The sequence below is a fragment of the Aphelocoma coerulescens genome (assembly GCF_041296385.1).
Source record: "Aphelocoma coerulescens isolate FSJ_1873_10779 chromosome Z unlocalized genomic scaffold, UR_Acoe_1.0 ChrZ, whole genome shotgun sequence".
Classification (NCBI taxonomy): domain Eukaryota; kingdom Metazoa; phylum Chordata; class Aves; order Passeriformes; family Corvidae; genus Aphelocoma; species Aphelocoma coerulescens.
In genome coordinates this window covers 23,748,160-24,036,517 of record NW_027184085.1, presented here as the reverse complement: position 1 = coordinate 24,036,517, position 288,358 = coordinate 23,748,160, and the positions used below count along the sequence as shown (strand labels likewise).

The 288,358-nt window shown below is 40.0% G+C and overlaps 5 protein-coding genes and 1 long non-coding RNA gene across 13 annotated transcripts; 4 read left to right on the top strand and 2 right to left on the bottom strand.

Annotated features, from left to right (window-relative positions):
• Window positions 1-3,192: 3,192 nt before the first annotated feature.
• Window positions 3,193-81,778, top strand: SV2C (synaptic vesicle glycoprotein 2C). Its single transcript, XM_069001476.1, has 12 exons — window positions 3,193-3,881; window positions 26,423-26,603; window positions 40,580-40,731; window positions 59,649-59,782; window positions 59,938-60,027; window positions 64,759-64,869; window positions 66,822-66,910; window positions 67,263-67,427; window positions 70,321-70,454; window positions 71,743-71,946; window positions 72,833-72,992; window positions 81,567-81,778. Exons 1-12 carry the CDS (start codon window positions 3,302-3,304, stop codon window positions 81,748-81,750), a joined length of 2,184 nt encoding a protein of 727 aa, XP_068857577.1. The 5' UTR covers window positions 3,193-3,301; the 3' UTR covers window positions 81,751-81,778.
• Window positions 81,779-102,464: 20,686 nt separating this feature from the next.
• Window positions 102,465-226,868, top strand: IQGAP2 (IQ motif containing GTPase activating protein 2). Of its 7 annotated transcripts, none has more exons than XM_069002207.1 (38): window positions 102,465-102,537; window positions 124,187-124,286; window positions 167,085-167,241; window positions 168,376-168,453; window positions 170,189-170,265; window positions 174,729-174,796; window positions 175,158-175,271; window positions 179,559-179,740; window positions 180,374-180,461; window positions 181,009-181,172; window positions 181,689-181,776; window positions 184,222-184,385; window positions 184,927-185,087; window positions 187,409-187,533; window positions 189,534-189,697; window positions 197,990-198,080; window positions 202,465-202,626; window positions 203,828-203,970; window positions 204,940-205,110; window positions 207,910-207,993; window positions 208,677-208,748; window positions 208,900-208,969; window positions 209,250-209,458; window positions 210,153-210,302; window positions 211,086-211,249; window positions 211,880-212,104; window positions 212,715-212,855; window positions 213,201-213,285; window positions 214,697-214,929; window positions 217,019-217,151; window positions 218,578-218,680; window positions 219,424-219,565; window positions 221,272-221,359; window positions 222,225-222,437; window positions 223,273-223,433; window positions 224,261-224,404; window positions 225,361-225,469; window positions 225,933-226,868. In XM_069002207.1, exons 1-38 carry the CDS (start codon window positions 102,492-102,494, stop codon window positions 226,044-226,046), a joined length of 4,983 nt encoding a protein of 1,660 aa, XP_068858308.1. In that variant the 5' UTR covers window positions 102,465-102,491; the 3' UTR covers window positions 226,047-226,868. The 7 variants fall into 7 exon arrangements, with proteins under 7 accessions (XP_068858308.1, XP_068858307.1, XP_068858306.1 ...); XM_069002206.1 differs by lacking the exon at window positions 102,465-102,537 and adding an exon at window positions 102,561-102,577 and having other exon boundaries at window positions 179,559-179,737; XM_069002205.1 differs by lacking the exon at window positions 102,465-102,537 and adding an exon at window positions 102,561-102,577.
• On the bottom strand, window positions 192,007-196,110 carry F2RL2 (coagulation factor II thrombin receptor like 2). Of its 2 annotated transcripts, none has more exons than XM_069002213.1 (2): window positions 195,795-196,110; window positions 192,007-194,089 (listed from the first exon to the last, which is right to left on the bottom strand). In XM_069002213.1, exons 1-2 carry the CDS (start codon window positions 195,850-195,852, stop codon window positions 193,008-193,010), a joined length of 1,140 nt encoding a protein of 379 aa, XP_068858314.1. In that variant the 5' UTR covers window positions 195,853-196,110; the 3' UTR covers window positions 192,007-193,007. The 2 variants fall into 2 exon arrangements, with proteins under 2 accessions (XP_068858314.1, XP_068858313.1); XM_069002212.1 differs by having other exon boundaries at window positions 192,007-194,095; window positions 195,795-196,108.
• A 3,272-nt stretch (window positions 226,869-230,140) lies between the features above and the next one.
• F2R (coagulation factor II thrombin receptor) lies at window positions 230,141-246,824 on the top strand. Its single transcript, XM_069002104.1, has 2 exons — window positions 230,141-230,998; window positions 244,855-246,824. Exons 1-2 carry the CDS (start codon window positions 230,926-230,928, stop codon window positions 246,054-246,056), a joined length of 1,275 nt encoding a protein of 424 aa, XP_068858205.1. The 5' UTR covers window positions 230,141-230,925; the 3' UTR covers window positions 246,057-246,824.
• LOC138103649 (uncharacterized) lies at window positions 246,381-257,296 on the bottom strand. Its single transcript, XR_011147788.1, has 3 exons — window positions 257,108-257,296; window positions 249,776-250,060; window positions 246,381-246,444 (listed from the first exon to the last, which is right to left on the bottom strand). It is a non-coding gene; the product is annotated as an uncharacterized lncRNA (long non-coding RNA).
• A 15,226-nt stretch (window positions 257,297-272,522) lies between these two features.
• F2RL1 (F2R like trypsin receptor 1) lies at window positions 272,523-278,966 on the top strand. Its single transcript, XM_069002145.1, has 2 exons — window positions 272,523-272,850; window positions 277,069-278,966. Exons 1-2 carry the CDS (start codon window positions 272,778-272,780, stop codon window positions 278,169-278,171), a joined length of 1,176 nt encoding a protein of 391 aa, XP_068858246.1. The 5' UTR covers window positions 272,523-272,777; the 3' UTR covers window positions 278,172-278,966.
• The last annotated feature ends 9,392 nt before the right edge of the window (window positions 278,967-288,358 follow it).

Here is a 288,358-nt window from a genome sequence, read left to right as displayed (position 1 = left end):
AAATTTATGAATGTAATAGAATGAAAAGAATAAATATTAGAATAAATATTAGAGTAAAAGAACAACTTGATTTTTATTTTGTGTGTGCATCTTTGAGTGTTTCAGAAAAATGTTTTTGTAGGTATTTCCTGACATAGCATTTCCATTTCTGGTAGAAACACTACTTTCCTGGGATTTTGTTGTTGTTGTTGTTGTTTTTTTGGTTTTTTGTTTTAGTTGAAGGAATTGAATAGGAATGTGGTGTCTGGTTTAGTGAAAGTCAGCAAACATGATGGATGAATCATTTGGTACAAAGAAGAGTATATGGCTAGACTATCATCTCTGCTTTTGCTGCTTTATGCTACTCAGGTAGCCATTAATCCTTACTCTTTCAGACTTTCCAGTTACTTACTTGTAGTAATCAGTCCAACATAATTGAAAGGGTTGGAAGCTATCATGCATGGGCTGTAAATTATTCCTCTTCGTACTTATCACCTTAAGGCACAGATTTCAGTTCATTGAGAAAACAAAGCTGCTTAAAAAAGCAGTGTTCAAATTAAGCATTTGGCTTGGAAACTAAGGCAAGATAGACAGAAATTTCCGATTTCTGCCCAGACAGAAATTTTGCTCTGTCTATGTGCAGGTTTTTTGCCAGAAGAGTTATGCTCTTAATGAGTTTGAACAGGTGAAATTCCTTGTTGATGTACCTGGTTTATCACAAAATGTGGCATAAGTTTTGTTACTTTTTCAAATTTGTCTTTTTTGAGTCTGTTGAACTCATGAGATAGGTGTTCTACAGAAGAGCAAAGCATGGTTTTATCAGTGCTGGCCCTTCGACTTTTTGTTCATTTGGTATTCCTAAACTCCTGCTTTCTTTGCTCTGCATAGATACACCCTGCAGTAATAGGGAATTTAACGACTAAAAATCCTTAAAAGAAGACTGTACTCACTGGAAAAACAAAAATAAACAAATATGAGTCTAAGAATTAGAGGAATTCTGTGTTTAGGTTAAATGGATTGCATGGACTCTGTAAAATTACCTAAAATCAAGTAACACACTGTACTCATTAACACTCAGAAAAGTACCTGTTAGGAGTTCATGAAGTTTTTGAAAGTATTTGTAGAAGGCTTCAGCAGATCCAGTGAATGTTTTGATGCATTGCATGTTCACCCACAGCTAGTAGATACTGTAGCCACACACAGGTAAGGATCAGATACCTAATTCAGCACATAAGGGATAACTTCTAACGAGCACCTTGAAAACTGAAAAGTGAATTAAAGAAACTGCCTTGGCATAAAACATTCACCAGGATGACCTACTTAAAAGGATCATCATGTACCTAAACTCAGGCTACAGTTTGCAGTCATAAATATTACATCATGGCTTTTTTAAGGCTGCATTTCTCTTCCAGTAAATGCTTCAGTTCCCATTAATAGTTGAATAGTGCCATCACATCTGATTTCTCTGAGAAACATTCAAAGTGTATGAAATTAATCTCGAGGAAGATACTAAAAATAAAGACATTTTCTACTATAGGTGAATTTCTATTTTTAAAAAGCTAGGGAAATATATTTTAGCTTCTAAAGTCATGTCTATATGATTGGAGGCTTCATTTTCTTGTATCAAAATCACATCCTTTGTTTATCTAATGCAGTCTGTAATTTTTCCTATCCCTCAAAACACTATCAGTCCTAAAACTCATGTCTGGAGTATACTTCTGGAGACAGTATATGCAATAGAATAAATAAAGGACAACTTCTCAAAGCAATTCCCTGGTCTTCTCCCATGAAGCTCTGAGGGCAGTTCACACTGCTTTAGAAAGGGTAATAGGATTAGCTTCAGAAATTTCCACCCATTTTTACTCCTGCATCATATCTCACAGCCTCCTTAGTTGTGTTACTGCATTTTTCTGAGGTAATGATGGAAAATAGATCATTAAAATGATCATGGTTAAAAATAACCTTTTCCCCAAGCAGGAAGCAGGCAGTGTTTTCTTAGAAGCACTGATACAGAAATTTTAGCCTGCTTTCTCCCAGAGGGGAGGCTTCTACAATCTGTTGCAGTGTCCAGATTCACACACACACACACACACGCACACACACACACTCACTTAACTTTAGACACATGAGTAATGGTGCAGTTTTGTAATTGATTTTAGCTGTTCTAACTATGGACTGTTGCCAAAGAATGATCCTGCATTTCTTCCTTCTGTGTGCTTGCACACTGCTGCCATTTCTTTCTCCTGCTCCTAGTGATAGTGCAGATGTGTGGTGATAAAATTGCTTTGCAAATATGCCTGAAAATTGCACAGAGAAGAAGGGAATGGTTAGTCTTCAGTCTAATAAGAAAACTGCTCTTGACTCATTGTGTCTGTATTTGTTACCTTGAGGTGCACAAGACAGAGAGATACAGCAGAGGAGCAGGGAGGAGGACTGGGGTGAAATGTCTTGGTGCCTACATGCAGATTGATTAGTCGGAACTCATGCTGGACTAAGACACCCTGAGATGCATTAGCTGATAATATACAGTTGCTCCATTCTGCTACTGTCAGTATAGATAGCAAAGAAAGAAATGTGTCTGTCCATGACTTTGGTATTGGGAATCTCCGGAGTGTGGAAGTCCCACCACTTCCATGCACACAGCTCCCTGCACTGAAATTTTTAGGGTGGGATTTCATATTGCTAAGACTCAGTGTGAAGGTACTGTGAATGCATTGGCCAAATTCAGTCAGCTTCGAGACACTCATACAGATTGGAGGAATATTAACTTCCTGCAGGATTTGTGTTAAGTAGCAGGCTGGAGAGATATTTTCATGGTAACTCATTGAGAGAAAAGTTAGCATGTGTCGCCCTTTCTTACAAAACAGGGAGTTCAAATGGGAAAGGACGCTGCGGACACAGTCAACATGATGTATGATGTATGGAGTTACTTGGTTTCTTTCAGAATAAAACCTGGTATCTGAGACTAGAGAGTAAAAAATTGAATTCTGAAAACTGATAAAGATAATAAATTTATCTTCAGCTATTTTCCTTGTAACCTGTGATATTTGTATCTCTGAAGAAAATACAGGTTTTTATATTCAAGATCCTGTGTTCTGATGTCCAGTGCTTAATTAAAGATTGGGATGATTCTGTATCAGCGTGAAGAGACATCTAAAATTAGTGAAGTATAAACTTTTTTTCTCTTGTATTTTGCAGGTTGAATATTACCATTTCACTTGCACCTGGGCTTTTTCCACTGATGTCCAACACGCAATAGACATTCCAAACAATATTTGGCAGGTGCATTTGCAGCTTAACAGCAGTCCTTCTTTGATACAGGATGGAGGACACATACAAAGATAGGACTTCGCTAGTGAAAGGGGCCAAAGATATTGCTAAAGAGGTGAAGAGGCAAGCAGTGAAGAAAGTGAATAAAGCAGTTGACAAAGCCCAGGATGGCTACACACAGAGGTCCTACAATCGATTCCAGGATGAGGAAGATGACGATGATTACTATGGCCAAGGAGGAAATTATGGTGTAGAAGCTAATGATGATGAAGGATCAAGTGAAGCAACTGAAGGACATGATGAAGATGATGAAATTTATGAAGGGGAGTATCAGGGAATCCCCAGCATGGGGCAGGGTAAAGATGACATGGTGGCCTTAGGTCAGTCTATGCGTGATGAATACAAGGATCGTCATGAACTGGAAACCGAGAGGAAAGCTGATGAAGAAGAGCTAGCACAGCAATATGAATTGATAATACAAGAATGTGGCCATGGTCGTTTCCAGTGGGCCCTCTTCTTTGTGTTGGGAATGGCCCTAATGGCTGATGGGGTTGAAGTGTTTGTGGTTGGATTTGTGTTGCCCAGTGCTGAAACAGATATGTGTATACCCAATTCTGGATCAGGATGGCTTGGTAAGTAAAGTCTTTGTTCTGTCTTTTTGCTATTAAGATATTTGCTTACAGTAAGCCTAAATGTGTATTTGTCAACATAGAAGCTTATATAAAAATATGTCTGTCTTGAATAGAAACAAGAAATCCACAAATTGTTTTTAATATTAATGTTAATTAACATTAATTAACATTAGTCAAGAATTTAATGGATACTGTAATTTTATATTTTAGGTGACTGTTTTCTTAGTCGGTAAGTAAATCACTAAAGAGAGAGACTACATAGTAAAACTTAAGAGGAGAGGGACAAATTTTGTTCTCATATACAAGAGTAGATGTCCAGATGAACTAATCTAAAAACAAAGCAAAACCACAAAACCAGCCCACAAATGGAGAATTGAAGGCCTGCTGAAATTATATAGGTGTAATAAAGAGCAGATGATACAACTGTCCAGCAACACTTTCACATTGCATGTGAGCCTTTCCAATGGTGACATGAAATTCAATCTGGAAAATGCAAAAATTTCCAGTGAAAATGCTGTATAGTATAGCCTTTCACTCTTTTTGTCTTTAGTCTTTTTATACCAATGACTGCTCTCTAGCATCCAAAGAAAATAATGTTTACTTAGCGTCCAGGAGACAAAAAAATGAACAAGAGCCTGGGGTGTGCTTTGTGTGTCCATTCTGTTGATGGGGATGGGCCATGTCTCATCCCCTTGCCTGTTCCCTCCTATGGTATGGGAAACAGGCAATCTGAGCCAGCCTGGTGTGGCTTGGTGAGAGCAGCAGCAGTTCTGCCATCAGTCCATGCTTGTCTTCCCTGGACATGCCTGGGCACAGCAGGAAAAACAAGGCTCTCATGGGGCAGGGCTGTGAAGAAAAGGTATAGAAATGGTTCCCCACGGAAGAGGGGAGGTAGAAGCCTGGGCAATAGTAACAGAGCAGGAAATGGAATGTATGTTTGCAGATAAGTGACTTCGGCCTGGAGACTATTACAGAAAAGGAGGACTCCTTATAAGATATTTAGAAGCCTGTGTTTTCTAGCAGATGTTCTGCTTGTACCCTGCATCTTTGCAGCACATGGTTCTGTTGCAACAGATCTCATTTTAGCTTCGCTCAGTTTCCTGACATATTGATACCAGCAGTTTGGCTCTCTGGGTTTCAATACAGTGGACTGCAGTCTCCCCCAGTTATATCTCTAAGCCTCCCTCCAGGTGACAGGATCACGAGTGGAAAGAGGTGAGGGATTCCTGGATGACTGTGTCCTTTGAGTCATTCCTTGCCATTTGATCATTTCTTGTAAGAAGTACTCTGCCTATATACATACAGTGCAGTGATTAAACTTAAAATGGAGGGAAATACAGTATTAAAGTTTTTATGGTTAAAGACGCCGGATGCAAAGAATCTGTTTTGTACTGCTTGTTTACACAAAATGCCAACATTGTATGTGTCATGCTTGGACCTGTGAGCTTTCAGGTCTACTTCTTAAAGAAAGATGAGAAACAAAACCAATGCAAACCTGTATCACTAGATAAATGTCAATGAGTCAGGGCAGATAATAACATACAATGCATCTTTGAAAAGTAGTGAACTACCAACTTGGTTTTTTTAACATGATTTTGAAGACATCTTTAAAATCTACACCTCAATTTTTATACTTTTTTCTAGTTTTTACATTGCTGGAACAAAAATTACTTATCTCAACCCTAGTTTTTAATTTTTGATAAACTTGTTTGTTTTACCACATGCACATTTCTTGACAAATGGAGCACTCAAAGTTGTCTGTGTCCTCCAGGACAATAAAACATACGGGTAACCACCAAATCCCTCTGCAATTAATTCATATTGCATTGTATTTTCTACAAATAGTATTCTACTTAAACAACTGCATTAAGGATCATGGAGGTGTCTGGAACTGGGAGCGGGGAATACTGCCCCCATTGTAGTAGGGGCCATGAGTATTCATATCCAGCTCCTGGCCTCTGACCCATGTCAATAAGGTTGAGGATTTCTCTGTCACTGGAGTTCTTATGATATTGCCTTGAGATGTATTGGAATAACTCTGTAAATATTTAGCTAAAATTCAGTACAGAAGCTGTTAAATACCTCATAGTTACAAGTATGAATGTGTGTGTGTGTGTGTGTGTGTATAAATGATGCTTGTTGACAAAATTAAGGTAACAGCTCTAGAAAATTCAGCTGTGCTACTAATGTATTCTCATGCCTAAAATATAGAAATTGTAATGTATCTTCCTTTTGCAATAATATAAAACTAGCCTCTGTGTTGTGGTATTAACAAACAAATAATTATGTACTAAAAGATTAACAGACAAAAGCACGAAAGAACAGAGATAAGCAATTTCTTTCCCAGTGTGTATTGAATGCATTGCAACACGTGACTGTTTTACCAATAATTTCACAAAAAAAATATTTCTTACTCATTGCTACTACAAATATATCATAAGCTGCAAGTCATCAGTATACCAATGTACACATTGCTTATAAACAGCGTAGGTATACTGCTTGCAGAGAGCATAACCTTAATTCCAGTGCTGCAAAATATTAATTGTAGCAGTGAATGCTTACTGAAAACATTTTTATGTTGACATAATTGGGCCCTCACAGCCCTCACAGCCGTGCATTTCAATTATTTTGTGCTTGTGATTTCACTTTGTAAGTACATCCTAACTGGGGTCTTCCAGACTGGCATAGTTCTTTTTTTCATTATTAGAATCCCATAATTCAGAAGGCCCTAATGTTGTAAGAATATTAAAGTCATAGGACTAATGCTAAGAGTTATAAGGTAAAATTAGTACAGATACACAATATTTATTATTCAGGCAATTTTCTAGACTGTTAAGATACATACTAAAAACACCTTATTTTGTCTTTGAAAAAGTATTCATTGATTTGGTTGTAAAACTGATTTCTCATACATCATGCCATGATCATTTACTAGGGAACATGAGCTAATTAAAAACATGTGATGATATTCATTGAGTCTCCCTGTTGCATCTTTTATTTTTTTTTAAATTCATTTTCACAAAGACAATTTCCCAAAATCCTTCCCTACTGACCCTTGAATGAGCTTGAGATCACTTTATTGATCACCAGCAACATTTCAGAGCCCATAAAGTCATATAACAAGTGTGATGATGTAATGAACTAGTTTCAAGTTGTCTTTTGAATTAAATAAAAAAACATTTTTTCATCTCAAGTAAGTGATTTTCTTAAAAAAAGAGAAGTTGAATAGCTTAAATTCTCCAAGATGATAGTGACATGTCACTAAGCATGAGAGAAAGGTGTCCCTGCTGTATATATGACTTGGCTGTACTTGCCAACTCCTGCATGTAAGTGGATTCACACTGACTTCTTGGGTTCTGACACTGATGAGGCAAGGCCATACCCTCACAAGACAGGTTGCACGCTCAGGTCTAGGGATGCTGTTTTAACTCTTTTCCTGCATGAATCTTATCTCTTTGGTTTTACCCGTCAGAAACAGACTGATTTTAAGTTAATTTTCTGGGCTGTGATTCGGGTATACTTTTCTTCCTAATTTTTCTCTGTCTCTGCATTCAGATTGGTCTTTGCATTCAGATTGTTCTTAAGTGTAATTGTTTTGGGTTTTTTTTCCTGTAAAGTTTATATTATGGCCTTTTCTTTCCTCAGCATCTCTGTATCTGAAATACTGAAACATTGTTTTTCCTAAGCTAGGCAAATAGTCTTTCCCAGCTCTATCTGTTTAGGATTCCATGCCACTCCTGACTGTCCTGTCACTGGTTCTCCCATGGGACTTGTAAGTGCTCACCCTTGTGTAGGATCCTTGTCAGCTGCACTGCTGTCACCACTGTTAGCAGTACATACAGGCTGACTCCTGCTCAGCTGGTCCATGAGTCCATTCTTCCCATTCTTCAAAGCATCAGCTGGCACATTTTTCAGACACCTCCATCCTTTTTTTGTACTTTATCACAGAATCATAGAATAGTTTGAGTTGGAAGGGACCTTTTAAACATCATGCAATCCAGCCCCCCTACAATGAACAGCGATGTCTCCAACTAGATCAGGTTGCTCAGAGGCCCATCCACCTCAATACTAGAAAAAATTGTCTGAACATCTCAGGATTAGTGATTAACTTTAAACATTTTATTTTTATCTTTTGCATGTATACCAACAAAACCTGAAAACTGATTAAGCACTCTTATTCACTGATTGCCATCCTTTACGGGGGCCAATTGCTCCTCAGTGATTTCTAGTAGTCTCCCTGGTCTGTTTGGAATCCCTGTACAATCCTCTGTACGAAGTTAAGACCAAATGATTTCTTGAGGGTGAATAGTCTACTCTGTTCTATCTTCCCATTGCACTAACCTATGTGTTAATCAAAGCTTTGATACAGGTTCATAGACAATACACTAGAAATAATTTTTATATGTAAAAGACATTCTTAGCTGATGAGTCAGTCATACAAACAGTTTCTTCCATCTAAAAACTGCAAGTATTGTGGTAAATCACTGGACTGATAATGCAAGTTTTGTGAATATGAATAACAACAAACAGCTTACCTTGAAAACGAAATTATTTTCTGAAACCCCACATTTAGTGTCAAATAATACCTTGATATACGGGTTCTTTCTGTTATTTCTGGATTTAATAATAAAATTTTGTGTAGTATTTGTAGAAAGAAAAGTATCATAGGTATAACTAAGTCTTTTAGGCAGAAGAAGTTCTCAGTCTGCAACAACAGCCTACCAATTCTGCATTGATTACTAACTTGCACATTAGCTGTTCTGATAACAGTGCTTCCCACGCCTAATCTGTTTTAAAATCGTACCAAACATAACCAGCGTCATTCTAATCCAGACAATTAATTCTCTTTACACAAGAAGAAGTGCTCTCCTGAGGTTTGGTAGCTGGTGCAATGTGCTTATAAGCTCTGCTAAGAATACCAAATGACCACTGAATATTTCCACTTCTTAGTTTACAGAAGTACTGGCTTGCCAGATCCTTGCTACTTAATTTGATTCTGGTTTTACAATGATCATTTTCAACAACTTTATATTCACCAAACACCTTCCTTGTATTGGTGACAAATAGAAGTCCTTCACTTGGGACAGAACAACTCAAATCACTGGTACAGGGTAGTTACTGAAATGCTGGGTAGCAAACAGCTCTGCAGAAGGATATGTGGTTTTTAGTAGGAAGCAAGTTGACATGGGGAAGCGCTGCCTTGCAGCTGCATTGGCAAATGTGACCAGTAAGCAGAGAGGAGTGGTTATTTTCCATTCTCAACACAGTACGCCCACATAGTGGATTCTCTGTCTTGTTGTGGAGCCACCTGAAAAGAGATTAACAAATTCAGGCAAATTTAGTAGAGGACTAGTAATGTGACAAGAGGAGTGGAATACGCAGAATACAAGAAGAAGCAAAAGGATCTGATCTTGTTTAGTGTGGAGGAAAGGGGTCTAAGAGGTGAATCTACTATTTGGCAACAAAATTGAGAGAAGCTACAGTGAAGGAGAATTAAAATTTTTCTCAGAGGAACACAAGAGGTTAGAAGTTGCAATCAAGGATCATCTGGTAAATGAGGAAAGTTGAGAGTGAGGTGGTCAACCACTGGGAGATGTTGCATAGTGAAACTGTGGCATATTTGGGAGATTTTCAAAAGTTGACTGAAGGCCTGAAGCAAAGTAATCTTGCTTTGAAGGTAACCCTGCTTTTAGCAGAGGTCAGACAAAAGCTCTTCAAAAGCCCCTCCCGACCTAAAATTTTCTGATTTCATAAATGAAAAAATAGTTGTCTGCAAATGTATGACACTTCCACCTACCTATGACTAAAACACATTCTCCAGCTGTTACACTTCAGTAAGCTTTTAAAGGAAAGGTGGGTTAGAACTCATGGATTGTACATAGGCTTGCTCTTTCATACACAGACTAGTATCTAAATTAATTTTGGCAAAATCATTTAGCTTGAGTTATTTGTTCTCCTCCTGAGATCTGGCAGAAACCTGGAAGCATGTGACAAAATGTTGGTGAATAAAGGGCTGCAGGACCTGAGTTTGACAGGTGTGTTTTTTAAATATTCATGCATCTACATGCCTGGTGGGATTATTTACTGGTTAAGAGGTTTGAATTTTAATAGATTGTCACAAAACTGTCCTTACACCGCAGTGAGTAAAATGCCTTCTGCTGCCATAAGTAGTTATCTGTGTATAGCATTGTTGTCTTTTTTTGTTGAATATTAGTATAGGTAATTAGAGTTGGATGAGATTTATTGCATGTTCCTGCATAAAATACAGTGGGAGAAGATGATTGTCTTCTGGTTATGTTCTAGTTACTAGTGTGGTACTGCATTTGTTATGACACAATACATCACAAGTGACATAAAATAAAGGAAACCCAGGCTCTGTTACTCTATCGTTTACTGTTGTGTTGAGCTAGTAGATGTACTGTTAAACACTTGAAAATTCCAGGGGAAAGTATTTTTTTTTTATTATGGAGAGCATGTTGAAGTTGTTGTTTAAATTATTTTATACTTCAGGGATAGGGAAAGAGATTTATATCTAATTTTTTACTGTGGACACTCGGCCAAGGTATACATTTTATTCAAGAGAGCACAGATATCAAAAAAGTTAGGTAGTTATATATGATCTGGTATATATTCACAAGAAAAGCATCCAGGTAAAGAGTACTTACGGGAGCCATATCAGACCTTTGCTTGTGAGGAATCCCACTGAAATAACAGTGAGAGTCTGTTGCACTTACATTTAATAGTAGTAATAAATCTTTAGCAGCAATAGAAATACTTTGAAATAGAGTTGCAGTCAGAGTTCAGTTGCACTGAAATGCCTTCTAAATATTCCAGAGCAAGGTGAAAATTGGTCTGTAGGATTAATGTACTACTTCTTCAAAAGGAGATGCCAGAAATACAAATGCCATCATGCATGTCGTTCACCTTTGGTACAGTTCAGTTCCCTTGCAATGACATTATTAAAGTCCTCCTACTGCTTGCCTTCCAAACACAGTTATTTGAAGGAGAAAAGGAGAAGTTATTTGAAGGAGACAGATCCTTAAAATTTCTAAGTTGTTACAACATACAGACCAGTGAAAATGGTAGTCATGTCTGGTTTTCTTTTCCGAGGGGGGAAAAAAGAGACAGTGGAGGGAACATGCAACATGATTTTGTCTGTAATGAACTGGACTAAACCTGTATCACGTGGAACATCATGGACCTGTCACGAGACAGGAACTGGGAGCACAGATATGAACTATTAATAAATTACAGTGTACTCAGTCCTCTGTGCTGGTGCATGCTCCCATTGTAAGCCACTGTCTAAGGTGGGTCATAGCTGCCTTCCTTTTCTGAGTACAATGTTGTTTCCAAGCCATCGTATTGAAGCCAGTATTAAGATAGTGAACAGACCTATTTCCAGTGTTTTTCCTTTTGAAGGTTGTTTCTGCATGCAGCTTTACTGCAAGGACCTATAAGAATCATTGAGTCCAACCTATTGTCCTGCTCAGGACAGCCCCAAGAATCACACCATGTACCTGAGAGCATTGTCCAAACACTTCTAGATCTCTGTCAGGCTGGTGCTGTGACCACTTCCCTAGGGAGCCTGTTCCAGTGCCCAACCAGCCCCTGGGGAAGGAACATTTTCCTGATATCCAACCTAAACCTCCCTGGCACAGCTTCATGCCACTTCCTCAGGTCCTGTCCCTTGTCAGCAGAGAGGAGATCAGTGCCTGCTCCTCCGCTTCCCCTTACAAGGAAGCTGTAACTGAAACGAAGTCTTCCCTCAGACTCCTGCAGGCTGAACAGACCAAATTACCCCAGCTGCTGCTCATACAGCTTCCCATCAAGGCCCTTTATCATATTCATTGCCCTCTTTTGAGCACTCTCCAATAGTTTAATGTCTTTTCTTTGTTGTGCCACCCAGAACTGCCCCCAGCACTGGAGGTGAGGCCGCCCCAGTGCAGAGCAGAGCAGGACAATCCCCTCCCTTGCCCGGCTGGTGATGCTGTGCCTGATGCCCTCCAGGACCCGGGTGGCCCTCCTGGCTGCCAGGGCACTGCTGACTCATGTTCAACTCCCATATCCCTCTCCAAGGGCTACTCTCCAGCCTCTTGTACCATTTATTTGCACAGAAGATTAAAGTTAAATCATTACTGCTTGTAGTAATCTTCAAATCTCTGTCTCAGAGATTGATTTTGTCTAAAATAATCTATTATCTCTGGGCTGCTTTTTTGCTCATGACAGGTTATTTTCTGGGTCTGCCTATCCCATCACAGATCAGTAATTTTACCATTTATGTCAAATTAATTTATAGTCTTACAAAAGTGGCCAAAAAAAGGAATTGCTTCCCAAAGGAAAAGCCTGAGGGCCATGTTGATTTCACACATTTAATTTGGCTGTCGCTTCCACTTTTTCCTCTCTCTCTCAACTGCCATGGGGTCCCTGGTTGACAATACATCGCTTCTTAAATCAATTTGTCAAACAGAGATTTTTAGCCAAACTGAACACTTAAAATATGACGGTGCAATCTCTTCCAAGTCTCTGGTTAATTCTGTGGCAGAGTTTAGTTATAATCTGCAAGCTTTCACATTTTTTGTGTATCTTTGAATATTGCATCTTGCATCAAATGCTGAGCTATGAAATTAAAGAGAGAATGCATGAGTTCCTTGTCAAGAAGAAGAAATATTTTCACAGAGAAAGTGTTAATGAACTTCATTAAGACATGGAACAAACATAATTAAATGGCTTGTTGTCACAGCTGAGTAAATATCTTCCTATACATGTAATCCTTGAATTTAGTCCATCAAGACTTTAGAGGCTGTCAAAGTTTGACTTGTCTTTTTATCTTACACTATCAGTATTTTGAAGAATTGAAAGAAAATTGTGTGTTATTGTAGAAACAGTTTGAAATAACTTCTTATTCCAGACCTTTGACTTGTTTAAGGGAGTGTCAGTGCTGAAAAGAAAGGAACACAAGTAATGTTTTAATCTGTTCTGGCTGCATTTTACTGCAGATATAATTCTTTCCTAGTGATGGGCGCATCAATTCTTACTATACACACTTGTTTCACTTGTTTGAAGTATCAGTTTATGATCGTTTCAAATGTATGGAATATCACTACTTTCATAGCTGATGCAGCATTGAAGTGGGGGTTATACAATATTATACTATAAATACTTACACAAGGGAATAATACAGAGTCACTGCAGAACAGATACATGAATATGGCATGTTTATGTTTTTAAAAATCTTCTCTTCATGCAAATACTTGTTATTTGCATGAATATAATGGTAAGCTATAATGGCAGTTAAAAATCTGTCCAGGGTATCGTGATTTACTGACATTAATAATAAAGTTTCTTGATTGCATTTATTCTTACTCATTTTTCAATGCTTTGTCAGCCCTATACAGAATCAGAAGTCTTGATATAAGGGAACAATATAAATGTAAGATTTCGTAGTTTCACATGCTATTAACAGGCCACAGGAGTTGGGGAGGAGTTACTCACAGATTTATTATGTGAGCAGAACTATGGGTAACTTAGGGAAGTTCTGTGCATTTTTTTTTTTTTTTACTAGGGAATCTTAGATTTTACACTCAGAGCAACTCTGCTTACTACTCACACTGCTAGATGGGCCCTTCCATACTGCCAAAGGGAAAATATTGTTCCCTGGCTCTGCTAAACCTATGACAAATTTAAACAGCATCTGCCAGTCTGCTCCAGCTGAAGGAAAAAAATACCAAGAGGCGTTGGTGACACATTACATATGTCAAGTTATCCTAACTTTTCTTAACAAGTAAACTTTACTCAGGATCAACATGTAGTGGACAAAATGTTTTCAAAGACTCACAGAAACCTGTTTAAAAGGCAGAAAAGTGTTTCTATGTAACTTTTTGAGGGGATTGTAGAAAATTGGGAGAGTACTGTAAAGTAGAAAAATTAAGAAAATGGTGTAAAGTGAAACTGGCTTTACATCCACAGTGTTAAAAAAGGTCTGCATTTTCAATGATAGGCAAAGGGGGCCATTTGCAAATTTCTTCATATCAGTTTATCTGGACAGAAATTATGTGCTTTATACTGGTGAGAAGTGGAGAGTCTTATATGAATTTTAGGGAGTATGGATGAATATAACCCATGTGGTGTGTGACTCTCTTGTGCTGCATACTGTTTTTGTCTGGCATTTGTCAGACCTGCTCATTTTCACAGAGAACAAGTATTTTCCTAATCCGTTAGAATTCAGGGCAATTTTCAAGGTTGGTTCTGAAGCTGCCAATAGCAAGTCTTGTTAAATGGAGATCATAAACTGATAGATGCAGTCATCTAAAAAAATTTCCATTTAGACATTATAACAGTGCCTCCTGGTACTATTGTAAATACATAATTTAAAAGCCTGTTTAGCTTCACCAGCACCTGCAGGTGTATTGGCAGCACACGGAAGATTATTCTGATCCGTTATTCATAATTCTGCCATTGGATGATTTAATCTGTTTCATTGACTCTAAACTGGAAAGCAGAAAGAAGATGTGGGATGGAAGTTTCCTTTCTCACTGTCATGCAGCTCTGTGCTAGGTGAGGTAGACCAGGTATCTTGTCAGACAGTGGGAAATGTGAGAGTTTCAGAGCCTTATTAATTTTGGTAAGCTGTTTCTGAACAAGTTCAGCCTAATTCCATGTCTGTTTCTCAAAGAAAAAGGTTTGGTTAGGTTTTAGGGTTTTTTTCTTTAATTTTGTTTCAGGTTTCTTTTCTGTTTTGTTTTCCTAGTGTAATTTTTCTTCCTTCACCCTTCCAGTTCATTGGAACGATGATGGTAACAGCCACTGTATGGATGGAATAAAATAAAAAGAAGCTATTTTCTCCCATTTACAAGGAAAGAAGTTTACTTCTGCATTGGGATATACTTACAGAAAAGAGACTTAATGGCTGATTAAACACTGGAAAGATAACCAATGGTTAGCTTAAATATTGAACAGAAACCACCGAGATTCTAGTTTTGTTAATTAGTTCTTAGTATCATGAGTTTTGATTTGCCGAGTTGGATGCATCTGTTATTAATTTAGATTTTTATACATTGGGATTTTTGTTTTATTCAACACTAATTAACAGTTAGTGATATTCATGGGCTGTGCTCTGTTTAGAGTCAGAAGCAGGACTAGTTGAATAAGAAATTAATATTCAGGCAATAAAAAATGTGGCCAAAATGAACAGTTTTGATATGAAATGTGATGATTAATGTAGATGACTGCATGGGCAATTTAAAGCTTTAGTGAAATATATCTTTTGGCTTTGAAATTTAATTAATCCTAGCTCATTGCACAGTGCTATGCACTGTTCAAACATATGCAGCATTTATAATCATTCTGATTCCCAGGACTGCCATGGAAGTGCATTTCAAATTGCAAAGTCACAGCAATTTCTGCCATGACAGGGTCAATTCGGAGATGGACAAAGAGTGCATTGAATTTAGCATCTAAATCAGAGAGCAGAAAAAATCCAGAGGAACGTCCACAGTTGCAGTGGGATAAAACAGGAATTAGGGGGACTAGGACAGCTTAACTAGGTGTGTTTTATCCAAAGCATGTCTGTTAGGATTTTCTTGCTAGTGCCAGAGGGAATTGTTGGATCAAAGGAAAAGATAATGTGAAAATATTATGTTCAATGATAGCACCTAGGGAATCTGTCAACAGCTTCACGTCATCACCTGGGATTACCCGATCTTATGTTAATGTCTGTGCTCTGTATATTGCATATTGGTAGCTACTAGCTTGTAAAATATTGTTTATATGGGAAGCAAAATACCATGTATTGGTTGGTTTTTACATTTCCATGTTGTTAAATTTGAATGCTGATTGACCACTTGCATTGAAAGTAGCAAGGAAATAGTGTTTTTGTCTTTTTTTCTATAATGAATTGTTGGTTTATCTAACCAAGTAATAGCTGTATGAAATAGCAGTGTGCTGCCGTTTCCTGAAATAATGACTGTCAGTATCCAGTTTATAAATTATTCCAATGAAGAAATGGAATAACTCTGATCAATTTTTTATTCTGATAAATCTGTTATGGAATAAATAAAAATTATGCTAACATCTGGTAGAAGATAACAGTTTTTTTAAAGACTTAAGTTATTGACATGGTAACATTTTAAAAGCAGAAGTGATGATGACAATGTATTGCTGCCTTATCAGCAAATGCAGCTGTGAAGAAAATTCCTCATCCTAGCAAGTAATCCATTGCGTGTCACAATCTCTGCAGCTACTGACCTTCTTCTATTAATTTATTAATTTATCTAATTTGGATATGAGGACAAGCAGAAGCAGTTATTCCTTTTGTTATTACAGTATTTCATTTAAAATAATATCTGAGTACACAAGAATGTATATTACTAATGAAGTAATACTCTGAAACTGAGTATTATTTCATCAGTAAAGAAAAGTATCAGCACGCCTGGTGGTGTAAATTTTAGATATATTGTAAGGTGAATGTCACTAGAACTGTAAGGAAAGTTAACAACATACAGAAACGTAGAGCAAGAAAATATGATGTTTTTCAAAATGAACTGATAATGTAAAGGTCTAGAGCTACATCACCTTGGTCTGCACTAAATATGTAAACCAGAATTAGTCTCATTAGCCCAAGGAGAGGAAACACGGCAGCAAAATGACAATTTTTTCATGATGGAATTAAACTGAGCCTTATGCCAGAAGCACTGCAGGTTGTAAATCTCACAATTGAGGTACAGCGAACAAACCAAAATTAGACACATAAATATAATATGAGGATGCTAGAGGAAACAAACAAAAAATCCCCCCATTAATAACTGAATTAAATTTGTGTGAATGGTTGTTGTGGACCCATTGATGGACATTATTCCTATTACAGAACTAGCAAAGTTTTGATCAAACCTTTCCAGCAATGAGTTTTCATCTTTGTGATTTCCCTCAGGGTTGATCCACACTGGAGTAGATTCCTCACTTGGAAATACATGCAAGTTGCTTTCCTGGGGAAAAAAAGACGTGGTTCAGGGAGTTTTTTGTTGGGTTGTTGTTTTTGTTTTGTTTTCTTTATTTAATGGAGAAGACAGAACAGTTCTCACTTCTCCTTTCCTTCCAAGAAAAAAAAATTCTTGGCTCATCTTTGGCCTTTGGAAGAGCAAGCTGATCAGTTTGGGTAGCCATGCCATCAGATGGTTTTTACTTAAGTCTCGATGTTAAGTTGAGACAAATAAATTGTAAGTATTCTTCAGTGTAAAACTTTGGTGACATAAAATTATGTAGTGTCAAATTTTATCTTGCATTAGGTTCTTTCTGCCTTTTAAATATGCCAGAAGTCCCATCCACTTTGTTTCAGTTGTTTTCCACCTATGTTGGAGGCTCCATATTGGCTTCTATATCTTTTTCCTTTTTTAAGTTAAGTTGTCTTTTGAAAAGGAAAAAACATGGAAGAAACCCACAGTTTTGTGTTCTTTTAAAATTCCTTTATTTTTTCAAATACATTCTTAGGCTCTATATTTTGTTTTGTGTTTGTGACACTTCTCACTCAGTACTAGGCTCCCTCACAACAATTTTTCTTTTACTGAATCAATCATCAAATTATGCCTGTCATAATATTACAAACCTGTATTTTTTGAATTGTTTGTGCAGATGATAATGTTTTTTCTCATTATCTTAAAGATCATAAAGAGGTTGCATGAAGAACTATTGTGTTACTTGTTCTTTCCTTTTCCTGGGTATGATGGTCAGTGGAGTATGATATTACTTTTGCTTGTCTTTGCTTTAAGTTCCATTTTCTTGATTTTCATGGTTGAGGTCCTGTATTGCAGTTTATCAGTACTGTTTGAGAACAGGATCGTTTTGTGTGAACACCAGACACAGTTAATTTGGTTTTTATTTATATGGAATTTCTGGGTTGGTATTTGACTGAATGTCATCAGATGTTTTGTAGGCATATTTGAAAGTGGTGCTTGGGTTTGGTGTTTTTTTTTTTTTCTTTGTTTGTTTGGGTTGTTTGGGGTTTTTTCCTACTGATGGAGCAGAGGGGCTATTTCTTGTATTGTTTTAAATTGATTGCAGTGAGCTATTGGTTGTATGATATGTATTTTTTGTAGCTTGTACATCAGAGTATTCCCCTGAGTTCTTTTCTTACATAAGTACTAAAGAACCAGAATTTTAGAAATAACTAAATAATTTTAAAAATTTGTTTTGGGTTGAAACAATATTTTTTAGGTTTTTTGCCTTCATGAAAACACTAATGTTTCTGTAGTGCTCAACATGTTTAAGAAGAGATGAGGTTGTCTTTTCTTTTTCCAGTGGTCTCACTGGAATTTAGTATTTTCCTTTTTGTGAATTTATATAATTCTTTAGTTATTGGGGAGATAAAGTTGTCCTTTTTTACTGACTGTGAAGCATATCCAGAATGTCTTGTGAACTAAGTAGCTAAAAAAACTTGTTAAAGCAAAATGGTCTGTCACGCAAAGGCTTGTCACTTTGGAATTATTACTATTAGAGAACTAAGCACAGAGGTTACTCAGCTGCAATTCACACTTGAAGGCTCAAGAATCACTGCAGCATGATAAGTGCTGTAAAATCTTCTATAGTGAGAATGAGGAGCTTCAGCATTCATTTAAAAATAGCTTTATACCTTTCATGTATTTAAGCAGATAAACCCTATTACCCTGGTTTATAAAAATAATTCTAATAATGCAAGTGAAACTTTACTGTTTGTAAATGTATAGTAAGCCAAAGAGCAAAAAGCTTCAAAACAAGTTTGTAATTAAGCATCTGCACTAAAAAGTATGAAATTTCATATTGAAGCCTGTCTGCAGTTGTCTTGAAAGGGAAGGCAGGAGGAGTGGATTAGTCTGAAAAGTAGTAATAGAAAAAAAGCCTGATATGCTGTGGCATTTGGGGGATTTGCATACATTGCATATTATTAGGTCAGAGAAGTCATTTAACATCTAAAGTTAAGTCACAAAATGATTACTGTGAGAAACAGCTAGCATTTAGATGAAGGAAATCCAAGGCTTGAGAAGTCTTGAACTTGCAAAGACTCATGTAAAAGTTTAGTTTTAGTTAATATGGTGTCTGTCTCACATGTTTGTTGGAAAACAGTACCTTTCTGCTTTTTCAGATGGGTGAACAATTTGTGTTTACTTTAACCACTTACATCCACGTATTAAAAATTTACCATTCTATGTATATAGAGCTTGTTGTTTCACCACAGCAAGAACCATTTAGAGAAAAGAAGAAGTAGTTATTACTGAGAAATACTAACTTGTGGCAGTTCTTTATGTATGAATGTTGCAGCCATGGTACATCTGAGGAGATGAATGGCATAATATTAAAAAAAAAGAAGTGAATATCCAATATACTGGATACATAGAAGAATGCAAAGACAGGATCTGTAGAAAATTTCAGTTCTTTTGTCAATTCTAGAGTTACTACAACTTTCTTATATTTGTTGTCTTAATGGATAAGTGTTTGCCTTAATTACCTCTCATTGCAAACATTTAATTAGAGGTTATGTTCGACAGTTGTTACATGGGTTGCTACTATTTTCCAAGTCTTTTCTGATCAAAGAAACTATTAACAGATTGTAACTAAATACAGGTCTGAAAGACTATCCTATTTAAACTCCAAATATACTGCATTACCAGGGTTAAAACAATGATAAAGCTGGAAATTCTCATTCTTATATTCATTATGCTACTTACAGGCTTTGCAGTCCTTCACTATGAGTTGTTATATTCTAAACAATGGCATATGGGAAGATCCTAGTACAAGTAAATAAAACTCTCATTACATTGTAATTCTTATGAAAAGTGTTTTGCTTCTTATGGAACTGCCTTAGCACCACATTTATAATTGCTCTTTCCAAAATATAAATAGTATTTTAATCTTATTTTTAAAGTGTTTTTTATAATGTGAGTACTTTTTCTGGCTGTATGAAATGCATTTCTCATTCAGAAAAATGACTTAAACAATACAATAGCAATAAACCAACTTCATGCTGTTTTTATAACTGATTTATAGTAAGTGTGTTAACACAAAAACCTAATCAGGGAGTCTCATAATCTCTGAGTCTCTTTATTGCAAGGAAATCTGACTTTACTTTCATTGCTGTATTTTTTCCTGATGAAATATACTTACAAAATGATTTCTCAGAAGGTTTTGTCTATCATTTAGATACCAGGCTATAGATTACAACAGATATCAACAAGTAATGAAGTTATGGCAGCATAAAGGGAAAAATACTGCTTAACTGAACCTGACTGATTATGCATTTAGTGTTATGTCATTGTTTAAATTGTCCATAACCAGCATTTGGATAAAGAGGGAGCTCTTGTCAGCTGCTTTGTAAGGCTAAACTGTTTCTAGCAGTCTGAAAGATGCTGTGTGCACATCACATTTAAAAAATTTAAATTTAAATTTAAAAAATATCTAGCCACCTGGTAGCCAAAGAATGTGCATAGTGTAAAACAATTCCAGACTCAAGTTCCCTTGTCTGAAGAGGATGTAAGGGTGTATTATGTACATTTATACGATGGGGAAAAATCATTGTTGTGTGTAAAATTTCTGCTGTGGAAAGAAAATATAGGTTTATTAAAACTTGGCAAGAGAATAATAAAAGAGATTATTTTTTTAGCATGTTTTTTTTCAGCTGCCATTTGCCTCTTCTCAGTGCTTTTCCACAAATTGATGGAGTTTTACATTGCATGTTATCTTGTGGGGAAAATCCAAGACATATGATACAAATATCATTAGAAGTCTTTATATTTTAAAATATTTTTTAAAATGTTTTAAGATCAGACTGGATGTCAAACCAGTGTGTTCCTTCCACTGTATTAGCTCATTTCTTTACAGGCATGAATGTGCTGTACTAAAAAGAAAAAGAAAAGCAGCCAGTCTTGTGATCAGTAGTAGCTGCTCAAAAAGGGAGTACCACCCTCAGCATCACATGCTAGATTGACATCTACATACATATATGTACATCCATAAAATTATTGTTTTGGTGATCAGTCTTTAAAGGCAATGAGCAAAGGGAACAAGGTCTGACTAACAACATGGTATTTAATTTTTAATTTAATTTAATTATTTAATTTCATAAAAATATGAATTTATGCAAAATGTAATGTGTGAATTATGAAAGACGTACAAAAAATTTAGTGTTATCCACAAGAAATTTATGTTCTGACCAGCAGCATAACATAATAAACAAAAGCTACAAAGGTTGGAAAGGAAGTGCTCATGATAATCTGATGATAATAAAGTCATCATCTCATCTCATTGGTTACTTGCATTTGTTGGGTGGTTGTTCAGCTGTTTTAGCTGTTCATAGTTAGAGATCTCCTTCGCCATTTATCACTCTTATGACTTACTGTGGATCTTGCACCAGGGTAAAATGATCTTAATGAAAAATTTGGAAGTAGAGAGGAAGGGGACTTCCTTAACATGGTGTAGTGGTTTGGTCTAAAATACTCATTACTGTTTATCTTCTGTGAGATAAGAATTAGGAGAAATGCAAAGCAGGCACCAAACTTGAAAGAATATAAAGAAGTTTATAACAGACCTAAAAGAAAGGAAAAAAAATTATACCACCTTCAGAACTCTCCTCCTCCCCCCACCTTCCTCCCTTCTCCCACTGACAATGTAAAAAGACAACCCTTAAGATGTTCAGTCTGTTTACCACTTCCAGAATAACCTTGTTCAGTCCATTTAGAAAGAGAAGTCTCTTCTTGCTCGTGCTATGAAAACATTATCACAACGAGACAGCCGCCCACTTCCAAATATTGTTCAGTCCATTTAGGAAGAGGAGTCTCTCTGCTTGCATGCGAGTCCCTTCTCCCGACTTGCAGCTTTTCCCTCAACTGCTTTCGAGGGTCCACTCTTGAAGTTTTTTGGGGTAAAATTTTAAGGTTGAGCCATTCAGAAACAAAAAACAGAGGCCCTTCTCCTTCCCTGGGAGCAAAGGGTCTTCCTCATCTTCATCGTTAGGACTATCTCTGGGAGCATCTCTAGGAACTGAGGTTTTCTCCTTTCCCATTTGGAGGAAAAGTCCTCATCTGGTCCATCTCTAGGAACTGAGGTTTTCTCCTTTCCTGTTTGGAGCAAAAGTCCTCATCTGGTCCATCTCTCCCTGTCCAGACTTCTCATGAAATTACAGCTGCATCAGCATCTCCCTGTCTGAGCGCAGGTGCTTTTGCTTACGAGTTGAACACTCCAGTCCCCAGATCTTCATGAAATTACAACAGGATACTCTGATATATCATAGCTTCACAACAGAATTTCAGCTTTAAGCATCTTCTCTCTCTCTTCCCTCAGGTTTTCAGCTCTTCACAGCAATAAAAGGGTTAATCTCACCTCGGCCTTGCAGCTTTGCACCTGGAATGTTGAATTTTTCTTATCGCAGTGGAGAGGGGGGAGAGCCGAGCCACTCCGGCTGCCCACGGCAAGGCAGTGGGGGGGCTCCATGGCTGGAACAGGTCCATCGACTCCAGGATGGCCGTGGCCCGCTGGCCCCCACACGGGGCCCGCAGCCTCCTGTCCCAGCACCGGAAACGAGAGAGAGCTTGGGGGGGAGTTTGTCTATTCTTAAGTGTGTATCACAGAGGCGGTCACAACTTTAAGTGGCTTAAAGAATTGTCCATATTCAAACTGGCCAGCTGATAGGTTCTATCAGGTCCCAGAGGAAGCTGTAAGCACCCCTTAGCAAGGACATCCCTTCCGGGACTATGCTTGCTAACCTATGACACATGGTGCGGGCAGAATTCAAATTAAAGTTTACAGGGAAGGGAACCTCAATCTATCCCGCTCCTAACATTTTGATGTCAGTGCCAACAAGAGATGCCCAGAATCTGGAGAATGTTCAGAATTCAGCAGGTTTACATAAGGACAAAGTTCTTCATTATGCAGGTAGTCAGGCACTCAGACTGTACAGAGAAGATGAGCATGTACCATCCCTGGAAGTTTTCAAGGTCAGGTTTGATCAGGGTCTGAGAAATCTGGTCTAGTGAGTAGTGTCCCTGCCCATGGCAGGGGGCTTGGAAATAGATGGTCTTTAAGGTCCTTTCCAGCCCAAAACATTCTATGATTCTCTTACTATAAAGAGAGACAGAAAATACAAAAAATAAGTAAGATGGGAAAAGGCACCAAAACATGTATTGTTGGTAGCTGCAGTAGGTTCAGGATGGAAGGTTTGCAGATCTTTGGTCAATGAGAGGGTTTGTGCAAAGACTGCAAGGCAATTAGGAAAAAAATTAAAGTTAATGTAATGGGAAAGAATAAGACAATTCAGCAGCTCAGAGAGCGGATTATTTATAGCAGTTTATTGACAGGATAAGAATATTATTTTTAGCAGCATATTTTGAATGCTCTTTAGAAGAATTACATCAGTATGACAGTCCAGAACACAGTACAATGACCAAAGGATTTGTCATCTAAAAGAAAGGTTAATGCTTTTAAACTCAAGACTTAGAAACGTTTTTCTTTCATCATTCAAAGTGTTTTTGATATTTTTGTGCATCACAAGGAATGTAAATTGGTAAAATTAGGATTATTTGCACAGAAATAATTCAAAGTTTTCTATATAAAGAAATAAAAAGCTATTTAATTTTCTTTCTCTATTTCTTATATTAGACTGTTGACTGGGAAAGCCCAATAATACTTATACAGGAAAGAATGTAATGAATTTCACTGTAAGAATAAAAATTAACCATGTTTTTTCCTTTTTAATATCTGTCTGCTGGTAACACAGTTGGCAACACAGCTATTTAACTATCTTTATTACATTCTTTCCACTACTATTGACAAGCAAGCACCAGATCTGCTGGATGGAGTTTCCAAACTGCTTCTGAGCAGTGATCCATCTGCAGTATGGTACAATAACCTTGACCACAAGAGAGATCTTAAAGCAGTTGAATGAATATGCTAAGTCACCCACCAATCTTTTTCTGTTTAGGACCAGAAAATACATTAGCCATGTGCATTTACAGGAAAATCTCAACTATTGGAATAACATTTCTGATCAGAATGAAAAAGCTATCCAATAAATGTCTGCTCCTAAACACCTCTAAACTGAAAAGAATATTGTAATGTCTGTCTCCTTCCCGGGCTAAAGAAAGTAAATTAAGATATCTTAGTAATTCTGCAAATTCTGGATTTACCCACATTATCATCGGTATTCTTCGATGAAAGTCTAAGAACTCATCAACATCTAGAAAATACCCATTGACAGAAGCTATTTTTAGAAGACACTTAACTGTTGTTTGTGGTGGCCAGTGGGCCTGTGGTACAAGGGACAAAGAGAGTCCACTGGTGGGACAGTCCCTAGTACCAAAGATCCTCCCCAGGTTAGGGTGAACAGAAAAGGCTTCCCCCAGAATGCTCTGCTTTGGTATGTTAATGTACCCCAGTTCTGCTTTCTCGGTTGGCCCGTTGGCCTCCCCGCCCCTTGTTACCTTTTATGTCCCTGCCCTAGAAGCTTCTCCACTCCCTGTTCCCCACTGGCCCTTGCCCCATTGCCACCCCCTCAGAGTTTCCCTATTGGCTCCCTTACCCCAGCCCTGCCTGCGCACCGCCCCCGTGCCCTCAGATCATTGGTCCCTGATGCTCGATCCGCTCCTGTATATAAACCTGCACCTCCATCGTTCTTTCTCTTCGTCCCTGGACCCCTTCATGAGCGTGGCTGCAATAAACCCCTCCCATGGAACTCTATACGAAGACCCTTTCCGTCTCTTTGTTATCGACCCATTCTAGGGAGCTGTCTGTGTGTCTGCGTGTACACGTGTGTGTGAGGGTGTGGTGGACCTGCCAGAGCGGCATCACCTTGGAGACGCTTTTAAGAAGGTCACGGCGCCTCACCATCCAGCACTGCCAAGCCAGTGACAGTTGTTCTTACGGAGTTTGTTGCTTTTGCATTTCTCCTGTGATGAGCAGAAATGGATCTGTTATCTTGTCCTGAGGCTGGATGGGGCTCTGAGGAATCTGGTTTAGTGGAAGATGCCCCTACCCATGGCAGGGGGTTTGAATTAGGTGGTCTTTAAAGTCTCTTCCAACCCAAACCACTTTATGATTCTGATTCTATAATGCTATTAGTAGACATTTAAAACAATGTGTATCCCATTTCAAAAATACCCTATTTTAAGTTATAAGGAAATAGCAGTGGAAACTATTTGTGTGAAACATGAGAGGGAACAGGGACAATTTAGGGTGCATGAAACCCTGCAGATGTCAGCACTTCAGATGTTACCATCTGTAATTCCAAGCACAGAAATACTGATGGGTAAACTCTACCCTGATACACATTTAACCAAGGCCAGGCATTTAAATGGGTATTTTTCAGCTTCCTTTCCCATTCAACTACCTTCTGCAGGGCAGAGGTGATTCTTCTGGAATCCAGAACTTCACAGCAATTGGAGTCCAGCAGAGATGCTGGAGAATTTGTCCATTCTTCAGACTAATCAAAAAGAGACACATAAGAAGGATTTCTAGTATTTTAACTGCTTCCAGCCCATTTGTAATTAATTCCTGCTTTGAAGAAGATGTAGAAGGTGGTAGCAATATGCAGGATGGATAAAACCTAACCTGGTCAGTTCAACAAGAAATTAGATGGAAAAAGAATTCCATTTGTCAAACAAAATACAAAGTGGTTCTGTCCAAACCTTGGGAATTACTTTTTCCTTCGACAGTCTGCTCAGTGTGTTGTACATCTTTGTCAAATATTCCGCAGGGAATTTGGAAAGGAAATTGTGTACAATGTGCTAAGAAGTGAACAGTCAAAATGTTAAATATTTCAACTTATCTTTCTGTAAGAAAGTACATGTGGAAAATACGATTTATATTAAAAAAAACCACCCCAATATTATTTTTTACTGTGTCATTTTAATAAATGTAGCTTAACTGTAATGTATCTGTTCAAAATTATTGGAGGGAACACAACAAAATACCCCAAAACAAGTCAAGAACATTACAGTGCTTTTGCTTTGAAAGGACCCTACCTTTTTAAATAAATACTTTGAAGCTGGAAGGAGAAAAAAACAATGAAGATGGATGCCTTTGATTCGGGTGGAAACTGTTTGTTCTATAATCAGCTTTCTTTAGATTTAGTACATACTGGTCCTACTGATCCCAGGGTTTAATCCCCTGCAGGACTGCTCATATTCTGGAGATGTGCAGACAAATTTTATCTGTAGGGAAAGTTATAATTTTTTGCAATATTTAACATGAATGCATTTTATTATTGAGGAAATAGTGGCATTTTCTCCTTCTATTCAGACTTGCCTGTATGTTTATGAGAAATCTTGTTTAATATTTATATTAAGCTTTAGTTTAATATTTATATTAAGTGTGTCTGGTAACAGATGACAAAGACACAGTAGGAAATCTGTTGTCTCTAGATACATTTGCAAAGCTGTGCATATGATTTCTATTCAGTGAGAACAGATTAAATCATCTGTGTACTATTTTTTTGTAAATATAGAAAGTTAACTGTTTTTGGTATAGTCAATTGTGATCAATTATGTAGCTCACAAAACATCTCTTTTTTGTATTTTTGTGTATTACAGGTAGCATAGTGTACCTTGGGATGATGGTGGGGGCATTCTTCTGGGGAGGCTTGGCAGACAAGGTGGGAAGGAGACAATCACTCCTGATATGCATGTCTGTCAACGGATTCTTTGCCTTCCTTTCATCATTTGTCCAGGGCTATGGCTTCTTCCTCTTCTGTCGCTTGTTTTCTGGATTTGGGTAAGCTCCTCTGGTTCTGTTCATTTTCACAGTTCTGTGTGTTAATAAAACTTTTCTGTTTGCAAAAGAACAGTATTTAATGTAGAAATCCAGTCTGTGTCAGGGGATGAGAGAATTAAGCAAGGTAGCTATTACAGTCCTAAAGAACACTTGAAGGGGAAGAGTAATGATATTAGGGGAAAGACACAGACTGAAAACTGTGAGATTGAGTTTGTTCTTATATTGGAAAGAATTTGTTTTGTGAACTTGATGAATTTGCTTAACTCTTTTATACCTCAGCTTCTTTATGTACAGTACCTTGTTCAGTCAGCAAAATATCATTCTCCTCACAGGTGTACTCTAAGATTTTGGCAATATTTGTTAAGTTTCTAATATCTTTGTGTGCACAATATTGTTTATAATAGCATTGCATCAAGATAGTCAAATTTTAAAAAGGGTCCTAAACTGTCCCAAATGTTATTGTTCTTGCTGAAAGTATTGTGTTTATAGACCTGTGTTTTCTTTATTTTTCATTTAAATAACTTCTCAGTTGTTGGAAAAGTTTAAGATAATTCTAATGGTGGATTAAGTCTATAATTTTAAACTTTTATGAGCAGAGATTGAAACACATAAATAACTTACTATGAGAAAGCTTCTACTTTTACTGTACCCTTGGATAAACTAGAGTTCTGTTCTGCAGAGTGCTTAGTTTAGCACTTCTGGTCATTGCTTGGTTCAGATTAAGACTCCTAATTACAGTTTCAATTCTGACCACGATCACTCTTTAGTATGCTGAATAGTCAGGATCTGGCAAGAGCACAGCAGCTGGATTGTAAAGTCATGCACATGAACTGCACTACTTGTAGGGTTTGTTGGCTTTATGGTTCAGTAATATAGTTATGTGAGGTTTGTGTTTTTAGAAATCCTTTGAACTGATGTCCTGGGTTGCAGTGTATTCTATTACCGTCCCCATGAGCTGTTGAAATCAGGTGGGGCAGTGTTTCCTTGCCTCCTCCCCCCAGACTATCTTGCTGTTAATGGCCCATCAGTGCCCTGCTGCATGACTCAGAGATAACTCCCTCCGGACCATCTTCTGTTAATGAGCCTAATCAACACTTGGCCTCATGACTCATTACCCCATTGTGAGATGCTCCACCCAGAGGGAGGAACCAAGCATTCATCCTGGATATAATCTGAGATTCTGAACACCAGAGATAACCCTTCCACTGGATTTCCAGAGGACAGGAGCTATACAGCCACCACTGGGCCTGAGGAAGAGCAGACCCTTTTTCGACAGGATCACCACTTCAGAGGACTGCAGCCACCATTCTATCGGACTGCTACCACCACCCTGATTAACAAGGAGTCAGGTTGTGTCTTGACTCTGTCAGTTTGAACCAGTGTTTTCTGCCTTTATTTTTGTTTTCCTATTAAATTGTTATTCTGACTTGGTGTCTCCCACTAGTTTGTTTTCAAACTAGTACAACTGGTTTGAAGTAGGCTAGCACAAGACATGAATACCCAAAATAAATTACCGCAGCACTCAGTAAACTGATTTAGGAAGAGGAATGGAAGGGCAAGAGGAGAGCGAAAAATGTGAGGAGTCCTCTATCTAGAAGAATCTTCTTAGTCTGTCACCAGATTGTCAGATATGACTTTATAAGACAACAAGAGGAAATGGCAATATTCCAATTACTAAAAAAACCTCCAAATCCCATAGAAAAACAAAATTTAAAAAATCCTTTATTATAAATCACCATCAGTTCCAGGAGCTACTTTTTTTCACTCCATGGAGAAACACTAGAGATCATGTTTCATGACACTTTCACTCCTCTGTGATCCTGGCAAAGTTGAGAAGCTTGTTGTGTTACTGCTTAGCCTGGCCAATTCCCTGGGGCAGCTTTGGACCCTTATACTACAAAGGTTTGTTTTTTGGCAGACAGTTTTGGCTTTTGCCAGAATTGTCCTTTTTGGGATATACTGCTAAATATGTATTTATTATGCCTCGTGAGAACTTGCCTGCACCATCTCCTCCTCACCTGTCCAGGAGCTTTTACAGTAACAGTCAGTGCCTGTAGCTTTCCTTGTGATACATGTCTGTCCTTGATTGGGAACCATGTTCTATTGTGTACCCAGCTTATGATTAATGGTCCTTGAAGGAGCAGGCCCTTCATATCTGTACCCTATACTTCTGTGTGGGCCCCACTCTGTTCGAAGTCCTCCTACCTCATCTTTGAGAGCTAACATGAATAGATCATAGACAATTTGTCACCATGTACTGTATTTTTAATGGGCACTCCAAAACAAAACAAACCCCAAACCAATCAAACAACAAAAATGACAGCATGAACTGCAGAGTCATTCAGAGTCATTCCTCATAGCAATTACTGCAGAGGAAGGGTCAGATTTGCTGTGTTCTTCAAAGATTGGCTTTTTCCCCTGAATAATCCCCTTCAAGTGGTATCAGAGTAGCAGTGTGAAAGCCATGAGGTTTCTAGAAAAGAATCTGTTTCTCATACCCTCAAGGTGAGGAAAAGCTCATCTTGATGGTATGTTTCCCTTTTTCCAGTCAACAGGCACCTCACCAAATTGCTGCAGTTTCTCAACTATGGAGGACAGTGGCTTAGAAACTTCATCTTGCAGGACCCACCGATGTATCTCATCAGGTCCCATCAGCCTGTGCACCCTCAGGTTACTTAGATGTTCTTGAACGTGATCTTCTCCTGCAGTGGGATGTTGTCATTCTTCCAGCTCCCCTGCCTTGCTTGCTGCAGCTGGTGTGGGTGGGGCTCTTTTCGATGAAGACTGAGGGGAAAAAAATGCTGTTGAGTGCCTCAGCCTTCTTGATATCCAGGCAACCAGGTCTCTGGCTTCCTTCAGGGAAGGGCACACATTTTCCCTAATCTTCCTTTTCTTGATGACATACCACTGTACCTCTGTTTTCAAGGGAGGATGCTTTGTTCCAGTAATTTTGTGTGATTCAAAGAGCCCAACTATGGAATTAGAATGATTTTAAGGAAAGAACAATGATATGTTTTAAAGGCAAAATAGTGTTGTTACTCAGATTGGAGAGAAGTTTTCTGAAGGGGCAGAGAGTTATCTGGACAATTTCTTTTAATTAAAGATCACTGAAATATTAAGAAGTATTCAAATGATATAAAATAATTTAGGTATATAGAGTTTAAACTGCTTTGTTATCTTCTAGATAATAAAAAAAAGGTTAAGAAAAATAAAACCAGTATCTGATAGAAGATTTTATTTATTTAAAAAATACTATAAAATATGTTGTTCTTATAATGTCTTGCAGTGAAAATGTGTTTATAGAAGTAAACTATTCAGTGAAAAAATATCCCTACAAATACTTCCCCCCCCCCCCCCCCCATTTTTAATCTGAAAAAACCTTAAACTAGTAAAACTTCTGCAGGCAAAAAAAAAAAAAAGAGATTTTGAATGCAAACCAGTATAAATAATATAAAGATATTGCTGCACAAAGAGTATTGGTACATACAAAATTCTGAAATGTAAACTTAAGCTAGAGAAAAGAATGAAGAAATGTTGGAAAGTCTGCAAAATAATCTCCTTTTCCAGAAAATAATATCAGAACTGTGATTTTTTCCATTTATGTATTGAAAATCAAAACTCAGAAGAAAATTGAATCCAGAAGCCTGATAAAGGTCTAGGAGGGCTTTAGACATGGTTTCCTACAAAGTGAAAAGATCTAGACAGGAAACTGTGAGTTGTATTCATCGTTAGCCATTGGGGGAAGGTGCAAATGTTTATCATCAAAAAGCACCTTGTTGTATCTGTCTGAAATTGTCAAAGGAAGGTTTCTCTGATACAGAACATGACTCACAAGATAGTTGTTAACTTGAGTGAAGCTGGAGCTGTTGTCTGTTCAACACTACCTCTGTGAAATATTATTCTCAGCTACAGAATTTTATCTGATTTCTAAAAAATGTTAAGCTATTAGTTAATATTTTTGATATTTAAAATTTTAGATGCAATTTTTTAAGTACAACAATTAAATTTATAATAAAGTGATTTAAACTGTACTATAGATTTGTTTTATCCCAGTAAATTTCATTTTGGTTGCTTTGAGATAAGCAGATGTTATACAAATTGGGGGAAAAAATCATGTTTATCCAGCCCAAATATTACTTCTAAAAGAAATCAAAGTTCTCATGCAGTGAAAACTAGTTAAAATAAATATCCTGAGATGAACTACAGTTTATAAATTTTTCAGGCAACTTCATATGTTCACTCCTGGTAGAAAGTTATTCTTTCTTCTGAGCAAAATAAAAAATGCTAAATAAATGTGCCCTATTTTAAAAGCACACATTATTTTCAGACTGAAAAGATTTCCTTCAATTTGCCAGAACTGCCAATTTGGCCAAATTTCTTCTCCAGGCCCGTGGAAATATTAGGAAATACAGGTTAGATGTTGTTGGCTGATGTAACTAAAAGCTATTAAGAAGCTTTTTCCCTACCTGTTATCCCTTGTGAATGAAAGTCTTTCTCAAGATGCAATATAACATAATGTTAATATAACATTTCTTTTCCAGACTTCTTTAGACTATACTTCATTAAATCTGACTCTTACCTTCAGACGGCTTTCTTCATCCTTCCTTAGACAATCTCTTAACCTTCCTGCTGTACTCCTTCTACATTATTGGTATCTACCACAGAGTGCTGGTGTCACTATAGTAGAACAAAACTCATGACTCAGATACATTCTCAAATTCTTCATGAAGAATCGAAAGTTAGCAAAAATCTCAAGTGGTGAATTTTGTTTCTTGTAACTTGCAGTTTTGAGGTGGTTGTCTGTGTAAGTCCACACATGCTGATTTTTACCAGCAGTTTTGTATATTATGTCTAGTGGGGAGAAACACTTAGAGTTTTATATTCATCCCTTAGAGACTATGACATGAAGGAAATGCAAGCAGTCTGTATACATAGCAAACTCCTGTTCCGAGGAGATACAGACCATGTGGAAATGTTGGCCTACAAGATGGTTGGCCTACACAAGCAGTTCCTTTCAGAAGTTCAGATCTAGACCAACAGTCAACTTTAAAAATTTTTTGTAGTCAGTATTTAGTATCATCTTGCATTCATCTTTTACCTCTTCATATTCACTTGTTCCGCTTTTTCACCAGGCACCTTGTATTCTCTCACCCTCAAAAGGTTGTAATCTGTCTCTGATTCCTCTCCAGCATCCAGCTGTCTCCTACCCATGGTGATCAGTGTTTTTACACTGTGAGCTAATGAATAGCTCTGCAGGTGACTGGCTTCAAAGCTGATAGGCTATGCCAAAAGGGATATACGCTTCTCAGTGAAGCCAATGAAGCAGTTGGCAAGGTCTGAGCTTCACAAATAGCTTTGATTCAGCCCTTGCAGCTTCAGATGTGGGTAAAGGTTGACTAATCCAAACCTCAGAGAGAAGGGGTCTTCCCTAAAGCTGTTAAGAGAAGAAGACAATATTCTTATGAGGAAAGGAAAATTATACAGAACGGAGAAAAAGACTAGACAAGGGATGTATATAAATAAAGTAGAGAAACTGCATGACAGAAAAAAAGATCAAAATAAAAATCATAGCAAAGAATTATTTAAGTTGGAAAGGACCTTTAAAATCACTGAGGTCAACCATCAATCTAATACTGCCAAGTCTACCACTAAGCCTTACTCCTAAGCACCTCATCTACACATACTTTAAAACCATCCAGGGATGGAGACTCCACACTTCCCTGTGCAGCCTGTTACAATGTTTTGCAAACCTTTCCATGAAGAAATTTTTCCTACTATGCGATTCCTGTGGCAGAGTTTGAGGCTGTTTCCTCTCACTTCATTGTTCATTACTTGGAAAAGGAGTCCCCACCTGCCTACACCTCTTTTAAGGTAGTTGTAGGGCGTGATAAGTGTTTTTTCTTATTTTCTCCATCCAAAACACCCCCAGCTCCTTCAGCCACTCCTCTTAGGACTTCTGCTCCAAATGTTTTGCCAGCTTGGTTGCCCTCTCTGAACATGTTCCAGCAGCAAAATGACCTTCCTGTAATGAGGAGCCCAGAACTAAACACAGGATTTGAAGTGTGGCCTCACCAGTGCCAAGTACAGGAGGATAATCCCTGCCCTGGTCCTGCTGGCCACACTGTTGCTGATCCAGGCCAGGATGCCATTGGCCCTCTTGGCCACCCGGGCACACCCTGGCTCATGTTCAGCTGCTGTCACCAGCACCCCCAGGTCCTTTTCCTGTGGGCCCTTTCCAGCCACTCTGCCCCAGCCTGTGGCACTGCCTGGGGTTGTTGTGACCCAAGGGCAGGACCTGGCACTGGGCCTTGTTGAACCTCACACCATCGGCCTCAGCCCATGATCCAGCCTGTCCAGATCCCTCTGCAGAGCCTTCCTGCCCTCCAGCAGAGCAGCACTCCCACCCAGCTTGGCTTCACCTGCAAACTGACTGAGGGTGCACTCAATCCCGTTGTCCAGATCATCAATGACAGCATTAAACAGAACTGGTATCAGTGCTGAGCCCTGGGGAACAACACTGGTGACCAGCCAGCTGGATGTAACTCCACTCACTGCTGCTTTCTGGGCCCAGCCACCCTGCCAGTTTTTTTACCCAGTGAACAGTGCAACTGTCCAAGTCACGGGCTGCCAGTTTCTCCAGGATAATGCTTTGGGAGATAGTGTCAAAGGCTTTACTAAAGTTAGACAATATCCACAACCTTTCCCTCATCCACAAAGGTGGTGATTTTAAAGGTGACCCTATTATAGAAGGAGATTCACAGAATGTCTGTATTGGAAGAGGCCTTCAAGATCATCAAGTCCAACCCATCAAGTCAGTCAAGCAGGACCTGCTTTTCACAAACCAGACCCATGCTGGCTGGGCCTGATCCCCTGGTTGTCCTATATGTGCCGTGTGATGGTGCAGGTTGATCTGCTTCATGACCTTCCCCAGCACCAAGGTCAGGTCTGCAGTTTCCCAGATCCTCCTTCCAACCCTCCTGGTAGATGAGCATCACATATCCCAACCTCCAGTCAGCTGAGGCCTCCCCAGCTGGCCAGGACTGCTGGTAAATGATGGAAAGTGGCTTGGTGAGCACTTCTACCTGCCACCCCCAGGACCCTTGGTGGATCCTATCCAGTCTCACACACTTGAGCAAGCCTAAGTGGTGTAGTGGGTCACTGAACATTTCCCCCTGGATTATGTGGGCTTCATTCTTCTGCTTCTCTCTCTCTTACAGATCAGGAGGCTGGATACCCTGAGAACAACTGGTCTGACTATTAAAAATTGAGACAAAGAAGATGCCAATCTTTTCTTCATCCTTTGTCACTATGTTTCCCCCCTCATGTAAGAAAGGCTGGATATTCTCATTAGCCAGCCTTTGTTGTTAATATATTTTTTGAAACATATTTTTGCCTTTTACAGCAGTAGATAGATTAAGTTCCAGTTGGGTTTTGGCCCTTCTGATTTTCTCCCTGCACAACCTCATGACACCCCTGTACTCTTCCTGAGTGGCCTGCCTAGTCTTTCATAGATCATAAACTCTCTTATTTTTTTTCTGGAGTTTGGCTCTCTGTTCAGTCAGGCTGGTCTTCTTCCCTGTTGGTCCAACTTCCAGCACGTGGTGACAGCCTGGTCCTGCACTTCTAGGATTTCTTTCCTGGAGAACGTCCAGTGTTCCTGGGCTCATTTGCCCACTATGACTGCCTTCCAAGGGACTTTGTCAACCAAGCTTCTAAACAGGACCAAGTCTGTCCTCCGTAAGTTCATGGTGCCTTGAACCTTGCCACCCTTCCTTGTGTCTCCGACAATGAAAAGCTCTGTCATTTTGTGATCACAATGGCCCAGAGACCCTCCAACCATCCTACCACATCACCCACCAGTCCCTCTCTGTTCACAAACAACAGGTCCTGCAGGGTGCCCTCCCTTGCTGACATCCTGACAGCTGTGTCAGGGTATTCTCTTCCACACACTCCAGGAACCTCCTGCACTGGTTCCTCTCCATTCTGTTGCTTTTCCAGCAGGCATCCAGTAGATTGAAATCCCCCACAGGAGCAATGGGCAGTGATTGTGAGAGTTCTCCTAGCTGCTTATAGACTATTTCACCTGCCTTTTCTTCCTGGTTTGGTGGTCTATAGCAGACACCCACCATGGTATTTGTCTTTCAAGTAAAAACTTGAAAAGAAGGAAAAAGATGAAGAAAAATCTACAAAAGAAAGACTTAATTTGCAATGATTTTGTGATTACCAATACTGGCATATGTGAAAGCAATTTATCTGACATATCTATAAAATTCTTTGCTATTATATGCCCAAATGTGCATTAAACTGGACTTTTTTTAATACTGTTGGGTAAATTCAGGGAATGAATTATTTACCTGTCAGGTCATCTTTCATCAGAACTGACTATTGTAGAGTTCAGTAAATAATCATGTGAATCTTTTTTACAAGAACTCTCTTGCTATTAATAGCATAGAGGCCACTTGTGTACCTGCAAGGAAGCTTCTTCAGTATTCATAGTCCAAAGAAACACTTGTATTTAAAAATGGGTACAATGATCAGCAAAGCTTAGTCTTTGGTGTGATGCCTAGGGCTTTATCCAGCAGTTCTCAAGGAAAAGGTCGGTCTGTTTCCTCACCCTTAGATACTTTGCCAGTCTAATGGCAGTTCTGAAAGGAAAACAATAGAGATATTTTTCAATGAGACTTGTGGTACTGGGCTAGAGAATTGTTAAGACGAACTGTTATGTGCAATTGGATGGAAGGATAAGGAGTGATGGGCTGTTTCCAAATCTCTGAATCTGTGTTTTGAGCTCTATCACTGTTTAACAAATTGCAAATAACAAGGTGACAACTTGGAAATGCCGTCTCACACAGATGCTGCCTATTTTTAGTCTGGATGTTGTCCAAGTTTGAAAGAGAAGACAAGGCATTTCAGAACACCATCTTACCTTGTATATTTAGTATTCTGTACGGGCTTTTTTTCTTAATTATCTCTATTCCTTGTATGCTTTTGCATTTAAAGCCCCTTTGGCTAGTAAATCTACAAATAAACAATAGCTTCTGTCTGAAGCCAGAGGTTTCTGAATGCCTCACAGACGTGTTTCCATCCCAGCTGTCACACTGTGCACTGCCAAAATCTGTTGTGACAAATCACGGCTCTGAAGGTAGATTAGCAGACTTTTATCATCTTTGTTTGTAACAAAGAAAATGCAAATATACCTTAGCTATGGTTTGTTTCACTGAATCCTACTCTCCTAAGGTGCATCACTTAGATCTCCTTTTGGTTTCACCTTTCTCACAATTTCACAGAACAAACATGAATTGAGAGTATACATAAATACATAAATATACTTTCTCTCTTGCTCTGCCTACTTCTGATGGAGTTTATTACATAAGATGAAGAATAACAGAAAAACATCAACATTTGTCATTCTTTTGATAGACTATTTTGATAGATATGCTATTCTCCCACATGTAAATAACATGTGCAGTAGCAAAAGGTTCCTGCTGTTCCTTCATTGTTGTTCTTGCATATATTCCTACATATTTACAAAAAAAGGAAGGCTGAAGTCAGGCATCCTTTTGTTTCAGGTGAAAAGTTTGATCCTTATTGAGCGAGAGCACTTATTTCACAATCTTGGGTCAAGCTCAATGAAGTTTTGCCTCCTGTTGGTATTAGATTGTGCCTCATTAGAGAATGTGTTATTCTGGAGACAGGTATCACTCATGATCATCATCCCAGAGGCTTAGATTGCAGATCTAAGATCTTAGATCCCAGAGGCTTAGTGGGTTTTTAAATCTTATAAAAAAATGTTCAAGCTCCACACACTTTATCTGCGAAGATATAAAAAAATACTTTGGTTTTTGTATATGCCAACGAGATACATACTTTTTGCGACCCCTAAGGAAGTAGTGCATGGACTTCTTTCTGGTATCTGTGGGTAGCATGTTTCTGTCCACTGCTGTGGTTAGGATAACTCAAGCAATAACAGAAATGAATAACAGATAGATGTAAAAACTTCAGCTTTCTTGAATAAGTTGTGTTTAGGAAAGTTAAAATCCTTCCCATTTTTTGGAATGAATGCTCTTCGCAAGCCAGCACAGTTTTCACAGGCTTTTCATCTGCACAGGCAGACATATCAAGAGAATGATACAGTTTCATGTATCAAATTGTTTTCTACAAGTGACGATGAGCTATATAATTTACAAACACAGTAACAGCAAACAGCCCACTGTATCATACCAATTAATTGCCAGAAGCAGACTTTACACTGTATCCTGTGGGAAAATAGCATTCGCATTTCCCTTAAAACAAAAGTTTAGGTCTTCCTACTGAAAATTAGTGGCAGCTCTGCTTTTAATTTTATTTGAAATTCCCTCCTATGCATGCCACCATGCATTCCAGAAAATGTTGGTGGGCAACAAAGAGGCAGTCTGCTTTCAAACTTGCAATACAAAAATGTTGAGAAACAAATTCTGTTCCTTCCATGAAGGTATGGAAGGGCTCACCTGGAGGCATTGAATTATCAAGGGCTTATATGAGCACAAGTGAAGATGGGATCTAGGCTACGATTTATTTTTTTTAAACTATAAAAAGTACATTCTTCCTTGCAACTGTTGGGTGATATGGTGGTGGGTTTTTTAATATGAACTTTTGATAAGTTAATTCATAATTTTCAGTAGCGGCTGAAGGATCTGAAAAATCCTTACAAGACAGTGATGGAAGAAGTTGGAGATACTCTGGTCTTCCCTTGCCCAAGTCTTTGAGAGGTAGTTTTTGCTTCTGCTAGCAATGTTCAGTATACCAGACACCATGTTAGTTCTGTAATAATAAATGACTGTAGTACCCAGCACAAGCTAAAATTTCTGCAAGAGTCAGAAAGAAATTTCTTTGCTCCTTAGAAGAGTTCTCGAGGTCCATTCAGTTTTTAAGGAGTTTTCTCATTGCTGTGGAGTGTGACAGCAGTTGTAGCTGTTCTTACTCTCCCTTCCTACTGTCACTTGCTCTGCATTTAGGAGCAAGTTTTAGGGAGTGGAGACATGGCTACTGCCACTTTGAGATTGTCCAGCATTAAGAGCAAAAGAACAGTCTTCTGCAGGAGGATGCTTCCTACCCATCTCCCTCCTTGCTCCTCCAGTTTTGCTGTTGATTAGCCTTTCTAAGTTTTTCATAATAGTTTTTTAGTTCTTGTTGTATCTTTGTGATATAGGAAGATCTTTACAGGTACTGGTGTCCTAAAAGATTGTAGCAGAATCAGTCTGCACTTACATGGGGCCAGAAGGAAGAGTTTAACCAGCTGAGAACTAAGTTTTCCATTCACATGTTTAAGGTGCAAAAAAGTGCACAACACGCTTTACTACACCATCACTATGAAACAAAGACCTACAACTCTACATAGCAGCAGTTGTCTGCATGATGGAAGTACACCCCGTATTTCTCCTTTAAACTGTAGACAGGTTATTTTCAGTGTTTAATCAATATGAACATAGTATCTGGACTTTAGAGAGTTCTTAGGCTGTTGGTATACTGGAAATGCCAAATTAGCCAATCAGTTGAAACAGGAAAACTGTGAGTTTTCAGAGCTGATTTTTTCCCCTACTCATTTGCATATCATAAATAAACATTTTAATTTGCTGGCTCCAGAATTCCTTTTACATGTAAAAAAGGTCTGTTTGCTAGAAAAGTGCCCTATTAATATGGTCAGTGTATACAGTGCTTCTTCTGTAGCTTTGTAGAACCTTTAGGATGTGGCATAAATGCCAACCCACCTGGATCAGTTTTAACTGCTAAAGCAGCATCTACCTCCCATCATCCATGATACAGTTGGTTCATGCTGACAGGTGGGAGATGCCTTTTTTGCTGCTTTTGGTCAGGTTCTGTGTATGTTTTGTGACATTAGGACAGGGTAGGTTTTTTCAACTTAAAACATCCACCCAATGGATGCCATGAGCAACATTTTAAATTAGGTCTTCTTGAAAGTGGGCACCTATAACTCCTCATCAGCACTTTCTAGCTTTGGCAAGAAAGAGGAAGATCTTGTTTCTGATTCTACTAGTAAATTTTTGACATTAGAAAAGAAACTCTAAGTAGAACCATGAGTACTCTATTTAGACAATATTGTGGAAGTGCAATTCAAAGCTGTGTCTGAGCCCTGGAGCGTAAGACATCATAGCTGTGATCTGTTTATATTTTGGGAACTGGAGAGCCCTGAATCCATAAAAGCACTGAGACAGCAGGGCTTCCCCATCACAGGAAAATGAGTTGTGGTTCTACTCTTTGCCATGCCCCCTCAGGTTTTCCTCAGCCCGGGCTTTCAGGGGAAGCTCCAAGGACAATGTCTCCTGTTGCCTGTGACAGACCAATTTACTGGTGAAGGCTTTCAGTGTTTCCACCCTTGAAAAGCAATGGGATACAACCCTTGTAAACTGTGTATATAACAAGAATTCCTCGAAGTGTAAACATTTGCGTTACCAGCAGAGCCTTTAACAGCTAACAGGTTCAACTATGCATAACATTCATCGTAAAGCTAAATATTGCCCAGTAGTATTTCAGAGAAGACAAGGCTTCAGGCTGTCCTAATCAGACCCTCCAGTACCTGAAGGGATCCTAAAAGAAAAATAGAGAGAGACTTTTTACAAGAGCATGTAGTGATAGGACAAGGGGGAATGGCTTCAAACTGAAAGAGGGCAAGTTTAGGTTAGATATTAAGAAGAAATTCCTTACTGTAAAGGTGGTAAGGGACTGGAATACGTTGCTGAGGAATGTTGTGCCATCCTTGGCAGTGTTCAAGGCCAGGTTGGATTGGGTTATAAGGAAACTGGTCTAGTGAAGTTGTACCTGCCCATATGAGGGGGTTGGAACCAGCTGATCTTTCAGGTCCCTTCCAACCTAAAGCATTCTGTGGTTCTATGAAGAGCTGTATAAAGGAAATGAGAAAACAGCAGTCCCCTGTACAAGCATAACAGTCAATCCAGTACTTCATCACAGTACGTGAAGATATCTTAAAATGAACTGTATGGCTATGGCACGGAATTTTCCTAGTGGTGACATACCATTTCTGTTTTCATGTTTTCCTTATTAATATTTGTTTAAAACTGTTTTGAGGTTTGCTCTTTGCTTCCAGTTTGGCAGCTCCCAGATGACATCATAAATATGCATTTATCTTTAAAATTCACTTAAAAATTCAAACTATGCCATATATTCCTTTGAAGTATGTAATCTAATAAGTGAGAAGGTATTTTCTTCATTGGAAAAATAAAATCCACAAAGACTTGTCCTGATCTAGAACATTTGACAGCTTGCATATGTAGTGAGCAGGTAAAGATAGTAACAGATGACTTGGAAACAGGTACAAAAAGTGATACATATCTTGAGTTACTTCGATTTCTGTAAAAAAAAAAAAAAAAAGTTAAATCTTCTCTTTTTTTTTTTTGTCCAACTGACCTTCAGACAATGTTTATATTACCATGTGAAAAAATGAACATTATATGAATGCATATGCCATTCATATAGGGCAACTGAATAAAATATGTTTTTAATTGTGTGTAAAAAAACCCATTGACCATTAGTTACTTCTTGGTTACCTAAATCATGGGAGGTAAGACTTAGATAAATACCTATTACACTTTGGGAAAATGATTAATATTTTTCCATTAGAAGCAATGTATTTTGACACTTGTCAGTAGGCTGCCATGATTTTGTAATGGTGAAAGTCAAGATTTTGCGCTGATTTTTGTTCCAGTGACTGACACATTGACAACTCCCTTGAAACACTGAATGCAATAAATAGTACATAGAATTTTCAAGGAAATGTTTAACAAAAATTGCACCCAAACTGATGAAAGTTTTCTCTAGAGTTCCCCAATACATGGTGTAATTTGAGAAAAAATGCTTGCCAGAGAAGCTGCTTGTAGTTGAGGTGTTTGATGACTGCTGCTGTTCAAACTTGATCTAGCTGTTACTCTCATGTTTAATCCGTGATCTGTATCTCTTTTTAGGATCGGAGGAGCTATGCCAACAGTCTTCTCCTATTTTTCGGAAGTGCTTGCTCGGGAGAAACGAGGTGAACACCTGAGCTGGCTCTGTATGTTTTGGATGATTGGTGGCATCTACGCTTCTGCAATGGCTTGGGCAATAATTCCTCATTATGGTAAGAAAATCCATAGAAGAAAGAAAAAGCTCCTTGTGACTTGGAGTTCTTGTAGTATGAAAGTAAAGATCTTGAAGTACAGCTTAAAGAAGGGTCTCTATGTCTGTTCTCAAACTACTGACCTAACTGTTAAAAAGAAATTGATTCCTTTTAGAGGATTGGTGTCTTAGGTTTTAACTTTTATATTTTCCAAATCCTGTACTGTGTAGTGTGTAACTCTGAAGTTTCTTGTGGCCTGTTAGCTGCTGTTCTCTCAGGCTACTTAGACATAACAAGCCACTCTAGGTTTGCTCTCCAAGTAAACCAAGATTGTCCAAGGCCCCAAAATACGTTGACAAAGGCCTCTGAAGAGGAGGGCAAACTTGGGGTAGTTACATTATTAACTGGGGTTGTACTTGGAGAATTGATCCTGATGTGCAAATGGACCAAACTTACAAAAGTGTGAAGAGCTGGTGATCCAGGGTCCATCTTAGGTGTAGCCTTTTAACTGCCCAAGGTATACCTTGAAGGCCCTTCAAATAAATACCTACCTTTATTCCCTTATTCTTGTCTAGTCTCTGTTTTTAGGTGGCCACCTCAGGCCTCAGGATATAGCAGGAATAGGTTGTACATCACATAAGAAATAATATATTACACGATGCAAAAATTCACTAATGTCCATATTTAGTCAGATTCTTCAAATTAGTGAGAACCTCGACATGTGAAAATGTAATTGGTGTTACTGTTAAATCTGGAGAAAATAGATTATGTGGAGATTTGCATCAGAGAAATTTTAAATTGCTGGAATGTTAAATTAGTGTTCCTTTTGACATAGTGATAGATTATGAATTAAACATTCTTGAGAAAAGGAGTAAGAATTTTCTTAATGTTTGCAGCACTGAAATCTGGAATTAGTCTGAAAATAAATCTGTACGGAATGTTTCTTAGTAGATATTTTTAGTGGTGTAAAAACAGATATATGGAACAGAGTACATTTAAATGCTGTAGGGATGTATGAGGGCAATGTCTGAAGTTATACACACATGAAACATAAGCTACCTCGTGAAAGAGCTCTGTAATTGCCCTGTCATAGTTAAACATAATGTGGAGGTACAGATTCAATTCTTTGTCTCCTGGGCTTGCCTTTTAGAACAGTTAAGTGCTCACGGGTCTCCAGGGTTGCTGAGACTGCTCAGGGGTTCTTAAAAATCAGCTTCTCAAGCACTTCTCCCTGGCAGGCCTCAAGCAAAGTAAAGCAGCGCTGAGTTAGCTGGCATCCAAAGCAGCTTTCTTTAGCCAAGCAATGAGGTTTATCGCAGCTATGTTGTGAAAGAGGGGGCAAATTCATGAGGTTTGCCCAAAGTGACGGGAACATTTAGCAAGTGGTAATGTCCAGAAATAAATTATAATAATGCAGACTAATCAACTACCTAGACTGTTGCATTAAAATTAATTTTAGAGTTCAGTACACTCAACCTGAATCTATACCTTCAACCTTGCCTTTTGACTTTGAATTGCTGGAAACAAAGAGACGAATTTGTGCACAATATGGATTTTTTTTTTCCCAATTAGTAAATTGCACTGGATGACAAGTACTTTTTTGCTTTCCTGTGGACTTTATTTTCTTTATCTCTCAATGGAAAATGCAGACATTATGACAGACTGATTTACATAGGTTGTCTAATTTCATTGTAGATTTTATAAACAGCTTTATATCCTTTACTGAGCTGCTTTTAAAACATCACATAGCAGTGTATTTTAATGGATAATAGTACACTTAAACAAAAGCAGTGTTATTACAGGGAAAAAATTTCTTCTTTCTTTAGCAGTGGAAGAATATCAGCAACAAAAAGGAGTGCTGCACTGGTTTGTTGTTGTTGTTGTTGTTGTTGTTGCTGTTGTTTTTTCCACCTGCAAAAATATTTGTTAAATAACATAAACCAAAAGAAAATAAAAAACAATTTCAAAATATAGTATTCTTTAGTGCTAGATGTAAAAATCAATATTTGCAGTTTATTAAGGTAAGTTATAATGATCAAAAGAAGGCCAAAAAAATCAAGCTGTAAACAACAGAATCCTTTTTCACAGTAAAAGAACTAAGTTTGTACAACATTTTGGCAAAATTAAACAGAACATATTTATGGGTTTTAATGAGGTCTTTAAATTGTCTTTACTTTTAAAACAGACTTTTTTGTTACGTTTGAAATTTAAAAGCTAGTCTTAGTTCCTACTAAAAATGTGAAATCACTCCAGCTCATGCAAACTATTTTGTTGTCATAATGCTGTGCCAAGCTGCCAGATGTTGCCAAGGGCTCCCAGGGCAAATCCTGCTCCAGAATTTGGGGAGTGTGGTCACACATTGCTGTCCCCTTCTGGAAACATTCCAGGTCAGACAAACGCCCATGCAGGTGTCTAACCATTTGTATCACATGCATTTACGAGGAGGCTCTTACAGTATTTTCTCTTTTACAATTTCTGCATGGTTTCCATAGATTTATTTTGCCAGAATTAAGCAGAGGTAAAGATTCCAAATCACTTAATGTACTTCTCATCATTCACACCTTCACTGACCAGAAAGCAAAGCATAATTTTAAACAACTCTTCCACTTTTACACAGCACTTTTAATTGTGCATGGGTATTTCTGTGTTCTCTGCTTCTCACTTGAGGAGTTGACAGCATTTGTTTTTCTCAGCTGGACTCAGAAGTTACTCAATAGCAGTGAATGAAGCTCCATCCATAAAAAAGCAATCAACTGTCATTGAGCATAGTGGAATTATATTAATAGAAAGATATCAGGTCAACACAGTAGAATAATTTTGAATATTCTTTTCTTCCTTCTTTTACCAATGTATTCCTTTCATTTGTACTCCTTCTTATATAAGACACTTTAAAAGAGTCCTAGATTCATAAGTATACATTATCTAGCCCAAGGCAGACAGTGAAGCTATGTATGCATGTAAGTTTGCCAGTTGAACATTTAGCTATATCCTTCTGGGAGAAAACAAGGATTATTCTCTATATGTAACAGTTTATCTCTGTTGTTGTTCGAGCAGCACAGGAGAGTCTGAAACAGGAGTAATGCTCTGAAATACAAAATAAAGTGCTAATAACTGGTGTCTTGATATCAGCATCTTGTTAAGTGAGGGATTAGTGTGATGCAGTGCTGCAGTGACCACATATGGAAAGGCCAATATCATCTGGAATATAAGAATCTCTTTAGCAGGGGTTTTTGATTTGTATATCTGTTGGCTGTTGTTTAAAAAATGAAAGTTTATGTAGACCTGTTCAGGGTCTCCTAAACTTGAGCTCAAGCTGTGAAGAAGAAGAAACATCTGCAGAGAAATGCTTCTAATTGCAACTAATTTTAAAAGTCCCAGATTAGACTGCTAAAAAGAAATTCCTCTCTACACTGCTTATATCAGGCGGGATAGGAGGAATACCAGTCATTCTGTAAATATATTTGCAAGTGCAATTTTAATTTTAGCATCCTGTTCCAAGGTAGGGTAGTTCAAAGACTGTCAAATGCATCAATTGTGTATTACAATAGTCTTTAAAAATGTTCATTTTTCAAATAATGAAGAATTCTACGACTGAGAAATTTTAGTTTAAAATCTAGACATTGATATCTTACAATTTTTTGACACCAAGTTTATATTTTAGTCGGAGAATAGGAATTTAAAAGAATTATTAAATTCTTAATTCTTAATTTCATAATTCTTATTAAATTCTTGTTACAAATTATGAGCTAGTCACTAGTCACAAATGATATTTCTATGTCAGTCATTAGAGTTTTACTAAGAAAGCCATTCTTTCCCAAATGGATTTTTTTTGAGAGAATAACTTCTTTACAGTAACACAGAGCTTAAAAATACAGTGTCCAAGTAATGCACTCACTCTTGACTTGCAAAGCATTGTATTTAAAAGATTAACAGTAGCTTCTATTTTTAAAATGTTTAATTATGTCTCCTACTGGAAATTTTTTGTATTCATTTCCTGGTCTGTAAAATATATTCACTTCTATTCTCTCTGAAGTTTTTTCCTATTACTTTTCTCCTGTCAATAACATTAAATGAGTTTAAAGGGCAGGAACTGGGAGTTAATTTAGACAGGATATAAGTTAAGTTTTGAATGCAGTTGTTATAATGTTATTAACATTAACTGCCAAATACATTCACAGAATCTTCATTCACTGGATGTTTTCAAGGGCACTTAAAACTACAGTCTGTCCTTAATAGTTTAGAACCACGATAAATTCACTAGAGCTACCAATGGAGACCTGTTTTCTGTTCTTAATTCTGCTTTCCATAATTAGATAAGTCTTTTTGTAGACACAGGAGTCCATAATGGCTTCTGTTTCCATCTGAGTGCAACTGTGATGAGAATGGACCAATCTATTTCTCTTTTGAGTAAGAAGTGGCTTTCAAATTGGCCTGAAAAATATTTCTCAAGTTTTTAGCAGAAGATTGTTGCAGTAAAGCAGTTCAATTCATCTGAAGAAATTAAGGCTAGTGGCAATGAAAATGATCCTCTTCTCACCCTTTTGCATGGCAGCTTGAGAATAATTTTTGTCTTATTTCTAATGTCATGTTTGCTCTGTTTTTGTGTCATCCAATTGAAGATAAAAAAGATAAACCTATCTTCAAAACTGCAATGAAATCCCCTTCTGCACGAAGCCATAATGAACTGTATTGTAGTAAAACAGACAAGGAGGTAAGCAAAGCTGCATGCAGCAACTATGCAGATGAGGAGATAGAGAGCTACTGGCTCACTGTTGCAACACATAGCAACCGTACAGCATCAGGCAGTGTTAATGGAGGAATTAACCTCCCAGCCTGCTGCAGATCTAAATGAGAACATGATAGAGTAAAATTGTGGAGTGGCAATGAAATGAGAAAACCTTTTAACTCCGTTACTCTATCTGGGTTTTTGTTGGGCTGAAGGGTTTCTCAGGGGCACATGGCAGCAGTGGTATTGGGTTAAAAATTCCTACGCCAATGCTCCAGCACTATCAGTGGGTTATAGGCTTAGGGCACAGCCCTAACATCTAGTGCATAATATGCAATAAAAGCAGATGCATTTTAGGAGGCATCCATCTTCCAGCACTTCTGGTGGATAGACCTGGATCCTCTTGAGTGGTAGGAGCTGTAAGTACGGATTTACAGAGACTGAGCTGATGTTTCTGTCAAGTGGAGGTAGTACAGATAATGAAAAATTTTTATAATGGTGTGTTGGTTAAGCATATGAATGGAACTGCCATGGAAGTAGTGAAGTGTCAGGCACTGAAATTCCTGTTGCAGGGGCTGTTGTTGATTCTGATTTGAAGCAAGTTGATGCACTGGATGCCCCCTCAAAGTTCCCTCCCCCCTGTTCTATTAAACAGATACTGTTCCTTTGCGGTGTGTTGGGGTAGGCTAGAAAACAGCAAACGAAGGGGGAAAACTAGAATTTAAAAAAAGACTACAAAAAGAAGCAGCATTGAATATTCCCAGCACATGTAGGAAAATGCCTGCCTATCAAACCGTTCAGGCTGGTAGCTCCAAAGGAAGACAGAAAGCTTCTTGGCTGAATAACACTGCACTGGTAGAAACAGAAATTTTTAAGTTGGTTCTTCTTTAATTTTTAAAATTGTGGATTCTCAATTAAAAAAAAAACCTCCAACACCTTAATATTGTTTTTCTTATTTTCCTCAAACTTTTCTCTAATAGGCTTCCTTTTCATGGTAGCTCTGAACAAATTCATGTCATAGCAACAGCTGTTAGGGAAAAAGCTGAACCCAAGGCTCCATTTTCTACTATACCGTAGTTTCCATTCTTTGCAGAAGATACCTGAATTTCATCAGTTGCCCAGTACAAAGAGAAATACTGAAGAAGATGGCCTGGGGAAGAGCACCATGCTTTTTTTCTCAGCTGTAAAAAGCCCATGAATGCACCAAGAAATCTGCAGTCTGCAGAATTTGAAATCAATACATTGTCCTTTTTTTCAGGTTTGGAGGAAACATGTGAACCAAAATTTAAAACCAAGAACAAATCTTCAAATCTGCCTCATACTATTTCCTTTCTGGTATATCTTCTGTCTTGAGAATAAACCTAAACAAATGAAAAATGCCATTTGATATTTAAAGAAGTTAGAGCTTTGTTAAGGTTGAATCTGCATTTGCAATGAGACTGTGTAATGCTGTATAAATGGAATAGATCAGGCATAAAGGCATCTACTACATAATGCAACATCTGTTGATCCATTTTACACTTCCTCTAGGAGACAAAGTGATCCCCAGTGCGCTATGCTTCCCCTCTGCCAATACTTAATGCACTTACATTAATCTGGTATTCTGCAGATGAAGCCAGATCTATACTTTTTTTAATCTGAGTTAATTAAAATGTGTGCAAGGCAGTTTCAATGTTAACTTGGGTTATCAACTTCTACTTGTGAATTGTTCTTCATTTGTGTACTTTAATGTGTACTTTAAAAAAATGTGTACTTTAAATGTGTACTTTAAAAAATGTGTACTTTAAAAAAATCTTCATCTTTAGGAACATGTGTACTTTAAAAAAATCTTCATCTTTAGGAACAACAATAATGACAGAATACAGCAGAATTTAGAAGAGCTGCTTATGCAAATCTAACTAGGAGAGCAAAACAAACCACTTTATCAGGTTTCTTATTTTCTGTGCTCTAATGCAGAGTTTGATATGGTCATTTCAATGTTTATATTTGCAAGCCCTAGAAGTTTTAAGTAGCTTTTAGCACATCTACTTAATGAACACTAAAGATGCTCATTAGTAAGCTTCAAATATAACCTTTTCCTTGGCATTTTAGGTTAAGGGTGAAAGAGAAAATTTTTTTATGGAGAGGTTCAGTAAAAATCTAGCAAATTGTTTTGTGAGCAAAGAAGATATGAGGCTCAGTTTTCTAGGGGTTTCTGTCAATCACCTTTTGATCCTGGCAAAATCCCTTCTGCCCTCTCTTCCCCTATGTTGCTTACAAGGCACCATGGCAGTGCTTTTAGTTTTTCCTTGCTTTTTGTAGATCCCTTTCTGATATAGTCTCTACAATTCCCCTTTCTTCCCCCTAGAACTCTGCTGTAAGAAACATTCAGATGTCCACAATCGCACTATGCTCCCTGGTGCAATACAGCCCTGTTCTGGCCTAGCTGCTCTCAGGGAGAAGGCAACTCGTTTCAACTTGGGTCAGATCAGTGCCAAAGCCAATGGATGGGGTGGCTATGTTGCAGTCCCCATCCCCAGGTAGGCTCCAGCATCCCTGAGGGACCACTGGTATCTCCTGCCTTTTCCTTCTTTTTCCAAATGACTCTCTCTTCTCTGCCTGGGCAGCATATTTCACAAGGCTTTGGAGAATGTGATTATCTTTGAGACTATTGCTTCCTGTGATGTTTGATTGAAGTAGCTTAATGGCTTTAAAGAATGCTAGTGGAGGAACTGATGGACAGGCGAACAGACTGTTGCCATAAGCATCATTGTTCAATGCCATAAACATAATTTTTCACAGAAACCATAGTAATCGTCAGTCATTCTCATGACAATAAAAAACGTCAACTTCTCAGCCTTACTCTTAATGAAAATTCAGTTTCACACAATGAATTGGCCTTGAGTATAATTTAAGGAAAATTACATCCAAACTAATAAAGCTGCCTTAGAAACCTGTCTAGACTGGCCAGCAGGAGTACCTGCAGTGTCAGGTCTTAACCTTGTTTTTCACTTTTAGAAACAAACACGACTAATCTGATAAGATTTCTTTGTTAATATTTTCAATGTTAAATCATAAAAAAAACCACTTTTGATTTTGTGATTGGTCTACAACAGATCAAAAATTCATGTGATTGTTCATATACAAAAATACATTAATTTCCTCTAGAACATAACATGACAGTATACATTTGTCAACTACACTTCCGTATTATTTCTATGGCATGTAAAGCTATCTGCTTTGAAGAACTTGGTGATTGTCTTTTTAGTAACAGTTTCCTTTCACTTTAATAATATATTCTGTCTATGGATTGCATATACAACTGGAATATAATTTTTCAATTTGCAGTGCAGTTGCCTTTAAAATAAAATTAACAAATTCAATTGCAAATGACATTGGATTGTTTTTTTTCAGGAAGTTTGTTCACACTTTTCCTCAAAGAAAAGTACTTTATGTTACTTTTGAAAAGCATGCCTACTTTAATGAAAGTAATTCCATTGAGGTCTTTTCAAATATCCATGCTTACCAGAGTATATGAATACAACATCTGAATATATTCTTTTTGTTCATACTTGTAGGAGAGGGCAAAAATATGGCAAAACCTGATTTACCTTCCTTACAGTGTTTGTATGCTTAGTATTTCCAAGACAGCTCTACTTTTACACCTTACAAAGATGCCAGCAGAAAACAGTATAAAATGAGCAGTGATAAGCATTAAGATTTCATAGTGAGGGCTCTAGGCTGAGGTTTCCATTCACAATTTCCTCAGCTTTGGTGCTGGGCAAGGTGAAGAATTGCTGCTTTCTACCACTCTCTGTTTCTCCCTTGATGTTTGAGTTAGTATTTTTTTTTTTTTTAGTATTGGGGCAATTTGTTTTCAGGCACTGAAAGCTTTGGCCCCCCTCTTAGTTGTTTCATGAAAATGTCATTGCCATATAATAAAAGAATAAGGAATTGCAGCTAAAGAGATCAAGGTTATATTTATATTGTTTAATTTTCCCACAGAAACATTATTTAGTTCAATCTGATATAAACATTTGATTCCTTTATTATTCTAGACTTTCAAGGAAGTCATGAAGTTGTATAAAAGAAAGAATGTAATATAATTCTCTGCTTTCTTAATGTATTGTATTTTCATTGTTCCCTTTGAGAATTGCATTTCAAACACTGTGACTACCTGTTCATATGCAAATCCACTTCCCCACTGCCACTATGATAGACTATTACTGAGAATCATTAGTACTTGATTTGAGAATGCAAAAAAATATTTTGTTAGAAGTCTTTGATAGAGGCTTGAATTCAAGGCTTCTGACCCATGGTTCACAGTGTGTACAGAAAGGCCCCACAGAATGTACAGTAAGGCCAGAAATGTGACCAGGTTTGTTTAATTGACTGCTGTTAGATTAGAAGGTAATTCCTAGAATGCACATCAGCTCTAATCGTTTGGTCACATAAAATACCTGCTTAGTCTATCCGACTCTCTCACAGTGATAGGATATTCCTCCTTTTTGTTTAAAATTAAAAAAAAAAAAAGAGAGAAAACAAGAGGCAAATGAAATAGCAAAAAATAGAAATAAGACAAATCACAGCACTGAAATGCTCACTGAAAATAATATTTTTCTTGCGACATCTTTCAAGCAAATAATGTAATAGAGTTACATTTTGAAAGAGTTTCTTGAATTGCAGAGATATTCTGTTGTTACACTGCAGCAGCACACAAAAGGTAAAATGTGCATCACTGGTAAAAGACATGTCCTCTTAGTATTCTTCAAATAATGTTCCAGCATTTCAATTAATGTTTTGTTTCTAAGTTAAGCTAGATAAGGAGGCTCCATTTTCTTTTCACAAGCTGCAGTGTTTCATTGTGCCTTTTACTGATTGTCCTTTTTGATTAATTGCTTCTCTTTCCTTCTTTTCCACGAGCCCATCATTTAAATATCCTTAGTTCAGATGCACATAAATCACTGGGAGTCCTGGAGCAGGACAAGAACACTTACATTTTCAATTAGTTTCCACATCTAACTGCTGCTTTTAGTAGTGTCTACAACAACGCATCACATCAAACATAGCACCATTTCTGATCTCAGAGCTATGGATAAACAGTGAAGGGCACCACACAAAAATACATAGATATCATTGTATCTGTATTTTTTTATATGGGTAGGACAACAATATGAAGAGATTTTGTTGCAGACAAGTGTTTCCTTATAGACTTTGTTCATAATGGCTACTACACAGGGCATTTGACAATGTCACATTGTCTTCTTACAGAAGTGGATTCTGTCTCCTCTCAGTGATTTAGTCTTATTGTACTCTGCAGCATGGTCCAAACAGATGCCTCAAAATTAATGCAAAACCATTTTTCAATTCTTAAATAAAGTAGTGGAAAACTACTAAGCACATGTAGGAGAATGGAGGTAAAAAACTTAACACAAATTGAAAGCAACATACAAATGGAGTTCATATGAAGTTTGAAGCACATTTTAGTGACATTTGGTTGTGCAGTCTTGGTGCCAACATTGGCCATGATATTTTGAAGCCCTGACAGCAGCATCTCTTAACATGCTGTCTCCCCCACTTCTGATATTAATTGCATCTGTTTGAACCATTTTCTCTGGAAAGCTTGACAGAACCTTTTCTTCTTAGACTGACAAGCCTCTAAATTGTGATGTTGTCAGTGTTGTGGCTGGTAGATGTTGCTCTTTGTTTTGCAGATTGTGAAGTGTCTTCATTGAACAGCTGCACAGAGTCAGACTCAAGCCAGGACTTTGCAGAAATGCATGAGTACATAAATCTCTGGGGCCACTGACTCAGTCAGCCAAACAGTCAGATCAATTATGTGCCACAGTCCTTGTAATGAGATTTTCAGCTACATATTAACCCTTGGTAGCCTATTCTTTTTTATTTATTCATTTGTTTATATCTGAGTACTTAAAACATCATCTTTACAGTTGTTAAGTCTCTATTGCAAACTTTATGTAGTTATTGAATAGATCTTGTTTGTGTTGGAAAAACACATTTCAGTTTTTATGCTCACTCTTTATCTGGTTGTCAAGCTAAAAAAATTCAGCTACTGCTGTGGTTTTTGATAGCAGGGTTTTCATAAAATGCTTCTAGACCATATGGCCACAAAAAAATTAAGACAAATAAATCTTCCTTCCATAAGCCTTGGTTAGCCACCTAGTATCCTACAAATCCATTTGGAAAATGTCTAGTGGTCATTAAATTCAGGAGGGATATAAACCACTGACTTATTGCATCCCAGCACTATTTTTTTTTTCCTAAGTCAATGGCATTGCAAAGGCATTGGGAAGATTGAAAATGTATATATGAAAGAGTATCAGAGCAGTATCAAGAAGTATTGGCTTCCATAGGACTGAGAATGGTGCCATATGATGTAGCTTTATAACATATTTTTAACTACAAGGAGAAAATTTTCCAAATCTAATTTACATGCAGAAATGTGACAAAAGCAGACATTTAAAGGAAAATAAAACATTTGAGCTTTTGATTACATGTCACAGCTAAAATGTTTTGCATCTAAACCCTGGAAAAAAGTTTACCTGTGTTTTTATACACTCATTTCTAGCAGTCTTGGGCAGTTTTCTCTGAGCAAGGGCCATGAGTACACATAAGGGAAATTCAGAACATTCTAGCCTGTAATATGCATATTTACTTAATTTCAATAGCTACATGGTATTTCTCCTTTTAAATTTCAGGAGTATGCAATCGACTTAAGTTTCAGGAGAGATTTTCCACTGATTTGTATTTTATAAACTATGGGGTAGAGAGGAAGAAAGGTATTTTGAGAATGCACAAAGTAGAATATTTTAGAAAAACTGATTGAACATCTAAGCGGAAAATTACAGATATGCCCTAGCAAGCTTTCAGAATCTGTGCTCATTAACCAAGGACTGTAATGAGTGAGGATATGCCCACTTCTCAAGGAATATAATGATATTTGCATTCAGAATAAAGCCATGTTGAAGTTGCTCAGGCTCAATTCCTGGTAATAGGTGTCTGAAGTCTAGTGAAATGACAGGATGGTAGCAAAACTCTTAATGATGATTTAAGTCAAGATGTTGCAATATTGTGTGGAAGTGCTTTTTTGGCAGGTTTCCAGTCCTATAAGATAGTTGCATTCCAATTGTGTTCAGAATTACTAAGGAGCAAAATTGATCCTGCAGGGTGGTGGAGACATTACACCAGCACGACATCTTAGCATAGTGCATTTCCATTATTTCTCCCTTGCTTGAGAATGGAAAATTCTCAGTGGCCAAAGTTAAACAAACAGAAGTAGAGCACTGCAAACCTGTCTCCACTCCTCATCAGTGGCATTCTTTGTTCCTTTCCACCAAGTGGAATGCTTTACTCTTAGCCTCTATTTTCATGAAGAGTCATATCGATGGGTGCAATGCATAGTTGAAGTTGGGATCAGTCTAGGAAAGGCTCACTAAGTTCTGTATGATAATCACACATCAGCCAAGCACATCTCCTGGGTCAAAAGGGTATTGATTGGATAGCAACCCTCAATCCGTTAGGAACGAGGTGCAGGTATATCAAGAAACCATTCAGAAAGTTTTGTACAAAATTGATGTCTATCTTCCCCTGTGCCCCTTATGGGGTAATGACTTTGCATTTCATGTCAATGTCTTTCTTTATGGATTTTATCAGTACAGTCTCCTCTGAAACTATCTGTATTTTGGCTCTGATTAATATCTTATTTTTACCCCTCTTCAGTGTTACTGAGGTCTTACAGCCTTGAGTTAAGACTTAATCTGTGTAAGTATTAGTGTTCCTGTTTTATAACAGGACACAGAGGTGCATAATATAAATACGCAGAAAACCACAAAAAAACACTACAGATTGGCAAAAACTTGCCATAAGATTGGATGATGTTATGGAGAGTGGTGGCTTGGAGACAAACTAAATTGAATAAACAAACATAACTTAAGAGGCAGAGGAATCTTCATCTCCTGCCAACTGTTTTGATGTCAGCTAATTCTTACAACTACCATTCAAGACAGAATGTTTCCTGCAAACTCTACTAAGACAAGACCTTTCTGTTTGTTTTTAACCTGCTATTTATATAGAGAGGTGATAATGTGTTTTAGCGCTGCCTTACAGCAGTTAAAATGGAATTTGTCCAGTTCTGTGCACTGTAGGTGAATGCTCTTATTACTGTATCTTTCTCAGTCATATAGTAAGAGCTGAAGAGGCAAAACAATTCTGAAAATGCCATAAGCTGCTTCTTGTGAATGCACTTTACTCTTTTGCCACTGTTCATTATAACTATTGGAACAGTCATGACTTCTGAATAGTTGAGACAGTCCCCTGAAGGAGAGAATATAGGGTGACTATGTAGAAAATTTATAATGGTCAATTTAGTTTGCAAGTCCTCAGTCTCTGGTTCTGTATAGCTTCTCTTCTACTCTGTTAGACTTCATAAAATATGAATGGATAATGAGTGATTTTGTCATATTCATGTCTCTGTTTTATTTGGTTGGCCCAGTATCCTTCCCAGTAAAGAAGATTGAAGTGCAAGAAGAGCTTCCTTTGTGTTCAGCTCAAGATACAGGCGTGCCATTCCCATTAGGCCCAGTAGTGGCAGAAGCCTACTGGTTTCCAAGACCATACAGGTTTTAATATTTATCTACTAGGGAGGCAAGAGAGATTCTTATTTCAGAATCATAGATAGACCAGTAATTAGACATCCTTCACTACTTCTAGCATCTGCCAAGATTAGATGGATAACATGACTAGACTACTGGGTACCTGCAGTTCTCCTATTAGGGATACTGCTTTAATTTTCATATATTATTAAGTCTGTTCATCTCTTCTTCATTTTAAGTATTAACTTCTTGGCTGCATCGGCTACTGTGCATCGCAGCATCTTAATACAGCCATACATCAGGCCAAATGAAAGTCAGATTTCAGACAAACCATTTCAAACCATGCACACAATGACTTACAAATTTCCCTTACCTTTCCCCCACATCTACCTCCATAGTTCTAAATATTCTGATTTAAAACTAATTTTTATGGGTTCTTTTTTTCCTATCAGGCCTCATACATTAGCATTTCCATGTCAAGGAAACAAACCTACAGCTCTGTTGGTATTCTGCAGAGCATACATAAAATTACATGAAAGCCTGACTTGTCATTACTAAACCTCAAATTTCGGAAACATATCATACCATACCATTATCTGAAGTATGAGGATACACAAACTTCCTCCTTAATGAAAAGTAAACTGCAGTTCTGTGCAAGAGTGTGTTTGATGGTATTTGAGAGCAAATTATTTTCTATGCAAGATCCGTTCTTCTTTCACCTGTCCTGGGGATTGTCTGAATAGCAGATACTGCCACTGCAGTGACTGAAGACCTGATTTTCTAAGGTCTTCAGATAAATATCAATGCCAGCACAGTGAGAAGTGAGGAGTGACATGTGTCTGTGCTTACAAACCCCCTCCACTCTGTCAGAGGAATTGTGTCTTTAGAAAACGCTTTGTTCCTTCTCATCACAGTTTTAAGTGCCAGCAGACCAACTGAGTCTAATGTGTTTGCAAAATACATCTGTTGAACACTGCTACTTTCTTCTCCCACTGAACTGGTGATCCTCAAGGGCTAATTGCCCTTGTGGCTAGAGAGCCACACACCTTTGTTAAGTTGCCTCAATCATGGCCTGCCACACTTCAGCTATTTAATTTCCAAATTCCTTCTTCAGAAGTTACCAGCAGCTGACCTGCTGAGACTAGGTTTGTAGAGTATCTAACTATCTATACAGGCTAAAAATAACACTGCTTTTCCCATGTGATATTAATAATTTAAACACAGAAAAGACAAGTATTCTACTTTGTGCTAGTGGAATTTCACAGTAATACAACAGAGAAGAACTCTGGAAACATTATTTCTGCAACGGTTTAAAATAATGTTTTTCATCCAGTTTTGTAAAAATGTCTAACAGAGCTTCCTCAGCTACATAATTTACCTGAACTTTTCTTTTTTTTTTCAGTTTCAGCTATATTTCACCATTATTCTAATGTGTAGCGCTACAATAGAGGGGCTCAAATCCTAGATAACACTGACAGTTAAACTTGGTAATGCCAGGGCAGGAAAAATGTAAGTGCAAGAATAAGGTATTTAAGTGATGCAAGCTTCAAAATATTTCCAGTACTTAAAATTTTGCTTTAGCGTAGACTTGGGAAATACTCAACAACTGCAAGTGATAGTAAAAGTCTCCCTGCAGTAGTTTTAAGCTTTATTTGTTTTGAGTACGGTAACAGTGCCACCAAGTGACAATTTAGAGCAATCATGCTTGTTAGTTACTGTAACTATTTCAAACAAAAACATTGAGAATGAAGGCTAGAAAGCTGACTTCTGACCAAAGGTGGTGTGTTAAAACAGAAATAAGAAAAGCTATAAAATAATATAAATTATTATTCAGAAGAATCTATGAACTCTATAATTACTGTAAATTCCTCAGTTCTCTTTCTCTCCTATCTTTAAAGTACATTTCTGCATCTACTCCCTCCTTTGATCTACTAAAGGACAGAAATCTATGAAAATTCGGGTTTTGGCAATTTATGACACTGCCATGAAATTAGTTCCTCTTATTCTTACTGAATGACTAACAAAAATTGTCAAAATGCTCAGTCTTTAGCTAACCATGCCATAAAATCACAGTATTTGATTGGATTTTCTTTGTCAACTTTAGTGTCTTAGAAAGGTGTTTGTAAGCTTATTCCTCTAGTATATATAAACCGTCTCCTTGCCAGCCAGTACTTGTACAGAGCCTCTGGGCACCCATGTTTTTCATTGCCCACATTGGGCTTTAGTGTAGCATGTATGAATTTGTAGAGATCAGTCATGTTCCTTGTAGCCTGTATTGTGGAAAGTTAAGCAAATCACCCCCATAAATCTGCTCTCTAGTAACATATCTACTGTAGTAACATATCTTTGTGCTTGAAGATACTTGCTGTTTATCAGGTATTATACATTTATAAAATTCATCTTAACGTGGACAGGTTTCCCTCTATATATTCAGAAAGTCTATGACAAGTGTTCTCTTCTCTCCTTTGGAGCAAGAATTTTAAAATATCCATTTGATATATTAATATTATGGAGCTGATGGTATGCTGTTTTGTGAGACAAGATTTTGTTGACATTGAGTACAACTCATAAATTAGTGATTGGATATAGATTAGCATCTTGTACATTTTGATTTTGCTCTGCTGTGTGCTCCTGTGTTTCTGTAATCAGTAATTGCCATGTCTGTGATTCACTTGGCCTTTTCCAGCAGCCAGGAAAGAAGGAGGGTGGTATTTAGCACAAAGGTTGCTGCAGCAGATTCAGATTCAGCCACGACAGGTTTTGGGTTCCTTTACAGTATATTATTTCCAAGATGCATTTAGGCCAAATGATTTGCAATTCATAAAACATTGGGACTTGTCCCCATTCTCAAGATTAATGATCTTGAATACGGCATAGCCAGGGAGCAAGGGTGAAGGTCGGCTCCAGGTTGCTGAGCAGTGCACTGAATGCAGCCATGTAGGGCTGCTGTGCCTTTGCTATTGTGCCATAAATCAGGAGAGAAGGAGATTGAATTACAGCCAAGAACACAATTTCATTTAGTTTCAAGACTTACGTATGAAAGGGATGAAAGCCACTTTGTGAGCTAAATTCAGCGCTGCTTTAATGGCTCCATTTTCTAGATTAGCTCATGACCTGGGAAAAAGGATATGTAAGTATAAGAATAAATCCAAACTTGCTCTGCATTTGAAATATATTTGTTTTGCTGATCTAGCACTGGAATAGATGGGAGGAGCAACCTCCAGAAAGCTGTGTTGCAGCTTGGGCTTTTTTTCTACAAATTGCTTTTTATAATCCTGACATTCCCCTTTATCATTAATTCAGCAGATACATTAAATCACAAGATAAATTGCAGCAGCGAATACAGTACGTAGAGAAAAAGATGGAATAAAAGCAATAAAAACTATAAGGAACATTTCACTTGACATATATTTTGAGGTATTTTGAGGTATTCAAAATATTCAGGTATTTTGAGGAGTAAAAAAGATGTTTTGTAGGTTGTCACAGTGACAGCGGGATGAACAGTGCATCTATTGCTTTTAATTAAGTGTGGTACGGTTCACTTATATTAATAAATGACAATTAAAAAATAAATTACCAACAGCATTTTCCAGGACTAGCTACAGAGCACAAGATGTTGCTGTTGCTTTTTAACAGGTATAAAGCCAGGTTGATTTCATTTACTGCAGAACTGCCCTTTGTATAGAACAATCCCATAAAACATGAACTAGAGTAATGAAAGGCAGATTGCCTAACTATACTGGTTGCTTTGTGTATTTCTGGAACAGTTTCTAATAACAACAAAAGCTGGTACCTTGACAGATACTGAACTTTCTGAAAGATGAAAACTCCCATCCTGTGCTCCCTTCCCTGCAACACTAGCAGTTGCACAGCTGCCCAGAGAGTCAGATCAACTCACTGATCAGACCAAAAAGTATCATTTTACAAATTCTGCATCAGGGGATTTTGTTCTATATTTAAAATTATGTAATGAAGAATATGCTTCTAATGATTAGAATAAAATATGTTTACAATATCCAAAACACAGGTGTGGTTTCTGATTGCCTAACACACTGTAAACATTTTCTTATTTATTTCCTTCCTTTCACAATTTAGATGTAAAATACATTCAGATTATTTAAGGTTTGAAATTCCATAAAATCAAATGTTAGTATTTTCCAAAAATCAATGAAGAGTGAATTCTAATACACTTTTATGTCTTTGGTTTTGGTTTGTTTACATGTTTATTCTTAAATTTTAATTCCAGGTTTTATTTTGGAATAAAATTTAACATTAATTTTTAGACATCTTTGTTTAGTTGGAGGGACATTTGGAGCACTAAACTATGTCTATATGGAGCCTTTCTTGAAAAAAATAATGTGGGATTCCAAGATCATTGTCAATACTCTTACTGATTTTATCTCTTTCTCCCTGGGGTAAAGGTGGCAGTGCTAAACAAGGCTGTAGAGCAAACTGATATAATTTCAGAAACATAGGATGTTCATAGGAGAACAGAAATAAATACATTCTCACATCTTGCTGATCAAGATGTTTCACCAAACCATTGATAAAGAATAAAAATAAATGACGGATTGACAGTATTTTTCATGTGGTAGTATGCAAGTACTTTAATATGAGAAAGAATTTTTTTCCCAATAATGTGTTTATGATCCACAGCATAGAATCTTTAAATTCCAAAACACACTTTACATTTCTCAGATGAATACATCCCTTGGAGAGCTGTTTAAAAGGCCATTTGATACAATGTTCTTCCAGTTGCTTACTGACATTCAGACAGATTTAATTAACCCTGTCTTTTGCCTAGAAAAATCAGGTAGCAAATAATATATCAGATAAATCCAGTACATCAGTTCTTTGATTACCCAAGATTTCATTTTCTTCCAGTAATGTCTTCTGTCCTTTACCATTATTCTTATCTTCCACTCATCTTTTAATAAGTTATCCTTGAAAATTTTACTTGAAAATTTCCACTGTACTGAAGCCAGAATAAAAGGCCAGGTAGTTACCCAAATAATACTTTTCTCTTTCTTAAGATAAATTCTTAGTTTTCTTACAATTATAACATTTCAAGAGTCCAGTGATAATACATCAACCAACCAGATATTTTATTAAAAAGCTGAACTACGAGCCCTCCAGTGTCACATAGGTGATTCTTATTAAGTGTTGAAATCAGCTTTGTAGAAACAGCTAATATTAAGGAAAGCTATGCAATTCCATAAAATATATAATACGAGTGTAGATTTTTAAGTCTCTCCAGTTCCATTGTTCATAAAAAACTATTTCTTTGTATATGTATTATGCATGGTGATGATGTCCCTGTTTGGTTCACATAACTGCCTTAATACAGATTTTGCTAAGAGAATTGAAAGAAGCTTCTTCATCCCTGCATAAGAAAGTATTTCATCCATAACACAGCAGTTTTCCAGCTTGACTAGTCAGATACAAGAGGCTAAAAGTCATAGTGTAAAATTATTTTTAGATGATCGATATTTGTGGAAATATATCAGCCAGGCTTCATTTAAATATAGGTATAATTTTGCATCTCCAAGAAGCAGCATATATAGGATAACACGTATAATACTCCTTATTTGTCTACATTTCATGAATTTCTGCTTCCACAGGATGGAGTTTCAGCATGGGCTCTGCCTATCAGTTCCACAGCTGGCGAGTATTTGTGATTGTCTGTGCACTGCCCTGTGTCTCTTCTGTGGTTGCCCTCACCTTTATGCCGGAAAGCCCACGGTTCCTGCTGGAGGTATAACTTTCTAAACAGTTTCTAGATTACAGTCAAACTTATTTCTGTTTTATATCATGACCTCTACCAAACAGGTATTTAGATGGTTCAGGGACTATACTGAGTAACTTAATTTCTATGTGTGTTGCGCTGAAATGTTTTGTTCTAATATTTAGGTTGGAAAACATGATGAAGCTTGGATGATACTCAAGCAAATTCATGACACGAACATGCGCGCTCGTGGTCAGCCCGAGAAAGTCTTCACTGTGAGTACTGCTTTTAAAGCTAATCACCTATCACATCAGCAACCCTGCTGACTGGTGAGGTCTGGAGGTCTTAAGCAATCAATATTAATACTCTAAATGACTAAGCCAATTTTTTGCACTCTAAATACCTAAATGATTGTCCCTAATCTGAAATACCTAAAATATTGTGAATTCCTACTGAACTTGTTATATATACAACGTCTATTAAGATATCAGACTTTGGCCAAGATATTCATGGGTGTATGAACCCACAGCATGATAATTTTATCTGGTGTACCAAGATACTTAATAGAGTCCATCTGTGTTATATTTATTAATATTTCACCCTTAGTAATAACAGTAGGCACATAGAAGTCCAAATTAGTTAGCTGTTGTGCTTTTAGGATTTGGAATTTTTTTCCACTTTTATTAGGTAAAATAATGATTTTTAAAACTACATTTTCACTTCTATGAAATACTAATTTCAAACATTTAATATTCTCAAAATGTCTTAGAAGCTCAAATTCATTTTGTTGAGGCCTAATTATAAAGCCCTACTTAAAGTATTGATGGGTTGTTTGTATTGGAGGAGAAATTGCCAATTCAAAAATGGAATTTCTTTTATGGCATCTTCCTCATTTATGAAGACTATACACAACAATCTTGTCTTCTGGGATGCAGTGGGATCAAACAGCACTTTCTTGCTTTGAAATCCAGTCGACCTCTCCAGCTTGTATAGTGCTGTGGTAGTATGTGCACTCTGCTCCCTCAGAGCCATGTGTGGGATGTTTTTCCTCTTCCAGAACCTTTCTTCTTACTATAATGCACATATAATTTAATTAGGAAATCCTCTTAAAGGTTCTGCATTTGCAGGCAGTCTTTAGGAATGACCATCTGACCACATAACTTTATTCCACTGAGACTTGCAGTTTGTTGCCTTGGATGTAGTTTCCATTGCTTCCATTAAAATTTTTCCATGAAGAAGCACAAGAATTCCTACATTTTTCTTGAAAGAAGGCTGGTTAGCACACTTACCATGACAAATCCACATTTATTGGTACACTGGTGACCTACCTCTAATCCCACCTAATCTAATATTTTATTTTATGATTTAATTTATGAGTAAAGGGCTTTGCCTAACGCCATACAGCTATGGCATAATTTCACAATTGGCTCTTGCTGATCCGAGATGCTTTCAGACAGAATATGCCTGCTCCTGGTAACTCCAGGGGAGGTTTTTTTGCCACTATTGATATTCATTGACTCATTTCTCAGTCAGCCACAGCACTGGCCCTCTCCCCCTTTAGTATTGTTTTGGGCACAAGGAATAAGACAGAAATGTGCTGGGAGAAAATGTGGGAGGAAGGACAAGCCTCTCACGTCACTTTGACATAATTGTAATCAGGTCCTAAAGCAGCTGTGGAGAAGAAAATAAAGCACATGCTTGTGGTTTTCAGCTCTTGTGATCTAACAAGTCTTTGTCTCTGTGGTTGTTAAAATGTGACACTCAACCACTTTATCTACAGTTATTTTTGTAAATTGATCAGCCATTAATTTTGCCAGTTTCTGCCTTGAGCATTAGGAAAACTCAACCCCATATATCAAGTTGAGATTAGAAATACTGTGCTGTGTGTCAAGGTTAGACATATGTAGACATCCCTATTTTTAGCTGCCATTAATATGATTAGAAAATGCTTCATTCCCTTCTTATTGTAAAACATCACCACTTCATCTCATAAAACCCAGAAAGCAAAGAATTTACGCATAATTTTTTGACATATCCTTCTTGTGTCTTTTTTTTTCCTAAATTAGTCCTGGATATTGATGCCTTTTCCTGGTCTTAAAATCAAGAGTCATACACGGTTAGAAGGAGAAAAGGGATTTTACCTTGGTGTTTATTTTAAGGATCCTTAGGTGCACACGTCCAGGTCATATGCATCGAGATGCACCCCACCGAGTCTATCTAAGTCTCTCCCCCTCTCTCTCTCTCTAACATTGGGTATAACATTATAGGTTTTACTAATTAGCATATCTATCAAAGATTCTCCAATGCGAGGCTCAAGTGAGACCCCCTCCCCAAGGAACCTTCCCCTGGATGTTCTATCTTGGTTTACAGAATGTGCTCTGGAGAGGACCTTGGGGTCTGGGGCACACTGATCTCTAGCTACGAAGCTTCTAAAATGTTTAGTCTCTTAGCTTAACAAACAAGTCCAAGAATGTAGGCAAAAAGCACTGGGAATACAGAAGTTGTAAAAAGGTATAACAGGGGTATAAAAGAAAAGGCAAAAATCATCATGGCATCAATATTGTGACATTTTGTCTCAGTAATTTATTAATATAATTCTCCTAAGCTTTCTGTACTTCTCCTCTGCTTATCTAATGCCATTCCATGACTTAACACTTTACTATTTTCCTCCACTTCCTGTTGTTAGTTACATCAGACACATTTTGATAGTATGTTTTCTGACTCTAAGGATGATGAAACTTTTTCTCCATTACTAATATAGTTTTTTCTATAGTGTGAATTTCTTTTATGCATTTTCCTGTATTGTATTGATTTAGTATTTTTTTAGAAGCTTTTTTTCACAAGTTACGTTTATTCTTTTTATTCATATTATTGAGGGGATTATCTTCAAGCCTTTAGAAAGAGACAGCATCAACTGACAAGCAGTTGGGTTTAGAGTTAATCCAAAATGGAGTATTCTGGTTCCTGAATTAGTTGGGTGGGTGGCTCTTCATACTTTGGAGAATTTCTCCTGAAAGCAGTGACACTAACAGAGGTGGTAATAAATTGATAGTATCGTCAATCATGGAACTACCTAAGTTAAATGTTTATGTACATGCTTTATTATATTCCTGGGTTTTCAAAATACATATTCATTAGATCTCTTGGTTTAAAGATGTTAAAAAAAAAGCTTTGCATCCTTAAAACCAAAATTTTCTCTACTCCTCCATTGCCATGTATTAATTCTTTTTCCTGCAAATATTTTTCTTTGCAACAAGTCTTGATTTTTTAAAATTTAAAACATTACATATATCGAACCATTGCTTTTAAACAGAAGCATCATTTTCATTAAAATAGGTTTTCTTTTCTGGGTTAGGTTTTTTTTCATTCTTCATATACTGACATGCTGAATTTGCATGGTCCAGATGGACTATTGTCCTGACTCAATAGGACTTTTCATATGTTAAAGAACCACCAAGGCCAGGGAACTTTTGTCTCCAGTCTCATACAGTGGTCCTAGGATATATGTTTCCCCCAGTCTCCACAGCTCCAACTGAGTCAGGTGCCCAGTATGGGCTGTCCCTGAGCCCACAAGAGTGGAATTCAAAAGGCATCCCCTTTCTGCCCAGAGGAGTGGTATGTAAGGATTTCTGTATGTAGGAGATGTCAGATAAGTTTTGAGGACTTGACTCAGTCTTTTGTGTAACACATTTCATAAAAGCAGTTTAAGAAAAGCTTAATGATGAGACAGGATTATTGCACGAGGCATGACAAGAAGGCTACAGGCTTTAGAAAAAGTCATGATCTGGCAAAACAGTGAGCTGTAGTACTTCAGAAATGAGGGCAGTTATACCTCAAACTGCTCAGTGGGCTTTCCTATGTTCTTGTTCATGGGATGAGGCTGCTGTTGTATCTCAAATAGTATACATCTGTAAAAGCAGTAGGCTCAAAACTAGAGCTTTATCATCAGTATTGCTATTCCCTGATGTCCTGTAATCCAGTGTGATACATTGGAGGTGGGGGCAGGGGATGTGCCCATTCTGTTAACAAGAAACACAAGCTATGGCTAACTTCAGAAACTGCAGCCATCCGACACTCAGTCTCTTGCTCTCTCCTTCCTTCTGTGTCAGTCCCTTTCCCCATTTTATTCATTTTCTTTCTGTTCTCTCCTTGTCTTCTTTTGAGATAAACTGTGGATGAATACAATGCCTTTTGTGATATCACTATGAAGCTTTTGTGATATCACTATGAAGCTGGGATCAGAGCAGAAACTAAAACCAAAACCATACAGTAGTGTAAGTTTACCAGATCCTGTGTCTGGAAAGACCATGCAACACATCCTTGTTCTCCTATACAACTGAGTAAAAGTAAAAATTAGCATTGTAGGATGCATCACATTCTCTGTCACTGGTAATTCTGTATTTTTCCTTGATGTCTGTTTATCTCATTTCACTTTGGATAAGTAGGTGATTGTTCATAACAGCAATAACATGCTTGGTTCCAAATCATTTCACCTCATCTCTCTTCTCTGTTTAACACTAGAGAAAATAACAAAATAATAAAAAGTTTGTCCAACTACTAATTCATGACATTTTGAATAGTTCTCTTTTCATTGTTGTGTCTTTAATCAAAAGACTTCCAACAATGTTGTGATAGCAAGTTGGAAACAATTTGAAGGCAAATTCTGGACATGGTTAACTGGTGTTTCAAATTAATCCTATCCTTTGTAGCATCAGAGGTATATAGAACACCACTCTAGAAGAGTATGGCAGCAACAGATTATTGTAGCCAGAGGAAATTATTTCCTGCATATCTAGAGCTTTTCTGAAACAGTTGCATCCATAACGACTTTGGCATTACAATGTGCTACTATTCCTTTATAAATCTAAAGCATTTCTAGTGTAGACACAGGTTGAGTATCTGCTCATTTTTAGTAGACGGGGTGTAATAAACCCCACCAACACTCCTCCATAGGCAGCTCATGATTCTAGAAAATACAAATATTTTTGTTCTGTTTTTATTTCTAGGTTACCAGAATCAAAACACCAAAGCAAATAGATGAGCTCATAGAAATAGAGAGCGATACTGGAACTTGGTACAGGAGGTGTTTTGTAAGAATCCGCACAGAGCTGTATGGTGTAAGTAACATCTCTGTTCATTCTGTAATTACCTTCCTCCTTTTTAATTAACTTTCAGAAATGAGATGGATTTGCTGAGCTCCTGCTGTTGATAGCTGCAATGCTACATTTTCCATGCAACTGAGGGAATCAGGAACCAGTGTAAGATTTTGGTTTCCTGACCCAGAAAAAAATGCAGGTGAATCACAGAGCTTTATCCCAGCTTCAGAGGAGGAAAATGCTGCATCCGTCCTCACAGAAGTGATAGCTAATAATTACATACTGATACACATAAAAAGCACAAAATAACTATGTATTGAGAATGTGGATCAATATTCCACATGAATATATTAATAAATAAATTGCAAAAACTAATGCCTTTATAAGGCATTGTATCTGCAAGTACTTTTTAGGTATGTCAAATGTTTTACCAGAAAAATATTTTAGAGCTACTTCAGATTTTCATACAAGCTTGCTGGCACGGTGCTCATTATCCTTTTGTTACTTTTTTTGTAAAAACAAAATTGCATACTATCTTTGAGCCTTGCAATTAAAATTGAAAAAAGCCTCATTAATTAATATTTTAGAAGTTCAAAACTGTCTTTTCACAGCTATTAAAAGTCTGTCATTTTAAGCTGTCTAGAACTATGATGAAGTGTTGCAAACCAAGGTTTGTCACAAAATTACTTTGTTAGGAAAAGTCACGTTTTCCCCATGGAAAAGAAAAAATTCCAGGAACTGTCTACTTTTACAGTTACTGACTAAAAATGGAGCACTTGAAGATTGAAATAGTATGATTCAGCATCTTACTAAACAATCTTTTAAAGAGTTGCATCTTGGTTGGCTCACATCCTTGTTACCTCACTAGACTAGACCCTGGGTCAGAGCACTTTGCACATTGCATGATGGGTGTTGGGGCCTCCTAGAACTCCTCTCCTCTCCTCTCCTCTCCTCTCCTCTCCTCTCCTCTCCTCTCCTCTCCTCTCCTCTCCTCTCCTCTCCTCTCCTCTCCTCTCCTCTCCTCTCCTCTCCTCTCCTCTCCTCTCCTCTCCTCTCCTCTCCTCTCCTCTCCTCTCCTCTCCTCTCCTCTCCTCTCCTCTCCTCTCCTCTCCTCTCCTCTCCTCTCCTCTCCTCTCCTCTCCTCTCCTCTCCTCTCCTCTCCTCTCCTCTCCTCTCCTCTCCTCTCCTCTCCTCTCCTCTCCTCTCCTCTCCTCTCCTCTCCTCTCCTCTCCTCTCCTCTCCTCTCCTCTCCTCTCCTCTCCTCTCCTCTCCTCTCCTCTCCTCTCCTCTCCTCTCCTCTCCTCTCCTCTCCTCTCCTCTCCTCTCCTCTCCTCTCCTCTCCTCTCCTCTCCTCTCCTCTCCTCTCCTCTCCTCTCTCCTCTCTCCTCTCTCCTCTCTCTTCTCTCTTCTCTCTTCTCTCTTTAAAGGGAGGAGATCTTCTTGAAAGGAGAGAGGGGGAGAGATGAGAACACCATTCTCAGTCAGCTCTACTATACTGTCTCTGACCTTGCGGTAGTCCCACATTATCCTCATATAGTTCAGGCATCAATTTCTAGCCATGGCAGGTTATGATAGATCACACTCTGATTGTATCCCTGTTTAATTATGGAATATAGTCTGTCTAATACTGGGAAGTGAAAAGGAAATTTTTCTGAGAAAATCCCTGGTTTATTTGAGAGAGTAAAATGAAGCTGTCTAGAGATTAAGAAAGTTTGAGGTGATCAGAGTGAGGTTGAATTAATGTACACAGTCCACACTGGTTAGAAAATAATTGACATGAGCCTACGATACGTTCTTGCAGCTGAGAAAGCAAATCACATCCTGGGCTACATCAAAAGAAGTGTGGCCAGAGAGCTGATCTGCTGTCTCTCATGCCCTGCAGAAGCAATCAAATAAGAATCAAAAATTTTCTAGCCTTTAAGAAAGTTGTTCAAAATAAAATGTAAATAAATGTGTTTTGTAATGATTTACAGATTTGGTTGACGTTTATGAGATGCTTCAACTACCCGGTGAAGGATAATACAATCAAACTTACAGCTGTATGGTTCACCCTGTCTTTTGGGTAAGAGTGGTTGAGATTAAACCATTTTTTAGAGCTTTGACAGACATAAAAATCATCTGCATGTAAATTTCTGACACTATGATCATCTGTTTTATTCAGGATCTTTCCACAAAATGTTATATTTGTCAGTTAGTCTGTTCTTGGTTGAAACCGGACTGATCAGGAATAACTTCTTTGAAAACTGACATCTTCTGGTGTCAGCATCTTTCAATAATTTTATTTTATGGAGCATTTTATTCTGATGGAGCAACAGCTCCATCACATAAGTGGCCAAGAGAGCTGCTCGTTCACACCTCACACAGATTTCTGAATGAGTGAGATTAGTGCCTGAAATTTTTCTGTGTTTTCACAGCTACTATGGCTTATCTGTCTGGTTTCCTGATGTCATTAAACATCTGCAGTCCGACGAATATGCATCCCGAGTGAAACATTTCCGCAATGAGGAGGTCTCACACTTTGTCTTCAACTTCACACTGGAAAATCAGATTCACAGCAATGGAGAATACATCAATGACAGGTTTAGAGATTTCCTAATATCTTGGCTTAGTTGGAATAAACAGATGCATGTTTTAAAGCTCATCCTAATAACCCAGTTTTTTCCATGAGGTAATGATAGATGGTTTTGTTACTTTTTAGTGAATATTTATTTCTGTTCTTTTCTTATGGCTCATGAGCATGGGGAGAAATGTACATTCCCTGGTGGTTCCTGTGTGAGGATCCACCATGCAAACCCAGCTTCCTTGTCATCCTGAAAAACAGACCAAAAAGCCTGAGTCAATTTTACTTCCTTTCACAGTGGGATTCAAAGGTCTTCAGATCCAACATATGCAGTATATTGTAGGGGGCTGGGGAAAGATGTACTTTCATCTCTGTTGCTTGTTGTTGTTTTATTGATGAAAGATGGTTCTGTGAAAATGCTGAACACTGAGAGGTTAGGATCTTATCACAGAAAAATGAAATCTGAACATTACCGTAAGCCAATAAAAAGCATGAACAGCTCTGAAATGGGAAACAACACTCTAGCAATGCCATGTGTGATTTTTTTAGCTGAAGGAAATATATTAAGGCTCTATCTAGACTTCACAAATAGCTTGATAACTTAGGGGAAAATTAAACCCAGCTGGTTTACATATCTGGTTTCTATTAAGAAACGTACAGAACAACCATATGAATGGTCTGCTGGAAGTCATGATAATAAGCAATTACTGTTTCCATAGGAAAATCTATATGTAAGTGAATAAAATTGATTATTTTGTGATGATGATGATGATGATGATGATGTGGTAGTAGTAGTAGTAGTAGTAGTAGTAGTAGTAGTAGTAGTAGTAGTAGTAGTGGTAGTGGTAGTGGTAGTAGTTGAGTTTTGACATAAAGGTTTATGTATTGAAGAAAAAAATAGCAGTTATTTAATTTTTAGCCTAGCCATAGCTTCAAAGTCCTACTCCTTTCCAGAATGTAGATGTTCTTCTTAAATCAAAGAACTGTCAGTAACTTGACAGTAACTGACAGCACACTCTCAGCTGAGGTTCTATCAATTTTAACAGATTATTCTTGTAAAACACTAAATCTTACATTAATTTGTGCTAAATCAGTAATTTACTCTTTCAAATGTGCAAATTTAATACACCTCTGACAGTTATTTGAGATTCACAGAACATTTTCCGAGAGGTATGAACCCATCTGATGTCCTTCCTTCATAAATGTTTCAATACCATACTCACCCTCAGTCTCAGTGTTTCCTTCATGTTCTTTCTTAATGAGAAGATCCATCAATACTTGACTTTTTAATACATTGCTTTCCTGTTGGGTTTTAATTCACATCAGTGTGACACCAGTTTTAATGTAGTCACATGCTTCCTGTCCAAAGGTAAAAAGTGCATCAGAAGAATGTAGAACATGTAGTCTGTCATTTCTGTGTCAACGGACTAATCCAATCACTAAATTTTCTTTGTTCTCCTCTGGAATAAGTCTACATTTTAGAATGGAAAGTGCTGTATGAAAAATGATAATGAGTTGACACCGAGCTCCAGTCTGATTTTAATCAGTCTGTCACAAATGAGAAATTATATAGTAACTAAAACTAATGGACTGAAAACACTATTCTTCTGACCAATACAAAAAGAGAATTCATTAGTTAGTAAGTCACTTACTGTGATAAATACTACTAGCTTTTTCTCTCCTTTCTCATAAAGATGTGGTTCCAGCAAATTTATTTGTGAGAGACTCTGACTCCTGCTCCTTTGTAGACAACATATTTTTTGTGTTCCTATTCCTGCTATTACTCTTCTTATAAGAAAAATACTTAGCTAGTGACCTCAGGTCTAATTAGAATAAAACCTGGTCTGTGTTTGGAAGATTTTTCCATTTTAACAGATCTTATTGACATATAACAATTAAAGCACTGCTTTTCAAACTGTTGCCACTTTCAAACTACTCCGAGAAAAACTGCCCTTTTTTTCCACATCTTCACACGTGTGAAATGAATGACATCACAAAAATAATTACGTATTTCTATATCTTTGTCGTGGTTGTTGTTGTTAGCATAATCATGTTATTTGGTGGAATTTTATTTAAAAAGTCTTACAGCATTGTTTTAGTCTAGTGACATTGAGGTAGAATGTTACTGTATGTAATATACTTTGTCACTGATTTTTCTATTAATATTTTGATAAAACACGTAGGTGTTAAATGAGAGTCAGTAGGAAGGAGGATGTTCAGAAATAAAAAACAGCTACCAGCAAATTGTTTATGCCAGTTTTATTTACATAGTAATTATAATTCCAACTGCGTCCATAGGCACAGGAGTAATGAGGACACACATTTAGATGTCTAGCTGTGTAACTGGCAATATAATTTTTTATTCGTGTTATAATCATTCTGTGAAAACAATTTTTAAACTTGGACCAGTATGATCTGTATTTGAGCCTAACTGAGTAACCAGTGTACTCATCTGACAAATCAGGATTCTTTGATAAATTCTTTCTTTTCAGCTTGTTTGTATTTGCAAGTGCTTATTTATTCCCAGGGACTGAATTTCTGAAGCATGATCTCCCTGTTTCCAGGTGTAATGTCAAATTACTAGCAATTGTGATTTTACAAGGCTGTTCCATGACTGTCATGACATTGTTTTTGATTGATGACTAAGGACAAGTAACAACAGAAATATTATCAAATAAATTATATTACCAGTTAGGGCCAGTAACTGTGTGCAGCTATTTGTCTCACTAATTCTTCTTCTGAATAATAGTATTCTAGAGTGAGTTAATCATTAATCATACCTGCAAAATGCATCAAAGGAACCATTTTTACAGGGGTTGAGAATTTTTAGCTCTAAATAGCTGCATCAGCTTGATCTGTTGCTATTTCTAAATTATGAAGGTAGACTGACAGGAATTCTTTGTATTGGGCAGGTTTATTATGATGAAGTTTAAATCAGTAACCTTTGAAGATTCACTCTTTAAGAACTGTGTGTTTGAAGACATTACTTCACTGAATACATACTTCAGGAACTGTACTTTTGTTAATACCACCTTCTACAACACAGGTATGAGAAAAAGCCTCAAATGCCCATTGATTAGCTGCATGTTCTCATCTTACATTTATAATTTCTGGATTTCTAATAAAACATAGAAGAAGTCCTCTGGTAAGGAATAATAATATATGAAAAGCAACCAGCTTGTTACAACAGAGAAGTGAAAGGATCTCACTACGAGAGATACTGCAGGCCTAATACTGACTCGGATAATAAATTATTTATTTTATTCACATAATTATTTATTTTTTATCTTTAATTTCAACCATCTCTAAAGAGATTCAGTCTGGAGAGAAGAAAATACATTTACTGTTTTACTGGTAGCCTTAACTACTGTATTTTTATTTAGTCCAAAAGGGACTGGTGAAATACTTTGTTCACTGTGCTTGCTGTGGCAGGGGAATCTGAGTTTAGGATTCAAACTACCTATTCTGTAATCGTTCCCAATCTCCTAAGTATTTTGACAAAAATATGAATCCATATTTTCCTATGTTTAAACAGAAGACTTCTTTTTTCCCAGTTTAATAAAACATAACTGAAAGTAGAACATGGCCAACTGAGCTTGTTGGAAAGATAGGGCACTTCTTCCTACTTTCCTGTAACTTCAGCAGTCATAATAAATAATAGTCATAATAAATAATAATAAATAATAACAAATAGACCTAGGTTTCACAGCAAGCAATAATCTTTATGTGGAAGGAAGGTATTCTTGGTTCAGGTTTATAAAGCTGGCAAGAGGAATGGGGTAAAAACAGAAATATAAGGCTAGTCCTGTGGAATGGTATTGGCAGAAGAATTAACTACATAGAGTAACTGATCCATGGACAAGCTGAAGACCATGAGGCTTTCTCAGAAACAAAAATCAGTTTAAACTGAATTCCACAGTAGTATTTCACTTAAAGGAAATCAAACCAAACTGAGCATGAGTGACAGTCTCATCAGGAAATAGAAGGCCTGATACTGAGAAGGACTGAGTCATAGAAACGCATGGACACCCAGTGCTTTTTATGCGAGACCAGGTGGTGCTGAAAGGCCTTAACGAAATACAGCTCAAGCAGGGTAAAATACAGCAATATAACTTCCTAATTCTGGCTTTAGTTGGTCCTTTCCTAGAGCTCTGCAAATTTTTCTAGTAAGATAAAAAACTATCAAAATTAAGAGCAGTAACTAGCCCCCTTTTTGCAAAGCTGTGAAAGCTTCAAGTTGTCATTAAATTGGCTTGAACTTGAAATGTTTTTAATCAAAAGTTACACATGGAGTTGGCTGTTAGCTGAAATGTTTCTTTTTCTTCTTTCCACAGATCTCGAGCAGTATAAATTTGTTGACAGTGAATTGATAAATTGCACATTTTTTCACATCAGGACAGGATGCCAGATTTCTTTTGATGATGACTACAGTGCCTACTGGATCTACTTTGTTAATTTCCTGGGAACTTTGGCAGTGTTACCAGGAAATATTGTGTCCGCTCTCCTGATGGATAGAATAGGACGGTTAACGATGCTAGGTAGGGGTTTCACTTTGATACAACGTCAAAAGTAACATGTTCTCTTTCCAAGGAATTTGGCTCAGAGAAAGGAAAAACATTCTTTCTGCAGATATGTCATTTATGTGACATCATAAGTATGGTTTTTAAAAGCCCCCAGTTTAGAAACTGTAGAAAAAAGGGGCTCTGTAGCCACCCCTGCTATGCCACATTATCAATCCTTGCTTTTCCATGCAGATATTACAAGACCATTACCTAGACATTTAGAATGATATTTTGGAGCCTAATGACCATTGGTTTATATCTGCTCTAGCTGAAAGGAAAGCAAGGTGTGCACAGGTGACCCTCAGCTAGTGGAGCAGCTCCTGGAAAGTATCAGCTGTTCTTTGTCTGTTATCTATTTTGCAGAGGAACACAGTTGAAAGGTATCTCCTGTGGATTGTCCACAATGAGAAATCTGTTTTCAATTTACTTAAATAACTATGTGGTAGTTCATGGTCTAAATTTTCTAGGAGAATATATAAATACAATAAAATAAATACAATGTTTTTATTCTAATATATGAACATATATATATTACATATATAATATATAATTGCAAAAGATGATAAACAAAGAATAATGGGGGTAGTTTCCCTCAGACATCTTGCTTTGGTAATTCAAAAAGGCTTAATACTTTGTGATATGTTCTGATATTTGAGGAGTCATATTTTTTCCTATGTGCTCCTTCCTTCAGCATTTTTCTTTCTGACTGGCCTTATCAGTAGAGGAGGTCTCTTTGGTTCTTAGCTCAAATATTTGGGTCACTTATTCAGCTACACTCTGTGCATAGAAATATTAGACAAAACTAAGATTATTCTTTAAATCCAACTCTACTACATGCTTGTTTCACCTGCCTCGTACCTAGGTGGTTCCATGGTTCTTTCTGGCATCAGTTGTTTTTTCCTGTGGTTTGGGACCAGTGAATCCATGATGATAGGTATGCTGTGCCTCTACAATGGCCTCACCATCTCAGCATGGAACTCTCTAGATGTCATTACTGTGGAGCTGTATCCTACAGACAGAAGGTATGTGCAGATACACCTCCCCTAACCTCACATACAATGTACCAGCAGAAATGGCAAATAGAAATTATTATGTATGAGCCTTGCAGAGGTAGTGCTGTTTTGAGAGGACCAAATGAATAATTTGTCTTATGAAAAGACAAGGGAAACAATGAGGGATTTGGAGTGATTTAGAATATATTTTGCATCAAATACCACCTAATCAGGAAAATACCACTAATGTAGTTTCATGTGAAAACAGAAGGTCTAACTGCTACTCTAATTTAAAACACAGCTAATGAGGAGTATTTCTGAAAACAATAAGGGACTATCTCTGACTTTCCCCTAGTTCAACTGTCTATGAAGGCAGTAGTTGGTCCAAACCAGCAATACAGCTGCATTTGTCTCTTGACTGTGAAATGGTGGGAATCAAGATAAGTATCACTCTCTGAAGCACCCTGAGCTGCTAATCAGTCTGCTATGAATTTGTATGCAGGGCCACTAGGAGTGTACATTAAGTGAGCAAAACTTACCTCGGGCACTGCTCTTGACTCTTCAGGGATCTTGCAGGAAATCTCAGGACAATTTTCAAGTCCTGCATTGCCACTAGATGACATGGGTTGGTTTTTTTTCAGATACAGGGCACTTTTTAATCTTGACCTTATGTTGCTTAATGAACTGAAGGAAGAACTTTTGAGTCATATTCTCAACATGTATGGGGAATGCAAGAATGTAAAAGCTGCACTATCTTGAATAGCCTGGGATACTTCTTCCCTCTCAACTCCCTAAAAAAATTTATGTAAAATTGCCCAGATTTCTAACAAAGGATGCCGTGTCCTTTCTTTTGTTGCACTACTAATTATTATGTCATTCACTGGAAGTTTGAAATGCACTGAAAAATATTTCCAGTTTATAAATGCATGATGCCTTGCTAGCAAGTGTAATTTTTTTGGAAAGGGGTTCCACTGTCTTTAGTGTTGTTGGTGAAGAGATATGGAAAAGTGTAGACTGATTTCTCTGTTTTGCTTTCATTGCCATTTTAAAATTATATGCTTCTTCAGACAAGAAATTGTTGTCCACAGCTGTAAATATATTGAATAGCAATACCAGGCTATTTATGAATTGCAAGCACTAAGCTTTAATATTAAGTGCTAGTACTTTTATTACACCTCAGGAAATTGCTCTGCTGGCAAGAATTATTGCACCATCCAAAATGCTATGATATAATTCTAATAAATATCCTGTAGAAAAGACCATCTTTTGGGTATTCCTGAATGTAGCAGCCACATATGTTTTCCTAAAATGAAATAAAGAAAAATAATTGGAAAAGTCATTGGTGTTAATGGAAAAAAAAATTATTACTAGGAACGATAAAAAGAATGTAACTGATATCTATCTATATATATCTATATAGACGTTAAGGCATCTTTAGTTGTTGTGCTTTAATGTTGTTTTTAGTAGTTTCTGCTAGCTTTGGGATTATAGCAATTTCTTATTCATCTTTTCTCTATGTAAACATCTTTTGTATGCAGGAATAATTCTCTGGAAACAGAAACTTACTTGAAGCTGAGTTTTGGGGGTCTTTTATACGACAAATCTGAGAAAAAACTTGTCTGTTTGTATTACAAGTACAAAAAGGCTGATAGGTGAATCTACCTGTGCCTGGAAAGACACTGGTGACATATGTGCTGTAGATGAGATTTTTTCCCAGAAGTTCTGACAGTGATGGAACCATGACTGCTAGTTTTTGCCAGCTTGGTTATAAGTAAACAACCAATTCTAGGTATTTTTTTTTTAGACAGGAGCAAAACTACTTCATGCTTTGTAGAACTTTTTGAAAATTAGTACCTTCAGGGACTCAAATAACTTGCTTACCAGAATTTTTCTCTGATAATTTTTTTATCAGACTAGCATTGCCCACCTCTGACAGTCCCGTCTTTCCTTCTCAGACTCCTCTGATCTCCATAGCCAGGCACAGCTTGCCAGTTTGCTGGGAATTTCCAGCTTCTGCAAGTTACTGTAGGGCTGAACGGCCTTTCTCAGCATATATGGAACACAAAGCTTCCTGATCTGTTTTTGCATATGAAATCCTTTGTACTTAAGGTGATGCTCTCTTTTGCTACAAACCTGCACCCAGAGTGAATCTGGTCCTGAAACTGACTTCCAGTTCCTCCTGTAAAGGGAACCTAAGCACAAAATCTTTGCTCACTCTGTCAGTGTTTAATACTATTTCCTTACTCCCTATCAGTGAAATGACCACAAACATGCAGCAAAGAGTAGCTGGAGGCTGGGCTCAAACAAAAGTGGATGGAAGGAGGCCAGTTCATGCTACCATGCACAAGAGCCTGGACTGGGTAGCCCCTCCTTTTCCTCCTCTTGGATACAAGCCAGTTGCTGAACTGCAGGGGCTTTGCTGGTGTTGTGCAGTATAATACAAAAGGTGTTTCATAAATCGTACTCTAGGTATTTAGGGATCATACTGGCTTTTTTCCAGGTAGGAGTGTGGTGAACAGTTTGCAATGTGCAGTCTGTGTGATACATGGCACACATTTCAGTTTCTTCTTCATCAGTTATGGTTGCTTCAAAATCTTTACAGATTTGGATTCTGTATGAATTCACTCTCACCTACCTATTTACATTTTCCTTTACTGATCCCTCGAATCGAGGTAACTACATAGCTTGTCCTACTTTCTTGTTGAGTACTTTCAAATTTTATGCTATTTTAGGTTAGCTTTTGCTTTCACGTTCTTCATAAAACCTCAGTTTGTCTGTACAATTGCTGTAATAAGAGATGTTAGAGGATGTACAGATTTCAAATGGTTCTCAGGTAGGTGATGAAGTAGTGTTAAAATGGAAAATGATGTTACTAATGCTGGTTATAAGTGGGTTTCTGTCTTCTAGATGACATGTATGAAGTAATAAATAATATTTTGATATAATACCATTTTTTAAACTTTTCAATACACGAATTTTAAGAGGCACTCATGATGTCCAGATGTAAACTAGTGGATTTCCAATAAGCAAGTAAATTAATACAACTCCAGCATGTAAAGAACTTGTATTTTCTCTTGTTTTTTCTCTTGTCTTTTACCTTATCTTCTTAATGGACTCTGCTGTCCATCAGGAGAGGACATCTGTAGGCTGAAATGTGTGACGCCAACAATTCCAGACACTGAGTGTTTTAGAAGAAGGAATGGGCTGAAACCGTCATTTCAATACAGCTATAGGTGCCTAGCACTCCAGCGACATAAACCTGAAGGCGCTAAGCTGAGCACCTAGAAAATATGAAAAGCATGCTTAAAGACCATTTAGTTAGCTATGTGACTTGCTTGCATCATATGCAAATTCTGTGACAGGAGTAAGGTTTTTATCCTTTCCTCTGACAGCACACCACTCTCTTATCCATGAAACTGTTTTCTCATGTTGCAGTCCCCAGTCATATTCACAGTGCACCTTCCAGCTTCAGCAGCAGATGAGGGAAACTAACTTTTTTTCACTACATTTATATTTCACCCTCAAGCCCTCTTTGTTCTCTGCATTGGCAGAGTGATGCAGAAAAAAAATATTGTGTGATGAAGTAATTATGGCTTGCATTGTAATGTGTGTGCCCAAGGGGCCTGCAATAACACTGCACAGTTTCTCAGCTCTGCCTGTAATATAAATACGGATGGAAGAGAGTTAAAGTTCTCTGAAGAAGGAACATTTTTATTACTTTAAAATGCAATTTTTACTTTCACGTAAATGGTAAGTATCTTCTTGTGAACTTGGGAAGCACCAGCTTTATAAGCCAAGATTCTCATCAGGGAGATGATACAACAAATCACCAAAACCTAAATAGAAAGTGGAATAGAAATAGATCATCTCCCACATAGCAAATAAATCAGATTGCATCAGACAACCAACAATTCATCATTTTACTATGGCTGCCAGACATCTGGGTTTGAATCTTGTCCAGGAATACTTAGAATTCAAGGTGAGGTATAAAATTAAGTCATCCTGTTTTGCCTTCTTTTAATGCCCCTGAAATAAGTTCATAAGGGTTTGGCCATAATTAAGAAATATATCTCCTATCTTCAGTTCATTATATTTAATTTTTTCACTTCTTCTTGAACACTGAGGATCTATGCCCAGAGGAATAAATATTATTCACACAGTATCTTATGTCCAAGTGTGTATTGGTGTGGCTGTCAGAAGAGAAGCTTTCTGTTCTTTTGAGTCATAATACCAGTAATTGACTTACAGTAGATTTCCTCAGAGCTATTTTCTACTGCCATCCTGTGGATACAGTTCAACTGCATTTTGCTAAAATTTCATGTTAAAGTTTTTAAGGCATGACATGCTAAACCTATGCCTTGGGCAATAGTCCAAGGAAGGAAGGCAAATTCCACAGTTTTACTTGCACACTAAGCACTATAACTGATCAGGCTATGATATTTCTTTTTGTACTAATTTTTTAAGAGAATATAAAACATCTGGGCATTAGAAAATTGTCAATTTTTGGAACATTCGGAAACTCTGTTTTGATGCTTTACATATTACCAATTCTAACAAAAGTGTTATTCAAAGTATTTGTTGTAACTTGCTGGTTTTTGTAATTAGTTCTGGAAAGAAAGATAACAAATATTTGTGCCACACATTTAGTAACACCCTACTGCAGGACAATGAAGCTTTTTACTCTATCAGCAGTGAAAAAGTGGATCTGAAGTATTTTATGTAGGAATATAAGCACCTGGTCTAAGAAGGAACATATGTGGCAATCAGGAAACAAGCTCTTTTAATCTAAAGGCTTGGATAATCCCTCTATTTTTAACTGTTTGGACTCTTGCCATTTTTATGTGGACCTTAGATGAAAGGAAGCTAAGTATTTTTCTTTGTCACAGCTTTCTCAGCTGCAGAAGTAAAATACATTGGAGAAAATTCCTTTACAGTAACATCCAGCTTTCTCTTCATCTTGACATTTTTATAAAAAACTTCTGTATTTTTCTCCTATCAATACTAAAATCTGTATCTGGGGTTTTTTTTAAAGACAATCCCAAACTTATTAACCAGTATTTTCTTACTGATGTGCCTGAAGGACTTAAGTGAACTCTCTAGCTGAACAAAGGATTCTTGCTACTTACTACTGGTGTCCTTTGACCTGTAATGAGGATTACTTATGAAGTCAAAATGACATTTTTATGCAAATGTTTGTCCAATAACTGATCAACATAAAGAAAATTGGTATATATATATAAATGGCCCCATTCCCTTGTAATTTTTCACGTATTTTGTTCATGATGCTGCGATGATACATCACATAACTTTGATCATTTGCAGAACTCTTGTACTTTCTTCAAACTGTAGCTAATGTAGAGACTGTACTAATGCTGCAAAAGACTATAGTCATACATGTGTGTGATTTGCAGCATATTTATTTCCTGGCTATTTTTATTACCCTGGATTCAGGAATTCTCCTGAATTAATCATAAAAGCATGAATTAATACAGATGTTCACGGGTTTGAATCACAAACACTTTTAAAAAAAACAAGCAGTCCAAATTTGCTACCCCTAGAGCTCAACAATGGTTTGAACACCTTGTTCTGACTTTAAATACAAACACATTCAAACACAGTATTAAAACTGAAGGATATGAAGGTGTAAGTTTAAACAGTGACAGTGCTTTTCAGGTACAGGTCGTAACAACAATTTACTTAAGCCTGTAAAAATCCTATTGTTCATGCCAATTATGTGCTTATTTTAGGCAAAAGAACATGCCTGAAATCTGCTTAAAGATTAAAAGATTGAACTTCTTCTGGGTTGTTCATTTTTTGATCATCAGGACAGCTAAGGGCAATAAAATGAGCTTATTTTTTCTTACTTTTATTCATTTATAATTTGATAACACTGATGGGATTAGACTAATAATGACCCCTTATAATCAGCAAAATTCTATAAGTCCATTTACAAACAGAACTGGTTTTTCAGTGCAAAGAAATTATCTTAATTTTGTTCACACAGAAGATTTATTGCATGTATTACAAAATTACTTTTAAACTCAATAAGGTGACGTTTGGTATATAACCTATAATAGATCTAAAGCACAGTGGCATCTGTAGAGACCAGAACATGAAAAGAAATGGTTCAAATTGCTCAGAAAATGATATTCAAACCACTGTCATAACTAGTTGATATAAGCAACTAACACCTGTGAAACAGCTTACCTTTATAAGGTTGGATAAACCAACACTAAATGTAGGTAAAACATCCCATATGTTTTGTGCTTTTCCAAAGATTTCCTGCCTGTATCTGTCCAAATTTGTTTTAGATGGGTCTATGTATTCTTTGGGGAGTTCCAGTACCTCTGAATGTACTGAGGCTATTGATGACTATGTGTCTAATTTCTCTATGGTTTTTTTCTGTTACTGTTATTTGGAGTTAAGTTTGATTTTACATCAGCATTGGCAACTGAGAACATTGTATTTATGTGTACAGACACTGATCACAGCCAATCACCACCATAACTTTACAAATACTCTGTCCATAAGTAAGGCTGACATTAGAGCCATTCTGACTCTCTACCTTTTCTTCTTCCCTTGAGTTCTTCAGAATAGTTGCAATCTCTTCTTATTCTACCATGTAAACTCAGTTTTCCAGTCCAGTTGTGTTGCCTTTAACCTCTTTCTACCTGCTTGCAATACAGTCTGCTTTAACAAAGTCCTTCCTTTTCATGAACCTCCCTCCTACCTGCATGCTTTGTGCAGCCCTTCAGAAGGACCTTGACAGGTTGGAGAGATGGACAGAAGAACCATCTGAAATTCAGCAAAGGCAAATGCAGGGTCCTGCACCTGGGGAAGAACAACCAGTACAGGCTGGGGCTGACCTTCTGGACTAAGATGACTCTGTTTGAACTGTGAGGTTGGACCAGGTGACTCGCTGTGGCCCCTTTGAAACTTACCCATTCTGTGATTTTGTGAACCCCACAAGATTTGTCAGTCTGGAGCTCCTTCTGTCTCAGTAGCGACCCCCCATCCTGGGTCATCTTCCTCCAGATTTTCTGGGCTTTATCTATCCCCGTAGCACAAATGTTTCCATACTAGAGATTTGCTTGTTTTCTTATAGGCTTTGGAAATTCACCCCAGTAGGATGGCTCTTCTATGCTTCCTTCAATGTATCTCATGCTCCTCCTTCAGACCCATTCGTCCAAAGGTCATGCTTAGAATGGGCACGTTTTAACTTGCTTGTTTCTCCTCTGAGGAAGGTATTTTCAAGGAGTTGCTGCAAATGTTTCTCTGTCAGAAATCATCACAGGCAACATGTCCCAAAATTTCCTCATCTGCTGCACTCAGCACTGTTATCTCTGGAAGCCCTCAGGAGTATGGACTGCTGGAGGTCAGAACATGTCATTTTCAAAACTGCTACCTCCAGGATGTGCATGTATTTTGTAAAAGTACTGCAGATTCAATCAAATATAGATAGAACAAGTAAATAAGGACTTTGAACATGTAAGAGGCATATCTAGGTCTCATCTGAGCATAGGATTTCTTCCTTTCCCTCACAGATAATTCAGTAGAATAAGCAGAGTTCTTTTTCACTCACTCAGATCACTAGCATTTCTCTTAATTACTGTCATTTAGACTAGGTCTTGTAATTGCAGCACAAGCAAGACATATTTTGTTCTGAAAATCAGAACAACTAACTTCTTGATTTTTTTTTAATTTTATCCCAGCAAACACAGTCTGAGCTCCTCATAGACCTTCTCTCTTTAATTTCTAAGAGAGTTGAGAAAGGTTACAGATTCTACCATTATATAGATATCTTTGTTAGGAAACTTTTGGTAGCGCAAGTTTATTCCTGCATCTATGAATCATACGGTCATGTCGAAACACAATTTAAATTATAGCAAGTTGCATAATACATCTATGCAAAGGTTACAAAATAATTAAAATACTTTAAACTACTAAAATCACATCACTGCAATGCCAGACTCCACCTGAATTACCTGTGTCGTACTTTCTTTCTGTTGGCACTCTATTTCCTTTTTCTTTTGTCCAAAGTTTCTCAGATGTCTCTTTCACCCAACATGATTTTATATACCCTATCTTCTTCACCTGTAAGAGATAAACATTCATTAATATTGGAGGTCTCATTAGACTTTTGAAAAAGTACTGGTTCAACATGTGTACCACCTGGAAGAAATCCATTTTTATTCAGTACCCTAAGATGATCGTCCTTTAATTCTGATGATTTTCACAGATGACAAAGCCGTTCTCTTTCAAGAGCTACTTGCCCTATTCACTCTCCTAATGTAGCAATATAAGGCTCACTGAATTTCCATTTGCAAATTCCATGTTCAACTCTAGAGGTGCAAACTCTAGTTCAGTCATTCATTTCACATTTTGATCCCTGAGGCAGAAGAATGAATTGCCTCAATGAAATACTGTAGCAGCTGAGATTTAATTTCTCATTATAAAGAAGAGCACAGAATATAAGCACAGAATCCTTACTGGCATAAATTTTGTTTAAGATATTTGGGCTGTATTGATTTATTCCTACTGAGAACGTCTCAAAGGCTTTACTCTTTCACATGTATTTTAACTTTCTTCTGTTTTCTCTTATAGGGCAACAGGCTTTGGATTTTTGAATGCACTATGCAAAGCTGCAGCAGTACTTGGAAACCTAATATTCGGTTCCCTTGTTGGTATCACCAAAGCAATCCCTATTCTCCTTGCTTCTACTGTTCTAGTATGTGGAGGTCTGGTAGGACTTCGGCTTCCTGATACAAGAACCCAGGTGTTGATGTAACTGGAAAAAAACATTTACTATTTATTTCCTTCTTTGTACAAATGTCAACTCTCCTGACTGATGGTGCAAAGGCTTCAGATTCTCAACACACAGTAGAGTGCTCGAATGTCAGAAATCAAACTCAAAAATTATTTTGGAATAGCAGAGATTTAACAACCTCTGTATGAAAGTTTTAAATTTCACTTCTATTTGCTTGCATACCTTGCTATTCAAACCCATTTCACTTCAAAGTGCAAAGCTACCTCTTTAAAATAGTTTTGGTGACACATCCAGGAAGGTAAAAACCATACTGATTATTAGATATTTAAAATGCAAGAAGTCAGATTATTTCAAAAACACACGCTAGATTTGGTCATGGCAAAATTGTGAGCTTTTGTAACATTACAGACATGCAAGTCAATTACTTATCGGTATTGGTGCAGGGAATGTTAATGTATCGATGCATGCAGCATTTATCAGGAAACTCTACTGACTGCATCAGTACTGGGAACAGTGACCTTCTGCAGCTGTGCTTAGGTGGTAAAAACTAGTGGCAATGACTCTTTCTTGGGAAACATTTTTAGGCAGATTCAATCTAAGTAAAGATTACCAACCACACCCCATATGGGCTGAGGAGAAGGCAACAGCTACTGCAGGGAATTTAAAAGTCCACAAGGGTATGCAGCAGAGAGAATAACAAAATTAACATTTTCACTTTTTGCTGCTGATCCTCCAGAAAAATTTTGTTTTATTCTCACTTGTGGCATCTGGAATATTTTTTCCATCTAAAACAGTGAATTTGTCTCATTCCAGGAGTGAATGAATGCAAATTGTTTTGCTGTTGTAAGTCTGAATAAAGGAAGAATCAGGCCATTGAACTATACGGTAACTAAGATACTTTCAGAGGTTTATTTGGAATTTACATATGTAAACACTTTAATTTTTTTCATAGTTTCTACAGTTCTTAATATAACCATTTTCTCAGCTAATTTTTAATAGTTCCAGAGATGTCTGACCACTTAATATTTTCAAATATCTCTTTGAAAGGCCATTAAGAAATAAGCCATAGCAAGGCTGCAGGGGAATGGTAATGTTTTTATTAGACCAAGTGCATAGATGGAGAGCAAATGGTAGTAAATACATTCCTTCTATGCTGTGGACAGTTCTGATTACTGTAAAGTTCCCCATCAGTTCTAATGCTATGCAAAAATTTATGGGATCAGCATTAAAAATTTAATACAGATACAGTTATAAAATTATTTTTATAAGAAAAGAGGCAGATCCTCTGATGACAGAAACTGGCATTGCTTTCAGTGGAGCTAAGACAAGTTGTATCAGCTGATGAACTATCTGCAGTTTCAAGTGTCAAATAACAAATTTGCTATAAAATATATGGAAAAGTTTATGCAGTATTTTTCTTCTAATTATGTCTGACAGCATTTAGTAGGTAGATGAACCATTGCCAAGGAACCAAGCTTTCAGATAAGGTCATAGTTTAGTAAGGCAGGGTTTTTTTCATTAGTTCTTCTCTTGCTCTTAGACGTGAACTTAGATTTGGGTAGCAATATCTGGCACTGCATTCTTTATCGGTCATCATCTTTATCATATTAAAAGAGTCAGTAAAAGTCTGCATAAGATCACTCAACACATTTATAGTTCACTGTTTAATCTATTGATTCTGGAAGTGATATTTTCAGTTACTAACAAATGCCTCTGCTACACATTGTAGCAAAAAAAAAATTAGCCCAAGATACTGTTTTCTGCTATGAAATGAGAAAAGTGTCAGAATTAAAAGAGCAGGAGTATGGAAAACTAGGGGGCATTATTTTGATGTTGATAATTTAAATATGCTATAGTAAGGAAGTGTGTTTATTTTGGAATGCTAAGATCGAGATATGTGAGATGAAATATTTTATGTTTAAATCTGACTTAGACATGTCTCTTAAATTTCTAAACTATGCTAATAAATGAGAAAGAATTTTTTTTTCACAAAGTTCTAGGTTAAGAACAAAATTCTGGCCTTAGTTTTGCATCTGCGGCTTTTGTCCGCTAGTCATAGCCTTAATATTAAGGCTGTTTCTTGCAATTACTATTATATTTAAGCCCTGTTTCTCTGTGCCACTTCTTAGTACCACATGTTTAACTCCTTGCATGTACTGCACAACTTTTTTTGAAATCTGAAGCCTCTGTACATATTTGGAGTCAACATCAACAACAATGGTAAAATATTGCTTTGTGTTGCTATGCACTGTCCTCTTGCAGTAGTATATTCTGTCCATCTCTGCATGTAATTCCCATAACACTCAGATACAGCACTTCATAGCATCTGACCAGCTTGAAGGAAATGGGTCACAGAAAAATAAGATTCAGCTTTTGAGGGCTATGATTCAAGTTTAACACTCTAAAATCTCATGACATGTAAAGCTATGTTGATTTCCATGTTGGTCTTATTGTAAATCCTGACTATGCCATAAGTCTGTGATTAAGTCTGGATGAAATGGAATATAACAACAACAGGAATTAAAAGAGATTTTTAAGAATGGGACTACAGGGATATTGCATTAATATACAGAATTAAAATGTTCTAAGGGAGAAAAAAGGAAAAGGAATAATGGATAGGAATTGTATGAATAAGTAAATGAAAGAGATGGACAAAGAGAAAACCCAAGAACAATTCCAACATATGAAACAAAATTTAAAATCAGAATTTCCCTGGATGGTGAGCTAGTTGGCTCAACAGATTTGAGCTAGTGTGAAAGCCAGCATCAAAGTTGTTTGAATAATCAATAGTTTTTGCTTGAGTGCAATAAAATTTATCTCATAAAGACAAAAAAGTGAATGCAATTTCATGCTATGAGTAACTTGGTAAGATAGGTGAAATACAAAGACTGGAACAGAAGTCTGTAGAGATCTGGACACAAATGTTACTCACATTACAAGCAAAATAATTTGGTCTTCAGCAAATCTGTCTTTTCTCGCAGCCTCCAAAGCTATCACAGGTAATAAATACTGGACGGAAGGACCTGCACTTCCTTTCTATGTCTATTAACTTATATGTCACACAAAGAATCGCTTAATGGCCTGGTTAGATTCCTAATACACCAGAGAGAAACAAACTTGATAGCATTTGTGTATCACCGTTATAAAACATATGTAATCAAAACTGCTTATTTGTCTGTTTTGGTCACAGAACTGACTGACTGCTAACTAGAAATTCCTGTCACTTTAAATTGAAGTAGGATATAATGTCTAGGAATTTTCTATGCAGCTGAAAAGCTCATCCCAACAGCAGCAATGACAAAAAGTACAATGGCCCCTGAAAACACAAAAGAGTCACAGCATTTAGAATGCTGTTAGCCATGACGGTCAACAATTTTGAAATCTGGAAACTGTCCACAAAAGAGACCATATTTTCATTTTTGGCAAGGAAATTTTATTTGAATTAGTTTTACTCCTTACAGGTTGTCTAATAGTAGAACTTGATTTAGCAGACTCTAATGTCTTGAAAGCATCTTATTCATCCTGTTAGCATGTTTTAACCAGATTGGTTATACCCCTGCTAGCACTCTGTTGCTTGGAAGCATGTGCTACAACCTTTGGCAACCATTGCACTGGTTGTTGAGTACAGGCTCCTAGAGAGGGAACTAGGAATAGGTGTTCACGGTGGAGTGCTGAACAGGATTGATAATGAATGACGTACTGGGAAACCTTCTCCCTCTATGCTTGATTTTAACCAGTTCCCTTACAGAGTTGTGTACTACAAAAGTTAGGTACCACTAAAAAAGTTAGCCCTCCTTCCTGATGGCTCCAGTAGTCTCCTCCTTTATCATCTTGGGGATATGGGTCAAAGTTAAGGTTGCTAACTCAAGCTCTGCTTGCTTTCTCTTCCTACCATTCCATTCATTCCATCCCAAATTACTTTTCTTACTGGGGGACAAACCTAAAAGAAAGTCAAACCTCCAAAACTCTCTCACCTTGCTTCTGACTTCCCAGTAACATTCAGTAAAAAGTTTTATTGCATATCTTTTGTAATTTGGTTATAACTTCTTAAATCAATATGAAAAGCAACCTTAGAAGTACTTCTGTGAATCTCACCTTTTGAGACAGCCAGACTCCACACTTCCCTACATATCAAGAAGGCTGGCCTAATACAAGGAGATTAGGTCTCCTCTCAGAATGGCCCCTATTGGCCTCCTGATGAGAGTACAGATTTGAGGGAGTCTTCTTGTCTGTGCACCTAGCTCAGCTCCATTTGGAAGAAATTATATTCTGTATTCTTTTTCTTTTTTTCTTTTTTCTACCACTGTGGAGCCTTATCTTTGTGTTGTGCCTGCTCTTGAGGCACAACTGTGGATACCAATTCTCAGCAAAATAATATAGTCCTCAGTCCCTCAGATGGACAGCCTCTATGTGCTAGGCTTTAACTCTCTTCCCCATTTTGAGTTTTAAATTAATCTTCATTAGCCAGAGAAAGATGTTTACATCCAGTCACACCTCTTTACCTAAACAAGATGATATCACACTAATACAACCTACAAGCCATGTTTCCTGTTTAATAACCTGGAAATGCAATTGAAATTTCAATCACAACATTAAAAAATGAATCCTTGCACTCAGGGGGTCAAAGACACAAGAAGTGAAAACAGAAATGCTCCACTTCCTCTGGTGTTTTGAAAGAAAACACATGTTCAGTAATCATATTCCAGAAGAAAACACATCTGAGAGACTGCTTTTCTGTATTTCCTGCCTCCTTATTCATTAAACTTACTGTAAAATATTAGGTATTTTCCTGCATTAGTACTTTCAAATACTGTTAGTTGAGCAAACACAGCATGAAAATACAGACTTCTGCTTGCTCTTTCAAGGTAAGACAAGGATCAGGTGAAGATGTGGAATTAGAAGAGACATGTTAGCCAGAAAATCTGGAACTCAGTTCAAAAGCTGAATTAAATGGAAAGCATCAATTTATAATGCTACTTGCAGATCTCCCTTACCTTCATTTAACCTCACCCAGTCTACAACCAGTCCATGTGCTGCTATCAGCCTCATTTGCTTTCTTCTAATAATTTCAATAAGTGTTGCAAAATATATTTGGATTCACTATCATAATCTGCATTTTTGTATTTTTGTAGAGGTAAATTTCATCTTTCTTCCTGCAAAGGAAGGATCCTTCAACATTTAGTCCCACTCTAGATGCATAAGATTGTTATATAGAGTTTCATCAACATTCAGGACCTTTTTTTTAATGCAGTGACTTAGCATGTCAAAAGCAGAAAAACGATAAATTGGGTCTGATCGATATACTTTTCTTATTAAATATTTTGTTGAATTATCTACAAAGATGCTGGCCTGTAATATGGAGTTCTGGGCCTTTGAATACATCCTGTGAAACTCAAAATGAACAAAGCAGTAATTTTCAGCAGTCTCCTGCCACAATATACACACGAGTTACATTTAATAGGACCAAAACACTTAGGGAAAAGTACAGTGCTTTCTAGGGTAAACAATCTATTCTCTTTGACAAAGGTCTAGAACATATTGCTTGCTTCGGACCAGTACACAGTCTGATAACCAAAGATTGGAGATTACTTAACGACAAAATTATTTGGGTGAGGATGACCTGACACAAAGGTATTGTTCTTTCCACCCAGGGTATTCATGAATGTACACTTTAATGCCACATAACCAAGACGATTTGTAGAGACCTTGCCCCTACTCTGGCCATCAACACATCTGAGTTGTAGCCAGACACATCAGTCCACAAGTGAGAGAGAAAGTGAGAGAGAAAAAGAGCTGGCAGGCACTTTCAGCACTCTCTGCACAGCTAGCCACCTAAGCTCATTTCGCTTGGATCCTAAGGATCTGGTTTTTTACTTAGCTTTCTACTTTCTAATTTTGGACATCTACCACTTGCCATTCAGTTTTCACCAGCAGTCGTGACCAAGCCAGCTGAAACTCCTTAATGCTAAAGGGCAGCACTCACACCTCATTGCAAGCACAGTACTCTGCAAGAGAGTCCAGTGTCATGTGTTGTTCCAGTTTCATTTGTTGTCAAGAGATAGAGTTGTCAGCTAACATTTCTCTTGTACAATTCTGCATGTATTCTTATCTATAAGATATGCCTTTTATCCTCTTAATGTCTGCCTTGTATGACCATATGTATGCCCATCCCCCACTGGCTATGTGATAAAAATAATTTGTGAATCTTACTTAGGTCTGTCTTACCCAGTTAAAAGGTGATCCTTCAAAAGAAGAAGGTTGGGAAAAATAACGAAGTGGAATCAAGTTAAATGAAAACTGTGAAGAGGAATAACTCAAGATGTAGGCTTCAATTATTTTATTTTTTCAGTTGTTTTCTTCAAATCCTAGCCTGAAGTTATATAATATTGTATATTGCAAAGAAATATTACACAGTTAGAAGTGAACACATATGCAGACATATGTGGGTGAGTATACACACATATGTACACACTCACCTCTCTATAACACAGGTATATGTTAAATTTACAAAACATGTTCTCATCTCTTTCTCTGTGACTGTCTTCATTGTGCATTAGGCTTTGAACACAAATAACATCCTGCTCCATTCCTTGTGCAGAAACCTTCACTTATTCATGTGCAAAATTGTTGGGATGCCAAGAGTCATCTCAACTGGCCGTTAGCTTCCAGGCATTGGAAGGGGATTCCTAAAATTGTCTGAATAATGAGCTTTGACTTAGCTGTTGCCTTTCTCTGCCTGCCCACCCCACCCTCCTGCCCCATCACACTGTGCCAAACAGCAAAGCAGCACATCGTGCAAAGGTACTGGTGTTCCAGTGACTAGGAGACACAGTACTCTCAGATACATAAACTCCTAAAAGCTATGAATTTTGTCTTACTCAACCAAAAGGCCTTCAAAATGGTCCATGGGGATATCAACATGCTAACTTCTGTGTAATGTATGAGAAAATGTCTGTGATTTTCTGTATTGTATGTTTTTCATTGTTTCTGCATATATGGCTGCTGTTGTTCTAGTGATGTGGTTAAAGAATTATTTGCTACTTTCTTATGAGCAATTTTTGACCAGCCTGAAACAGAGCCATTGCCAGGGTGTTTTACAATTAATGACTAACACCCATGAAGATCTTCTACAGTAATTAGTGCCATATAAAATCATGGATACTATAAATCAAGCGAATCCAGGGTGAAAATATCAGCATATACCCACAGACGAGTGACAGTGGAAAGAGCTCTTCCAAAAGCTCTGGCCTCTGCTACATTTCTTCTTTGCTCTTTTCAGGATGTTCACTCTTTGCAGTATTCTTCCTCTGGTAGGGGACATACATTCATGCTACAGAAGTAAGAAAGCAAAAGCAGAAGAAAGGGCGTATTCCTTCCACAGGAAGGAATGTATATTTGCTATAGGAAAGCCAGCTCTATAATAAGATTAAAACAAACAAACCAACCAACCCAAGTAGCTTGCAATTTTTTTTTTATCCCCAGGTCTTCTATGAGTCGATAAACTAAATACCACTGCATACCAAACCTGTGGGAGAAGACTAAGAAAGGGTAGCAAAGCTTACATGATAATTCTTTTGGAAATGAGGAGATCTTTCCAGGGGGAAAACATACTCAGTGAGTGAAACCATAGCATATAGTTTCTAATTGTGATCACCAACAGGCAGTTTGAAGTAGAAAATTGTCATTCAGGTCTATAGTAGCAGTATATAATGCTACCTTTTATATGGAAATGTGTAAAAATTGGTTAAAACAAATAGCTTGGAAGAAAAAGGAGAAAATTTGAAAAGCTACTTAAAAAACACAACCTCCCATCATCTCTTTTTTACAAATGTTTTAGTGCTTTCCTGTTTCTTCCTGCTACTAATCCATCCTGATATTGTGACTGATTTCTTTAGTGCCTCACTAATGAAATGAAAGGTTTTATTGATATTTGCAACAAAAATTGAGAACAGGCATGAAATTAGCACTGTAGGAAATCTAGCTCATATATAAGAATTTAAAAAATGCCCCAAACTGCTAATGTCTGCCTGCGTTTACTGTCCTCCAAGTGGTTTAGGATCTTACAAAGTGTTACATGAGAAAGAAGCTTTGTGTGTGTAAACTGATCCCTGTTTAAATCAGTAAAGCATTTTTTTAGGATCAGGACCCCAGCTTTGTCTTTAAAAAATATGAAGTCTGTGACTGTGTATACTGCCATGTTGGAATTGCTACTGTGAGAGAAATGTGTTCTTTCAGCCCTTTTTTTAACATGAATAATTTTAGCCTGGCTTTTCCTATGAATGTAATGTTTTGCAAACATTAAAAGGATTTTATAGCAATGCTGCAAGCCAAGTGAATCAACTGGCAGCTTATTTTAATCTTTTTCTATAGGGTATTGTATTAAAAACCCCAGTTAAACCTATTGGAAAAATGCTGTATTACGTTCAGCTGCACAACACTGTGACAACCAAATTGTATCTCATATTTGGCATCAAACATATGTAGGAATCTACTGTATAAAATTAGATGGCTGTTTAAGTGGGCAGTTTCCATTGCAGTGTAATGACATATGAGCAGAAGTCAAGTATCAAGGATGAGGTACAGGAAGTAGAGCTCTTGGCCCTCACTGCAACTTATTGGTATTGTAAGGTTACTGATTTTCTTAAAAACTTGTTAGGTTTTTGCTTTCACTGCAATTTATTGGCATTGTCAGGTTACTGATCTTAAAAACCTGACAGCATTTTCGAATGCTAAGCAACAGAAGGAAAACATGTGTTCTTTCCTAGTTTTTTGTGGTCATTTTCTGTTCCCAGTTTTTACTTCTAAACTTCCACTCAAATTTCCAGCTGCTCTGGGCCAACTGGGCATACAATTTTTCAAACAGTCTTCAGTGTACAAACATACAGGTATGTTAGTGGGCATATGTTGTCAATAAAATCATAACCATTTCTGACAATCTCCATTTCTCAATGCAAGGGAACAGTACATATTGTATATACGGGTAACAAGCTACTTTAAAGTTGAATTGCCATCTGAACATGGGAAATTGACTTCAGATCTGCTAATCTGCATCAAGATCTTGGCAATGGTCCTGACCTCTCTGTTTCTTTCTTTCTTTGTTTCCTTTACTGCTGTGTGCGCCTGGAAAGCAGGTTACAGTCATCACTGTTGTATATATGTGTTTGCATGTGTGTGCCTTGATAAATTCTCTTTTTTTGGAGTTCTGAATTTTTCATTTCAAGTCCAGCTGGTACAATTGTGAACTCATTTCTCCAGTATCCTCCTCTGTGTCAAATTGCCAGCTTCCAAAATGTTTGACCAAGTGTTTTGATTAAGTTCTCTGAGGAAAGCTGTCTGTATATTTGTGAAAGGGCATGCTCTGTGTGGGATGACTGTGTACAGTATAAATCTATAAAATGTGGAAGTGTTTATAAATTTATCTGCAAAATATTTATCATCTGTGTAACAAATGCAAAGTTATTTAGTGTACATCAGATTAATAAATGGGGATGATTTTTTGCTCTGCTGTATTAAAATAAAGATATGTTCTCTGCAATGAATACATACCAGGTGTGATGACTGGGTAAAACCAGTTGTTTTACCTTTGTTGGTTATTTTACAAATGTTCTCTATGCAACTCATCTTTAGTGCCTGTAATAGAAGTTGAACATGTAGTAAAAGTAAACATGGAACAAGTTAATAAAGTTAAATAGGTTAAAATGACTTTAAAAAAAAGTAGAGTAAAAATTACTATGATTGTAAGAGGCAAGGTTCTTTAGTTAACCATCTGGGATGCATATTTTTATGGTACTTAACTACACAAAATAGACACCTGGACTTTCAGGACATAACTGCATTGTAGGAGTACATTATCTACCAAAGGGTCTAATCTAACTCTACGTGAAAAACATACCGCTGCAAAATATAATGATCCATGAATCTGAAAGTCCAGGGGAAATTTATACAATAAACTATGATTCCATAAGAACTTAGTATTCACAGGAAAAAACCCACCACCAACAACAAAACCAAACAAACACATACAAACAAAAAATTTCCCAAACCACCACACACACAACCAAAACCAACCCAGAAACCCCAAAACCTGAAGCAGAATTGTAACAATGTTCAGTTCATTGCATTTGTGCTTTTGGGACATCCAAAAAGCATCAACAGATCAAATGTGGTAGCTTTAAAATAACAAAAATTGCAGAGTTATTTATATTCTGACATTTCCATGGATAAACTGGAAACAGATTTCCAAATATAGGTTATTTTAAACAGATGATGGACTAAACAAAACACATGAGTCTTCAGTCCCATCAACAGGGGAAAGTTAAGCTACATGTGAATTGAAACATTTTTCAGCTCATGCAAGAGTACTGGCTGCAAAACCCAGTTACAAAGGACATGTATGGTTTTGTGACCGTCCTTCAGCAACTAGGTCTTTTTGTGGTACAGTATGGAAGATAACTTTCTGTTTATCAAGCACAACCAGTGGAAATACCAATTCATATTTTAAGCCTCCTTAGATGTACATCTTCATCTACCTGCATTTGCAGGGTACACTTCTCTCATTCTTTAGTGGAGATTTGACTTCTAATCTCATTTTGGGAAGAAATACTGCTCTTACCTTCTGCAGTTTTACACAGAAGATAAGACAACAATCCAAGAAGGGAGTTTGGGCCAAGATTAGAAGATATGCTTCACAGCTAACTTTCAGAAACAGCACATGCTCTCTAGAAAACCTTCAGTAGCAGGGAATCTTGCGTTGGAGGACATCACGCTGCAAAGAAAGAAGGATACTTCACTTGTAGGACAGTATTCCTCCAAATGAATTTTGGAAGCATACATATGTATCCTTATATATCCATATATATACTCCTGGCTGACAAAGCTATGCTATCAAAATGGTGACACTTAATTCACAGCACTCTGTTTGTGTGTGTCCATTTACCTATTGTGTGAGATTAGTGCATAGACACCGAGGATGCAAATGTAAAAATGTGAGGCATTTTGTGGTATCCAGCCTGGTATGTCCCTGAGAACAAATATTAAAATAGATGATGTGAATCCTCCATATGCCTTGCTTTCCACTAGGATGCCAGCTAGGCTATGATTTGTATTTTATCCACAGCAATTGTAAAGTTACACAGGTTATATATTATGTGAGATCAGTATCTAACCCAAACTGCTCCCCATCCAATTTAGTCATATCTGGAACTTTTTAGTAGTGCTTTACCCTGGCAACAGAGATAAGAAATATTGGCTGTAAGTTCTTCATAGACTGTCCTGAAAATATTGAGCTGAACTGGAAGTCCTACCATTCTGTACAGTTTCTGGTGTCACCACATGTAAACTTTCACAGTATACAAGTTAATGCACTCTTTCTGCAGATGCATTTCACACCATGTTACTTGTGGCTCTCAGAGTGAACCTCGCCAATCTGATTAGGTCTTCAGCAACGATTTTGCATTACTATAGCAGACTAAAGTTGTATGTACTTAATAGCTTAGGAAGAAAAAATGCCTGAGTGAACTACATTTGGAAACGCGTACACTGTTCAATCCAGGCAATGTTTCCAGCTGTGAAAATAGAAAGACAAACCAGTGTCAGCCTTATCAGTTCTTGAGTAAGTTCCACTATCCTTCAGAAAAGCCAGACTGTGGCACTTCTAGCCACAGAATGACAAATTGTCAAAGTATTCCTCAAACACAATGTTATGGGCTGAAAAAGTAGGTACTTAAGAATCCTTAGCTGCAAGAATTAAGTGTGAAATGCCCACTGTAAAACCTTAAAATGTTGCTTGGATATCCAGATAATTTAGCTGAATTCTGACCAAATACAATGTAGGCTACAGATCTGATATTTATTCTCCCCCAGGAAAATAGCACTTTAATTTAAAAGGTTTCATGATAATGCAGAATTCAATTATTGCAGAACAACAGTTTTTTGCCAATAATTACAGTAGACCTGAATTGGGAATTTCACAACAGCTTGTTCATAATGCATTCAATTGTATTCTGTGCCCACACAGACTGTAGACCACGTAACCCCCCGACTTTCAGGGTGTTCCTGACTATAAATAAAAACATCCTTTGCTTTGCAGTTAGACTGGACTTCACGGAGAGTAGGGACGAGAAATCAGATAAAACTAAGAGTAATCCACCTTCTCAAGAGTTCTGGAAGTGAGGCCACTAGTGGACTCTTGTATTTGCTGCATCATTTATCTTTGGCTGGCTGTCCTTGCATACACTCCCCAAGGACTCCCTTGCAAACTCCAAGTTCTGCCTACCATGAGCATTGCAGCATTGGTGTTAGAACCAGACTATCTAAAAGCCATTCCACCTGGTATGTAGGATTGCATACCAGTTAGGGCCTTTTTCCCAGGTTTATTTCCCATCCAACAGGTCTGGACCCTTTATGAACTGTTGTCTATGAATATGTTTCCCCATCCCTCCTACTCGGTTACAGCTACAGAAACAACAGTTTTTATAGTGTTCAGTATAGTTATATGAAAAGTAAGTTCAGGCTGCTTGAGAGTAATTGCCCATCAGCCCAAGTCTCAGTATGCAGGAAAAGTTTGACTTTGGCCCTTTAGTCTTTAGCTAAAATCAGAGGGTTTAAAATTTAGATTTTAAAAAAATGTGGTCACAGCTGTTAGTAAAGACGTTGACACAGAACAAAGGAACACTAAGATGTTGATGTGCTTTTGAGTTAGAGTAATATTGGTATGACACTGTTAATGTGAACTCTATGTCTGGTAGGGCTGCCATACTATGTTTTGTGATAGATTGAATATTAACTATTGAAGACAGGGGTATGGGGTCAAATGGAGCCCAGTTCCCAGGGTAAAACTCTGGACTTTGCATGCCAAATGCATATCAGAACTATTGACTGATCATAAACCGAAAGAAAAAACAGATGGGTGAGAGCACACATCTGTTTAAGAAGTCATCTGCAATTAAATATATTACTTTGCATTGTTATTGTTACACGAATATTGAAACCAAGGAAAACTACCTGTTCACGGTGACACAGGATCTTTCCTCTGTGAAAGCATTAACACTGACCGTGTCTGGGGAGCATATTATACTGTCGGTAAACTGGTTATGGAAAATAACCTGGTCCATATTGAAACAGTGCAATTGCCAAACTGACCTACAGGTGGAGCAGAAAAAATAACTAATGAAATCAACAGGAAAGACCTTATTAGTAAAGCTCCCAGAGTTCCAGCTGTCACTGCTCAGCAGCAGGCAGACCCTTCCCTTGCCCAGGCACCACACACATTGTGATATGGGTAAGCAGTGTCCTTACTCGGGGATTAGCTCATCTCTGACGTGTTTTGGTGGAACAAGTCTTGACTGGAGGCAGCTTTGGAGCTCTCTGCAGTAGTGCTGCCATAACCCAAGGAGCCAGCACCAGGATACCAGTGCTTCTCAACCCAAACATGCTGCTAATTAATTTTTCACTGCTTATTTTTCACATGCTCATTTTAATGCTACAGATACAACTAATGTGAAATCTGGTTATCTGAGGAATACCTGTTTTCCCTTCAGAAAACAACAAAGATATTTCCAGGAGTGTAATTCAAATGGAAGCCATTTTGATCTAAATAAGAGGAGGCTGCTGACAGTTTTCCCTGTGAAGGGTCCTGGATGCTGGGATTAGGTCTCCTGGCCGAGCCTCCTGGAGCCTGAATTTGTCAGTCTTTTAGACATGTTCTTCATTTTTTTACACTAATGTGAATAATGAGGAGCTTTTCAAAAGGCTGGAGCTGTGCCAGTGGAAAAGTGATGGAAATAAGAAGACCAGAATTAGTCTAGTGGAAATCCATGGGAGTTTTGCCTGAGCTTTATCTGTGGGCAGCTGTTGGCAGGCAAGAAATAGTTGTAGGGTTGCCTTAGCTGTCACTCAGTATGCTGTAAATGCAAAGCTCCTAATGCTATGCCTCGAGAGTAATAAATAAATAAAACATTAATGAGTGAATAATGCATAGACTTTTAGTGGAGTGGAAACATTCCTAAGCACATGCAATCACAAAGAAGCACACAGATGCTGTGTTACAAAACCAAAAAAATGCCACTCCAAAACCCATAAAAATCCCCCCCCAAAAGAAACACTGCCACAGGCAGACCACTTACAGCTTGTGGATAACGTGAGGAAACAATCAAGATTTTACCTTTGCTACATCCAGCTCAATAAAGAATACTTTTTTCCTGAATCTGTGAGCTGCAGCCGGCCACAGATGTTCCCTGCTTTCAAACACTTCTGAATTCTTTTTTATGGTTATTCATTATGTCTAGACAAGGAGGGTCACTCCACTCCGAAGTACTCTGTTAAATGAATAAATATTTATTCCAACAGGCAAATGGAGAAAGGTCTTTTCTGGCAGGGTGCTGGCAGAAAGATTTCCACCTCTGTCTTGCTATACTCATGCCACTTTTGCAGGAACCAGGGCATTTGTCCAAGACATTTTGAACAAATACTCCTTTTTTAAAAAACCTGTTCAAGCAGAGAAACTGGTTTCTTAGGTACCTTGACAGACAAGATTTAACAAAGTCTTGCCCAGATGGGGAAAGCAGAGGGAGCCTCACCTGATAGGAAAGGGCATATAAAAGTACACCTTCAAAATGCACCTTAAGTAATGTTAGATGCATGACATTTAAGCAATTAGAAGTAGACACAACAAGCTATGGTATAACCTGATATTTCCACTCCACTACTACTTCTCACTTTCAGCACAGGACACATCACTCCAGCCTCTTTTACACTTAAGCAGCTTTTTGGGAGCTGAGCTGGCTTCTGAAAAAGAAAACCGCAGCTTTTGAGCAGCAACAAGGAACATTAAGTCAGCTTAGTCCCATGACTGAGGTAATGGTGTGACCCTACAGACAGATCTGTGAGCCCAAACATGTCAGCAAGAGTGGTGTTTCTCCAGTTTGTAATGTGCAATCTGGGGCCTGGGAAGAGTCACTGAAGAATCACAGTACTGCTTTCTCCAATATGTCAGTGTTTGAAATAAAAATCCTTGGATTTACTACTAAATTGGAAATCATGACAAAAATTTTCTGACAAAAATGCTGGAGGATATACAGCTATTCACATTTCCAGGACTGTATTTGCTAGTTTTCCCTCAAAACACAAGGTCTAAAAAGGCTATTTTCCTCAGAACAATTGAAGTGTGGGTGCTTAAGCACCTTCTTACTTTGGCAGCTGGAGCTTTAAGGCAAATAACATGAGATTTACAAGTGGCAGAAAGAAGAGAGATTTCTGTCACTGAAGCAATTTCTCTAACCATTTTCTTTTTCATGTGTCAGTGCTATACAAATACACTCTTTTACACACATCTAATGTAACACTATCCTTTAACATGCATTTTAATACACATCTTCTGGTTTCTTTCTCTATAAGTTTCATCGAAGTTACTCATATATTTGTTTCTCCTCCATCCCACAAACTGTTTCTTTTGCTTTTAAAACTGAGTTTTCAATTTTATTAAATAACAATATAATTTGGTTTCTTTTATTTATATTGATGCCAAATAGAGCTTCGTTAGGCATATTTCCAACTACCTTGTCTCACCCTAGTAATCATTACAAAATCTGAACCTCTAAACACTGACGTTTGGTGTTTAGTGTTGCCTCCAACCATATGACAGGACAGTTCAGAATTTAAAATCACTTCCTCAGTGGCAAGGAACCATTGCTACTGAGAGAGAAAGGCACTTCAGCTCTTTTGTTGCAGATCTGCATTTAACCTGCCATTCATTTTGCCATGATATTTTGAAATTGTAAAATCTCACATTTCTTTAGGATCCTTTGACTGACATAGCTCCAGTCTATCTTGAGCTTAATATACCTTCTTAATTAAGGTTTCTGCTGTGACCACAGGCCCTCACTTATTGAAAAGGAAGAGCTGAAAAGAAAACGAGGGAAGCAAGGGCTGAGTTGCACCGTTGCCTTTCCCTTCTAGACACACAAGGAAGGGAAGAGAGGCAAGTGATATCTCTCGCTTGCTTTTTCTGAGCAGGGCACTTACAGTCTCCCCACTGACACAGTCTGTATTTTCTCCAGGATCCCTGTGGCCAATTATGTGATGACTTAATTGTTTACTTACCTCATGATAATAAATAATGCATAAGATGAATACTGTGCTGAGGGGGAGGCAGTAACCCAGCACAGTTCCCAGAGCTGATCCCTTTCCCTGTGGAAGCAGCTGCTTGCAAGGCCCACAGCAGACCGTAGAGGCAGCTGTGCTGGGGACACTTCCTGATTTTGTGCTCCCTAACATAGCCTTGAGGGCCTCTTGACCTTTGGGTTGAATTCATAAACATTCATAAAGTTGTGGCCTTTTCTCTGCAATTTATTCAAAATTATTAGTCTAGGTTCACCTGGTGTTCCCACTAGTATGGTTGTCAGCTCTCGGGGACACCAGCTCTGCCACCACACCCCTGGGAGTCAACAGCCCTTTTGGCCACCTCCGATATCCAACAGGGCTGAGGGAGCCCTCCCACCATCCGGAGTCACTGAGAGTCCATTCCACTAGTCAGAGTAAGACTTTCTGGCAGCACTGGGAGCGCAAAGGGCAGCAAGACATTTTTGGTTAGGACACACTGCTGTTGGGTCTGCTCAAGCACCCGTGTGGCACGTCCATCTTTAAGCTTGTCAGCCTTTAATTAGCTGTAAGAAGGAAACAATTGAAAAGGTTCTTGCGGTAACTGGGAGCCTGCCTGGAGCTAATCTTCTTCCGTATTGCGCAGCAGAGATTCAGGCTGACCCGCCCAAGGACCAGCTCCCCACTCCCACTTGCCAGGGCGGTCTCTCCAGCCCAGGCTTTCTCTCCTGCAAAAATATGAAGGATATGGACTTTCTCTGCAATAACTAACAGGGAAAAGCAAAAACCAAACCAACCAAATCAAAACCAAAGCCACCAAACAAAACCTCTTTTAAATTAACAAATGCGGTTTTCCTTTCTGTAGGATAAATGCAGCCAGCCAAGGCATATGATTTAACAATAAATTCAGGTATTGTCACAGAAAAAGTGACATTAAAGCCTCTGATTCCAACAAAAAGCCTAGTGTCTCTAATTACCTGCGTCATTGCTACATAAGCCATCCAAGAATTTCAAATATCAATATCCTTCACTGTATAAAATCCCTCTGTACACAACAGGACTATCAGGAAACATGAAGTAGCAGAGGCCTCTGCAGTTTTTTGATCCAAGTACAGGCAATGATATGTAGGAAGGCTACATTTTCATCCCTCCCTTCTTTCAGCTTATTTCCCTCTTAGATCTGGAGCAGTCCAGCTCTGCCTACAGTTGTTGTATTTAAATGTGGACTGTTCGTTCCTAGATGGCTCTCACATTCTGTCCCTGCTGGGGCACAGTGTCCCTCACGGGCAGGTGTGGAAGTTAGAGCTGGATTGTTAGTATGAATGCAGTGGGAAACATGTTATCCACAGTATGGTGTCCTTGATAATAAGGAGAGGACATTGATCTTAAGCTCCATTAAAAGACCCAGAGTATGAACAGGAAATGTTCACATTCAAACATTTGCTCTAGATAGCTGACTACACTGATTTCTTTAGTGCATGCTTCTTTGTAACATATAGAAGTAGAGTGTTTGCATATGGTAATAAAAAAGAATAAAGTGTCCATAGTGTCAGCTCTGGTGTAGGCTGCCTAAAACCTGTGAATGGCTTTACATCTTTTACTGCACTCAGGTTCCCATAAGGAAGTGGGAGAATGCACAGCCTTTCTTGCAGGCAACCTTTCCAGCCGGTCACAGCTGCAGTAGGACTTTGGAAGGGGAAGGAGAGGAGGGAGGTGCCGAGGGGCTGCTCCCCCACCCAACACAAACACCCAGCAGTTTACAGGGGCAGGCTGCAACTTCTCTGCCTGGTTTCTGCCAGACGTGTTTAAACCTTCATACCTCGAACAGCTGATGGAATTTGCCTTTAAATTCAGAAAACAGGGATTAACAAACCTAATGCAGAATGTCATGAGCAGACCTGTGTGGCTGCTGCTTGTTACTCCAATATTCTTTTACCTGTCTCAGTTCCCACTGAGAGCAGTTGGTTTCTGTCATGCCTGTTTTTCTGCAAGCATTACAGAGGTTACTGCAGCCAAAAAAACATTCTCACTTCTCCCTACCCTGGAGTTTCATTTCTTACCCTGGTCTGCCCCCTGCTCTAACCTGGCACTTGCATTCAAGAGGCAGCTGCATGAAAGCAGCAAACGAAGTGCTGGCCTAAGAAGTAACCCTCCTAAGAGAAAAAAGTTATTTTTCAGTCTGGGACAACTAGCTGAGTCCTCACATGGTGACAAAAATGCTGGTGCCAACCTAGAGCAAGGAGACCCATGAGGAGGGAGGGGACACATTGCAGGCACAGAGGCTGAGAGACAGGGATGAACATTTCCTCAGCAGAGGTGTTGATGTACATGTGTGTGTCACCATGTCTGCACACACCCTTGTCTTTCCAGCAAGTAAGGGAGTAAGAAAACTCACCAGGGCCTGGCAATACCACACAGAGACCCTCTGGGGCTTTGGCAGATTGTTCCTTCAGGAGGGAGACCCCTCTGTCACTGTGTCACACCACATTTACACAACCTGCAGAGTAGGCCAAGCACACCTCAGAGAGAAGTGTCATTTGAAACATGATGCAGTAATGTCAAAAAGAAACTTTTCAGGTGGAAAAGGCCCCCTGATTTTAATCAGAAAATACATTTTTAAGAAAACTTTTAAGTATTGTACTTTGACTAAAGAATAAAATAGATGGATGAAGTGTTCCACAGTACATTCTTGACTTAGGCTGTGTAACAGTGTAAAAGGCTGTAGAAATGGCCATTTAAAGCAAATGCAATGTTTTCAATAAACTCTTTAAATTGTGGAAGCCAATTTATTATTTTCCATGTTTGGTTTGGTCTACTACCTACTTTCTTTTATAAGAGAAGAAGCAAGTAAACAGGTGTTTGTTTAAAACTCAAGAAAGCATTCAGAAAGCCAAGTGCAGACTGCAGCTCTGCTGATGCTTGCATCACACACCTCTGCTGTAAGTCATCCTCCCTGATCTCTAGGGATGGAGGAAAAGAGAACAGAGGAAATCAAAAGGACCTCAAGAAAAATAACAGAGTTTGCTCTTGGGTGTTGTTTTTCTCCTGTACCCTGTCAGTCTTTTCTTCCTAAATAATCCATGTCTTAAGTATTATCAGGAGTGTCTTTCCCCACCTCAGTGAGCTGTGCCCAGAACAGCCAGAGATGAGCAAAAAGGGAACGAGCAAAACAGTCCTCACAAACTACAGACATTGTCAAACCTGTGGAAAATCACAGAGGAGACTCTATAGATCCAGCACTGGTTTATTTTGAAATACAAATGACTGCAATTTTCCAGACAACCTGCAAATACACATTAAGAGTCACCTGCTACCTGTCATTAAAATACAAGCATGCTCAGGTGCATTCTGTCCCACGGGCAGGCTGTGGCTGTGCACAAAGACTACTTCATCCTGTCTTCAAGAAAACTTCCTGTTAGGGGCTTTGAGACTGTCAAGAGGGTATGATCCTGCCCTGTAACAGACCTCCATTTGAGAAACCTCTGACCATCTTCAGGTGCATTTCATAGCTGACCTGGGAGCCCATGGCAACAAAACATGAAGCATTGATTCATGGATTTGCTGCTCAGCTGTCCAAAGTCAAACCCTCTCAGACAGGGACACCCTGCAGCGAAGTCTTAAATGGAGGAATGTGCCTAGCTCCCTCACAAAACCCCTTAGAAAGGGGCACAACATGGGACAGGTCCATACAAGTACACCCAACTCCAAAGGTTCTCTGCAGATCATGGTGGTGATTTTGTGACCTGGCGAAAACACTGCTTGTGGGGAGTGAGAATTTTTCAAAAGAGCAAAACCAACAGGAGAGCGTCTTGGGCTTGGTTCTTCACCTCTCTTCAGAGTCTCCTCTGCCAAAACACCATAGAGGAGGTTCTTCGGCCTTCTGCACTGTGGAATTAGGTTTATTTAAATTGCTTGGTGGTTTGGGGTGGTTTGTTTCCCTTTTTATCAGACGGTTTGCATTGATTGCTGGTTTGGGTTTTTTTTTTCTGCATTTGGGAGGGAAGGGTTTCTTCTTTTTGATTTTTGGGTTTAGGACTTTTTTTGTACTCTTCTATTCCTTTTTTGGAATAGAAACCCCCCCCCTTTTTTAGGGGGTTTGTTTTGCCTTTGTTGTTTGTTTTGCTTGCTTTTTGTTTTTTTTCTTCTTTTGCTAGGGTTTGGGGGGATTGAATTTTGTTTCTTTGTGCTTTAATTTTTGGTTTTCTGGTGGGGCCTTTTTTCCGGTTTTTGGGGGGGGTTTGTTTGGGTTTTTGTTGTTGTTATTTTGTTTGATTGGTTTTTTTTTCTTCTTTGCTTTGGGGCTGGGGATTAGGTTGGTTTTTTTGTTTGGTTGGATTCGGTTGGGTTTTTTTTTTCCCCTTCTTTTTCTGCTTTCTGACCTTGGCGCTTCTCTGCGTTTTTGTTGTTTCTTGTTTTGGTTTTTTTTTTTTTTTTTTTTCTCCCTCCTCTCTCACTTTCTTTCTCCCCTTTTCCTTGTTTTTTCGCACTTTCTCCCCCGCCCCGCTCTGCCCGCGCACACGCGCGGCCCCGGCCCCGCCGGAGCCGCCCCGGTGGCCCCGGCCCCGCGCGGGGCGGTCGCGGCCGCGGGCGCAGCAAATCAGCGGGGCCCGGGCCGCGCATAAGAAGGGCGGGCGGGGGCCGGCGCCGTCCTTCCCGGCGGCGGCAGGATGCACCATGAGGAGCTGGCGTCCCTGCAGCGGCCCCGCTACGGCTGTGAGTGGGCTCCTGGGGGGCGTTTCGGGACCTTTTCTTAGTAATTTCTTTTTTTGTTTGTTCGTTCCTCTCCTTTGCCTGCTTTCTCGGTTTAACGCTAAAAGAGCGAGTTGAAGGCAAAATAAAACCCGCCCAGCAGACTCTGCGGCAGCGCGCAGCGCTCCGGCTCCTTTTAGGTTAGCTCGCAGCCGGCTCCGGCTGGGTTTTGAACAGGTTTTCATGGGGCTGCGTTTTGTTCTGTAACTTTCTGAATGGATTAGAGCTGTAATTCCGCATTGCAGCTCTGGAGTTTCAAATTAGAGCTTCGAGTTTTAGCGTTGTAACTTGGTGTTACAGGTATGGGTTTGGGTTGTAACTTCATAACTTGAATTATGACTGTAGTTTCAGGTTGTAACTTTGTAACCTTTGGATTATCACTTCGAAATTTCTGATTATAAAATTAAACCTCTGCTTTCTAGTTTTACAGCTTTGTCTTAGAACTTTGCAATTCTTAAGTAATTGGGATGAGGGGAGACACTGTGCAGGTACCAGGCATCTCTTTTCAGAGGAGCTGTATTTACTTCCCAAACGTATATTTAAGAAAAACCCCTGAAGCACCTTACCTCTTCCTGCTGCAGGGCTCTCCCGCCCGTGCTGTGTGCCGTGCTGGGATCCTGCACTCGCCTGTGCTTTTTCAGGCTCCTGTGGGCACAGCAGTGCAAGCCCATGGCTGTGCCATTCCTACAAGAAATGCCTTTGATACTTCAGGCATTGGAAAATGGGAACACGCAAATGATTTGCAAAGCTCACAACAACCCTGGCATCCTGTGGTCTAATGAGCAACTTCCCAGTTCTTATCGTAGTAGCTTTGTTTAAAACCGGTTCTGAAACCTCCTTTTAGAAAGAAACACAAAACCCCTTAACAGTGTTAGGGGCCACCTTGATTCCACCTAGGGCAGGTAGAAAAAGCGGTGCTTGGCAGTAAGACCTTCAGCTTGGAGAATGCCATGCTCTTCTGAGCGTTTCCCCTTATTGGTGGCTGGTTCCCACTACTGATGCCCTCTGTTGGGGCAGTTTGTGGAACCTGCCTGTAGGTTTCATTTTCCATTTTACCCAATAGGTGGATGAGATCCTTGTGAAGGTGTGTGTTCACTGGTTACTACAGGCGTAGTCTAAGTGCCCATGCTACTGTGTTAGCAAAGGTGATTTGCTCGTGAAGCCAGTCATCCCAGCTGCTTGTGCCTTTGCACGTGTACTTGGGCAGTGTCCAGGTGTGCTACATCCTGCTCCAGCCTCAGTTTGGACAGTATCCACTTGCCTGCGATGCAGAAATGTTTGTTGTATGCCCATCAAGACTCCAGCAGCAGTGACTTTCCTGTGCAGATCTGGCCTGGCTGGTCTGAAAATATGTGCGTCTGGACAGGTAGAAATCAGTTTGTCGTGACTTCTGATACAGCCAAAGATGAGGCTTTGACTTCAAGCAAAGGGCTCATCCTTTGAGCCTTGTTCCTGCCCTGGATGCTGAGGATGATTTACGTTATTGCCAGAGTTGCTCAGAGTATTTTAAAGATCATAGGCCTCAATTATTATGGGAAAGAATGACCATGTTAAGGATGCTAAATATAGTTTTGAAGAGATGGTCTATCCTCTCGGTGCTTATGCTTTGCTATGCTTGTTGAGAGCATTTTGTTCTGGTTACCATGGAGAAGTTCATGTTCTGAGTTGTAGCCACTCTTGGTGTTAGGTCTCCCTCCCCCAGGTACAGGAGTGGATGAGCACTTGTCCTTTCTACTGGCACCTCTCCTCTGACCAATAATTGCTGCTTGCTCAGGATCCAATAGTTATTCTGTCCTTCCCTGAGTGAAAGGCTGTGGCTGCTGTACCACACTTCATCCACTTCTTTATAGGGTGCAATTTTTGCTGCAGGAACATTTAAAATTACATTCCTTTCAAGGGATTAAGCAAAGGCTTCTTAAATATGCCAGGCTGATGGCAATATTTAAAAAAACCCAAACACCAAAAAACTCTATACTTTAAGGAACAAGCCATAGCCTTGTCTGTAGTGATAAGTAGGAGGGTGCATGTTTGGTTTTTTAGCCTGTGTCTAGAGAAATACATGTGCTTTATCTGTACTGCATTTGGCTGCCATTTTGAGAAATTGAGAGATCCAGCACCTTAAAAAAAAAAAAAAAGGAAAAGGCTCTCTAACTAAAAAGCCTACACTAGCATTATCTGAGCTCTTATGAAAGCCCATCATAAGTTGAAGGTTCTCTACATAACTAAAACTGTACTTTGGATTACTGGCAAACAGTTCCCTTTGTTGAGAACACCACATCTATGCTGGATTTCCTAAACAGTTAATAAGTTGTCCAAGTTAGGCTATCAAATTTCTAAGACTCCTTGCTTTGGTGACCTAGAACTGTTTTAAACATTTAACTTGACTCGGACTTTTGACTTTGGCTTCAAGCTCCTAGCAGAGTTTGTGTATTACTCGGAAGAATGCTAGCATTTTACTATCATAATTTTCTGCAATGTACTTTATAAACCAGTGAATGACTATCAGTAGCATTTCATTTTGAGAACTAGAGCAGAAGACGTATGCAAATTTTGGCTGCATTTTATAGAGTGATGGATACAACTGGGGAAAAGAGCTCTCCCTGAGAATAAAACCTTGTAGCACAAAGTGAGTAACTGGGAAGATGTATCCTTAACCTAAAAGCAGTTGTACAGTACAAGCTTTGTACTTGTAACAAAAAGAATATCTAGAAAAAAAATCTTAGAGTTGGCATATTTAAAGTCTGGAAACAGAAGAATGAAATCAAACAAGGCAGTCCCTTTCTGGGTGGGTGCTAGTTCAGGATGAGCATGGTTCATGGGAGAATCAGAGCTCAGAGCAAAATCCTAGAGCCTTCCCTTAGTCTATTAGGGCCAAAGTTTTGTGGCTTCCTGGACCACTTGTTGAAAGGTGCCTCCAAATCTGCCTGCTGTTGATAGCTTAAAAGAGATGCAGAAGAGATTTCTGTTGCTGCTCCACTGAGCCCTTCAGACAGATATTTATCTCCAGGACCAACTCAAGTGAGAACATAAACTTACAAGGAAGCCACTTATACAGCCGAAACCATGTTAACAGGCACACTGCAACTGAATTTACATAGTGGTTTCCAGTCTGGCTACAGCTGTTGCCTGGTTTATTTCTCAATCCCAGCACAATCAGGAGCAGAGGTTCACAGAACTGCTGAGAATGGGGACTTATATTACAACTAGATGTATGAGCCATTTTTACAACAAAAATGCTTTGTGCTGTGGAAGATTATGAAGATGAAAAAAGTATAAATCTCAGATGTAGCTCACAGATTAAACACGAAGTTTTGAACATGGGAAGATAGCAAATCAGACAACGGTGTATCTTTGAGAATATTCATTTCCTGATACTCTCAGTTCCTTTATAGCTGTTTTTCCCTGAAAACTATGTGCAGAAACAAATGTTTAAGTTTTTGTGAACTGTCTGAATGGCTTCACTGCACTTCCAGGAATGTAATGAAGCTACAGAGAGTGAGGCCATGAGTGTCTGGATTTGAAAAGGATTTTAGGCATTTCCATGCTCAGAGTAGCTGAATTAATATATGCCCTGAGTCCCTGTCTACTGAGTAGAAGAAACACTAGGTGCTCCAACATCAGCAGATGCTTCTGTTGGAGACACAGATGAGTCTTCACCTCTGCTGCTGAGCCCAGAAATCTAGTTTCAATGGGCATGGATGATGGGTTAATGCAGGGGAAAACTGACTTTGGTATCCAGCGATGAGGGTGTTGCTTGTACTTCTGGTGCTGGCTCCCAGAATTGCTACTGTTTGGCACTAGGAATTTGGAGATGAGACGCATAAGCAGCATGAAGCTTCATGAGGGAGTGCTGCTCTGCCTGTGGAGACAGGCAGGGCAAACCTGAAGTGAAACACAGCCTACGCCTCTCTATGAAACCTAGCTTCTTTGCTCAGCAGGATGTGAAAGTTTGCAAACCAGTGGCTTTTCAAAGAGGTTTTAACATAAAAAAACTATAAATTTGTCTGCATGTCTAGTAAGTGCAGTGAAACAAATAGCTGTTTTTCAATCTAAAAAGGGGGAAAAGTCTTTTGGTAAAAGTTCTATAGGATTTTCCTAAGTGAAAACAGATGGGATTTTTTTTTTTTTTTAACTTAAAAAAAAAAAAAGCTTTGCTGTATCCTATGCATATATATTCTTTTGGGTGTATGCTTTCTTGTAGTGCTTGTGACTTATGAGAACTCTTTTCTCCTTTTTTATTGATGGGTGTTATTTGGCAACCAAATACACTGTTTATCTCTTCCACTCTTTTGTAGGTTGCTAATAATTAAACTGCTGAATGAGAACTCAAAAAGTTTAACTGCTTTGTTTAACCAAGTGCACATAATTCACTTGGTAGGAGTGGTTCTCTGTGTGCTTTCTGTACAAAGCAGGTTCATCTCCCATGAGGTTTGCTGGTAAAGAAAGGACAGAGCTATGTTACAGCATGCTTAAAGCTACTTGAATGCTGTTGAAACAGGAAATATTAATACTGCACTGGAAACAAGATTTATAGCACATGTGAGTGTGCTACATCAGGTCCAATACTTGAGGCAGGGAATAGGAAGCATGCAGATTTTTAGCTTGCCTGTTCTGTTAAGTGGGGTTTCAGTTACATAATTTTTTGAGCTTGAAGTTTGCTTGATACTATTGCTGGTTCAAGCTGACTATGTTTTACTAGGAATAACCCTACACATAAGGCAGAAAAAAAGCCTGTCAGTGACAGGCAGGACTGGTGGGTCATATTTCAGTGTGATGATAAGCAAGTGTGCTCTCTTGTGCTTGCTCCTTGTGGGAAATGATTAACCTGCCGTGTTTGCTTCACTTGTTCGGGCTGTTTCGTTGCTTTTTTGGAACCGGTATCCTTGAACTACTGCATATTGTGGAATGAAAGTGTGGGTACTGGACGGAGAGGAGTTGTGCCTACCCCTGGCCTGGGGACCATGACTGGGGGGACAGGGGCCAGGTGCCCCGCATTCTGAGGAGGGATGCCTGCTGTACGCGCCTCATTTGCTGATCCTTGATAAGACTGGGACAGTCATTCATGGGTCAGCACTTCCTGCACCTTGGCACTTCAGAAACACTTCTTGTTCACCTTCAGAAAACAGCAATGTCCCCTTCAGCCTGGTGCCAGCTGGGCTTTGAAGAAGCTGAACACATACTGCTTGGTTTTCACTGCTGGGAGGAGAAGGGGGCTGCTGAGCTGATAGGGTTGTGCTGGAGACCAGCATGTTGCCCTGGCACTATTCCAGTTGAGTTTTGCCAGTTGCTGTGGCACAGGACAAGAGTGCCCTGGTCTGTGGTGGTGAAGGGCTGGTGGGGCAGGCAGTGCCTGCAGTGTGTTCTCTGGTGTCCAGTGGCCTTGGTAAGGTGGTGGGAGAGGGAGGGAATGGGCTGCTGAACCAGATGGTGTTCCTATAAACTCTGCGCAGTGAAACATTTAGCTTCTAAATACCTTTTGAAATGTGTAAGCACATAAACAGCCATTAAGAACCTGTGCTGGTGGCTGATTTCAGTGTTAAATTACTGTTTCATTCAAATGAATATGCACTAGCAAGAAATACTTATCCAGAGGAATTATGTCAGTTCTTTTTTATCACTTATTGCCCAAGCTGAGGTTGTCCAGCTATAAATTCTTCAGGAATCAGATTCAAGAAGCACTTCAGAGCTCTGACTCACAGCTGCTGGCAAACTGCTGCCAGCCCATAAAGACTTTCTGCCTCCAGGTGTGGTCCTGCCTTGTCTGCCAGCCAGGCTCCAAAGTTGTTAGAAACTACTGTCCTCATCTCAGGTGCTTATCTTGGCCTGCGTGTATCAGACTAAGCAGTTCATGGCTTCTGCTGAAGTGAGTGATGAAGGATGTGGTCTCTGCCAGTCCTCTCTTGTGGACTCTGACCTGCTTCTTTGAAAGTGCAGTGAAAGCTTTTGTGGCATCTAGCAAGGTCTTTAAACCAACTCCTACCATGCCTCAAAGTGTGAAGAGGAATTTGTAGTCATGCAGGCTATCAATTCTCTACTGTCTGTTCCTCCTGAAATGAAGAATAACCTCCTGGATTTGTGCTTGATTTATAAAACTGCTCTGTAAACTGGTTATATTTGTGGGATTGGTGCTGGGAGGAGAGCACAGATTAATCCAGGGGCAGCTGGAATGGGAAATGCCCAAACTCTGTACAGAAGTGTGCTTCATTAAGGCAACTGCTTTTCCACAGGGTTGTAGGGTCGAACTATAGGCCAGTAAATGCTTCGCTTATGTTTTAAGGGGGTTATTTCAAAGATGTTTTGGGGAAGCGTAGATGAGTGCTGGGACTACTCTGGTTGAAGTGATTAGAAACAAGGCCAAAAAAACTTGAACTAATCAAGAACACGGATTTGTTGAGAACATGATCCTGTGTCTAGGATTGACATTTTTTTAGAAGATGTTGTTTTCAACTGGTGTTATTTTGCATTGGGATCCCATCTCCTGCTTTGCTGCAACTGGTGAGGTTTCAGCAGCCTGAAGTTGTCTTCAGCTGCTCTGTCATGCTGCTGAAGACAACTTCACCTCTTGCCAGCATGGATATCCAATCTGTCAGGAAGCTAATCTCTCTTAGCAGAGCTGATTTGCATTCCTGGATTTGCAATCACCTCTGGTCTCCGCAGGGGATGACTGCGGGTCTCACAGCCTCGCCTGCTGGCCGAGGCAGGGGGACTTTCTGGCCAGGTGGGACTGTTGCAGCCAGAATTTAGAGGTGCTAAAATTGCTCTGCAACCGCACCCTGAAACTGTGGGTTTGAGTGTGCTTTCAGTCAACTCTGCTGGTGAAAGAGGTGACCTTGACTCCTCCTATGGAATTATTTTTGGCTGGATTAGGTCCCCAGTCTGGTTTGCAGCATGAGCCCACAGGCAGGTCTGCCAGCATGACGTAGTAGCTGGAGTAGGGATGAGCACAAGCACCTGGAAGAATGGCAGGTCAAGTTGTGCTACTGCTGCACATAGAGATCCGGAAAGTGTGCCTGTGGTGAGGCAGGAAAATGTGCAGGTAGAACTCAAGGGTGGACTGGGGCACACAGGAAGGAGTGTCACATGCATTGCCCTGGTGTCCTCAGCTGCCTCTGCTGTGGTGCTGCTGACACCCTTGTGCCCTGTTTGCCTGACAGGGCTAGGGCTGCTTTCAGCTCTCTGTTGCCCCAGGAGTTTTGAAGTACAGAAATATTTTTGAGGAAATCTTGTCTTTACTGCTGTAATTTCACAAATCTGTGTCAGTAAAGGCATGGCAGTGTTTGCCAGGCAATGCTACAGTGGTAAGAAAATTTGAAGAAACTGTCTGAATTCTAGACTACTCAAATAAGAAAGAAAAATAAATGTGCACTTTTTTTGTAGAAAGTGAGATTCAAGATGCTTTTTCAACCTTATTTTGTAGCTGATAAAATTGCTGTTGACTTGCAGGGCCTCAGAGCTGTGGGGATGAGAATGTAACTTGTGGTATGTGCTGCTTATTTCTGGGATTTTTAGTTTTTTCAAGACCAACTGATTTACCCAAGCTATAACTGACTGGATGGTCTCTATTCAGTGGTAAGCAGTTCTAACATTCCATATGTTCCCAATACAGTATAGCAGAATAAATAATCATTGAAATATCAGCATGGCTATGTTGTGGTGTAACTGAAAAGGAACATGAAGGAGTGCTGCGTAGAGCAGGGATTATGTGTAGAGAAATCTGGGACAGGGCTTTGACCAAGGAAAAATGGTCAGCTGTTTTAAAACCAGGCACCCAGTAAATGTGATTTCACTATATCTGAGCTGAGAAGTTGTTTTGAATACTGCTTTTCAGGCCACAGCAGAGCACATATTTCTTCACTGTGATTTAGTGGAGGCTGGGAGATGAACCAGGTTTGGCTTGGCATTCGAGGCTGCACGGCAGCTGATTATAGAAGGTGGAGAGATAGCTTACCTTCAAGGACTGGATGTGACTGCCTTCTAATTTGTACCACCTGTGACTATGGTAGTGATGTTCAACAAATGGGTTAGAATAATCCAGAAATTCACAGCTTTTTTACTACTTGTAAAGCCAGCCCGTTGTGCACCAACTTGTATCTACACATAGAAAATGAGAAGTAAGACCACATGGTTTTGCTGAAGATGACACAGATATGAGCTGTCCTAGAACAAAATGAATCAAATTTCTTAGTATTGTTGTTAATAACAGGCAAAACAAAGGCTGGTGTTTCCTGTAACGCTGAACCATGGCAATAACACTCAGTAGTTTCCTCTTTTTTTTGGTAGGAGGAGAGGGTTTGCTTTGGTTTCTTGTTGCCACACTTACAAAAAATTAAGTAGCTTCATAACTGTTTGTTCATAACTGAAGTTTCTGATAAAAACAGAGGTGGATTTCTGTAATGTTCATCTGTATTCTTCTTCCTGAAACTCTGTCAGGAGGGTGCTGACTGGTAGGCTGCAAATGCTGTCCTTTGACAGGCCTATCTGGACTCCCCAAAAGGATGAAGAAATGAGCAGTTAAGAAATTTGGATTCCTATAGCAGCAGCAGAAGTTGTCTCCACTAGATTCTTGGGCACATTTCAGATAACAGTTGATATGGGATCAAGTTTTTTTAATATAATTTCCTCAAGTTATAAAGTACAGACTTCCTTGAAAGTTGACCTTTGCATGAAAACTGTTACAAATTAGGTAGAAGGTATTTCACATGTGCTCACACTTCACAGCTTTTAGTGTGGAGGCCAGGAAGAGGAGGGATGCCTCTGATGAACAAGGCTTGTTGTGACAGTGGGTCTCCCCAGAAACAGTTGCCATACAGGATAGGAATGGTAGAAACTCACCTGGGCAAGATACTGCGGATGGAGTAGCTATATTTTTACACTGCTCCACTCCCTCTTGCAGCTGTAAATACCTCATTATAAGGAAGCTGACCATACAGTGTGAGATGGAAACCAGGGCAAAACTTGGAGGAAGAACCATTACAAACTGAGCAAGTGTCTTGATTTTTGTGAAGTAGTGCTTCAAGAAAGGAAACAAAATGCAGCTATACAAAAGGTTATAAAATTCTGTGCCCAGTCCTTATGCATGCAAATTTCTTTTTTTGGAGAGAGACTTCAGAAATTTCTAACACATAACTTAGTTTGGTGTTAAGTTTATGTGTACTGTTTGTACTGTTGTTGCCATAACAGTGATTTAATGCTAGTTATGTTTCCTTTATTTTGGTGGTCTTAATATTGCTGTTTCGAGCAAAAATACTTGTTTTGGGGTGTTTACATAATGTTTCTGATATGCTCCTGATATTTTATACACATTAATATTTAACATTGCCACTGTGAAGCTCTCATTTGAGAAAATGTGCTCAAGGTAACAAAGGGGCTGTCCTGAGGTCAGGCTCCATTAACCCAGAAATTACTTTGAGTTATAGGGTAGACATAAGCAAATAACCTGAAAAATTAAGTTATTCAGGATGCTATCGACAAAGTTTCTTTCAGGTTAGAGGAAATTTAGTAGAGCAAATAGTTATACTTAGAAACTTGTGAGTGTATAGTTTGGGTAAAAATTTATCTTTTGAGTGCAGCTGTCAAAGACTTGTCCTGGAAATGAAAGTACTTGGTTTATTGATAAGTTATGAGCAACATCTAGCTCACTCTGTATCTGATGATTTTGCAGTAATATATGCAATGGTAGATGTGTCATTGTCAGAGCAGTTTTGAGTTTCAGTAAATATGTTCTGGATGTACTGACTTAAAAGGTCAGGATTTGTCTGCTCTTTTCAAACCTTGCTCAAAGGTCTGTTATTCAAGGCTCAAATGTTTTATGATTTTGTTCTCTCCTATGGTTTTAACTCCTGATGATGAAGGAAAAATTAATTCACATTACTGGGTATGTATGCGAATGAGAATTAAGGGTCAGAGTTGTCCAGAATCCCTGTGGGCAAGTGCCCTGCAAGCAATGCCTGCCTGCCTATGCAGTGTGCTCCTGAAGTGACCTACCAGGGAGGACTGGGAGGAGATTACCCTGGAGCCAGCAGTATCAGCTCCAGTACTTTTGCAAACACTTGCTTATTGCATAGTGAAGGCTGCCAAGCAGGCCTCAAGTGGTAGCTGAGGTCACTGCTGGCCTGACACTGCCTCTGAGCTGGGAACATGCACAGGTATGCTGTGTTTGCCTTCTTCCTGCAGGAATTTATCATCTCACCCATGAGAAGCAGAAACAAAGAAGGTGCATCTCCATCCACTGTGCATTTCTGCCTCTGTGTGGAGCAGCACAGTCAACAGAGGTTTTGGAGTGAGATTCTGGCTTGTGAGACTAATATTGTACCTCCACCCTTTATTTTGTTGTTCCTGCCTGTGCTGGGCCATATCAGCTGTAGAAACAGCTACTGAATGCACAGTGGTTTTGGGGCTTGTTCAACAAGCAGCAAAGCTGCCTTCCCAGGGGAGCCAGGAATGTTGGAGGGAGGACAGGAACTGCTATGGCTGTGTTCTGTCCCTGCCTCTGGGTGCCCAAGGGTCCTGCGCATCACCCAAACTTACCATATCTGTGGAACATACAGCATTTCTTTGTTCTTGTTTATTTGAAGCCATTTTTATATTAAAACTGTTCAATCTCTTTCTCTGTGTCTGTAGGTGCAAACTAAATTTTCAGTTCTGTTATCCCTAATGCTTAAGGTTTCTTCTCCCCACCAAGATTTTAAAAAAAAAGCCATTGTGCCTATAAATCAAAGAATTTGAATTACAAATTTTGGAGATATTGCGACTGTAGTAATTATTGAAGAATGAAAACCCAGGCAGGCAGAGGCAGATGCGTTCTTGCAGTTTAAAGCTGATAACCTTGTGCCATATTCACATGCTTATATTTGTATGTTGAAGAAAAAATGTGCTGCAACATTTCTGGTGTTTTCTGGAGCTCCTCTTAGAATGTGGAAAAAGTGAAGCAGATGGTTTATTCAGACCTTGGTAGAAGGACTCTGCAGCAGACTGGCTGTGAAAGAAGTAGAAGATGAATTGTCAAAGGAAGAATAAAGACCAGATGTCAAGGCTGAGGGTTTCCACACTGCAGTCTTTCTCATGGTGATTTCCCATTTACTCAGTGGTTAAGTGGTGCTCTTGCTTGTGGCTTTTCCTAGACAGGTGTTTCAGTCCTCTGGAGTCTCTTGGTTCAGACCAAGACTCCTACAGCTCTACAGTCTGAGTTATTTAGCGACCCAGACACAGATTTCCCCTCAGATTCTCTTTTATTCTAGAATTCCTGCTTGTCATCCTCCTTTTCTGTTCTTTAAGCTATACCTTACCACATTTCTTTAGTCGGTTACTGTATGAGAATGTAGTGATAGGAAGCTTTCTGGTTTCAACTCTCCAATGACCTGAGTATTGAATCCATTTGGTAACCCTTTCCTCCCAAACTTCTTTCAGGAGGTCTGAGTTGCTCATCCCTCCCCCTCTCTTTCACTTTGCCTGTCCCTGTTCTTGTCTTCCTCTTTTATTGCATTCAAGTGTAGGCCTTCCCCAACCAGCCCCTGGGTAGTAGAGGTTGGCTACAAATGTATTTATGAATCACTGTTCTGGCCTCAAGTTGTAATGCAGATTAGTTTTCTGGCATTTTTAAGACTGAAACAGAAATCGACCAAGGTCCTGACTTAGCCAAAAATCCTGTGCAGCATTTGCAGGGCATTATCTTAATTGGCTATTGTTTAAATGGCTATCACTCTTTTGAATTTCTACCAAGGAGCATCAACAGAAGCAGAAAACCTTTGTGTCATGTTCTTCGTTGTGAATTTCAAGTAGTTTGCCTTTGGTGAAGTATAGTAGCTCTTGTCAAACATGCTTACCTTCCTCAGTCCCCATGGTCCCTCTTTGCCACAGTAAGCCTTGTGCTTTATTCTGGTCCTGTGTGTTGGCTGAGATGTCTTAAACAACACAATTAGGGTGATCTTACTGTTGCCAGGTCAAAGGTTTTGCTATGCAGATGGCTAAGAGGAGTGCAACAGAGGTGTGGATAACAATGCATGTGAACACATGATGAGCAGACAGTCCTGAATCTGGATTTTGCACTGCCTGTAGTGAGTTGTGTCTGTGCCCTGCCCTACGTACTGATGGTCTCCAGCCCCACTTTCCTGTTCTTCCACTCCACTTCTGCAGTGACTTTCTGCCCTGCCACCATTGTTGATGGGTGGGGTTGTGGCCACAGGCAGTGGTGTGGTGTGATTACACAGAATGAAAGTTGCCTTTGGGGTTCTGCAGAAGGCTGCAGACACAGTCACCTTTCCTGTTAACTTGTGGCTCTTGATTCCAACTGCTTGCATAGGGATGAATGCCTTTTGGATTAGTTTTTTTCTCTTTGCATGATCATCACAGTGTTTTACTGCCCACAAGCTACTTGTCCTTTTGTGTAGATGTGTGTATACATTTGAGTTATTGATATACCTGCAATTCTATTCAGAGAAAAATTAAATATAAACTGCCTAATACTAGAAATAAATTTGATGGCATTTGTAGGCAAAAGACTTGCATTTGTCTTCTGACTAAATCTAATTACAGGGTTGATACCAAGGCACACTATAGACACTAGCATTTTTCTGTCTTTCATAGTTGCATGGTGCATTTTACTAGCCTGGCAAGATTAAACTGTCTTCATTATTTCATTAACAGTCTGCTTGTGCTAAGTTGAATTGAGGTCACAGTAGGTAAAACGTAGGGAAATGGAATCCATATGGTAAAATTTTGGCTCTTTTATTTAGGATTATTAAAGTGTATTACTAATAAAAAGCAAACAGGTTGAAGTAATTCCAGTGACATGAACAGAGCAAAAGGTAACTGTATCAAAATACATAGAATTCAAATAACAAGTTCTTTATTTAAGAAAATAGTGAATGTATAAAGGTGGCAAAGGAATCCAACACTTTTTAATTTGTTCTCTCATGAATGAATCTCTGGAGAACGAAAGCTTGGTCAAATGTGCAATATTATTTTGAATGCCTCAAGCCTTCAAAAAATTGTGGTTTTTTTTTTATGCCCACATGAAAAATGTCATTCCTGCTGTAAACATGTGGAAACTAAACAAACCTTCCAGCTGGAGGAGATACCGTGTAACCTTCTGAAAGCTGCCTTGAAGTTTGGCCATGCTAATGTGTTTGGACTAAGCATGTGGAGATAGTATGGCCTGTAAGTGAAAGGAATAGCTTGTAATTGGTGTTCACTGCCTCTTCAGGGTCCATTAGTCTGAGTGCTTCCTTAGACTTGTGACTTTTTTGGGAACCTAGACTGAGGGTTTGTTAGTAAATAGTGAGTATGAGTAAAGAGTGTTTAAAAAAAAAAAAAAAAAACACGAGTGAAGAGTGTTAAGGTCAATTGTTTAAGTTGACCTAAAAGGTTAAGGTCATAGAAAGGAGCTAGAGTTTTAAGAGAGTTTTTAGAGCACCTGAATCTTAGGAAAACCTGTTGTGCTTTGAACTGACCAGCTAGCAAAGTATGCAAAGATAAACAGTTACAATTTTATTAAGCAATTACACCAAATGTTGCTGGAGACAGTGAGACCAGCAGTTAGATGTTGGTGGAAGTGGTTGAGCAATAAGCTGATACATTGCATTCCATCCCATACATGTAATCAATGATGGCAACACTTGCAGCTAACTGAAAATGTCTGGGCTTTCATCTGCTTCAACTCCATTACTTTTTCTCCTTGTTCTTCCAAACATAATGAACAATTATAATGAAGTTAAGATAAAATGAAACATGTTATTTTTCTGCACAGGGTTAAGGGACCCTACTAGAAAAGAGATGTCCATGCTCTAGTATCATCATAGAATGAGGTAATGTCAGAGCTACTTAGTGTCTTTTAATATTTACCTCTGCTTAAGTCTCACTTGATGGTACCATAAAAAGCTTGAGGTTTAAAAGCAGAGTGCAGGATGTGTATACCTATAAGCAGAAAATTGAATGTTAAACTTTCTGGCAGTGCGCGTAGTGACTTGGTCAATGCCAAAACCATCTTGTGTCTGTGGTTAAATGACACATTTTCTAAACTTTGTGGAGATTGAAGTATCTTGAGATGTGTCTGAGGAGCCCTACGGTGTCTGACTGAAATAAAGTGGTTTTGACACTTGGCTCCAGGAACATGGAATGTGGTTGCTGTTGCATCACTGTCCCCTTGTATGATAGTCCCAAGGTCCATGTATTGCAATAGTGCTCAGTGTCTGTAAGTGGATGTGGCTGGCCTTGTGGTAGCAGACACATAAGACTGAAATAAGACCTTTATCAAGGAAATGGGAGAAGGAGGAGGACTTGGGAAAGTAAATGCACAGGAATGAGGTTCTATGAGAAAGCTCAGGGGAAAGACTGGTTTAGCAGACATTTTTAATTTTACATCAGGATGTTTTTTACTGGATGTCTGTTGTCAACACTCCCATGCTAATGGTGCATGTTTGCTTTCCCTGTTTGCGCAGTGTCTGGCAGTGAGACCTAGTCCAGAGCAGTGGCCCTGGAGATCCTGTGTGTCACACAATTTGTGAGAACAGATATCTATCTGCTGGCCAGAGCATGCATTTGTATTTTTGTTTGAAAATATGAGCCTGCGTGCTTTGACAATGAAATAACTAGACTAGGAGAGACACAGCCATTTTTTAAAGGAGGGAGAGAGTAGTTCAATGTTGGGAACATTTGAAAAATGGCATATTGGAGACCCTTATACTTTAAGTGTATTAGTCTACTGTCTCATGTGAATCTGGTCTCCAAGTTCACAGCTGTGGTAGGTTTTTTTGTGCTTGCAGTGTCTGCCTTTGTCTAGAGCCCTTTCTTGGAGCAAATGTTCAAGGAATGGACTGAATGCCCTTAACTGGAGACACAGAAAAAGGTTCAGGCCATCTGGTTTTATTACTGTGAGACACATGCTAGTTGCTTGCAATTGTACTTTTTGACAGAAGAAGTCTATAGAAAGCTGTTTTCATCAAAGCCTTAAATTTTTCATCCAAAGATAAACAACTTCCAGCATAACAATAGACCTGTAGGTAAAAAAGTACCTTAACAGAACACCTGTAATTGGTGTTTGGTGCTGTAAAGCCATTTTTTCTTTGTAGCCTATTGAATTATCTCTGTTCACATAGTTATAGTTGACATAGTTTCTTCTGCATATTTAATAAACTGTTACGTTAGATACCTGCAAGATGATATTGGGAGTGGAGGCTTGGGGGGGAACTCCATCTGCTTGTAGCTTTGAGAAGTGTCATTCTGATATCTGTACATGTATCTTTTGCCTGTATTTTGCAGCTTCCTGCCAGTGCTCTGAGCTCCTGTCCTGTTGCAGTGAGGACAGCTCAGGGAGCAGTGAGCCTGCCTCAGAGCATTGCCAGCTCAACCTGCTTCAGATACAGGTCTTGGCTGGTGCTGTGTTGGTGCAGTGACAGCATGTGAACTGCCAAACTAGGAGCAACCATGGAGTTGAACTGCACTCCTGGGGTGATGGGTATCTGAGAGTGTTAATTTTTCCTAGGAATAAAAAGATGAACTTACTGGCCTCTTTCAAACTAGGACAAAATAGTTATATGTTCTCAAATAGTTATTTGTAAGTTATTTGAACTTAAAACAATACTGTGTTGTAAGTCACAGTGACCATAAGGTTTTAAGTCACTGTGACCATCTAAAATGCAGCTAGCTTCTTCTTGAAACTACAGCACTGAATTGTGATGACAAATGCTTAAGGTTCTCACAGTACAGGGAGACATAAATGGGATGCTGTCTAGAGCCTGTTGTACTGGGTTTGGCTATCACTGGAACTGGCTGTGGCCAGCAAACTGTCAGTCAGTTTTTGTGCAGGAAAGGCTCCCGGGCTTTTGTTTTTGTTATAGCATGGCTCTGTCAAGTACTTTTGAGTGTATTAATACTGGGTAGGGGATATGAGCTTGGGAGGAGGAGGCAGGAAGGTGTAGTGGGACATATACAGAATTTGCAGAACTTCTTGCTGGTGGACTGAAATGCTGCCTTGCCTTGCTTACTGTGTGGCTCGGACAGCAGACAGCTGAGACTGCCAAATGTGGTTTAGCTAATGTTTAATTCAAACACTCTAGTGAAAAACTTTTATCCCAGCATTTTACAGTATTTTCTCCTGTATCTTTCTTCTCCACCCCCCACCCCCCTCCCCCCCTGTGCAACCCTGACTTTACAAATTCTATTCTATCACTGTAAGAGGATTTTGTTCTCTCCATCATCTGTTATGTCTTGTTCATTGAGCTTCCCTGTTGTGGTGCCAAAAGAGCTCTCCTCCTTATTGCTCACGTCTCTCCTGCCATGGGAAAAAGTCCTTGGTGGCAGGAAATTGAGGGGGATTGGCCCTGGGAAATAAAAGCTTCTGTTCCTTTCTTTGCCTTCTTCAGTATAAGAAGTCCTTTGGTATGTCTGTGGCAAATGCCTTATTAGAGGGTCTGCCTGCTAGAAGCAGCCATGTGCTGTTCTTGAACTATTGCAGATAGTCGTATGTCTGAGAGAAAATTAATGACCAGGAAGCCTTAAGTGTTGTTGTAGGTTTTTCAGGGCTTTTTTTCCAGCCTCAGTTTTTCAAGATAACAAAAACTCTTTGGTAAATGGTTGTACCTAAATAATTTAAGGATTATGCCTCATAAAGTATTCTGTAAATTTGTATTCAGAAATTGTTACAAATGTTACTTTTCCTCGCTCTTTTGTTACATATTACAGAAATTTTAAGTTTAGCATAATCTAAAAGTACAATCCATGGATCCATGACTAATTTGAAAACTGTTGCAAATTAGACCTGTGAAACTCCTCTTAGTTAATGTAAACTCAAACATGAACTACTGTGACCAGCAGGTCAAGGGAGGTGATTATACCCACTCCACTCCAGCTGCATAGCAGCCCCCATCTGGAGTGCTTCATCCAGCTCTGGGGCCCCAAGCATAGGAAGGACATGGATCTGTTAAAATGGGTCCAGAGGAGGAGGCCACAAAAATGATAAGGCTGAAACATCTGTCCTGTGAGGAAAGGCTGAGCAAATTGGGATTGTTCTGCCTGGAGAATAGAAGGATCCAGAAGACCTTATTGTGGCCTACAAGAAAGATGGAGAGGCACTTTTTATAAGGGTATGTAGTGATAGGACAAGGGGGAATGGCTGCAAACTGAAAGAGGGTAGATTTAGATTAGCCTCTAGGAAGAAATTCTTTAAGAGTGGTGAGGCACTGAAACAGTGATTAGATTTCCAGTAAACTCAGTATCAGTGTAAATTCCCTGTGAGCTTGGGACCTCCAAAATCCTTGTCATGGATGTAATATGAGGGTGAACTCTTAACTGGATGACATTTACAGAGGCAGTACTTATTTTTAAAATTCTTGTATAAAGTGACCACATCTATGTGAACCTGAAGTTTTGATTCTCTTTCCAGATTCTGTTAGTTTTGTTCATGGCTTCAGTGGCTCTTGTGCACCTGGGTGGATTGCTAGTTTCAGTAATATTGCATCCTCAGAAGTGGTGGCTCTATTTCTGAAAACTTACTCAAATCCAGAAATACAAAATATTTTCATGTTGTCTACTAATGCTGAGTCAGACTTAGTCAATCCTGCACCATGTTGGCTATAGGTACATGGAGCACATTGGGTTGAGTTGTCAGCTCTGTGGTCAGCAAATGACATAGCTCCAAGTATTTGCCAGCAACTGGAGCAGCTGTCTTGGATCAGGGCACATCAGAAAGTTTTTGCAATTCATAACCAGACCCCAAACATCAATTAGTCCTAGATATTGCCTACACAGGACAATTTTAGAATGAGGAAGGTGCATGTGAGTGCAAGGTGTCAGTTGATGGAAGATGACCAAGTCTCTCTGTTTAGGAAAACTCCTTGGTAAACACTTGCTTTTGTGCTAAATATGTAGAATATACGTATGTAGGAAGCTGTTAGGAGAATGTTATTTTATTTCTGTTGAGTCAATTGTGGGAAGAATTAGAAAGTTGGTGCACCATACTGAGTGCTAGAATCAGTCTCTCTCATGTGTGGCAGTTTAAGCTTTAGTACTGCTCACTGTTCCGTGTGTTTCATACACACTCTTCCTTTACTGTTTTTTCATGAAGAAATGTCTGAGTGAACTTTGTGTCTACTGACTGTTGGCTGACAGGATGACAACATCTAAAATGAATTGAAATAGAGAGCGTTAAGGCTAGCATTTTTATTAGTTCTTGTTGGTTGTCCAGATGCACTCTTAACATTCCCTCTTTGAGGGAATATTTTAGATTTTTCCTCTCAATTTAAAATTAAGTCATGTAATTGATGAATTTAATCATAAGATGTTGTTTAGATGCATTTTTTTTTCTCTGTATAGCTTAGATGTAGAGTGTGCCTTGTTCTATGGCATTTGGATCTTTTCAGCTGGAGCATTTTGTGTCAGGATCCTGCTTGGTAGAGGTCCTCAGGTGAAGCTCAGCCCTGATTGTTCTGCCACATGACACCCTTTATTGCAGCACTCTCTTCCTTTGTGAGCTGAGCATTATCAAAAAGTTACTGATATAGCAGAAATATGTTTATTCTTTCATCAATCTTCCTAGTCTTCTGACTAATACTTGCTCTGTTAAGCAGAAAGACTGAGGTTTCTGTCTCCAAACCAAACTTGTTTGTGTGTTGAACTTGGTGTGGCTGGCTTGATGGATGCTCTCAGGTTGTTTGAAGAAGGATATATGCAGGGCTCCAGTCAAAGACTGAAGCCCTTGTCAAAATATATTATTATAGACTAGACTTTAAGAAGCCAAGTCTTCAAAGTAATTGCCTCTACACCTCAGTCCTGAGGCCACCTTTATCCTGCAGGTTGTCATTACTATTTCTAAAATTGTGTCTGCAACTACTCTTGATGTGATAGCACAGTTGCTTTGAAGCCAATATATGCTAGAGGGCAAGTATGTAATCATTATTGGAAGCTGGTGTTGTAAGAGACTCCTCCCAAGATTAGCACTGTAGGTGTTGACATTCCCTGTGCTCTTTATTTTCAGTGCTCAGATACTCAGCCTGGAAACTTTAGCTGTTTTGGCCCTGACAGGAAAAAAGTCTGATTTACAGCTTATGAGCTGCTGATACCTCCTCTAGAAAGGAGCTGGGTTTTCCACTTCCCAGTGTCTACTTGTTCTTGAATCTTGCCCTTTCCTCTCATTGTTGCAGTGTTGGCTAAGCAGAACAACTATTACAATTCTACAATATCTGTTGGTGCCTTCATCCACTCTCTGAATCAATCTTTGCAAATAATTTTAATGAGGGATTTGAGGCTGGCCAGGGCTGCTTGATCTGCGATGCCTTTGTTGGGGATGGGAGGCACCCATGGATGTGCAGATCCAGGACTAGATTGTAAAGCATTAGTGTTATTCAGGTTAATTCCTAGACTGATACTTATCAAATGGGTCATGTGGTTTTCCTTCACCTACCTTCAGACAAGCTGCCTTTTTTGCTGCTTTGCTTATGGCTGTGTTGAGCTGTCTTTGGAGGGCAGGAGTAAAGACTGTTCAACAAGTTAAGAGGAACAGGGCATGGGAATTGTCATGGGGGGTATTGGCTGTCCCACCCTAGCTGACAGGACCATAGCCAACTAGGACAATCAGCTGGGCTCTTCTGACAGCACTTGTCTCCATTTATGAGCACTCATAGCTGGGAGAGCTTCTGAAAAGTGGCCCCAGATCTCGGTCAGGAACCCTCTGCAGCAGAGGAGCTGTGTCATGGAGTAGGAGCAGTCTGTCCTGGCTGTGATGATGGTGGTGAGGGCAAGAGCAGTACTAGAGGAGCCTCCATGGCCAGTTTGCCAGGCACAGTGTTTTACCATCTGCATCCCATGTTTGCCTCCAAACTAATGTTTTGGTTCATGGCAAGTGATATCCTGATTACAGTATCTGAGAGCTCATTTTAGAGTGAGTCATGCTTATTGGAGCTACCAGACTTGAAAGAAACTCTGAGCAAGACATGTATTTGTTTGATTGGTGTATGAAACATCTGGGTAATTAGGAAGAGCAATCTTAAAAGCAAAGGAAGATGAGACACATCAACTCTTATGTGGTCATTAAAACTGAAACTATGAAGCTTGAAGCAGCTATACAAGACATTAACAAATGTATGGTAGCATCAATCCAAAATGTGGCTGAGTAGTGTAGTTTCTTCTGTGTCATCAGTAAATGCATGTGGGATAATTTTTCTGACTTTTTTTTTTTTTTGAGGTACAGGTTTCAAAGTATGCAAGTACTTGCAAAGCCCAGAGTCCTGCTTGTTTTAAGTGCCTTTTACTTGAGTTGCCTGTATCCATGACCAGAAAGTGTTTATCCACTACTTGAAACAATTGTCAGGGAAAAGTTGAGAACTTGCTCATGGCATGCGGGAGTCTGTGTGGGAATGGAACTAACAAAGCATGTCACAGTGCATTTCAGGAGAAGCAGGGGCTGAGTTTTTTTACTGAGGATGTGTCATGATGTTCTCAGTTAACCAGCTTGTGGGCTGCCACAGAAGGTAGCTGGCCCAGCACTGCATTTCCGCCCCCTCCCTTGTGCCCGCACCATTGTGTTTGCAAATGTGCAGTGGCTCAGATCAGGGAGTCAATTTTCCCAGAAACAGGTCTCTTTAGCAAGAGCTGCCCCTTGTTCTGGTTCACTGATGCAGCCACTGGGTTGCCAGCTATGGCATGAGAGGTGATATGAGTACATGGGTGAGAAACATGGGGGAATGGAGGACCCCATCTTTTCACAGAATCATCAAGGTTGGAAGATATCTTCAAGACTATCTGGTCCAACTGTCAGCCTAGTACAAACAGCGTGCCATCTTGGTAACTGATTTATGCTGAAGGCTGTTTCCGGAAGTCTCACCTGCTGTGGCTGAAATTCACCTACAAGTCAGCACTACAGTATGCTCCTTCAAACTCACATTTGGAAGATTGGAGAGCTGCTCACAGAGGCCCCCTCCGTACTCCACAAATAGAGAAAGACCAGTCACTGGCTAGTAGCTGTAAATAATTGGGGTAATTTGCAGCTGGAGATGTGCACAGACATCCTTAGTAGGCTGGGAGAGTGTTTTTATGGGAGGTGATGAGGTTGCAGCAGCAAGTAGGAGAAACCACAGATGGTTCATTTGATTACAACCCTCATCACCTCCATCAGTGGGAGGCAGCTCAGCATGTTGCAGTCTCATAGGTTCCTGAAGTTGTAACCAATTCCCACGTTGTCCTTGAGATACCTTTGCAGTGTGCTGTCTTTGTCCCTGTTATTGAGGATCTGCTTAGCCTGGGGCTGCTCCACCCACTTCTTGCCTTGAGTTTCCTCATGGGAGTCCTCAAACTTCTCTGAGGATGTGTAAACTGAATCTCTGCTGACTCCCAGCCTCAGCCCCCCATGTTTGAGTGCTCCATCCTGCCACAAACCAGGCAATGGCCTCACTGCAATACATGCTTGGTCTTGAAGAAGTGAAACTTGAGGTGTTCACTGAAGAGAGAACAGAATACTCTTGGTGACCTAGACATCTTTGTGCACCATACTATAGCAAGCCTCTTTTAAAGAGAAGTGATAGCTATTTTAATTTCCCTTCTTCAGCAATTCACCCAGGTTCTAAGTAAAATTGCTCTAAAAATCACCCAGACTTATGTGTAACTTGTTATGGGTTTCTGTTTGCAGCTATTGTGGATGATGAAAGGCTTTCTGCAGAGGAAATGGATGAGAGGAGACGTCAGAATATTGCTTATGAGTATCTGTGCCACTTAGAAGAAGCAAAAAGGTAAGTAAATGAAAGCACACTTATTTCTGGCCTTTAAATTCAGATGTTCAGGCCTGCTGTGTTCTTGAGCATCACAATTTTTAATTCAACATCTTGAATTACTTGGATGAACTGAATGTCGGAGTATCATAACACTCAGTATGAGAAACTAATGCCCAATATGAAAAGTCTGATTCAAAGAAAGAATTTGAAATAATCAAGACAACATCCTGAAACTGGCTGTGGTGTCAATTTTCAGCAGAAGTAGGGGCTGGATAGAGGCTGTAGTTTTGTAAGAAGCTGAGTCAGGCTTATGTGATTAACTGGGGAAAGTATTTTGCTCCTGGCTCTGCGGCTGTGCTCCCTTCTTGGTGCTAGTGCTTGTGGAGCCACTCAGATTGCTAAAATGGCAGAAAATCACCTGGGCTCTTACTGGTTTAATGATCGATATCATCTCAGTGTTACAATGGTAAATGCAGGCAGGGCAATAAGATAAGATGGATTCTGCTCTTGCTTCAGTTCCTACTGGTCAGCAGTACTCATCTCTTGAAGCAACAGCCTGTGATGAAACACTGATTTGAAAGTGCACAGGGATTTGATCACCTTTGTGCAAATACACTGTGCTATGTGCACTTCATTCTCAAAACAAATATTCAACATTATTTTCATAATTACTGAGCAGGGAAACAAGGTACAATATGATTGTGCTTTTGAAGTAGCTTCAAGTGCTGCAATTATTGTATGTAAAAGCATATTTTATATTCCGTCTGATCAGACTTTTTCAAAGATGCCTATTATACTCATTGTTATTGGCACCAGTGGTAGTGTCTTGCTTCTGCTCTGTGTTTGTTGATGGTGTTTTTAGTTATAAGCTGTATTTGGATGAGTTTCCCATGAATTTCTGTTGGGACAACAAAACCTGAACTACTGATTAGTAGTGCAAGCTGTGAAACTTTCGTGTGAAGACAAAGCATAGAATCTTTGTAATGGAGTAAACCAGTGTATTTCAGTCAGTAATTTACTATTAAATTGTGCTCTGGGCCTTGAATCCACACAGTTTCCCTCTCGATGGCTGCCAGTGGTTTTGTCCCAGGGGCATTTTTACAAAATCAACCATTCTTTCTTCCTCTTCACTACGCTGCTCCATTTGGTGTAGCTAACATTACCTCCTTTGCTCTTTCTTCCTCTTTCCCCTGCAATGGTTCCCTGTTCAATTATTTAAGATGGCAAGTGTCTTCCTGCTGCCAGGGAGGACTGACCTGCTCCACATGCTCCTACTGCCCCCATCTTGCAGTCACAAGAGATTGTCCTCAGTCAGATGAGTCAGCTTGCTATGCTGGCAGGGAATTCTTAGCCCTTTTGTTGAGTTAGTTTTCTGTGGTTTGGTGAGCTGACTGGTCTGATCAAGGGGTCAGAGGAGAATCTGTGCAGGCAGGAGGAAGGGGATGGGGTGCAGCTGCACACTGGAGAGAGGGAAGGGAGTAGGCTTCATTTGTGGAGATGTTAGATCAGCTCCACCATCTCAGCAAACTTCAGTGAGTCAAGGTTTGATTTTACCCAAGGTTTCTCTTGGTATGTTGCAACTCACCTACCTGTTGCCTTATGGCATCTAGTCTCCAAATTCAACCTTTTTTATTCTGCTGCAATTATTACTGCTTTTTCTTCCTGGCTCTCTTCAGCCTTCTGCTTTCCCAAGGCTACTTGTCACTTTGAACTCAAGTCCTCTAGTTAATTTGAAGCAGCTCCCTTGATATTTCACAAGGAAATGTGAAGTTATTTTTACAGCTAATGACTTAAATTAGCATCTGCTATGAGTAACCGCCTCCCCTTCCTTGTATTTATTTTCATAGAGATTCTTGCCACTAGCAGTTTTCTAGATGAAGCATTCCCTTAGCTCTGCAGTCCATGACAGGACTTCATATCCAGGACAGTTACTCCCAGGGTTGTTCGGTACCTGGAAGCTTTTCTGGATCTCTGTTTGGAAAATCAGAATATACTAGTACTGTTAAGTGGTTGTTAGTGCATGAGGTGGGGATGAGTTTTGCAGTGTAAGGAGCCTTGAACTTCCCCTTATCAAGGGATTGGGCTGTAATGGATGGATCTGATGTGGCAGCACAATGCTGCAGGATGTCCCGTCCTCTGCCTCAGTGCGCTGGTCCCAGTGCTCATTAGAAAGGAAAGGGTGGTCATGCAGGGTATGGTGAAGGCCCTGAGAGTGCTTTTGGGTAGACGGGGCTGCTGTGAGAAAAAGGAGCGTGTGAGGGGGAACTTCTCCCTTCACAGAGAACCCCTGAGGTAATTTTGTTGTACTATGAGACTTTGCGCTGGAGACAGTCTTACCATTGTGGAAACAACCCAGCAACAAACACGTACAAAATAGCTTGCTGAAATAAGTAGAAGCGCCTGTGTCTCATTGCTGTGTAGCCCCTAGCTTCCCCAGGAGGTGACTGATGTTGTCCAGAGTGGCTGAGCTAGTGCCAGGCCCAGGCTTGGATGTCAAGGGCACATGACCATGTTTTTCCCAGCTCCAATGTGGCAAAATGGGAGACATGAGAAAATTCTGTATCACTCCTCTCTGCGTGGTTATTCACTTTGTGTGCTTGATTAGGGGTGAAACATGTTGGTGTACAATCCTTGTCTGTACCTGCGTGATTATAGCATTTTTGTTGTCACTACAGAGCCTGAACAAAACTGGGGACTCTGGAAAGTGAGAGAGAAGCAGAGAGAGCAACAGGGTCATAATCCAAATGAGACCAGCTGGGGAGGCTTTAGTGCAGGCTACCTCCTCAGCACATGGTGGGTCCTGCCCTTCAGCTGTGCTGGTACAGCGCTTTCACAGGAGCCAGCTGGTGGGTTGGCTATCCATAGTACCAACAGAGGGATTTGGTTTGGAAGGGATCTGTTAAAGATCACACCGTTCCAGCCACCCTGCTATGGGCAGGGATGCTTTCCACTAGAGCAGGTTGTTCCAAGCCCCATCAACCCTGGTCCTGTATATTCCCAGGGGAGGGACATCCACAGCTTTTGCTGCTGCTGAATGGAGGGGTCCCAGATGGATGCTCGCCAGCTCTGCAGCAGCACCCACGGGAGGTGCAGGGCTTCTTTCCCTGCTGTGTACTTGTGGCAATGGGTCTGAGTCAGAGCAGGCAGGATGGTGCCTTTAGCCCCAGGTGGAGCAGCTGGTTGTGAAACCACCCAGAGCTGTGCCTGCTGCCTGCTTGCTCACTGCAATACCCTCCTGGATGAATATGGGGAGTGGGAACTGCCTTTATGACATATTTAATCTTTGTCTTGAGTCCTTGGAGAGGACTTTTTAATATTCAAAACACTGTGGATATCAATGACAATAAATAGATTCAAATGAGTACATCAAGGTGAGTTTTTCCAATTGACAGCTACTGAAATGACAGCAAATACTGTTTTAGATAATAAGCTCTATGGAAAGACAATGTGTTTTGGTCCATACTGGAGAGTAATAAATACTGAAATAAACAAATAGGAAAAGATCAGGCAGAACATGACCTGGACAAAAGTATGTCAGGAGGTATATTTTGTTTCTCACCATATTTGTAACCAAAACATTATGTTGTAGCAGCTCTGCATTTTGAAATTCCAGAGTTAATTAAACTGGAAAAGAATGTATGCTTTCAGCTGCTTTTCAGATCACTGTTTGCACACTTAATTCCTGTACTCCAGCTTTAATAAAAACTTGGCAAGTTTAACATGAAAGAAGAATCCTGTCACTGGTAGCTGATGCTTCTGCTAATACCTTCTGAGCTAGACATAGTATCTGTTACACCTATACAGCATAGGAAATTGTTTTTTAAACACAATGAGCAGGCCTGTAATAATCTGCTGAGGTCAGTAAAGTTTGATAGGGTGTTATATTTGATATTGAGGAAAAACCATTTTTTTTCTGTTAGGGGCAAATCTTTCTTCCTGAAATTACACATCTGATAAAATGAGGTTTTGGTTGCTTATATATATTGTTTGATTTATTACTTTTGCTTTTAAGGAAAGTCTCTTGCATACTAAACAAAAAAAACCAAAAAGGAGCAAAAAATGGTAGTATCCTGTGTCCTTGAACTTCTGAGAAGAAAAAATCAAGAATATACAATTAGAAATAGGGATTTTCTCACTTCAAGAAATGTAGCCATGTGTGCTGCTAATAGAAGCCCTCCAGATGTTACCCTGACACATATCCTGTACAGTTTGGAAAATTGTACTATAAAATAGCAAAGATCTAAGGTGGGCATGGACAGCTGTGTCACAAGCCCTCATGTCTTCTTGAATTTTAACAGATAATATTTACCACAGCGTCCTTCTTTCCAAAGGAAATACCCAACACATCAAATTCTGCCTTGGGTTTGGCTTTGGCTGTTGCTTGTCTCTTTGCAGATGTGTAATTACTGCACTGTAAAGATCATACAGATTTGAAGGATTTAAACTGTGGTTGAAGCTTTGGCATATAAAGCAAATCAAATTTTCAGTAAATGTGTTGTGGCTGGCTAGGCTTATAATCATCCATAATTAAGTAGATACTATTTCTCTTGGCTTTTTAGAAATTATACCTTTTCATGATAAGATTGAATTTGAACCATGGAACTCCTCATTTTACTAGCCTTGACTCTCCCTGAATGAAATGGAATATACTTTGTTTCACACACTATATTCTGCAATTTCATAGCCAGAGCTGCCAGATTTTTTTTTTCTTTGCTCAGCTGTGCAGTAAGGCAGTAACTTGTGTAGAACACTGAAGCTCTAGCTTCAATATTAGGACAATAAAGACACAGTAAAAGAAAGCTATTCAGGAAATTTCTTTTTGATAAGTCATTTTTTTCATTTTGAAAAAGTAAATTCTCATTCTTCCCCAACTTCTTTTCAATAGAAAAACAAATTAATCATTTTTGTTTCCAAAACCAGCTTCTTTCATAATGTTGGTTTTTGTTAATTTGTTTGCAATGGCTTGTTGCAGTATTGATTGATTATAGTTAGGAACTGCTGAATGAAAATGTACGTGCAGTTTAATATACTTAAAAGGTCAAACCCTGAAGTTCTTAATTGACACAGTTTTGCAGTACCATAGCACAGCAGAAAGCTGAAGTTGCCAGGACTGTGAGACTGTGGCTTAGGGGGCCACTCTGTTTCTGGGGAAGGTAGCAGAGTCTTACAAAGACTTGGTGTACTACAAGGGAGGTCTTCCAGGTTTCCTGTCTCCAGGAGCAAAATTATGGCAACCATTCAGCCCTGGCAGGTCATGAGTGAATTAATGTTACTCAAATGATTTCAGACTACAGCAAATCTTTAAAGATCTGTGCCTTTAGTAAATATAAAATATTGTAATCTACCTGTAAAAATATGCAATTGTAGGCAGAAAATATTAAAATACTTCTTAGTAACATGTTTTGTATGACTTTGTCAGAAAATTCTCTTGGGATTGAGAGTCTACTATCATGTTGTAAATTATGAACTTTGCTTTAAGCCAAATAAAGTACTAGTGAACATGGCTGGCAGGACCTCTGTAAAGGTCAAGTGTTTGAAATTAGGGTGCATCATGAGGTGAAATACTTTGAAGAAACATACTTAGCTGTGGTATAGCTATTGCTGAAGTAACTTGGTCCATACAGAAGTACTGATCAACATGTATACTTGCTGTTTCATATCTTGGTCCTCAGCATACTTACCTGGACTGCCAGATACTGGTAGAACAGTTTTTTGTTTTGGAGAGTTACACGATTGTGTGGATAAGACAGAATTTTTGTATGCAAGTGTCAGTGATATCAATCAATCCAATAATTGCTTGGATAGTGATATTTGCATATGAAAGGTCTTAATGGTGAGATCTAAAGGCGAGAGAAACCTTTTGTGCTAGTTTCTGTACAGGATGCATTGACCTGCTTACTGGCATGTTGAGGTAACATGTAATGGGTCATTGCTCAGTGTGTATAGTTGTGGAATAATGATGCTGAGTAATGATGGATGTGACCTTTGTTTTTGTAGACTGAACCATATGGCACTTGTCCCATAGCATGCATTGAAGCTAACAGTATAGTCCCTTCAGAGCCAGTTAGTTCTCTTTCTTAAAGTTTTCCACCTTTCTTTTAGGCACTACTGCCTTGTAAAAGAATTGTAGTTTGGGCTGGTTTTTTTTTTTTTGATGGAAGACTGACAAATTTGAAGTTAGTTCATGGTCTGCTGCCCTTGTATTGGTGTTTGTAGGCTCAGCTTCTTCAGGAGCACATGGCATTTTCATTTCTCCTTCACTTTCCCCTCTACCTCTTGGATTATCTGTGGTGGAACTAGAAAGCTTCTTTGACTTTACACTCCACTCACAAGACTACCTGATTGTCAGATCAAAGTGATGGCTTCATTCTGCACCCTGGGTAGCTCCTAGTTAATGTTAGGCATGACCTGAGGTGGCCTCACTAAGGTGTCAGTAGTGGCTGAGTAGTTACATTACTGTGGGGAACACACAGAGGAATAGGGACACTGGCAGGGATGCTTGCACATCACCAAGCCAAAACTCTGTCCTTGAAGGCTACTAAAGGAAAGCTTGGGGCTGAGATGTGTAGAGAGGAACACAACTGTGGATATTAGAGGTAGCAGAGGTACTTGAGGTTTGCACCTTGCCTAAGAGAGCTGTATGAAGCTGCTGTTGGGAAGGATCGACATCTTTTGCTTAATGTTTAAGGACTTAAGTGTTGCTCTTGACCTTTGGGTAAGTCCTTCTGTACTGTTTCCTGTTTACGTGAGAGCAGCCAAGGCCTTAGATTCTCTGCATGTTAATGATGAAATAAGTGACAGCATGTGTGGCAGTGCTTGTGTGCTGTGCCCATGCCACCTATGCTGGACTGCGGGCTGCCGTGGTTGCATGCCATGCTGCTGGAGTAGCTGACCAGAGAATGGTGCATTCTCCCTGGCACACATTCCATTGGGCTATATCCCTAGTATAGCACTCAAAAAGCTTTATGGCATCATCTGCCTGTTTGTTTTGGACCAGAGGAGGAAATTACCTGGACTGATGGAATTTGCTTCTTAACAACCCCTTTGCAGAAGTTGTACTTTTCACATGTTGAGATCTTTCTTTCTCAGCTTATCACATCCTGAAGAGCTGTTGATCTTTGGAAGAAGTGTTTATTCAGGCTCTGGCAGAAAGCATTGTGGGGAGGATGAATAGCTCTTCATAGGTCAGAAGAGATGGAGCAGCAGCTGTATTTAGTGACCTTTACAGCACTACTTTGTACTGACCACTGCTGCTAATGGGGTTCCCACAGGTGTGCAGGGGATCTTACTGTATTGGATACAAAAAATGACTGTTCACAAGAAACACGCTCTTAGAGCAGGAGGTTTTTGCTATTACCTTGTGGTTTCCTTGCTAGAAATCCACATCTCTATGACGTAGCTACTGCTTTGAGACTGGAAATCCTAAAATCGGTCCAATGATTGTTGAGACTTGCAAAAGAACCAGTGTGCTGCTATACCTCCAGCTCTGGATGGGAAAAGCAGCTCAAGGAGTGGAGGGATCAGTGCTCACTGATTTTGTAGGTATGACCTTGCACCCAGCTTTTGCCTTTCAGGTACTGCAAGCAAGCACTTTATAGAATAAGGCAGTTTCTGAGGGATGTAGTCTGGGTTCCTTTAAAAATCACTTCTGTTGCAAATGTCTCAACAGTTCACTGCCCAGAGAAGGAGCACTCTGGCAGTTTGTATCTCATATTGAAGAATGGAGTAATGCTGGAAACTGCTTTGGCTGTGGACGTTGCTCACCACAGACCATGTGAATCCTGTGTTAGTAGATAGAGCTGTTGCACAACCAGTGTTCCCCACCACGAGATGAGTGGCAGTCCTCTGCAAGAGGTGCGGTTGCTTTTTAAAGCAACACGTGGTCAGATTTACAACTAGGCTGGTTGAGTTGTGAGGTTGTGTGGCTCAGCTGTCTGCAGTGTATGGTGCTTTTGATTGCTGTTGGTCTCCATGATTCATGTGCTTTAATAAAGATGACTTTCTATTCACCTGCATTTAAATTCAAACCTCTCTTAAGAGGTATAGTAGCGTCCCAGAGTAGATAAGAGCCTATATGGACTTTGTAGGACCTTGGACATTTGTCAGAGCACTTCTTGATGTTCTGGAGCCACTGTCATTTGAGGCTGATAGTGTGACAGCCTCCCTTGCTTTTGCTATTTTTGTTGCTAGATTTAGATAGGCATGTGCAGACCTCTGTGTGGGGCTATGTAAACTCCTCAAATTCTTTCCACCTCACTCAAACTGGAGAGAGCTGTGAAAATGGCTCTGTTCTTCACTGTTTGTTTTCCAGCTGTCCGTGTTTCTTTGAATTGCTTATGCACTTTCTGTAATGCACAGGAGGAGAGGTTTCAGGGTAATCTCTTCAATCCCAGATTTAATACCAGCAGGGGAAAGATTCTTTGAGCCAAACCAGTCCCTGGAAAATTTAAGTGATGTATCTGGTTTTCAACTGAGTTGTGGAACTGGCATGCATTCTTGAATTAGTACAACTTAAACAAATGCAGTTGAGTATTTCTTTAAAACACAAGGAAGAAAAAATTTCTTGACAAGATTTTATTTTGCAGTTTCAAATCATATGAACTTGTTGGTGTCTCATATGAAGTGGTTGGTGCTGTTAGATACCAATTCACAAACAGATGAAAGAAAAAACGTAGACAAGATAACTAGTGGAGTTTTCTCTTTTGTGAAAAGAGAAATGGTAGCCCAAATATCCTTACTGTGATCTGGTGTGTGTGTTCAGAATTAGCCTTGTGTTAGGCACAAAATAAAGAGGTGAGATACTGGTGATCTGTTTCAGCAGTGGCAGAAGAACATGGCCTCAAACATTTAATGTATTCCACTGTTTCTACTATACGCTAGCTCCATTCTTGACAACTAAGTCCTGAAATTGGTTTCAGAGGCAGAGACTGAGATCTAAATGGGTTTTGAGCCTGAAAAATTTGAGTCTGGGGGAAGGGTTGTTAATGAATCCTCTCAAGTGAATGGAAGGAGCTGCTCTTGAGCTTGAAGTGCTGGAAAGTACTTCATACAGCTTCCAGTGTCTGTAAATGCTATGCAAGTTCTGGCTTGGAAGAAGACACCTCCACCCTCCACAAGTGTAGCAGATCTACTAGCTTGAAGGGGAAAGAATCTTACAGGTATTTTTTAAATTATTCAAGTTGAACTTTTAAGTGTTGACAAGTGAGTTGTACTGTGGCATTGAGTACAGATTTATTCTGGTAGGATGATGGCTAATACCATGTATAATTTTCCAGCTATCCAGAGGACAAACAGCTAGACTGCCCCAGGATGAGAGGTCTCGGATTCGCAATTGTAAAGATGTGCTGTAATTCCTGCAATGTAGGAGTACACTGCTCACTTTGTGAGGTGACAAACATGAGAGACTGTATTCTCATCCTGGCTTTTATTGCTCTCATATGAGCTATTGGTGACGTATTCACCTTGCAAGAGAAGTGATAAAGCTAGTCTGACAACTCAAGCCCTTCTGTCAGCTATAGCATTTTAACTATTTCTAAAACTTGTTTACCATCAAAGCAGGTGGGTGCATTATAACATTTGATGCAGTAAGAATGTAAGAGGAACTCTTGTAATGAATGAAATTTACTTAAACTCAATGCTTTTCATTACCCCTATCATTCTGTTCTCTAAGTCTGCTTGTTTTAGGTCCAAAGGCAGAATTTGTCCACTAAGGCAATAAAAACCACAGTGATTTCTGCAGTCATGCATATCTCACGGCACAGAAATTGCCCTGCTGTGTTGTAGTTACACTCAGGTCACTGGTGTGTTTTGTTTGCCAGTGGATAGAATAGAAGAAGCTGTAGGAGCAAGGAAAGACAGGGAAATGGTTCACTGGAAATGTGCAGAAAGTACCCCAGACAGGAGGCTTAAGAGTGGGAGGAATTTGTGGAGGGCCATTGCATGCAGGTTATGGACCCTGGCTGCTGCTCCTGGGGTGTGAGGCTGGGTGGGGGTATGGAGGATGCTGCTGCATGCCAGTCACATTTGCCATAGGGCAGCCTGTCACTGACCATGGAGAAAGGATTGCAGCATCAATTGCATCATAAATTACATTCTGTGGCAGAAGTGTCTTTAAAGACTGGCTGTCAAACAGGCTGCTCTAAAATGAGTAAATATCAAATATCTATTTACACATTGTGCCAAACTCTTTTTCTCTGTTAAGAAAACAAAGCAGTGAAATGATGTCACATCGATAGATGCTAAAAGCTGGAATGTCTTTCTTTCCTGACAGTTTCCAAGTTGCAGATTGCATCCTCTCCCTTGCCATGATCCAAGGAAAGCACATTGTGCTTTATTCAAGTACATCTGCATTTGCCTGATGTACAGACCCAGTCATGTGGGATTTACTCTGCAGCATGTTTGGGGGAGTGCCAGGCCTTGGTCTGGCAATCTCTTTGCTGGAACAGAGTTCAGTGTGATTCGTGACTGAAGTTGGGTTTTAGGGCTTCCCATTTTTCTGTTTAACATCTACAGAATAGGGAAGTGTTGACTTGATCCACCCAGTAACTTTTGAGGCACACTATCTTCAACTGTTTTCAAAAACAAAAATTCCACTTTTCCACCGAACATTGATCATAAGCTGTTGGGAGAGGGGAAAAAATTATGGTTTGTTTTTTGTTTTTTTTTTTTTTTTTTTTTCTGAAGTACTGATGGCATTGAAAGAGATGTGTTTGCAGGTTTTTGAATTTTTAATAGCATGCTTTTACAGTATTTTCAAATCCTTTGTTCATGCCTCTTTTCCATTTTGTTTTCTTCCCACAAGAGCCCTGATCTAACCTTGTGATTAGTGTAATACTTAATATGGGATGTCTGCTATCTATTCTGGGGAGAGTTTACACTTAACTTGAAGTCTTGGTAAATGCAAGGTAAAGTATTGAATGGTATTGGCATATTTTTATTTTCAGTGTATAAAGCTGAATGTATTTTTTTAATATTCCTGCTGCTTTCTGTCTCAACAGAGAGAGACCTTGATCTGTCTTTCCTAAGTAAATATAGTTTTGTTGTGATTCCAATTTCAACATTTTCTCCACTTCCTCAGGGTCAAAGTGGTATCACATGACGGTTAGTAGCACATACTGTTTTTCTGATTGAGAAGCAATAGAAGAGAGAGAATTTATCCCAGAAGTGTTGGTTATTTGTGAGCTTATGCACTCCTACTCTGTTGAGGACAAGGTAGGCGTATAGGGAGGCTTCTCATTATTTTTGTAGCATCTTGTGTTTCTTTATTGTTAGAGAATAATATAAGTAAGAAAAAATGGTGTCTGCTTCAGTTTTCAGTACTTGAAACTTGCAGGGAGTAACTCATTTGCTGTGGTGGTTACTGGCTGAGATTGCAATGGTATTTTCAATGTCAACAGCTGTTATTTTGCTTCTTAGGAAATCACAGAGTATCCTGAGCTGGAAGGGACCCACAAGGAGCATCAAAGTCCAACTCCTGGCCCTGCTCACAACAACCCAAAAAATCACACCCTGTGCCTGAGAGTGTCATTCAAATACTTCTTGAGCTCTGTCAGGATTGGTGTTGTGGCCAATACCCTGGGGAGTCTGTTGCAGTGCCCGACCACCCTATGGGTGAAAAACCTTTTAATAATTATAATAATTATGATGATGAAAATAACAGTGATGATGATAATAACAATAATAATATAATGCAATAATGACCATAATAACAAACCCCATGTTAAACAGCATTTTCAGACCTTTGTAAAGTTGTCTAACAAAAGTTTGAATTTGTGCATTACAGTGCAAAAAAAGACTAGGAGAGCAGGGGTAACTGGAGGATTTAACAAGACTGACCTTTAATAACCTAAGATGCCAAGGAAGAGGCAGTACACTGCAGCAGCTGAATTGAGACCTCCTCTGAAATCTGTAAAGGGCTCCTTATGCACTAAACATTCACTGGGGTCAGCAGAACTGTTATTTGTATTTGTTCTGCTTTCAGCAAGTAAAGTCAAAATCTGTATGTCAGCAAAAGATTATACTTCATGCATTTTTTTTTGTTTAGATTCTGCCTTAGTGCAGAAAGAGTTTGTTCATCTCTAAGCACTTTCACTTTCTTGTGGCTTGTTTTTAGGTTTCAAAACCTAAAGACAAGGGCTGAACTCTGCCATTGCTTTACAGGTTTCTTAAAAGCATTGATACCTACACTGCAGTGCAGAATTTTCATCAATCCATTCATTTACAGTATGGTCAAAGAGAAAACACACATGCACGGCTTCTGATTTACATTGATGTCAAGATCACAGGTTTCAAAAGAAGGCACTGTCTCAGGGCAGAGTTCACAGGGCTCCATGGTTATTATGTTTCTGTGCTGTCTGAACTGGGTGTCACCAGAGGAATTGTATCTTCTCTGAAGATCCTGCTTAGCTGGTACTTTGATAACATGATTAGATTAATAATTAGTGCTGAGTGTGCTGTGTGGCCTTTCATGTTACATAGGATGTGAATGAGCCAGTGGCTGTTACGAAAAAATAATCTACAAAAGGCTTATGGTTCATTGCCAACAAAAAGGCATAATAAGAAATTTGTAGCATGTTTTGGTTTTATCTGAGTCTTTTTCTCTTGCTTACAGGAATGGCAAGAATTGGGAGAGGGAGAGGGAGTGTGAGGTTCATTTGGGAGTTTTCACGAATAAGCAAATTCCTTTTAACACCTCTTTTTTTTTTTTTTTTAAAGACATTACACCAAAACAGCCCCCCCTTTTTTTTTCTTCTTTTTTTTTTTTTTTTTAATAAAGAGACTGCCAGAATAAGGTAAAGGTGAAAGAAACAGTTTTTGTAAATTAAATGCTATGACAGCTTGTGCTTTTCCCATGCAGGCAAAACAGTCCATCGTTTTTTTGAAGAAAAAAATGTTGTGCTCTTGGCTGATGTCTGTGCTAAGAAGGCACTGAAGGAACTACTTGCTCTTGTTGTTTTATAGGTGTTCCACTTCTCAGATTCATTTAAAGAAGTGAGTGAACAAAATTCCTGACCTTTCTCTGTCATCACCTTCTCTTAGCCATTTGTTTCAGGTCAGATAATTGTGCTGGTACATGCAGTGCTGGGTCAGAGCAGGGAGGGGTAGCATGGGGTTTGCTTGAGCATCTGTAGCTGCAGAAGCAGGTACAGGAGAATAATCTGAGGTTTTCCTCCTGCTACAGGAGAGAAACACCTACTTTTCTCATGACTGGTGGAGCAAGGATTTGGGAAAAGCGTATGCAAATTTGTTACCTGAACTAGGTCTAAAAATATTTGATGTGAAGCATTCAGCTCTGAGTGTTGCTGTTAAAATAAGAATGTATCTAGTGTAAAATTGGATATATCACCTCAAGGCAGTGAATCTTTTCACATGGCTGCCTACTAGTAAAAATTCTGTCTGGGAAGCATTAGAGCATGCAAGTAAAACAAGAAAACTGCTTTGTTTAGAAGTACAGCTTTGGTAATGCCTGATAAAGCACTTTCTAAAATAACTGTTGTTAGTGCTTTTGCACAATACTGCTTTCATCCAATTTTGACATTTAAACATTGAAATACTATTGAGTTAGTGTTTGCAGAATGTTTTCATGATGACCATATTACTCCAAGGAGTCTGATCAGTGAGCCAAAAAACTGAATAACCTCAGGCATCTTTTCTCCTCCTGCATCATCTGTTGGAAAGTTTCTCTCAAGGCACACATTCAGAAATCATGATGAAGTATCCTGACATAATATGTCCTTAATGAATTTAAAGTACAATTCTGCCTTGAATAGAGGTCATGTTTTAAAGGTCAAAAGTGCTTGAGCTGGTGATAAAAATGAGCCTTTGTTGTAATTCACTTCTGTTAGCTATGCTGGCTTATGGTGCTGTAAGTGAACCGTGCTGGATTTTCCTAGAGGTGTAAGACTTCTAACTACAATTTATTAATTGATGTGAACCTGTCAAGATGCATCAGAGACTTATTACTTGATCTACAGAAGTTACCTAACAGCTTGTGAAATAGCTTATTTTCCTATGGTAGATTTTCAAGGTTGGAGACTGGAAGAAGTGTTTTGAGTTATAAATTTGCCATACCTGCATGTGAGTTGAAGATGGACTCCTGCCCCTCTCCTGAGCAAAACTGTGTAAGAAACACTCAGTATGTATTTCATAGTGATCCAGACCTTTTCTTCCTCTTTCACTGGGAATGTGTGAGGATATATGAGAGGAGACTGATAGCTTTGTTTTATTTGACTTGTTTATATTCAGCAGGTTTGACAATTTTCCATGATGTGAATAGTAAAGAGCCACGCACCCAGGGTTCTAAGGAGCCCATTAATATTTTTTTTATAAAACTTAAAAAATGCAATCTCTAAGATCTAACTTCTTCATGTTCATTTCTGAGCCTTCCCCATTAAAGTCAGCAGTAGTTCTGTTCTTCTGGTGTGTAAGAATTACAGCTAGCAAGTGGTTACCACTGATCGAGTGTGTTGTAGGAACTAAAATACTTTTAATACAAATCTGATGCTAGCTCCTGAAATCAGAGAATGGTTTGGTTTAAAAAGACCATTAGAGACCATCAATTTCTAATCCCCTGACTTGGGCAGGGGCACCTTTCCCTAAACCAGGTTCTCAAAGCCCCTCCCTATCTGGTCTTGAACAGTTCCAGAGATGGGATATCCATAACTTCTCTTGGCAACCTGTTCTGGTGCATCACCACTCTCACAGTAAAGAATTTTTTCCTAATATCAAATCTAAACCTACTCTTTCAGTTCTTTCTCCCCCATACTGTCCATCTTTCCATCAAAAGTCTGTCTCTGTCTTTCTTGTAGGCTCCCTTGTAGGTATTGGAAGGCCACAATTAGGTTATCCCTAAGCCTTCTCTTTTTCAGGCTGAACAAACCCAAGACTCTCAGCACTTCTTTGTAGGAGAGGTGGTCAGTTCCTCTAATCAGCTTGGTGTTCCTCCTCTGGACTTGCTCCAACAGGTCAGTGTCCTTCCTGTCCTTGGGACTGCCCAGAGCTGAATGCAGCACTCCAGACTCTAGGATCCCACCAGAGCAGAGGGGCCCAATCTCTTTTTTCTGTCACTTCTCTCCTTTCACTCCCACTATGTCTCATTTTGGAAGTGCTTCACTAGCTACTGAAGATCTAGGTCTACAGATAAGGGGGCCTCAAGGTTCAGACTTTTGCAAGTTATTGCTTTGATTAAATCTGGGCTTTTTTTATAGGTAGTCACATTGATTGAGCTGTGTTTGACATGCTTTTTCAGAGTATTTGGGGAAATACTGTTTTCCAGATACTTTCTCAGTGGTGTGTGCAACACTGAACTCTGAGTGACCTACTTGAACAGATTAGGGATGAATACAGTGAATATCCTGTCTCGGTATATATAAAAGACAGTGCACAGCAAGTATGGCACTGCTGTAGCACACATGGCTTTCTGCTAGGCAGGCAGAGAATGAAAACTTTTGAACATGGTACAGTGCAGATGCTTTATTGCTGTCACTGAGTGTGTCAAAGCATGAGGTTTTGATGAGGAAATAGCAATACTGAGACATGCATTGGTAAAAGAAACAGGTTAAGATGATGTTCAGATTTCCCCTCTGATTATACCACAACCGAATGGTTTCATCAGCAGAGAAAGAGGGAAGGGAAAGATGAAAAGCTATTCTGAATGTGATATTTGAATGGTGCTTATGTTCCATCATCTGGATCTGCATGTTGGGGACAAATTCGGGGGTGCAGTTCCCTAGCCACTGCTGATAAAGTCTGTTCCTGAATTTGAAGAGTGTTTGTCTTGCTGTTCATCTGCTTTAGCCTCAGAGTATGTCCTGGGAAAAGCAGCTGGCAAAGTCATGAACAGTCTTTATGGCAGAAATTAGACTAGGATGACATCAGAAGAATTAAAGTGTGAGCTTGAAGGAAGGGAACCAGATGAAGAGCAGAAGCAAACAGGGATTGATGGTGTGGGGGAGTAGGGGTGACCCGTACAGGCAGAAGAGGAACAGCCCCAGCAAACTCTGCAAACTTCTCCCAGGAGCTTGCCCCAAGAGGACACAGTCAAACAGTCCAAGAAACCGGAAAAGCAGTGAAGAAGGAGATGGGGAACTGAGGGTAGCTTTTTGGATGAGAAGATAAGATTGATTCTTCGTAGGATGAAAATACTGTTCTTTCCCTCCTTAAGCACGCAGGCAAGAGGTGGATAAATGGGATTGCAAGGCTGTGCAGTTGCGGAGTGGGCAGAAAACTTTGGAGTCTAGCCTGGTTGGAGCTGTGATGAAAGGGATGGATGAAAACTCTGGTGGTGATGTGTTGTGCAGAAAGCTGACAGCCTGTAGGACCGTCAGGTAAAGCAGGCTTGCCCCACGGTGGGCTTCTGATACTTACCAGGACATAGTTTTGTTGTGACCTCTCTCAGCTTAGCAGGTAGGATAGTAATACCTTAAGTAATGCGATGAACAGCTATATTCATAATGATTCTTTTTTTTGAAAGATAATTCTTTGCAATTTTTGAAATTTTGAATTGGTACAGTTTAAACATTGCTCCTCCCTCAGAAGAAGTGCTGAGTGCTCACTTCTGTAAGGATAAGAAGATCTTTGTTCTGCTCCATCCAAATGTTGAACTGTAAACTCTGTATACTCATGCTGTAAACAATGATTTGCGTCTAATAATGAACTGCTAAAGCACACTGTGTTCCTTGCTCTTTTAAAGTAGCTTAGATGTGCTATAACTATCAACACATTTATGCTAGCTATATGGTGATTATTAGAGGATCACAGCTCTATATTTGTTGGGGGACTTGCCTACAGAGAGGGGGACAAGGTCTGCCCATCCTTGGTGATGCATTTCTTGGAGTGCCTAAGCCCTGATAGTCACCGATCCCTAGATTAAACAACTTCTGAACATGTCAGATTAAACAGTTTGTATAACCAAAATATTTTATGATGACGTGGTAATAAGCCATAGTAATTTTGAGAGTTAAAAACATGGTGTTAAACACTTAAATTAAGCGTGTCATGGGGAAGTTTTTGTTTCAAAGATATTTTCTAAGTCTTGTTCTGCCTCCTCACTTTGGTTTAAAAAACAGCAGAGTTTTCTTCTGGCTCCCTATTTGCAATTCTCTTACAGTCAATCCTAGTTCTTCCCACTACTGCATCTTCCTCAGCCTTTGCTTTTGAGACTGTTGAGAGACTTGCTTCCTGTTGATGACTGCCAGATAGGCTCCCACCTTTTACTGGCATTCCTTTCTTTGCCCCAAACAGGTGTGGGTCTTCATCTTGAACATCAGAAGCAAAGTATTTAGAATCAATATCATCTCCCTGATTTTGCAAAGACAGTAAATTATGATTAAAACACTGTACCAATTTGTCTGCATGCTCAGAAATTCGGTGATGTTTTTATGTTGCATTTGCTTTTTTTTGCTGTAATGAGAAACCCTAAACACATATTTTAATGAGATCTTAAATTCTATGAAAGTTCATCCCCTCAGGTCAAACTTCTTGTTTGCAAGTGATGGAAGTTTGCCAGTATGCTGTGCTTGAAAGGAATTATTGTGTAATATTTGTCCTTTTAGGCTATCCTACCCCATAACAGAATGCTATCAGCTCAATAATGCTGCTTTTTACATGAGAACAAGCATAATGACACAGAAAACAGATATCCATCTGTTGATTCTTATTTTAATGTTCAGACTTGGGCTTAAGAGGTGCAAAATTTGTCAAAGTAAGCCACCTAGCCATTTGGTTTGTTTATTAATAAGCATGTGTCTACACCTGGGTGTAGTCTGTTTCCAGAGGTTTCTTCTTCATGCAAATCATGATTGCTACAGGCTAAGCCTCCTTGACCTGAATAGCTTTCATCCTCTTTCAGAGCAAACCCAGGCAGGTGTGATGCAACCTAGGGAAGAAGCAGTTGTGATGCAACCTGGAAGAGATTTTCTCCTCTTGGCTTCAGCAGCAACTGAGTATTGGTAAAGGAAGTGGCTGCCATGGCACAGCTGCAGCTCCTGTGCTGTGCTCCTTGCTGGCTGACACTTTTCTTTCTTGGAAAAGAGAATTGGTTAGGCTTCAGAACAGCTGTTTGTTATTATGTGCAGTGCAGATACTTTTTCTGGCAAGGATTTTTCCATTTGGTGTGCATGAAGGTAGAAACATTAGATACTTTTGGTTCAGCTAATGCTCTTCTCTGCTCCACAAAGTATGATTTGATGGTAGCCAGATGTTCATTATTGTTAATCTTCATTCCACAGTTTCCAGGCATTAGAACAATTAGTGCCTTTTATCATTGAATTTGGAAGCTCTTGCAATTTACTTGGTATTTCAGTTTAGCATTTGATGTAGGAAAGGCAAGTGACAATACAGTCAGTGTGCTCGGCAGTGTAGACAAATAGTGCTGGCTGTGGCTTTCATTACATCTAGAAATCAAATTAGCATCCAGTATTTCTAGGTTGTGGTCTCATCTGATTCGCCCTATAAGAGTACACTTGCTTAAGTCCACATACCCATCACTTGCTGATTAGACATCATACAATTAAGTAGAAAATGTGTAAATCTAGTACTTGTGGCCCAGTTCTTATTTGTAAGTGTTACTTAGGATTACAGAATATGTGGTTCTGGGGATCTGCTGCTACAGCTGAATCCCTACAGATCTCTGGGGCCTGATGGGATCCATCTGAGAATTCTCAAAGAGCTGGCTGAGTCCGTTGCAAAACTGCTCTCAATTTTTGGGTGGCCTTGGAAATCCAGAGAGGTGCCAGCTGACTGGAAGCTGATGAAATTGTCCCAGTTTTCAGAAAGGGCAAGGAGGACTACCCTTATAACTGCAGGCCTGTCAGTCTCACTTCAATGCCTGGTAAATTTATGGAGTGGACTATTCTGGGATGTTTTGACAAACACCTGAAAGACAATGTTGTTATGGGTCACAGCCCTCATGGCTTCATGAGAGGAAAGTCTGGCTTATCACACCTGATTTCCTTTCATGACAATGTAACTCACCTAGGTGATCAAGGGAAACCATTTGATGTAATCCTTTTGGATTTCAGTAAAACTTTTGGTACTGTCTCTCACAGGATCCTTCTGGACAAAATGTCCACCACAGCTGGATAAACACATCATGTGATAGGTGAGCAACTGGCTCATGGGTTGGGCCAAAGGGTTACTTCAAAAAATTAAAGGAGATGTTTGGCTTTCCCTTTACTGGGGAACCCTGATACAGCGGACATCAGTGGAGATAGAGTGGAGATTACTAGACAGTAGTGAGGTAAAAGCTGGTTATAACACATGGAAAAACAATAATGAAACTTTATGAAAACAGCTTTCTGCTGGATGCCAAGGTTGCTGTCTAGGTATTAATCACTTGTTTGAGGTTATTGCAGCTTCCATCAAGGTACTTGTGGAGATCTGGAGAAATCCCAGCAGTTATAGTGGTAGCCTTTTCTGGGTCAGAATGAATGAGGCTTAGTTGCTTTACTTCAAGAAGCACTCTTGGTTAGAGACAGTTGCCAAGTTCCTTTCTGTGCGAGATTTATTTCCTTTGAAATGGATATATCAAGGAAAACCTCTGTGTGAGCCCTATTGACCAGATGAAAATTTATCATGAAGATGTTGTGTCAGAGCTGTTAGTCAGCCAAAAAGCCACCCATATTCTCCTTTTTAATCTTAAATGTTTCCAAAGCATCAACTTAGGGTTCTTAGGGAAATAACTCTTGTTGTTTTGAAAAGATCTCCATCCAGAATATAATTAAATACTACTTGAATAAAAATAAGAGGTTTAAATAGAGATCAAACATAAAAATGTTTAGTGAGAATGTTGAACCATTTAACTGGAAAGCAACCTTTACACGTCAGCACATTTGTCACTTGAAAAGGGTAGTGATAAGGACACACAGCCTTTCTGTACTTGCTCTCACTGCTAAAGGTGGAGGGGTCATACATCTGTAGCACCTAACTTGCTATGTCAGATGGTCAACTTCAGATGCTGTGTAAGTGATGTCACTTTTTTTTGTTAGCAATTCAGATATGGCCCATAAATCCTAGGCTAAGAATATGTGGTGTTGGGCAAGAACATAAACTTAGCTTGAGCTGCCCAATAACACAGCGGCTCTGGTGATCTGTGCCTAGGAAGCAGAGTAAAGCATTTTTAGAAGATAATGAGTACCACTGTCCTCAGACTGATGGTAATTCCTAGGTTTGTAGGGGAGATGCATAGAGGACCATACACAGAACAAGTATTCAAATCAGGTGAAACAGACCCACACCTCATAATGAAACATGCTGATCTCTTTGACAAAGAGCAGGCATGTACATCTTTGATGGGTAATGTAATCTTTACTGGGCTAATGATCTATGATTTAGTGACAACCTTTGATCTACATAAGCTCTCATTTTAGATTAGTAAAAGAAAAAAAAAAATTGAGCAGCAGCTTAGCACTGCTAAAGATAATTAGACCAGTCCCTCTTAGTCCTTCATACATTCCATGTAAATGCATAGAAAAAGGTCTAGATGCATTGATAAAACAAGCATGAATTAGATTTCAGCCTGACATGATTTTAAGTGCTGTGTTTTGATGCCTTTGGAAGGAACCATGTAACTTTGAGCCTTCAGTCCTTGGGAATGCCACTTTTCTTGTGTGCTGTCTGCACACCTGTGTGTTCCCACAGTGCAACTGCTGGAATAAATGGCTGTGCTCTGTAACAGCCTCTTGAATAGTGTTCAATGCTGTTTGTGTGCAAAGAAGCATGATTTCTTGTACCTTAGGTCAGAACTGAAGCTTATTACAAACATGTCACATTTCTTCCAGCTCTAGTTATCCCCTCTGAAGTAGGTAGTACAGATAATTACATGTTTAAAGTAATTTTTAACTTCTGAGAAACTGAGACTCAATGAGACTCAAAGTATTATGAGATTGATTAATAAATATATTTGTACCTCTTTGTTGCATGTGCTGGACAGTAAAGTATGGAGCTATGGATCTGTTGTCTAGCTTGTGTGACTGTCACTCCACTTTATGTTCTCTGGTATGTTTCTCATATTCAGGTAAACTTCTGGATGCAGGGCTGAAATTGTCATAAACTACTTGCTTTGAGTCTTCTCATGGCGAGAGGAAACTGCATCACATTGGATTTGCTCTGTAAAGCCCAACACACTTATGAAGACAAATGCTTCTTAGAGAGTGGTTTAAGAGGAATATGAAATTAAGATACTTGCTCACATAAATAGGTGAGAACCTGGTCCTAAAACAACTTATTTCAGATTTAGTACACAAAATGTGCTTTTGTAAGTATTTTGAGAAGACTTAAAGCAGGCACCAGATCTGGCTAATTCAGTTGTTCGACTTGAGTACTGGCTTTTGAAAGTAAGCATAAATAGTGCATACCAAACTGCAGTATTTTATTTATCCTGGTTGACAAAACCCAAAATGGTACTGTTGACTAGCTTTTTTAGAAATCCAATTTTTCTATCAGAAATACTGTGCTTTTCTTTTATGGTTTCAATATGCATGTGGGTATGATAGATTCAACTGCCTTGACTTGACTCACCCAGGTGAACATTGGTTACTGCTCCTTTTCCAGATAGCCAAGTCCAGGGGAAAATTGCTCTTTAATCAAAGAGCTGTTCTGCATAATAAGAGCAGGAGTGATTGCTGCACCCAAATTCACTGAGCACAGGAATTAGACAGAGCCATTCTTCCACTACTTTGAAGATCATGCTCTCCTCTTGTTTTCACAGGTGTGCAGAGAAGACACATTTTCCCATCTTTCTTGAGATGTGAAGGTCTATCTGACTGCTTTTACCTCACCATGCAATTTTTGTGTATTGTGGTATAGCCATAGGCAATGGTCTTCTATTTAGAAAAGCAGATAGAAAACAAACACTGATTTTCTGTCTTGAAGCATTTTGCTTTGAATAATTTCATATAAAATTCAGGAACCAGTAGGATTTGCTGGCATTAAAATGATCAATATTCATAAATCCTCATACTTTTCTGCTAAAAGACAAACTGTATATTGAGAAGCCTGTTTCATCTCTGCTTTAAAGTAGACCAGCATGGTTGCATGGAATAATTTTTCTAACATTTAAAAACAGAGTTTTAAAATCACCCAAGTGCATAACAGCTTAGCTTGGAGAGCCTTCCTTGTGACTATTTTTTAGGAGAAATATGCTGCTAATGTATATGGCTCAGTGAAATTGTAGCAAAAAAAGAGACAAAGCTGAGGAATTTTTTTGGTAGTTGAACTTGATACAAAACCCAAAGCATCATGAAGATCTGTGCTTTCAGTGACTAAATATGGTGGTAGTAGCCAATGAGGGATGTTGGGATGCTGGTCCTTTTGTCACCTGTCAGCTTTGCAGTTCTGCAGAGTGGTGCCGCTTGATGCGACAGCTTAGCACGTGTGAGTTTTCTCTTGTACATGGCTCTAAAAGCACAGATAGTGAAAGCCCCTCTGCTGCTCTTATGTCAGAAGCACAGCTGCAGTTCAGGGGAGAGGTTGGGACCTCTCCCCTCAACTTTGGATGGTGTCTCGACTACTCAGGGAAGGGTGAAGATAGGACGGGGCAGAGCTGGCTTAACAACAGCTTTGCTCCGTATCTTTTTACTGCTGAGGATTTCTTGGCCTGTGGAGGCCCTCTGGTACCTGTGTCTGAATACTCACCTAGTGCTGTCTGCTGGGAGAAGTTAGTGTCCTCCACAACTGGAGCACAAAATACTCTCTGCTGGAGTTGGAAGAAGAACATGGCGTGTTTTTGGCCTTTCCTTGACTAGAGGTCAGAAAGCTCAGTGGAAGATGACTTTAAAAAAAGTAGAGAGCACTAGACAATACTCTAACATGAGGATGGCTTTTTAATGGTGTGTTAGTTTGTTAGTGTCATGAAGAGCAGAAACACATCAAAAGTACGTAAGTTGGGTATAAATCATCAAATTATGGTGAATTTTAAACAGTTCTAATTATTTTAGGGACTAGGGTAGAAAAATCTCGTAAAAGTCTGTTTCCAGTGTCACACAAAGGAGATGTACACACATTGCAAACTCAGCCACAGTCTTTTAGGTGTTTTTAGCTAACTCCATTTTTTGGGAGGGGAGAAATGGTTGTGTCGGAACCAGGAGGACGTTGGTACAGCAAAACTGTGTCTTGCTCCTGTATACACCACAGCATTCAGTGAGCAGTGCTTGTTCTCTCTTGGAGTACATATCTCTTTAAGCAATTAATAAATCTGTCATTCAGTGCGCAGACAGCCCTTCTGGTTGGCAAACACTTGAAATGAGACTCTGCAGTTGCGGTAGATGAAATGCTTCCAATACACCTTGAGAAGAGTTATTAGTGTTAGATTTTACCCAAGCTACAAAATGAAAGCTAAAAGGAAAGTAGTGCGTGTTAATGTGTGCCATGCTTTTATCTGTGGACAATATTTCTACTGTCTCTGTCAGCTGTGGATAGTCATTTAAATCTTCTGCCCCTACAGCAACCTTGTTCCCAAACTGTGACAGACTTAGAAACAGAGATTGGCTTTACAAACAAGATCCAATTAGTGACTAAAGAGGGAACATTCTTCTCGGGGTGGATAAGTGCCTGGATTCAGTGAAGAACTAGAAACACTTCCATGATAATTAGCATTATTCCTCAAGACAGTCTGTAATGAGAAATTGTTTCCATAGTCTTCTGGGTCTCTTTCCGTCTATTTCCCAGATAGGTTAATTGGAGGTCTGGACAGGGTTGAGTAGAGAAGCCTTGTTGTAATCCTGTAGCCCTGCCCTGTGCACAGGGTTAGTGAAACTGTTGCTTACAGCTGTGGAAGTGCTCAGCTGGAAAAAGCAGATAAGGTAACTTGCACCTCAATGTGTGTATGCATACCTGCTATGAATTGCCCATTAATAAACCAATCCGTGCAAGCATTTGATAGTGTAACTCTGGTGTTTCAGACTGTACAATTGTATTTGTGCGATCACTTCTCTAAGGTGCTGCTTTTCATTTAAGTCAAAAGTGAGATTTATAGCTGCTTTTTCAGTACTGAGCAGTGGCTGAACTAGTGTGGACCCCATGGTCCACTAGAACAATAGAAACCTTTGAATCCTGTGTACTTCCCTAGCTAGGCTCTCCCCACATTTTGCAAAGTGACTCATAGGCTAGGCCTGCCATAGTTGCCAGAAAATGATGTCATCTGGATACTGTAGTATCCCACGTACAAACCAAAGGCTATTTAGAAATTAGGCTGACAAGAACAAAAAGGAAATAGCTGCATATCAGATGCACATCTCAATTTTAAAATCTGTATAATTGTGTGTGTGCTTATTAAATACAGGGATAGTGCAAAAGGTATGAAGAAAAGCATCACTGTTTCTTGAACTGTGTTTTCTGATGACTGCAGAGTGGGTAATCCTGTTCTCCTGCTGTCTGTCTTGTGCCAGCAATAGTTCACGCAGCCAAGCTGTGTCAGATCAGAGAATTGATTTGGTCAAACACTAACATATGTCTCTTGTGTTGTTGCATTAGTTCTCAGCAGGATCAGTTCTCTGGTTCCACTCTTCACACTATCCCTGGGGCACTGGTATGGCCAAAAATCAAGGGGAAAATGCAGACAAGAATGCAGCAGAGAATGGGAAGCAGGAAAAGCACATTATCTTGTCCAGTGGCTATCTATCTGTACTATAAAGCAACCTTGAAATTACATCCTTAGCCTCACTTAAGTAGTTTGACAGAATTTCAGATGTAAATATCTAATGTATTGACATGAAATGCTTCTTTGTGTTCCCTTCCTCATCCTGCCACATTGTTCAAAAAACCAACATTTGCTCTTGGTGGTCATTGTGCTGTACTGCAACCTGGGGAAGGGCTGCCCTGCAGAGCAACTTGCCATCCTCAGGAGTCCTTTGTCACAGCAACTTGGGTTATTCTGTCTGTGGCACACAGCAATGGAGCTCTGGGCCAGTGGCCTGCACAGGCACATGAAACATGCATTAACTAAGACTAGGGTCAAAGTCTTTTCCTTCATAAAATGTCAAAGGCAAAAGAGGCCAACAGATATGATTTTGTGGGAAAATTAACAGTCTTCTAACACTTTTTGTTCTGTTCTTCTCCTGTTTCTGGCAGATGTATCAATTTGAGTTCTGCTGGTTTGGGAATGTATGTGGAATTTAACTTGCTACTAACCATCATGTTGTCAGATGTCTGACCCTGGCCTGGAATATAGCACACAGTGTATTCCCAAGATAAATGAACTGAGCAGCATGTTTCTTATTACTTCATTTCTGTTTCTGTGTTAAAACCAAACAGTGAATAAAACCTGGCATGTAAACTGACCCACCTCTATTAAAGCACAGCTCTAAGCAAGATAAGTCTAGGTGTTCAGCTTATGTAGTTCATTTCCCTGTGTGATGTAGTACTGGTCCTGCCCCTTAGAGCAGTGTGCTTTGCTACTTCTGCTGCTCCCGATTATTGCAACCAGAATACCAACAGATGTTCCTGGTAAGACCATTAAATACAGCATTTAAATCAAATTTTTCATAATTTAAAACTCATTCAGAAAGAGATCTTTACCCTTCAGTTGTCCCTAACCTATATCATATATTGGACCTGTAACTTAAAAGAAGTTAGAAGGGCTTCTTATTTGGCTGCCTCCTACTCCTGGAGTGGGATTTCGCATTTAGGCATTGAGGGTACTGTCAAAAGAGAATATGTTCCCACCAGCCTGTAGCTAAAGAGCATTGACCATCAGATATTGCTCATCCTGGTTCAAATAATTGTTCTTCATATGTCATAAATGCCAAAGAGATGGCCATGGTGACTGGTTTACATAGATGTAAAAGCCCTAAACAAAGCATAAGTCAAATGTTCAGCATTAGGAGAGCTAAGTACAGACTTGATAATATGTATTCAATATAAAAGGGGTTACAATGCATTCCTCTTGTTTAAATATTTCAAGCCCCCACCCAGATTTAGGTCCACATTGCTTCAATATTTCTAGATGCTTTTGAGTGTTAGCAGCACTCTGCTTTCCCTTGACATGCACATTCTCCTCTTGGAAAACTCCAGCCATGCAAACTCACATGTGTTGAACAGAGCTGACATGATCCCAGTGCTTAGACTGGATTATCGTGGTGACAAGATTTGTGGATTCAAACTTGAGTAACTGGAGGACTGCTGGGCAGCCTGGTGCATGTTCCTGTAAGCATACATACTACTAATAGAAGTATACTTGATATACTTCTATTGATATACTTGATATACTTGATATATACTATGATAATATAAATTTAATTTTAGTCATGTTGAAGTAGAATAGGCTGAATCAAAATTTTTGTAAATAAACCAGAAAACAAGCAATCACCTTTTCGAGCTTTTTGAGAAGATGTAAGGTGAAGGCACTGGCAATTGCTGAAAACTAGAATTAAATTTTTGTGCAGGTATTTTGTCATAGAAAACTAAGTCCATTTGAAAGAGCACCAAGGAGAGACTGAAAGACTTCCTTAAAATCAAGAACTACAATTGTGTACAGGTTAGTTTTTGTTCTTACATGGATTGCTGCTATTTCATCTATATAACAGAAATTTATCCAACACAAAGGCAGCTTTTGAGCTCTGGGCACTGTTGAGTGGTAGTAATTGGCAATATAAAGACAGTGTTTCTGTTTTGCCCACCATCATTTTTTAGTTAACTCCTAAAAGTAAAGGCAGATGTGTGGTTACTGCTATAGAGCAAATACTCTAATGTATAGCTCTGTCTCTTAAATAAGCAAATATCTTAATTTAAATTTTAAAAAAAGTCCATGTAAAGTTTGTGTTTGACTTAGAGCCGCAAATGATCTAAAAATTTGTATAAAGGAAAATCTAATTAACCCTAACTCCCTAACATGAGAGAGATTGGGAGTTTACCATTTGCATGTAAGCACAGCCAGTAGTAGAATACACATATACCGAAATTAGTTTAAAAATGCAATCATGAAAAAACCATGAAAACTTTCTGAAAAATCTAAGTTTAGTCTCCCTCTTAATCTAGAGTTTTCTTTACTCTCTTGCTTCACACAGTTGGTGTTTCTCTATTCAGTTGTTGCAAATACTTCACCCCAGATATGGTATACTGCAGTGGCAGGAGGGGTTTTTTCCAAAACAAACCAGAATGGAGAAGAGAGGCAGTGTTTATGTAAAGTAAGTGGTGTGAAAGGAGTGTGCTATAATTCAAGAATATCATATATATTTATAAATGTTGAATTAAGTTGCTCAGGATTTTGTTAACAAGCTGTTTGTATCTTAGGACCACATCTGCCACCAGAGTGATATTGAAAAGACAGCTTATCTTTCACTTAATGTGTTTGTAAATCAATTGGCAAGGAAAAAAACCCCTTATTTCTGAAGAATAAATGCTTGCACTCTTTCCCTGGCCAGCCATAGTGAAGACAAGGCACTTTTGTGCTGATACATAGAAGACAATAATTTCCAGCTCTTTGTCTGGGAGAAGGGGTTATCATTGAATTAGGACTTTTATGCCATCTGCATGCTGGGCACATTCCACTATTTTTCATACCCCTAAGAGAAGTAAAGATTATGTACTTGCCATGATCAGTTGACGGATAGAAGAATTAAATCTGGTGTTTCTTTCAATGTTCACCATCTGTTCTGTCCATGAATATAATTTATTTTTCTTGAATGGCAACATAAGTTGTAAGACGATTAGTGGAAAAGCAATTGCTCTTGAATATTTTGATTTCCAGCAGCCATCAAATGGGCAGATCAAACCTGCTGCTCAGGTAGGAGCTGTGCATCCCATTTGGCTTATTAGGCTGGATGTATGCTTTTTTTTTTTTACTTTCATATGCTTCCCCAGCCCACATCTTAGTGTCAGCTTGATGTGCTTGCAGACAGTGCCCTATAGCAATAGGGATTGAGGTTGGTCAGGTGTTGGCTGAGGTGGGCAACACTGGGGTTTGCTCCCCTCTTGAATAGCCTTCTGCACTTCCTTTTCTAGACTGCCATGCCCCAGGTTTGGCATCAAAATTCCTCAAATATCTTTATGTGCATATCTAGAAACATTCTTCCCACTTAGACACTGGATTTACAGGTTACATTATAGAATTCAGTAGTACTGTTTGGTTTCTTCAATATAAATGATTGTTCATCCCCTCCATGAGAAGCCTTCTTCTGCCAGACCCATAACAGCGGAAATGTGGTTTTGATTATTTTCTTTTTTTAAATGAAGCATTTAGTGTGCTATTGCATAGTCTCAATAGGGCTTACCCTATGTGCAATGTTGTAGTGGCAGCATTCTAAGGAAGAACACAGTTTTTTAATTTTAAGGGACTGGACATTTGACACTTGGATAAACCTTCAGCCTCCTGATAAGCAAGTTTGTTGAAAGTAGCTGAATGCTAAAGTTGCGGAGATTTGGCTTGTTTGAGAACTTGGTGCTATGGGAGATGGGGGCACTTTGTCATTGGATGAGGTGTTATATGGCAACCAGGAGGAGTTCTGCTTTTCCACTTTGGAGAAACTTCCTTATTGTAGTGTGGTGATGAAAACATACCACCAGTCTGAGGAACTTGGAAATGGCTGTCTGCACAAATGTCTCCTGCTTGTACTAGAAGCTGGCATTAGAAGCAGATGAAGTTCTAAAGGCTTGCTATATTATGAAGGAATAAAAAGGGCAAGAGGACTGTGCTTTTTCCTTTTTTTTCCCCATCTGAAGTAGATGAAATTTGTTGAGAGGGTCTTTGGGTATTTTTGCAGCCAAGTGAGAAAAAAACCCTTGCACCTCTGCAGAGGGAACATCTGCTTTGGTGAACACAGAACTTCTGCTGGGCTTTTCATTTCATTGCAAGAACCCTTGCACTCCTGAAATCAGTCAAAACTCCCATGTTCAAAATTAAGAGCTGTTAAGTTTCTTTCAATATACATATTAGTTCTCCTCAGGAGGAAGAGTATGAAGACATTTTGACTATATTGCATTTCATATGAAAAGTGGAAGTAAAATATGCTATATAAGGGTTTGGCTGGATTTCAAAGGAAATGTGCAGAAGTTCTGCAAAACATGCTTTTTAAATCTTACATGAAGGGAAATGTCTAAGGATGAAGGTGCTCTGTGTCAGAACTTTGTATTCCTTCAGTTTCAACTTGCATCTGTTGGAATATGTGCATGATTATACTAACACTTTCTTTTGGGGTCTTCCTTTTTTTGTAAGTATTTCTTGAACAATTTTAGATTCACTATTTCAGCCAAATCTACTGTGATCCCAGGCAATTACCTGCCCCTGATTAAGTGTCTTTTCCAGTGCTCATGTTCAGATTTCTGACAGTTGAGTTGATGGGAGAGTATGGATCTCATGTATTCCTTAGAGTTTGGCAAGTCATATTTTTGCTGGGGCACTGCTGCATCTTGTTCTTGACCTGGGCTAAAGTACACAACCCTCCACACCGCTTTAAAACCTTGGTCAGCGTTGTCTACCAGACTTTTCTTCCCTGCTGTAGATCTTGCTGTCCTGGTTCATCCTGTGGGTCTGATGCCTTGGAGAGGCTACCTGAAAACAGAGGCTAGACAAGATTAAGAGAATAAAAGAGGGTTTTTATTGAAGGGCCTTCAATAAAGGAGCACTATGGTTACAGAGCCTAGGGCTACACCCAAAATGCACCTTGGGTCATGGGTTTTTCACATTTTTTAAAGTTTGGTCCATTTGCATATCAGGGTTAATTCTCCAGTTACTATTTCAGGTAATGATGTAGTTACCCCAGGTTTGTTCCACCTTTCCAGAGGCTTAGTTTATGTATTTTGGGGCCTGGGACAACAAGGTGTCTTTGAGTCCAGGCCCAGAGAGGATTTGTTATGTCTAACAGTAGGTAACAAGCTATGTGAAGTTTTTAGAGTTACACGCTAAACCAGTACAGGGTCTGAAAATGTAAAAGCTAAATCCTAAGGCATCAGGTTTCCCTTATCTAGTTTCTACTGTGGTTGGCTCTTCCTGTCCATTTCTCTTGTTGACAGGAACTGTTTGGCATGGTGGCAGCTGCACTTCTCTTCCTCTCCCCTATGGCAGTTGTTTTCCCAGCACTGGTGTATGACCGGTGTCTCCACACTCTGCATTGCTGTCTTGCTTGCTGCCACCGTGCAGGCTGGCTGGTTTGTACTGCCATGAAAGCCAGTAGCATCAATGCCCTCCTGCAGGAGGCTTCACACAGCCCACGATGGTCAGGCTCTGCAGGCTGCAACTGCCAGTAGCTCAGAACACCTGTGCATACAAAAATATGCTCTATGAATTATAGGGGAAAGTGGGGATCCAGTTTTTGTGGTGGCTTCTGGGCATAACTGCAGCAGTATCTTCTTAGAGTGCATGAATGGCACTGTGCAGGTGCTGTACTTGACTGGGATAAAGAGTAGAGGAATGGGCAGAGAATGAAGGCGAGCAAATTTTCAGGTGAAAATGGCAACCTAAGTCGCTTAGGTCTCAGTGGAGGGCTGAGAGTTAACAAGTTGTGATGGTTTGCTGATTAACTTGATCAAAGTAACTAGGTCATTAATAGGCTTGGCAACAAGGTAAATTAACTTAAAATATCTTTTGGTTCAAGTTCACAGGTACAGGGGTTTTTTTTTTCTGTGTTAAATTGTTAGCTGGCTGCAGATTAGAGACCCTGAGAAAGCTGCTGTTTATGAAGAAAAGTAGGAAAGTGCTCCTGTAAAGCATTGTGGTGTTTTTACTCTGGTCGTCTTTTTGTGATAACAGTAAAGGGAGGTGTACCACCCTAAAAATTAGTTTCCTAATGAAAGAGGGCTGATAAGGATGCCTGGGTGTCTACCCTGTGTTTCACTTTGATTTCAAAATAAAAATGATTGTCACTACATCCATTTTCTAATACAGAAGTTTTTATGTTAATTTCTGTGCCTGAAAGCTCTTGGAGGTGGTACAGGGCTATTTCCAAAAAGGGCACTGTGTTGGTTGAAAAAGTCTCTATTGAGCTTCTCTGCAGCAGTTTTTATTTTTCAGAAACTGCTTCTATAGAAATCGATGAGCAAACCATTGTCTAGAGTTTATGCAGCTAACAATTTGCTAGAGGGCTAGAGCATGCTGAAACCTCTCTGGAAACAGAGTTGTAGTACATAAGCTCCATGAATTTTGAATTCAAACCATTTGAATGGTTTGAAATAGTCCCTAAAACTTGTCAGTTTTTCTTTTGGATTTTGAAATTCTTGCATTTTTATTTCCTCTTTGTGCACGAACAGGGAAACAAAGAACAACTTTGTTTTACATTTTATCACTTTGCATAAAACTCTGTGGTTTCTCGTAAGTAGTCTCAAACATCCAGAATAGAGCTTAAGAAGACTTTTCTTGCATATGGCATCTTGTGTTTAAACAACGTGACCAGTAATGGTGATAGCATTCTGGCTGGGGTTGTGTAGCTGCTGTGTGCTCCACTTGGCTTGGGCTACCACTGGCAAGGAATCGCCTGCCGCTTTGCTTTTCTGCTGCTGGTTGACACAATGATGCTGAATATCCAGAGGCATTCATGGCTTGCCTGAGTGGCAGCTGCAGCGGGAATGGTGTTACAGGACATGAGAGCTTGGGTCAGCCGTGGATGTGTGGTTCTTGTGTTACTGGGTCAGCTAGCCAGACAATGATGGCTGCCTGGGGAGGGGAGCCAGCCAACAGTGTAGGTGCTGATAGATGGTTTGCTCATTCAAAACACTGAAATACTTCTTGTTTTTTGACAGGATAGAGGAAAATATTTTTGTACTCTGGTACTTGGGGTCATGGTGGTCGCAGGGGAGGGTGTCCTCAATTGGTTCTAGATTCTGTAAGGCAGACTTGATAACACCACTGATGTGTTTGTGGCCTTTGAACCAAATGGTGTCCCAGTAGCCTGCTTTTGCCAGTCCCTAATATCTTGTCTGGTAACTGGAAGGCTCTTAGCTGATTAAGTATTCTTTGTACCTCTCTTACTGTCTTGGGTAACTTGAATACTGGTGCATAGATGGTAGGTAGATTCTTATCACTTGGTGAGTACTCTGATAGGGGTATATCACTATTTGCTCTTGGAGAAGAGATTGTCTTGTGTACACGGATGTTGGGGATGGTGATCTCAAAACCCTTAAACTGAAGTACTGTCACCAGACACTGGGTATTTGTTGCATGACATGATTAATTGCACTGTTAAATTTTTACCATGCTGATTACAATCAGCTTTTTTTCTTCCTAGTCTAACCTAGTCTTTGAAGTAGAGTTTAGCTTTCACGCTACCTTAATGCATTAATATAATTCCTTAGTACATTCCTCGTTCCAAGGGAATATTTTAGAGTTTTGCAGCTAAAACCTCTTGTTCTACCACTTAATGTCTCCAGTCCATTTTCTTAAAGAATTGTTTTATTGCTTTATCTTGAATGCTATCTAGAAAGATTTGCTTGAGCTGCCAATGACTATTGTAGTTATATGTTCTCAAGAAGAATTCCAACTTACACTGCAAAAATTTCAGACAGTTCTTCACCAAGAGCCCATGTCTACATATCATATAGAAATTTGGGTTGTGACCCTTAGTGTAAAGCAGTGCTAACTGTCTGCCTCAGCTCTCTGAACAAAACACAATGTAGTTTTGAAACCAGCAAAAAGATATGGTCCTGGAGGATCCAAAGCTTTGTTCAGCAGTTATTGGCTTATGTTCTGATGATAAAGGCGAGGCTGAAGAGCACTCAATATTTTTGCTGTTTTCTCTTACAGAGAGGCTGCTTATGTTCACCAGTGTAAAGCAATACATTAATTCCTTTGGTTGGCATTTCTTTGTGGATTATTAAATGCTGTTATACTGCTCCCTGAATTTTCCTCATCTATACCAGACTTGATTTGTATGCATATACTTCTCGGAATTTTATAGATTGTTATTAACTAGGTAGGGGAGTACTGTCTCTCCAGCCATGGAAAGTGGAGGAGAGCATTTCTTGCATAATCATGGGAAGAAGTAAACAGGAAAAGGCAACTGTAGGTGCTGTGCATGGCATGTCTCACCTAAATGCCTTGGTTTTAACTTTATTCCTCAATCTTGTGTTTCTTTTTGACACGGGACCAAGTTTAAACTCCTTGTTGCAGTTTTGTAGAGTTTACATAACACTAAACACTTTGAACAACAGTTCAGCCTTTCACAAGATGGCTCTTTCAGTCTTTTCACTTCTTTAACATCTTGTTCTCTCATCTGTGTCTTTTAATTCTGACTTGGCTGCTGTCCCGCACCTTTCTTTAAAAGTTGCAGCTGCCTGTCTAGTAGATGTATTTCTAGGGTTTAGTGGTTTCTATACCTGCAGACTTCCTGCTAGTTGCTTTCACAAAACTAACCTTTGTCAGATATTAGACAGAAAAATATAAATGTCCATGTCTGATCCAGTGGATTTGAACTGGTCAAGGTGTCAGAACAGCACTCTGCATCCTGCTATGCTCAAATTCAGTTTCCTCCCCTGCCACAGGTCTTCTCTGTGGCCTCGATGAATCTTTAGTCTGTGCCTTCTTTGGGGGTTTCTGCTGACCCAGCTGCACTAGTTGCCAATGTGCAGGTCTGCAGGCAGAGCTGTGTCCTTCTGTTGCTGGTCCTGAATCACAGCCTTGGCTTTAACACTTTTGCACACTGTAAAAGCTTCTGTGTTGAACCTGCACTGGAGCTACTTCCCTGGGTCACTTTTTTTCCTTAGAAAAGTGTGATGACTGTAGGCATGGTGCTAATGCTTATGCCTGTCCTCTCACCTGCAAAGAAAGGCAATAACACATCCCTCTGAACACCTGAGGACTAATACTTGCATGGAAGGCACTTTGCAGTGGTAAGGGGCAAGCACATATAATAGTAGATTGTGATGTAAAAACTGCTGTATTACTTGGTTTTCTTAGATATCGTTCCATGTGTGGCTAGTTTGACAGCCGCTAGAACCAGCACTTCTGATGATGTGGTGGATTTTGGGAGAGGGTTAACAAAAGATGCATGTTCTCTAATGGACAGGTGTGGTTTAGTTTTGGTAGAAGCTTCATCAAAATGATTATTGGATAGATCACTTCACAGAGACTACAGCTCTCTTTTCTATGGATTTGGATAGGAATAACTGCCATGGCAGGGTGTGGACTTTGGGTAAAGACAGTGATTTAAGATTAGTGGGACTATCGTGTGAGGAAAGTGTGAGGATTAGCTCAAGGACTCATTATTGGTTATTTTACTGCCATATTTCTGAGGCTTACCAAGGGCATGTATCTTCTGCCACTCTTCTGCTGAAGCAGATTGCTTGGAATACTATGAGATTATTCAGGCCAGAACCTTTTAAATTGGTAAGTCTAAAATACCATATGCTGTTTTAAGAGGGTGCCCTAAACTGTATTACTGTACTGTAGCTATAGAAGATGTAACAGAGCAAAGCAAACTGCTGTAGCATGTAGCAAGACAGTATAATGTGCAAGTCTAAACTACAGTCTGCTCAGTGTTTTCCTAAAGCAAACATGGTGTGTTTGGGGGGAAAAACTTGTTTTGCAACATTTCCACACATACAAATGCTGCACTGTATAAATGCTTTTATTGTTGTGTCTGCTTCCGTTTATCAAATCAGTGTCTGTACAGATTTGTGGAAAACTAAGTTTAGATTAATTCATGTACCAAATTAATCTTCTTTACAGAGAAAAGCATTGTTTTATTTGTAGGGAAACCCTTTATGTCTGTATGTGGGACTTGTTACAGAGCTTGTGTCTGCATTACCTAAATTTCATTAGTGATTTAAGTCTGTTATCTGTCTGAAATTATGCTATCCAGGGACCACTGAGCCACCACTGCCCGACTAACACAGGAAATACTTGTGATTCTGCTGTTGTGTCTCTGCTGCCTATTGGAAGAGAAGGCTATTAAAACTGGTATAGACACTGCAGCTGGGTGATGCATGTCAATCTGAGTTGTGTTAACTTAGTTGCACAGGTTTTGCATGATTTTTAGGAGAGGACTGTTCTGTTCCATCCTTTTTTTTCCCCTTTTCATTCAAATCAAAATCCAGTTCTTCACATAAAAAAGGGATACTTCAGACTGTACATTTCAGCAGATACTTTTCCTCTCTTGAGACCTTTGATCACAGACTTAATAATTCCACCTCACTTGTTCACATAATCTGTTGAGTACTGTTGTTTCTGCTTAGAAGAATTATGTGATGTGGAGATACTTACAGCTTTTTCCTGGCTAGGCTTGTAGTTCAGTGCCTTAGAAAGCCTCGGGCAGCCTAGAGAGGTAGCACGGGCAATCCAGCATTTCAGTAGCTCTAAAAGCAGCAATAGTAGCTGCAAAGCTGATACCACCAGCAGAAGCAAAGAGGGAGAAATACAGCTTTTGGTTACCAATTCCTGCAATTAGAAGCTTTCAAATAGAAACAGAGACAAGATGTTCGCAAAAAGGGTGCAAGCCAAAGAGGCCGGGCCCCCTCTTGGTCCTTTCTTTTATTGGGAGAAGGGGAAAGGGGAGGACTGGGGGCATACCCGGGGTGACCGGCCAATGAGACACTGCTAAAGAGTTTGAGTTACATTTGGTTTTGCCTGCATTTGGAACAAAGGGCTTCAGAGCACATGACAGAGACAAGTGTCTTGGGGAAGGGAAGCTCGGAACAGGCAGCAGCAATGTGAGGTCTCTTAGGGAGACATACTTGCTGTGGTTGTTCAGTCTCCACCACCATGGTGAGCTCCCTTCCTGGCACTGCTCTCTTTACTGCCTCTTCAGCTTTCTTCGCCAAACCCTGGCACCTTGGAGCCAGGCCAAGAGCGGGGGGGAAAAGATGAGGCATCTCTGCTGCCATCAGCCTGAGCTTTGCTGGCCCCCCGCTCAAGGACCATTATCTCAAATAGCAGTCCTGGAGTTTGCGGTTGATACCCGGTGCTAAATCGTAATGTCTCTGCAAACAGACATGGCAGCAAAACAAAGCCTTGCTGGTTGCTAAGGTTGAGGACTGTCCTGAAACACATGCACATGTGTTGCTGTTGTCAGTTGTGGTGTTGCTGGAGAGTGTTTTTTCCCTCACCAAAAGACTGCCGAGTAAACAGCGCTTGGCTGCTGCTGGGTGCCCTGCAGCCTTCAATGGCCGTGGGGCCGTGTCGGGGCTCCAGAGCCAGCTTTCTGAGCAGCACCTTGCCTTGTGGACTTTAATCACTGATTAACCTGCATAAAGGGTGGCTGGAGTAAAACAGATTAAACCAGCATGTAGTATCTGTGCTGCCATCTTGTGCACCAGAATTTTATAACACCTTTAAGATTATTTTGTAAATATGGCAGTGTTGTCATGGCAGCAGAAATCTGGTGTGGAAAAATGTTGCTGACATGATTTATTGCTGGTTTAGTGTGCTGTGCAGGTCAGGCAAGGCGTCACTGCTCCTAGCTTCTGCTTATCTGAATTGAATAGGAAATGCATCAAGAAGGGCTTTGATCAGGGAAATGAATGTCGCAACAAACTTCACGCTGGCATGCACAGCTCAACTAAATGCAGTAATGTGCAGTGAGATCTGTATTGTTTTAACATTTATACACAAAGAATCCACACATGAATGTTTCATAGTTTTCACTATAGCTCTTGCTGAAAGTCAGTATCCTCCCTGGTGAAATCATGATGGTAGAAAACTGAGATGCTGTTAAATCTAACACTAGCTGGAGACTCAAAGATATGCAGCTTTGAATTTGAACCAGCTTATGGAAGTGTAAAAAAACTGACAACTGCAAATTAATCCAAAATTCTTGCTAAAGGATTTGAAACTTTCTTTATGTGCTGAAGTTCTGAGATCTTGTGTAGCCGAGTGATTCATGGTGTCCTCCATGTTGCTACCTTCATGTTACTTCTTGTATGTAACATGAGAGAACTGGTGACTGGAATGACCTACATCATACCTTCCTTCACCCTACTGCTGTGGTGACCCACAATTGCAAAATTTTATTTATTTCAGACAAGATAAGTTCTTAGGATGGGTAAAACTTTAGATGCAGTAGAGGCTGTCTCTGGAGTATGAATCTAGAGCTTCAAATTTAGAAGATTGTTTCCAGGGTGCCTGGCTCCAGGAGTAAGTTGGCATCAGAGGACTATAGCTCTGACTTGAGCTAAGGCTCCCATGTGTAAGGAATGTTTGGGGCTGAATGCACCAGAACATGAGGGGGGGGGGGGGGGGGGGGGGAAGGGTGTGAAGAAAGCAATTTTTTCAGCTACCCACTCTATTTCCGCAGCCTCAAAATCAAGCCTCCAAGGCTGTGCACTTTTTTATACAACTCACAGCTTTTGCCATGATGGTATTCAAATTGTATTGTATCTATTTGCATGGGATAGCTGGAAGCTTTGCATGGTTTTCCTCTGGAAATAACCCATGGCTGTTTGTGAAATAACCTTTTCCTAAGTTTTCTGGTTTAGGAGATGTATCATACTAAAGCTTGCAGTATAATGAGAACAAATTCCAAAGTTAACATACAGGTTTTCTTTATAAACAAATCAACAATACCACCACACCACTAGTCAGCCAAGGAACACACCTAGGTTGCTTTGGCTGCTGTCACCATCCTTTATAAAGCAATATTTAAGGGAATGTTGGCAGCTAAATGAAAATTATATATTTTTTTTAAGCAAATGAAGATTTAAGAGCTGAGATTTCTTAACATATCTGTAGATTCAGAAACTGGAGACATAGTAGTGTGGAATTTTAAATGATGAGCTCACATGCTTCAGGCTGTTGTATATTTCTGAGCATGTCCAAGTAAAAGTTTTGACTTAAACCACTTCCACCACTTCACAGACATTTAAAGCTAGAATCTAACATTTTGCATTGGGTCTGATTGTGGTTACTAGTATTCTCTAGCAGCAAGATTTTTTCCTTTGGAACAAATTGGCCACATTGTACTTTGTAGGGCAGCAGTCTGTTTCACTTGTGCTGAAGTAGACTGAAAGGCTGTGGTTGTGAGCCAGAGAGGTAATAAATGAGAGGTAACTTATGTTTATCTTGTCTTCACTACACCTTTTCCATAGCAGCATGTAGTGTTCTGAGCTGTGACTCTGGAGTCCCATGTTTTCTTCTTTGAAGGTCTGCTCCCCATAAACCTGGTGCCCTTGGTTCTACATCTTGAGGCATAAATCTGAAAGGGCAGGGCAGCAAAAGTATAAGTTTCACTGCAAGATTGTGTGCCAAACGTGATGGACTTTGGGTGGGTTGTAAAACATACTCTCTCTTCTCTGCTGAACGTTGACTCCAGCATTTCCAATCTCTTGACCTGTGTGTGTACTTTGCTCACCACACAGACTGTCAATGATGTCTTCATAACTGGTTAAGTTTGTAGTGCAGCACTGTGTCTTCCAGTTCCCTTGACCTTGCCTTGAATGAGATTCAGCCGGGGGGTTTTGTTTTAAAATGCAGTGTGAGCTAATTGTACTGCTGCTGTTCTCACAGAAAGACAGAATGGTTAAGGTTGGGAGGGACCACAGTGGGTCACCTGGTCCAACTTCCCTGCTCATGCAGGGTTATCCCAGAGCACATTGCACAGGATTGAGTCCAGCCAGTTCTTGAATATCTCCAGTGAGGAGATATCCACAACTTCTCTGGGCAGTCTGTTCCAGTACATAGTCAAATGTGGAAACAGGATCTCCTCGTAAGCAGCATGCTGTTTGCTGCTCTTGAGTCTGGTATAGAAGGTGTATTGTTATCTTGCCAGAAATTCACTGCTGAACAGCTCTGCCATGGGTTGTCAAGAGTTAAAACAGAACTGAGCAAAGCAAAAGGGAATTGTGCCTCAATATTCATTCCTGGCTGACTCTCTAGTACTATGTATTGGAACTAAAGTTTTGGAGATACATTTTCATTGATCAGATCTACGTTTGCTTTTTGTCTAAGGCAAATCCTTTGTTTCTGTGTTGGCAAGTACTGCAGTATTACAAAAATCAAAGTGGGCTGTACTTATGCATTCCCAAGTATCTCTCCTTAGGAAAATGCCTGTTTATGCATATTTTATCCGAACGGTAAGACTATAACTGGCATGGGTAGCGCTGTAGGACTGTCTGAAGGATTAATAATTTTAGATGAGCTTTGGTGATGCTGTATGCTTTACTCTGCTTCCTGAGGCTAACTTTTGCCCCTCCACCATGGAGCAGGGTTTGGGTTTAGCTTAAATGAGTGACCAAATGAACCATCATGGTCACCACCGTCAGTTTTTCATGGTCTACCTCAGTCACTAAGTTAGGGTTGTTAAAAGCACAGTTACAAGATCATATTGTTGAAAAAGGATGGTAGAAACGCATGTGCACATTTGATAGCTATAATAGCCTTACTCTACAACTTGATACTGAAGGAAAACATACTGTCTGAGATTGACTTAGAGACACCTCATCATGTGTATCAGTGGTATTTACTACTTCTTTTTGGGCAACAGTTTCTGCAACAGACTTAAATGTGTGCTGATGCTGCAGTTCTGTGTGCTCAGGAAAACAGTGGGTGAGCCAAAGGCAATGCTGCTTCTTTAGCCCTGAAGAAAAAGAAATTGCTCCAAAGGTATCTCTAAATCCTTACTGTCATGTGGATATCCTCTGTTTCACTTAAAGAAACAAAAGTAGAAGGATTTCTGGTTTTCTCAGTCTGGTCTGCTCCTGCTGACTGTACCATGTTATATAATAACCTTCATAAACTCACCAAACTATGTCTTAAAAAGCAGAACCTCACAAGGTTTGAAGTAGTGGTTCTTTCTGTTTAAAACCATAGTTGCCTTTTGGCTGAATCAGTGTAAGGGGAACAAAACTTCTGTAACTGCAAAAAGCATTGGGGAGAAAAGTGCTATAAATAATGTTGGTTGACAGGAAGCTCAACATGACCCAGCCATGGGCACTCACAGCCCAGAGAGCCAAACGTGTCCTGGGCTGCATCCAAAGCAGCGCGGCCAGCAGGGCCAGGGAGGGGATTCTGCCCCTCTGCTCTGCTGAGACCCCACTTCCAGTGCTGCTTCCAGCACAGGAAGGATATGACTTAGTCCAGTGGGTCCCAGAGGAGGTTTGCAAAACTGATCAGGGAGCTGGAGCACCCCTCCTGTGGGGACAGGCTGAGAGAGTTGGAGTTGTTCAGCCTGGAGAAGAGAAGGCTCTGCAGAGTACTTGCAGCACCTTCCAGCTGTTTGCATAACTGAGTTACAAGGTTGTTTGTATACTAGCAGGATTTAATTAAAATCCTGAGGTTTTTCCTTCCTTAGATTAAACATGTGCAAAACACAGTAAATCTTTTCACAGTAGATCTTGTTGTAGCTAAGTTCTGCAACTTCCAGACATCAGTAAAACATATATTATATGTAATACAGCTTGTATCAGTGTTCTCAGTCTTGGACACTGATTACCAAATGCTGTAAGTTATAGTTGCCGTATTGCAGACCCCTAATTTTTTCTAGAGTAGATATAACTTTTAGATTTTTGGCTATAAATGGAAAGAAACTTTACATCTTTCAGGTCTGCTCCACTTAGTTCTCTCTATAGTTTTTCCCCCTCCTTTTTTCACTGACTTACTAACATGCTCCTTCTTAAAAGATTTGTTCTCTTGTATGTTTATCTGGACTTGTGGTTTGACAGGTGTATTCTACATTATTTTTTTTTCTTCTTTCTTCTTTCATTGCATCCTCATACTGTTTCCAGGTTGCTCCTCAGGGTACTGCATTTACCCTTTAGACACCGTAGCCTCCCTAACTAGAACAGAAGGGTTCCGGATTAATTTTAAAGGCTTATCACCATGCTGGGAAAAAACCCACAACAGTTTTACTGTTGTTGAATTACAAGAAGTTTGAAAAGCTTTCACTTTGGATCAGCATCTCATTTAGAGCTCAGGGAATGACTCAGTTTTATATATAAGTAGTAAATTTTTGTACTGGAAGGAAGAAAAATTGCAGGTGGGCACATGTGTGTATCTTCAAAAACAGTTCCAATGCAGTAGCTTTCTGTTGCCCTGGACATAAGATATTAGAAAAGTCTTTTCACAAGAAAACTGAGAATTTGAAGTGCAAAGAATACAAAATGCTGCTCTGGGAACACTGTTCATATCTCTGGAGATGATCCATTGAACAGCAGAGTCATCTGTGGCTCATGGTGAATACCTGCTCTGGCTCAGCAAACTCCTGCTGCTTATCTGTACAATTCTTTTTCTAGAAGACACATTCTAGGAAATAAATTCTATAGGAAAAGCTAACTGGCTCAGGTAAAAGCCATATGTGCCTGGAAGTACACTTTCTTTGTATATTCTTCCTTGTCTTCTTTGGAGAAGACAAGTATGATTCCTTAGAGTATAAATCTATTTGGTCTATAAAATGTCATTAGTAAGGGTGACTTTTGGGACCCTTGGCATGGACCCATAATACACAAACATGCAGTGCAGGATAAAGCTGGGAAACTCATCAGGAATATGATTCTCCTTACTGAAGCAGCTTTTGTACTGCAAAATACAGTTCTCCTAATGACACTTGCTTAGTGCAGTTTTTTGTAATATTGTGTCGGATTTATGGATGTTGGTTTCCTAAACAGCTATTCAGGTAGTCTGTGCTTCAGTGAAACAACTTTCATATGTCCTGTAACAAATCCAAAAGTAGAATGGAGTAGAACATTTGTCTAGAGTTTTAATGTGACACAAAATGATGTAGTGAGCTTTCTTCTACTCCATGGTGAAGTAAAAACTGGCTCATTTTCAACTTGGATCCAAGATTTCAGGTTTCTGAAGTCACCCCTATGGAGGTGATGTCAGATTTGTAATGCTGTCTTGCTTAAACTGATCCTGCCTTAGTTACAGTAAGCAAAGTGAACTAATGTCTTCAACTTTATTCTTGCCTTTCAGCTTTTTTATTTGTATTGATATTAATGTCCTAAAACCATGAGAGATTGACTAAGCAAATTAAAAAAAAAAAATTCTGGGAGGAACTAAGCAGATTTAAAGCTCTTGTAATGTGATTTAGCTGCTGGAAATAAGAATAATAACACAGGGCCAAAACACTTAGACCACCAATGTAAGGAACTTCTGGTCCAGTGATTATGACACAAATCTTTTTCAGAAGGGCTTTGGAAGCAATTTCTCTTGGCTACTCAATATAAGCATACTACATAATATGGTTTCATATCTGTTATTTGCCTTCTGAACTGGTTATGTATTCAATTAATACTGTTTTGTCTCCTGCCGTGTCTATCACATCTTAAATCTCAAACACACAACTAGTTTAGCACCTTGCAGGATTTAGTCACTGTCACTAACAAGAAGCCATGTTTCAGCCTACTTACTGCCAGGCAGACCTCAAATGCATGAATTACCTTGGGCTTTTCAACAAAACCCTCACTCCTCCCTCCAGCACCAGTACCGCGTTTCATGGGTGAGAGTGCAGAACTCCCTTGCAGGAAGGAGGATAATCTGCAGGGGTGCTCTGTACTGTGGTGGGCATTGCTGCAAGGTCATGTTGCAGAGCACATTGGCTACAGGAACCTGCCTCACCCAGAACATTGCTGTCCTTGATGTTCAGAAGGTTCAGCACTGGTGTAGAAATCAGAGTTTTTTTAAATGTAAACATCAATAATACACAATGCTCCACATTTTCTTCTCGTTTTCAGCTTAAATTATGGTTTCTTCATAAGCCTAGTACTGTTTAAAAGATTTGAGTTAGATCCCTTGGAGTATGAATACCTCAAAGCATGCTGTTTGCTTATTGGTGGGTCCCAATCACAGATACGACTCTCTAAGCCTTTTGATACGCCATGCGAATGAATATGTGGACTTTCTCCTTAGCCCTTGTCCTTCTGTTATAATTACATTGTGGTGGTGACATTTAAAGTATGATAGTTGTAGGCAAAAGCTGTCACTCCTATTAAAATACTACTAACAATGTTTCTCAAATGTCTCTGTAGATGGATGGAGGTCTGTTTGGACGAAGAGCTGCCCCCAACTACGGAACTGGAAGAAGGCTTAAGAAATGGTGTTTACCTTGCCAAGCTTGCGAAATTCTTTGCACCTAATGTGGTGTCAGACAAAAAGATCTATGATGCGGAGCAGTCACGCTACAAGGTAATAACTTTCTCAGTTCTCTCACCAAGATGGCAAAACCCAGTAATGTTTGTCTTCCAGCTCTTAAAGATTCCTAAGCATGGCTAGTTAGTTTTCTGTATCTCTCTTTTAAGGCTGTAGAGACTAGATGGAAGATGCACAGCTGTAAGAAGCCTGTATGATAAGTTAGAGATATTTTGCCCATAGAAAAATTGTTTTGGTGTGGCTTCACATTTTTAAAACTGCACAAATTACACTTCTGGCTCCAAGGAGAACATGAGCTTTGCAATTAATAAAGTTATTTCTCATTAGTAATAGAAGTCAAAAGCAATTTGGTAACTATTTCAAGCTTTCTTCATCTTAGAATGTGAGCATATCTGACATTCACTTCATTAGATCTGTGTTTATTTTATCAGCTTTAACTATGAGAAGCAAAAAGCAAGCTACCAGTAAATGAGCTTAGCTTGCTCCCTGCACAGGCTTTTGCTAGCTCCGAGGACCTGGATAATACAGAAATATATATTCATACACATTAGTCCCACTATGGAAAGCATTATCTCAACATGTAGAGGGGGCAAAAAAAAAAAGGTTAAGAATTCCAGTTACATTTAAATGTTTCTCTTGAAAATCTCCAAAACTTCAGAGATTCCTTTTTCCCTTTGCTCTAAAAGATAACATTGAAAATAAAATAAAAATACTTTCCCACTTTATTCTTATGCTGCTGTCATAGGCTTTAGGGAGGGTCAGGTATTCAGGTAGAACTGAAGAAATCCAAGACCTCCTTATCTGTTCTTTATGGTAGTTACTATAGTGTTACTATTTCTGTATTTTGGTTCCTGGTATTTGACATCCAGCCTCTACTCCCAAAGAATACTGAAGGACTGTATAAATTTCTACTTCAATCACAGTCTGCCCTGATCCATACAAATCTGGCTTATGTAATGTGAAAGAATGAGCTGAACTCAGTGTGGAGCTGTTGATGTGTTAGAATGCTTCATTAGCAAAATTGAAGCTGTTACACTTTGGTCTCCAGGTTCAAATAAGCAAAAATTCCTTGAACTCAGCTTCAGGATATAAAACTGGGAAACAACAGGAGGATCAGTAAGTAGAGAATTTGCTTAATGTGACTTTAATAATCTCCTATGTTTCTAACAGAGATCTGGCCTTCATTTTCGGCACACTGACAACACTGTGCAGTGGTTAAGAGCAATGGAGTCCATTGGTCTGCCTAAGGTAAGCCTTTAAATTTCAGCAAAGAAAGTGGCTGAAATCATTGGCTTACTGAGATCCCCTTTCATCTGCTTGAGCATAAACAGTTCCTTACAGTAAGTCCACAGGGAAGGGGTAATTCAAAAAACAAATTGAGGAGAAGGTAATGTGGAAAGCAATGGGAGTGTCAGTCCTGTGTTGCTGCTCCCGGTGTGTGGGCTGAGGTGGGGGGACACTAGCAGTGTTTGAGCTGCATCTTATTGCTAGTGTAGTCTCTGGGGGGGAGGCCCTGAAAGGAATATGTTTTAAAACAAAAAACTTAAATATTTGCTTCCTTTAGGTTACCTCTTCACATCGTGCCTCTTGCTGCCTCTTCCTCTTACTGTACGTCCCAGTTTCTCTGCCTCTACCCTGTTTCCAGACTGTTCTTGCACCCTTCAGTGCATCTGCGTGACTGTGCTGCTGCTCTTCTTCCACCAGCTGCTTTCTTGGGTCACCTCTTACATTTATCTTCCTCCTTGTGGGTCTTCACTTGTCATCTCCCCCCTCTGCTGCTGTTTCTGGGCACCAGTGAGTCTATTTTGGATGAAAATCCTTTAAGAAAGGGCTGTGTGCAAACACCCATGCTGCTTGTTTGTACATTTTGGTGGCCACACGCAGCCTGAGGCGAGCAGCTCCCACTCCAGGGTGCCTGGGGGCCAGCAGCCCGGTGCTGCCTGAGGCACTGTGGTCAGGCACAGTGGGGATGCTCAGGCAGCTGCTTGAAGGGCTACATGGGCTAATGGTCAGCTACTGTAGGCAAGTTCACTGCAGGCAACCTCATTGCTGGTGCCCATAACCGGGAAAGGACACTCATGACTGCCATCACAAATGCCAGGGAGATGGGAAGGCATCCTGCCTTTTCCAGATCAGGCTTTTTTTTTCCAGTTGAGTCCTTGAGCCTTCTGTTCAGCTGGCTGATTTCCACCCTGCCATCCCTCCTCTGAAAGATTATGTTTCTGTTGCAGAGGATGGTCATGGCCAAAAGTTTTCCCAATTTCCCCTCACAAAGCTGTTTTGAGCAAGTGATGAAGAGGGCACTGTACTCCTGACTTACTCAGTCTGGTCCTATTAACCATAGGACAGTGCAGCCCCGAGTGACCAGCCTGGGCTGGAAGCATGCTGCCAACTCTCACGGTTAACTAAGTCTTTTTATTATATTTTTGTGGAGAAACAGTGTTTAGTGACTGGGACCAAGGCCAGGAACAAATTAGTGGTAGAACCAGAACTGGAACTTATGATGTGACTTCTTGGCTAAATTGCTTAATATTCCTCTCTCTCAATATCTTTCTTTGTAAATGATGTATTCACAAAGTTAGGGGTGCTGGCAATTAAAATTATGCAGTTTCAAACCATACTTGATAGGTTTGGTTTGTAATGAGGCTTTGCAAATTGTAACTGCGTTCCAGGTTTTGGGCGTCTGTAGAGGACAAGCACTACTGGCTGAGCTTATGCCAAAGGACATTTTCTAAAAATCTTGTTGAAATGCTGTCTGCTTATCTTCCTGTTTTCCCCTCTTATTAAATAGCTTTTATGCTTTATTAAGCTCCTCTTTATGAAAACTACTGATAAAGTTAAAATAGCATCAGAAGAGACGTGACTCATAGCTGTATAGAAGTACCAGCTGAAATTCTGTAAGTTTAAGGTATGGTTCTGCAGAGTAAATGTTTCTGCTCTGTAATAAGTCTTCTTATTTAACTGTGTGCTCTTTGCTTTTTAGATCTTTTATCCAGAGACTACGGATGTGTATGATAGGAAAAACATCCCTCGGATGATATACTGCATTCACGCTCTAAGGTAACTGCTGACAGGAATAAAAGTTATAGCATCTGCCAAAGCTAGGAGTGTAAGTCTTGAAATGGCTTTAGGGCAACCAGTATATCAAAATCTGTCAGAATTTAGAAGTTCATTAATTTTAAGTTGGAGACAAAAGTTGAATTTTGTCAGGGCATTGGCCAAGTAATTTTCAAAATAGAAACTAAGGGCTACTGAATTCAGCACACACATCCCTCTCTTGACAGTAAGTCGAGAGTAAGCGAGTGTATGCTCACTCACAAAGTGAGCATGCAATTTCAAAATGCATACTTCAACAGAAATCAAGCAAATTAACAGAAACGTAGCAAAACATTAGTGCAACCATGGATCAGACATGCTGATCAGAGTGAAAATAATGATGAACTGACATACTTCTGTCCCAAAACTGAAGCAATTACTTTATCCTGTGGTAATTTATGTAAAAATGAAACATTTTCAAAGATTTCAAAATACTGAGCAACTTGACTTCTAATGTAAAGTAAGAGCCTTTGACTACACCATTGAAAGTAGAGACTAAAATTTTTTCGTGTTCTGCCTTAAGGTTTTCTTGATGTTTAGCACAAAAACATCTGCCCTGTGCTGTCCCTGGTGTGAGAGACAGTGGTATTGGCAGACAGCTCCACTCTCCTGTGGCTCTTCTAGTTCACTTCCTGCACAGAGAGACCTTTCCCTTTCAATATTTTTTGGCACTAATCTTTCAGAGAACATAATTAACTTACACCCCAAACTCTCTTCTGTTTTTAATGGTGTTCAAAGGTACATCAGCTGCTCCAGGGCTAAAGACAGAAACTCTTCAATACTTGCTTTATTGAAACCTTTTTAGGGCTAATCCTTGAAATTGTGACCACTCTTGCACTCTGGGATGTGCAGTCACTCCCAATAAACAGGACTTACCACTAAAATTCACTGTATTTGCTTTATATGCCCGGTGTTCAGTTGACAGCCCAGTATATTTTTGCCATCTTTGACAAGAGTTGCTGCTTGAAATTATTATACTTGGTGTAATGTTACCTGGGAAGTGACTCCAGGACTACTTGAGGGTGGCTCTTGCCTGTAAAGAGGATCCATGGGGCTATAACCCTAACCAGGTCAGGCTGACTCAGTGGGCTATGTGCCCCCCCAGCTGTGTTATGGGCCAGCTCAAACGTTTTGCAGAAGGTGGAAGAACACATTTAATTTTTCTAGTATTTGCCCCTCATGTACATAGGACATATTAACTGTGAATTTGAATGCTACATAAACAACAATCCCATCAAATGCCTTCATAATATCTGCCTTATGATTGCAATGGCAATAACTCTCATCCTGAATTGAGGTTTACAATGGATCAAGCTATGGTAGAAATTTTCCTTTCTCCATTGACATGCCCCAGGATTTATGCCATTACCAGAATTAGTCTGTGTTGTCTCAGTTTTCACTTCCAAGTTTGTCCTGTTAAATTACTTTTTCTTGATGCATATCAACACAAAGCTCTACCCCTGTACTTCTGTACTTAGTATGATTTTTGTTTTTTAGTTCTGTTATTTTAGAAATGAACTTTATATCATACGTGTCATGCCACACTGAGAGGGATTAGGCCTGGAATGCTTTTATTTATGATGCTTTCCCATGAGGTTGTAGGCTCCTGTGCCTGCATCCTGTGCAGGATGTAAGAATAGAAGAAACAATGACTGAGCTTTATTTACTTCTATACCTTTTCCTAAAATGCATGCCATAAGTCCTTCACTGGAGTTTTTCAAATCAAACTCCAATCTCAGTACTGAATGGCACTCAGGCTACATTGAAAACTGTCTGGCAAAGAATAGAATTAAGGACAGGGCACTTTGCTTGGCCAGCCGTGTTCCCAGGTGGGTTGGCACCAGAGGAATGCTGAGCTGTCTCTGAAACATATATTTGACATCTGAAAATAGTAACATTTTGCAGGGAAAGTCATTGGCTGTTTATTATTTTGCTGATCTTTTGCTGCTAGGAGGCCTGAGGATAGATGGTTACTCTAAGCATGATGGTTTAGATATAGTTTTAGGATATGTTCTGATTCAAGTCTGAGGTTAAGACCATTGCACTTAAAGCATTTGGAATGACTTGTGCTGTCAAATACAACACAGCTCTGGCCAGGAAGGAGTGACTTAGCAAACTATTTCTTATTATATTCCTGTTGAATGTAATTACCTCTTGCTTTTCTCTTACTGAAACATCAATACTTAAAGTATTGACTGGGACCAAGGCCAGGAACAAATTAGTGGTAGAACCAGAATTGGAGCTTCTGGTTCCAACTTGAAAAATACAAAGGCGTAGGTTTCATTTATTGCACCGTTTTCCTTGTGAAAGCAGACTTGGATTTGTTCCTGCACTAAGTGAGGTTAAAACCAGCTTCATTTAAATTAAGATGCTAACAGTGATTCTTCTTCATAAATAGCAGTGCTTGGAGATATTTTTTCCCTGAAAAATTTAGTTTTCAAATTATATTTGCAAGAAGATCACTGCTACATCCTAGACAAACTATTCCTCTAGAAGCTGGACAGCTTCAAAACATTGTTTTCCTAGGAAGCAGCGGAATAACAAGCATGCCTTGAAAGAAAAAACATGCTGTTTTCAGATCTGTTTTTCACAGCATGTTATACATGAGCTAAGCATAAAACAAGTCCTGGGAACATCTGCCTGATATGAAATGCAGTTCTGTGTGGGTGATGCTTTGTATTGAAAGGAGTTTCACCTAGGAACTGCTCTTTCTCCTTTGTTTTTCCTTTGCTCCTGATGCCTCCATATTCAGTTTTCTTAACCACGAGGCCCCTGCTTTTGACTTCGTGTGTTTTCTGAGGTTCAAGTTACACAATAAAAGCATTAAGCAAGCTGTTTCAAGTGAAATTATATGCTAACTCAGAGTAGAAGTGTCTTTGTGTTCCCTGCAAGACTAGAAGAACATTTTCAGCACCATCTGGTGGTTAATAAGTTTATCCAAACAAAGGAGCGTAGGAAATATCACACATGGTTCGACATCCTTCTGGAAGTGCTGAACAGCAAAAAAAGTACTATTTAATGTTCATAGCACTCTTTCTTCTCGTATCTTTATTGTGATGACCCAAAAAAGAGTCAGCATAGTGATGCTGCTGATTTCCATAGCTGTTTGTATGACACTCAGCATTTCAGTCAGGATTTTGTCCCTGTCTCAAACTTGGAGCAAAATCTCTTTTTACCCAGAAAAGACTGGAAGGCAGACCAGGGTAACAGAGGAACCTGGTTCATTACTATAAAGTCTTTGTGCTATTTTTCCCCTGAAGTAGCTAATTTGCATTTTGGACAGATTTGAAAGGTAAGAATGGCATCAGCAATGATTTTGAGAGGCTGCAAAGGAGTGTTGATCTACCTGATATCCTTTGTTGTGTTCATCCAGATGGGGACAGGACAGAGGAGTAGCTGTGGCAGCATGGAAGATAAATGCTGATTCCACATGCTCCTAAATAAATACAACAGCTTTGAAATGAGCTTTGAAATCTCATCCTATTATTTGCTATTAGCAAAAAAACCTCTCTACAACAAAACACAAAAGGGAAATATGCCTCTCTGGAAACAAAACCCCTAAACCCCAAAGCACAATTGCAATGAATGATGTTGGGGTGAAGTAAGTTTGAAAAGAGGTGGAAAACAATCCTTTTGGAGGAATGTGTTGTTTAAGTATTGTTTTTAAAATCTATGGTTTTTGATTCTTTTTTGCTTAACTCACTTGTTTATTGAATTTCACTGCTAAATTATAGAAACATCCGTCTTTTGTAGATAAACACATGCCTTGTGTTTGGAAGCTACTGAGAAAATATATACATATTCAGCTGTTTTCTTTCAGATAGCACCCCAGAGCTCTAGGAATGGGTGAAGATATTTTTCATGCTATATTGAAATAAAAAGATTAGCTCTTGGAGACTACATTGAACCAACTTTCTTTGTTTTCCAAGAATAGAATAGCTAATGACACAAATAATTTTGAGATAGTATTGGATGGACTTACAGGGTCTTGTTCCTCTACACTTAGTAAGAAGGGTGTCAGTGATTTATGTGTCTTTAGCTAGTAATTACAGGGATGTAATTAATGCAAGTCAAAACAGAACATAGATCCAAAGATATAAGCTGTGCTAAAATGCTTTCAGATCTCAATTTTCCCCCAATACTAGCTTTTGCATTTCTGTACCTATCTTTCACTAAGGTTTTCTACTTGTTTATAAATCCCCTGTGACCTGAGATATGCTGACAGTGACTCTCTCTTAGAGATGCTTTTTTTCTATAAGACTTAAAAATACAGAACAAAGAAAATTTTAGTGTCAGTTTATTCTGTACTGGCTCATGTAAGTCAAGGGTTAAAGGACAAGCTTCATAAAAGTGCTTTTCTCTTGTACAGAAAGCAAACCACTGAAGCACACATACAGAACTTTAAAGCCTAATTTTCTCCTTTGCAGTTTATATCTCTTCAAACTAGGATTAGCTCCACAGATCCAGGACCTTCTGGGAAAAGTAGACTTCACAGGTAAAAGAATGCTCATATAATCATATGTTAGATGGTTTTTTTACCCTGTAAATCTGCTAAGATTGTGCATATATTCTATTATGGGCTCTCTCCTCTGAAAACATTGTTACAAACACTGTTACAAATTAAACAGGTGGGAGGCTGCTATTTTTAATGATTGTCAGTCTCTAAGGGACAGGAGGGAGCAAGTTTGCATGGAATACTTGTCATATCTTAGAGTCTTTCAAAATGGGGAGGAAAACTGCTCAGAAGCCCTGGCCACAAGCACTTTCAGAAACATTTTTGTGGGTCTGGTTGTTCATAGTGAAGTTGTCATGCTTTTGTTCTGATAATGTTTCCTTTTATTTTTTTGTCTGAACAGAGGAAGAAATCAGCAACATGCGAAAGGAGCTAGAGAAATATGGTATACAGATGCCATCTTTTAGTAAAATTGGTGGGATTCTGGCCAGTGAATTATCAGTGGACGAAGCTGCTTGTAAGTGTGACTCTTGTTGTGTTCTCTACCGAATGCTTTGACAGGATGCTAACAAAATATTTTCTGTGTTCTAATTCACTTTGTTTGCCGCCTCCTAATAACTAGAAAGAAAAGCAAGCAAGTTTTCACTATCACATTGCTTCATTGTTACAAGGCCTCTTCCAAATTTGCAGTCTGAGTTTTTAGTATTCCCATTGAACCATAGGAAGTGCTACCAGAAGCAAAGATTACTTACAACATTTTGAATGCGTTTAATGTTTCGGTAGCTAGTGCTCCTCTAGAATAATTAATTGGGCTCTATGTGTGCCTCTGCACCATGTGGGTACAATATAGATGGCCATGGGAACATGGATATGTATTTTCTGTGTCTCCTCTTTTTATTTTTTGCCTTTTGCAGTTTTCCTAAAACACTCAAACAGGTTGAGGTGAGGACAAGTCATTGTTCCAGACAGACAACTCTCTCACATATGGTATTGTATATGTGGCGCTTGCCTCCATGGGTAGCTTTCAATCTGTCTGACCACTGGCATGTGACCCATAGCATGGTAAAACCCTGCTGGGGGGTAGATCCTGCTGGACAGTTATGAGCAGGACTTTTTGAGCCTGTCTTGAACAGCTTCCATTCAAAAACAGAATTAAATGCTTTTTCTGCTGCCTATGCCTATTCATCTATAAGTCTGGATGTTTTTCTCTATATCACTTTTTTTTTTTAAGAAATGAAGTGATATATTACAAAAAAATTGCTTGCCTTTAAATGATGTGAAATCAAGTGTGTCCACTTAAATCAACACTTGAGCTCCAGTAATTTTGTTCAAGATCCCATTCTTTTCAGCAGAGTAAACTGAAGAACAGAAGGGCTGGCTTTAGTATGTTCCATTGCTGCTTCATTCAATCTTGCAAAGTGGCAAGCTGATTCATTATGGTATTTAGTGTGCTGAAAGTTTCAGAGCCCAACTTAAAACACACTTGATGTTGATTCACATTACCTGTGTTGTATATTTTGAAGCCTGCTTAATATGTGCATGCTTCACCAAAGCTAGCTCTTAAAATGCTGCCTTTTGAAGTGGCAGGAGTTTTTTAGGAGATTTTTAGATATTTAGTGACTACGAAGCATTTTTTCAGGGAGCTTCCTCTGCCGAAGATGAAAGGGCTGGAACATCCATCACTGAAAGCCTTATTATAGTGTGTAGGGCTTCCTTTAACTCCTGAAGTGTTTTCAGTCTTAGAAAAGCAGGGTTTCCTGATGCTGGTTCTGTCCCTTGCTCTGCCCCACAACAGGAAACATCTGCTATAGGAACCCTCACACACTAGGGAGGTTGGATAATGGAGATCCTAGCAGAGGAAAGGGTCTACCATCCTTCTTCCTAAGTGGAGTATGCAAAAGGAGATATGAAAGTGAAACAACTGCTGATGACTCCTACTCAGCTCCAGCAATTGTATAAATCAGCATGGAAAGAATAAGCTTAAGTGCTTTCACAGAGAGCTCATTCTTCAAGGAAACCGATCTCTTATTCTGTGCCTCCAGCCTGCTCTTTCAAGTCCAATCAGGCTGTTTCTCTTGGTAGGTGGGTTGACATCTACCAATATCCGTTTGATTCTCTCCTATCTTGAACCTGTCTTTTGACTGCTTTTTCCTAGCTTCACTTAGGTTAGTGAAGCTTCTTACACAACTGTGAAAGAGATAACATCCTTCCTGTGTGTTCTGTGAGGATGTTTGGATCATGTATGCATCTAAGGAATATTTTCTTAGTCCTTTGGAGTGGATATGGATGTACACAGAACCACAGAATGTCTCAAGCTGGAAGGGACCCATATGGACAGTTGAGTCCAAGTTCCTAATCCTCACAGGATTACCTAAATCTAAACCATAGAGCTAGGAGCATTGTCCAGATGCTCCTTAAACTCTCTCAGGTTTGGTGCTGTGACCATTTCCAAGGGAAGCCTGTTTCAGTGACTTACTACCCTCTCAATGAAAAACCTTTTCCTAATGTTCAATGTGAACTTTGTCTTTTCACAAAGTTTAGTGACAAACAAACCCCTGAAAATCCTCGACCATGCTAGCTGTTTGTACTACCCAGCTGATATTGTGCTGAGCTGAGCTAGAGTGAAACAATTTTAAAACAACTTGCTGGCATTAACTTAGTGCTAAGCAATGGATTATCCACCAACAGCTATGCAAGTTGCAGTAGCTACCATCTCTGAGGATGTATAGCTTCACTTCATCCTTCATTTGCCCCATTGAGTTTTCAGTCATATGTTCTTTTGTCTGACTTCCCTAAATTTTTAGACTCCTTTGTTTTTCTAAAACCACAAATCTGAAGCACCTTTGCTTTCTTTCATAAACTTGAGTGAAACTGAAGTCTTTCAGACTCTGATATTTAGACCTTCAGTTAAACTTAACCTAAATAACAGCTTTTTACTGCATGCTTTTCTCCACTTTGTCAGAACTATGCAGGGCCATGTAGAGAGAGGGTATTGATAGACTAAGGAAAGATGGTCATTGTGTTTTGCCTTCACACATCTCCTTGGTGACATGAAAGTAAATCCTAGGCAAGCTGCTGTGATGATAAATGGGGAGCTGCAATGTTCCTCCTTTGGGATATGATCTAGATACACATTTATCAGGAATTACATTTTATATAGTAAAGCCTGTAAAATATTTGAGATTAATGTGCCACCAGACAGCCATTGGGGTCTCTTTGTGGAATGAAGGTACAGATAAAGTGCAGCTCTAGTGTAAGTTCTTCACTTGCACTAGAGTGATCTTAGGGCCAAATGTGCGCAGGGAGTAACTGGGAGGCGTGTGTGAGCCACTACTCTAAACTTAATTCAGCTGTAATTGGTTTTGAATTTGTACACTAATGCAAATTTACTGTATGCCAAACCATGAGCTTTTCTGACTCTTTAAGTTTTTGGAGTCAAGCATTTGTTTAGTAGCTGAAGTTTTCTTGTTTTCTCAAAGGAAAGGCTTAACACTTAAGCTGATCAATGGCTGTAGTGAATCCTATGACACTTTTTCCCCCTTTTCCTGAGTAGTAACATTTTGAGAACCCTCAAAAGCCTGCTGGGTGTTTTTTGCCTCCATTTGAAGTCTGCTGTTTTGCTGTCTCGTGGTAGGTGACAGGAGGAGGGACCATTACATCGGTGTCTCTCATGTGCCTGGTGGTTCATGGAGATTTTGATATGCAAAGAACCATCTCAGAGAGGCTTAAATGTGATGTGCAGGGCTGCATCCTGCCTGGGGGGGGTCTTAAATGTGTTTTTCCAGAGGACAAGTTTATTGGATCTTCAATTTCCTTATTCTTGTGTAGCATCTCTCAGGTATACTCAATTTAGACAGTACTTTTATATGGACACAAACACGCAGCTTGAAGGTAAAAAAATACTTTCAATTCCTCCATGTAATTACCTTCTAAATAAAAGAGGACTTGAGTGATAAAATGTAACCCATATTTTATTGGCTTCAGTACAATATTAACCATGTTATGGTTTAGCCCCAGCCAGCAGCCAAACCCCATACAGCCTCTCACTCACTTTCTCAGGTCTTGCTGGTGGGGGAATATCAGAAGAGTAAAAGCTGGAGAACTCATGGGTTGAGAAGAAGACAGTTTAATAGGGAAAGCAAAGGCTGTGCACACAAGCAAAGCAAAACAAGGAATTCATTCACTGCTTCCATGGGCAGGCAGGTGTTCAGCCATTCCAGGAGAGTAGGGCCCCATCACACATAATGGTGACTTGGGGAGAGAAACTCCATCTCTCCAAATGTTCCCCCCTTCCTCCTTCATCCCCCCCTTTATGCACTGAGCATGGTGCCACAGGGTCTGGAATATCCCTTTGGTCAGTTGGGGTCACCTGTTCTGGCTCTGTCTCCTCCCAATCTCCTAAGCACCCCCAGTCCCCTCCCCAGTGTGGCAGTACCAAAAACAGAAACAGCCTTGGCTCTGTGCAAGCCCTGCTCAGCAACAGCAAAAACATCTATTATCAACCCTGAGTTCAGCACAAATCCAAAACACACCCCCATACCAGCCACTGAGATGAAAATTAACTCTACCCCAGCTGAAACCAGCACACCCCAGTTTGGGTGAAGGGTGAACATGGAGCAGACAGTGATTTGCCACCTTTAAGTAAACACGAAGTTCTACAGTCTAGAGAAAACATGGAGTGGAATGTTCGAATCTGTAAATTGTTGAACACAAATTAAACACGCCTTTCAAATAAATCAGAAGAAACAGTGACAGCTTTGACTTTTTTGCTTCTTGGTATTTAGGACTATGCTTTCAATTTTAGTGCATGCAGCTGTAATAGCAATCAACGAAGCTGTTGAGAAGGGGATAGCTGAGCAAACCATTGTGACTCTGAGGAACCCAAATGCAATGTTGCTCAACGTGGATGAGGAACTGGCACAGGACTATCAGAATGAACTCTTTGACGCTAAAAGGAAGAAAGAATCAAATGCAAGACTCAAGGTAGTGGTGTTTTATTTGTACTCCTAGTACACGTGTTCCTTCATGTTTCTTCTTATGCTGTAGTATTACTGTTTCAAAAATTAACCTAATTTTTAAAATTAGTACAGTTAGGAAGAAACCCCCACTTTTAAGATAACGAAGAGAAATAATGGTAATGCAATGAGCTAGAAGCCAATTTTATAAAAATGATTACTATGAGTATGATGCAGCTTAACTTTGCCCAACAGCTAAAAATACCAGAAGACTAAATACTAAAGAAGACTAGTTTTTCTCCATTAATTGCTTTAGAAAAAACAGATTTACTGCTTAAAAAGTTGTAAACAGAATAATACCCTTTTTTGAGTATAAAGTATAACCTCTGCCACAGATATTTCATATGAAATTATTTACATGAGAGCTAATGGTCTCCATAGTTAAAAATGATATACTATATTTACATGATTATTTTACAGGAAGCAGTAAACTGCTCAGCCAGTTATGACAAAGTGCTAATTTCTTCAGTTCACTTAGTCAACAAATTGCTTTACAAATACATTCATTAAATGCTTCAGCTGATGCACTTTTAATGACTTCGGCTAATAGCTTTTCTCTCTGCAAACTGTTTTGTGTGAACTAGCAACAATTTTGTTTTCTTAGAACGGCACAATTTCTGATGAAGAAAGAGATGTCTATGAGGAGTTGCTGACACAAGCTGAGATTCAAGGCAATATCAATAAAATAAACAGTAAGCTATTCCGGATCCTTGTGGAAGTATGCACACAACACGTGATCTTCCATATTCCAGCTGAACACAACTTGAGTCCACCTGAACAAACAAAATATTTCTATGGAAACTTGTAAAATATGCACAAGTAGCTAATATGTCTACAATTGTTTTTTTCATGCTATTCCTTCTCTACTAATCTTTGGCGGGGGGGCTAATGTCTGTTTGTGGTTTTTGCTGTAAGGTTCAGAATGAAATCATTTATTGCCTGCTCTCTTTCCTTACGTTCTTTTTGTGTGCAGAATACTGTAAATTTTGACCCCCTCTTCTGTATAGGCCCAAAATTCATTCATAAGCTTCCACTTAGCTGTGGTTGAACTGCTTCCACACAGGCTCACACAGAGCCAGGGACTCCCTTTGTAGGACTGGACATGAAAGAGGTAATTTTCCACTAAGTAAAGATTGCCACCCTAGCTGGCTTTTACAGAAAGTGAGATGCTGACAGCAATGGACTTTTTTCCCCCATGAAAGCCTTATTTGCTGTTTATAGGCATTGTTTTCATTTCAGTTCACATAGCTTTAGTCCAAGTGAATGAGGCTATTGACCGGCAAGATGAAGGGGCACTGATGGCAGGTTTGAACCGTCCTGCTCTGAGCCTACTTGAAGTTCTGCCACAAAATTCCTCATGGTACCTATTGCAATTGTGCGATTCTAAAGAACAGAAAATGCAGGTAATTGAATGGAACAGGTATTACGTGTCAGTTTGCACATTTTTAGCTGGTTTTAACCCAGAGAGAAATTATCTTTACTCTGCCTTTCAAGCATCATTTATGAAAAGTTTTATAAAGATTTGAGAATAATTGATGAACTAATGAACACCAAAGAGCTGCATTTGCTCTAAAGAGCATGATATCCTTGTATTTACTAAGATATAAGAAGAAAATTTAAGATATAACATGCAGCTCCTAATACTTTATTTCCAAAATTAGTTATAACTTAGTACAAATAAAGGTAATATTGAACATTAACATCATTAACATCAAGTTAAAGTGCCAATTGGGTTTTAAGGAGAAAATCTATTAACTAAGATGAAAATCACAGGAAAAGATTAATGCTGTGTTTACTGAGCCTTGTATTTGATGCACAGGTGATAGTACAATCAAATCCCAGCGTACCATCACCGGACTCTATCCCTTATCTCCCATCAAACAAAAATATAATTAAATTTTGTTTTTCTGATCTGTTAGATAGCAGGCATTCCAAATATGCTCGACAAAAGTGAAATACAGAAAGAAGTTAGTGTTGCCAATGCAGAAGCTGAGGCTCACAAGCTTAGTGAGTAACTGTTTTAATACTCTTTACCATCACCATTTAGTTATGTTAAGCTAATTGAGTCCACCATTTCTTGCACATAAACAAGGTTTCTCAAAGTGAAGCCATATGTATTGCATTTTATTCTCATAATCTTTCTTCTCAGTGTCACAATTGCCAAGTCACCAATCTGTGCTGGTTGGATGTACTCCTATTTGAGATAACTAATTTGAGCCACTGGCAAACACAGTGGCTAAAACTGAAAACAATGCATGGCTTGATGGCTTGAACAAGTATTTATCAGTGCAGTATTAATACTCACTTGGGAGCAGTGGCCCTACTTGTAGAATTAAAATGGGAGAATATTTTGCAATCATATTGCAGAAAGAATTATTCACGCTTTTCGACACATATCTAAATCTAACCTATTCTTAGTCTATTAAGAGTCCCACACGACACAAGTTATAGTTTATAAAAAAAATATAGTGAAAGGGGGATCTAAATTTGCAGTGCATGTGTTGCTGCTTTTGACTGGAAACTTCTTTGCTAGGAAGTTAACCTTTGGTTAATCTGCTGTCATTTCATGCTGCATCCAGGCATGGCTGTTTTGTCTCTGGTACTGTTTCCAATGCTTTGAAATCCAGGCTGATTGCTTTTGTAATGTGCCTTAAAGGCTGTGTTGTGAGGTCAGCTTAACTCAGAAGATGAATTTTACTTCATACCTTAAATTTTAGCCTGTTTCAGATTAGTTATGGTGAGGAGTACTTTCTCTGAAAGAGTTATCTCTTGGTAAAGGAAAGGAAGAAGAAAATGTGATGCGTGAAAAGCATTAACAGCAGTCTGGAGAGTAACAGCTCTTATGTTTGGCTTGAGAAGGAAAAAATAGTGGCTTTTGTTATAGGACTGTGAGCAATGTAAAGTATGTTTTGCAATTTGCGTGCTGGGTTTCAAAACTAGAAGTCAGTACCTTAGTTATTGGCTGCAGGAGTAGTCTAGTCCATTTGTGGACCTTGACTCTTTTCCTCTTTGCTCTTTTCTTTAAAAAAGCATGCATGCTGTAGCTGTGAGAGCCTTTCCTGGTTTCTAACTTTATGAAAAGCCAATAGAGTGAGTCTTCAGGAAAAATGTGGCCTGGTATGACCATGTTTCAGAGAAAATTAATTGAGAGGCAAGGGTTTGGGTTTTTTTTAGCTGGGCATGGCTAAAAGGTTTTCCAAGCCTTTGTGTTGTATGATAAGCTCTGAGTGTTGCTGTATACATGAACTGTGGATGGTGTCACCTGTACAAGTAGTCTTGTCTCAGATTTGGGCAGTCAGTGGTGAGTAAAAATGTCCCCTGGGTAACAGTACACAGAAAAGCCATATGATAAGGCAGAGGAGTAGGGCTTATTGATGAAAAAAGGCATTTGCATAATTGCTATTCTTCATTCGGCCACGTGTGCTCTAATCTTCAAGGTTGCTTCCCTTTTCTGCAAGATCAGAGTGGTGCCTTGTACACTGTGTTCCTGGGTGTGTCCTGGCCTGGGTTTCTTCAGAGGTGACTCCTCCAGGTGTGCAATTATGGTGGCAATGACTAAGCTGAGGGATGTTGTAATGCTTCTGCAGCTGCCCAAGTGGGAAGTGTTTTTCAGCATTTTTCTGCTGGGCTTCAAACCTCTGACAAAGTCAGTTCTGCAAAAAGCAAAACAGGCAAGTTGTTCAGGTGCTGAAAAGGGGTTACACTCATACCCTCATATCCCTCTATTGTGGTCTGTTTAAATTAAAATCTGAGCTGTAGCAAAGGAATTCATTTCTAGATGGCAGTGCTTGTAATGACTGATCTTCCACATTGGCAGACAAACAAACAGGTGCTGGCATGCTGAGGAAGTTCTAGAAACCATAGCATGTGGATTTCCATCAGTTCAGCTACTGATTTTCTGGCAGAAAATCCCACCCCTCCAACATATTTGGCTGATTTCTACCAGGCCTCCTGAAATAGACACTAATAATGTTGTTGGTACTTCAGGTACTAGCCTGTTTTAGCTAACTCAATTAGATTCTCCTAAAGGAGGAGGTGAGAGAGGAAACGTGGTGCAGAAGGAAGGGAGCATTTGGGGTGAATCAAGACTGAGGTGCTGGAGCTGACATACACAGCAGTACCTGCTGCAAGCACACCCGGGAGGAGTTGGATCTTTCTCTTCGCTAGGGTGGGGTCAGCTACTTGTTTTGTGTCAAAGGTAAAACAAGCAGTCTCTCATTTCTAAAAGCCCAGAAATTTTAAACTCCTCCAGTCAATTATTTGCTGCATACCTTTGAACAGACACTCTTTTTGCAACATTCAGCAGTCATGTCTTGAAAAATTTCACAAAAATGTTTTTTTCTCTTATGACAGCAAATTATATTCTTTGTAATAACCTAGTTGTCATTGACATGGCATGAAGAGCAAACAGCATATTAAAATTAATAAGCTTTTTTCCCTGCTGTTCTTTAGAACTTATAGCGGTTGACAATATCAATACAGCAATTCGTAACTGTGATCCTAGTAAAACACTGGTTGCACTGATGAAACCCGAGGCACAGCTGCCTGTTGTTCACTCATTTGCTGCTGCTGTCTATCAGACTGAGCTGTTCAACCTCCAACAACAGAATGCTGTGGTAAGAGTGAAAAGCTTACAACCTGCTCGTCGATGTTGTGTAGTCAGACCATGAAAGAGCACAAACATAGCATGTAGTTGTGTAAAATCAGACATAATTCTCTTGCCATGGTGTTAGGGATTGCATGAATCGTTTTGGTTGAAAAGGCAATATTGAATTGCAGAATTTGTTTCTTGCCACACTTCAGTCTGGCTGAGCTCTTGTGTTGCAACAAATCAACTGACTTTTCTTAATTGTTGCATGCTCTGAATGAGGACTAACTCTGGTTTATATATTGTGTAGAAAAGTAATTCCCTGTTATGAGTAAGACCAGAAGAGATGGGATTGTGGGGCAAAAGAAGGAAAGGCAGAGACTGGATGGGACGTAGAAACCCAGTGAGCTTCACCACCACTATTGTGTCAGTCTTGCATGCCTGTGACTAGGAAAATTTCCAGGCTTCTTACATAAAGTCCATCTCCTCGATGGTATCTAGAGTGTGTAACTCAAATTTGTTACACTACTTATTTAGCTCCCTGACTGCAGTACATTATTGTCCTACAGAACTACCTGGCACATGATGAACTGTCTATTGCAGTAGAAATGTTGTCAGCAGTTGTGTTGCTAAACCAGACCTTGGAAAATAAGGACATCCTAATGATAAAGAATCATCTCAGAGACCCATGCATTGGCTTCAATAATCTGGAAGAGGAAAACTTGCAACGGTAAAGGTTCATTTTTGTCTTGTCTGGATGAGACTTGGCAACTTCTGAAAAAAATACGTAGGCGTTTTACTGGGTGGGCTGTCCTGTGTTGTGGCTGTGAAGCTGAAAGAGCTGCAAGATAAACATGTCGGTTTTAAATTAATAAGGGATCATGTGACAATTGCTGAACTAGTTGTATCTAAATATAAGCAATAATGCAGCCTTGAAGGCTGTAGATGTGTGAGGTGCAGGGAAAATATCCTCAGAAAGCAAACATGAAGATCTGACAAGAACTTTTGCAGACACTAAAACATGAAACAATTGTAGCTGGAAACTGTTAATCACTAACCACTTTGCAATTCTGAAAGATGATCTTTGGAATGAGATAGTGTTTAATGCCTCAGGGTCCAGGAGATCCCTTAAGCCCTGGCCAAGCCCTTTCTTGCTTGCTAGAAAGGTGAATACAACACTGTGGCATACACGTGTGTTCAGCATTACATTATAGCCTTCATTTGGCTGCCAGCTGCTTGCCTTGTCACCTGCCTGACTTATCACAGACATGTGCTGCTACTGCAGTTGCTCTCTTGTCTATCAATAAAAAATCAGGCAACACGACCATTTGTGAGAGACCTGCGCCCCCAGTGTGTAAGGGGAGCATGGGGATGTGAACCAGTTCCTGTCTTGGCATAGGCAGTGGAAGCCTCCACATGCTTCTGGAAGGCATTAGTAGGCAAAAGGGACCACAGTAGCTGAAGGTCTTCACTAGGTTGTCAGGGGATATGAATCTGAGAGTGGCCTTTGCTGGGTGTCTTAAAGCTGGAAGGAAGGCAGTCAGATTAGGAATAAGAGGCCAGTGTTTTGGTTAGAGAGAGAAGAATGACATAAGATGGTGCAAAACTAATCTGCTACTTTGCCACTGCTTGTGGTGCTTGTGAGCAAGAGAAGCAACACTATAAACACACAGAAATGGCCCCAAAGTGTCCCAAGTGCAGCATTTCTTGTTATGTTACTGACCCAATCTTTAGATTAAGCTGCCAGTCAATACAGAGGAAACAGTAGGAATTAATAGAACTCAACAACTAAATAAAATTTTATTATGCCATTATGTTAACCTGTGCTGCCAGCCATACGTAGAATATCACAGGAAGCTTTGATTTGCACAAAACAGGAAGAAATAGAGCTAGAAAAACTTCATTGAGGGAGATGCTGTTCAATGGCTTTCTATCAGAAGAGATGAACTTGTTGGGAATGTGTTTTCTGGAAGAGAGAATTTAGGGGAAATATGTCATAGGTCTCCAAAACTGGTCTCCAAAACTGTGCATGTTGTGGAGAAGGTTAATAGAATTGGTTACTAGCTTCTAATAACTCTAGGGATTCTTGAGAATTTAATAAAGAAAAGATTGGGCCCTATCAAATACAAAGTTTAATTTTTTTAAAAAAGCTATCATCTTGCAAAACATATACTGGGGTTCATTCCTCAATAATACGTAAGATTTTAAATTAGAGTAGGTAAATTAACAGAGTGCAGCCTTGTTTGCAACTATTAAAGTGATACACAGTCTCCAGCTTCGGAAGCCCTTAAATGCAGGCTACTAAATGCTGGAAAGACAAATTAGATTGGGAAATGATGAATCTCTCCTATTCTTTTTTTCTAACAGTCATTCATTCCTCAGGCTTCTGATGGAAGTAGAAGACACATATTTGATCTGACATATTTTGGCAGTTCTATGCTTGATTCAGGAATATGAAAATTATTTAACTTATGTACACATAAATTTGCACTACTGTGAAGATTTCCAGCTCATCTGATCTGTAAGCCTTCTAGGAAGTGCAGACACAGGCTACAGAGTCTGTGCTTGGAGGATCTTGAGCTGTGGGAAGAGTGGCATAATTTTTTTTCAGTCCCTTGCCCATGGCTCATTATCTTCCACACTGAGGTAGCAGGAGGTGCTACTACCTGATACTACTGACTGAAATTCTGGTCTTTGAATTAGTGTCAAGAACACAACAACCATTTCCTAAAGCAAGAAGCTGACTGTAATTTTTCCCACATTTATCTGTTGCACCATACAGCAAGTTGTACGTATGTACTGTCATCATGCCATGTAGCCAAGAAATGTTCTCTGAATTAGTGTACAGGACGTTTCTTCAGATCCTGAAATGCATGTGTAGAACAGGCAGCTTGCATGTCTGCATAATTTCTGGCAAGAGCTGAGTTTTTTGAAATTCAGTTATTGGAAAAAATAGTAGTCACTAAGTGATGGATGATACATCTGACTAATTCTTTATGGCATTTTATCTTGTATATGAAATACACTTATGTATTTTATATCTTCTTATAGTTATGCTGATACACTATTGTCTATTAAGTCAGAGGCTTCATCTCAAGGCCAAGATTATTTAAGCTGGAATGATATCCAGAACTGCATTGACATGGTTAATATGCAAATTCAAGAAGAAAATGAAAGTAAGTAATTCTTCCTCCACATTGCCCGCAGAGGTCATAGTTGGGTCTTTGGTATGTAAATCTATGAACTGAGTGGCCTTGTTCAGACACTCTTGAAAAGAGCAGAGCACTTAAAAATTTTGAAAGCCTCATGATCTTTAAATGTCCTTGAAACATTCCTGTTTGTTTCAGATGGCTGAAGGATATCATAGGGTGCCTGCCTTCTGCAGTCTTAAAAATGCCATGGTTCTGCCTGCTTGGCAGTATCTTCGAGCCCTGGATGGTCTCACTTTGGGGATTTTGCAGTTGTAAGCAAAGACCATATTGGGACATAGGGGAGGAAACTATAAGCAGTGTTCCATGGAAAAGTGTGTTTTATTGTGTAAATTATTCCAAGTGCTTGTTTTCAACAAGGGAGTTAGTAAAAAGTTAGACAATGCAAATATCTGATTTCCTGTAAGTTGATTTCCTGTCTGACAGTAGCTTCTTATGCCCACATGTTCTCATGTGAATGGATTTAGAGTTTATTTTTGAAGCTGAATGTAACTATATTGCCATAAGAGGGTGGTGTTATATTAAATGTGATAGCTGGTCATTTGGTCTTCAAAAAAGATAAAGCACTGAATTCCTCCTCTGCATGTAGAAATTTGAGGCTATCAAGTTATGCCAGATTTGCTGGAGCAAGGAAATGAGAGGCAGCTTTCAGACTGCCTGCCATTTCAGAAGCTGCCTCAGTGCAGTTTGAGAGCCTTTGTAAGACATGGGCTGCTCATGCCCTTCCTGTGCTGTCATTAGTGTCATGCATGCTGCTGTTTCATACTGATAAGGGAGGTTTTATATTGCAGAATTTCTAAAACTGACTGGATTATTGCTTCCTAAACCTAGTCCAGTGTTTGCCATGTGTCCTCTGGCAAGGTGGGGTGCTGAACAGTTTGACTGGCAGAGTCACTTTTTTGTCTGAACCTCTGCACTTAGTAGGAGTTGGAAGAGACCTTGCAGTAGCAGTGAAAGTCTTCAGGACCAAAATAGCTGCACTTGGTCCCAGTGACACTGACCTCTGCCTGGGAATGTTTGGAGAGGGCAGATGGGCAGAGAGAAGAGGAAGAAGGGAGGCCTCTGTTTCCATAAGCAAGTCCCATAACTGCATGGTTCCTCTCTGGGACCACCTTGGAAAAATTGCTCCTTCCCCAAGCCTTATGATGACCTGGATCTGTGACCTCACCAGGTGGGTTGTGGTGGGTCTGGAGACACCACACACCATTGAGAGACAGTCCATCGGGAGCAGGGATGTCATCCCTCACAGGTGATGGTGAAACCTTTGACTGATTGCCTTTCTGGGGTTGCTTTAGGGACCACAAGCAGTGCATTTCAGTACTGTTCAGGAGTAGGAGAAAATTGATTTGACACTTCTTGGCCCAGTCTGAAGAAAATGAGTTAAGGTTTTATTAAATACACTGGGCCTTGTTACTTCCTGACTGAAGTACTGAGTGCCACTGGTCAGAATTGTCAGATTGGTTATTTACAGTGAAATTACAATGAAGAAGGTTAATTGCTATGTAATGCTATAGCTGGAAGTGCAGTATCTATATATTTGTACAAATTGGAGTTTCAAGTAATGCGGTCAGAAATCACTTGAAAACAAAATTTTCAGCCATGTGAGCCAATATGTTAGTCAACATATTTAGTTGTGATACCCAACTTTTTCTTAAGCTTCATGTAGGTGCTTCTGCCCAGAAAATAGGGAAATCTGTTCTCCTTTTTTTGTCAAGGGTAATTTTGATTTTTAGGAAGAGTTTTATCCAGATATATCAATAACTATGGTAGGAAGGAAAGCTGTATAGCATAATAGCTTCAAATGAATAGAAGAACAAAAATAATTTAAAATCAGCTGCTGTTGCTGCCTCTGCTTCTTGTTATGTGATTTTTCTGTTCTTCATGTTACTGCTTTGTTTGTACCTGATATCGGAAAAGTTGCAACTTTCTTTGGTAAGTGCCTCTTTAGTAACTTTTCTGTTTTATAGGAATCATTGCAATTGGACACATTAACGAAGCAGTTGACCAAGGAAATCCTGACAAAACCCTAGAAGCCCTGCTATTGCCCACAGCCAAGCTGCAAGATGTGAGACCAGTAAATGCAAGGCATTATCAGGATGTTCTGCACCGTGCCAAAGCACAGAAATGCAAGGTTAGAATTTTTACTGTTGTTTTTTGTGAGAAGTGAAATGCCAATTCTTTTCACTTGCTTCTGTGTCCCTGTCCTGCTGCCCCGATGTTTGCATTAGCTTTACCAGTGCGGTTGTAAATAAGCCAGTGATGACAAACTGGCGCTAAGTAATTTTGCACTACAATGTATTCTGACTGGCAAAATGGATTAATTCTCAATGTATTAAACTTAAGACACATTCTGCATATGTCTTGCTACTGGCTTGCTGTAATCTCACTTATTTTAATTCTGCTAGGTTGCTGCAGCTATTACAAAATATGGGCAGCAGCAATCCTCACATATTTATGAATTTGTGTAGGGATACAGTTACAGGACTGTGTCAGGCAGATAGCTACAGTATGGATGGAAATTGAGGTTTTTGCCAGAAAAAAAAGTCACAATTATGGTATTACTTAACAAATCTCTGGGAAATATTTTGAGGAGTCTCCTTTGCTTAAGTTGATTTATTGTAGTGGTGTTTTGTATATATTTCTTTTACAGCTTTATCATGCAATAACAAGGTGATGGTCTTCTACGTGCCTTCAGTTTAAACCTATCTCAGCAGGATGTTGCTATCTGCTTCCCCAAAAGCAGTGGCCTGGTTAGCATTACAGCATTATGGCTCAGGGAAGCATAAACAAAGATCAGCCTAGCAGCTTGCAGGATGTGACTGAACACAAGATTAGCTAAAGCTACTAGCACAGCAGTTAAAATGTCCAGTGTCTGGAAAACACAAAATTCACACAGTGTTTCTAATGTAACATGGTGAGCTGGGGAACGTCTGCAAACCCTGGCTTGTAAAGTATCTTCCAGCATTTTTGTCACCTCCTCTGTGGTACCTTCTGTGAAACCAGGTGTTTCTGTAATCTGCTCTCAGAACTTTTGAAAGGTGTTTGCACAAGTTAATTTCTCACCAGGGTTCCCAGGTAAGGGCTGGTTTCACTGAGCCCTCAGTGCTGAAAAGCCTTCTTTTTTGCCATGTGTGCTGGGGAGGCTTTCGTGCATTCTGACTTCTTCACCTGTCCTGGATGAGCCAGGGCCAGTATTTGCACGCAGTGTGGGTGGTGGCTGCACAGTGAGTCAGGATGTCCCCAAGGCAGAGACCTATAGCCCACAGGTACCTGCACACAGCAGCTCTACCCTGGCTCACTCCTGCCAGCTGTCCCAGTGCTCCCCAGATGCAAACCTGGTGCCCACTCCTGTCCGGGTGTGAATGTGCTCGTAGGAAACAAATGAGTGTTTCCAAATTTTGGAACAAAAATTGTACAATCTCTTTGAAATCTTCTCACTCTGAAATGTTTGGTGTTCCTAGAGTCTTCTGCTGATCTTTCTCTTCTGAGCTATTTTGGTTTTACACTCTTTTGACAACTACTTAGAGTACCTCCTCTGTGAACAGGAGTGTTGCTCCTGTTTCAGAAGAGAAGATGACATGGTGCTCCCAAAAGAAATACTCAGATGCATACTTACTCTTTACAGTGATCAATCAGTAGATATCACCGTTCTTTAGGTAAAGAAGTTATTTAGATTGACATTTCCTTAAAGAAAAAAAATCCAGACACAATTGAAAAGGTAGTGCAATTTTTGACATCTATTTTCCTCTTTTTCTGATCCCTGTTTATAAAGCAGATCTGTCTTAATTTGTGTTTAGTGTGTTTTAAGAGTGAGCTGTGGTAAAAGGAAGTATTTGATTTACAAGGATCAGATAGGTCTCCCTATAAACTTCCTGCCCCAGCATCTGGAAAAACATATGTGTCAAACCTTCTCATTTACTCTAAGTAGCTTGTTGTCACTTCCCCACATCTGTGGTAATCTGGGGGAGTAGAGTCTGCACCCAAATCTACCAGAACCCGTTACAGGTCCTTATCTCAGATCTGATCTATTTGTTCCTTGCTTGAAACTGAAAACTCAAACCTGAAACTTTTGTCCTGTAAATCTTAAACCACAGCTTTTAACAGTTCTGAAGGCCTTTTCAAACCAAATGCATTCAGGTCCCGGTGAAGAGAAACCTTGTGTTAAGTGAGTGTATTGTGGATAACTGAAAAGTTAAACAGATGGACTAAATTGCTACATTTGGTTGTAGGGTTTTTTATGTGATAGGTACAGAGGTTTTAGTTAGGTTCACCTCGTTGACATTTTCAATAGTTGTGTCATATTTGAATTATTTTAGAGTTATCTTTAAAATTTATTCTTGTGCATGTTGAAGGAATGGCAGGATTAAAACTATCTTAAATTAAGAGCCAGAAGAAATAGAAGAAAGGGAGCCTCACCAGGCTGCAAATTCCCCTGAGGCATTTTCCAGTGCAGCTTATTTTATTTAAGTAAAGTTTTTTTACAATAGCATTAGCAAAACAACATAAAACATTTTTATTGTCACTTCCATGCTGCAGTTAAAAATTCAAATAACAACCACTGAGCTCGTTTTCTAGAAACTTAGTATATATGTAGGTTTCTGTAAAGTTGACCCATTGTTTTACTAACAATCAATGATAACTAGTTGCAGGATTTGTAACATTGTAGGTATTTCCTGTGAGGATGTGGAAATAGAGAATACTACAAAATAGCTTCCCGCTTTTGCTTACCAAGCAAGAGTAACACATGCCTGGATTCACACTGATAAGGGTTAGCTCCCAGCAGTCCCTGTGGGCTAGGGGAGTGCAGGTGCTGACGAAGTGGAAGAACAAGTCTCCAGTGCAAAGCTGGTTAAGCAGCCTCATAGGAGAGGTAGTCTTGGAAGAGTCAGGTTCTGTGTCCACGGCTGTAGATTTACTGTTCTGTGAACCTATGGGGACTCTATTTCCAACATCCAGGGCAGTGTTTGCTCTTCGCTGCTCCAGGGCATGTAGAAAGTGCTTTTACTTGTTCCCATTTTCACTAGGCCAAAAGCTTGGTTTTGTATCACTGTTCCTGCAGTGATCGTTGGCTGAGAGCTAATTTGAAATATTATGAATTGCCCTAAAAGTGCTGTTTGAATGCTGATTCCTCTTCTGGTATTTAGAAGCTGTGGTGACTGATACTCTGGCAGTATCTCCATGGCCAAAATTGATCTCAGAAAGAAATGGAGGTGCAGAGCTACATACCTGAATCTAGGTACACAGATGTTGCAATACGTGTAATAAAATTATAGAGCTGGTGAGGTGTATTTTTGGAGATATTCCTTGTGTGGGAGGAGGTAAATTTAACTGAGATTGTGTTTTCTAACATGTTTTACTTGAAGTATAAATGTCACACCTGAGATTTGTTGCTGTCTGGGTTAATACTATGCAAAATCATAATTCCAGTAATAGAAATAAATTCATTTTTCCCTGGATATTTTAACCATTGTTAGATAAATATTGGATTGACTTCTAATTTTTGACATCAGAAAATAAAGGAAAGGATCAAGACAACTGTTTAGGCTGCTAAGACATAAAGCAATTAGATAAAAAGAATACAACCCATCTGTATTGTAATAGTAATAGTTGATGTGATGGATAATAAGGATAATATTGCTCGGCACAAAGCAAATAGCAAAGATGGTAAGAATCAAAAGACTGACTTTAACATACCAGAACCATTCATGAGTCTTGAGTGTTCGTATAATTGAGACATAGCAGAACACGATAGTTGCAAGTGGTATCAAAAACCCAAATACCGCTAAGGACACATAGTAGTAGAACTGGAAGGAAGATATGGTTTCACAGGCGCTGTGCACGTCGTGGCAGGTGTAAATGTCCAGTTGCTTCACGTAATAGCTTTGCTGCATGATGCCAAGCGGGAGCATGTACAAGAAGACGATGGCCCACACAGCAGCGCAGGCGGCGATGGCATAGGCGCGCTTCGGGAGGCCCTTGTAGGTGAAGGGGTGAACGATGGCCATGTAGCGGCTGACGCTGATGCACGTGAGCAACAGAATGGAGCAGTACATGTTGCCGTAAAACACTGCTGTGGCTGTTCGACACATGGTTTCCCCAAATATCCAGTTGTTCCCATTGACGTGGTAGGCTATTTTGAAGGGCAGCATGATGCAGAAGAGCAAGTCTGAAACAGCCAAGTTTGTGTAGAGGACGGCAGTGCACACAGAGCGGATCCTGAAGAGTAGCATCCACAAAATGATGGCATTAGATGGTACACCCAGTAAAACAACACTGAGGTAGACGGCAGGTATTAGCTTGGTGCTCAGAGAGCTGGTCAGGTACTCTAGCGTGGTGTTGTTCACTTCTGTTAGAGTGGAGTCATTCGACTTTTTTGAAGTGCATTTGTTTTCTCTGATATGGATGGTTGTTGTCTCCCCTTCTATAGCATAAGGGGGGATGTAATCATAGTCTCTTGCTGAAATTCCACGAAAAGTTTTGATAAGAGACACTGTTTTAATTGCAGACCCATTCAGTGAAAATTCTGAAGCTTAGAAATAAAACAGAGTTAAAATTGTTAAAAAGGACAAACTACTGTATTAACATTATAACGTACCTTCAGGAACACAGAAGGATAACCATCCCCATGTGAAAAGCAATATAAGTTTAAAAGATTTGGTGACGTTCTGCTTTGGGTGCTCATATCAAATGTACGGACAACAGTCTTCATTTGCCTTTTCATACACACTTGAAAATTCATCATTAATGTAGTATTAGCTCCCCTTTCTGCATTTTGTGTGTTTTCAGTAATCTTTGGTGAAAAATATCAGACACTTCTGTAATGCTTATGACCAGTGGAGGGTTTTTCCCAGTAGTAGGAATGTTGGTCATTCATAATATAAGCAGTCTTGGTTTAGGCTTGATCAGAATGTCCAAAGCAAACACCGTTAGTGTCCTTTTCACTTCATGTATGAAATGCATGGCTGCAAAAGATGCAAAAAGCCCTATCTAGTCTAACACAGACTAAATCTTTCAAATTAGAAAACTGAAATTACACTTGTTTTCTTTGGTCTCACATGTGTAATTGTTATTCTTCAGCTTCTGACTAAAGCAAACCAGATCTTTTCAGCTTCTCATACCTGAGCAAGGGCAGTGTCTTGAGAACTGAAAGCAAATGCTTGGGCAGGTATTAGGTGTAATTTACTGGGAAGTGAATAAAACTTTTCAAGCAGCAGGAAAACATTCCATGAGTAAATATTGCCAGCATGTGGGCAGAAACAATAATATCACTTCTATTAATGCCTGTTCCTGAATCTTAAGTAGAGAAATTTGTAGAGACATTGACATTTCCACATGAAGCACAAATGTTTTCAAAATGTTTTTTGAAGCCATGTGTTGTAAGATAAATTTTGCACAGTGAACAACTGTGTAAGTATTTGTGTCAGTTTTGTTTTCTTGGCTGCATTAATGCAAAATTCCTTACTGTAAAGCCTAGAGCATGCACCATGAAACTGAAATTCAGAAGCAAACTGAAATATGGATGAAAATCTTTGGACTTTTTTTACCTTTCCATATTTAAATAAAATATGGAAAACAGTTTTATTAATGCTTACTGGCAGACTTACAGTAGAATGTTTTAAAATAAAAATTAGCATAATTAGTAGACTGCATCATTTTTAGTGGTTTTTTGATGGTTACTCCAGAAAACTAGTTTTAACTACTCTTTAAAAGTCATACGTGTGCCTGCATGGGCAGGTGTGTGTGTGTGTATATATTTATTTTTTTATTTATTAAAAAAATATTTACGTATACCAGCTTTCAAAATGAGCTTGGTTTCAAAACAGTTTTAATTCTAGAAAGGAAAAAAACCAGGTTTGTTATTTGATCATTTCCTTTAGTTATTTTTATCACAATAGTCATCTGAGCATTTCCTTCTAACAACACCATCTGTGAAGTTGTAACACAAGACTCTACAGGTTTAAAATTATCATATAATTACAAAAATACTAGATAAAAGATGTGTCTTCAGTAAGTGCAGAAAGTTCCCTTAAATTCTTTATAGAAAATGACTGGGAGAGGTAAGGTGTCACTGAAATGAAAAAATAAAAATCTGCTTAAAAGGAGACATCCTAGAGTTTTCTGTAGTGATGCTTGTACAGCTCTAAGTTCACAGCTGGTAAAGAAACACCATTATCAAAAGCCCATATTATTTACTAAAATATGGAATGGATACAGAAAGGAAGACTCACCTGTAGTGCAAAGACTGGCTGTAAGAGAGAGCAGTCCAGTGAAAAACAGTATCTTCATTGTAGTGTGTGAAATCCAGCCAGCTCAATGATAGTGCTGCGTTAGTTCATCTTGAGAGGCGTTTTGTGGGGGCTTTTTCCCCCTCTGTAAGGGACTAAAGAATGATTGATCTGTCCTCCAGAAGCATCCTGTAAGCATGAGGTTTATGGTAAGGAGCTAATTTGTTCTTTGTCTGCTACAGCAAGAGGGTGTGACGTATCCAAATATGCACACATGACTCAGTTTCAGCCTCAGCCCAACACAGAGATAAAATTGCTTTACAGCAGCAATTTAACTCCTAATTTACCACAAGCCTGAACCTGTTGTGCAGGGTTCTGCTGAAATTAGTACATACAGATATTTGGAGTAAAAACGTGTTTTCTGGAAAAATCAATCCCCAAGGGTCTCATTCAGAGACCAAAATGTCACATGGCTGAACTCTGTAACCTTCTCCAGGGAAAAGCCAGGCTTGGAGAAGTGTGTGATGATCTCAGTTTAGCAAAAGGTGAAGATGGAGAGAAGCCACACATACAAACATGCCTTAGGAAAACTGCATTCTGCTTTGCCTTTTGCCTCCCTACCCGCTGTAAGCTGTCTGGCTCCTTCGATCCAGCTACTGCCTCCACTCAGATGGTTTCCACCCCTCCACAGCCTGCGGCTTCTAAAACCTTTCCCCTCTTCTCATTTGCTGTTTTGTTGATCCCTTCCTTTTTCTCTGCTTAGCTTTTTTTTTTCTTTCCTTTTTTTTTTTTTTCCCCTTCATTGCCAAATAACAACAGCTTTTTTCAGCAAGCAAAACTAGCCCAAGTCTTGGTCTGGCTTCCAAGCTAGTTGCGAGGCTCAGCATAAACTGTACGTGGCTTCAGAGGAGTATTTGTGTCTGTTCGTGTATTTAATGTGTAAAAGCTGGATACCAGATGAGGAATTCTTTTCAGTTTCTCAATGCTTTTCTCAAAATTCAGTAGCAGTTTGGGAATTTATTACACATACTCTCAAATGCTAACTCTTAACTCTCACGTGGTAGAAAAAGAAGCAGTGTGTGTCCACTGTCCCGTGATTGTCTGACACCACTTCATGTTATTTATGTATTCTGCTACCTTATTTTCATAGATGATGCAAAGAAGAACATGTCTTTAGGGTTTTTTACCCTGTTTCCTCTTTGTACTTTCTGTGGATATCAGATTTATTAGATCTTTGGCCTGAGATTCAGTGCTTAACCAGGGATACTCATTGCAAAATTGCTTATATGTCCACACTCTTTTAGCTTGAATGTGTTTCTAGCTAGCTTTTTTTCCTGAAATATTTGTGTCTATATTATCCTAGAACTCTGTCAATCAATATATTACAGCTTCTCTCATCATTAGTCTATTATAGGCCTGGCACTCCTATTTCCTCTTTAGCATGAATTCCCCCCCCCCCTCACCTACTGGATTAGATTTTAAATATTACTTTAACCCTGTTTTATCTGCTGAAGTGCTGGTATCACCAGTGAGCCTGGGCAGTAGGGTTGGTTAGCAGGGATGTTGAGCCCACTTTACTGCACCTTCTATTTTAACTGGGGTTTAATGTCATGCACTTTTAGCCTGTAAGAAGAGCGGTGCCTACTCTGCTGCTTAATTACAGAAGTGTTTGCACAAGCTAAGTCATCATTACTAAACCTGAGCTGTGTTGCTATGTCAGTTTTCACTGTTATTTTCTAATGTAATGTGTACTCAGATATATACAAGGATCCTTTCCAAATAAGGGTTTTGAAAAAAAGCCAACTTCCTGCAGTCTTCTGCTACTCTCTCCTACTATCACAGTGCTGCCTGATAATGTGGGGTTTTATGTGACTTAGACTATTTTGCTGACATATAATGGAAATAAAAATGTTTTCATTTTTATTGATTTTTAGTAGGATGAATTCTATGCCAGCAGTGTCAGCAAATTCTCCTGTTCTTTTGCACATCAAAACTTTCAGAGCTTTGTATCTGAACAGGATCTTTTTCAAGTTATCAAATAGTATATGAGTGTGTTTCATTCCGATTTTAAACAGTCAAATTATTTTTAGTGTTCAATGGCTTTGCAAAGCAGAGATTGTATATTGGAGCTGTATCAGTATATTGAGACAACTCTTGTTATTCCGTTTTTTCAAGGCTTTTTTCTGTCCTTTTTCCAGGAATCTCAAGATGAATCAGCGCTTCTCTGGCTGGATGAAATACAAAGAGGAATCAATGACAGCAATAACAACATAAAAGAAGCAGAAATCTGTAAGCATTAACCTGCATCTGCACTGCTCTTGTTTTTCTTGGTCGTGGGAAACTAGAATGGGTAATTTATTTTTTCCACTTCAGGGAAGGTGGAAGCCCTTCAAATACATGAGAAGAAATGAAATGCATGTTCTTTGTCATACTAAAATTGAGATGACTTAAAACTATAGGAGTGGTGTTAGTTCTATCTAAAGTGGTAATCTTTAAGGCATGGCTAATAATTCAGTGGATTTGGTTATACAGGTTAGTATCATGACCAATCTTTCTAATGTCAGTGTATCTTCATGTGGCTCCCAAAATATATGAATGAGAAGGGATATGCTGTTCAGGAGCTTGTTTTGCTATATATATATAAGACTAAAATCTTTATGCATGTTGTAAGAGCAAATTTTTAGGTTTACAATTTTGCTTATTCATATTTCTTTATATTGTCTTTTATGAAGTGCTAACAAACAAAAATCAGAAACATATTAACTTTTAAAGCAGTGTAAAAAGAAGGCTAGGTCCTTCTGAAACGTATCTGCTCTTCCAGTCTGTAAGGAAGAGGAAATCTGTAGGAAAAACGCTGAGGCTTAATCTGTCAGTGTTGTGTACTGAATGCACTCAACGCCTTTTGTCAATGCTTGGGCTGAATATAATAATTTTAGAAAAAATATTCATAACACGTAATAAACTTTGGCAAGTAATGTAGAAGCAAGCACAGATGGGTGTATGGGGCACATTGCAGAGCACGGTGGTGTGCCTGCCTGTTCCAGGGCCAGCAGAGCCCAGACAAGGCACTGGGTATTGGTCAGCCTTCTGCTCCACTTGGCTTTGGGTGAGTCAGTGTCGCCTTCTCTTGCACCTTTGGAGCTAGTGAATGCAAGTGCTGGAGTCGGTGCATTCCTGCAGTGCTGTGCTCAGCCATCCCTGGTGCAACACGACTGCTGTGAGCCCACAGGCATGTCAGGAGTCAGTGCTTGGGAAGCTGTGGGTGGAAGAGCTGGCCATTATGAATAGCTGTCTCTGCCACAGAATCATTGCATTTTGTGTTACTATTACTTTAGAATTGATCTACACAATTAATACAGTCTTCACGTAAGAAGGCAGATACACTGAAGATAGTTGAAGTATTTTTGTAGGTCACACATCCAGAGAAAGCATTTGGTTTGTGTTTTCTGAGATAGGGTCAGATACACACCCACTGTCTTAACCAAGCTCTTGTGCTGAGGAGTGCTGATACCTTCTTTTGTGGAAAAACACCTTCTTTTGTGGAGAAACGTGCTTCCCATGCATGTGACCCAGAGCCATTGAGGAAGCATCTGAACACAGAGAAGGGAAGGAAATGTGCAGCTTGTAAACGGATTTGAGTTAAAGAGCAACTTGAAAACACCCCCATTTGTGTTCACTGGTGTAAAAGCAATAAGAATATGTATCATAAGCAGCCTGCAGAAATTAGAACAGCGTCATCCATATAGCAATACCATACAATGTTGCTATTGGTAAACCACTGCTCTATCCACTACCTAGTTGTAGTAAAATCTTCTAATATAATCTGTGTTGGTAATAAATGCACAGCTTTTCACAATCAAGGATGCTCAGTGGAACTGTTTTAACACGTCACTTTTAGGAAAACAATACTAATCTCCTGTACTCTGCCCTCTGGGTTGAAAGGAAGCATTGTCAGCACAGCACGTTCTTAAAGAGCTCCAAGGTTTTGCAGCTAAAACCTGAGATTTAACATTTCCCCATGGCACAGAACCTGATACTTCCTATAACCAATACATCCTGTCTCAGGAAGTTTGCATGTTGTGTTCACGTAGTGTAAACTTAAAGTTCAGCTTGATCGCAACTTGGAAAGTAACTTCTATTTCATCTATCACAGAGGCACTATTTTTGAAAGGCAAACAACTCCAAAACTTTTGCAAGGTAGTCAAAGATGTGTTTTTCAGTTTAAAAAGTGGCTTTGAGATTGCTGCAGTAATGGCAATAAAATAAGCAGTAAAATAAGAGAAGATACTGGCAGCAGTACTGAAACAGTCTTGATCACTTCTAAACTAACTTTTATGCCTCGTATAAATACTAAATGGTGCAGTATCAAAATTTTAAAAGGCTTTTATAGTTTTCCCTGTCAGTAAAGGACTCTGTATCTTGTACCTTTATGGAGGAAGAAGTGTTCAGTGCACTTCCTAACACATGGTGGGGCTTGCTGGGTGTTTTGTGTCACCTTGCTTCACTTGAATGAGTTCAACCATTGTACTCCTTATCTAAGTGGAGAACAAAAAAAGATTGGCCAAGTATCAGCTGTATAGCCTTCAGGATTTGAACACTGACTTTGGTCTTGCACAGGAAGAGTCTGTCAAAGCAGGAAGTCTGTCTGTCCTGAGAGAGTCCGAGTTATAGGAAAAAGCTGATCTTTGGCCTTGTTGAGAGTTCAGGCTTATCACACCAGACAACTGCAGCTTTGTATATCACAGCTGTTTAAAGGGAGGATGGGTGTGGAAAAGAGCCCTTCACAGTGTTAATCTGGTACTGGCATCCCAACTGCTAGAGAAGCAGACTGGAGCTGACAATTTTCTGGCAGTTGGGGGTGGCTAATCCCCAGTTATCTTATGATTTTCCAGGGTCCATATAGCCTTTCTCTAGAGCAACAGCCACAGTAATAACTGCTAGCACTTAAAATGAAAGGAATAATTTCTGCTGAGTTGAGTTTTTTCCCTGATAAACATTTTTCTTGTATTTTCCTTCAAAAATACAGGCATAATTAATCTAAAGATGAGGAAAAGCCAGATGACAGTGGACCTACGTAAACAAATCTTAGCTTAAATTGTGTTTTGTCTTTGTAAAAACATCTTCCAGCACCCTTAACTATATGATGAAACGGAGTAAGGAAAGCATTCAAATACTGCTGAACAGAGCTGATGAGGCACATTGGGACTGTGTAAGAGTCTGGGGCCAGCAGCAGCCAGCTGTAATGTGTGGCTTCCCAGTTTTTCCTGCTTCCTTGCTGCTGAGGCCAGGTGCCTGGTTATCACAGTGCTGCAGCAATGGTGGAAAGACAACTCCAGTACACATGTGCTGGGCAGAGGTCTGTTTCAAAGCACAGAAAACTAGCAGGATGCTGTCTGATAGAAATCCAGATGGTGGTGGTGTGGTATTGTGCATCTGCTTTGTTATTCAGCTGGCTGACAATGTATTTTTGGCTGATCTGTAACTGCCCAGCCAAAGCTACCCATTCCACTTTAGTCAAACTAACAACAAAGAAAAACTGTTTCTATTAGTGAAATCCTTTTCTGCTTGCTCAGTCTCATGGAGTGACTTCTGTACATGGGCTTCTGATACTGGATGCATTTTGGGTCAGCTCTGTGTGTGCATTTTGGGTCAGCTCTGTGTCCTTTATACTGATGTAGATAGACACAAGATCGGGGAAAGTGTTTGGTGCTGCAGCATGAAGTGCAGCTCTGGGGTGCAAAAGTAGCCAGATTCCCTCAAGCCAGGGTATAATGTGGATGTTCTAACTCTATTCACTTGTTCCTCTATGCATGATCTTGAATTTTAGATGTAAAAGAACTCCTTTAAAGACCAGAGCAGCCATTTCTAAAACAGCCTAAACATGTAGTGAGTAAGGTACTCTTGAAGTGGTGTGTGCTTCCATTTGTGTGCTGCCAGGTGTGGTGGAATCTGTTGGTTTGGTGATGGTGGGATCTATGTGAGGAAGTCCTGAATTAGAGTATGGGTAACACCAGATAACATCAAAGTTTGCGCATGCTTCACAGCATCACCTCTCAGGGTGCTTTTATGTGCCCTGGAAACAAAAGCTGCCTCTCTGGAAAATTCAAGGGCATGAATTTGCTTTGAACAAGTTCCTGAGGAGGGTGAGTTCAAGGGTTGCTTCAGGATGCTGACTAGGTTGCTGCAAGAATTTACTCAGGCCAATCAGTTTTCATTCCCATTTTGTACAGTGAAAGTAAATACTAATGTTCACAGCTTGTAACCAAATTACTTCATGTACCTCTAGAAGGCTCCCAAGTGATCAGTGGATGATGGCCTGTTAGGGCAGGCTGAGTGTGGGGGTACTTGCCATCCTCAGTGCCTGCCCTACTGTCACCTGGTGTGTCACTTGATGGGGAGCAGCTATGCCCTCAGACTGCTCTCGGTTGTGCTGTGGCTGCATCCCAGCCTGGGTGGAGCACACACTTTCTACCTAACATGCTTGCTGTTCTCCAGAATACTTGTCCTTACAAGCATGAAGGAAGCTGAAAATGGGCAAAGCACTGAATGGCTGCATATGACATGCTGTCTGTGTTTGCCAGTGTTAGAAGTACGTTTTCAAAGTTTCTGGAGGCTAGAGTTATGGGTACCTAGAGTATGACTCTTAATTTTCTATGTTATTATTTTACCCTAGTGGCTGTTGGAATATCAATGCTTAACAAGAGCTTGGAGAAGGGTGATTCACAGCCAATCCTGATGATACTGCAGTCAAAGTTTGGATTACGAGTCATTCCTGAATGTGCTGAAGCCTACTTCAGGAACCTCTCAGAAGCCAAAAACATGAAAACTACGGAAGGTAAAACCTGCCTGAACAGGACAGTTCCACATGTCCATATCACTGAGGCAACCAGAAAGCTAGAACAAGAAGCTTACGTAAAATCACTGTAAATTGAGGGAGATAGCTGCTGGTTTAAAATCTTTTGAGAAATGTTATACTTTTCCAGGTGCTTTTTATATGACATTGAACTGTTGTGCACATAATGCAGATCACAGTACATGCTGAGAAACAAGTCTAGTGATTTCCAGAGTCTAGCTGAGACTTTCTAGAATGTCAGACCTGCCTCTGGGTGAATTTAGGGCAGCTTCTCTGTAACTGTCAATAGACTAGTCCATTCTCTCAGAAAACCGTACTACTCTCTGATAATTTTTTTTCATATTAGCAGATTCAGAGATGCACACATCAGTCTTACAGATTACTGTCAAAGATCAAGCCAGTATCTGACAGTGTTCACAGCCCAGTTATGGTCCCTGTGCATTGCCAGAGCAACAGTTACCAGCAAAAGCTGGGGCTAGAATCTGCTCTTAGCAAGATGAATGGGGTGTTTTGTCATGTTAGAGCTGCAAAAGCTGGTCACAGCTAACGGCAGCCAAGGTTAATGGTTAACGGACAGCTAACGGTTAAAAAAATATTACTGTCAAGGTAGTACCTGTTCTTATAGTAGATGGGCATGTTTCACTTCACAACATGAGCATTTTGAGGGCCTTGCTAGCTTTATCTTGGGGCCTTTTGTCCATGAGGAAATGAGGTTTTTCCTGCCTGTCAGGATGCAGACTGGTTTACCAAAGCAATAAACAAGAAAATGATGTGGATATAGGAAATGTCCTGTGTGAGGTATGAGTCAGTAAGTCCAGCATTTGGGCAGAAGACAAGAAAAATATTTTTTATAAACACAGTCTGTTTCACTTACGAGTGATGATGTAAGACTGTTTCAGGAGCACTAACTTGGGACATTAGGGTTTGCAGAGGCTAGCAGTGGATCTGTACCAACCTTGTAGCTGTTTCATTAACCTTATAGCCATTTTGTTCTAGAGGAATGACCCTTATCCACCCAGCAGGGTATTTTGAAAATCCTTACTACAACAAGGCCCAAGATACAGAGATTTTGCATGTCAAATGGCTTCACAGCAAGTACAGGGAGGGGAAATGAGTAGAGAGAGCTGTTATGTATCAGTGACACAGGACAAAAATGTGTACTAATGGTATGAACTGCTTTCAGGGTCTAGTGAAAGTCCATGGATTAAAATTGTAATGAAAGCCATGTATGATTACTATTACAATGTGGAAACTGAGGAAGGTACCTGTGTTACGCCCAAAGGAGTTCTACCAAAAATGTCATGGTTAACTGGTGAAGAAATCCAGGTAGGTGGCTAAAACATTTGCTTTTATTGCAAAAGCACCATAAACATTTGAGAGCACATGAGACATGGCAATATCAAGAGGCTGTGGTGGGTGAAACTGAAGGTCGCTTTATCAGTTATCTGCTTCTGACAAGGGCAGCAACTTAAGTCTAAGCAGACAGTGATAGCATAGCCTCCTGTCTAGTGTCTGGCAGTGATTTAGGGATTTCCTTACTGGAAGTTACAGCATTTCTTTTAGTGACTATCAACAGACACCAGTGGAGGAAAGTCTGATTTCTTCCATATCCTTTTATATTTTATAGGACTTTACATTGATGTATAACAAATAATTTTATGATGTATTTAGGAGCAGGTGGAACCGCCATTTTCTGTTTAAATCTAATCCTCTGACAGCATTCTTGTATCTCCAGCTTCAAGAGGATGGGTGTGCTATTTGAGCTCCCTTACTGTAGAGGTTTTGCACTAGTGTGAAATATAACAAAGCAGATCACACAAGCCTCTGCGTAATTTGTTCTTCTATTATTCTGAGGCAGCTCATCGAAGTTACAGGCTTACTTCTCTACACAAACAAAAGTCAGTGTAAGTCCCTTTGAAATTCTTAATGCAGCAGTACTTGAGTGTGCTTCTCAGCGGAGAACTCACTGATTGATTCAGTTAGTATTTCTAGATGTCTGAGTTGTACAAGACACTTGTAGGTGTTAAGAAAGCAGAACCCTGCTAATGTATAAAGGAATACTCTCTTAAAACAGCATATCCACTTAAATAACTGAAGCTTGAAAGTAGCTCAGTTACCCTTCCTGTATGGTTCAGCAGTAACAAAGTAGCTCTTTCTTCTTACTGATTAAAATCTAGGGGCAAATCAGAGGGATTTCGGTAGGGTGAACATAAAGTGCAGAGATGGAGAGAACACAGTTCAAATCCCAGGATGGTTTTGTCCTTTAAATGACCTTTTTCTATGATCTCTTAACAGAACATTGTTGGGCAAGTTACAGCAGATTACAATCGAGAGCAGCTGTGGCTTGCTAATGAAAATCTGATTGTTGGGCTGCAAGCCCGCGCAAGGGGATTCTTAGTCAGAAAAAACTATCAGGAGAGAAAAGCCTATCTTCAAAACCAGGAACCATCTGCCATCAAAATACAGGTATTGTTCTAGAACAAGAAGGTAATGTGGCTTGGGCATCTTTTTGCATGTAATGGGTGTCAGAACTGATTACTACCACTGATAAAATTCTCAAACAGGTCTGCCTCCCTGTTTTCCTTCGCAGCAGTTTAAAATTCTACATCTGCAAATATGTGCTTTCATATAGCAAATATCCAATTTTAAAAGAATGGATCGTATCCACCTCTAGTGTAAGTTAATTGGGAAAAGCTCGTACACAGCCCTGGCTTTGTTCTGACGTGCTCAGATTTTTTGTGGTGTGCGTAGCTATGCACAGTACAAGACCAGAAGATATTTGTTAAGCATCGAAGCAAAAATTCCTTGGCAAAGCATGACTTACGAAACACATTCCTTTCTAGACTATCCCTAGTTGGAAGTGGTTTGTTTCTGTTCCATGAAGTTATAGCTGGACAGGGAGTGGCAGCTGCCCTGGTGTTCTCTGGCAGTATTTCTTGGATATTTCCAGTTCACTGTACTCCAAAAGGTGTACAAAGGAAACGTTCTGCTGAGTGTGCAAACGCTGACAGAGGCATGCATACTGGTTTTAAGTGGTGAAATAGCCAGCTCCTATTAGGAGCAATTTATTCCACTACCCACTCACAAAGGAAACAAAAAGAAAAAAATACATGTGATTTTTTTAATCTACAGTAGCTATATCTAATGATTCATTATGACAAATAGCTTTACCGCTAGTAGTTATTGGGATTGACTTTTCATTTTCCAGCATGGTGCCTGAGCCCAGTAAAGAATTGTACTTTGAGAAATTCAAAGTCTGTGTGAATAGGTTCAAAATATGGAGAAATGTAGGTAAATAAAGTTCTTCTGTTTTCTTTCTGTTGGCATTAAAGTAGAAATTACTTGTGGAAAGACAATAAGTAGAGGACAAGGCTGGTGTCACGGTCTGGATAGAGATGACAGGCAAAAGCAGCAGTAAAAGTGTCTGTTATGCCTGTTGCTGGGTTCCTTGACAAGTGTTTGTTTCTGAGCTAGCAAACAGAGTCAACTGAGGGAATTGGGAGGTTGTCATCTGTGGTACAAGATGATCCTGAGTGGCTCTGGAAGATTAGAAACTTGGAAAAGAGGCCAGGGCAAGAACAATGTGGGTCCAGCTAGGTAAGGGATAGCTTTTGGATGCAACAGAGTGACAGAATGTGTAGGGCTGGTAGGGACCACAGCAGGTCATCTGGTCCAACCTCATTTCTCAAGCAGGGTCATCCCAAAGCACATGGCACAGGATTGCATCCAGATGGTTCTGGAATATCCCCAAAGGCTCCACGACCTCTCTGGTCAATCTGTTCCAGTGCTTGGTCACCCACCCATAAAGAAGTTCTTCCCCCATATTCAGGTGGAATTTCATGTGCATCAGTTTCTGCCCATTGCCTCTTGTCCTGCTGCTCAGCACCACTGAGAAGAGCCTGGTCCATCCACTTGATACCCTCCCTTCAGGTACTGATAGACATTGATGAGGTCCCCTCTCAGTCTTCTCTTCTTAAGTCTGAGTAAGTCCAGCTCCCTCAGCCTTTCCTTGTAAGGGAGATGTTCCAGTCCCTTCATCTTTGTAGCCTCTGCTGGACCCACTCCAGGAGTTCCATGTCTCTCTTGTCCTGAGGAGCCCAGAACTGGACACAGCATTCCAGGTGAGGCCTCACCAGGGCTGAGTGCAGGGGCAGGATCACCTTCCATGACCTGCTGGCAATGCCCTTCCTAATGCCCCCCAGGATACCATTGGCCTCTTTGGCCACCAGGACACTCTGCTGGCTCATGGACAGCTTGGTGTCCACCAGGACCCACAGGTCTGCAGAGCTGCCCCCCAGCAGGTCAGCCCCAGCCTGTGCTGGTGCCTGGGCTTGTTCCTCCCCAGGTGCAGGACCCGGCATTTGCCTTTGCTGAATTTCAGATGGTTCTTCTCTGCCCATCTCTCCATCCTGTCAAGGTCCTTCTGAAGGGCTGCAGAGCACGCCGGGGTGTGTTGGCCATTCTTACCAACTCTGTGTCCTTGGTGAACTTGCTGAGGAGGCATCTGTCCCTTCATCCAAGTCATGGATGAACAAGTTAAACGGTTAAGCATTGAATCTTGGGAGACACCACTAGGGACAGGCCTGCAACCAGACCCTGTGCCACTGAATTTGACCTTCTGGGATCTGTTGTTTAGCCATTTCTCGACCCACCTCACTGTCCACTCATCCAGCCCACAGCCCTGAGTTTGTCCATGAGGATGTTGTGAGAGACAGCTTTGAAATCGTTGCTGAAGTCAAGTAGACAATATCCACTGCTTTCCCCTCATCCATCCAAGCAGTTGTTTCATTGTAGAAGGCAATCAGGTTGGTCAAACACTACTGTAGTGAACCCATACTGATTATTCCTGATCATCATCATGTTATCCATGTGGATAGAGATGGTTTCCAGATTGAGGCACTCCATCATTGTTTCAGGGATGGGAGGTGAGGCCGAGTAATGGGCAAGAGCTGGAAGTCACTTATGTGGGATGAAGCCAGTGACTGGGATGCAAAGTATGTGGGTGGATTGCTGATTAGAGTAATGATGACTTTAGGAGAGTGAAGGAAATAGCATTGGACAAAAAAAGTGTGCTGAGATTAGTCAAAATTAACATGAAATGTATTAGGACACCTTAAAAATACAGAGGCAAGCTTAGTTATCTCTTTATCACAATGGCAGTTTTTTTCAACAAGATTAACACTTAATTATTTTAGTGTGTTACACAGATTTAATAAATATTAGTTTCTTATTAGGGATAATGGTTTCCTGCCTTCTCTAAAATAGGCTTTCTGGAAAGGATTCAAACAAAGGCAAAGCTATGTTGACAGATTAAAGGTGCTTCGAGGCAATGTTGCTGCTATTGTTAAGGTAAGAACCCCCCAAGTATGTTTAATCCCTTGACATAGTCTATCACCACCTGGGAATCAGAGACTAGGAGCACAAGTTGGAGGGTTTCCAGAAATCTGCATGGCATTGGAAGTTGTTTAATTGATAGCTTAAGCAAATTGCTTCTTGAAAGCTGTGTTTGACTTGGAACAGGCTTTGCAGAATTTGAGGGGCTCTTGATAGAGATTTCTTTACATTCCCCTTTTCAATACTAAACTAGAACACATTTGGGATGGCAGTGTATTACTTCCTTAAAAGCTGTCAAATCACTCTCTGAAAAGCGCTCACTGTTCTGAGATGCTAATGGGACTGTTATGTCACGATTAGATTGTAGATCAGGGATGGAATATTGTGACAGAATCTCCTGTTTTTGAGGGAGACTGGTTTAGAATTGAGTCCTGAGATCTGAAGGTGGAAATTATTTCCAAAGATAATACTACACACAGATGGTAGAAACTCCAACTCAGCTTGATTAAGTGATTTAGTGTGAACTCGTTTATCTGGTCACTGTCCAGTAGGAGCCTGGTAGTACAGTCATCTGTGGCCCTGAGCACACAAGGACAGCATGCTTGCAGAAGTAGACATTCAAAAGTAAATGTAAAACACACACACAAAAGTTTGAGCAGTGTCCCTTAAGTTTTTCAAAAATTTCATTTAATTTTCAGATTCAGTCATGGGTCAAAATGTGGCTAGCGAGGAGAGCTTACAGGAAACGTCTGCAATACTTCAAGGATCATGTAAGTAATTTTTCTCCATTTTGAACATGAAGCATTGAAGCAGGGTAGTATGCAGGAGCAGTTTTGGGAAACAGAAAAGAGGGTGCAAGTTTTGCAGTATGTCTCTGAGAAGAAGTGTGTCATAACTAGATTCTTTTGCCTAACCTTTCAGAATGACCAAATTGTGAAGATACAAGCATTTCTTAGAGCAAACAAGGCCAGGGAGGACTACAGAACACTAAGTAAGTAGTAACAGTTGCATGTTGTATGTTTGGGGACAAGTATGTTACTGTGTTTAGTCGTTTTATGGGAATTCTCAGTCTCTTATTTAACTTCAAAAGAGGGTGCAAGTGTTTGTAAAACACCTGTTCTATAGATGAAACCATTTTGCATAGCTGTACTTTTAAAACATGACAAAAATATTCGTAACTGGCATAAACTTCAAATTTTCTGCTTAGTGATCAGTTTTCTGAGGGCTTTCGGTATTACGTCAACTAACAGGCCTGTTTTCTTCAATTGCAGTTGGTGCTGAAAATCCACCCTTGACTGTTCTGCGCAAATTTGCCTACCTCTTGGACCAAAGTGACTTAGACTTTCAAGAAGAACTGGAAGTAACAAGGTTAAGGGAAGAAGTGGTTACAAAAATTCGATCCAATCAACAGCTGGAGAAGGATTTGAACTTAATGGATATAAAGATTGGATTGCTGGTGAAAAACAGAATCACTCTTCAGGTCAGCAGGCTCTGTTCAGGCCCCCTTGGTAGCATGCACTGAGCACTTGCCCATGTTGAAGGAACTGAGGGTTACACAATCACAGCTGAGGCTGGAAGGGATCTTGGAGATCATCTGGTCCAAACCCCCTGCACAACCCAGAACAGGTTGCCCAGGACCATTTCCAGATGGCTGATTCTCTCCAACAGTGGAGACTGCACAACCTGAGCAACCTGTGCTAGTGCTCAGTCACCATCAATTAGTCAAAATACTCCTGGTAAATTAAGCAGTATCTTCACATGTTTCTACCTTGTGCTAGTGTTGTTCTGTTGTCCTGGGTTGTACATCACTGTGTTTTCTTGTGGTGGACACTATTGTTGTGGACAATAGTAACTACTTGGCAGATTTAAAATCTTTCACATCTTTTCTGTGTTAAATTAGAGTAGACTTCTGATCATATGGAACAGGTTGTTCAATGTTAATTAATCATGAATGAGTCTGTGTAGGAGATCAGGTTCCATATAGTCACTGTTGGCAACCCATACTGGTGAAAGATAAAAATGTTAAAAAAACTGGGTAGTGAATAGAGCAGCAAAATTTACAAAGTTGCTAATTAAGGCCCTTGGAGTAATACTGTATTTAACATGATTGGAAAAATGTTCATTTTTCCTGTTTTATGAATATATAATCCAGATTTTTGATTGTTTTTCTGCAGGATGTGGTACTGCACAGTAAGAAACTTAACAAAAAGAGCAAAAGTCAACTGAAGGAGATGGTTATGGTTGACAAACAGGGCATCAAAGGTTTGAGTAAAGAGAGAAGAAAAAAATTGGAGGCTTATCAACACTTATTCTACCTCCTACAGGTAATTTTTAATGCAAAAATTAACACGGCAGCAAATTTTTAAAGAAAAACTAAAAATATACTGTACTGCTTATTTTGTTTTAATGATTGTAGTATATGAAAATGATTGAGTATATGAAAATATTTCCAAATAACATGCAGACTGCAACAGACACTATGGTTAATTTCTAATCTTTCCTGTAATTGAGAAAATCCTTGTTGTTTTTAAAGTGTGCAGCAAATATGACTGGTTTTTGCTTGAGTATACTTCAGTCTGTACTGAAGCGGAAGAGAAATGTTTATGTCCATATATCTTTTAGTCCATGTCAATTACTGTCAGTTACTAATACCATGCATTATATGTGGTGGAAGGGAAGTGGTCTGCAATGCAGTTCACAGAATATACTGTATCTGTTCTTGTGCTATTTTTATTTCACCTCACTGACATTTTTCTAGAAGAATTTTAGATCCTCCCAGGGCAGCTGCTCTCCAAAGCAGACATGTAGTACGCAAAGTTTTCTTGGTAGATAGCCATTGTCGTTTGGTAAATTCTCATTGTCATCAGATGCAGAGATGTACTATCCAGAGACTGCAAATAAAATCCTTAATGGTGCTTTCACAGATTGTGCAGTATTCTGTGTTCCTTATGTACTAGGATTTGGAGAAAAGTAAAGCCTGCATGGAAAAGTGACAGATCTGGAAGTCACCATAAGTGCTTTAGGCAAGAAGAAATGTAGAGAGCTGCCCTCCAAGTGGGGGAGCTTGTCCTGGACAACAGTATGAATGTCATTTGTTTGCTTTGTAGACTAATCCCACATACCTGGCAAAGCTGATTTTCCAGATGCCACAAAACAAATCAACGAAGTTTATGGATACAGTCATCTTCACTCTATACAACTATGCGTCCAATCAACGGGAAGAATACCTGCTTCTCAAACTCTTCAAAACTGCTCTAGAAGAGGAGATAACGTATGTGCACTCACAGAAAGGATTTAGCTAGTTTGTGTTTCAGACAGTTCAATGAATGCTTTGTGCCTAAAAGAAACTGGTGGTTAATCTTTACCATAAAATTACACACATAATTTTATTACAAGATAACTTTGTTTTCTGGGTGTTAAACTCAAGTGATTGCTAATTCAGGAAAAAAATTATCTTTCTATGGTGGAACATATTTGTCTATGAAAAAATTGCTTGTAAAAAGATGCTAGGGCTTCTTGGTTTGTGCTTGAGTATGTAAGGGTGGAGGGAGTATTATCCTTCTTTATGTAATTTTATGTTCTAGAAGTGAAGATTGGTGGTTTATCCTGAAATAATGAAATGTTATTTTACACCCTTAATAGATACTGGCAGAACAGGTATTTGGGTCTGAATCACGTATATATTAGCTGCCACGGACTATGCTATGTTCCGGGACATTACTATAAGACATCCACAATTCAGGTGGTAGTTTCTATATATCACCTTGTTTTATATAAAAGCCTCAAGAAATAGACTATATAAAGAGGTTTCAACATAGAAATAGGGTAATTTTAAAAGTGTGGGGTTTGAAAATATGGATAACTGCATGTATAAATCAGAACTCTTCTGTTTCTGATACAGCTCGAAAGTAGACCAGATTCAGGATATTGTTACTGGAAACCCCACTGTCATTAAGATGGTTGTCAGCTTCAATCGAGGCGCTCGGGGACAGAACACTCTGCGCCAGCTCCTGGCCCCGGTGGTGAAGGAAATCATGGAGGACAAGTCTCTCATAATCAACACTAGTCCTGTAGATGTTTACAAGTCATGGGTAAACCAGCTAGAAATGCAGACTGGTGAGGCCAGGTGAGTGAGGAAGCTGGACTTACTGTACCACACACATGAGGAATCCCTCAGTTCTGCTTTTCTATTCTTCCTCTGAGAAATTGTACCTGTGTCCATGCACCCCTTCTCAATCTTCTTCCAGCAGAGAGATTTTGGGGAGGGATGCTTGAAAAACAGGTGCTTTAACTTGTTCTGAACAAAGAAAGGATCACCTTCCTTGTCACAACCTTCCAAAGTCAATTGCTTAATCTTTGTAAGTGTAATAGACTATGCCATGGAACAACTTCGTCTTTTTCTCAAGTTTTTCACTACCAGCATGTTAGTAGTGTCCCAGGCTTTGAGGAGCTATGCTGGGATGGGGATGTGGGGATGCGGGGATGCATTCCTTATATTTGTATACTCCTTTTGTAATGAAGGGAAGGTACGTGATAGCATGTGCACTCCCAACTAAGCAAACTACTTATCCCCAAAAAAAGGAAGCCAAAGCATCTGAGACTTTTAGTAACAAAACCCAGATTCAGTTGTATTTGTTGGACTTTTGCTCACTGATGGCCCTTATGAAGAAAAAAATAAAGTATTTTATTCTCAAATGTATTTCACTTGGTTTAATGTCTATTTTTTTGCTTTGCAGCAAACTCCCATATGATGTGACCACAGAACAAGCATTGACACACACAGAAGTTGTCAGTAAACTGGAGTCTTCTATTCAGAGCTTGCGAGCAGTAACTGACAAAGTTCTCACATCCATATTCTCCTCTCTCAATATGATGCCGTAAGTGCTGAGCTAGGAGTCTCCAAGCAGCAGTTCATGTGCAGTTCACTTGAACCTCTGTGATGGACATTCTTTGAAATCCTTTCTATGCTTTCAAAGGCTTGTGATACGTGCCTCTCAAATCACTTCCCCAGTAGAGGGAGTGGTTTCTCTGCCTCTGCCCCGCTTCAGCAGCCTGGCAAACTCTCCCTGTACTTGAAACGTTTTGTGTTTTCCGTTATCAACTCATACTTGAGTTTCAAGGGAGTGGGCAAAAAGCCAATAGCTTAAGCTGACTAGAATGACTGTTTTGTGTTTCACCTAAGTATTTTCCAACATTTCCCTTTTCATCTGTTCTACATGTAGTTATGGAATGAGATACATAGCCAAAGTTCTGAAGAGCTCACTCCATGAGAAATTCCCAGATGCAACAGAAGATGAACTACTAAAGGTAGACTTCTGAGGGCAAACTGCCAGCAGCTTGTTCTTTTAATGCCAAAATGGATTTTTATTAACACTAAACATTCTAAGGATGTGGGAAAGCAGCATTTATTGAACGAATTTGGCACTTCTTATTGAGTTGCAAAGGGGCTGAGGGAGAAGGGAATTTTGTTGCCACAATCTAGGTATGTTAATCTGGGTGCTCAGCAATTGAGAGAGTGCTCAACCTGTTTTGGATAATAACTGTACTTAGAAGGCTGGAGTTTATCTGAATCATCCTGTGGCTTGGGTTGATACTGAGGTCCTTGTCATCACCAATTCTTTCACTGAGAACACTGTAGTCCTCTTTTTTTTCCCCTTCCCTATCTGAAGTTGTTAACATATTAAGATACTGTAATTTAAATGCAATGAGAAAGGTCTCTAAAAGAAAATTTAGAGTAGATTATACTACACTTAGATTACATTACACTTAAGATGCTTGTAAAAGTTATAGAAATGGCATTTGTACAGACTGAAAAATAAGGTGAGTGGTATGTACTGCCATTGTTACCCTACCACAGTCCCAATTTAGGGGAATTGCTCCATAAGCCATCCAAACAGCTGAGAGACTGGCAATGCTCTTAGATTAGGACTATTTTGCACTTGAATAAAGACCCTTTTATCAGTATTTAATTACATGGTTCTAAAAGCAGAAGGTTTTAATTTTAACAGAACTTTCCTATTATTCTTCACTGTCCATCACTCCAGCAATACAGATTAAAAAATTGCTCATGAAAAAACTTAGATAGCAAATGGAGCAGCTGCCTGAAAGCCTTTAAATGTGTAACTTGGAAGTTCTGCATGGGCATACACATAAGCTAAAGCAAATTGCAGAAAGCAAAGTCCTGCCTGTTTCTGAGACCAGGAATTCTTTGAAGCTGACATCTTCAGAAGCTACTGTACCATTGTCATAGAAGCTGCACTTTGGGAAATCTGTTCTCTAGATTTCTAGGCTGCATTGCAGTCCAGCCCCATTGGGAAACAATTGGGGTCCCTTTATCAGTGAGTGCATTAAATGCTGCCAGTATCTGCAGCATTTGGGAGAATGTGCCTCGGGAGCAGAACCTTGCAAAATATAGAAGAGTTGTGTTTGTGTTCAACTCCATGCCTTGCATTAGCTGAACTACAGTCAGCACCAAATTGAAATGTGGTTGTAAAAGTCTGTAACTGATGTTCACAGAGGTGTGGTAGGAGGAGTATAATGTAAAAGACCACAGGTTCTTCCAGCTAGCCCCATAGGTAACATGTATCTTGAGGATTCTTCTAGCACCAGTTCTTATGGTCTAGTTCAGAAGTAGAAATGATTGGTCATGTTTTGTAAGATGTCATTACTGTATGTAAAGGGAAGATCTCTTAATTTTTTTCTCTAACTTTTTCTTTAGATTGTTGGCAACCTTCTGTACTATCGCTACATGAACCCTGCCATAGTTGCTCCTGATGGTTTTGATATAATTGATATGACAGCTGGGGGCCAGATACACCCTGACCAGAGGAGGAACCTAGGCTGCGTGGCAAAAGTCCTCCAGCACGCTGCTTCTAACAAACTCTTTGAAGGAGAAAGCGAACATCTGTCCTCTATGAACACTTACCTCTCACAGACCTACCAGAAGTTCAGGTATGCAAAGCCCTCACAAATACCTATAGAATCAGTGCTTTCCTCTAGGATGAGTGAGGCGGGTGGACTCCTCATTGATAGGAATTTCCTGTTCATGGTTAAAAATGTTGAATGATATGGCAAAGAGAAATGCTCACTGACAAGGAAATTGGAGCAGGAGTAACAGGTTGTATTTTAGCTTGTGCATTAATTTGAGATCATCTCTGCTGTCTTGGTTGCAGTTCCTTACTGCAAACACAGACTGAGAACAGACTGAAGTAACTCATTATCTAGCAGAAACAATGTCTGCTTTGATTTGGGAGGACAGCTGAACATTTTGTCTGAAGAAAAAAACATTGTTAGTCAGGAAAAAGTTGCAGGCTTTTATTCTCTCATCTTTGCTGAGAGTTTCTATACAGACTTAATTCTTTTATCATGGAGTCATAGGAAACTGCATGTTTGCTACATTCTCAGACAAGTTTTTTGGGGTTATTGCCCATTTTTGGGGGTGACTGCTATTACTTTGTGGTATTGTTGAGTTTTGCAACAAACTTGCACTCAGAATTTCTGTCTTTAGAGTCTGCCCTTCATGAAAGCAAATGCACTGTTCATATAATGGGTTTCCTTGAGAGATCAACCATGGATACAGAGATAATTAAACTTAGTAATTTTAATGAAGTATTTAAGGGAATGACCAAAACATGAAGAAGCTATAGGGTAGAAAGTGTTATAATAAGAATAATAAATGCTAATAAAAGAGCGCTACTCTAGTTGGCCCTTGATCGCTACAAAAGGAAGAATCCCTCTCCTAATTAAACTAACTTAAATATCTGTATGCCTGTGCTCTGTACTTCAACTAAACCCTTCTTAGACAGCAATGGTGGCTGCCCTTAGCTGCCTGTTCCCCTTCGGAACACTATTACCGGTATTATCTATGCTAAAAGCTACTGAACCTGCCTAGTTCTTTTACTCTGCACGTATGAACTTGTGCAGGAATTTGTTCACCCTTCCTAAGCCTTTGAGATCATCTGCCTCCACAACCACTCCTGTAGCAATACTTAGAAATTTGCTACCTGTTAGTTAAAATTAAAATTTTCCTGCAGTTTCATTGCATACTCTCTTGGCCATTAATTTTTGGACTTGAGTAATGAATTCTGCACACATCTCATGCAACACCACTGTGATTTTGTACAATTTGATTTGTAGTCCCTAGCTTTTCCTCTCCAAAGTGAAGAATCACAACCCTTCCCCATTTTTCTTTCTGGGTTTGGGTTTTTTTTTTTTCAATTATTCTTTTCTAATACTTTAAATGTGCTGTGGACCTGAAACATGTATGCTCTTCAACACCACAGGGCTGGCACAACATGGCTCCTGGAGCAAATCCATAGGCATCATCCAAAACCCTGTTTTTCCCAGCTGCCCCATTTCAGGTCCTCTCACTTTGGAAAACAAAGTGGTTCTCTGACTGGAAGACCCTCCTGGTTCTCAGTTGTCTGTGCACATTCCTGAAGAAGTCAGTAGCTTGGAGAGACATCAGTTGTCGTTTTGGGAAGCAGGTCTCAGGAGTCCATGTACACGCTAGTCATACTGAAGTAACACTTCAACCACACTCTGCATTTTTTCCTCTCAGGATTCTTATATTTTTAAACAATACTGCATTTTCTGTCATTTTGAGCAGCTCATTTTCTGCCTAACAGCAATGTAAACATTTGTGGGACAAATGGGAAATTTGTGCAGCTATTTCAATCAATTCCTTCTTGGCATACCTCATACGGCAAAGTGCCTTCATAAAATCAGAGGGAAATCTTTTTATAACTTCTAGAGCATTAAGTAGACATTTCTCTAAGTCCTTAAAATTTACCAAGTTAATAACGAGGGGAAAACAACTCAACCCCTTTAAAACAGTCTACCACCAGCTACCCAGGAAAGAGAACACTTCATTCATATTTATGTATTGCCTTCAAAAGGTTCTTTGAAACATTGCGGGTAGATTGCAGGTTATAAGAGAAATATAATGCATGTCAAAGACTTGACTGTGACTTTCTTATACAGGCTAAGTAAAGTGAATTTATATGGGACAATTATTGAAGTCTTTCTCATTTTCTCTTAGGAATTTTTTTCAAGCAGCATGTGATGTTCCTGAACCAGAGGAGAAATTCAATATTGATGAATACTCTGATATGGTGACCCTTAGCAAGCCTGTCATATATATCTCCATTGAAGAAATTATTAATACCCATTCAGTAAGTCAATGAAAACAGACTTTCAATGGACTGTAGCAATACAGATTATCAAATATTTGCAGCTAACATTCTCTGGGGAAAGCTTAGTTCTCATTCTTACTTTTGAAGTAATTTCTTCATCTCTGAAATGTTCTGAAGTTAAATATTAGATTTTTTTTTCCCCAGGAAAAATGCAAATACTGCTTCCATGCAAAAGCATCATCTTGAATAACAATTAGTACATAACACTTTCTGATGAGGGGAAAGAACATTTATGTTCTAGTCTCGTGTGACATTTCTAACTTCGAAACAATTTTCTGTCATGGGTAAAAAAGTGAAAGCAATTTGAAGGAGAGCCTTTGACTCTGGGAATAGAAATTGTGTATTGTGGCTCTGGCATTCTGTCACGTGACTTCTTGGAAGCAGATGCAAACATCTGATTTAGAAAAACTGAAGCTGTGCTGTCATGCCTGTTCTTAGTGTGGGTAAAGAACAGAATAACTGCAGTCTGAAGTATGACTCAATACAGTGTAAGTTAAATGTTTACCACATGTTCCTCCTAAAACTGGGATATAACTATCTGTCTCCTGGCTTGCAATATGTCCCCTGTGTGTCCCCCCGCCCAAGTGAAAAAAAAAAAAAGAAACACAAGAACATTCCCCCATTAAAAAAAAATGCCCACAAAGAACCTCTCACAAATACTGCCAGATTCACTATGGAAAAAGTCGAACACCCAACTCACAGCAGACCACACTATAAGGCAGTTTTATTCAAGTCAAACCGAATAACCTAATCTGCTAAAACATACATTCTGGTTTGTCTTTGTGGCTGTTCTTCTAAATTATGAATAGACCTACACCTGCATTTTAATGATCAGCAGTTGTATGTGAACATTAGTCCTGATCAAGTACTCCTTTTAGTGAGTCTAATGACTGGCATAACATATCTATTTGGTGCAGTGGTTGCTGCAGAGCTGCTTCCTCACTTAGAAAATACAGTCCTTTCTGAAAGGTATCACTGACGTTGTAAGCTACTGGAATGGATATACAGAAAACAGGTATCTTTCTGTGGACCACCAACACTGTCTTTATTCCTTTTCATGTTTAAGGATGAAGCACCAAAATGCTCTGCTTGGGATTAGTACCCTTTATTCTGTGATGATTAGGACTTTGTTAGTCCTAATTGCAAATCTTCTGCTCAGCCGTGACATTTAGCACTCCAGAGACAATTCCTGGAGGAGCAACAGCAAGGCTGTTGTTTTACAGCAAAGGCAACTCATAACTCTAGCCCAGAATCCAGGGTGCCTCCTGGCCTTGGGAAGGTCCTCCATAATCCCAGTTATGCCTGGTCTGTGTTTTTCAACTTTTAGTTTCCAGATTTATTTTCAAGTATAAAGATACCAAGAAAGCTTTTTCTGGATGATGATTTTATTCACATTTGTTTATAGCTGCTTTTGGAACACCAGGATGCCATTGCCACTGAGACTAATGACCTGCTGAATGAATTGCTGGAAGGTCTGGGACCTGTTCCTGATATAGAATCTTTCCTTGGTATGCTGTATTTTGTCTTTATGGGTAACTTCATTCTAGGGGCTGAATTAAACAGAGACTTGCCTTAATACTCTTGTATCTCTCAGAGCAATAGCTTCTGGTTCTCTGTTTACTACAAAATTTTTATCCAAACACTTATTGTAATATTGCACCTTATACTTGAACGTTTTTCTAGCTGCAATACTCACTCTAAAAATGAATGATGTGATTCAAAATACAAGCATTAGTAATCTTTTGAATGAAATTATCCATTTGTGCTTAAACTGCAGATAGGAAGCAAGTTATTTTTTTAACAATCCAATCTTAAGATTTGCTAGTGTTGGCTAGAACTTAGAAAAAAGTATATCGAAAATTCTAAAACCAGCCTTTTTTTTTTCTTTTGATACTTATTTATCCAAATAAAAATTACATTTTTGAAATCATGCAAATTTATTAGAAAGTAATGCATTTGACTGATACTTAATTTGCATTAATTGTAGCAAATTGTTTAGTAAGTAGCTAGGAATCATGGATAACACCAACATTCAAGTGAATAGCCTGTTAACATAGCTGCTACTCTTTCATTTCTTCATTATCACTGCATGTTAGGATAAAGGATGTTAAATTGTTTGTATTATTCTTTGAGAAGACAACATAAAAGTTTGCACATCAGTAGCATGAAAAGCAAGGATTGGCGTGATTTCCAAAATACTCTAACTGGGCTTATAAATAGCTAAGTTATGGTTTTGAATGTTTCCTTTTAGGGGAAGGAGCTGTTGATCCCAATGACCCCAACAGGGAAAGCACACTAAATCAACTTGCAAAAACGGAGATTTCACTGTCTCTAACAAGTAAATATGAGTTACGGGAAGGTGAGGATCAGGATCTCAAAAGTCTGATGATAAAGTAAGTTTTGCTCCAACCTTTATATTCTGGCAATACTTTTTGTTTTGTTTTTACTTTTTTTTTAAAAAACGTTGTTTTGACAACTGCCCTGCCTACGTGCACTTCTGAGGTGCTGAGTGCATTCAGTTTTCAAAAACCAGTTTGTGTTCAGTGCTACTCAAACTTTTGCCAAAGTCAGGTGAACTGTTAGTTCTTCCAGAAAAATAAATATATTGCCATTTGTGTTTTGGAGCATGACTGCATCATTATCTAACCTAGTAAGTGTTTTTTCATGAAGCTGTAAAAGCACTCTGCTTTAAAATGCTACAGCCTTGAGAAAGCAGAGATGAAAAGCAGTCTAGACTTGTAAGGGTCAGAGAGCATTACCATGTCCTTTCCTCCCCCTCAAAAATAAACACTTCCCTGATATACTGTCATCAGCCATTTGGAAATGATGTAACTGTTACTTCAGGAGGAATAGTGCATATGCTGCATGCTTTTATCCAGGAAAGCAAATTGTGTTTATTCTATCTGGTAAATAAATTTAAAAATGGCTATGGGGATACTCTGGAATACAGTTTATAGTAAAAATTAATTACATAACAGCACTTAATTTCAAATTATTGGCACCCATCTTCTGAAGTCATTTCAAGCTGTCCAGAAAAGGGATTGGCCTACTCTTAAGATCCTAGTACAATCTGAGTAAGGGGAAGAACAGGATGCTGCTCTCCTCTATTACCATGCTTATATGTACCACACGTGTGAAGGCAGAAATTCACATTAAAAGTGAAAGACAGCACCAATAACTAGGAGGGCAGATATGGGCTGCAATTAAAATATGATCTAATAAGCTGTTTTGGGTTTTTTAAATCAGAAATAAGTATTCTGGATTTATTAGATGGTGTGAAGTTTTACTTCTGAAGAAGTAACTGTACCTAGGAAGACTATCACTTTAAACCATTAGGTTTTATCATAGGAATCTTGACCGTATTTAGATATTTTCCTTGGAAACTTATGCTGCATCTTCACTTTTCTGTTAATTGTTAAGAATAGTGAGCTATTTCAGTAATCCTGTCCTCTAAATTAATAGAATTCTGTAACAGGAAGTTCTTGGAAGTATTATGAATGAATAGGCAGCAGGAACGAGATAAATTCTTACCAAGAAAAAAACTGGTTAACATATCAGAGTCTAGCAGCTTCCCTTTTTTAGCAAGAAAATGCTCTTTGTCTGTTGTCACTAGAGAAATATCTGCCCTTAGTGGTTTGCATAAACACACTGCAACAAATGTAAAATTCCTTCAGAGTTCAGCAGTTTTGAGTGCGTTTCCACTTTATTCAGTAAATATGGCGTTTAATGGAATGATGAAAAGCTTGGGCTTTTCAAAGGTTACATTTCTGTCTGCTGTTTTGTCATGATCACAATTAAAATCCACATGCAAGTTGTTGCTTGTATTTTTGTTAACAGTAAATGTTTTACTGTGCTAGTTGGTTACCTGTTTTCTAAAACAAATGGAGGGAAGCTTACATGTATTTCTCTATTCAGACTGTGTAGAAAGCAGATACTCAACACTATTAAGGGAAGCTCTGAAACATAAAAAGCTAGAAGGCAAATTTTACCAAGAATCTATAATAAAGCGGGAGTTTGTGAATTTTATTGTTGAAAAAATGACATGTACAAGTGATCCAGTGATAACTGTTTTGTAATATCCATATATCCCTTTCAAAAGGACCAAAAGACTTATTGTGGATGTGATACGAACACAACCAGGGGATACACTCTCAGAAATATTAGAAACACCAGCCACTGCACAACAGGTAAGTGCTATACTGTGACTGAATAGGGAATAAAGTAATTTATCATAGCTATTTGAAAGCCTTAACAGATCTCTGACAGCTTTCTCCATTATGTTATAACAATGAAATTGTTTGTTGATGGCTTTAGACTACGCAGATTTAGAGTCTTCCAAAATATGAGGCTTGCAATTTTTTTTTAACTGTATAATTGAAAACAGCTTCAGAGGAAAAGAAAAAATAAGTCTTGCTGTGAGCTAGGATGACTAGGATATTTTTTTCTTTACACTTTTTGTGAGCAGGGTCTTTTCTCTCCTACTTTACAATACAGTCAAATAGCCTGAGGTGAATCTTTCTACTCTTATCATTTCCACCCCCGCCCCCATTAAATTCAGTATTGTAATTCAAGTTCCCTGACCCTATAGTTTATTTGCTTAATCTAGACAAGCATATCTCAGGGAACTACTGCTATCCTCAGTATGGGAATTGAGTGGGAAGAGCTCACAGTTGAAGTCTTTCCTGTAGACACTGACACACAAAACTGCATCTTAATAATGGGCAGATTTTAGTTAACCCCTCAGTGTGAGCATGTGTAGGAAACACCTGTGAGATCTGGACAGCCTTATCACAACTTGGTGAAGTCATTGAGTCACCTGGCTGAATTAGACATTTTGATTAATTCAAATGTATGTCTAGGTGTTGTCACTACATACTTAAGATATGCCCAAAGGCATAGTAAAGATGGGGTACTTTGAGACCAAGTGGTAATAGGACATAAAGCCTGCACCCTGATTTTTGATAATCTCCTTTGAGAATTCAATGTACTTGAACATTTAACAGTTATCAAAATCTGGAAAATAATTGTTCTGGATTTTTTTTTTCCCCCCAGGAATCTGAGAACTTGAAACTTGTAGAAAAACGTGCCATCTTAGATTCAAAAACTCCAGAGAAAATGAAGAACAGCCAGGCTATTTTTGAAGATGGGCAGCTACCAATAGAACAAAAGAAAAGGAAGATTCAGAGAAATCTCCGGACATTGGAACAAGCAGGACTAGTGTCTTCAGCAACTAAGTACCAAGAAATTATAAACGAGATTGCTAAGGTAAATGGAATGTTTCACTGTATATCGATGGTTTTTCAGCATCTAGCCTAAATCCATTCCAGTTAGAAAAGTAAAATACATATTTTTCAGGGAATGCTACCCTAAACTACTCAATCCACATATGAAGCAAATTGTTTTTGTTTGCTGGCAAAGTAAGTGAAAGACAGTACATCCCTGCATAACTTCCTGAACTGAATAACATACAGCTGCAACCTTTGTTATCCAAATCTGATATTGAATTTGATGATGATGATTTAACTCCTCCCCTGTAACGTGTTTCAATATATTTTAACAGTAATTGGAATTACTCAGTGGTGTTTCAATTAAGAATGGCTGTGGTCTTGGTAAGGTTTCAAAAGACTCAAACCCCTGTGAAATATTATCTGATTGCTATTAATGCTGATCTGCTGTGGTTGGGCAGGACACAAGAATAGTGGGACAATGCGGTGCCCATCCTGACAGTCATAAAGCACAGGGACTGTTGTCAACAAATCCTGTTCCACATCCACAACCCATTCTGGCCATAAGAATCTTAGTATATTGAATTATCTTCAGCACAACAATGAAATCTTCCTTATGCATTCTGGGTCTGTTAGGCCCTGCAGAACAGCAAAGTTGTCAATATACCACTGCTTGTATATATGAGTAGCAATGTGATTGCCAGGTAAACTGTAGGACTCCCTACAGGTACTGTTCTTTTAAGAACTAAAATGATAGTTTGTGCTTTCTCTCAGTAATTAAGTCAGATTGTGTAATTACAAATTTGAATGGTTATGAACTGAGGCTTTTTAAAATTTCAAATAAATACAACAGTTACATTAATACATTTTTTTAGGATATCCGGAATCAGAGAAGATACAGACATCATCGAAAAGCTGAACTGGTGAAACTCCAGCAGACTTTGAATGCACTTAACTCCAAGACAGCATTTTATGAGGAACAAATTAATTATTACAACACCTATATAAAAACTTGTTTAGACAACTTAACAAGAAAGTGAGTATTTTGTCTTCTAATGTGTCTTTTAGTGTGTTCTAACAAGAGGGAGATCAGGTGATAATCTGTAGTTTAAAGTTTTGATTCCAACAGATTGACAATCTACAAAAGGTCTGTGAGAGTTGTAAACTGCATCAGCATCTGGAAACTAAAGTCTTGCATTTATTTAAGACTTCCTTTGAGAAAGAGAAGTCTGAGATGTATAGATGTTTTCAATATATTTAATTGGTGCTACTTTGCAGATCCATTTGCATGCTTTGAGTTCATGAAGCTTTGGGAAGTAATTATTGGTTTCTTCCTTCTTTAAAAGGTTTGGGGTTTGTCTTTAGCATGGAAAAGGAGGAAATAAATGCCTAAATAATTTACCTTTCAGGTATGATGCAGTCACTTGAAAGCAATCCCCCCTACCAATGCCACCACAGTGTCAAAATGAAAACATTTTACTGACATGAGCAGGAATTTTCCTAGTGCAGACTTCATTGATCCAAAAATTCTCTAATTGCAGAGCATTTAACATTTATGTCACCATAAGTTTACAAATTGCTCTTTTAAACTGGGGATTGCGGACCCTTTAGGGTCAGGGTTGCATTTTGCAACAGAATTGAAAAAAGTTCTAAAAGATGATTAAAAATCATTGGCAAGATGTTTAGATGATTCACTGCATGCTCAAAATTCCTCTAACTCTTAGATTTTTTGGGATGTTAATTCTGTTTTTTCAGAGGAGTTCAAAAAAGAGTGAAAGAAAGTTAAATATGGCTAGAAGAGTAGCTGAAGTATTAAAGATCTGACAGGCACATCAAAAGCAAGTTTTCTTGTTCTCTTTCCAGAAATTCACGGAGGTCAATTAAATTAGATGGAAAAGAGGAGGTGAAGGGAAGCAAAAAGCTGAAACAGACCTCACTAAAGTACACAGCTGCAAGACTTCATGAAAAAGGTGTCATCCTAGAAATTGAAGATCTTCAAACCAATCAGTAAGTGCAGTACAAAACGATTCCAAGCATTTTCTAATCAACAATTTCTGAAGGGGTCTGGCTTTTGATGAAAAAATCTTAACAATTTCCTGTGCCACAGCTAAAATTATCTCAGACTTTTGCATTCAGAAGGACACTACAATCTAATTGTCATAATTAATTTTTTACTTTGTACCTTGCTCTATGATTACCTTGGGAAAATATTTTAACAAGCCAGCCCTAGCACCAGCTTACATGGACAAGTACAAGTTTGGCAGCAGACTTGCTATTTATGACCACCTTTTTAAGCAGTTGCAGCAATTTTTTTTCATATATTAACCAGTCATTTTCAAATAACTTAGTAAACCCCAGGTTTTCTGCTCTTCCTCACTATGGCAGGGTGAATAGATGTGGTGGTTTAACATCTGTTTTGTATTCATCCATATTGAGGCTGTGGTAGTGAAAGTCTTCCATTCTTTGCACCTTCCCATCCACCTTCGGCATGAAAATTTTTTTTCCGGGTTTTTTTGTTTGTTTGTTTTTTTCCAAGTGGATTCATCAGGTAGAAGAAGCCACATGAGGCAAATATGTACCTGCAAAGAGACACTTGGGCATGGTAGAAAGAAAATCTGGCTGTCCTGTTTCTATCCACTGGATGTTTGATCTGATTTGTTCACTGAACTTTCCACAGCCTTTTTTTTGTTTGGCTGTTTTTTTGTTTGGGGTTTTTTTTGTATTGTTTCTCCATTGCAAATGACTTCAGAATTCTGTATTTCATACTACCTGTACACCAGAAAGTCTCTAAGAAGACACTGCATAGAGTGCAGTGCAGGGAGAGATGGAGTGATTCTTTTGACAACAACAACACTGCTTGTGGTCAGAGTTCTTCCATGTTCTGCAGGCTTTTTCCCCAAAACTGTCTCTGGACTATATGAAACTGCACAGCCTATGTATTCAATTACTCTTCCTCTTTCAAGGTTTAAGAACGTGATGTTTGATATCACACCTGGAGAAGAAGTGGGTGACTTTGAAATCAAAGCAAAATTTTTAGGAGTTGAGATGGAAAAAGTGCAGCTTCATTTCCAGGTTTGAATTTTGTTACTTTGCTATATAGTTGCTGGTGCATTTCCTGAAAAACTATTTCAGTATTTTTTTCACATATTATATGCATGAACTAGTCAATCAGTACACAGCAGCAGATCATGTGGAGAATAACAATGTAACTTCTGCAGGATGCTGGGCATGGGCATTGAGTTAATGTTTATCTTGGGACAACTACATGAAATCAAAACCCACATTAGTTCAGTGGCAAGCAGGTTATACTAAAAGAAAATGGAAGTATACAGAAAACAGTATTTCTTTTGGTTTGCTGTTACTGACCATCTACAGCTTAGGATCTAGAGGACACGTAATGTTTTCTACACATATCCCAATCGTTGCTTGCAGTTGTTTAAGTTATGAAGAACCTGGAGTTGGTGTTGTTTATCACATCTTCTTGTTGTAAGGTATGGATTTAGACAGACACTAATGATTTTTTTTCTCATTTCAGGATTTGCTTCAGATGCAGTATGAAGGTGTGGCTGTAATGAAAATGTTTGATAAAGCTAAAGTGAATGTGAATTTGCTTATATTCTTGTTGAATAAGAAGTTCTATGGAAAATGAGTATTTTCAGATATCATGGATTTCATCAATCAGTGGGAAGTCTATTCAGTATTTTTTTGCTTATAAACATTTGTTTGAAGTTTGTCGTTGGATGCTTTTTAACTTTAAAAAACACACCCTAAAACACCAAATGTTCCGAGGAATGTACACAGTGCCTTTTCAGCATTGATAACAAAACAGAAAACCAGGAAAATTGATTCATTTAAACAGCTCCAGATTTCATTGGTGTTGGTACTTTCAAATCAAAATATTCTTTAGGACACACAGCTATTGTGTAGATATTAAGGTAGGCAGAAATTGAATTTAGTTGAATATATAAACCTCTTCCTATTGAAACATTTTTAAATTACCTCAGATATATAATATAGTTAATACTAGACTTTAAGTATTTACCAAAAGAAAACCTAATTTGTTTCTAAGGGATAGTTTGAGCAAATATTTAGTTACATACTAGGCCTATTTTGTGGCATTTGTCAATTGCAAAGCAAACTTATTGTGCAATTCAAAAAATTTTATAGGTAATTATAAAGCGACAATAACGACTTACTTCACAAAAATATATTTTGTGATTCATTCCTACTAAATGCACTACTGCCTCGTGCAAAATGACATTTTCTACTTTCACAGCCTTTGGAGTGGTATTGGGGAAATCTGAATAGCGAACAGTTGTTCAGTTTGAAGTATTTGAATACGTAAATTGTGCCTGTCTGTCTTTTTTTTTTGTAAGAAAATAAATGCAATAAAATCAGTATTTAGATTGGGTTTTTTAAATATTCTTTGGAGATTGTTCTATGTAAAATAAACATTACCTAATTAAACTGGCTTGGTCCCTAAATTTCATTTCAAGGAGTCATTAAAGCTGCAATCTAGATGGTAATTGAAAGAACTTCTTTCAGTGCTTTTATAAAATTGCATGTAATTAAGCCTGACTGTCCTTGCTACACTTAGGGAAAGCTGCTCAGCAGTGAAGACTTCATGGCCTTTATGCCATTGAATGTGATGATGATTTTGCTTAGGAGCTGTTACTTATACATACAGAGCAAAAGTGTGTACCATCAGTAATGTGACCAATAGAAAATACTTCCTTCTCTTACTTTTCTTGTAACAAACACTTCAAACGACAGACAGTGAGACATTCTGGAATGAATTATAAAAGCAAATATTAAATAAGTATTAACTCTGGTACGGGAATAGAGCAGTGCTAAGTCACTGGCATATATATAGATGACAAGCTCAGCGGATAATACTAACTGACCTGTGGTGTTACACAAGCTGAAGAAATTATTACATTTACCAGAGATATTAATATATGCATGACATTAAGTTTGAGCACATGACTGCTTTAAAACAGCTACTATCCCTAATTAAAGGATTAAAAAACTCCCACATGCTTCCATTTTCTTTCTAGCTGGTTATGCATAAGACATTTTAACATGCCATAAATGCTGCAGTATTGATACCCTGGATAGAAAAGCAAAAACAGCGCTTCACTTTTCCTTCCAAAGAAAAGTGAATTTTACTTAAATATGAATTAAATTTCCAATCTTTTGTTCCCCTATTTGCAACAGACTTCATTAATCTCAATATTTTTAACAAACTCTAGCTGAGCACTGTTTGCCACAGGTGTGATGTTGCTCCTAAAACCAGATTCTTGAGGTAACGTGCCAAAAGCCTGGAGTTCTGCAGGTGAGACATGCCAGAGCCCCACAGACTTTATGGGAGTAAGGTACTCCTGGATATGCAATTTTGTGTAATACACTTGACACATCTAGTAGCTGCCTGGTTCTAAAGCAAATAGCACGTTTCTCAGTTATTTCGTGATGTAGGCAAGCTTAGAAAAGCATCTTTGGTCCCGATGTAATGACAAGTATGAATGGTACAGTCTGTGTGCCAGCACTCCCCTTTTCCGACTATTTCCTGGGCTTCCTGTTCTTCCTAGTGCACATCAAAGAGTAATTTCCATTTAATTTATTTAAACTCCTTTGTAAGCTTTTTTCCTTAATTAGCTAGTTCCATTTAGGGCCTTGTCACTGAACAATAATACGAACCCTGATAAACAGGACTGACCACACTGTTTTCTACCTCCATGTAAGACTGATGGTAGTGTGAAGTACCACACAAATGAGCAAAGTGATTCTGTTATCACCCAATGCTGCTGACAGCTACTACGTACAACAAAAAGAGAGGCTTTTTAGAAGCTACTGCAAGATGCAATGTGGGGACTTCAACAATACATAGGATTTGCTGAAACCAGTTTTAGTCATGAAATGGTGGTGTGGAAAGACTTGCATTGCTGGTTCAAAAGCTGAGAAACAAAGCCAGTGCAACTGAAGAGGGCCTCTGCATCAGTTGTCACTACAGGAGAAAATGGATCTTTTCTTGGACAACTTGCCTATCTCTCAACTTTGTCCTCCTTAACTGGTGGTAGTGAAAACCAATTATAATAGACTATCATCTTAGTCTGTTAACCCCACAGCATGCATTTTTCTATCACGTTTTTAGAGTTGACTAAGAGTGCTTGGTAGCTAACTTAGTTTATTTTGGAACTTTTCATTTTCAAGAGCCTCTGAAGATCCAAAACTATCCATGGAATTGTAGAACAACATCCTTCTGGTTAGGCCAGGCAGACAGAAACACCAGTACAAGCACTAGCTTTGCTCTGTTTCCTGCGGCCCTCGTTTAGCTGTCCGTATTTCTTTTGAAAGAATACAGGAGTAAAACAACCTTAATTCCCAGAAAACTGAAACACTGGCAGTCACATGTGATTTCAAAAAGTTTATAACTAGATAGACAACCTTCTTCCTAGATGACCTATTTCCCCTCCTGAGGTCTGTTTCTGCACTCATCTTTCAGCAGTAACTACCCCCCTCTGACATGTACCAGGGTAATCTGTGTCTTGAGCAACAGAATGATGTTCTTTCACAAACACTAATGATGTAGCAGTCTCACTAGATAGGTACAGGCTTTTTTTGGTAGACTTGGTGTGTTTAACAGAAATGGAGTTTTTTTCTGTAACACACTTCTGCCAGAAAAACCAAAACTCTGAAAAAGGTGCAAGAAGTAGAATTAAAAACTAAAGCTTTAGATGTCATGAACTCTTCACCTGTTAAAATAAGTTGATCTTGAGAGAGGAAGGAGCAAGTTGATTCACAAAATTACAGGTTACAAAACATAAATTTGGGTTTCATATGCAGACACAAAATTTAACAAGCATGGTTTTTATTTACTTGCTTTATTTATAACAACTAGTTTACAAAGATGAAAGGACATAGCCCTGTGACTGTTTATAATGTCTGTGACTAAAACACTCCTGGAGGTTCCATCTGAGTTTCTCTTCATATATGTCACAAACTCTGTAAACTAATTTATTCCTTAAGCATGGGCCCACTGGTTAAGGCTTCTTGACATGTAAGAAAAATACTGGTAATATATGCTTTTTTGAGATCTTGAGTAATTTTTACAATTATCTGTTATACTTCAGTCCTATTTTGGGTTTAGAAAGTTACAAGAGCAACCTTTATGTATGCTTATAGAACTGTGAGACCACAGGAATGACCAAGAACTTCACTTTCTCTTCCAAGATAAAATGATTATGTCTGATTAAAGTCTTGTCTAAACGGATGAATAGTTCAATTAAGGCATTTTGTCTAGGTTCCCTAGAGCATCTGGGATGATAGAGGTGTGGAAAGGCTGGCCAGCTGTAAAACATGGATCTATTTCTTGCTCTATACAAATGGAGTCAGCTCCAACTGTGCTATAGCTAGTGGGACTATGAGAGGAACACTGTAGAGACATAGAACTTACTGGGAACCAGTACTTATGATTAGGGGAATTTGTTTTTTCATGGTTTTTATTCTCCATTAAAAGCAAAGGTCGGTGCTTCTGCAGTAATAAAGGCACTTCATACATACAAGTTCAAATCAGCTTTCCCCTCCTTCCTGTTTTTTGCCTGTACTGCTGTAAACAGGATATACAGTTGAGGCAAGGACAGCATACCCTCGCAAGCCAGAATGTCCGCTTGTAACGCTTCTGACTGTCTTACAGGCTTGATAAATACAAAACACTTAAATATCACTGGGATGTTCTTAAAGCAAAGAGTCTAAATAATAACTGCAAAATTACCGAAATCTTTTCCTACATGTAGGTTACTTTTCAACCACCTCTTGATTCGTGAGAATCACTAAAGGAGTACACAAGCTTTCCGAAGTTTATCCATGGCACATCCTACTGGACTGGGGAGTGGCACTACTTTGTCGGGGATTTTGGAACAGCAGACTGGTCTGCAGAGCTGAGCAATGAATCACTTGTGGGTTGCCCTGTGTTTGTAGAGCGGTCAGTTTACTGAACCCATGCAATACAAGCAAGCTTGGACGTCATCTCCTTTATACGAAGCAGATCAATTGTAAGGGGCTTTTCTGAATCAGCGTGATCTTTCAGCTGTGAGTAATGCCGGCATTTCATCTGGCCTTGGAACTGCTCCCGTGAGGCATTCGAGCTGCAAATTTGGCAAACTTAGCTTAGAATAATTCCTTGAGCACAACCCTTTGTTCTGGAGCTCCTGACCTCTCAGCCCGCCCAAGCCCGCCACCGCTTCCCGTGTCGCAGCTGGGTGCGGGGGCTGCTGGCTGGGTTCTTTGTCCCGCGGGGGCGGCGGGCGCTGGCCCCCGCCTTCTCCTCCCCTTCCTTCCCCTCGGCGCGCAGCCCCCTCGCGGCACTGGAGCGGCGCGGCAGGAGGAAGTCCCGGAGCGGCCCTTCGCCAGCCCCAGCCTTCTGTGGGCTGCGTTCGCCAGCCCCGCGCTGTCCGCACCGACGGACGGACGGACGGACGGACGCACGCACGGACGGACGGACGGCGGGCCTGCGGGCGGGACTCGCGGCCATGCAGCCCCGGGCGCTGCTGTGCGCCCTGGCGCTGCTCTGCTGCCCGGCGCTTGCCGCCGCGCCCCGGCCAGGTGGGTCCACGGGCAGGCGGGGCCGGGCACGAGCCCCGGGGGGCCGGCGTGTTCCGGGAACGGGGGGAATAAACAAAAAGCGCTCTAGCGCACAGCATCGTGTGCCTGCACGTAGCCGGGTCGGGGGCCTCCCGCTTGGGAGTTTCAGTGCGAGTTCGGGCCGAGTTTTCTTCGGCGTTGTTACACGCGGCTCTTTGTGCTCATGGCAGCGGTGGCGAGAGGCTGTTGGTGGTGGTGAAGGATGGCTTGGAGTGACGCCGTAGCTAAGGAGGCGGGCAGGCAACAGCAGGTGATGGTGGAAAGAAGGGACCAGACTGGCGAGACTTGCTGGTGGATTCTCTTAAAAAACTAGCGTTGCCTTTCATTAACAACTTAAGAAGAGGGCGTGCCAGCTGAATTTCTAGGCAGTGCAAGTTTCGGAAGACCTGTCAGCACAAAACAGTTCAGAATATCCACCCCAAGTAGATGACTTTCATGGTTATTCACTAATAGCAACATCAGTACCCTAACTGGTGAGCCTATGGATCCGTCCAGCTCCCAGGGCTTGTTAGACAACAGAGATTCTGAGAGAAGGAAGGTGAGAGAAGACAGGCATGCACATAACCTCACAGTTTATGGTAGAGGTACAGCAGTACGAAGAACTGTGCATTTAGAGATTAGCAAAGGGCTTTTTGTTACTACTATTTTGCTTGGTTCAGTTTGAGATTTCTTTCAATCAGCTAGTGGTGGTAGTGCTGCTGTAGAAATAACTTAGTCCCATGAGATGGCCTGCAGTGAAGCCTCAGGTCCTACGTGTGTAAAAGGGCTGATTACGGGAGCAGATAAGAGGAAACTTCAGAGCATAGCACACATTGACTACTGAGCTAAACTGAAAGGGGATAGACCTAGTGTTTATGCTGGGAGGGAAGCATCAGGGAGGACAAATAATTCCTGCTAGACAACATTTTGGAACAAAGACAAGTTGGAATGAAGCTGTCAAAATCATGTTTATATGGGAAGCCTAAGGAAAATATCTTTTAAAAAGAAGGGGGTGGTGGTGTGAAAGACAAACTATACATGTTAATGCTAGGAAAAAGATTGCACTGTTGGGTGCTATTCTTCCAGTTACTTGATGCACAACAGAACTAATAAAAGCTGATCATCTGAATATATCTTCTGTTCTTCTTGTGCTCACTCTCATTGTAAGAATATAATTTCCCCACTGTTGTAGATAACCTTCCCTGTTTTTACCACAATGTGCTTAATTCCTGTTGCCCTGCATTGTTGTATCCTGAGGTCTGCTCTGCCCTTGGACCTGCAGCTTCTCTCCTGCTTTTCCCCCCTCCACCAGTATGCACAGTTACCACCACATTACTGACCTGTGCTGTTCCTGTGGGCAGGTGAAAAAGCACTAGTTTGGCAGTAGGTTGGTTTTAAGTGCTTGCAGGTGCTGCTGAGGTGCCTAAGGTCTGAACTTGCATGGACTTCCCTGCCTTGGGACACTGCTGGCAAGATAGAGGGATGTCACTGTTTGAAGCCAGCACAGGTAGTTAAAGAGTTGAGAAAGGAAAGTAAAAAGTTGCAAGAAAACAATACTTCTGGAAAATGTGTTCAGGTTGCTACTACATCAGTTGTGTGATCTAATAATGAATTCTGTATAAATGGAGATGTGGACTCATAACCAATTCAGTGTTTATTTTTATAAAAGCAAATAACTAACTGTCATTACTCCTACAAGATTGTGTCTTATTTTGTTGATTAATGTGTCTGGCATGCACTTCACAGTCTGCCTTCAAGTATCTAATTTTGGGCCACTGAGTAATTTAGCTTCTAGATGCTTATCGCTTTGGGTTATACAAAGGGGAGATAAAAGAAACCTTTTTGTTATAAGCTAGTATACAGCTGTCACCAGTAATGCCCGGAAATCAGTATTAATTGTTGTCCAGCAGCACATAGAAACATATTTAACTGGCTTGTGTAGGAGCCTATTCTTTAGTCTCTCACATCAAAGATATCCCTTGGGATATGAAGTCTGCTCGTTTGTAACATCTTGTCCATATTTACAGACCTACAGAAATATTTTTCAAGTTTCTTCTGGAGCTCAAGAGTGCTTTGTAAGATTGGGGTTTTTTTGCTCTGTATTTTTGCTCTGTAATTCTTCCACAGAATAGCATGCAGAGTAGTTCCTTGCATATGAAAATAGACATGAAAAGAAATTACAACATATCTCTGTATTTAAAAAAAACCTGAAATATTGGAGTAAGCAGAATACGTGTATTCTGATTGTGAGATGAACAATATCTATAGTTCTTGATGGAAAATAGCAGAGTGTAGATTGTTAAAATTAGACAATCACAAACGTACTGAGCTTTCTACATAATTCCTCTATGTCCTTGTTGGAGAATTGATGCAAAAACCAGAGGCAATAAAAGAACATTCTGAGCAACTTGAATGTTGTACTGTTTCTATGTAATTTTGCCTTTTGAAGTACTTGTTGGAGGCAAAGAAAAGACTTTCTGCATGTCATTTAGTGTCCTGACTACACACACCACAAGGATAAAACCTCAATGCTTTATCCTGCTGTTTCTTTGTTCATAGTTTACTCATCTTACTCTTTCATACATGTTTAAATTTTGTAGGTATTTCGATAGAGCTGTTACTCTCACTGCTGACATGATGGAATTACTATTAGTCATAAAAATAGAAATCCACCAAGCTTGATTTCTTCTGGACTGGATGACAGCCTAGAAAAATAAGATGACCCTTTGAACATTTATGATCATTATACAAGCTTTACCTCTCTTTTCCTAACATTATTTGAATTATTAAAAAATAATTTAAGCTGTGGTGAATAAGTAGATACAGATGTCATTTATATCATATGATATCTGTAGCTTGAAAACAGTTAGAAGGAATTGTTTCACAGATTCTGGTATAGTCGTAGTTATTTAACAGTACATTCAAAACCTTTTCTGTAGAGCTGCTGTATATTGGCAGTCCTGTACTAACCCATTTTAAAGGTAATGTCTGTTTCCCGTACTGACCTTTTTGTTTGTTGTGAAGGTTCATGAAGATCTTTTGAAATAATATGACATAATTTCATCCTGTTCTCTTCTGTGACTAAATCTCTTTTATCTTCAGCTTTTTCGTATAAGTACTGACACAAAAGGAATAAAAAGTCTCAGGATAGTATCTATCTTCCTTTCTGTTTCAGAAAGTATGGAGTGCACACTGTTTTTCCTGGAATTACACAGACACTGTGTCACACAAGCAGCTTGGTAAAGGATAAGAACCAATACGTGGCTGTCAAGCTTTCAAATTAAATTTAGTTTCATCAAGAAAGTTTAGATCATCATGTGTTGTATTATGAAGTGGCACAGAAATATCAAGTGTGGTGCCTCATTACATTTTTCCACAAAGCTGGCTTTCAAGTAGTACCTCATGTCATCTAAGTTAAAGATGGGGACATGGATTGCATACAGGAGTCAGCACGTGTCGCAGTGACCGCTATCTTCAGCCCGGCCAGCACCTGCGGTGTGCGGCAGGAGTAGGGAGCAGCCGAAGGCTGGAGGCTTTAAAGCTGCTCCTCTGGAGTTCAGCTCTGCCCAGGGGAGCTGAAGCTCCAGGTGCTGTGGCTGTCAGCAGCCCCGATGAGGGAGAGCATAGAAAGTTGTGGGGAGGCTTGCCTTTGGATACAGTTTCAGGTTTATTGCCCTAAGGGAATCCAAGGAGCACAAGCACCGATCAGATCTGTGCGACAACTTATAAAGAGAGGTGTTACAACGGGGATGACCTGATAGGGGACCAATAGGGGTCTTTGGGGGAGGGATATGGACAGGGATAGACATTTACGTGGACCAATAGTCTCGAGGGGTGGAGGGAAAGGGGTCACATGCCCCAATGGGGCATCAAGGTTTAGGGGATTTCCAAGAGGGGAGGTATCCGAGGGGACAGGGTCTCAGGGGATTGACGGGGACCATATAAGGGTAATTAGGGAGGTCTCGGGTGACAGACACAGAACAGTCCAGTACTCCAGAAGGGGTTTGGGTGATTGATAGGGAAGGTGCCAGAACAAGGGGAGGGGATAGCCATTTTTGGGAGCACCGGGGGAGCATCGTGGATCTGGGACAGACCAACTGGGAGTAGAAGTGGGGAAAGTAGGGACAAACCATTAGGGTACAAAGAACATACAAAAATACAATAAAAACATTGCATCACCACATCTCCCCCTTTTTTGTTTTAAAAAATTTAGAAATTGTTTTCTTGTTCACATAACCAGTCTGGTGGAGCCGCTGCTGCTTGTTCAGTAACTTCTGTGTGGTTGACTTGAGGGAGTGCAGTGGTGGTAATAGAAAAGCAAAATCTCTTTAACAAACTGAATAGAAACAAAACTAACAGAGTAAAAAAGATAACAAGATCAAAAATCATTCACAGAAAATCAAACCATAAACATGAGAACTCAGGGACAAACAGGGATCTGGGGAAATCTTGGGACTGGTGATGCCGCTTCCTCCTCCCGGTGCACACATCCACCTGGGGGTCTGGGGGTCTCACTGGATGTTTTGGGGTATACAGTTTCACCCACTTTTGTGGGATCCACCTCACTCCTAGGGGTGTGGATACGCAGGCGTACCCATGACCCCATGTGACCAGCTTGTACGGCCCCTCAAGCTTACCACTCTCCGGATCTCTTATAAGGACTGGTGGATGTTCATGCAGAGGGTAGTTGCTGTGTGGACCAAAGTGTCTTGCCACTGGCAGGTTCATGTTGTTAAAAGAGCAGTTTAAGAAATTGATCACAAAAAGAGCTTTTCTTAGCCGATCCTGTGGGGAAAGCTCTCTACTGCTTGCCCACTGGTGCCTCAAGGTGATTTTGAGCGTTTGGTGGGCCCACTCAATCACTACTTGACCAGTCGGGGAGTAAGGGATGCCTTTCTTATGTCTTACTACCTACTCGTCCAGGAACTCCTTAAAGGCCTTGGATCTATATGCGGGGCCATTATCTGTTTTGATTTCCTTGGGGACCCCCAAGACTGCAAACACCTGCAGAAGGTGTTTCCTGGCGTGTTCAGCCTTTTCTCCTGCATGGGCAGAGGCGTAGACTGTTCCGGAAAAGGTATCTATACTTACATGTACATACTTTAGTTGGCCAAATTCAGGAAAGTGCGTGACATCCATCTGCCACACCTCACAGCTAGCCAACCCTCTGGGGTTCACCCCAGTGCCTAAAGAGGGGAGGGCTGACCGCTGGCAATGTGGGCACATATCCACAATGGCCTTTGCCTGACTACGCGTCAGGTGGAACTGACGGACCAGTCCGGGTACATTTTGGTGGAACATTTGATGGCTCAGTTTTGCCTGCTCAAAAACTTTTGGTGTCCTGGCCATCTCTGCGGGGGCAGCGAGGGCATCCGCTCTTTCATTGCCCTCAGCTATTGGGCCTGGCAGGTCTGTGTGCGACCTCACATGCATTACAAAGAATGGGTGCTCTCAGTGGGAGACAAGATATACCAATTTCGAGAGCAACCAGAAAAGATGTTCATTTGAAACCTCTTTCAGAGTAGCATTTTCTGCTCTCACTACCACTCCTGCGACATAGGTCGAATCTGTGACCAGATTGAATGGTTCAGGGAACCTCTCAAAGGCTCCGATGACAGCGGCCAACTCAGCAATCTGAGGGGAACCCTCAACATACTCAATGTCTGCCTCCCACTGCTGAGTTTGAGGATCCTTCCAGGTCATCACTGATCTGTCGGATGCTTTGGACGCATCTGTAAAAATTGTCACCGCTTCTAGAGGTTGCCTGCTTCTGATGTCTTTTGGGAACAGAACAAACTGTTCCTGGAATAATTTATGAGCAGGAGCATGGACTGAAATCTGTCCCGTGTAGCTATCTAAATCTATCTGAAGAGTTTCATTCTCAGCCAGTAGCTGCTCAAACATCTCTTTGGTCAGTTTGGCGGAGGACAATTTGTCCTGCTCCAAACAGACCGGCAAGTGAATGCATGAAAAGTCACACCCAGCCAATTCCCAAAGCCTCGCTCGAGCCTTCTAAATTAACTGGGCCATCAGTTCCTGGGCTTTAGTGATGGTTTTGGACCTTGTGTTGCTCAGAAACACCCACTCGATGGTTAGGAGAGGGTCTTTCTGGCCCCGCTGCCATTGGAATATGAGCCCGTTGAGGTGGGGCAACTTTCCCATGACAATGAATTTGAAGGGCAGCTCCAATTAGCAATGATGCGCCTGCCTGTCACGCATTTTAACTCTACCTTTTCCAAGGCAGCCCTCGCCTCTGGGGTCAAGGTCCTAGGAGAACTCAGCTCCTCCTTCCCTTTCAAAAAATTGAAAAGGAGGGCTAGGTCTTCGGTGGTAATCCCTAGCCAGGGCCTGATCAATCCTAAAGTGCCACACAGTGAGTGGAGGTCTGCCAATGTTTGGGGATCACTTTTAATGGACAATTTTTGAGGAACAATGGTCCTCTTAGTGATTTCCAACCCCAAATATTTCCAAGGGGGCATCTTTTGAACTTTGTCTTCCTGGAGCATGAACCCAACGGATGTCAAAACGTTGACGACTTGGTCAAGGGTGTCCTGAAGTATATGGTTGTCAGGAGCACACAGCAGCATATCATCCATATAGTGCAGGATGATGGCTTCTCTCATGGTGGCATGGATCGGGGACAGCAATGAGGCGATGTACCACTGGCAGATGGTAGGGGAGTTCTTCATGCCCTGGGGAAGAACTCGCCAGTGGTAGCGCTTCATTGGGGCTTCTCGGTTGGTGGTGGGAACCGAGAAGGCAAACCGTGGAGCATCGGCAGGGTCAAGAGGAATTTTGAAAAAAACAATCTTTGATACCGACAACAACCAGATTCCAATTTTGGGGGACCATTGCTGGGGAAGGCATCCCTGGTTGAAGGGGCCTCATGTCCACAACGACTTTGATGATTTCCCGAAGGTCGTGGAGGAGTCACCACTTGTCCTTCCCCAGCTTTTTAATGACAAAACCTGGAGAATTCCAAGGGCTGAAAGTTGGCTCTATGTTTCCTAGAGCCAACTGCTCCTCAACGAATTCGGTGAGCGACTTCAGTTTCTTTCCTTCTAGCGGCCACTGATCCACCCAAACAGGAGAATCAGCTGTCCAATCTAGTTTTTGAGTGGGGCGCTCCGCAGTGGCCACAATTAAAAATCCCGAGGGGTTTTTGGGATCTTGAGTCTTACCCCTCATTGGGACATGGCATCCCGCCCCCACAAGGGCACCTGGTAATCAGTCATGAACGGGCATAGAGTAGCCAATTTCCCGTCTGGTCCCTCAATATGCTCTTCGATATTTGTGCCAATTTTGTCCCTCCGATACCCTGGATTTTTCCTGCTATGGGTTGCAATTCCCAATGTGACAGCCATTCCCCACGGGGAATGATCGTGACATCTGCCCCCGTGCCCAGCAGGCCCTTCAAACAGATAGTGTCATTGCCTTGCCAGACATTACAGTATATAATTGGTTTACTTTTTCCCACCACTTCTGCCCAGTAGACGTCTGGTGTCTTGCTGTCTACCAGGACTCCCAATGGTATGGGGATAGCCTGGGCCATGACTTGCCCCTTGGCCAGGTAGAAGGGTGGGTTAATACATTGTGCCACCAGCAGAAGTTGTGCCAGGTCATTAATGAGAATGGCCGGGCACACTTCTAGCTCTTGAGGTGTGTGCTTTGTGTCTCCGATGGCCATGTACTTACAGTGTTCCCCTGAAGGCACCAATCTTCCTTCCAGCAGTTCCACTGCAACTACTGTCCATTGATCCGATCGCCACAGGTGGTCCATTGCAGTCTTCAGAGACAGCAGTGGTTGAGGGCGCCAGGTTTTGCTGGGATCCCTTGCTGTGGAGGGAAACCCCATACAAGAGTCACATCCGATATTGAGGTCACATCCGGTGAGAGTTTCTGTCTTTAATTTCCCCCCACTCCCCACGGGTCCTGCCTCATTTCTATCCTCACGTGAGGCAGGACCACGCTGTGCACCTAGTTTTTTTTTGGTGCAGCCCCAGGCACCAATGTCGTTGGCACTCTTCCCCCTCTTTCCCTTGCTGCATCTGTTGCCCTTTTGGGGCAGAATTTAGCAATGTGCCCCACCCCCGACAATAAAAACAGACAATGTCCCCTCTCAGTCTCTGCGATGTCGGTGTTTGTGCTGGAGCTTGTGGATGGACCGCCATGGCTGTTGGTGGAACAGGCCGTAGAGGTGGTCTGGCGTCCATTGTGGAGGCCTTCTTCATACAGGCCTCCACGAGTGCAGGGAGTGTTGGCTCAGGGTAGACTGGCAACCTGGCAATCACCATCTTGCATGCTTCGTTGGCATTCTCTTTGGCTTCTTTGAGAATGATCGTTGGGTGCATGGCTTGGTTCTCCATTGTCTCTCCACCTGCGCTCTTATCTTATCCACAAACTCGTTAGGGGCTTGTCTAATATTTAAATAACTCTTGGGGGCTTCTGGGGAAGGTGCGGGAAGGGAAAGGAAAGCCTTCTCCGCTGCCAACATGATTTTTTCTAGGGTAGCCTTGGGTAAAACCCAGGCCTGCTCCCTAGGCTTTTTGTAGTCCTCCTCGCCACATAGGTGGTCTAATGAAAGAGCCAATTAATCGGCGTCAACAGCCATACTTTGGTCTCTCCAAAGGTCCAGAAGGAGTGCCTGCAAGGACCGCTTCCATGCCTGCTCCCACAGCATGTATTCAGTGGGGGTCAACAGGCATGCAAACAGGTCCTTGATGTCCCAAGGGACTAGGTCATGGGAGGAAAAGGTGGCCTTAAGAAGCCCTTTAAAATACTCACTTTTCCTCCCAAACTCTTTCTGGGCCTTGCAGAGCTCTTTGTTGTTTTGGTAGGAGAAGGGCCTCCATTCCCGAAGGCCTCCCCCTACCCCACCAAATGAAACTGGTGTGGCAATGGTAGACTACTCCCGGTTCCGGGTTCCGGGCCCCAGGCCTGCTGCATCTGGTCCCAGTAGCGTGGGAATCGGATGTCGGGGTGTGGGAACAGGAAGTCAGAAGCAGGGAGGCAGGGTCAGTGGAGAAGGGGGAGGGAACAGGGGGAGGGAACAGGAGCAGGACCACCTTCCGCCCTGGAAAAGGCGGATCGGTCCTGGAGCACCTCGCACGAGGGGAGGGGCTCAGGGTCCTGGGAAACGAGGTGTGGTGAAGGGCAGAGAGGGAGTTCCGGACAAGTGGAGGCAGGGGAGGAGTTAGGAAGAAGGGAATTTCGGGAAAAAGAAGCACAAGAGCGGGGCTGACCCTGCAGTCCCCTCCATCTTGTGTCCTTCAGGGGCCATTTTGTGGATCAGGAAGGGAGCAGACTGAAGGGTTAGGGGATGGACAGGGAGACGGGAAAGGGGTCCAGGAGCACCAGGATGGATGAGGGGAAGGATAGGGAGATGGGTGCGAAGGTTGGGAAGAACGAGGGTAACACAGGGAGGGACAAGGAGAATAACTTGAATCAGAGGTGGAGGAATCTGAACTGGGGATACTGAACCTAACAGACTTTGGAGATGGAACTGGGGTAGAGGGCTTAAGGATAGAAGTCCTGGCCGGCAGGCCCTGCCGACCAAGACCAGGGGGCTGGGGGGTTTGCAAGGAGCCAGGGAGACTACAATCTTGGCTACGCTGCGCTTCGTGGGTTGCTCCTCGGGGACCACCCAGAGAGGGACTAAGGGAAGGGGTAGAAGGGTTAGGGAGAACTGGGGACAAATCAGATGGCTCTCCTTCCATTACGAACTGCTCCATAATTGCGCTTCTAATTAAAATATAAAGGAAATAAATTTGGGCTCCTGGGTGTCCCCCTCATTAGTTTTTTGTGTGAGCATCACCCCCACCAAGTTCCAAAATGGGAGCGAGGTCACATCCCCTGGGGACACCCTAGAGTAATAGAAGAGCCACCTTACAAACAGTTTTAACTTTCCCTTTTTAAACTTTTACCCCCCAGCCTCAAGGAGACCCACAACGTGGAATTAAACTCCCTGCTGTGCCGACAAACATGCACCCATGACTGAAAACTTAAAAACTTGGGGGCCAACCACTCACAACTAAAAAGTATCAGCAACAGCACCTACCCCTGCCCACAGCAAAATGCAAACTTAAAAGAATGTAAAAGAAAGGGTCTGTGAGCACTCAGGGGTACACACTTTCACCCCTCCACACAAAGGGGTACACACTCTCACCCCTCCACACAATCACTATGGCCCCACTTGGGTCCCCTGGCCAACAGGGATACTCACCGTAAGTTCCAGCGGACAAAGGTACTGCAGGTAGGGTCCCTCTCCCTGGATACGATCCCTCCGGCACTGAGGGACTACCGTGTCTGTCCCCGGGAGCACCACCTGACAAAAGTGGTTATCTGGTCCTACCGGGGTGCTGACGCACCAAACGGATGTAGAAAACAATCCTCTGCGTGGGGTCTTGGACCCTCGGGGAGGCCCCACATTGGGCGCCAGCTGTCGCAGTGACCGCTGTCGTCAGCCCGGCCAGCACCTGCGGTGTGCGGCAGGAGTAGGGAGCAGCCGAAGGCTGGAGGCTTTAAAGCTGCTCCTCTGGAGTTCAGCTCTGCCCAGGGGAGCTGAAGCTCCAGGTGCTGTGGCTGTCAGCAGCCCCGATGAGGGAGAGCATAGAAAGTTGTGGGGAGGCTTGCCTTTGGATACAGTTTCAGGTTTATTGCCCTAAGGGAATCCAAGGAGCACAAGCACCGATCAGATCTGTGCGACAACTTATAAAGAGAGGTGTTACAACGGGGATGACCTGATAGGGGACCAATAGGGGTCTTTGGGGGAGGGATATGGACAGGGATAGACATTTACGTGGACCAATAGTCTCGAGGGGTGGAGGGAAAGGGGTCACATGCCCCAATGGGGCATCAAGGTTTAGGGGATTTCCAAGAGGGGAGGTATCCGAGGGGACAGGGTCTCAGGGGATTGACGGGGACCATATAAGGGTAATTAGGGAGGTCTCGGGTGACAGACACAGAACAGTCCAGTACTCCAGAAGGGGTTTGGGTGATTGATAGGGAAGGTGCCAGAACAAGGGGAGGGGATAACCATTTTTGGGAGCACCGGGGGAGCATCGTGGATCTGGGACAGACCAACTGGGAGTAGAAGTGGGGAAGGTAGGGACAAACCATTAGGGTACAAAGAACATACAAAAATACAATAAAAACATTGCATCACCACAAGCATGGAGGTGATGTTGACAGAATGAAGGTTGAGTTCAACTCTGAACTTAGAAAGTCTCTGCTTACACAAAGAACACCTAGTTGTCACCAAACTAGAGTACTATACCAGAGAATTTTAACTGAAATTATTTATAAATTTTTTTGTTCCAATTTATTGTAATAGGACACTATTTTTAGCAAATTTTTACAATAGAGTAAAAGTGACTCTAATCCTTTCATCTGATTAACTTGTAAATAAGATGTCTCCAAGAATTCAGGATATAATTAGAATTATCAGCAGTTTTCAATTAACTGTAAGCAATAGATAAGACAAAGGCTGGTAGTCAGTAAAATGTACCTGACCCAATCATAGCATATTTTTCTTGTAGCCTATTTTTATACTGTTCTCAGTTAGGAGTTAGTAATGAGAAGTGGTCAGGTTATCACCCAGGGCATCCACGCTAAGTGACTTGACCTCAGTCATTAAGGGTCAGTGGCTCTTACTGGGTTAGATTGCTAGTTCTCTAAAGTGTGGAACTGCAGCGCAACTCAGGTCCTTCAAAGTTCAGGGACACTGGGATGAGAGAGGTGCTGGTGCCTCAGTTACCATGTCATGCAGTGATAATCTTGGCAACACAAGTTCCAAATGCCAGGCTTTACCTTCCCATCTCTTCAAGTCTGTTTATATCTGTGTTCCCAAAAACATACCTTCCTCACATGGAACCATGTCACCTCTTTGTTTGGTTCTCCACACTGTTCTTCAGTGGTGGAGAAAGCAAAAAGAACATGTAGACCTTTGGGGGACTAAAATCATCACTGTCTTCTCTTTCAATTACTTTCTGGTTTAGAAATACATATTCTTAGCATTCAAAGTCTTGAATTCATAAAACTTGTGTGTTGGAGATACAATAAGTACAGTTAACAGATTTTTTTCTCAGTTTTACTGCTGTCTTTACCATGGAGACAAGCTTCTGGGCACAAGAAATCAGGGGGATTTTTTTCATTCAAGTATAGTTATAATCCTCCCAAAAGAGATGAAGAAGAGTGGTGTCATTTGTGACACTTCTATTGTAATGATCATTAAATACAGAAAATCTCCTAACTCTTTGATGTCACACACAGGCTGAAGTTAGAGGTGTCGTACAAGAGGACTTGTGCTGCAACTTAACTGCCAAGCTAGGAGCTGACTCTTTGAGCCATCCAACTGCTTGGACTAAACTTCTAAAGAAGTGTTTAAAGATTAAGGCTCTATAGTTCTGCCTGTTGTTCGTGTTCTCTTTAAAAAAACAGAGTAGACCCTTTTATAAATGCGTTTAGTGCCTTCTGTGCAAACACTGAATCTCTGTAAAGAGATGTGTGCTTTATGTGTGCTTCTGTAATTTCTGCTTCAAACTAAATCATTCCTACTACAGTCTGTGTAACAAGCTCCCAGGCTGAGATTCTCATCCAGCATCTTTTGTTTTCTGACCGGCAGAGGTTGCAGTCTAGTCACTTTGCATATGAAAACTATTCTCTCAAACACTTCCCTTGTTTTGTCTCTGCCCCTAGAATGCTGCTGTGGCACAGCATGGTACATAAAGCACAGCAGCTTTAAAAAAAAAATCACCAAATTGCCTTACCAGTCCTCTAATCTCCCCCCATATTCAAGTCTGAATTTCACAAAAATCCATGCTGGGTAGGGCCCTTCTCTCACTGCCTGTGCACAAGGGGAGGTAACTGGCTGCTTAAAGCTGCAGCCACTCCTCTCTTTGCCCTCTGCTTCCTTCAGAGGCTTTGGTTAAAAATATCGGTTTCAGTTACTATAGAACAAATAATTGCTTCCAGCAAGCAGCACCTTACACAGGTGAATCATTCCCATGTACTTTCAGCTCACAGATCTGAGCTAAGACACCCTCATTTTTATTTTATTTGTCTAGGATCAAACAAAGGACCAATTGCATAGCCAAAGAGGTGACCGGTTATTTGAGTTGTTGTAACTTTCTCACTTCTGTCTACCCACAGTACACTTGAATTATCCTATGCCAAAGCAGATTAAGCCAAAACTGAAAATGCCAGTCCTAAAAATATTTCTCCATACAAACATCTGTGGCTACCTGTCTGTTACAAGCAAAAGTTCGATCCACATCTACCTTGAAAACTGCATGCAGACTTCTGTCATCTCTATTGATGGGAGCCTTAGGGTTAAGATGTCTCCAGAGCACACAGAAATATTTCAAAACCATGATGTTCTAATTGCACTTTTACTTTTTGTGATTTTGGTGATGAGTACTTCTAGTGGGAATTTTGTGTATGAATACTAGTATTTATGCCAGCATCTCATTTCCTACAAAATGTGTGAAGGGTCTGGCCTAGACAGCTCAAGGGTGGCAAATTTCCTGTTGTGTTTGTGTTAAAGTTGCCTAAAGGGAGCATAGATTAGATTGGATCCTTATGTATAGCTAGAATCACTACTAATAAAAACTTTCAAGCTAAGAGATAGGAGACAAAGGAGGACATCTTACCCAAATTTGTAGCAGAAGGAGCTAAAATAAAATGGCTGATCTGTGGGCAACCTGTGCTTTGAATCAGAAATTAACCTTATTATTTTGTTTATGTAATGTAATCTTAGTTTTCCTTCTTGAAAGATGTTTTCACTTCTCCATACCATCTAAGTATTGGCTTATTAATCTTAATACTTTCTTACTTTTCAGGCTTTCCAAATAACAGCAGCATACCAGGCGTCAGAAGTTTTTCCATGTTTTTTTCTCCCAGTGAGCGGGATGATCTTATACCTGTTGACGGTGATACTGAAAATGACTTGGAAGTTGGACCAGGAGCCACCAATCAGACTGGATCATTCCTACGTGAACAGCGAATGATGTCAGTTCAAACAGCAAAATACCTCACTAGTCCGTGGCTGACACGTTTTGTTCCTTCAGTTTACACCGTAGTGCTTGTGCTGAGTCTCCCTCTGAACATTACAGCGATACTTGTGTTTCTGAAAAAGGTGAAAATTGAAAAGCCAGCTGTAATATACATGCTGAATTTGGCCCTTGCAGATGTTCTGTTTGTTAGCGTGCTTCCATTTAAGATTGTTTATCACTTTTCTGGAAATGACTGGGTTTTTGGGCCTCAAATGTGCCGTTTCATCACTGCTGCCTTCTTTTGCAACATGTACTGCTCAATAATGCTTATGACGAGTATAAGCTTTGATCGCTTCTTAGCAGTGGTGTACCCCATGCAGTCCCTGGGGTGGCGTACGCTAACTCGTGCCTCACTGGTTTGTTTCATCATATGGCTTGTAGCGATAACCGGGGTTATACCTTTTCTCCTAAGAGAGCAAACAATGGAAATACCCAAGTTAAATATAACTACTTGCCACGATGTGCTAAGAAAATCTGAACTTCACGGCTATTACCTTCACTTCTTCTCTGTCTTCTCTTCTGTGTTTTTCATAGTGCCATTCATAATTTCTACTGTTTGTTATGTGTGCATCATTCGCTGTCTTAGTTCTTCTACCATTGTTGCAAAGCAAAACAAGAAGACACGTGCCTTGCTCTTGTGCGTGGCTGTCTTTTCTGTTTTTGTTATTTGCTTTGGACCAACAAATGTTCTCCTCTTAATTCATTATATCAATTTTTCATATGAAAACAGCTTAGAGTATCTCTACTTTGCCTATTTACTCTGTGTCTCTATCAGCAGCATTAGCTGCTGCATTGACCCCTTTATTTACTACTATGCTTCTTCTCAGTATCAGAGACAATTTTTCAGTCTCTTCAATTGTAAAAAGACTTTTGATCCTAACAGTAGTCACAGCAGTGGCCAGTTGATGTCTACCACTAGTAGTAGAAGGGCTACGTTGACAACTAATGTGAATAACAGTGTCTACAGGAAATTACTAGCAATGCATTGATATGTGTGTGATACATGTTTAATTTTTACACAATTGCAGACAAAAAGAAGACTCTTATATCCAAGAAATGCAAAACCTTTAACCAGGTTGTTGTATGATACATAGCTTCATGGATCTGTTATAGTAATGCACAATTCAAATTAAAATTCTGTTTGTGCGTGTGCATATAGGTATATATATAAATATGTATAGTATATGTAAATAGGTTAATGTAGAGGGGAAAAATAATTTCTTAATAGTTGTTGAGTGTTTTTCAAATAAACTTTTTTCAGACAAATCCTTTGTATTGTTAAGTTTATTGTAGAAATCCCATTTTAGTATTTTGAACTGTATCTATCAGGTTGAATAAATTCTTATATGTGGAATCACTCCATCCATCCAGTAGTTCCTGAAAAAAAAGTGAAAATATCTTTCCAGGCTTTTTATTTTTCTCCTATTTGTCATTATTTCTAGAATTATCTATAAACCTATTTTCTTAGCATTATTTTGTATCTCAGGACACTGAAATTGTTAATTTTATGGTTTTATATATTCCACTTCAAAACAGTCTGTATGGTTTTCAGAATGTGAGGAATCAAAAACCAGCTATTGCTTGGTGCAATGTGTGACTCGGGAGATAATTTCCAGCAGCGGGAGCTAGCTTGTCCTTTGGTGTTCCTACCATTAGCGTATGCTAGGCATCTTGGTTAGGAATGTGGTATTTTTGACAATTAGTTTCACAAAAAGTTATCAGATTTTATTTCCCAATAAATCAATGACTCTCCAAAATATACATGGGAAAGGCCTATTCATTATCTTGTTACGCAGTTTCCAAACATGCTTTCTTGCACGTGATTAGTCATCATGCATATTTAGGACTTGAAAATATCCTTTATCCCTCCTAGCATGGACATTTTACACATTTTACACTGTGTCCATATCTACTGAAATGGCTGTGGTGTTGAGCTAACCAATAGCTGACTTCATTCTGTGGAGCAGTCTTTTGCTACAAAGAACACTAAAGCAAAAATAACAGAAATTCAGTTTTAGAAACAAGCATGTAGGTAATAGGACTGTACATGAAAATTGAAATCAAATGAAGTAGGAATTTGTTTATAGCATTTGCCACAGAAATCTGCCAAGAGGTACAGCTGTCTTCAGTCCAGCATAAGTGATACAAGACCTAATATTTCTGCATACAGTGTGACAGTGAGAGACTTTCTAACCATGACCTGTTGTTGGTTTGTGTCTGTTCCTTAATGGATTTAAGCATGATTAAGTATTGCATTATCAGGGGTTTCTCTAGATTTTTGTTCTCAAGGTTTTGTCGTTTTCTAAATACGTGAGTGATAAAAATATATCTATATGTAGTCGGCAAGCCTAAGATGCTACAAATGGACATACTCAAGTTACAGTCTCACTGTTTAATATCACATTAGGGATGGTCTTGTTTTTCAGTAAAATCCAGATCCATCTTGAAACTATGGACATCTGCTCCTCGCTTGTTGAAAAGAATTACCTCTGTGTTTCCTATAGTTACAGACTGAGGGACTGCTTTTTAGCCCAGGTTCAGAGGAAAGCTGTGAAGACGATCAGAGGGCTGGAGCACCTCTCCTGTGAGGACAGGCTGAGAGAGCTGGGGTTGTTCAGCCTGGAGAGGGCTCCAGGGTGACATTATTGCAGCCTTTCAGTACGTGAAAGTTGGTAAAAAAGATGGGGAGACTTTTATCAGGACCTTCAGGGATAGGTTATGGGGTAATAGCTTTAAACTGAAGGAGGGTAGATTTAAATTAGATTTAGAAAGAAATTTACAGAGAGGTTGGTGAGGAACTGAAATGAGTTGCCCAGAGAAGTTGTGGATGCCCAATCCTTGGAAGTGTTCAGGCCAAGGTTGGATGGGGCTCTGAGCAACACGGTCTAGTGGAAGGAATATCCATCCACAGCAGGAGGTTGGAATTGGACGATCTGTAAGGTCCCTTCCAATCCAAGCCATTCTGTGAATTGATGATTCTATGAACTGCTGAACATGGCCATGCAGCAAAGCAGAATGTGGTAGATTTTTGAAGAAACTAAACCAGGAAAGTACTGCAATTTAGACTGACATGTTTAAACTAACAGGAAAACCTAACCATACCTTCATGCTTACTGCACCTTGCACTGCTAGCTGGGAAAGAAAATAAACAGCTTGTTTCAGGGGAAGGAGGGAACATTCGACCAAGAGAAGTGAAACCATTGATGTGTATGCTGTTTTACCCATATCTTCTGCTCTTCAGTCTTTCCTTCATTTTTTTCCATGATGTTGGAGGTAAGGTGTATAATTTTCTATATGAAGCAAGCTAACAAGTTTGTGCTATATAACATTTGGAGACAAGGATGTGCCAGGCACTAAACACACACAAGGAATCTTGCTAATGTTCCAGTGATGCCAGCTGCATATTGTGGCAATATTGGTGGAGGCAAGATTTGTAATCAACATGGTTTGTGTTGGTAAAATACCTCATATACCAGCCATTGCTAGTGTAACTTATTTCAATTGGGAAGATTTGCTTAACTAACATGGCAAGAATTTTGCAGGGATTGGTATGTTCTCACATGAAGCATTTTGTCAGGTAATGCTGAGCGTGCATCAGCCTTACAACCTGCCTCCTGCAGCCTGACTGCAGACAAAACATGATCTGCTGGCTGTAAGCTCTACTTCCCTATTTAGATGAACCCTAGCCAGAAATGTGAGCATGGCTGCAAAGTTTGTTAACAATGTTTTGCACCAGGCAAACTCCATCAGGTCATTGGATCTCTCCCCACTTTAGACAGGATTCAGAAACGGAAAGAAAGTGCAAGCCAGCTAGTAGATCACCAGTTATGGCTTTGCACTGGAGCTCTCTAAGAGCTGGGGGAAGAATGAGAAGGGTCTGACATGCTGGGTGCAATATTTAAATAAATTCCTGCGTAAGGCCTTTTTTTTTGATCATTTTATCTTTTTTGATCTGACTGCAGTTTAATCTTGCAAGGCTGACCAAAAAAAAAACCAAAAAAACAAACCCAAAAAACCCCAAAAAACAAAACAAAAAAACAAAACAAAACAAAAACAAAACCAAAAAAGAATGTAACCCTCAAACATGTTTAAAATTAATGACCCAAATAAATGCTTTTTCATGATATTTTGCAAGTGCTGTAGAAATGGTTTAGTCAGTGCTAATACAGCTGGAGAGGGTGAACAAATAACATGCTACATATAATCCAAGCCAACACTAGAGAGCATTAAAATAACTAGATATGGCTGTTGTAATTTAACTTGTTGGGGAGGAGACCACTAGAAACCAGATCTGAGCATCATGCTGAACTGTAAAATTCTGATTAGCCCTCCAAACCACTATATGTGCTTGGAAAGGTGAAAAAGTATTGGAATTTTGTTGGAAAAGTAAGTGGATTTATTTTAAGCAGAACCTGTAAAAAGGTTCAGCAAAGTTTTGGGAAATAATTTTTCTTATCTTTGTGCTACCAGCTTCACAGTAGTGGGGCCTGTAGCCTCCCAACAAGCTTCTCTCTTTAAAAGCAGTATCTGACATTCAAAACATCACTAAATGCATTGCACACAACATAACTCCATCAAGGTCAGAGTTGATAATGTCAACCTACAATAAAAATCTGTCTTGCTGTTCCCTCACTAAAATAAAAATGAATGACATTGAGTCAGATTCTTCTTCATTCCTTAGTAGACCTGGGAAAGTCACTGTTCTTACCTTTTGATCATTTTGGCTTTGTGTAAGGAACTTGGTGTCTTCACTATTTTTTTGTGACACACTATTATGTACTAGAGGCAGCAATTCTTGGGAAGTTCTCATGCATGTGTTCTCATCCTCATGGATGGGGCAGCATGTGCCCAGGGCAGCAGTGAAGGTGGTGCCACAGGGCCTAGTCACAGGGCTCCCAGTTCAGGCTCCAATGGGGCTCGCAGCCTGCTGTTGCTGGCTTGCCATGTCTCTCCCTTTGACTCCTGTAGAGATGGCAGGCTTCTTTTACAGATGCTTCTCTCAGAAGGGAACACAGAAACGAAAAATAATTGAGTAGACTTTCAGAGCCAGATTGCCTCTAAAAATTTTATCACTATTGGCTCCTTATAATGCTCTTTTTTTTTTCCCTTCAGATATGTATTTCAATAATGCAATTTTTTTGCTTACAAACTGGAAAGAGCATTGTACAGGAAGCAGGCTAGGTTCCTGAGACCAAACCTTTCAAATCTCTGTTTCAGCCAGGCCCATCTACTCAGTTTATACTCCAGAATGTGGGGAGCCCTTAGACCCTATGTACCTGCTAGAAGGTGATATGGGGGTACACAAGCCAGTGGCAACACTGATGGGAAATGATGCTGCTGAACACTTCCTTTCTCACAGAATGGTGAGAAATGGCTTAATTGAAAACAGGCATCCAGCTCTGGAAGGGTGCATTTTGTCACTGCCACCTCCTACTATGTCCTGTTTACTAAAACCTCCCTACACACTGAATGTTTCTTGTCCAAGACAATATCCCACACAGTTCCCATCATCATTTACATAGCAAGATGCCTTGGAGATCTACTTTCAAATCACACACCCTTAACTTAACTAGAGATTCAAATATTTCTTTTCTGATACGGTCACTCCTGTGATTTTCCTCTCATCTTTTCTCTTTTAAAATAAACAACCTTTACTGCCTATTCAATCTTCTATTGCTCATCAATATTGTTGCAAATAGAATCACAGAATCACAGAATATTCTGAGTTGGGAGGGATCCACAAAGATCATCGAATCCAATTCTTAAGTGAGTGGTCATAAAAGGGATCCAACCCATGACTCTTGTTACGAACACCATGCTCTAACCAAGAAGATTTCTTCCTGCCTGCAGCAAACTTTAGGATTTGTAAACTGATAATCATTCACTTCTGACATACTTTGTAGGAACAATACACTGCACAAAATTTTAGTTCCAAAATTGGGTCAGCTAGCATAACTGGAATAATTGCATAACCTGAATGTGGATAAACTTTTACAGCTTGCTTAAAGCATGTGTACTGAGAACTCAGTCCCAGATGGAGAAGAACAGAGAAAATGAGGGAGAAAACATTACTAGCCAAACTTCTACATTGTTTTATCTGCCTGTTCAAGTATTAATAAACCTCCCTCTTTCTGAATAATTCCAAGGACATTTTTCTTGAATGCTTTTCTTATAAGTAACATAAGGAGTAAACCTGTATATTAGTGCCACTTGTAGGATTTCTTTCAGTTTATTTTCAAACTTTTTTTGGACTCCTTTTCCTGACTCTAAGATGTATATGCAATCCTACCCAGCAAAGAATATAATACATCTAGTTCCTTATCACAGCTTTAATGACCAAGGAAATGAAAAATATGAAGATTTCTGCTTTTGTCATTCAAAAACAAGCTAGGAAGTGTAAGAATATAATATAATACTCCTATCACTGAAAATTATATTTACAGAAGCTCTGAAATACAGCATAGATATCTTACTTTGCTTTAATTTTTTTTTTGCATGTTATCTTTAGCAAATTTTTTGTGAGGAGGTACTTACTGCATTTCCCTTGCGAGATGAAACATATATTTTAATTTGCTAAACTATATGGAATTTTTCATTAAATGGTTTCTAACCCTTTTATATCTACATCAGAGACACTGAATGTTATTACTGACAATTCTTTCAAAACTACATTTCAAGTGTTAAAACTACTTAAGAGACAGGCTTGTCTAAAAGTATATTATCTTTTGTTCACCCAACTTATACATTGTGGTAGGAAAAAGACAGTGTTTTGTGTTCTTCAAACCAGTCTGGATACCTTTCAGGTCTGTATTTTCTTATCATATTTTATGAACTGGTATTAGTAGTGAACTGACATCTTCTGTGAAAGCAGTGAAAATATTTTCTAACTTGAAAATCAGTCATTAAGCAACTGCTGTTTTGAGCAAAGTATGTTATCTTTGCTTGATCACAGTATCTACTGTTTGTACTCTAATGAAATAAGATGCTTTAGTTTTTAACTTCCTCACCCCCCTTTCCAGACCAAAACATAAAAACCAAACTGAGCAGAACAGCCACTCAAGAAAAAGCCACTTCTCCATTCAGGGCTAATTTTTACACTGGGGGTAAACTAAGGTCTGTAAAAATGCTGCCCACATGATGAGGGTTACAGTTCTCTTATGAATATACGGGAAACTCTGCAAATATGCTAACGGTATCTTCTTTTCAACTTTTGCATGCTTTGTCAGGTGCTCAAGGGAGCGAGGTACCTGGAGTGGCTGGATAGTGATACTGGAATCTAAATGGGATTTTAGATTTTCTTTAATTGCCATGATTTTCAAAACCATTAAAGAAAGGCAAATCCACTCAGCAGAGCAAGCAGACAATTTGCAGTTACACTGAGTGCTTCATGTATCCAGCCCAGCATCACATCCTCAAGCTCAGGCTGGAGACAAACTGCCCCCAGGTCCCTGGGGACAGCTGGGGCAGCAGCAGGTGCCTCTCTGGCTTGGCTGTCCTGGCCCTCATTGCCCTTCGATCACCCACCTGCCAACTCTCACAAGCACAGTTGCACACCCAAACAGAGGAGGAGGAGGAGGAGGAGGAGGAGAGGCAGCAGGGATGAAGCAACGTCCACCTACCTCCATCTGATACTCTCTGCTGCAGTCTGGGCTCACATGCAACAGCATACAAGCTCTAGGATGTGCAGCAAGCAAGGCTCTGCCTCCTGTTTTCCTGGAGCTCATGAGCTTGCCTAGCCTCTGGCCCCAAGCACGGGAATAGTTGTGCCCGGGAGTGCTTATACCATGCAAAGCCTGGGATTCCTCCAGCATATGCAGGGCAGGAATTTTTGCTGCCCTCATTAATAGGCAGGTTCTAGTTTTGCTTGTGCCACAAGTCACACACAGCTTCAAAGATTTAGCTGCCTCTGGTGAAGGAAACAAGTCTTAGCTTAATGAATCAGCAAACAGGCTTCTCCCACCTAAATTTTTGTGGTTTTGCCTTTTTGAGTAACCTTGGATAGGCTAATTCAGGAGTTTCTGTTGACTGAGGAATAAGGTCTCCTGATCATGGTGCCAAAGAAAAGCAACTAGCTGCCTCCAGCTTTCTTTCATCATTTCCTCCTCCTCCATGAGCAATATACAAACAGCCCAGACTTACTCTGCTCTTAACAGAGTAGTAGGAGGAAGGCCCTGTTTGAGGAGGATGGGACCATAGAGCTAGATGTGGCATTACCCTTTGGTTAGTGAACTAGAACAGCCTCTCTGCTGGCCTGGGACTTGCAGGCATGTGAGGTTATAGAGCAACCATATCAAATGCTGCTAATGCACAAGTTACAGCCACTCAGGAGTGTATGCAAGATGGGAACCCACCCTGAGAGCCCCCTGCCCTGCATGATACATGTATGTAGCAGTCATTTATCAGAGTTTTATTTTAATCCATTGCTGTCACTGTAAAAACGGCATTCTCAGCAGGCATTTCCTGTTTTTCTTTCTCACATACAGAAGCAGATGTTTCCTGAGCCATAAAACCAGAGTCAATCACTCTTCATAATGACACTGATAACAACATCCAGCCCCACAACCTAAACCCAGGGCTTCTCTAACAAACCACAAATTACAGTCTGCAGCAATGAAACTACATGCAACAAAAGCAAGAAATTTTCAAAGATGACCTTTCAGTATAGTTCCATGGGAACAAATTCTACATTAGAAAAACATTTGGGGCTCATTTTATAAACAAAATACCAATTTATAAACTGAAATACCATGTGTGAATCCTTGAAGGTGGTGGTGGCTCCTTAAACTCATTGAACAAATGTTTTCAGACAAAGGTAGGGACAAATAAATAGCATTGCAGTCCTTTCTGTAAGAGGTGCTTGGGGAGTTTTTGATTCTCTCTTGTTGTATTGGACAAGAACTTACTATAATTGTAACGTATTTTGACTGAAGCACAGTAAGGGCAGCTTAATTTTTGTCATGACCAGTACAGTTTGCTCTCATAGTCCTGGTTTTATAACCAACTTTCACCATATAGAACATTTACTGCTTATTCTAAAATCCTATTCATTGTTGCAAGCAGTTCTCTGTGATGGTGAAGAAAGACTGTCAGATCTTCACATGTCCTTCCCTCCACCACCACTTTCTCTCAATGTGGTTTGTCCTAAGATAAAAACACCAGGCAGGTATTGCAGGAAGAACTGTCTGGATGCTCACATAATTCATGTATTCCAGAGATGAGGGAGCTGAGATGTTTTTGATTGACTTTGCTGCACAACAGCCTGCATAAGGGTAAAGTGCTGATGGAGACTAGGTCAGCTGGGCAAACTTGTCTCCTGATGTTGCAGGCAGCTTCAGGGTGGATTCCTTCCCTGGTAGAGATGCCTGCAAGGAATACTCAGTTTTGGAGGGTGAGTAAAAAGCACTACCATAGAGACATACAATCCTAAAGTAGCAACATAGGTGCTTTGTTGCCTTGTAACTGTGACTTCTGCAAGGCCAAAGACTCTAACTGTACATTTCTAGCCAACCTGCTTATATTATAGCCCGTTAGAGATCAACTGTTGACCAGTCTTAGACTAAGTCAACCTAGCTGCACCTAGACTTCCCTGAGAAGTTTAGAAAGCAAGAGGGTCTCACTGAAGCTTGTGACTCAACAGGAGGGACAATGACCTGATTAGACTATAATCTATTGCAATAGATGACAAAGTGGCTATTTAGTTAAACTTCCCTGGCAATATTATTATATCAGCAGTAAATCTAATCATAATGATCCACATAATCACTATGCTGTCCTTCTCACACCTAGCTGAGAGCTTTCTCTCAACAAATCTTTCGTAGGTACAAATTATGTAGTTGGATGTTTACTGTGGCAGTTCTGTTCATTGCACCACAGATTTTAATCCCACAAAGAATGAAGATATTAGATAGAGAGTAGCAGGGCTCTCTCTGTGCTCATAGCTCCTCTTGTGTTGTCAGAGTTCTGTCCAGAAAAGTTTTCCACGCTTTGTTGCTGAGGTTTCTGCTGGAGTCACTGCCAACACATTTTGCATGTGTCTTGGTTTTGGTATCATGGGCTTGTGTGTAGGGTGCAGCAGCCCGTTCTATCAAGTATAACTGTTTCTTTAGTTAAAGGCAAGTTACTACACTGTGCAATTTCAGTGAGATTCAGAACAATGAATTGCCAAAAGTGTCAGCAACACTCACTCCATAATAGCTACTGTAAAATTCAGTGCCAGGTAGGAAGCATGACTTCATAACCATCCAAACACTAAGCTGTTTTGCAGATTACTTCCTTCCACACGTTATTCTTGCTGTGCTTTTTGTCACTGTGCTTTGACTTCATATATAAGCAGGGCTGGGAAAAGTTGACAGTAAAGAAACACCTTCTACCAGTTCATAAAAAAAGAAAAAAAAAGTTTTGCTCTAAATCAAGGATATGGCAATCATTAATGACCATGAGATTTTCACCCTTTAATTAGCTTTCACTAATGCATTCAAGGGATTTTCCCTTCTATTCCCCAGTCTTGGGCAGTACTGAAAAGCCTTTTACCTACTCAAGGTCTGCTTTTAAACATATGTGAAAGTGCAGCTTTTTCAGGTTACTCAATTAGCATCAGTGACATACTCTCCTCCTATTTAAATGCACAGATCTTGAACAGCCTCTCCCCAAGTCAGAGCTCAGGTTAGTCTATCAAACATGCATGATGAAAACTACCCATTATCATCTATTGGAACCTTACACTCATTGTGACAAAAACAGTGAGATAATGAACCATTCTGAAGAGTAACACAAATTACAAATTATTGTTCTTTTAAATCTGAGAATTTACAAATAGAACTAAAAGAACTGCCTATCATAGAACCATTGAAATTAAAAATTACCGTTAAGATCATTGCGTCCAACTGTTAACCTAACATTGCCAAGTTCATCACTAAACCATGTCCCAAAGTGCCACATCCACATGTTTTATGAACACATCCAGGGATGGTGATTTCACCACTTCCCTGGGCAGTTTGTCCCAGTGCTTGACAACCCTTTTGCTGAATAACCATTTCCAAATATCTAATCTCTCCTGGTGCAACTTGAGGCCATTGCTTCTGGTCCTGTCACTTGTTACTTGGAAGAAAAGACTGATCCCCACATGGCTACACTCTCCTTTCAGCTATCTTTAGAGAGCGATAAGGTCTCTCCTCCAGACTACACATCCCCAGCTCCTCAGCTGCTCCTCACAGGACTTGGGCTCCAGACCCTTCACCAGCTTCATTGCTCTTCTCTGGACTCGCTCCAGCACCTCAATGTCTTTCCTTTTGTGAGGGTTCCAAAACTGAACATAGGATTTGAAGTGTGGCCTTGCCAGTGCCAAGTACAGGGGGACAACCCCTGCCCTGGTCCTGCTGGCCACACTGTTGCTGATCCAGGCCAGGATGCCATTGGCCTTCTTGGCCACCTGGGCACACCCTGGCTCATGTTCAGCTGCTGTCACCAGCACCCCCAGGTCCTTTTCCTGTGGGCCCTTTCCAGCCACTCTGCCCCAGCCTGTGGCACTGCCTGGGGTTGTTGTGACCCAAGGGCAGGACCTGGCGCTGGGCCTTGTTGAACCTCACACCATCGGCCTCAGCCCATGATCCAGCCTGTCCAGATCCCTCTGCAGAGCCTTCCTGCCCTCCAGCAGAGCAGCACTCCCACCCAGCTTGGTGTCATTGCTGAACTAACTGAGGGTGCACTCAATCCCCTCATCCAGATCATTGATGAAGATACTAAACAGGGGCTGCTCCCCAGTGCTGAGCCCTGCCAACAGCACTGGTGACTGGCCACCAGCTGTAATGGTTGTAATTCCATTCACTGCCACTCTCTGGTCTTTACTATCCAGCTAGTTTTTTACCCAGAAAACAGTGCACTCATACAAGCCCTGAGCAGCTGGTTTCTCTGGGAGAATGCTGTGGGAAATGGCCAAAGGCTTTTTAAAAATACATGCAGAAAACATACACAGCTTTTTCTTCGTTCACTAAGTGTGTCACCTTGTCATAAAAGGAGATCAGGTTGGTCAAGCAGGACCTACCTTTCACAAATCCATGCTGGCTGGGTGATGACACTCAGATGATCTGCTCCATGACCTTCCCTAGCACCAAGGTCTGATTGACCATAGTCAGTTCTGTGGATCCTCCTTCCAGCCCTTCCTGTGCCAGCCTCCAGCCAACTGGGACCTCCCCAGTTAGCCAGGACTGCTAATACATGATGCAAAGGGGCTTGATTGAGCATTTCCAGCAGCTCCCTCGGTATCCTTGGATAGATCCCATCTGGCCCCATAGACTTGTGTATAAATGGTATGGCAAGTTATTGACTATTTCCCCTTGGATTATGGGAGCTTCATTCTGCTCTTTCATTTTGCTTCATTCTGAAGCACAGAAGGCATTTAAGTACCTCAGCCTTTTTCTCCTCCTTTGTCGCTGTTTGGCCCCATATCCAATAAAGGATGGAGATTGTCCTTAGACCACCTTCTGGTGTCAATGTATTTATACAAACATTTTCTATTGTATTTTATGGCAGTAGACAAATTAAGTTCTGGTTGTACTTTGGCTCTTAGAGTTTTCTCTTTGCACATCCTCATGGAATCTTTATGGTCGTCTTGAGCTGCCTGCCCCTCATCCAAAGTTTTTAAGTTCTTTTTTTTCCCCTGAGGTCACTGAAGCTGGTCTTCTTTCCCAGCAGCCCATCTTCCAGCTCATATTATGTTCTATTTGACTGATGAAAATCATCAGAGGATGCAGATAGTGTCCTTGGGTACAGGTTCACTAGGTGAACTGAGACACCAAGTCCTTTCTTTTAGCACTGTCCAGTGGGGAAGGGGTCCTGTATCCTGTGGAAGGGCAAATATGGCATAGTATTATCTGACTCATTTTGCTGTAACAGGAACACTTACACATGGGTGGGAGACAGAAAACACAAAAGAAAAAGGCATAGGCATCAATGTATATCCTTGTTGCTCTCCATGCACAGTGAGCTTCTGTGCCAACAGCTCGGTGTTGACATCAACACACACTGGCATCACTCCAGGCTACTTCCTCATTTTATCACTTCAGGATGGGTTTTTCTTAAAAGTAAGTGAATTGAATGTACATTTTGATAGCACCTAGAAAAATCAAGCACAAACAGTGCACCTACTGAGTAAGCCACTATGCAATCCTTGCCCTGGAGAGCTGATAATTACCATCCAAGAGGCTTTATTATGAGGATTATAATTACTGTATTTTCTTAAAGACTTAATGCTAAACTTAGTTACATGAAGTCTAGCTTTTGTGTAAAATTAAAAAAAAAAAAGTTCTGACTTTACCAAAAGTAAAAATCCTTTAAAAACACAACTTGCATATATTCTAATGGCTAAAGGTACAGACAGTAGATGAAAAACAGTATTTATTATTTGCAAAACAGTATCAACCTGGGTGGCAATTGTCAACAGCTTCTTTTTAACTCAACTACAGACATGCTGTTACCACTGTCTAGTTTTCAACAGGTCTGTGTTTTTTTCCAATTGCCTGGTAAGTGGTAGTGTTTTGGGCACTAAAGAGAGAGGCCTAAAAAAAGGGAAAATATATATTAGTTAAAATGAATGGCAATAATTATTTTACAGCTCCATGAACAAGCACTCTAAGAAGGACTGGTCCTGTCTGGGGATGTCATGTTTGCCATTATGTTACAAAGTCAGTGATGAAATATGGGGAACTCATTGCTGTCGGGGATGAACCTGATAATTTTGTAAAGTTCTGCTGCATGTTTAAATTGTTTGCTTCATTGTTGTAGACATTGAGAATGTGGAAAGCAATGTAGGGAATGACCATATTTTTATTTCACATTTTTGAAAATTTTGTGGTGTTAGGTCACATCCTGCCACATCACTCTTAATAAATAGAATGAAAAATGTCCAAACATTACAGTACTTTTTAATCTGGTAGTAGGAGTGCTGTTTTAGGATGAAGAGATACCTGGGCTGAAATCCCATTTACACATCTCAGTCCTCAACATAATGGGTAAAAAAGGGCAGTGTTCCTCTTCCTTCTGTTTCTCTGTAGATTATCTTTTGGGCAGAAGAAGATTGAGAGCAAGGAAGAATTTTGTTTTGCCACATCCAATGGTAAAGCAGAACCTCTTCTGGATTAGAGACCTGATGTCTCTTAGGCATGGAGCTGGCTGCGCCTTTACATTCGGCAGCTTCCCCCTGAGCCCTTAGGCGTGGAAGGCCCTAACTCAGTGCCTGCAGTAAGGACACTGAAAGCATACTGCTGTTTTGGGGCATTTTTTTGTCTTTGCAGTCAGGCTGTTTACTTTAGTGTCGGGCTTTTACAGAGCAGAAACAGCCAGACATGTTCTCCCCCACCTCCACTCACACAAATCTTCCACAAGAGGGTATCTGTAACTCCCTATAAGGCCAAAGGAAGCTAGTTTGTTCCAGCAGGGACAGCCTTGCCTGCAGTTCATGCAGAGGTCCAAGCTCGCTGGGACAGCCTCCTGCTGCTCTGCCCAGCGTGGGAGGCTGGCAGGAACAAAACTACTTTCTTTGCAGGGATTTGGAAGACAAATACCAAGAGTTTTATCTCTTTGGAACTGGTTTTTACCTGAACCACCTAATTGCTTTTCATAAATCCTTCAGATCTTCATACAATACTTCATTGTATTCTCCTATGACCTGTACTGAATATTTAATTACATATTAATTACATATTTTAAATGTATTTTTCTCTACAAGTAGAAGTAAATTAATCATATTTCAATTATTTTCATGTGTACACCACAATATGCATGCTATAAAAAAACCCCTATCTTTCATCGGGTCAGGAAAGGTAATACAGTTATGACTCCATCCTAGAAAAACCAGACCAACCAGCTTTTCTGCTAAAGCTGAAACAAGCCTAAACACACTGGGCAGAATAAAAGCCAACATTTTCTTTGTTTCAAATCCCTGGAACCACAGACTGGTGGGTAGGTAGAAAAGCATTGTGCTTCGTTTTGCAGAAAATGCACCGCAATAAGGCTAGTGTTGAAGCTGGCAGCATCAAGTGATATGTTGAATTCGATACTGAGAATTAACTTTTGCAGCCCTAGGAATACACCTTTCACTGAGCAAACATTTGTGAAACATTTAGACTTTCTTAATTCCCACACCCATACTCCTAGCTAATTTGCCATCAAACCCAGTGATCATAGCTAATATACTGAGTAGTGTTAACAACCACGCAGAATTTGTAGGGAGTTAAACTTCAACTACTGCTGCTCCTGCACTTTAGACCTTTATACTGTTTTGCAAAAAGATATTTATTGACTGTTAGAAGACTATACAGAGGTAAGATCATATTGTTTCAGTGTAAAATTATTGAATATAGTGTAAGAAAGGTTTACTTGGATTTAGCAAAGGAAGCTGGTGGGTGTGAGTTCATCAGGGATCTTCCCCCAGCAGTGGGGGAAACCAGCAGGAGATCTCTGACCTCACCCTGCTGCTGCAATACTTGGTTGGGAGAGAGGAAGAAAAAGGGGAAACCAGCTCCTCACTCATCAAGAGCCAGAACTGTGAGTTTAGTTGCCTTAAGCACAGCAGAAATAGTGCCAGGCAATAGGACAAGAAGCAATGGGCAGAAACATGCAGAGGAAGTTCCACCTGAATATGAGGAAGAATTTTTTTACTGTGCAGGTAACCAGGCACTGGAACAGATTGACCAGAGAGGTTGTGGAGAATTTCACTGGAGATATTCAAGAACCATCTGGACACAAACCTGTGCCATGTGCTCTGGGATGACCCTGCTGGAGCAGGGAGGTTGGACCATATGACCCACTGGGGTCATTTCCAGCCTGAGCCATTCTGTGAGAAAGAGGGTCCCAGAAGGAACTGTGCCTGCAGAAGCCAAGCCCAGGCTTGCAGTCGATACTGAAATAGAACCTTGGCAGAAGCAGGGATGTGAAGCCTCTATAACAGACCCTGGTTTCTGCCAAGTACACCACTACCTGAGAACTGGAAACAACGAGGCCATCAAAAAACCAAGATTATCCCTCAAAAGAAGCTGGTGAAGGACAGGCTCTCAATGAGTGCTCTTATGCCTGCATCTTGGGTTGAAGCATCTCATTTCAAATAGTCACCTAGCAACCAAAGTAGTAAAAATTGCCTGGGACCAGTGCAATCCAGCACAACTGGAATAAACACAACTGTCCGAAGAAACTGTTTCACCCCTCCTGAAGGAATTAACTGCTTTCTCCTTGGATTAGCAATCCAAGTCCTGCTTCCTCCCCGTGCATCCCCCAAAGACATTTAACAGTTTTAGCCAGAAAGAGGGGAAAAGGAAAAGGTTTCCTGATTCTGTGCCTTGCAGCAATAGCCCCACACTTGTAGTGGGATCCAGTACTGCTGTGCTGTGCTCAGGTGATCAGGGTAGGGTTGCTGGTATACAGTGTTGTGTGGATTCACTTCTCCCTGCCACCCCAAAGGAAGTCTGGGCAGAACCAGAGACAATGTGGCATCCGGAGGTAGCAGTGACATTTCTACACGGTCCTGCAGCAAGGCAGCTGGAAGTCTTCTGTCCTTCCCATCCTCTAACAGTGTTTCATTTTCACCTCTTCAGTGATGAAAGTGGCTGCTCAGCGCATGCAGCAAATAGCAAATCCTAACAGCTCTATTCACTTTGCTTCTAAATGTGCATTGACTAAGCATTTTCATAATCAGTGTCTAGAACATATTACATGTAGGACATACACATGTTATGTATCTGGAGTTCAAAAGTTTGAAAAATTTCAGCTGAATAGAAGAAAAATATTTTTCTAAATATAAGTTATAATAATAACTATGTTGTTCATTAAACTTAAAATGAAGTTATACCATTCATAGTAAAATTATTTTTTGTCATAACACTAGCTTTTTAAAATACTGTAGCAGTCTTCAAGTTTGGGCCAATTAACAATATTGAATATGATAAAGTGTTTGTGGTTTTCCCCTGATTGTGCAGACAGTGGGAGGTGGGTTGAGACACTGGGAGGGGACAAGGGTGTATCCTGCCACACTGAATAAACACTGTGAGAACAGACAGGATGCCTGTGTGGAAAGCCTGTGACTCAGTACAGCTGTGTGGATCTCCTCCTCATATTCTTCTTAGTACTGGGAGTTTCCAAATATTTTTCAGGTGTCCTGGTCAACTGACACACTTTTTCCATTGAACTAATGGAAAAAGCAGAGCCCAATGTCCACTTTCTTTGTGGACACTGGGCTCTGCTTCTAGACAGATCACAATCCCACTGAAAAAATAATTACAGAAATAGTTACAATCTCTGCATTTTTTAATAAACTATCCTTAAGTAGGACAAAAGCAGCCCCCTTTCACCTTAATGACAATGATGGCAAGAATTCCCAAAAAAGTGATCTTCAAACCACTTGAATTATTGTGCAACAGCATTTACTGGAGTTAGAGAGAGGGATGACACCAAAACTATGAAAAGACCATATATGCTTGAACCAGACACATCTCTTCCACATTAGAGAACTGGGAGGTACAAGGGTTCAGACAGATCTCTTTTCTCCTTCAGCCTTTCTAATTTGCCCATCCTGAAGCCACAACTAACAGTATCTGTTTCCAAGGAAGGTATATCACAAGGCAGCATGCACGCAGACCTGCCCTATCCTTCCACAGATAACTTTTGATGCAGGGAACTCTGCAAAGTTATGAAGTGCCAGAATATCTCTCAAATGGTGAGCTTTACTGCAGTTCACTGTTGTGGGTGCTTGCCCAGCTTGCAGATCCTGCCAATTCATGACACAGTTGCTCTCCCTGGACTGCACAGAGTGGCTCCAGGAGTTCTATCCATCAGCAAATTGTGGTTTTGGGGCTACACAGAAGGAAACACAGAAAAGCAATGGAGGACATCAGAGTGGAACCTAAATGACATCCATAATGATACATGGCCATATTAAAGTTCAACTTATACCTCAGAAGAGCCTGAGAACTATGGCAAATGACCACACTATTCAAAGACCCACTGGCCTGGATACTAGCCACAACAGTCACCATAAGCACATGCACAGAAAAGAAAAAGAGGAGGACAAATATAAATAGTATTTCCCCAATTACTCTCTCACTCAAATACTACATTCTGCTCAGGGAAATTCACAAGTTAGTTATGGTTTGTCTCCTTAGTAATCCACAGTGGAGCCCTCTTTCAAGAGTTGCACCATCTTCCTGGGAATTTATGGAAACCTCTTATATGCCCAGCATCCTTTGTCAAGAAACTTCACAAGTCTCCTACCTACTGGATGTCCTTTGTGCCATGATTTTTATATCTGAACTTGGTTCATAGTGTTTGAGTGATTGACCCCAGCCCCTAGTTGTGTAGAACAGGTTGTGAATAGAGTGAAGTGTTTCCAGGTGCCTAGTCGGGTATTAAGCAAATGTTATTCCATACTTTCTATCATGTGCCATAAATACTGCTGGACTCTTTATCAAAGCCAACATTGTTAATGTGAGCATTTTGTATGTTATGCCCAGCTGTAGAAGTTAACTTTAATCCTGTTGAACATAGCATGCAAGAGCCATTGGTATGTCTATTGCTTAACTTCCTTGATGTTAATCTATAGGCATAAAACCACAATAGTCAAGATATTAGTCCCTGCCAAACGAGACAATGCCAAAACAATAATTTATTCTACTTGCCTTTTGAACTCTAATGTCATGCATCCTTTAAATGTCATAAACCAGGACTGTTGCCACATGAACTGCCTGACCCATGCAGCGCCTTTGGACTTTTTAAGCACATATCTCAAACACTCCCTCTTTTACATCAATAGAGGCATGTCATCAACTGGACTGGAGAACTGATGCTGTTAAAATTCTGCCTCTTTTTGGATAAGAATGCCATGATTGTTATGTAGTTGTTCCAGCCTATGGGCCAGCCCACAGGGGTGGTATGGGATACTGCAAGTTGATGCACATTGTGAAGAAAAAAAACTTATGGCCTTTCAAATATTTTTCTTTTCCCCCATCCTTCTACCAGATGGTAGTTGCAATATTTCACTATCATGATGACTAGAAAAATTACAATTGTTCGTATCTTATTTAGGTCACTGATAAATTAATATATGTACATAACATGGATATGCCGACATACCAGCTAAATAGTCAGGGCAAATGCTCAAAATGGATTCATGGTCAGAAGTTAATAAATGCATGATTCTGTTAAAATTTTCACAATTAGATAGAAATGTGGCCAAAATGCTGTATTTCATACTTGCAGCTTACTGAGCAATTCAGACTAGCAGCTATCATAAACTTCCAAAGGCTGCAGAATAAAAATGGGGAGATAAACAGATACAGTACAAACCTTAGACTCATTCCATTTTAGAACATGATATTGTGATTCAATAAATCCTATTTTCCTAAAAGTTATGACTTTTAACTATTTATTACAAATATCAATTTTCAAGGATGAGTAAGAGATAAGTCCTAAAAATAGAAAGTTGGTGAAGCAACTACAAAGAGAACAACTATTTAGAGTAGGAGAGTTTTCAGATTTAGGAATTTTGTCCTTAAGCCCTCCTTTACTTTACAATGTTCATATTGTTCATATAATTTTTACTTTAGTCAGCCCTGCCATGAATGAATGTCACATGTTTATCTGTTCAACTAAACTAAAATCTTGGCACAGAGGCCTTCTATGAAGCTCTCAGAATTAATATCTGTTTTGTTTTTTGCAAATATCATTTGGAATCTAAAGATTCTCTGATTAGACAGATCCCAGTATTAGCAAGTGCTTAATTGGTGTGCACAGGATTTCATTGTTGCCATTAAATGGATGCTGATTCTTGGCATTCATTCACAACTGAGAATGGCATTACTGCTTGGGCATATGCTAAGTTCAAGGAACCATCAACGATTCTCAGAGTTCATCAATCCCTACAGCTGTCCCAGGACTTATCTACACTGTGATAATTACATAATGTCAACAAAACTGAGTTAATCAAAACCAACATGTGCAGAATGCACTGGCGAAATCTCAGCTCACATTCTATTGGCTGTTCACTTCAGCAGTAAAGCTCCACCTGCCTTTTATTGACTATGGCTTAGGTTAAAGCAAGTTTACAGTTTTAACTTGGTGTAGATTTCATGAGACTCTTCCGAGGAAGACTTCTTCTTTTCACACAACTCCTCCTCAGCCCATTCCTACTCCACATATTCTTTCCTTCACACTTTCTCCTCTGCAGATTTGCTGTGAATTTACTTAAATGTTGCACAGATCTTGTGTGTTCTGGCAAGAAGATAAAGGGATCTTAAGAAGGAAAAAAAACCATATTACAAAGTCATCAGTCATAAATCACTGGTCTTCCCCTTGATTTGTGAATCCCTTTTCCATAGGCATCCCTTACACCTGAGCTAGAAGGAGTCAAAAATCCTGAGTTCTGAGAACTGTGATGTGAGGAGTAGTAAGTGGGGTAGCAGAACAGTACTCAGAAGTATGTATACTTCTACTAAACTGAGAAACATGAAAGGGCTGGTGGAAGTATATGAGTGAGGTACTACTCTTTGAAGGTGACCAAGTGTGTGGTTCAATGTCACTCTCTTTGTGCTCTTTATCTCAGACTCAAAAAGCAATTATTCCCAGCGTTCACCAAATTTTGTGGTTTGCGATTGGCATTTTTCCACACCTATGGTCTAGCTCTTCAAAATGGGTACAAATCCCATGGGGTTTCTCAGAGGTCTACTGCTACTCTGAAATCTAGTTGGTAGTGGTCTTCCTTGGTGCCCCACCTCGTGCTTCTACTGCTGGGGTCCTGGACTTTCATTTGATTTGGAAAACTGTTGTCTGTGTGGTGGGGAAGCAAGAATGCGGGGGGGCTTGAACAAGCTTCTCTCCCAAAAGGTAAAAACATGATGATCTCAGCAAGTTTCCTTCTTGTTGCCTGACTCATGATTGCTCAGTAATGTTGAGCATGACCTAAGGATCTGAAGTCTTCCTAGGCAGAATCAGATTAGACAGAGTCTAGGGTCTAGATAGCAGTTTAGTAGCTTTTTTTTTTTCTGAACAGAGGTACACCACTGTGAAACCACTGAAGGTGACTCACAAAGTAGAACACTATATCAAGTTTTATTGTATTCAGATTCCAAACAAAAGTAAGACCACTGAGGTCAGTGCAATAAAGCACTGGGATTTTATTCTGCTAGAAACACTGTAGAATCACTAACAGCTGAGCTGGAGCTATTACTTCTGTGCTCAAGGCATCGCTTGATTCCCCTGCCAGGATGAACTAGACATACCTACATCATTCCTGTTTGTCTAAACTTTAAAAGTGACAGTGATGGAGGTCCTACAGATTCTCTAGAAAATAAGTGCTCCATAAAACTGGTGCTGATTGTTAAAACATTTTTCTCAATATCTAGCTTTGCCAACACTTCAACTTATTCAGTGAACGTGGAAAACATGCCACAGCCTTGAACATACTCTAAGTATGTCATCAGGCCTCTCCACAATCTTTTTTAGACTAAAAAAGTCTTTAGAAAACAAACATTCTTCAGGTTGTTCCAGTTGTTTATGTATTCTCTGGACTTTGTCGGTTTTCTTTCGGGAAGATTTGGATGGAGTAAAGAATATCCAACAAATAATACATTGGTGCTCAATGGAGCAGTAAACAAATTACATAGAAGTATGTTACAGACAATAACCTTTGTTGATGCAAGACAACACTGTGGGCACACAGTATGCTTGTGATTCACTATGTAATGATTCAGATTACCTGAAGAGGAATTGTTATTTTATACACTCCGCCCCGTATTCCTTCCAGTGTAGAGGTACAAGCTACACATGTATTGTAATAAACCCATACTGAAAACAAATTTCAAATCCCTTCAAGACAATTTTACAAACTCAGTCTAAACTAGTGGCTGTGCTGATGAGTTGCGAGCAATCTGCACATCCCTTTCTCTGCGTTCTCTCCATGCAGACAGAGTTCTTCCCCAGTTTTCAGTAGAAGCAGAATAAGAAGTCAGTACTAGCTAAATAGTGGTATTTCAAATATATCTATACATGTAAGTAGAGGTGCAAGTACAAGATCATCTATGTTTTCATGAGCACACTTCATCTAGAGCACCCTAGAAAGACTGAATATGACATCATAACTAAATCCCTTTCAAAATGCATACACACAAGAATGCTGAATTAAGATTGAACAAAAGCCCAAACTGGAGCATCTCCTAACTTTCAATTGCTTGATTTTAATACATTACCATGCTTTTTTTCATGTAGCTGCAGGCACACTTGAAGACAGATGTACCAGAGGTTAAACAAATGGCAACACAAGTACAGAAGCACTGCTTAATGTTCTACTTAGACCAAATTGTTTCAATTTCACAAGTCCTCTATCACTGCAAGGTCATCATGGTGAACAGGAGTCACCGCTGTATTTCTATGCCAGCATGAAGCCTGGTTTGGGCCATCTATGTTTCTACCCCTCAGGCATTGGGAATACCTAACATTTTAACCTAGACCTTTAACCACATTTCTTTATCATGTCTCCAGCCCCACCCCTGGATCTTGCTTTTCAGAAAAGTGAAAATACACAAAGAGTTAAAAGCCAAACACAGAAACAAACACAGGACACTGCTGGCAGAAGGTCAGGAAAATTAGGATGATACCCAATAACCATTAAGAGACCACCTAAAACAACCAATAATACCTATATGTTCTGCCAGCACAGTGACCCCAAAACGCCATAAATTACTGTGCCACTCACACTGGCACCTCATGGAGTAACAACTTAATAACACATCAGCACAGTAGGTTTATAAAAAATGTATTTTCCATGGCCAGAATTTTAAAAATCTACAAGAATCTTGGGATAGATTGGTAAGGGAGGGTATGGAACAGACTTCCTAAATATAGAGTGAAATAAAATGGATCCTTGCTACCAGAGAAACAGAAAAAAAACAGCTGCTGCCCATAGTCTATCTTGTTTCCTCAGCCCCTTGCTGGACACACAGAGAGCAAGGACATTAGTGACAACCCTTATGTAGTACCTAACAAGTCTGCCAGCAAAGCCAACCAACTGCACAGGGAATAGAGAGACCTGTTCAAAGGCTCAGGAAAATAAGCAAGAGAGACCACTTAAGATGGCGCAGAGGATTTTATGAACAAGATACAGAAGGAGGAACTATAAAGGGCTTCATCACATTGAAATGAGTCATCAAAATGCTTATTATATCCAGTCCTGATCTTGCATTACTAAAGCAGAGCCTTGCTGTAACTTAGTACCCTGCTACTCCCCTAGTTTCCAAGAAGACAGGTGGCTAGCCTGAGGGCAGGCTAAAGCACTGAGAGATAATGCATCAGCTCTTCTGAATCAAAAATTAAATTAGTTTTTAAATTAAATTCTTCACATTGTTTCATTTGACCCAAACTTCACTCTCCTTCCCAGAATACTTGCACTAGCAGCATTCTTTGAAGCATATTTTAAGTGTTGTGCCATCCCTGCAAGACATATTCATTTTTAAAGTTAGGGTATTTTTATTTCTTCTCCTAAGTTCTTCTTTCTCCTTTAAAAAAAAATCCATATATTTGTGTCAGACATACGGCACAACCAACCATCCCTTGCCTTCTCTCCCAACAGACATGCCGTATAATTAAAATAAGCTGCACACTAGAAACGTATTTGCCATCTGAATTCAGAAACTCCCATGGAGGAAAAAACTACACAAAACAAACTCTACATAATAAAAATGTTCCCACCCATTTATTCTAGCACAAACTTCACAAGTACTGACACGTGCCTTGCGATGAAACCCCATTCATTTCTCAATTAGTAAAGGGGTAACAAGTATCTTTGACAGTCACACATCTTCATGATTACATGACAACACCATGCTCTTAAAATGACTCAACACCCAAGGAGTATAAGCCACAAGGTCCCCTTTGGAGCCCCTGCGCTAAACTGCTTTAAAACCACTCTCACCAGCTACTCAAAGTGCAAGGGAGGGTACATTTCCAGGGATGGCCTTTGTCCCAAGGTGCACGAGACTCTCATGACAACATGCTCCAAACAAACATTGATAAACCAGGGAATTATGAGCTGTTGTTCACTTACCTGTCATCAGTTTTGGGTATGCTTTGATAAGCCATGATGTGCAAGGTCAAAGCTCCCTTCAAGCTACTGTAGTAAAGACAATTCTTCCCTACTCATTATAAGAGAACATAGGAGTGTGTATATATATATATTTTTTATATATATGCACATATATATGTACGCTGACATATATATATATATATATTTGTAAGGAAAAAAAAACGTATAGCAGAAAACCCAAGAAACTATCAATTTGTAATGGAGAATTAAGTTTTCATAAGCCTCTACAGTCACATACTTACTCTTCCTGTGGCAGTTGTATTTATCTCAATTATTATCCAATGAAAAACAAATGTGAACAAGAACACAGTTGCTTTGTGTTCAAGTACAAATTGCTAATTTTCTTTCCAAACTGTTTGACAAATGACAAGCTCCAACTGCAAATAGGTTGGACAAATCAGATGTCTTCAATAAAAGCGTCTAAAATCAGCAAGTTTTGATGCTGCACTTTTGAGAAGTCCTAGTGATTTGAACAGGGGTAAGACCATTTCTAGCTTCTATTAAACATATCTTAAGTCATAAGGAAGAATTAATTTATAGACTAGAAGCGGGGAATCTTCCTAACAAATTCTATCCCTTCTGAAAGTGTAAACTAGGAACTCCAATTTCGCAATAAATTAAATAGAACAAAATCAGAACAAAAGCCTGTCTGGCACTGCACAGATGAAGCACCAGGAACTGCTTTCAAATGCCAAAGACCATTGGTTTGCTATACAATCATAGAGTAATTTATGTTGGAAGAGACCTTTAATAATCATCTAGTACAATTCCATTCCATGGGCAGGGACACCTTTTATAAGACCAGGTTGCTCAAAGCCCCATTCAACCTGGCCTTGAACTCTTCCAGAAATGTCCCATCCACAACGTCTCTTGGAAACCTATTCTGCCATCCCACCACTTTCACAGTAAAGAATTTCTTTCCTTATCTCTTATCTAAATCTACCTTCTTTTTATCTAAAAACATTAGCCCTTGTCCTATCACTACAGGTAAAATGTTTCTCCCCACATTTCTCAAAAGCCCCCTCTACATAAGGCAGCAATAAGGTCTCTCTTATATGATAGGTTGATAGAGTACTCTGATGTTAAAATCATCTGACATTCCCTCTTACAAGCTCCATTTTTAATTGGGAATCTAATGATTTTAGATTAATGTAAGATTTTTAAGGGAGATGATCTTCACATCACTTACATGTTTCTGACACTTCTATGAGAAACTAGACAAATTACAAATCTATGTTGGCATAGTTTCCTTACACTCCCCTGGAGCAAAGTCCAGAGCTGCATTTCCAGAAGAGGCACTTGCAGTGACACGTGCCTCTACACACAGCAGCACAGATTCTCCAATTGCAGCTCTGGTCTGTCATGGGACAGCCTGGAGCCGATTTTGCTTAGCAACAGTAATGAATACTTTTCCCATGTGTTCTCAGTCCCTTCCACTGTTGCTGGATCCAGGCAAAAGAGAGAAGGAGCTGTCTGCTTTGAATGTAAAGGGGACAAAAAGATGGACTGGATGGAATAAATCAAGAAAGAACCAAGAAGGAAAACTATGACTGGGCACTGGCAGGAGAGCACCGGCTACGGCAGAATTGGATGAGAGAAGGACTGACCACTCCTTAATAATAGAGATCTGAGAGGAAAAACTCTGGAGACTAGCAAAGGGAGGTTAAATAAAAAGCCAAATGAAAAGACTACAGGTCACTGGACAAAGTGATTAAAAGCAGGATATTAAATGCCTATGAAGCAGTTTATAATGGTAAAGTAAATAAAACAGCACTGAAAGTGAGACAGAGAGGGAGGGAGTCTGGAGGGATGGGCTATGACTTTCCTAGTGTTTAGCAAGAAGGCTGTGACTTAGATGACAAATCTGTAAACTGACTTGTGTGGATGACAAACAGGAACTGTGCTTTAAGTATGCAGTAACTATAAAAAAGACTCAAAACCAAGAGGCCCTTGATGTCAACTCAGATGCCCAAAACTTCCTAGTGCATTTATCATCTCTCTGTACTTCCAGACATCTACTCCTATCTGTATTTCATGACCATCACAGAAAGCCCTCAAAAAAAAAAAAAAAAAAGGCAATTTTTCTCTTTCAGAACAATGTAAAACAGTATATTCATATCATGCTCATTCAAAAAATGAAAAGAAAATAAGCAATTCTATCACTATTTGAACACTGAGCTTTCTGCAGACTAAGGCAGAGAGAGCATTACTGTCTGGAGGTGTGAACCAGAGTTGAAAACGTGGTTTTTATTTTGGAATCTGGTAAGCAGTGTGCTTGATTTGATGATACTGAAATCCTTCTAAATTTGTATATGTGTGCATAAATACAAAACACTTATGACATTGTGTTCTGCTTAATTTTATTCTTGAAATCCCTATTTGCAAAACCAAAGGGAAGTTGGTGTAGTCTAAGCTTAAGTGAGGCTGCCAAGTGAAAACATCCCTTACTGACCCTTTCTTACTTGGTCATGCCAGTGCAGTACCATAAATGCGTCTGGGTTAAGCAGCAATTACACATTTTCCTGCCCATCTGTCATATGACAAATGTAACCCATATATGACCTATCTGGGCCCAGTGTTGTTTGACTTGTTCATCCATGACTTGGATGAAGGGCCAGATGCCTCCTCAGAGTTTGCTGACAACATAAAGCTGGGAAGTGTGGCTGATACCTGGAGTGCTGTGCAGCCCTTCAGGACCTTGACAGACTGGACCTCATCAGTGTCTTTAAGTATCTGAAGGGAGGATGTCAAGAAGAGGGACCAGGCTCCTCTCAATCGCACCAAGCAATAGGGTAACAGGGAGAAACTGATGCACAGGAAGTTCCACCTGAACATGAGCAAGAACTTCTCTTCTGTGAGGGTGACAGAGCACTGAACAGATTGACCAGAGAAGGTGTGGAGTCTTCTTCTCCAGCGGTATTCAAAAGCACAAGACAGGACAAAATCCTGACTAATGCGCTCCAGAGGACCCTGCTTGGCCAGGCAGATTGGACCAGATGATTTTCTCTTCCAACCTGACCTGTTCTAAGATTCCACGATACTGACACAGAAGAATAAGAAACCTGGAACGCACAACGCAGTATGTCACAAGGCAGCTGATGTAACAGACGCCCACTAAACGCTCCTGGGCCCTGTGATCCAGAACAATTCTGCTCCGCTGCAGCAGCAGCTCGGCACGGACCGTGGCTACTGCAGCGGCGGCCGCTCCAGCCGCGCAGCTCGGCTGTACTGGGCAGCCAGAGGCCGTTAACAGCGCGGCAGCCGCGGGCAGGGCTCGCGGACGGGCGACCGTGGGCGCAGCGTGAGCGGGGTAAGAGCCGGGAGCCCCGGGAGCCGCTCCGCCCTTCACCGGCCGAGCGGTCGCCAGGCGCGGCCTGAGGCCGACCAGCAGCCTGCGGGGACCCCGGGCCGCCCAACTCCAGCCATTCCGGGGACAGCGCCACCACCCTGTTCCGTGAGGGACGGGCCCGGCCTGGGCCCGCCCGCCGCGGGGCTGGTGCTGGGCCCGGCCGCGCCCTCTGCCCCGCCCCGCTCAGGTATCAGGTGAAACTGGTCGAGAGTGCGGGGGGAGTGGTGGCGGCTGGAGCGCGGTGAGATGATGGCTGTGCGTCCTGGGTTGTGCCTGCTGCTACTGTTCTGTGCGCTGCTGGGAGCTGCCGCCGCTGGAGGTGAGCGGAGCGGCGCGGCGTGACCGGGCAGCTCGGCTGGGATCAGCGGGGCGGCCAGCGCGGCACCCCCGGCGGGCTCGGCCGCTCCTCAGCCGCGGGCGGGGGCACGACGGGGCCCTCGGCGGGGCAGGTGTCTGGCCTGGCTGGGGTGCGGGGAGCCCGGAGCGGACGGGGCGGGGTTCCGCGGAGTCGAGCGGGTCGGATAACCCGTGCGGGTGGCAGTGTGGCTGCCGGGATCCGCTGGCAGGGATCCCTGGCGGGGAGGGAAAGCGCTCCACGGGCGAGCAGCCGGGCGGGGCGAGCAGCTCCCTCCGGACTTGTGTGGCTCGCGGTGCTTCTTGGCTTCACCCGCCTTGTAGAGAGCCGTGGATTGGTCTGGCTTGGAAGGCACTGTAAGGCCCATCTAGTTCCAACACCCTCTGCCACGGGCAGGGACAGCTTCCACTAGACCAGGTTGTTCAGAGACCCGTCTAGCCTGGCCTTGAGCACTGCCAGGGATGGGACATCCACAGCTTCTCTGGGCAACCTTTTCCAGTGCCTTACCACTCTCACATGAAGAGTTTCTTCCTACTCTCTAATCTAAATCTGCTCTCTTTCCATTTAAAACCATTCTCTCTAGTCCTGTCACTTAGTGGCCTTGTAAAAAGCCCTTCTCCAAACTTCTTGTAGTCCCCTCCCCGCTCCCTTACGATAAACATGAGAAAACTTTCAAGACCACGTTCTTGGTTTTTTTCCCGTGCTCTAAAAAGCTAGGATTCTTTTTAAATTGTTATTTTATATTATTGCTTGTTGAACTAAAGTGCTGTTTGAGGAAAAAGAATCTAAGCAGTCATTCATATTAATATTTCACTGCATGATGTTAATTTTTGGCCACATTTTATAATAAACCCCACTGCCATATCTGCGTACCTTTGCACTGTGTCCTTCTATATTTTTTCCTGGGCTTATTTACCTAATAAAATCATATGCGTGAAGATTGCTTAAATATTGAAGCCAAGCATAGGATATACGTATTGAAGCCAAGTATACGTCATATTTTCTCAAGGGATAGATACAGGTACCTGCAAATTGTGTTGTTCAGAGCAGAGTTCCTGAAATTATACTGTCACTTAATAGCCTAACTGTCTGACCTGGACGAAGTGAGGAATTTAGAATTCTCGGGGACGAGGGAGAGAGGGAAAAGTAATGTGTGCAAAAGTTTTAGCGGGGTGCTTGATATCCTGGAGTAGGGAGCTGAAATGAGCTGAAAATGTGATCCCATCCCAACCAAAGGAGATTCACTAAGCCAGAGGCTTATTGTGACAGATTTCAAACAGGCTGATACCATTATGGCGTTGTGTCGAATCTGGGTTGCAGATCCAAAAACCAGGATAATCTTAAATTTAGCCCTGTGGGGGTATTACTACCATGAGTAAACTAGTTAATTTTTGGATACGCCGTGGTGCTGTCGCTTTTGTGCCTGCAGGGTAGGCATAATCCTGTGTTTGTTATGTAGTGAGTTATATCTTCTGGACAAATGGCAAAGGTATTGAAACAGTCCTTTGTGGGAGGAGAATACGCTTTTCCCGTGGGCAGATTAGCAAGTCAACCGCATTCTCTGTATGTGAGTCAAGCAGAGTGAAACTCGTCTTGGAAAAGAGCTCGATTGTTATGGAAAACGGGAAGTGGTGGAAGAGTAAGAAAAGGATGTAGAAAATGCACATACCTAACAAAGGCTTGGTTACTCGGTGAGGGAGTGTTAACTGCAGGGAAACAGGACACTGTCTCCTTATATTTATAGGGTGCTAGTTGGACTGAAAAAAGCAGCCCAGTATCTGTAGTCAGAACTTTTGAGGCTCGAATTAAAGTTACATAAAAACAAGACTTGGTCTCTGCAATCACTGTGTGTTACAAAGTAGAATAAAAGAAACCTTTGTCTCTGTTCTGCCACTCTTGCAATGCGAAGTCTTGTCTGTGATTCAGGTATCTGTCCATTCACTTTAGTGTACCTCTTGCTGTAACGTCGCACACTAACAGTTTAGGACTTTTTGGTGAGGTTTTTGTTTTTTCTAACTACCCTCTGAACTGCAATTACAAAGCATTGTTTTTTATATGGTCACAAAACATTAGTAAGAACAAAGTGGTAGTATTTGCTCTTCTAGTTCTCTATAATTTAAGTCTTTGGAATGGAATAAAAATAGTATGACTGCAATTTGATAATATCGACTACTTTCTGATGGGCAGGTGCTTAACATAGCACTGTATGGTGCATTTTCTTACTGTATCCTTAGAACTCCTATCAACTTAGAATATAGGGTCTGCTTCCAAGCATCTCCAGGAACTTTCTCAGCTAAGCTGTAGCCTGAGAAAATCAGGATTGCTTACCTAATTATCACTTCAGTATCAGGTATCTATAAGCTATGTCCTTCAGGCTGGTTTTATGGCTTCTCCTATTCACAGCTCGGGTTAGGGAACCAGGATTGCTGCATTATAATTAAACTTTGCAGTCCTGAACAGTATTGCTGATGTAATCATGGGGCTTGAATTTCTGAAAGAAGAATTTGTATAATTCTGCCTTGTTGTAATTACACCACATATAGACCAAAATTACTAGTTGCATTTGAATTAATTTTCCTAGAATGGTTGTTTTGTTAGGATAATTTAAGCTTCTGTCTTCAGTCTACTGTTTGCAGTCTGCTCCAAAGATTTGTCCATGCTGTTGTACTGGCAAAAAGTTTTCTTACACCTCAGTTTTCCGGTGAAGGGGGCCTGGGCCTGGAGATTTTTAAGTGCTGAAGTGGATCTAGGCTAACTTAATTCAAAACTCTAAAAAGTATTAATATATATGTATTTCTGTATAAATCTTCAGAAGTTTGCAGAGTCTAGACAGGAGTCTAATGTTGTACATCAGACTTTTGCGGTTATAATTTGAAAGGAACAGCTATCTGAAGTGGGCTACTTTGGGGAATCTATACTGGGAAAACACTCATACTTGTGTATTTACATATTTCTTGTGTAAGAATTCTTTAAAATGCAAGGTGTATGCATTTTTTCATTCTGGAGCTGTATCAATTATTTATTAACAAACAGGCCATGCTTCAACACTGTTCATGGCTATTTACTGTTCAGGTACTCAAAAAGATTCTTTTTTATATGCCAGCTGGGGGGGGGTGGCTAAACAAATCCACAAATATTGATAGAAACTGAGTTTAGAAATAATTCTCCCAAAACCAGTCAACTTACATGTCTGTACAGTTCAGCTGTATGGACATGGATGTCTGTAGGTGACTGACTTTTTGGAATGGTGTGCATTCAAGGACATTGTCTGCCTGTGCAGTTTAGCCTGTCTGCAGAGGAGGACTGTGTTGTGCATGCAGGGGTTCTGAACTGGGCTGAAGTCTGTCCTACAGGACTCAGCAGTCAGGAGCACCTGGCTCTCCCATTTGGTTTGTAAGCTCCCATAGCATTTGAAGAGGCAGAGCAAAGCTTGTTGTGGCAGCTGATTGTGTATGAGGCAGCCTTAGCTGTCAGCTCTACCAACCGACACTTCGCATAGAAACCACAGAGAGCATCTCTCCTGAAGGAGATCCCAGACAATGGACCCTATTGCATCTTTGTGCACAGAGCTAGTATGTTCAAGTTTCTGTTCAGATACACTGTAATGTATCATGCCCTAGGGATCACTTCTGCATGGCTTTGGACATGGCATTCTGACTTTCAGTTTTAGCTCGTCTGAAGGTAGTATCTGCTCTTTATACTGCATACCTGATTCTGAGCCATCTAAACTGGCAAAGCTTCTACTGCAGTTACATTAGCCTGCTGTGAAGTTCTGTAAGTCCCAGCACTCAGGTAATCTGGCACTGCTGTGTGAAAATCTAATGGTGCCCTGCGGTACTTGAAGAAGCTTCTACTGTAACTGTTCAGGTGGTAGAAGAACTTGTCAGCCCATTTTAACAAGGCATTTTTATTATCACTGATGACATGGAAAAGTGTTTTGGTTGCTGGTAGAATCCTTGAATAGGGATAAATATTGTCTTTTGGATAATAGATTTAAAACAAATAAAAGATAAATTGTCAAGTGTTTGAACATCAGTCTTAATTTTTCTGTTGATAAGGCTGTTCACAAATGTTCAGAGTAAATTGATGTATCTAATTTATTTTTTAAAAGGGCAAAAAGTCTGTACTTCAACAACAACAACAACTTTTTTTTGTTTGTTTTTTGTTTTTTTTTAATTTTAGAGAATAATGGATCCCGCAAACAAGGAGGAAGAAGTTTCATTGGCCAGAAAGTTCCAAATACAAATAATTCTGAAGAGTTATACAAGGTGGATGAATTCGCAGCAGAAGTCCTCACAGGAAAGCTGACTACGGTTTTCCTTCCCATTGTTTATATCTTTGTGTTTATAATTGGTTTGCCAAGTAATGCCATGGCCCTCTGGGTCTTTTTTTTCCGAACAAAGAAGAAACATCCAGCTGTGATTTATATGGTTAACTTGGCATTGGCAGACCTTCTTTTTGTTGTCTGGTTCCCACTGAAGATTTCATACCATCTAAATGGTAATAACTGGCTATTTGGTGAAGGTCTCTGCAAAGTACTTGTTGGATTTTTCTATGGAAATATGTACTGTTCCATCCTCTTTATGACATGTCTCAGTGTACAACGGTATTGGGTTGTAGTGAACCCCATAGTGCATTCCAAAAAGAAATCAGAAATTGCTTTGGGTATCTCCATTGCTATCTGGATACTGATTTTGTTGGGCACCATTCCATTGTATCTTGTTAATCAGACAACATATATTTCAAGTCTTAACATCACAACGTGCCATGATGTGTTGCCTGAAAATGTTTTGGCTCATGATATGTTCAATTATTTCCTCTCACTTGCAATTGGACTCTTCTTAATCCCAGCTATCATCACTGCTGTCGCATACATACTAATGATTAAGACCCTGAGTGCTTCCATCGTAGATGTAAGCACTGGGAAGAAAAGAAAAAGAGCAATCAAACTCATTGTTGTTGTCCTGTCCATGTATCTCATCTGTTTTACACCTAGCAATGTGCTGATTATTGTGCACTATTTGCTCCTCAAAGCCTACAGCCAGAGTCATCTGTATGTGTGGTACATAACAGCGCTCTGTCTTTCCACTTTGAATAGTTGTATTGATCCATTCATCTATTATTATATTTCAAAAGACTTCAGAGACAACCTTAAATATGCTCTTCTTTGCCGAAGTGTGCGAACTACACGGAGGATGCAAGTATCTCTCTCATCAAGCAGGTACCCCAAGAAATCAAATTCTTATTCTTCAAACTCAAGTAGGACCACTAAATCAACCTACTGAGTTTAATCTTAGAAAACTGAACTTTTATTATTACTGATGAAAGGATGTGAGTGACAATAGACTTACTTTGTGCAAGAGAGTCTGAAGAAACATCTCTGCATTTTAATTACATTAAAGCCTGGAATTTGGAACTGACAGCTGCTTATTTTGTGTAGAAATCATAAGCAGATAAATATTCCTACTAGACTGGGGGGAAAATAAAGACATTTCAGATACTGTGCAAAAATGTTGCTGACCTAAAAGTGAGTTGTGGCTGAAGACATTCTAGTTGAATGTAAAAGTTGTTAAAAAGCAACTCTCTGGAATATTGTCTCTGGAATATATTTTCGGTGTTGTTAGTATATTTAATTAACAGATAAATCTGTTCTATTTAACTGTAACTGTAATGTATTAAGCATCTGAACAGATTGTGTGTAGGACCTTGCTCTGTGTACCTGCTTACACTGAACATCATTTGAAGCTATAGAAAGGAGAATCCATTTCACCGTCTTGGATTAGACTGCTTACTATCTTTGGTATAGTATGACTTATGTATTGTTTTCCAAGTTACTGTGCTGTAAATACTAACATGACAAAAGCATATAATGTTATCCTATTTGAGTTGACAAGCTGATCTTGTTATCAGTTAGCACTGGGATAAAATGTTAGTTGAGATTATCCACTGTTACCTAACACTTGCCAGTACGTGATCTTATATGGGGATATACAACAAAGTTTTGATGGATAGCTATTTGATTTTATATAATATGCCTTGTATTTTTTAAGACATCTAAATAAGATCTTTTTTTAATAACACATTTGGGTTGAGTGCTTTCTTTTATTCTTTTACATGCACTTCAAAAGTAATTCAACTTGACTATTTCAGCTTGCCTGGCTTCATGTACAAAAGATATTATTCCTAACACTTAATTATAAGCGTGACAACTGTAGCTGTGATGTCTAAATGGATAAAGTAAAATTTACCTAATGACACATTTCTTTAGAGAGCAATGAAAGTAGGATGTTTTGTGATAGTATTTCAGAGGACCAAGCTAAATTAGCAATGTATATTAACATATGTCTCATTAAGGAGCAGAGTTTACAGCTGTAGATGGCATGGAATACAAATGCTTCTTGGACATAAAGTTCTCTCTTCCAGTTTCCTGAAAAATGCAGGGAAATAATTGCATATTTATTACTGAACTGAAGGTGTTAGCATCCTTACTGGAAAACAGCTGTACATAAGAGGCCATGGTTCACTGGAACTATTTGGGATGAAGAGAGTTACACTATCTTCACAAAAGGCTGACTGAACTCCTCCCTTAGTTTGTGTGTCCTTTATCTTGCTAAGCAGCCCAGTATGCTTCTTGCTCCATACACAGTAGTGAGTAATATGAAGAGAGGGCATCCAGTTCATGTACTTACAGACCTACCTGGGCTCTGTCAGGAGTCCAAGGGTTATAGGTTGTGTGTTGTAAAGATGATAAATTGCCAGTGTGTCTGTATAATACCACAAAGATATTGCTCATGATTCACAGATGACTGTTAAATGTCTAAAACATGACATGCTTAATATAGCTGGTCTTTTGGGGGACATTATTTAATAAGAAGTGCACCAAGCACAGTTTGTATATCTATATTCTCTTTGTTGTTTCTTTCCTGTCATTCCTGTCAAACAATCAGACAACTCTGTTGCAGCTGATGTGAAGGAAAATGCTGATCCTCTTGACCATTTCTCCCCTCTAGCCTTCATCTGCAGGCAAAGCAGGCTGCAGTGAAGGATCTTTCTTACCTGCAGCAACAGCGGAGGTCTGCCAAAGACATGAGTAAGAATTAGATGGTACCGCAGTATGTGGAAAGGTTTTTGAGAAAGAAATTTTAATAAATAGAATGATTGCTTTTAAAATTAGGCTGTACGATGTATGACAGATTTTGGAGAATAATATTCAAGGAGCCCACTGTCATTTAAATGAAGGTTTCTGCCTGTGAAACTGCATTGCAAATCCTTATCCTGAATTTAGCATGAATTAGTTTGCTCCAATTCACAGAGCAGGTAGACTAGGCTAGTTGTTCAATCAATTTGAATCAGTTCCTTGAACTGACAATTGCTTGTCTGTGCAGCCATGTAGTAATGGGGTATGATTATGTTGCCTAGTAGTGTGGAGCCGGTTGCTTAAACCCTTTTTTTGGGAGATGGAGAGGAGGGAGCTGGGTCGGCTGGTGTAAAGCTGATTGTCTTCAGTTTATAATAAATATATTTCTGGTCAACGCCAGCTCTGCGATTCAAGCACTAAGGGAAACAAAAAACTCTCCCTACCTATTGCTGATTAAAAGTTTAGATGTGAAAAAAATAATCAGTGCTACATTCATGAAGGCATTGAGCAGTTAAAAATCAGTGTATTTTATGTGCAAGATGTCAAGCTTTCACAAGCAGCTCAAGCTTATGCTTCAGCTGAGAAGTAGATTAGTCTTTCCCCTAACCAAATTGCATGATCACGCTGTTTCCTCATACTGTCACAAGCAAGTGTGACCTTGGGGTGGATTGGATCAGTTCTGGGTTAAAGTTAAACCAGGAGGATGGGGGAAAGTTTACTTTTGACTTGGAACAGCATTTGCTTGTTTTGCTGGATGAGCTCTTGGTTCAGCACAAGGGAGAGGCTCAGATTGTCTCACCACCAACAGGTGTCTGCTGTGCAACTGCAAAGCAAGTTGAAGCACAGTAGCTGCAAAGCTTCCGCCTGACCTCCCAAGCAGCAGGGAGCAAGCCTCCACCCATGGCCGTAGGAATGGCTCTGCTCACTCAGGCTCAGGGTTGATCCAGCTCTGCCAGAGTAATCTCACCTGTGCCTCTGGAGGTCAACAAGACAGCAGGGCATCAAGAGACATGTCAAGAAAACAGCAGGACTGCTGCACAAGGCACCTGGCTGTCATACCAGATGCACTGAAGATGTGGCCAGCACCACTTGAGTGCTGCACTATGGAGCATAGTTGAAACGTGCTCTGAAGTTCAGAAAACAAAAGAGACAAAGTCTGGGGGAGCTAAGCTCCTTGCCAGCTGTGAGGAAAGCTGCTGCCAAGAAGGACTATCTGTGACTAAGAACATGTGTAACAGCAACAGAAACGAGTTAGAGGCAGATACCCAGGTAGGAGTAAAACCAGCACAGCCGAGTATCACATCCCCCATCTAACTGTCTCAACATCCTGCTACTTGCAGCATGAGAATTTCCTTAAGTCTAATTTGGCTCGCCTAATTTGAGTGTCATGTTGTCAACCTCACTTTATTCACTTTGAATCATGACCCATAGTCTTCATTGGGTGGCCCCTCGTTCCTAAAGGAGAAGAAAATGTGAATGAGTCCCTAACTGTCTTGTCCATCCACTTGAAGTTTTGTAGGCCAGTATCATATTCCCTTTTAGGTACTTTACATATTGAGGTGGTGTAGCCAATTCCTTCCAGGTCAGCCACTCTCAGCAATAGCTTGTTTCCTTTCTCTGAGACCTTCCCATTTCCATGCACAGTCTCCAAACAATACATAGTATTGGAACTGTGGATGGTACAGTGATGACTTCTGTTTTGCTCTGTGTTGCTTCCCCAATAGCCCCTAATCTTCAATGATTGCTTTATTTTTTTCTCCTGCTCCTTAGCACTGAGCCAATGTTTTCACGCAGCTGCCTGTAACTACATCTCTCTCCTGATTGGTTACAGTCATTTTACAAGCCATAGTTCTGTATGCCAAGTTAGAATGTTACCAGCAAACTTTTGTTCCTCAGTGCTCTATCTTCTTCAGACCATTTATAAATGTGCAGAACAGTACAGGTCTGGCACCACACTGGTGAGTTACTGGCATAGTGAAGACAGACTGTTACTCTGCTACCATGTGCTTCTTCCCTTGTAATCAGTTATTCTTAAACAACTTTCCCTCTTATTCCACAGCTGCCTAGTTTATTTGAAAGTCTTTGATCAGAAATTTTGCCAAAAATCTTTTGGAAATTCATGTAGACTTTATCTCCATTTGTGTTTGGCCTCTTCCAAGAACTCCACAAAGTTTCTGAGTCCAAAATTCTCATTACAAAAACACTGGTGACTTTTATCAGAAAGGTCAAGAAGTTCCACGGTGTCCCTTCTTAGACTCTTCACTAACTGCTCAGTACACATATTGAGCTCATGGAACGATGTTTCCTTAGACATGTCAGAACCTTTTAATTATTGATTACAGCATTAGCTCCCAGTATTCAGGTATAATTTTGGCAAGAGATAACACACTTCTGTTAATAATTCACCTATTTTGTCTTAGTTTTTTCATAACTCCTCAATGAATACCAGCTGGGCCTATCAAGTTTAAATTTTTATCTGACTGTGGTATGATGACTGAAGATATTTGGCACATTGTGTTGATGTGTAGCTGCCCTGGGAATCAAGCAGCATAATGCCTGCCTACAATAACTGCCATTTGGGACCCAAGTTTTGTTACAGATGCATTTGATCTGACATAGGCTCTTGGAACAGGGTTAATAAATAGCATAACTCTTAAATACAACATAAGCACAGTAGTCATAGTCATTTTGATTCAACAACAGCCAGGAGAGTATGTATTACCTGCATGTTTTGTCTCAGGAGTGATAACCTTCTTTAGATTTGCAGGTAAACATTCTCCAGGCACTGTTTGCTAGCAGGACCAGTACAACAGGCTGACTACATAGTCAGCTCTCTGTCATCCAGGACAAAGGAGGTGGAGATGCTTCAGATAATGAAAAACGACTAGTGATTGTAAGGGATGCATGGAATGCTGTGCAGAGATACGGCACAGATGTGACAACTCCCATGAATCCATAAAGACTCACCAATCCAGTGCTAGCTTTTGTGACTTAGACTTTTCAGTCATTGAAGAGTGTCTGCAACCAGCTCCCCGGTGGTCTGGCCAGCTCTTTGGAGGCCAGGAAAAGGGAGAAATGCCTATTTGCATGAACATGGAGATAGGTAGGTTCATAGCTGCACTGGAGTTTATAAACTACCTGGGATTGCTCATGTGGTACAAACAGAGTCAGTCAGCTCAGTGGTACTAAGGTCTACCTGGTGTTATCTGTGACTAAATGGTGTCAGAACCAAGCTCCAGTGTCTATGCCTCAATATAGATGCAGCATTCCAAATGAAGAGATAGCTTGTGTGTCCACTCCCATCTCTCTGGGTACCCTGCTTTCCTGTCATATAGCTGTTGAATGCTACATGCAACTTGTGTCAGTGTGGTGCTCACCTACTACATAGTACTCACGTAGTGCTTTTTACCAGAGCTTAAGAGTGTCCACAGGAGAGAACCAGTGCAATCTGATCACCAGACCCATAGCTAGAGCCCTAATGTAACTGTAACCTGGGACTGCACCTTTGCTTGTAGTACTTGCTACATGTGGTGTCCATGGGATTATTATGTGTGTTGTAAAGCAGAGTCCTGCTGCTAAGATTAGGTCTGCATTTGGAGGTCTGCTTGTCAACAACATGGTCTGCAGTTAGCACACACGGAATAAGCCTCAATCCTTTGTTTCAAAAATGTTAATAATGTGCAGTAAAGAGCATTAATGAGCACTTGTATAATGAAGCAGGGCAACAAAATGTGGGAGGAGAAGAAAAGCCTAAATTTGACCAGTCTACATATGGAACTTGAGAGAAATGCCCCAGTAACAACTCTCAGCTCTATCAGTAGCTCACCTCCAGGTATTACAGCTCCCATGACTTGTCAGTTAGTGCAGAGAGCTCTGTGGAAAAAATGGGCAGGAAAGATGTCTGTATTTTATGGCAGTTCTAAAAATCAATGTATAGTAATTCTTAAGGCTGGCATGATTTTAATTGCCAAGCATGCATCAAGTGGCAAGTGCTCTATCTGAGAACAAGCATGAGTGGCATGAGTGGATATCTCTGTTGCAGTTATCAGCTACATTTCATTCAGCAACTGCACTCCAGCTTTGTGCCTCACCTTCAGGAAGCAAACTGCTGGGAACTGAGAATTCAGTATGTTTGAGACTGAAGTGCTGTTTGTTTGATAATACCCTTTTCCCTCCCTCCCTCCCTCCCCCAGTTTATAGCGCTTACCAGCTCTCAGCTGCTGAAAGGAAGTAATGTGTAACAGTGTAGCAGTGCAGAACACTATCAGTATTCATGCTTTCTCCAGAGAGTCTGAGTTCAGGATGGTATGTACTCATGGTGTTATGGTTTAGCAGCTGGGTCCATGCTTCCCCATCTGAATGACTGCAATAGGGACTGCTCTATCACATAATCCTGTGGACTGCAGCAAGTGGAGAGGTAAAGCTCGTTTGCATGGAGCCTGTGTCTGTATATCTAAGCACTTGGGAAAGAGGAGTAATTTAAGTTGGTAAAACAAAGGATACACTGCTTCTTTGGAGAGGCTAACCCATTGAATAAGAGGAAGTGAATGAAATAATTAACTTGAAGAACATGAATTAAAATATGACGTATGATGGGTAGAAGGAGTTTCCTTTATGTCCTGAATGGTGTCCTGTGTCATGCATTTACAAAAGCCAGGGGGATATAAAGAAAACACAAGAAGCAGTCCATGAGTTGACTGTGTCAGCTCGGGAGGAACACCACACTGTGGTGTTCCCTGGATTTAGGTGGCAGTGACTCAAGACTAGCACATACTTTCAGATTGACGCAACATGACCCCTTGACATTTCATCTTCAAATCCCAGTCTGGCAAACCTGTCTGGCTTTCTGTGAGTGGATGAACTGAACAACATGGTTCAGAGTGTAACAGTATCTAGGACAAGCCCTTAGCACTAATTCTAAGTGCTCAGAACATGTTGGAGGCAAGGAGTGCCATATCCCATTCAAATGAAGTCGCCTGCTTTTGTTTGAAATCACTAATGTGTCTCCATTAATTTCAGGAGCACAGCTGGAAATGCTGGGGGTGACTTGTATTGTGGTGATATTATTTGTGAGCTGAGGTAAAGTGTGCTATTGCTGTGAAGAGTGATTTGATGGTGAAATGAAATGCTGAAAGGAAGTTATGGAACTGCTCTGTCATAATTTATGAAAACTGTGTTGTGTGTATTAGGCTGGTTGCCTGGAAGCTCCCTGTGTCACTATGACTGGTTAAATAGGCAGAGTCATGAATACTACAACAATAGCCAGTAAGATGATACTCAGTAAATGTCTGAGTGGCTACCAGACCCTAGGTGAGCAGACAAGACTGAGGACCCTTGCTACACTCCCAGCAAGCATGGCATTTTGGTTAGCAGGGTCAGCAATGGAGATGACAAAGGAACTCTCTAAAGGTGATGGCTAGTGCACTGCTTGTCCAGGGTCTGTATGGTCTGATGTCTCTGAAGAATGCAGGTGGCTTAGTCCAGGTTTGCTCCTGAAGGATATAGAGTTGGCTCTAGCATCAGCAAAAGTCAGCCCACAGTGAACTCTGTGTAATCAAATTCTGCAGCAGGAGCTGAGAAGGTGCTGAGGAAGAGATGGCAAGAGAGAGGGGAGAGAGAGAGTCCACCCCAGCTACCTTCACTTTGGTAACTCTGCTATAGCAGGGCATGGGCAGGCGGATAGAGAAGGTTCTGTCCCTAGAATACGGGTTAGCACAGAGTGGAGATAACTCTTCCAGGCATGGGGAAATGGCAGTGCCTGACTTTGCTGCTAAGGTCGTGGCTTCCGCTGCTTACACCTCAAATCAAGATAGCAGGTCTTTAGAAAAGAGAGATGTCAGCAGCGCTGTTGTTTCAAGAGCCTTTTATCTTTCATGTGTGGTTTAAGTTTAAACAATGGTATGAACACCAACCGTAGAGTCACTGCTGGTTGTAGCACCCAAAGACAGTGAACCAAACCTGTCAGATGTGATGGGGAAGAACTGGGCTCTGCAGGGCATTGTGGCTTGAGGACCATCTGTGTTCTTGTTCAGGTAACGGTGTCACTCTAGTGTGCATGTGGCACACATCCTACGCCAGCTGATGCACAGTTTCCCTCAGCATGAGCTCATGGTACCTTTTTGCTGGGACATTCATTTATTCTTCAAAGTGAGAGCTCCTCACAGTTTGTAATTGAGAGTGGACTCAAGACACACATCTCTGTTTCACTATCTAAGCATCCTACATGAGTATGCAGACACCTGCAGAAGGTAGTTCATCATGCCTAGCAGCCTTCTTCCTTCCTCCCAGAGCACCCACTTCCCCATGAGGAGCTGAAGCCGCTGCACTTGAAGTCAGAGATGCAAGCTCCTTGGTTCTTGGTGTTTCCGTGGAGTAGAGGGCCCAGCTTGAAATCACACCCACACCATTGCATATCAGCCTCCTAGCTTCAGGAGACTTGCAGGGCTGGGAAACAGTGCCCGGACAAGGCACACGGCATGGTGCAGGACCATGGCTTCTCAGCGAAGGGGGAGAGGTACATGTCACAAGCCAACCACGCTGTCAGCCCAAGCCCGGGGAGGTCGGTGGTATTCAAGAACTAGCTGAGAACTCTGATCATCAGCTAGGGAAAGAATTTTACATACAGCATCATGCTTTGTTTAACTTTCTGAATATCTACAAAAAGAGCTGATACTGCGAATAAAGGCTCCCTCTTCTGCTTCTAACTGCTACTGCACATTCTCTTTAACAAACATTCAAGCGTGAAAGAATCCTGTTTCTTTGTGTTGCACTTTATTTTGTAATTCCCCATTTCAAAACACACATACATATCTGTTGTAAGAGAAGAAGAAGGACTTAACAGGTGATATTAAATATCCTTGCTAGATTTGGGATGAGGGGAGAAAATTTCTGGGGAGATACAGGGCTCCTGGAGTGTAACTTTTGAAGCAGAATATTCTCACAATACCTTTCAGTCTCCTTTGGGTTTTTTTTTGGATTTAAACCACTGCTGAAACCAAATCTTCAAAGCATAAGCATATCTGAGCAAGAAGAGGTGGTGCTGTCTAAGTCTTGTAATCCCTAGATTTCTGGAATTTTATGACATGCAGAAATTTGTCAGTGATAGCTGATTTTTGTCTTTATTTCCAGAGCACCTGAGCCCATGTGAAGCTTTCTATTGTGGAAATGTTGCTTCACCTGCAACTTCTACCTGTAACTTAATGCATATTTACCATGGCCACTGTAGTTACAAATAACTTTGTGCTGCTGAGGGTGGTGGCTGAGGCTGCTTCACAAAAGTGAACTCCAGAAAAAAATGTACTTCTTTAGTAAGGAGTCAATCTTTGAGCAAAAGATCCCAGCCTTTCATCTTCCTCAGTGAGGAATTGTAATACTCTTGCAAGATGCTGCAAATCCTCTTCTCTCTGATACCATAGGCAGAACTTAGGCTGGGATGCATTTCTTGAGCTGCAACCCATGATGTCAGGTGAGTCAGGAACAACTGAGCATGCTGGACCTGTCCCATTTGTGGGATTGCATCATTAGACGAAATGAGAGCATCTGTCTTTCATTTTACTTCAGACTTCTCGTGACCATGGCCAGATGCATGAAGAGTGGGGAATGCCTGGACTCAGTTACCTGAAAAAAAAATCTACATACTTTTTTATATCATTTAGGAACTTTCCACAGATCAGCAACATCTGTAATTTTGGTTGTTGGAAAGTTCTGTGAGTGGCATAATTTTACATAGATAACCTGTAGAATAAAAGACATCAGTGCCTGTTACTCTTTATTCAATGACCACTGGAAGATACAATGTGTGTAATTAATAAAGGTACCATAATTAGAGGGCTGTACAGTTAAGGCAGAAGTCAGTACTGATACACTACTAGCTTCTGCCTCACTTCTGACAGAGTATGACCCCAAGGAGTCTTAACAGCCTCAAGTATTTGAGATTGCTTCTTTCTATCTGAAAATAAGGATACTTTCACTTTTGTACCAAAATGAACGTATTTAAATATCCAACTCAACACAATGGAAAGAAGATAATAGCATGAACTTGCTCCTGCAAACTCACCAGCCTCTTATATCTGCCAATTACCCCAAGAAACCAGACTATTCTAGAAAAAGAGAATAAGTAGGGATGGTGATATCATCAAGCTTTTTAATTCAGGGATGGTAGTGCTTTGTATCATCAAAAGTATATCTAAAACCTCATTTAACACCAGTCTCTGCGTGTGTGTCAGTGCATTGTCCTGCTTTCACTGGAAATAACAGAGTGACAATGAACTTCAAAACAACCTTTAAACTATGGCAAAAGAGTTAGTTTGGAAAACACTTTCCATACAGGTAAAA

Excerpts from the sequence above, each read along its gene's own strand:
- F2RL1 (XM_069002145.1), top strand. The coding sequence starts at position 272,778 with ATGATGGCTGTGCGTCCTGGGTTGTGCCTGCTGCTACTGTTCTGTGCG. Across the intron at positions 272,851-277,068 it reads GGGAGCTGCCGCCGCTGGAG|AGAATAATGGATCCCGCAAA; the intron begins GTGAGCGGAGCG and ends TTTTAATTTTAG.
- F2R (XM_069002104.1), top strand. The coding sequence starts at position 230,926 with ATGCAGCCCCGGGCGCTGCTGTGCGCCCTGGCGCTGCTCTGCTGCCCG. Across the intron at positions 230,999-244,854 it reads TGCCGCCGCGCCCCGGCCAG|GCTTTCCAAATAACAGCAGC; the intron begins GTGGGTCCACGG and ends CTTACTTTTCAG.
- F2RL2 (XM_069002212.1), bottom strand. The coding sequence starts at position 195,852 with ATGAAGATACTGTTTTTCACTGGACTGCTCTCTCTTACAGCCAGTCTT. Across the intron at positions 194,096-195,794 it reads AGCCAGTCTTTGCACTACAG|CTTCAGAATTTTCACTGAAT; the intron begins GTGAGTCTTCCT and ends TTTATTTCTAAG.
- IQGAP2 (XM_069002207.1), top strand. The coding sequence starts at position 102,492 with ATGCACCATGAGGAGCTGGCGTCCCTGCAGCGGCCCCGCTACGGCT. Across the intron at positions 209,459-210,152 it reads AAAACAGAATCACTCTTCAG|GATGTGGTACTGCACAGTAA; the intron begins GTCAGCAGGCTC and ends GTTTTTCTGCAG. Across the intron at positions 212,856-213,200 it reads TCCTCTCTCAATATGATGCC|TTATGGAATGAGATACATAG; the intron begins GTAAGTGCTGAG and ends TTCTACATGTAG.
- SV2C (XM_069001476.1), top strand. The coding sequence starts at position 3,302 with ATGGAGGACACATACAAAGATAGGACTTCGCTAGTGAAAGGGGCCAAA. Across the intron at positions 3,882-26,422 it reads TTCTGGATCAGGATGGCTTG|GTAGCATAGTGTACCTTGGG; the intron begins GTAAGTAAAGTC and ends TGTGTATTACAG. Across the intron at positions 64,870-66,821 it reads TCCGCACAGAGCTGTATGGT|ATTTGGTTGACGTTTATGAG; the intron begins GTAAGTAACATC and ends AATGATTTACAG.